At 39.7% G+C, this 288,358-nt stretch overlaps 7 protein-coding genes, 1 long non-coding RNA gene and 7 other non-coding genes across 20 annotated transcripts; 6 read left to right on the top strand and 9 right to left on the bottom strand.

The window, feature by feature from the left end:
• Positions 1 to 30,015: 30,015 nt before the first annotated feature.
• Positions 30,016 to 46,625, bottom strand: ugt8 (UDP glycosyltransferase 8). The gene is made up of 6 exons (XM_086083591.1): positions 46,416 to 46,625; positions 42,588 to 43,420; positions 39,325 to 39,467; positions 35,849 to 35,925; positions 35,221 to 35,440; positions 30,016 to 33,804 (listed from the first exon to the last, which is right to left on the bottom strand). The coding sequence occupies exons 2-6, from the start codon at positions 43,416 to 43,418 to the stop codon at positions 33,429 to 33,431; spliced, it is 1,647 nt and encodes a 548-aa protein (XP_085939717.1). The 5' UTR covers positions 43,419 to 43,420; positions 46,416 to 46,625; the 3' UTR covers positions 30,016 to 33,428.
• An 11,769-nt stretch (positions 46,626 to 58,394) lies between these two features.
• spock3 (SPARC (osteonectin), cwcv and kazal like domains proteoglycan 3) lies at positions 58,395 to 78,726 on the top strand. Its single transcript, XM_086082557.1, has 11 exons — positions 58,395 to 58,562; positions 58,703 to 58,825; positions 67,834 to 67,873; positions 69,710 to 69,818; positions 70,335 to 70,443; positions 71,625 to 71,733; positions 71,959 to 72,063; positions 73,634 to 73,855; positions 74,022 to 74,084; positions 74,160 to 74,297; positions 75,983 to 78,726. Exons 2-11 carry the CDS (start codon positions 58,703 to 58,705, stop codon positions 76,126 to 76,128), a joined length of 1,164 nt encoding a protein of 387 aa, XP_085938683.1. The 5' UTR covers positions 58,395 to 58,562; the 3' UTR covers positions 76,129 to 78,726.
• Positions 78,727 to 83,019: 4,293 nt separating this feature from the next.
• On the bottom strand, positions 83,020 to 93,812 carry slc44a1a (solute carrier family 44 member 1a). Its single transcript, XM_086083715.1, has 16 exons — positions 93,553 to 93,812; positions 93,225 to 93,311; positions 91,676 to 91,818; positions 90,512 to 90,648; positions 90,229 to 90,322; positions 89,982 to 90,151; positions 89,123 to 89,212; positions 88,875 to 89,017; positions 87,065 to 87,251; positions 85,548 to 85,716; positions 85,126 to 85,282; positions 84,954 to 85,037; positions 84,711 to 84,848; positions 83,588 to 83,824; positions 83,433 to 83,507; positions 83,020 to 83,342 (listed from the first exon to the last, which is right to left on the bottom strand). Exons 1-16 carry the CDS (start codon positions 93,574 to 93,576, stop codon positions 83,337 to 83,339), a joined length of 1,941 nt encoding a protein of 646 aa, XP_085939841.1. The 5' UTR covers positions 93,577 to 93,812; the 3' UTR covers positions 83,020 to 83,336.
• Positions 93,813 to 100,809: 6,997 nt separating this feature from the next.
• On the top strand, positions 100,810 to 186,275 carry dlc1 (DLC1 Rho GTPase activating protein). Its single transcript, XM_086082379.1, has 18 exons — positions 100,810 to 101,318; positions 101,930 to 103,719; positions 109,123 to 109,257; positions 109,809 to 109,919; positions 123,547 to 123,577; positions 163,482 to 163,553; positions 164,630 to 164,711; positions 166,700 to 166,763; positions 168,426 to 170,086; positions 171,143 to 171,322; positions 173,137 to 173,296; positions 174,527 to 174,734; positions 176,329 to 176,545; positions 177,440 to 177,554; positions 179,634 to 179,849; positions 181,952 to 182,169; positions 182,246 to 182,419; positions 184,240 to 186,275. Exons 2-18 carry the CDS (start codon positions 101,968 to 101,970, stop codon positions 184,337 to 184,339), a joined length of 5,496 nt encoding a protein of 1,831 aa, XP_085938505.1. The 5' UTR covers positions 100,810 to 101,318; positions 101,930 to 101,967; the 3' UTR covers positions 184,340 to 186,275.
• Positions 186,276 to 187,358: 1,083 nt separating this feature from the next.
• LOC147169834 (uncharacterized) lies at positions 187,359 to 192,176 on the bottom strand. Its single transcript, XR_015095787.1, has 2 exons — positions 192,002 to 192,176; positions 187,359 to 187,645 (listed from the first exon to the last, which is right to left on the bottom strand). It is a non-coding gene; the product is annotated as an uncharacterized LOC147169834 (long non-coding RNA).
• On the top strand, positions 189,245 to 189,316 carry trnad-guc (transfer RNA aspartic acid (anticodon GUC)). The gene has a single exon. It is a non-coding gene; the product is annotated as a tRNA-Asp (tRNA).
• Positions 190,025 to 190,096, top strand: trnad-guc (transfer RNA aspartic acid (anticodon GUC)). The gene has a single exon. It is a non-coding gene; the product is annotated as a tRNA-Asp (tRNA).
• Positions 192,177 to 194,115: 1,939 nt separating the features above from the next.
• trnad-guc (transfer RNA aspartic acid (anticodon GUC)) lies at positions 194,116 to 194,187 on the bottom strand. The gene has a single exon. It is a non-coding gene; the product is annotated as a tRNA-Asp (tRNA).
• Positions 194,188 to 194,303: 116 nt separating this feature from the next.
• trnad-guc (transfer RNA aspartic acid (anticodon GUC)) lies at positions 194,304 to 194,375 on the bottom strand. The gene has a single exon. It is a non-coding gene; the product is annotated as a tRNA-Asp (tRNA).
• A 116-nt stretch (positions 194,376 to 194,491) lies between these two features.
• Positions 194,492 to 194,563, bottom strand: trnad-guc (transfer RNA aspartic acid (anticodon GUC)). The gene has a single exon. It is a non-coding gene; the product is annotated as a tRNA-Asp (tRNA).
• Positions 194,564 to 194,679: 116 nt separating this feature from the next.
• On the bottom strand, positions 194,680 to 194,751 carry trnad-guc (transfer RNA aspartic acid (anticodon GUC)). Its single transcript has one exon. It is a non-coding gene; the product is annotated as a tRNA-Asp (tRNA).
• Positions 194,752 to 195,055: 304 nt separating this feature from the next.
• Positions 195,056 to 195,127, bottom strand: trnad-guc (transfer RNA aspartic acid (anticodon GUC)). Its single transcript has one exon. It is a non-coding gene; the product is annotated as a tRNA-Asp (tRNA).
• A 1,044-nt stretch (positions 195,128 to 196,171) lies between these two features.
• Positions 196,172 to 208,010, top strand: lonrf1 (LON peptidase N-terminal domain and ring finger 1). Its single transcript, XM_086082838.1, has 12 exons — positions 196,172 to 196,897; positions 198,762 to 198,880; positions 199,191 to 199,313; positions 202,541 to 202,738; positions 202,837 to 203,050; positions 203,146 to 203,248; positions 203,610 to 203,724; positions 203,811 to 203,932; positions 204,012 to 204,170; positions 204,348 to 204,510; positions 204,629 to 204,781; positions 206,782 to 208,010. Exons 1-12 carry the CDS (start codon positions 196,285 to 196,287, stop codon positions 206,938 to 206,940), a joined length of 2,241 nt encoding a protein of 746 aa, XP_085938964.1. The 5' UTR covers positions 196,172 to 196,284; the 3' UTR covers positions 206,941 to 208,010.
• A 1,547-nt stretch (positions 208,011 to 209,557) lies between these two features.
• cabp4 (calcium binding protein 4) lies at positions 209,558 to 236,304 on the bottom strand. 2 transcript variants are annotated; one of them, XM_086082308.1, is made up of 9 exons: positions 236,162 to 236,304; positions 231,252 to 231,311; positions 230,980 to 231,081; positions 230,505 to 230,643; positions 223,947 to 223,977; positions 222,851 to 222,994; positions 217,607 to 217,716; positions 214,226 to 214,373; positions 209,558 to 210,019 (listed from the first exon to the last, which is right to left on the bottom strand). In XM_086082308.1, exons 2-9 carry the CDS (start codon positions 231,305 to 231,307, stop codon positions 209,991 to 209,993), a joined length of 759 nt encoding a protein of 252 aa, XP_085938434.1. In that variant the 5' UTR covers positions 231,308 to 231,311; positions 236,162 to 236,304; the 3' UTR covers positions 209,558 to 209,990. The 2 variants fall into 2 exon arrangements, with proteins under 2 accessions (XP_085938434.1, XP_085938435.1); XM_086082309.1 differs by having other exon boundaries at positions 231,252 to 231,308; positions 236,162 to 236,284.
• Positions 215,948 to 286,633, top strand: doc2g (double C2-like domains, gamma). Of its 5 annotated transcripts, none has more exons than XM_086082306.1 (14): positions 215,948 to 216,018; positions 216,582 to 216,726; positions 217,617 to 217,759; positions 229,508 to 229,745; positions 252,260 to 252,647; positions 253,015 to 253,094; positions 254,838 to 254,912; positions 259,647 to 259,756; positions 270,901 to 271,027; positions 271,336 to 271,392; positions 271,842 to 271,966; positions 278,207 to 278,288; positions 279,645 to 279,741; positions 283,879 to 286,633. In XM_086082306.1, the coding sequence occupies exons 5-14, from the start codon at positions 252,278 to 252,280 to the stop codon at positions 284,016 to 284,018; spliced, it is 1,263 nt and encodes a 420-aa protein (XP_085938432.1). In that variant the 5' UTR covers positions 215,948 to 216,018; positions 216,582 to 216,726; positions 217,617 to 217,759; positions 229,508 to 229,745; positions 252,260 to 252,277; the 3' UTR covers positions 284,019 to 286,633. The 5 variants fall into 5 exon arrangements, 4 of the variants coding, with proteins under 4 accessions (XP_085938432.1, XP_085938433.1, XP_085938431.1 ...); XM_086082307.1 differs by lacking the exon at positions 215,948 to 216,018 and adding an exon at positions 216,131 to 216,271 and having other exon boundaries at positions 229,623 to 229,745; XM_086082305.1 differs by lacking the exon at positions 215,948 to 216,018 and adding an exon at positions 216,131 to 216,271.
• Positions 286,634 to 288,358: the final 1,725 nt, after the last annotated feature.

Below are 288,358 nucleotides of genomic sequence, written 5' to 3'. Positions count from 1 at the left end.
CGGGCCAAAGTCTCTGAGGAGATTTTAGTGAAGTGCTTCATGACACTGCGGAGAGTAGATAGTAGTGCTATTTTGACAGCCTCAAACAAAGTCACACACAAAAGGGCCATTTATCCAATGTTTTGAAATTAAACGCGATACACTGTATCATGCCCCCCCACCCCCACCCCACCCCCTCTGCCCAATTGAACAGTTATCAGGTGTTACTTTCAATAATATGCAGCACATTTGTGTTAAAATAACCCAAGGTTCCATTTAGAGACCCCATTTATTGTCTTGGTGAAATTAGCACATTTTGAGCACTACAGTCACTCAGTATAGCTACGTTCACATGCAGTCGTTATTCGGGTTAAGGTCAAAATGACGGCACATGAAACATTCTAGCTCATTTCACATGTTTGACCAGAAAGAATTATTCTCACGTGTACGTGGTCATTGTGCTCAATTGGCACACATACAACGTAATTACACAAATAGATTTCATTTCTGCTTCTAAATTTCTGTGGTCAATAAAATACATTAAATTCACGTCACTCACCACGCTAAATAAAGTATTCGGTTTCCTCCCCGCCCCAAAAATGTGGTTCTTTGTTTACCTCTGCGTGAGTATTTACGGTAGCTAGCGCCAGAAGCATGGACTTATATACACTTATATAGACACTTATATACAGTGTTCCCTCGCTATAACACGGTTCACTTTTCGCAGCCACACTGTTTTGCAGATTTTTTTGGTGCAATTTTGCATGCTTTTTTTTTTCAGTAATGTAGCCTACCTATTTTATAAAACGTATGAAGGTTTGAACTTTGAGAATGTTTAAACAAGAGAGACGTGAGAAAATGTAAATGTTAAATGAGAAAAGTGTATAAACTGTGCGGTGAGGGGTTTTAGAGCCTTAAAACTTTATGATAAATGTAAAACATCAAGCTGACTACTTTGCGGATTTCATTTATTGCTGGTATTTTTTTGGAACCTAACGCCAGCAGAAAACGAGGGAAACACTGTACGCTTAAATACACAACCTGAGACTGTTTTGATCATTTCACTTAGTGGCGTACTCACTTTTGCTGTTAGCAGCTTAGATAGTCTATATGTTGGATTATTGTGAGGGGACAGTCAATTTACACTCAGCTGCACACTGACCACTTTACATTTGTAGTGTTGTCCCATGAAAACATGCATATTAAGAAAAATGTGACGGGTGTACTTAACTTGAGATGCTGTACGTATATTATCGTTGGAACATAAAACTCAAAATAAAATAAAAAACACATTTAAGTTTGCCTAAATGTTTTGCATTAGCAGAGAAGTTTACTCTTCTTGGTAAAGCACTTTATTTGTGAGCTGCTATAAATATGTAAACTCACTTACTGGTAGAGCTAAAAGGCCCGATCAATAAGTGCATTACGGTATGTGTGGCACCAGTTAAAGAACTGGTTAAAGGGAACCGTCATGACAACATAGCTCTCATTGAAAATAAGTAAGGCAAAAATTGTATGATATTTATAGATATGTGTAATAATGCGTAGTCTGCCTCTTTACCAAAATCAGCTGTGCACACATCCAGATCCCCGCGAACCCCGCAATTGACACAAGAACATTGAAAAGCACTTGAAAAGTTCATTACAATGAATACTTTGTATATCAATCCCATTTGTTCTGTTGAACCACTGTTTTTAAACAATCACAAACACATTTTCCCTGACATCAGCTCATCCATATTAATGCCGTGTTCTGCTTGTTAATAGGCATCCCATCAGGCTCTACGAGAGAGGATGCAGTCAATGTTGCACAGGATGTTTTTATGGCATGTTCTTATCCTACAAATAATCAGATGGATATGTTGGCACGTTTGCAGAAGGTAGATGGTCATTAAAAAAAAAAAAAAAATAGTAGATGAGCAAGAGAAGAAGCCTCAACTTGCCTGGAGGTGCGTTCAAATGCAGCGCCAGTGGCCGACATGCTCCCATGACAATTTAATAGGAAACAGTACTGAATAGTTACATTTGAGCAGGGATTTACAATAATTGGACCTAAATAAGCTATGTATATTTAAAGCACACCTTAAAGTTTTGACATCTTGGTTTTTGTTCCCTTTTGTACATGGGTACATTTCATATTATTGATCAATAAGATGAGAGACTCCTGTAAAAAAATAATGAATAAATAAATACAAATAAATAAATAAATAAATAAAAGTTGACGCCGCCAAGGTTTTGTATGTGTAAATGTCTCCCACTCTTTAAAAAGAATTGTTGAACCAATTTAATTTATTACGTTTGGGGAGTGATGACCCAATTGCAGGATTGAAGGAGGAAAGGCCGGCTTGCAGGAGGTCAACAAAAAGGGATTTATTTCCCAAAACACAACCAAAAGGCAAACAAGGAATGTGGAAAAAGTTCTCAATTAACAAAAGACCAAAAAGTAGATGCAAAGTAACAAACAAAACACCCGGGCAAGGACAGGACGACTGACAAACGGAAGCAAAGCGGGCTTCGTTCCTCAAACAAATCTCGTAAACGCTGAGGAACGTTTAACAGCTGTAATGTATATGCCAAGTCTGAAGTGGCGCTGTAGCGCAGTTACAGGGAGTTAACGGAAAGCGGAGAAGAAGAATCAGCGAAGAAGACGAACACCTTTTTTTTTTCTAACGTTATTGCAATCTACAGAACAAACATGGCTTTGCATGTATCGAAAAAACATGAAAAAGACAAACAGTGGTTTCAAGCTGTCCGAAAACCGCGCCATCGTGTGGACGAACGGCCGAAACGGTAAGAAACTTGTGAGGATACATTGAAATTGGCTTTCGTGTGGACGGGGCCATAGACTGTTACACAAACGAATGATCCAACAAAGAATGCAGGGAAGGAGGGAACTAAATAGGAGCAAACTAGCGTGACAATGACAAACACTTGGACATGACACAAGGGGCAGAGGGTGCTGATAGGAAGACACAAGGGGCCGGTATGACGAGCATTATGACAACAAGGAGACATGACAATGAAAAACAAAACAAACAAAACACAGATCATGACAAAAGACAAAGCAACAAAACGAACCAAATCATAACATAATAAAGATTAAAATGAGAATTGTTGACCACCTTAATAAATTTGCTTCAAGTGGTAACACACGATTGAATTAAGTTAATCCACAGTGAATATATTAAGTTTAATGAACTCATAATTAATTAAACTTAATATAGCAGCAAGTTTAATGAACGCATAAATTAATCAAACTTCATATATTAACTTTGAATTAACTTAATTCAATCGCGTGTTACCACTCGAAGCAATTTTATTAAGTTGGTTCAGCAATTCGCTTTTTAGAGTGAAATAGCCAGAATTAAATGATATTTGTGCAGTTAGTCACTTTTTATGATTTCAAATTTTATGCATTCATAGAAAAGGCAATCCTTCTTGACAGAATAAATGGCAGTGGCCCATTCAAATATAAAGTTTTATGCATTACAAAATTTTTCTTCAGCCTCGTTACTAGGCCAATCAGGTCCTTCTTTCTTTGATGTTTCCTGGTCAGTAATTAGTCTGTCTATTTAGTTCCCTTGTTGCTGTTCAGTTCTTGTCGCGTCATTGATTTTCTTTGCTGATACAACAACATTCAGATTTTATGGGAAATGTGGCTGGTGCTTCTTTTTTGTGTGTTTTCCTCTGCTCTGGTTATAGATTGGTTCTCCAGTGCTACATACACTTGTAGCATCAATATTTTATTTGTTTGTTTGTTTGTTCTACCCTTTTGCAAAAAGTTTGAACCAAAAAGGGATTTTTAAACCATACCATTGACAAAGAGAGAAAAAAGGAAGGGTGTCAGTATTCTTAACCTTAAATTCAATAAACATCATAAAACCAATCGGATGTGGCTGAAGATAAACTTTTCAATTTTCGGTATTGGGAGAGAAAAAAAACGTAACAACAATGTAATAACAAATGTGCTGCCAATCAATAAACATTATATATTAGATCAATCAAAAATATAAGTTAAGCAGACTGAGGTTCTGTTCACAAAAAAATACTTAAGTAAATACAGTATTAAATATAAAAATATATATATTTAATGTATGCACCATATAGAAAGTATATATAAAGTATATAATTTAATTTGTTATTTTTTTTTATTGTTTTTTACTTCAAATAAATAATTTGATAAAATTTCATTTTGAAACAACATTTACAAACAAATTCGACTTACAAGCAACCTCTCGGAACCTATTGTGTTTGTAAGTTGAGGGATACCTCTATTAAACATTTGAAATAGAGAGAGAGTGACACAAAGATTTTTTTGTTCTATGGCTGCCACCACGAAATGCTGTCCGCAACCACGGATTTGAAATCACAATTTTCCAGCCAAATTGTAGTCACTGTATGTGTGCACTTGCATTAAAGAAAGAAAAAAAGAAAGAAAGAAAGAAAGACAACAGCTATGTTACTGGATGCTATATTGTGCCACTCCAAAGTCATTATTGGGATAAGGTATTAAAATATTACTTCATGCTCACAAGACAGACAATATCGTTGATGGTAGACAAATGTAAATGTGCATTCAGTACAAGCGCATGCATGCCCTCTCACTTTCACAAGTACACACGCACGTGTGACACACGTCTGAGAGGAGATAGAAATAGATCACGCCCAGGCCTGTCATTGCAGGAGCGAGTCATAATTAGAGCGGCATGGAGACAGGGGTAGGTGGGGAAGACGTTAGCAAGGAAGCACGGGGAAGGAGTCGAGAAAAAAAAATCCAAGGATGAGGAGGGAGAAGGTGATGGAGCGTGTGGGAGGAGAAGTGGAGAGGAATGGAATCAAAACGGGGGGAGACGATAGGTTGCATGACGTGTTCTTGGTTGGCTTTCTAAGCAAGAAATCTAAAAGAGCAGCGAGGACAAGAAGAATTGCGAAAATATTTGAATCCTACACGTTTCATCAATTGTATGAGATCACATTAATGCAAAAATGGGATGATGTTAATTTGAGGTACCATTGTGAATATGATTATTTTTTAATTTGAATTGTCTTTTGAATTGCAGCTATTTTGACATAAAAAACATAAAAGTGTTAATCCTGAAATATACCACCATTTCTGATACTACCATCAGTTTTCCTTACAAAATATAAAATACATACAATAAGTTGAATGTCTTTTGAGCGCTTGCTAAATGCTATCTTGGTTGACAGTTCAAAATTCAATGTACTCACCATTATTCAAACTTTTTGCTCGGTCGGCTTTTGTTGTGAATTGTACAAATGTCAATAATATATATATATATATATTTATTTATTTATTTTTTAAGTTCGATTTTGTCATATGAATGACTATGACAACTGTGTGATTGAAATTTGCATGGCCCACTTGGCTTGCTGACTGCTCAAAAAAAAAAAAAAAAGAGATGCTGAGGCGGGATTGGAGTAAAAGCAGCAGCCCAGTCGTTGAAATCCGCCGGGACTCGAGAAACAAGCCTAAACGGGACTGACTCATTGAGCAATTTTCAGCAGCAAAAAGTTAATATTTAGTCCACAATGAATTTGGTAACTATATGATTTTTCAAGTACAATTAATAATTAAAAACATATTTTTCCACTTGCTGTGGACTGAAGATGACATCACCTGTGCTGAGGAAGTAGGTACGGCTCACCTGTTTTCTGGGTTTGATCAGCAAACTGAGCCATGATTGGTTGTTACCTACTTCCTCAGCACAGGTGATGTCATCTTCAGTCGACAGCAAGTGGATTTTTTTTTTTGAAGGTATTCATGAAATATAATGAAGTTATCAATTCATTCTGGTCTAAATATTAACTTTTTACTGCAGAAAATTGCTCAATGAGTCAAGTAAAGACTGTCCCTCAAGCAAGACATCTGGTCATCTCACATTAAGCAGAAATGAATGACAAAATGTGGAAAGCAGCGGCATAACAACAGGAAATGACGACAGTTCTGCAGATTGAAATAGAAAATTGGAGTCATTAGAAGAGACCGATAACAATAAATAATATCAAAAATTAGCTTTTGACACAAATTAGCTTTTGAATACTTTCAGGAAAATGTCGTTGTGGACAAAAATTTAAAAATAAACCTGCTATAATACACACAGAGATAAACACACAACAGAAAACAGACCCTGAAAAAAAAGACCAAAAAAAAAGCTTTATGTCATTGCTTGGAAAGCAGTAAATTAATTCAATCTTTTTTCATTTCAATCTCAGCACTTGAGGAGCATTATTTAATTAACAAGTTACATTCTATGGCACTTTAAAGAGCAACAGTCATGGGAATTTCCAAACAGACTCTCAAAGTTATTTGAAGACCGAAGCTTGAACTCAGTATTGGGTAAATCAAGTGGCCCTACTTTAATACTTTGAAAGAAAAAAAAACACTGCAGCCAAGTAAGCTTCTTCTTTTTTTTTCTGATTTGTTTGCTTGGGCTCAATGTTCTCATCCAAATGTCTGCAGAGGATGTGCCAAGCTGTCCCTAGGCTGGCTGCCAACGTACCTCTGCAAACTGTCGTCGTTCCAATAGAAATAAAAATAAATAGCCTCTGCGTCTGCGAATATCTATTGCTTCCTGCTAACGTGTCTATCTCCTTTGCGCAACTCTGGCGACCTTTCCACTTAACCTTCTCCTCTTCTGCTGCCTCAGTACCAACGCTGCGCGCGCACACACGCACTCTCGAGGCGCTATAAAGCCACACTTAACGATTAACTTTTGATGACTTGTATTTGATTCCACATTCGAAGACACACACGGCACTGAAAGAAAAGAAAACAAATGGCATTGCTGTGTGTTGTTAAACGCAATCACACTTTAGGGACAGGCAAGGAGATGCCACAACTCGTGAATGATTCAGAATGCAAAGCATTTAAAGTCCAGACACTGAAATAAGCAGGCGACTAGCAATGAGAGAAACAAGGGAAATAGCCAGCGACAAGGGTGGGATGAGCAAACTGGGATGAGCAAACGCACACACACACACACACACACATACACACTCAAGTTGGTTTTACTATCTTTGTGGGGCCATCTCATTGACATAATGCATTTCCTAGCCCCTCCCCCTAACCCCAACCATCAAAAATGGTATTCCTTACCCTAACCTCAACCATAACCCAATGGGGTGGATGCCACAGACTTTTGACTTCCGGGTTTTACACATCACCGCCGTTTTCAGCCACTGCTGGCCGCGTTCCAACACTCGCACCCCAACCGCATGCTCCCGCTCATCGGCGGGAGGGCGTCTCGGCTATCTGAAATGCTTTGGATACTGAAACAAACACTATACACTCGCAGTCTCGCACCCGTCGACGGGAACGGGTAACCGAGGGACACAAAGGCGGAAGCGCAAACCGGAAAAGGAAACAAAGTTGATGGGTGAAAACCCGGAAGTCGAAAGTCCCGCCTCCTCCGTGGCATATAGTTCATTCAAACCAAAACTCTAAAACCAAGTCTTGTCACTCAAAAAGAGGTCTAAACTTGTGGGGGACGAATGGGCCCCACAACTCTGGGAAATTTCAGAATGTTGGCCCTGCTATGTGACAAAAACAAGATCACACACACACAGGTTTGTTTTACTATATTTGTGGGGCCATCTCATTGACATAATGCATTTCCTTGCCCCATCCCCCAACCCCAACCATCAAAAATTATTGCCTACCCCCATTCCTTACCTTAACCTCAACCATAACCCAATTCAAAGCTAAACTCTAAAACCAAGTCTTGACCCTCAAAAAGAGGTCTAAACTTGTGGGGCCCAGCAAAATGGCCCCGCATGGATGGGTGAGCCCCACAACTCTGTGAAATCCCGGAATGTTGGCCCCACTATGTAACAAAAACAAGACCATACACACACAAACAAACATTCTCTCTCTCTTTCTGTCTTTATAACTTGGCCAAAGCAAAGTCCACTTTTCAGCCTGCGGACAGATAATCGATGAGGAGAACAGCAGAAAATATGATAACATGAGCGAGCACAAAGAGAGCGCACATGCTGCTAGTGGACAGCACACACAAATACACGCACGGGTACACAAACACTGAATTTAAAGGTCATCAGCAAGTCTGACTGGCTGCCAATCAATAGAAGAAAGAAGCTAAACAATCTAACGACTATTTGGGAATTTGGAGTATTTTGGTCACGGAAACGCCGAATGTTGTTGTGGTTTGGACTGACCTACAAATGTCATCAACAAACCAAATAACATCAGCGCATTTCATTTTCTTTTTCCACAGCAGACAGACACCAACATTTGTCAAAAAATGAATTAAGTTTGCCATCGGTATGAAATAAGTCTTATCTGAAATCAATGTCATTTATTTTTGCACCAGATATTGCTGACATGTTCAAAACTGCGTTTTGAGGTTTTTTTCTTTCTTACTAGTATTAACTTCTTAACTGCATGTAACAAAAGAACTACATAAGTGTTGACAATGTGTTTTCCACACGTCATAATTTTTTTTAACACTGAGGGTAATTGACTAACAGTAGCTAATGGCTTGGCAACTTGTTGATAGGCTGTTTAATAAAAAAAAATTAAAAAACGCTCACTGAGGTAATTTGAGAAAACCCGGGGAGATAGAGATCAAGCCCTGCTACGTATAGCGAAAAACCTCAAATGAACCCCCCACTCATAAAATGCTTATACTTACTTTTAAACCACATATACAACACTTTTACTGACATTTTAAACTAACCTTATTGAATATTACCTTGAAAAATAAATGGTTTACATAGTATTGAAAAAATGTCCTTGTATGACTCCAATTGTTCATGTAAATCTCTCATCCAAATGAAAATGAAGCTTTTAAATGATCACCATCATTTAGAATCAAGGGCATTAAGCTACATTGTTAGACAGAAGTGTACAAACGTTTTCATTTGAGGGTCGCATACAGAAAAAAGGAAGAATTTACTCAACTCAATGAAATCAATAATGTTGTGTTATATTTTCTAGGTTTTTTTTTATTTTTTTTTATTACAAAACAGCTTTCTGTTTTTCAAGATTTTATCACATTATGATTGTTATTATTTTAGCCATAAATAGTTTGTCTGCGATTGGCTGGCAACCAGTTTAGGGTGTACTTCACCTACTGCCCGAAGCCGGCCGGGATAGGCTCCAGCATCACCGCAACACTTGTGAGGAATAAGCGGTTGTGATAATGGATGCATGGATAGTTTACTTTTATCTTTGCATATCTACAAAAGCTAAAAAAAAAAAACCGATGTATTAGTAATATTGGCACAAGAGGTGTAACAAAAACTATAAATATGTTTTCTTTTCATTTAAAATATGCAAGTTCACCGAATTGAAGCATATGAAATTGTCTTTTTTGAAGAGATTTATCTAAGAAGGAAATTGAACATTTATAGTATTGACACGTTCATTCAAATGTATGTAAAATTAAAAAAAAAAGTCATTGAATCACACCCTCTTAAACTGAATCCTACCAAATTGAATCGTTCCACTTTCAAATCAAACTGTCCTTAAATCGTTTCGCACCACATGTATCGTCTTTTGTGTTGAGTTAACCCCATTCCGCCCCCACTTCTCAATCTGCCCTCCTCCATTTTTTTTAACTAGCCTCAAATGTCATTTTTAGAATATGTGGCGGGCCACTGAAAAATGGATGCTGGGCCACAAATGTCGACCGGGCCATAGTTTGGACACCACTGCTTTAAGATGAGTGGTCATTAGAATTCCCAAAAAATTCAGAGGAGCCTTGCACATTTATATTTATTTATATTTAAAATAATATTTTGAGGTGGCTAAGGATTTTTGGCGCTCACCCAGGGATTGGAGCATTGTGCTTGTGGAAAAAGTCTGCACAGGTACAGTTAAAAACTTGCTTGGGGAATTTGTCTTGTTTTTAATTAATATACATGCATTGAAATTCCCCATTTGCAAGGAAAAAGTTAATGTGCTTCTGCAGAAACGTCCCCGTGCCAGTTTTATTGGGGGCATGTGTCACCAACGTTGGCGGCGCAACGTCGCACTGTTATCAGTGTGTTTACCACATCACAGGCGCACGCGCGCGCGCGCACACGCACGCACACGGAAACGAGGTAGTCTCTAGGGAAAGTCACGTCTTTCTGCTTTATAATCTGTCTCCATTAGGCACAAGTGATAGGTTCTGATTAATGGCCACATTGGCAATAAGCATGCGCACAACACATCCACAAACACACACACACAAAACATAATAACGGCAACTCTTTTTAGCCCATAAAAAATAAACATTGCAGTCATGATGATGCGTAATTGCTGTGATGCTCACAAAAGATCGAACAGTTCTTTTTGACCACTTTTCAATACATACAGAGTATCCTATACATTTTAACGATCTAAGTACTACAAATGAATTTATTAATGGCATGTAGCTTAATTGATTCTGCCTTTTTAATTATTTTAATTGTTATGTTTTACATCTGCTGGAGAATTTTTAATGCATTGTGGATTTCCACAAATGCAACCACAATTAAACATATTGTTTCCATCAAAACTGAGCACTAATATCTTTGTAAAGCCATTTTACAGTTGATACTACTCTTGCATTGGACCTGTTATGACCATGTATGTATTTTCCCTGAAATGATATATCTAAGACATTGAATGACTGTAAATTAATTATAATTGCTGAAATGTCTTCAGGTGTTATGATGAGTCTGAAACCGATGAGTCATTCACAGCTAAAGTATGAGTCACTGTAATGTGGACATTACATTATAGCTGTAAAATAAAAAGCAAGTGGATGTATTTGTAAATGCAAATAACGAGAGCTGAACGAATATTCTGCTATAGTGTAGTGTTATAGTGTATGCTGGATACAACAATTGTATGCTTTTTGCAGTTAGTGTTACTGTTGTAACCATAGTTTTTAGCTGGAAAGTTTCTGTGCTTAATTGAAAAAAAACAAAAACAATTGTTGGACCCTTGGAAAGGCATCAGATAGGGTACATTTCATAACTTCAATGTCATCTAATAATATTCATTTAAGGAGAAGTACAGATAAAACTGAACTCATTTAGGCCTAAGTGTAATAAAGGTGTAAACTATGAAATGTGTTGAAGTGCAAAACAAAAGTTTTTTTTGTTTTTTTTACCATTTATCATTTATATCCAGTACCTGCTTTTAAAACTTGGCATAATGAAGAAAAACATCTCTGCACACAAAATAGTTTGACTGTGAAGAAGCGCTTTTGCAGTCAAAACGTGCTTCCAAAGATTTGCTAACAGTAGTTGGGTTTTCATCCACCCATTTTATTCGAATTTTCAAAAAATGCGAAAATAAAATAGTTGTAACACCCTTAGTTTGACCAATCAGAAATGAGATGCAGTCAATGCCCAATTGCAATTTAAACTCACTGATGAAGATTCATGATTCTGAGTTGCAAACTGTCTCTACTGGAGCCCCCCCCCCCCCACCCCAAAATGTTTGCAGGTAAGAAACCAAAAATGTACATCCCAAATGTTTTTTGCACAGTGTCCACTGTGCTGTAGATACAATTGTTTGACTTACATAAGCTTGTTTAGTAGTTTCTCTCGTTTAATTTGGTGTGTTGCATTAGCGCTAGCTTTGAAGCTAAATGCTAAAAATGGTTAACTTTTTAATGGCTGCCAGGCATGGGGAGGGTTGTAACTGTTTTTAAAAAAAAGTGTTACAACCTTCCCCTTATGGCGAAATTTTGTACAGATTTCCTTTTTTACAGCATGCCTAGGCAAATAAAAAAACTAAACAAACAAACGAAAGCCCCCAGCCTGATGACAAAGAAAATGCTGACTCCTCAGACAATGAAAATGTCTGTAGGCCTATTGTGTGTTTAGAACATTTTGATAACTCACAGCCAAAGGAAGTGTGGATCAAATGTCAGCATTGTACATTTTGGGCCCCAAGAAGCCTGCACCCCAGATTTGAATAACTATATTTACCACTGCCTTTCTATTTAAAAAAAAAATAGGACCCTACTGTGTATTATGCCACAGGCAGCTTGCTTTCTGATTTTGCACTTTAAAAAAACCACTATTAGGTGTTTTGTTATATATATGTGTGTGTGTTTACTACATTGCATTTATTTTCATTGTATTCATTTTTTTACGTTTGATTGATTATTTTATTATTATTATTGTAGTCTAATACGTTTATGGTTCCTCCTTTATTATTCATCAAAGTGCTTCCATGAATTTATTAGCATGGATCTTTTTTCAAGCAGAATAATGTAATTGTTACATCCATCCCCAAGTAGTGTTACAACTCACCCTGGTACTGTGGCAGGTAGTAACGACATACCACTTCGTATTTAACATTACATTACATAATCTGTGATGGTGTAGTAGAAATCCAAGTGCGTGTCATTTATAGCACCACATATCAAAATTTGAGATCTCTAGCACAAAGAGCCAATGAGTTACACGTACTCAAACAAAAAGTGTTACTATCAGCCCCGGTCTCCCCTATACATACAAAAAAAAAGACACACAAGCAGAGGGGAGGACATGCAATCTCCACACAGGAAGGTCTGAGCTAAGATTGGAGCCCAGAATCTTTCGATTGCGACTGTGAAACCATGCTCGAAACATTTGGACTTGCTAGAAACATACAGCAGAGAGTGAATGGAAATTCCCGATGAGAGATTAAAATTAGTATTTATATTTTTTGTTCACGAAAATGACTTGTACTGCTTGGAAGTTGTTGGTGCCCAGCCTTTTTTCATTAGTACACAGTTCTAGCCAACATTATTGGCACCCATGATATGCATCTTATTGGTTCGAATGTCCTGCAAGTGGCTGGCAACCATTCCAGAGTGTACCTTGCCTCTCGCCACAAGTCAGCTGGGATAAACTCCAGCAGACCCGCCATCCTACGGTAGAGGATAAATAAATATTTTTCTTTGATTGGTTGAGCCAATATGGAATATTCTGATATGATGCAAATTTGGCACATTTCACTTTCTTTCGGAATATATAGCATAGCATACTTCGTAAAATAAAGAGTCCCAATAATGGTGGCCAGAACTGTATGAAAAGGTTATTGAGCCTCTTGAAAACACATCAACACCTCAAAAAATTATTTCGTATTCCCCCAATCTCCAACTCTCCAGCTTTACTTTTCACCTTTTTCTATCTCCCTTCAAATTCTTTCAAGTTATATGAAATCTGTCTGCTTTCGCTTTCCAACCTCAACTCAACCACCAGCCGAACCAGATAAGCCCCTCGCAGTCCCCCTTTCATTATATAACCAAAAATAGATTTGAGTCAAGAGCATTTTTTGCACCAGGAGCCCAGCAGACAAGCTTCTCCACTCTCGGCGACACACACAACCCCCAGAACGCGGCCATTTAATTTCCACTCATGTCCAGCTTTGTTCGATCCATAAGCGCTCTCCACGGTTGACATGAATGCACAATCACGTTTGTGGCCGGCGCACACATGCACACGGCAACGCAGATGGACAACCGTGTATTATTTCCCTTGTGAATTTCACTGGCACAGTTGAGTCCGGAACATTGAAGCAGATGCTCTTTAATCCTGTAATGAGAAAACCAGGCAAACGCGCGCGCGCGCACACACGCGCACAATAATCTGGACATAATGCTGCTCTTTTAATCTGGCTCCTTGGCCCTTATTATGATGAGACTATAAGATTTCTCCGCCTACGTTGTAACTAATCATGTATCTGTTTAGCTCGTCACACACACACACATACGCGCAGATACACAAATGTTTTTTTGTGTCGCCGTCTGTTTGGTTCTAACGAGAGGAGGACCGCCAAACTGCCGAGCAGACAGACAGGCAGATGTGTACGTACACGCAGTCTACAACAGTCACACACTCAACAATCTGAATTGGTTTGGCGAAGGAAATGGGGGCATGTACCAGATTTGTGTACGGGACAAATATTTGAGCTTGTGTAAAGCAAGTGCATGTTATTATATGGATTGTGTAGAGCAAGGTTCTAAATTGTTGTCACCCTGGGACTTGTATTTCCCTTTTGTCACAAAGTGGTGGCCCAGTTTTATAAAAGCTAAGAAAAAAAAAAGAGAAAATGTATTGGTTAAAAATAGTCGCTGAAAGCATGTGTAGAACACGTGTATATTAAAAAGTGCAACACCAATAATTTACCTTCTTTTGAGAAAATGAATAATGTAGACAAGTGCAACCATGAAGTTTGAATGGTTATATTATATAAAATAAAAATAAAAAACAATAGTATTTGGCTTTGGTTCCATTCAACTTGCCCAGGAGATGATTTTTAAATGCTGCACTGTAAAAAAAAAAAAATAAATAAATAAAATAAAAATAGGTCATTTAAGAGTCTTTGTTGAAAAAAGCTAATTGCATACATCAATGTACAAAGTTATTTATTGTCCATAATTATAAATATAAATTGTTCCAACATAACAGTATGAGGTCTGGCCACACAGCTGACTGTTCCACCGGCGATTAGGGGCAGATAGCAGACTGATCTGGCGTGTTCTTCTGCCAAGTCACCACCTTTGTTCAGATTAAGGTTCCTCAATAGCTTTCAATTTATCTTCTATATATAACAAATATAACTTTCAGGCACTATATGTGTGGTGCATTAATATGGCTTTGTGGCTACAAGATCCAGTTTCTACTCGTTCAGGTATTCAATTTTTACCTTTTGTTTGAAAAACTCACCTTTGATCATATAAACCTAAATTAACAGTTGAAAAAAATGTATTGATGTGTGAAAACGTATTATGCCCTTAAATTACAATAAGATAATGGCTGAAAGTTTTTTTTCTTTCTACAATGTGCTGGATGTTGTGTTTAGGTCACTCTAGTTTACCTTCCTGCTGCATTGATATTCATGTTCACAAGATGCTGTTTCAAATGAGTTGATCTCACCACCAAAAGCATATGAGTAGCCATGACGTCCGCCAGCCAGAGGCTACACTGTATTTGTTTTGTATATTTCCCCCTAAGACGTCACTGGCAGATCGCAGAACAATCGATCTCCACACAAAAGAGAACTGTGTCATCCCTTACCAAGTATTTGATTTTCCCAATGTAAATCAACAGTAAAGACACACAAAAAAAAAGTACATTACAATCTACCGAAATATATATTAAAACACGTTTACCAAGGTGATTTATCTCCAATCCAAGATTGACTGGCTGCCTGTCACACCGCAACCCAAAATTTTAGGTACAAGTGAAATTCGAATTGAAGTGAAATGAAGAAAAAAATAGTAAGAGTAATTAGTACTGCAATGCAACATCCAACGCATGAATACGTCAGAAAGTACAATAATTCCACTTTCTAAAACCAGTTTATCTGTTTCTTAAATGTAATACTATTTTTCTTCGTTAAAAGCGCATAACAAACAAATGTGTGGTGTCTTTGTTGGGGCTGAAACAGATTCATGGAATTTAAATCATAACACAGAGTTACGAATTTAGGAGCATCGCCTTTGATATTATAGTGAGCGTTAAGCAATTTTACATGAACGAGTATATGGTCACGTCAAGTCACGTGACTCAAAGGCGAGCAAAACAACATGGTTTCACGGAGGAAATATGCTGGTGTCTCCCATTTTAGCAGTGCTATAATAGCGAGACACGGGTTTGACCAAAAATGTGCCAAAAAACGATCACGCGAAGAAGAGTTGAACGACAAATCTCTTCCATCACGTGCAAATTGATCATTCAAAAGGGTAGGAGGGGGGGGGGGGGGAGAATCACATTCATCACATCTGTTGCACAATTTCTAAGCCGCAAATGCTAAAAACGATGAAAGCAAAAAACAGGTTTCGTTTGGGCCAAACGATGGTGACGCCTGAGACGTGGGACTGATGCATGTACGCTAAGTGAACCTGGCAACGAGACGGCTGAGTGGGTGAAGAACGGGAGTAATTACAGATGCGCCCAAACACATCTTTCTCTGGCATCGCCGGGCAAAAACAATCGATAACACTTCTCCTCTCTTGCTTTGTCACCTGCAAGACAACACAACACAAAAATGCACACACTTGCTTGACGGAGCGCACAAAATGCACACAATCAATGCAACACCCTCTCACGGAGGACCGCATGCTTTTGATTTCCACAAGATATGAAGGGTTGATCAATTCAGTAATATCTGTGTTTACAGCAGCATCAGTGTCTCTTCTGTTTGCTCGCTTCCTGCCGCTTGCTTGGTGGTCTTTGCTGTCTTCAGTAATTGAAAGCAATGCTCAGTTGGGTTCAGATTAGGCCACTGATTTGGCCATTCAAGTAGATTTCATGCCAATACTTAAAAAAAAAAAAAAGTCAGTAAGACAACTAAAGTGGATGGTAGCAGAATGCCTTTCTTGGTAAATAGAAAACTCTCACAACTGAAGTCAAGGATACTCGGGTCAAGATAGACGTATCAGTGGAAACAAGACATGAGCAATTTTGGGAGAAATTGTGTGTGAATGCTGAAAGGTGAATAGCGATATTTGAATGTATGTGACATGTTGTGGAATTGGCAGATATATGATGTGAAGATGATTAATTATTAAATGTAACAGAATTATATTACATAAAGTCTATGGTGGGATTTGAACCCCACTCTTCCACACACTGGTCACCGGCTCTAACCACTGAGCTCTAGATGACTTGGAAAACTTTGAAATGTTGTATAATGGGATTGAAGAATGTCCTGTTGAAAATATGGAATGATATTGAAAAAAAACTTTATAATGTCAAATTACATTATAGTTAAAAGTCCTCTATTGAGCACGGACTGAATACAATCTGTTCAAAGCAGGATACAAACCCTGGTTTCCCATGCACTGGCCACCTGCTCTAATGACTGAGCTATATACTATAGTTAACTTGTTGAAATGTTGTGTAACGGGATTGAAGGGTGTCCTGCTATTGAACAAGTGAAAATATGGAATTAGATGGAAAATAACTTAATAATGTGATATTATATTGAATATATAACAGATTAAGACAAATCAGGAAGTGAATCCTGGTCCCCTACACTCTAGTCGTCTGCTCTAAAATAGATTTGTATTTATATAAATATATATATATAAATAATGCCCTGCCCTTCCCAACAAATGTGTCCCTGTGCATCCTAGCAGCCTTCCAGGCAAATTTGCTGTTCCTTGTGACGTGTGTCGGTTGGTTGAGTGGGTGACATATTGCTTCAGGTCCCGTGGGTCTAAAACAATGTCGCGTCTGGTGGTGCCAATAAATCTATGGAAACTATTAGCTGCTGTCTTGGGATTCCACCTCATCATTTAGAGACAGACATACACGCACACACACACACACACACAATACTCCAAATTCTGTAGCATTCCATTGTCCTTGGTGTTTCTGAAAGCCTCATGCTTCCAGTGATTTGAGCTAATCTCTTTATACCCTTAACTTTTTTTCCTTTATCTATTGCATCCATCTAAACCCAGGGATTTGTCCTGCGCTGTGCAATCCAGCCAAAAACCTGAAGCCAGTAGCTTTGAAACCGTGAGTCATCAATTAGAGGTGAAAACGGGAACAAATATGCAAACAAATGCATTCACATCTTCGCAGTTTTTTTTAGTTTGTCAACGATTCTACTCTTTGGGAAAAATAATCACGTCGCAGAAATGTTTTTGCACCTTTTCCTCACGACAGACAGACCACACGCACACACCTTCCGCCACTAACTCCAGTGTCCATCCCGCCATGTTTTCATTTCGCCAATGTGCTTACCTCTTTATCCCCTCTCTGCCTCCCTCTATCCCTTGAGGAGAGAGATGCTATCTATTCTCCTGTCACCACCCTCCCCCATCGCCCCTTCTATCCCTGTCTGTCCTCTTGACCTATGTGAAGGACAAAGCAGCTCAAAGCAGAAACTTGATCCGTCCGTCCATCTAAGTCATTATTTGATCCCCGTTGAACTACTTTGCTCACTCCCAATTATTATGGTTGTTTATTGATTACAGGGATGCATAACGAACGCTATCAATGTTGTGCGTTTTATTGAATGAAATAAGCACTTGATCTTTTTCAACTCCGCCAGAATTTTGTCTCCCAAGGATTGGCTGGTACCAATGTGGCACCTAATTACCAATAGCCTTGATCTCAACTTGTCGCGTGTGTGTGTATAAAACACACCTGTTCTAGGAATTAATTTCTTACCTTCCAGTCTCTATACCACCATAGATAAGACTTAAGAGTTGTGAAAAGATGTCAGAGGTGACATTGTAGACCTGCACAAGGCTGGAATCGGTTATAAAAACCATCAGCTAAATGCATGATGAGAAGGCGAAACAAGGGGTGCCATTATAAAAAAGAAGAAACACAAAATGACCATCAACCGCCCTCGGACTGGACCTCAATGCAAGATCTTGCCTTGTGGAGAGATGATCACGAGAAAGGTAAGAGAACAGTGCGGTATGAACGATTTAATGATTTTTTCGGATGAAATGGCCACAAAATGATTACACCGTAAAAATAACACACACACCGGGGCCCTTATGTCCAGCTATTCAAGTCAGCTTTTTATTTGAACACATTTACCAGTGAGCTGGTAATACAAAGGAGATGGAAAGATAACATATTTGACAAAACAGTTTCACTATGGCAACAACAAATGTGCGACGGTAGCCTTCCTCGCCATTTCTCCCCGTTCGGCTCCCCAGCGAGCAAGGAGAAGCTTCGGTTTGTTGGTGGAGACGGGGCTTTTGCAGAGTAGAGTAGAGTAGAGTAGAGTAAAGTAGAGTAGACACCGGCGGTGGAAACGAGGCTATAGACAAGCACTAAAATAAAATTTAAAGTTTTTGTTTTTTGTCTTGCTCTATGTTGAGGACCAGAATGGAAATAAGCCTTCAGGCTTTATTGTGTTATTTATTGGTGATGCCTGACTGAGTGACGGAAAGTGTTGTTGTGCTGTCGTCAGTGCTATCACCAATTAAACTCAATCAATCAACACGATGTTTTGAATTTTTCTTATTATGTGAGTAGAGCATAATTTTTTGCTGCTATAGTAGATTTGGTTAAAGAATTGTAGTTATGGTAACAAAAATCTTGTTATTAAAGCAAAAACTCAGAGGGTAATGTAAGATAACAGGATTCTATCATTTAGATTCTGGGTAGGTGTAATTATCCAATTAAAATCCAATTATTTAATCTATTTATTTATTTATTAACTAACACACTGTAAAAAATATATATTTAAAAAAAAACATTTAAAAAAACATTAAAAAATATATTTTAAAAAATATTTTAAAAAATATTTAAAAAAATATTTAAAAAAATATTTAAAAAAATATTTAAAAAAATAAAATAAAGTACCTAACCCTAAAAAGTAGAAAGTTAGAGGTATTGAAAAACAATCCTATGCCAATTTGAGAAGAAATCGAGGGAGGTAAGCCCAAGCCACTGAACGCCAAAGTGAGGGTTTACTAGCTGCACGGAAATGAGGGGACAGCAGGCGGCTGTAAATATTAAAAAATGATCTGAAGGCTTGTGAATCTTTAAGAAAACGAGGAGACAATGTGATTGCATGCGGCAGCGTGTAAGAAATGCATCTGTAAACAAAACAAATCAACCATTACCTCCGTTATACACACAAGCTGCAGGACTAATGCGCAATGTGCTGTTCACTCCATGATAGTAGCAGTTGCACTAACTACCCCCATTCCGCGCGGCCAAATCACATTTACTTGTAAGACACTTAAAAGCATGCAGTGCGGCAGGCTGCTACTTCAGTCCAGCAATGTCAGATATAGTGCGGCTGTTTAAAGGATGAAAGAAGCGACATCACCGCTGTCTCATTCATATATGCAAACATCGAGGAAAAGGATTTCTTTTTTTGCAGCAATAAGCGCACCCAAACACAGAACTCGCATCATTTGAGGGAAGGGAAGAGAAAAGAAGACTGCTCCCCTCACCTCTCACTTCAGTAGGTCAACAGCATCTTTATTCCAGCCCCATTAATAATTCACACGGCTTCATCAATATTTCAATCAAAACAAGCCTTATTTCGGTCCTGCCTGTAACACTAAATCTTTAATGGTCAGCGGAAGTCTTAAAAACAACTGTAGAGAGTTGAAGGGTGCGTGCGTGCATCTGCGTCCGTCCATTGGCACATGAACTACTGAAAGCCATTCATGCCGAGCACGCTGGTCTTAATATTTTGTGTGAGCTACAGTCACTAAATCACATCGGCAGTGAAACGCCACTCAAGGCTATGTTGCTGATTAAAGGGAAATTAGTCTCTCCCTTTTTTTAACTGCCTCATCAGTGGAGTGTGTCTTATATCTCCCTCAGTGGGAAGCGCTGTGAATTCATGCTGCAATGTGTGTTTTGTGCATTAAGGAAGTTTGTGGTGTGATTTACCGAAGGTGGGAAAGCTTTGACATTGGTGACATTGCTTTGAGCTATAACCAGTCAAAGCTCAAGTGCTGTCGCAAAAATCTTTGCTGAACTTTTTTGTCTGTGTACGCTAGGTTTATAATAGTTTGGGATTTTTCATTATAGTTACTTTTTATTCAGTTTGAGTTTGAAATTGAGTTAGTTTAATTCGTTTTCAGAGAGAGTTGGTTAGTTTTTATTTGTTTTATCTTTTATTTTAGTTGACTGTTTTCCACCCCGTGTATTTATTGTGTGCAAGATTAAAAGGACATCAATATTTAAAAACTCAACCAAAATCAAAAATGCTATTTTAAAAGACTTTAAAAACAACCATCCACAAATCAAATACAGGTACTGTATAACAGTCTGCAGACCTTACTCCTGAACTTAGAACGAACTATTAGTGGTTCTTTTTGGGAGGGAACTTGAAAACGTTCATGGCTCGTAGTGTCGCTTAGGAAACCGGGAAGGTAAGTCTGTGTTTAAATTCAGTGAACATATAATCTGCTTCCTATTTTAACTGAAAGACACCATTTTCTCGACGCTCACTCTTCTTCTCACTACAGTCTGCCATTTAGTGGTGACCACTGTTATTACAACTTAAGCTGTAGGAAACTTCTTCAGGATTTTTTTTATTTTTATAATCAAAGGGTACTCCGAGTTGGGCCCCAACCTAATCTTCATATTTTTGGAATGTGGGAGGAAGCCAGAGTACCTCGGGAAAAAACAAACCGGAAGAACATGCGAAGTCCACAAAGGAAGGCCAGAGCCTAAATTTGAACCTTAAAACTGTGACATTCACTTCAAATTCTTTGTTGTTCTAGTTGAAACCAAAGACGATTAAAAACAAAAAGTGGATGGAATGAGCAACACATAAACCATTATCGCACCCTCTCTCAGACAGGAGCATAAATGCATTGTCTTTGCTGACCAGACCATCTGAGTGTGTAATCATTGGCAAAATGGCCCAACTGTCACCAGGTAAACAACTTTCATTTGAATGCAGCACCATCGAGCATGACATGAATTTCAGAGCAAAAAAGAGATAGAGCACTTATGCAGGCATCATTGACATGTAAATACTAATGGAAGGAGCTGGCAAATGAAAGGGAAAAACAGAGAGGGGGGGGGGGGGATGGGTGCGTCAAAGTGACAGAAAAGCTTTTGAGGTCTGAAGTGCTGTAATAGTCCTCATTGAAATGAATCTGAGGTTATTCAGATTGACAGAATCTTGAATGAGGCTCAAACTCACGGCGAATAGTCTGCGTGCGTGCCACCCGTGTCACACATGCGCAATTTAGTCGCCCCAAAATGGCGTCGTCAGCGTGTCGCGCTCCGCGCTCCAATGGCGGCCTGTGCTGCGTGTCGGGCCTGTGCCATATGAGTGATGACAGCCAGCAACTGACTTCCGTTGGGATCTAATCAAATGTGGAGGGCCCACGTGGCTGCAGACCGATAGAGAGGCGCGCTAACAGAGCTGCTCAAGGGAGACTCATCCATCAAGCACGTGGCGCTCGCAAAGATGGAGAGCTGGCTGACGGGCTCCTGAGAGTGTGTGTGTGTTTGCTTCAACGCGCGCGCATGCGCGCGCAGATAGGTGCGCAGATATCCGCTGTTTAAGATAACCGCATTTGTTATCTGACAAGAGTGTTTACACAGCGTTTTGAAGGTGGATGATGACTTCATTGAGGCAGCAAGCACTCCTGCATGACTCTCTGCCACTGCCGTGCTGTTTTTATATGTCAATTTCTCCGATAACAGTCTGTGCACATTTGATTCTTCACAAACGACATTTTCATTCTAGTGAACCCAGTTAAGTAGAATTCCTTCGTCAAGCCACTTGTTGCTAAGCAGCATCTCTGGAGCACAATCGTCTGTGCCCCATAGGCCAATGAACACATTGGCATATGCCAATCGCGCCCTCCAGGCTGTTTGGGAAAACAGGATGTCATAAACCAAGAAAATGTCTACTAAAACAGCCTTATATGGATTGAATTGGAATGGATACATTTTGCAATTGAATCACGCTATTAAGCCCTTTTCACACTGCATTTAGCAGGCAGCATAAAACCCACTCATTGTGTAAGTGGTGAGGGGCAGGGACCACGGAATGGAGCATTGCTGGCCGGCACGAAGCGCCAATGTTCTATTCGAGTACGGCAGTGGCATTGTGATGTCGATTGGAGAGGAGCTGGCCGAGTGATATACAAGCCGGGCCAACAGTAGGGCTGCATATACTTCATTATCTGTTTCACCTTAAAGGGCCTTTGTGCAGTTTGTTACTTTTTTACTCGAGACTGCCAGCTCTGGCCCAAAGCGTAACTGCAGCATCTGTGTCAGGCTCGTTCATGGTGCACGTGCGAGTACGTGCATGGTCTTAAAGTGACAGCCGCAGTTGACGAACGAAGACATGACTTCAAATGAGGTAAGACAAACTCTGCCCCTCCCCTCACCAAAGAAACTGTGGAGTGTGAGGGTCCGCACACTCTATTATAACGGGAATATAAAAGCTGATAGGTGCAGTCAGAGTAAAACAGTCAGGGCTCTCCGTACTCATCTGGGCATTGGTGGAGCATGTATGATGAAGAAAAAGCTTTAATATTACCTTTTTAAACTGCACAATGCACCTTTAACAATAGATGCAAATGAGAGAAAATAATATTGAACCTTTATTCTATGCTATTTACTCATTCCTTAAAAACGTCATATACACCTGAACTGTGAACGATGGCCAATAACTATACAGTAAATTCTGTAGAGTAAATTTGACTCTATTTAAAGTGGGACCAAATAGTTTTAGACTAATATTTACACTTGGAAGAGAGTAAAATAAGGAATTGGGAAAAAAATAAAAAATAAAAGTAACTGAAGGGTTGAGGAACGAACACACAACCTAGCAGCTTGGCAGACAGCCGATCTACTCCGAACCACGCAGCTCCTAAAAACGATGTTTTTGGAGATAAGCAAACAGTAGGAGGGGCATAGCTCCGGTGGTAGTGTGGCAGTCTCCCAGACTGAAGGTCGTGAGTTCGTTCCTCAACCCTTGAGTGACTTTTATTAAATTTTTTCAATTCTTTATTTTATTCTTTTCCAAGTGTAAATATTAGCCTACTCTAAAACTGAGTCTATTTGGTCCCACTCTAAATAGAGTCAATATTACTGTGTACAATACAGACCAAAAAAGTGGATAATAAAGCATTTTTGGAAGTTGGAAAATGCCGAGCATGTGCGCACACTTGACTCGTACTCCTCCACCTTCACACAAAGCAATGTATCGCAGGGATAAATTTGAGGTTCCTTGTGCAATACTCCAAAATCTGGACGTACAAAAACTTCCATGACTGAAGAAAATAACATGTTGGTGGCTATGACATTTGTAAACAGACCAAAGAAGTCTACACGACATGCTTCGCAACAACTATGCATGGCAAGAACGCATAAAGTTTAAAAGAAAATTGAAACCTTACCGTTATCAAATACTGTATAAATAAATATCAAGAAAATGTAAAATTGTCTAAGTGTTAACTGTAACCCTACTTTTGGTCCGCTTTGTAGTGTCATTTTGGCGGACTTATTTGCAAGAAATGACGTGTAAACAGTTTGATTCTGGAATGGCTTTATTCTGTTTCAATTATTTCATATCATAAAACATGTTTTAAGTGTCACGTTAGATTGAACGCGGCATGATATGGACAGTGAAAATGCAATCATGCATGCTATTAAAGGTGACCTAGTGTAGCCTGGCTGCTTATTTAAATAGTATGTGCGGCAAGTAAAGGACAAACAATTGTTTCTCAGTGCAAATCATAGCTGGGATATCAGAAATATGAAAACCCAGCCGTGATAAAAAAAAGAAAAGAAAAAGAGACAAATATGCAATAGAGATCAAATGGTACACTGAGCTCAAATGAAGGCAGCAAGTGTGTTTATGTGTGTGTAAACACCACACCTATGAGGTCAGTACCTAATCCCAGCAGAGGTGAGATTTTTATCATTCTATCTTCTGATCCCGCACGTCTTCACTGACCTCTTTGTTATCTCAGACAGCAGTTTGAGATGTGTCAGGGCCGCACCATTCAAATCAGACCTCCTAAACAGCGTGGAGTAAGAAAATATCAAAACCTACATGCTGACTGCTCGCTTTAATAGGTATACCTGCAAAATATAATCCGATTTATTATATTATATTATATTATATTATATATATAATATTATATTTCTACATTTGGATTGATGCGGTCGATCATTATTTGTACGGCGCCTGAGTGCAGCGTTAATACGTTCGCGGCCTTATTTGATTTGCTTGAGAGGCAGAACATTTGATATCTTGAGCATGACTTAATGTTTATTTAGTATTTTCTGAATAGTTTTCAATCACTCACACAATTAAACATCTGGCTTGGAAAGTCTCTCCAATCCGATTCTCAATTTATCACAGATATGGAGAATGAGCCCGCACGCTCCGCTTTGGCTGACGTTTGGAACCAAAGTGGAAATATAGGGAGCGGCGGGTGGAAAACTGTGGGAAGGAATTAAAGAAAGAGTGGAAAATAAAAGAGGTTGAGTTGAAACCGGGGCAAATTAATTCAGAGTGGAGAGGAAGGAGCACAGAGTAAATTAGAGAGAGGCTCAATGATTTTTGTGCCAGGAGAACATTTGGTCAACTCTCTCCTTGTGGGTGACACACACAGGCATCTGTCCATCTCAAAGTCTGTATGTGTGTGTGTGGGGAGGGGGGGGGGGGGGGGGGGCGTGTGTGTGTGACTTTACATGTGGTCATTGGAGTTTAGAGATTACAGTCAGAGGTGAGCCAAACTGACAAGTGTTGACATCCAAACGACATGATTTATTTCTGATTCCAGCCTAATACCCTTTCCTAACACACACGCACACACATACCCAGTTTGCGTGCAGCTGATTGATATAAAAGCTGTCAGTCTCCTCATCTTGCTGTCAGACTTCTTCCGTCTCCATGTTGACACAATGACAGGACTTCATCCTTCCATAAACACTGACACAAACGCACATGTTTGCACCAACACACAGCCAGATGAATGGACCGATGTAAAAAAAAATATGTGCAGGAACTTTCACAACTCTTGTATTATCCCTTTTAGCAGGGATGGGGAACAGGCAGCCCGTGGATCACACTCTGAGTGACCCCTTGACTAATTGTACAATTATTCTACTACAGTGTGGATCGCCGAATGCTTGCAGCTTGGACAGACTCAATTTTTTGTTTTTTGTTTATCAGCGTATTTAATAGAATATTTGGGGTTTTCCCCAAAAATATTCATCATCATCATAATAATAATAATACATTTTAAATTACTGTAAATTAAACAGATTTTCGCTATTCACAGGTTGCCCCGCTACCTATCCCACACGAATTTCACTGTTCCACTATGTAGTTTTCAGTTGTAATTTCACATTTTCACCGCTAGATGGCAGACATAGTTTAGTTGTACTTGCCCTGGGTCAACTAGATCTCCCGGTGCCGTCATTTTGACGGCTTTCGCTCTCGCACTCACGTAATTGCCTAATATGGTTATTACTCGCTGTTTTGAGAAGCTAATAAAGCCCCACTCTTGCTTTTCTGAGGCAGACGGGTGCATTCATTTCGATTATCAGGCTTGTACTGCCAAAAAACGTCATGACTCCACTACATCTAGCAGCTTATTTTTTTACTATAAGCTTTTACTATACCTTGAACTGTGTCGCCACTTCCAGTGGAGCAGATAACTGCACCTTTTCTGGTCTTGTTCGGACTTGCTGTCTGAAACTGCACATCGATCCAGGGACCACTCAATGTGATTCGTCAGACTCTCTGTCAGCTTAGTCTCAGAATGTAGCTTGTAAAGTCTCCTCTGTAGTATAGTTTTTTTTTATTCACCATGGTAATCTCACTTGTATCCAAAGCCAAATGCCTCCGCGCTGAACGATAGTTGCTACGAAAGCCCGGTGGTGCCAACTACGGAAGCCCAGCGCCGCAATCTCGCCGGTCCCAGCGACGTAAAAGATTGAAATTAATAGAGCCATCAAACTGACGGTCACGGAGGTATCGTAGTAATGTCCTCGACATATTTATTTATTTTTAATACAATAAAATAGCAGCGCAGTAATGAAATTCATACAGAGAGAGGAAAAGTCAAAAGGCCAGGAACATCGTTGATCTATGTAAACAGAGTACTGTAACAACAAATCCAATTTTGAGAACCGTCAAAATGACCGCTCTGGTAGAGCTAGTTTTATACTGGCCTATGGTGTATATACCAAGGAGGAGGCGGGACTTCCGACTTTTCACACATCAGCTTTCCGTTTCTTGTTTGCGACAGTTTTGCCTTTGTGCCCCTCGGTTGCACGCTCCCGTAGACGGATGCGAGTGTGTAGTGTGTCTGTCTCAGTTGTCCGAAGCATTTCAGAGAATTGAGACGCCCTGCGCGCGGTTGGGGGGCACAGGGGTGGGGGTGCGAGTGTTGGAACGCGGCCATCAGTGCTGAAGTGTGAAACCCGGATGTCGGAAGTCGGTGGCATCTACCCCTTACCACAACATGAGTAGGCCCTTGGAATGACATGCAGGACAAAAATAGAACCTCAACAATATTAAACATTTGTGTGAGATGATTTTTGTGAAAAAATGCACACAGTTAGTCCTTGCACTTAATGTTGGTTCGCCGTTCAACGGTTTTATGCCATCTTTGAACTGTCATTTTTATGCATAGAGGCTTAGATACACCAATCCGACGTCGAGGGTCAGACAGCATTGGGCCGATGGCACGCGCCGTCTGATCAGTGTATAAATTTGTGTCGTAAAGTCGGATCGAGTTGGAAGACGTGGGGCGTTTTCAGCAAATTCGATATGTTGAATCGGCGTCGGGGCATTTGGTCACTGTGATTGGCTGTAAGCTAGCGAATCAGCGTATGGGGCAAGAAGAGGAACTGACGAACTGATGGAAAGCCTGGACCATTTTTTTCCCACTCATTTTGCGCATCGTCACCTTGCTGTACCGTTCGCATTTGAACGTACAATGTCTGTCTGGACAGAAGATCGGGAAGATGACCAAAGATCTCTTTGGTTCAAGAAAGACCGGCATTGTATGATATTACCATTAAATTTTGTGCGGTTTCTCCTTATCTTGCGCCTTTGCTGCCATAATCTTCGTACAATCACAAGAGCGAGGGTTGACAATGACAGCATTATACGATACTGTGTAAAAAGCCAAAGGGTTTCATTCACGTGGGAGGACGGCGGGGGTGGATGTATATATATATATATATATATATATATATATATATATATATATAAATATATATGTATATATATATATGTATATATGTATGTATATATATATGTATATGTATATATATATATGTATATGTATATATATATGTATATATATGTATATTTATATGTATATATAAATATATGTATATATATATGTATATATATATGTATATGTGTATATATATATATATATGTATATATATATATATATATATATATTATATATTTATGTATATTTTTTAGGCATTTGACTTTCAATTATCACTGATGGTGTTGTGATTCACTCTCTAACTTGTAGTGTTTGTTCACACTCAGCAATGGTGTGAATGACAGTGAATGCTTGTCTTTCCCGGCACTGTCAGTTTGCTGTGACTGCCTGGTGGTAAGTCACTTGGCACAAGCACCATCTCCCCTCAATTCCAAACAGGGTAAGTGAAATTGAAAATGGACGGATGGATACTGAAATAATTAACACTCTGGTCTTGACGACATCTAAATGTCATAATAGCCTTGGGTGGATGGTGCCCTCACACTCTCAATTGTTACCACAACATTAGATTGGACTGCTCCACAGGTGTGCATAATGGCTGAGTATGGCTGACACAGAAAACTCACCCTTGTCACAGAAGCAAGAACCATTCAAAGCACACTTCTGCGTTACAGTATTTTGTACAGTTTCACTTTCATGCTTACTGCCTCAATGGAGAGGAAATGGTTTGGTCAGAACCGACACTTTAATCAGCAACCCACTGCAACAATCTCGTCTGCGATGGGAGAAAGTGCGCCTTTCCAGCCTGTTAACCTCTGGCTTGAATTGATGTGCGCTGCTCCCCTCTGCTGTGCTGTTGGCGGACCACATCTCACCCCCCTGGAGGTAGCGGGTTTAGACCAATTTTACCGGGGGGGGGGATAGGCTGGTCGGCTGGGGCCAGGGGTTTTGTCAGATGCCCACAGAACACGCATACATTCCTTCACTCATATTTATTGATGGTATTCATGAAGTGTATTAATTGTCTTATTCTAATGCCACTCTAGTCGTCACAGTATGTACACTGCATCAAGTCAGCATGTGGTACAGATGACAATAGAACACAAACAATAATAAGGCAGGCATGTTTAGTGGCATGTGGAGGAGGCAGCACAGAGTTGGAAGAGAGAGAGGGGGGGGGGGGGTGTCTAACGTGCCCCACCCCAGGATCAACAATGCCAAATGGTTAGGATTCAGTACTGTTTATTTATTTATTTAGAGATTTCTGTCACATGCAAATTAGACCAGTGCCACTAACATTTGGGGTTTCATAATTGATCCCCAAACCACTTAAGGTCCCTATGGCAGTGCAAGCCAACTTTTGTAGAAAAATCTATAAATTAGCAGAACCATGTACACAAGCTAGCCTTCATCTTTGAGCCTACCTGAATCCTTTAGTTTAGAGTTGAAGTTTAACGTGCCAATGAGTCACATGTGAGTTTGGGCTCCAATGTTTTAATACAGGCAGACATTTAATTGCATAGGTTGGCACAATAGGACAGAGTTACATCAGCGGCCCCTTTTTCCGTGTGGTAAACTTGACGGTGTCACATAACCAGTGTTGCGAGAGTTTTGCATCAGATCTCCACAGATATGGAGCTTTTGTCCAACAGGTCCTTCAGCTGTTGGCGGTAACTGAAAACTCAAGTGGAAAGAGAGAAGCCCTTTTTGGTTATGGAATAACACTGCCATCTACTGGATTGATTAAGTAGTGCTAGACTACGTTCACACAAAAGTATTCAACTATGCATGTTTTTTGTGGGAGGAAACTAGTGCGCCTGGAGAAAACTCACATATAGAAGAACCGTTGAGGACACAAACAGAAAGATTTGAACCCAGATCTTGTGACTGTGAAGCAACGTGCTAACCACTATTGGACCAAAACCGCATATACTGTATGCCACTGGGTTTTCTTGAATCCTCAATATAGGCCCTCCCCACGTCTGGTGTCTCACAGCAAACACAAAAGGTGCCAGATTGCGCCAGCGGTGGCAACAAAGGAAAACAGCTTGAAAGGTGTAAATTAAACATAGCTGCAGACTCTCGCTCGTGTGAGCGAAAAAGGTCTGCAAGCCTCCACAGGCGGTGTGAATAATTAACAGGGCCGGTGAGCGAAGTCGGTACCAGGCTGGGTGTTTCGTTACCCCAGGTTCACTCATCATGGGTGTTCAGCATTAGATGACCCTGTCTGTCCTCATGGCTTGTGTGCAGCTGACTACTTTAGATGATTACACCATTTGATATCTGTGGAAGCCTCTTTCCGTGTGGTAACATTTCCTGACAGAAACTCTGTACATCCCCTATCACACGGAAACCATCAGTTGAATTCCTCTTTTTATCTTGCTTTAGATGAAGTGATCAACAAATGTTGCCATGATTTCTGCAAAGCGTTTTATTCAACATTAGTGTTTTGTTTACATTGATGTATTTACAACACATAATATGAATGTTTTTAAATCAAGGTAAAATAGTCCAAAATATAGGATGAAATGTCGGGAAGATACAAAAAGCTACAGAGAAAACACTGTGGAATTCACATGTTCATTTAAGGGGGGGGGGGACTAAAAACGATGTAACAAATGTTATACTACAGATATGAGAAGTAAAACAGGAGCTAGGTGGTGTATTACAACTTTAATACTGAAATAATAAAGAAATCTAACAATGCACCATCATAAATTTGCTTCTGTCCTTCCAGTCCCCGTTCATAGCTTGAGAAGCACCTGATGGCCCACGAACCTGACAGCTGAATGTATTACTGATGATGAAATGATCATTCAAGTATGTTTTCAGCAGGCCTAGGTCGGTGTCATTGCAGCTCACAGAAGAAAGGATGACAAGAAAGCTTTCACCAACATACAACAGGCTGTTGAACAGTTAAATAATTCACTGATGCACAGTCAATGTATTGCAGAATCTTCTCAAGAGAATTCAATGCAGGGATTTTGTCCACAAAAAATAAATGCATTGTTAGATAATTGCATTTTTATGGTTATTTGGAAAACCTTAACTTAAGCGTGCATCATTCATGTTGATTAGGCAGGCTGCAGGAAGGATTTGACTATGGTAATTTCTCGACAATAACACACGTTTTTTTGAAGAAAAAAAATCGATCGAAAAACAACGGTTGGGTCATGGACTCAAAGCCAGATCTTTCCGCCCACTTCTGTGTATGTAACGTCAAGCAAAGCTCAAGCAAAGATATGAAGAGCAGCGACAGCATTATGTGGCGGCCATGTTGAAAAAAAGGTAGATAAGAAAAATTCCTTACTCAAATGTCTGAACACGGAAATCCCAATCTATAAAATTAGAAATCATAGCGATTTTAGCTACATTCAAGTGTGTGTTATTCTTGAGAAATTACAGTAACTCATCCTTGGGTAGCTTGAAAGGTGCTATAGAAATTATTACTATTATTATTATCACATTACATTTGCTTATAACGATACATTAAGCATGCATAGTTTGTACATAAGTTGCTTAGAATGAATCCTTTTCACTGTGACATTACACCACTTCCAGGGTGTACATTTACTTCTGCATTCACCGACGGAAGAAGACTAATAAGAAATGAATTAAATTACGGTAATAACATCTTACTTTGATCAATCTCAGTAATATTAATAACCAATTTTAATCATATTAAACCATAATAGTCACCTCCTGATTACTGCCACACACTCACCCACAAATGAGCAACCAGACCAGTGATTCAACCTGGTCTAAAATAAGATACCTGATGGATGGATGGATGCATGGATGGATAGATAGATAGAGACAGACAGACAGACAGAGACAGATAGATACAGATAGATACAGACAGACACAGACAACCATTTTACATTAAAGCGACAGTGTGTAGGATTTACTGCCATCAAGTGGTGAACAAATAGAATGCAACGATTTTGAAGCATGCGTACTACGGTGCCTCAGAGACCACACTTTACAAGCCTACCACCAATTACTACCAATTATTACTTGGGGTGAGCGAGCGAGCAGCCTGGCTAGGAAGAGCGAGGAGCAAGAGTGTATAGTAAGAACTAGCTGGACGGGCTAACAAGAGCGGCTAACGGGAGAAGCTATTAAACGCGAACAAAAGCAAAGCAGACGGAGACCAGCGGCTGGAGCACAAATTATGGGACTCAGCGGCGACCACCAGCAGGCCCAAGTTGTGGAAGACAAGCGGCGATCAACCCATTGGGTCCAACAATAGCTGCAAGCACCACCAGAAGCTAACAATGTTTGCAAAGTTCTTCTCCTTTGGGTATCCGTAGCAGAAAGATGGCGGTGAAACATGTCAGCCTCCTGTAAGGTGAGATGCAACCTATGCAATTAGATTAACTAGTTCTACGACTATATATATATATATTAGAGCCGTCAAACGATTACATTTAAAAATGTAATCAGATTAATCACATCTTAGAATTTTGATTAATCACGATGAATTGCTTAATTAAAAAAATGCTTTTTTAATCAACATTTTTCCCCCGCCAAATTTGAAGAGCACTGGTTATGTGTTCATTTTTTTGACATTTAATGTTATGAGGACGTCTTCAACATTTTTTGATCCACTGCACACACTCATCCTCTTTTTTCTAATCAGTTAATTACTTGCATAATTTAAAATGGAAAAAAAATACCCCAATATTTTGACATGAACAAATATTATAAATGTGATACACAAACATTTATTAAATGCTTTACTTTAATGCATGTAATTATGTTTATTGCTAAAACACAACCTGAGCTACCTTAAACGTAGCCATCCGCTGTCACGCTAAAGGATAATATATATATATTAATGTATGTTGATATGATGGAACATATTCCTCCCCATATTTATGAAATTAATAGTTGGTTTTAAAAAGAATGCTTCATTACTTCACCACTAGATATCACCAAATCCTACACACTGTCACTTTAAATAGATAGAGAACTCCACTGATTTAGGAAATAAAACAGCTAAACAGCATGCAGCTAACCAGGCTAGTAATAAACCATTGTTTACACTTTAATTATTCGTTCAAAGTAATATTTAAAATATACATACATAAGTAAACATACACCCTAAAAGTAATCTAGCAGGAACTGACTTGCATCATTTGATCAGTCTATCGAACCTGACATATGGGGGCATTATCAGACTTAAATATAAGACAGATGATGAAAGCACAGGTGGGGACTAATTGAGAAGGTAACCATACATCAGTAAAGCTTGTCATACATAACATTGTGGATATCGAAGCGACTGTAGATCCATCTTCATGCTATCACACCACAAAATACAGTAAGTCCATTAAATAAATTAAAATAAGATAAGATAAAACTAATTTTAAAATAATAAATAGTTGTGCCCTCTAAGCTGAAGCAGCAAGTGAGCTTTGCAGTGGTCAATTAAATATTTAAAATATTTTAAAAGTTCATGTGTGGTTAGTGATGTCACTTCATCAGGGTCATTCCACTCTTGTGTTTCATCCCCAGTGTTCCAATTTGGTGATATGCCGCAGCAGTTGCTGTTAATAGACTTCAGATTCTCCTGAGTGGACACATTTTTACACATAGACACACACACGCACACACGCACACACACACACACACACACACACACACAAGGACTCAATACACATTATGTGTATCCTTTTTGAGCTTCACTTCGAGTGGCATTTGCCTCTTGATGCAGACCTAACAAGGGCCTTTCCTCCAAGCTTTTATAAAAACCTAAAACCGAGGGCTGCACCCTTCAGCAACTGCCTCCTCATCCCTCTTGGCCGTTTGAGAACATTAATTCACCTTCTTCTCATTCTTTAAGGAGCCATTGCCTTTGTGTTTTTCGTCGGACAAGCAGTGGCAGTGTCCATTGACCATGTGTCCCTCCTCCCTCGTCGCGCCGCCTACTTGGCTTTTGTCACCATACTTCGCCCTCAGTAACCGTCCCAAATGTCGCAAGGCAAAGACCAAGAAAACCAAGGTTGCCCCCACGACGAAAATCACATCCAGCAAGAAGTACTGGTAGAAGGATATGTCATACACAGCAGAGCGCAGGTGGACTGTGCCATTGTGACGGAGGGTGTAGTTGATCCAGTAGACGGCTCTTGCCACCGGGTGGTCTGGCTGGTCTTTGTGGATGGTAGAGAGAATGGCTGCCCGCTGTCGGTACCTGCAGAGAATTAAGCTTGTTTTAGGTCACGTAAATTAATGTGATGCCATATCATTATTAGCCACCGTTTAACAAACACAACTATGCGGTTTTCAATGGTAAAATATCAGTGAAATATGCTTGCGAATATTCTCATTCATGCAGGTCATTGTATTCTCCGGGCGTTGAATCAAAGACCTCTGTCGCCACAACAGAATTCTGTCTTTTGGGAACATTTTAAGGGAAAGTCAACCCCCCCAAAAATTCTTGACAACAATATGTTCTATGCAGCCCCACTAGTCTAAATACGGTATTCTGGGTAATATTGCGTTAGTGGAATATGAGTTAAGCAGTTTTTATCCATCTCAAGGGGCGACCATTTTGCCATTTGCTGTCGAATGGAAATGCCATCACAGTTACTCAGATCTCAGGTAACAACAACCAATTACAGCTTAGCTTCAGAAAACAGGTGAGCTGTGATTGGTTGTTGCCTAAGCCCTGAGCAAATGTGATGTCATCTAAAGGCGACAGCAAGTGGCAAAATGGCCGCCCCCTGAGATGGATAAAAATGGCTGGATTTTGATTCATAACTCATTCCACAAATGTAATATTAATCAGAATGTAATTTTTATACTTGTGAGGTCACATATAATTATTGTCAAGAAATGTTTAAAGTTGACTTCCCCTTTAAGATAAAAAAAAAATAGACATGCGTGTTTTGATAGTGAAATTGTTTCACACTAATGCAGAACGTCATAAATATACATGATATTCATAATAATATAAATATACTTGTAGAAATTACATCTTAATGAGCATATGAGAAGATGGAGAAGGATGCAATTCACACAGGAAAACTTTCTGTCAGCGATGCATGCAATTTACTTCCTGATTTTAGAACGACCATGAGAGAGCATCTTAAGTATCGGTTACATGTATCGGCAGCCTTCAATACATAAAAAAAAAAAGGCCAGTATCTGCCTGATAATGATACCTGGTATCACTACTCTGCAATCCAGCCAGCCCAGTTGCGATTAATTCAATGGCCTGATAACACCATGAAATATTTGAATGGCAATTTAAAGCAATTTTACTCTCCTACCTTTCCTTACAAGCTTAGAATATTATAAGCAGGAGAGTCACGACTGTCTGTTTTTTTGTTATGTTTGCTTTGTTAATAGAAAGACAGGATTATGAACAAATAACTTATAAAACATTAAATGCAGACTTACAACATACATTAATATCTGAAAATACAGATTTACCAATTATGGTACACATACAATTATAACACTAAATATGTTTAATAGTTGCTGAAGTTAGTGTGTTGTTGTTTTTTAATAAAATACATGTGCAGGAAAAAAAAAACGACAATGGATTTTTGGACAATGAATGCAAATTGAAATAAAATACTGCACAGTACAAAAGGCATCTCACCTTGCATCATTTATGACGGTGACCAGGGCATTGCAAAGGTCGTCTTCGCTCATGCTTTTCCAGTGCAGCATAATGCCCATACCTTTGGCGGTCACTCGGGTCATTGTGTCGTAGTGGTCTCCAAACAGGGGCACACCCACCACTGGCACGCCGTGGTACATGGCCTCAAAGATACTGTTCAGCCCACCATGACTCAAGAAAGCCCTTATGTTGGGGTGGCCTTAACAGTAAGAGACATTTTAAAAATGTGCAAAAAAAAAGCTGATAAAGTTGAGTACGTTTGACACAAGTGACTCAGCAAGGAAACCTGTGGTGATGTGAGATAACATTTCGGTAATACTAGATGCATGCACCTGGAAGGCACACGGTGTGGGTTTTGTCTTTTTCATTGGTAAAAATATTTGCTTCTCTTTGGCAAATAGGATGTGATTTTATTAGTTTTATGTGCAACGTTTTACAGCTAAAACTAAACAGAACTACTCATAGCAAATACAGTCATTGAATTCTGCACATTCCTCCTTTCTGAGACACTCACATAATACTCTAAGTAGGCAGGTGGAAGTGATGCTTTGTGAAATATGTTCTAAAAGCAGAGTAGAGCTGTCCTGTCATGCTCTAGTGAACTCACCTAATAGATCATTCTGAGGCATCCAATCAACAAGCTTGGTGTTGTTGCCAATGTTACTGGGCGGGACACCGGAAAATCTGTATAAGAAATAAATAAAGTAAAAGAAAAGAAAAGAAAAGGGTAACTATTAGCAAAATAAAACAAATACTTTACGTTCGGTTTGTGAATAAATGCAGTCACTGGCGTGTACTCTTGTGACAAATCTGTTACAAAGGTCACACACGCTGTTATAGATGAATGAATGAAATTCCATTCAGCCTTTTTATTCAAATTGAGGTATTTGTATGTATGGAGCATGTTCATCCTGTTTAGTCATTCGGGTTCATTCTAATCAGATTACAAAACTTCCTGTAAACCAGTACAGTAATACAGAATGCAAATACTGTAAAAACATGGACAGGAAGCTGGTGAGAATTTCCCAATGCAAAAGAGCATACTGAAATCAAATAAAACTTTAAATTGGTCTTTCGTGGATTTAATTTCGCATTCTAACACAAGCAGCAGCCAACCCATACACATTTCCTCAAAATCTTTTATCTCCCTCTCTGCAACAAAACACTAAGTCACTGTGCTGCCTATCAAGGCCTACATTCATGCGGCCCAATTATCAATGACATGATTCATTGGACTTGATCCCACTTCATCTCCTCTGTCCCCCTTTTCTCTTCCAGTTCTTTCAGTTTGGAATATTACATCCGGATCACGGAGCTTCATACCATCAGAATTACAGGCCAACAAACAACATTTTACACAAATGCTCAAATGCAGAAGAATTGAATTATATTGTCATCTGTTACCTGCCTCACTTTCTGGCTTGTCATGTGGGGAAAAAATCCACTCAAATCGAGAATCGAAATTTCCATGGCATGCGCTACTACCAGGGGAATAAAACATGACAAAGTGGTCTTCGGTAGAACCAACCATGCTTTCTATTGTGGTCTTTTTGGAAGCACCATGATAGTGAGCCATTGACTGGAAACAGAACTTTAGTCTTGAGCTTCTTCTTTCCCATTGGTTGTCCCTTAATACTATTTAAACATAAAATGCTTCGATGGAGTAATGTGGGTTTCTTGACCAGGCAAATTCGAAAGATTTATGTTTATAACACATCAACATGGTGGCACTGTGGCCAACTGGTTCGCGCATCCATCTCAAATGCGGGTTCCTGTGTGGAGTTTGCATGTTTGTCCTGTGCCTGTAATTTTCTCTGGGTATTATGGTGAACTGTAGACTCTACATTGTCTGTAGGTTTGAATGGATGTATGTAGGGTACGATTAGCTGGCGACTAGTTCACGGTGTAACCCGCGCCTCTCACCAAAATTCAGATGGGATCGGGCTCCTACACTCCTGCAAACCGAGTGAGGATAATTGGTACAGAGAATGAAAACATAGCAACAAGCTAACTTTTTTTTAATCTATATAAATGCATGTGTAATATTTATAAATTGAATAAGTAACATATTTAGTTTGTTTAACATAAAAGAAGGTTATGTTTGTTTGGTTATATGTATCAAGGTGACAATTTGTTTGACACCCTTGATGTAGGTCATTTCTTGTACAAGTGGTGCAAGTTTGTACAAGTAGACTTGAGACACTGAAAACTCTCACATACACACATGCGCAATTACACTCACACGCATGTTCAAGTATTTAACTAGCAAAATCAATGTTTGACGATGTCACACTATATATCATGCAGCTCCACAAAAAAAGATATATTCCAACATCAACAATCATCAATATAGGACAAAGCATAGAACATATACATGATGACAGATTGAACAGTTAATGTGCAAAAAAAGTGGATTAAAAACACATATTTTGTCTTGCCAGGCATACCACAATTCTCATGCCCCCATGTCATTAATGAGCTAACACTAATGTACATTTCCATTCCATTCTCGTCAAACTGGAAAATGAATGTATAGGTTATTCAACTCAATGCATATGGATAATGATACTTTTACTCAAAATTGGTGCTTAAATTTCAAAACAATGACTAATGACTACAGCACAGTAAACAAAGTAACCCAATTATGGATAAAAAATGGACCGATCCACTTTGTGGATCAATTTGACCCAACAATTCTGGGTTGTTTTATACAAAATGACCTAATGTTTTGACCCAAGTAAAGGATATAACCAGTATTTATGAGTTGTTTTACACTAAAAGACCAATTTATTGACTCAAAGTTGGGTCAAATTGACCAAAGTAGAGGAAGGGTCCATTTTTGACCCATAGTTGGGTTATTTTAGACCCAACTGTTTTTAGAGTGCATGGTTCATAACAGAATTGTTTCTAATATTTGTTTGTTTCTGGTTTGTGTCATTGTCTATGGGTCAATGTGATGGATGGGTAAATGATTACACGGAATTGAATTACAGCTCCACCTTTCTCTGCTCACTGACCAAGCACAAACATTTACCCAAAGTTCATGTTGAACCCTTTGTTACTGATTCATCTGCAGAACTAACACAGATGCCTGACTTATCACGTTCATTTTTGTGATTCATGGCGAAAGCAAAGAACTAAAACTAGTTTTATTCACAGAAACACCAGCTATGCAGAAAATATGTGAGAGTTTGTCCCGCCACGGTCAACATGAGCCATGTATTCATGATGAGTTTCAAGGATTGCGCATAAATATTAATAGATTAATTCACAACTCCCTCATATATATAAATATTGACAGCTTAATGTTTGATTTGTCATTTTTTTATGTTCACCATAATTTATTCAATACCTATGCCACTATTTCACTATTCTTTTATAATGGGATGTATTATAATGTAGTGACTGTTTTATTTACTGAATGACACGTTAAAAGAATTGTAAAATTTAGTGATATTTTAAGCAAATTGCTCAAGTCACAAAGCATGATGCTCCAATGAAATTATCTATGCAAGACACATCTCATGGGTAATTTCTAGTTCCTGATCATAAAACGGCCACAAGAGGGCAGCGGAGATGGGTATCGGCCTCTGTCGCAAGTACCAATAGTTTAAATAAGGTGTGATACCCTATACCCTTAGAAAAAAAATGAGCTTTATTGATCAGAAAATATTGTACTCATCATCCTTTTTCATGATGACAATACTTGTCAGAAGTGTAGCTTATTCACCGCAAGGGAAGCAATGATTAGAGGAGTGGCGCTACATTTGGTTTAGCCGTGCTAACTGGACAGTCACAGCTCGTAGGCAGCTGGAGTAGCGCAAGATAGCAGAACACCGAGCATTCCCATAGCTAACCAGTTGGCCATATGCTGCTGCACAGTTTTCATTCAAAGAAAGAAAGAATAGGAAGACAACAACAAAGTCAGCATGTATAGGACAAAGATTAGACTTAGAAAACACAAGAGGCTTCGGAATCCAGAGGTGTTAAAGAACTAAGCTTAGAAAATATCTGGACAGTTAAGTGCAAAATATTTCACTGTGATTGCTGTGGCAGATGAGTAAGGATAAATAGGTACTTTACCTCCAGATGACTTGCTGGGGTAGCCTGGCGAGTGCTCCTGCCAGTTTATGTGCAATGTCATGGGAAAGGAACTTCACCCCAGCGCCAAAGGACACCACAACAAAGCCGTTCTCTGCTGTATCATTAACCAATATCTCGAAGTCCTGTGGGAATATGTAAAAAGTTGGAAAGGATTACTAAATTGTCCAGTCAAGCCAGTTAAACACACAACGCTTCACTTCATGTTGTGCAATTTTATTTTATTTTTTTTTACTTAACGTGCACTGTTGTAATAGTTTCACTCGACTGATATTGGTCCAAATGGAAAAGCCAAACCATTCCCGCGAAACAAGTTTGCAGTTGCCATTTATTGCTTTATAGAGTGATTGTGTTAACACCAATAAAGATAACAGTGTCGATTCGAGTGAGGATTTATCTTGCACATATGATTTAACGAGGTCTGATGTCATAAAAGTAATTCAAAATGTTGTTAGCATGTTGACTTGCTGATATAGAGGGGCAATAAATCATAAAAATAAATCCCTTAACAAGCGTTTTTCAGGTATAAATTAAAACACAAATAATTAGTTTGTATGCTACTGTTTAAAGGGATGTTTGACTTATTTTGCCATTTTTAGCAATAAAAAGTTAATATTTTGCCTAGAATTATTTTGAAAACATCATTAATTTCATGCACAATACCTTTAAAAACACATATTATCACTTGCTGTCGACTGAAAATGACATCACAGCTGCTCAGAGCTCAAATAATGACCAATTACGGCTCACCTGTTTTCTGGGTTTAGTCATGTGACAAAATGAGCCATGATGGTCGTTACCCGAACTGAACACACGTGATGTCATTTTCAGTTGACAGTAAGTGGCAAAATGTGTTTTTAAAGGTATTAATTGTACATGAGAAATAATGAAGTTATCAAATTAATTATAGACAAAATATTAACATCTTACTGCTGAAAATGGCTAAATGAATCAAGTATCCCTTTAAAGAGCTAGTGTGCCATTCTCATCTTTACCATATCAGGTTAGGCCTACAATTTTTTTTAACCATTGAACTCACAAAAAGTCAATACTATAATAAAATAAAATATACAGAATGCAGTAAGAGACGTTAGACTTGTGTCACTTTTCATAAACTTGCTGACATTTAGCTATGAGCAAAGTGCTAAGACTGCAACTTTTGCTTTAATGTGGTTACAAAGTTGAAGTGATAAAATAACTAATTAAACAAATACATGCCACATTGAATACATCAGGAGGAGACACTTTAGCAAACAACAACAATGCTGCAGCAGCAAAATAGAAACTCACTAATACTGCTGCATCAAAAGCTATAGTGCACGGCAATCGGTTAAAATACTATTTATTGTTTATATTTGTCATTTTCAATCTAGCAATATGTTTACAGGATGGAGCGACACGGCTCACTGGATAAGGAAAGGTCAGAGAGGAGCCATTTTTGAGTGTTCTCCATCCAACAGACGGAGGTAAATGGTCCAGCTGGGGCAGCTACAACCGGCCCTGGCACGGAGCAACTGCAGCGGCACACTGTGCTCTGTGTCCCAGCCGTGCAGCCCGCCTGTGCCTACAAGGAAGCTACAGTGACCCCATAAAAAGTCTCAGTGTCCCCTGGCTTCTGCCAAGAACAATGGCCTCGTTCTCCCTGCGCTTACATTCTAACTCCCTCACACATTAGGGCACAATGCTGCCTGTTGGCTCGAGAAGCATTCCAAAACCTCCCCGCAGAAGATACCAACGAGTCATGACCCGCGCCGTCTTTGTCCAATCGATGGACTAACTCATTCCCCATCACCCAATGCTCTCTGTGAGGAAGTACAGTATCTACTACGTCCATTCAAGCTTGGGATAGACTGATTATCGGCCGTGCCGTGGCAGATCAATTTAAAACTGTTAACTATAGGGAACTATCCATTTTCAATACTTTTATACTTATAAACTTTATAAAAGATAATGCTGACTGGGAATGCTCTGCACAGGGCTCCAGACTGCCCCTAAAATTTTAGTCAACTTAACTGAACCTTTCATCTACTAGCGCCAGCGCTAACTTTGCAGATTTAAAAAAATATATATATAATTACTATTCTTGAATACTTTTTGTTGATGTCATAATTCTGCTCCACGTTTCAACCCATTTATCAGTAATTATTTTGCAAGTTAATTTAAATAAGAATCTAAATCTTAAATCTTCTACTGGTGCCCGCAAAATTTCAGGTTTGGTGTCACTGTGCTCCTAGTAAAAAAGAAAAGAAAAAAGAAAACAAGTTGGTCTGGGAGCCCTGCAGTGGACACTGCACCTTCTGTTTTTGTTTGAAATTAAAACTAAAATAAGTACAAATTTAACATTTCAGATACATGTATACAGTAGAAAACAATAGGGAGCTACGAGTATTTACATGTCTAAGTTTTTATTTAACTGTTTAAAACATGCCAATGACCCAGGGAGGTCCCTGAACTTTGTGTTAGAATTTTAAAACAAATATGTCAATTGACTAAGATTCAAAAACAAAAACAAATAAATACATAAATTAAAAAAACTCCCATCTTTAATTCAAACCTATATAGATTACCTATAGACTGCTGCAGCCAAGTAGAGGAATACCAAATAGGTAAGCAAATGTTATAATGTGTGTGTTTTTTTGTCACATAATTCCATGGTAAAACATCACTGATAATATTAGCTATTTTTATAATTAAAACGACAAATAAGTGGCTAAGTTTATGTCCTGTACAAAATGCGAGCTAGGGCACAGTGACCAGATTTTCCAAACCGGGATGCTACAATTTTGTCTCACCGAATTTAATCACCAGTCAATCTTCGTCAAGAGGATCGTGCGTGCGGAACACGGACATGCGCCAAATCTTTTTTTGGGGGCCAGGGGGTTATTACTTTCGCTAAACCCAAATGCTATCTTGGTTCAGTTCAAATGTTTTGCTTGGTCCCGGCAGCTTTTGGAAACTGGATGTACTGTTTACCTCGCGCCGGTCCTATATTGTAACATTGGAAAATGGAAATATTACACTAGATAAGCTCAGTATTAGGTTAGGAGGAATACATTTCCCATGATTCCTGCTTAACATCGGGACAAAGCAATGAGGTTGGGGAAATCCGCCTGGACGCTGTCCCATTCAAACTGCAACGTCTGGTCATTGTGGTTTAATTCTCAGTGTAAAAAGTATCGTCACAAGTGCCAACCTATCTAATGGAGCACTTGTGATTTGTTCTGTGTGCACTTTGCAGCACTCACCTTTGACAGTGGGTTTGCCGGTCTGGTGAGGATGCCTCCGATGTACACCACGTGCGGTAGGGTGGGCCTGGGGAACTCCAGAGCCAGGTCCGTGCACAGCATCCACATCTGACTGCCTTGCACCAGCTCAGTCATAGCCACTTGCGGCTTTATTCCATATTTCCTCATGATGCGGTCGTATTTGGGCATCACAATAAATTGGACTCCAAAGTTCTCCAAGAGGTAGACAGCTGTGTTGGTGATCCTTTGTAACAGTGACATGCGGTCGGTCAGCAATGAGTTGAAGACGGGTACGTACGAGAGCGGGACCGGGGCTCCCACCTCCGTAGGGTACCACAAACCCGTGCTGACCACGGCATATTTCAAGCCTAGAACATGCGCGAGTACAAACCCGCACATTTCATTGGGGTCCACCAGCAACAGGTCAAACTTGGCCTGCTTGAGGCGGGCCATGACTCCTGTATTGCCTACTATAGCATCACAATTCCGACTGTAGTGTTCAAGACTGTCAAAAAGCTCCAGAAATGTAAGGCGGCCTGAAAAGATGTTGCCAACTTTAGATTGCAGAAAACTCTCAGCTGTGCTGCTGTTGAAAATGCCCGGGTAGCGTTGTAGCTTATAGTGAGGGGAAGGGAGCACTTCACGACCCTCTGAGATGAGGAAATGGATCTCATGGCCATCCTGGTGCAGAGTGGTGGCCAAAGTCTTGAAGACGTACACATGTGATTCAAACAGGGGAGGCGGGACCACAATGATTTTAGCAGCCCTTGACACGCTGGGATGCCACGTAAGGAGGCCAAGGAGGAAGAGTAGAGATGAGGGCAGGAGCATGGCTAAAATGATAAAGATATTCATATTAAACACAGATCATCATTATCATACTTACATTACACATTTAATAATGGAGTGCATGCCTAGTGAAAATCACAGAAAACAAAGGAAACTAAAGTGAAATGACTGCTGTTTAGATACTGTACTTTGTGTTGCCCTTTGTGTAACAACTGCATCATTTTCATTGATGTTACTCATTCAAATATTCACCCTCTGCACAGCCATTACGTGGGTAGCGCCATCGTCATTCTCAACAAAAAAAAAAAAAGGAAACAGCTGCTCTGTTCACAAACACCAACACAAAGAACGATTCTCAAGTATATCACCTCATGACCTACGACATAATATGCATACATTCTTTATCCTGGCAAAATAAGTTTATACACAGGAGGAATCTGTCATCATAGATGACTATAAAGGTTCACAAATGTTTCTTGAACATAAATATGGCATATGGACTCACTGTTTTGCGTAAATGACAGCCAACAACATTTGTAACTGGGATCAAAAATATAGTTTGGGACTTTGATTACAATTTTCAGTTCTATAAATATTGATGAATGTCAAGGCAAACCGATAGAGTGTTTTTCATGCTTCATTTTTCCTGGCATTTTTGAGACACAGGGTAAATCCAATATTGATTTTGAACGGTATTCATTATTCAACAATAGGTAGTTGAGGTCAAAGTCTCTACGCGTGGCCAACATAACTTTCAAGAATCGTTCTATTCTATGGCAGATGTTATTTTTTAACATTAGCCTCACATTACCATACTTTATACGTGCATGTTTAAAGCTTCACAGACGCATGAGTTGTCTTTTGAATTCAGCAACTGTATAAAAAAAAAAAAAAAAGAGAGAAGAGAAGAGAAGAGCTTGGGGGCATACGACACTTGTTCAAGCTCAACCAGTTTTGGTTCCCATTGGAGTATATCCTAGAAAATGGAGCCTGGAGACAGTAGTAAACATGTATTGTCAAAAATATCGCAGCGCTTGTTGTTATGCTAACAATAACGTTCAATTTCAATTACATATTTGTGCTCTCATAACATTCAACAAACATGACCTTGATTGAATCAAAACAATAGCATCTGCAGCCATTATGATGTATTGTATATGCTGAGTGAACTTCATTGAGAGGCCTCAACTTGCAAGAGCAAGAGGACAAGTCATTCCAAAGGCTTGAACGGATGACTATGGCTCATACTCGATAACATGGCAGTTTCGGCATACCACAAGTGTAACTGATAAGAAAACCACAATGTTTGCTATTTGTTGTGTTAAAATATGTGGGTGTTAGCTCTTAAAGACATGACAAGTCAAATAAACTCAAATTATATGCAAGGCTAAAGTAGTTAAAAAAAAAAAATGTTAAGGTGGAGCTTGAAAGGGAAAACGACACTAGCCGTTCTTTTGCTGAGTCACATGCAAACCTGTTTGTAGAATCAACACGCAATAATCTCCAGCATTGTCACATCCTAACCCAATGACAGTTTACGTATAATCAGAAATAACTTCAGCCGTAAGTGCATTGGATGAATTTAGTTTCACTTTCCACATTCATTCATGACCATTAGCTACCATACTGTCTCTCAAGGCATCAGCATACATATGAACTGGTCCGACAAGCTGTCTTGCTCCATTAGTAAATGCCAACCACACCAACAAAACAGAAGTCAGCTGACAATGTCTACTGTGTGAGAGGCAGCACCGTGACATAACCAAAATGGTACACCTGCACCTGCGGAGACCAGGCAAGAACAAGCCTGGAATAATCCATGAGAGAATGCATCAGTATTTGCAGAATGGGAGAGACATTGTTAATCCATAAACAAATATGCATGATTGTTTCATCATCGATGTCGACACATGTATCTGCTTAACCATGGCTAGGAGTCAATGTGGACAGTTAAGTAACAATTCAAATACAATACAGTACTGAGCGGGTTGTATTATACATTACAAGCAGGTTCGTGTAATTCCATGCTTTGTAACATATCAGTAAACATTTTAATTATTGATACTGCATTCAATGCAAGTGGGTTTTAAGCAGTTTGGAAACTTTTTTGCTAAATCTGGCGACCTTCCAAAGGCTCTTGGGGACTTTTGTTTTTGTGAAAAGCAACTAGTGACAAATCTAGCAACATTTTCAGGTGTTCTGGAGATTCTGCACATAAGAGTCTTTAATTAAATTAGATATTATACCATTTAACAAAACAGTACAATATTGTTTTTTATAATGTATGTGATGGCCTATTTCAAAAGCAAAATAATACTAATACTAATAATAATAATAATAAATACAACAACAATTGACCAACACACCAACAGAAAAAAGTTAATTTGTAGTTCTAAACACATTATTTACGTTGTTACGTTTATTCCTCTCTCCTACAGTATCCATTACATTACATACAAATTAAGCAATGACGTCATTTAGTGACTTTTACCGACTGACGGCCAATAGCTTATATGATTACATTAGGAATTTTCTGCTTCAGAATAATGGTCAAATGAAAATGTTGAATGTAGTTAACAACATGTCAACCGGTATAAGTTTATCAGGAATATAATTGAAACTGGAAAAACACGACTATGCAAGCAAATTTGACTTCCCGGAAAATAAAATTAAAAAAAACACACACACTCAAACCATGAGTTTATATACACACAAAATAATATTTTAAAAAAGAAAAAGGAAAAGAAAAAGAAGCACTACTCTAGTGGGATCTCACACTTCATTTGTACCCTTGTACAGGAGTGGCAGTGAACGTTGCATGGTTACACCTGTACCTCAAGAGGGTTTTAACCGACGTGTTGTCCTTATTCAACGACCCAGGACACGATAAATAACGTTTCATTTGTAAAACAACAATGTCGTTTTACTGATGGCACATGAACGTTCGACCGGAAAAAAAGCCGAGGGGAAAAAGTTAAGTTGCTAGGCGAACCTGAGAACACGCGACACCTGCAATTAGCTACGCTGTTAGGGCCCTACCTTGTGACTTAAATGTTGTTCCGGAGTGGAGGAAGACGCCTCTTAGGGTTCTCTTCCCTTGAGGAAAAAGTTCAACTTGGGAGCCCAAAAGTGGTGGAAAAGTGATATCAGGAGTTCAACGCGTGTATGTTGACAAATGGTTGCCCGGGTTTGGACGAACCAACTGCTGCTACTCGGTCTGCTGCCGGAGGAAGGAAGGCGGGACTAGCAGCGACCCAGGGAGGGATGGAAAGACGGGGAGTGGCTGAACATGGCCTGCGGTGCTTGGTGCTTGAGGAAAGAGAACAATAATGAGGTGCGTGAGCCTCTTAGTTTGTGTTACAGGTGCCTCCGTTGGTGTTAGCATTTGGGATTAGCGCCCCGACGGGACTACTTACTGTACACCTGTTTTGAGCGTGATATAGCCCATAAAAATTGTTTTGCACTCTCACTGGCCACAACATTAGGTTCTAGGGCTGGGCGATTATGGAACAAATAATAATCATGATTTGTATTAATACTGCAATCACGAAATCCGATTATTAATGTATTTCAAAATTTAGCAATTATTCGCCAACCAAAATACAATGGCCTACTGAGGACCACGATCAAATAGCCTCATGTTGACCCCCCACACACAAAATGACCTTGTAAATATGAGAAATGTAACCCTCTTGTATTTTCATTGTGCCGCATCCACACCTTTGCTGCATTGCTTATTTGCACAAATTAAAATGGTCAATAATTCCCCCTCCCTAATTATTTAGAAATATTGAATGAACATGTTTAATAGCAACTATGCGGAGTACCAGCACCTATTAATTTTAGCCTCTAGAGTAGGCCTACCGGGACTTTTTAGTACCAAGACTTTACATAAGCCCGCAGACCCGCACTTGTTCTATTTCTCTCATGTACTTTGTGATACTCATACGATACCTTCAGTTCCTCAAAAATAAAACATAAGAGGATTCTTTTTTCTGCCTGTGGCCTATGTGTGCCATCATTTAGACATGCCAATGAAGCTGTAAACGTACTCATAAGTAGTGAATGATGACCCTGTTCTTTTTCTGCCTATTCTTGAAAAAATTATCACTCTGCTTTATCCAGCATCAACCCAACAAGGAAGCCTTGCCTGCGTGTTGGACGTCTATCGGTCACTTTCACCTGGTGGCCAACATGAGTTATTCCTGTGATAAAATGATGCCTTATAAGGAGGATTTGATGGATATCACAGAAAGACCAAATGATGAGTTGAGGTGAGTTTGTAAGCAAATAGTTGTGGAAAAATACTGCACGTTGTTAGTTTACAAAAGTGGCGGGGTTTTACTATACAAGGCCATGGTATTTATTTCTTTATTTTATTTTATTTCTGATTGTATGTTATCGCACCACTGCAGATGACAAACCACAGAAATAAGATTATTCAATCAAATTCCTCTCTATCATCCTAAAATACTGAGTGATATTATTTTAGACTAAAGTTTTCACAGCTCTTGTCTTTAATGTGGAGCTATACTTAATGTTGTGGCCAGTCAGTGTACGTTCTAATGACGGCACTTTGCAGTTTACCTGCAGAGAGATCAGGGCGGAGGCTCAACGCCTCCACAACTGCAAACAGATTCTTATCAGGCAGAAAAGAGTGGAAGACTTTAGGCTCTTTAGGCTTCAGTTTGTTGTTTTGTGCTGACTCTGGGACTTGAGAGTCAAAACACAGTAAGGCTCGTCTGTTTACATAGTACACATACACACAGAGGGGACTGAAAATACCTTCTAATTTGGGGGGGATGGGGCCTTTATTGTGTGTGTACTTAAACACAAGTGGATGTTTCTTCGATAACAGTCATCCGTTTGCCTGTGCACTCACGCCACCCCACAACAGTTTCCTTCCTTCTTCCATACATTTGCAACTCTAAATTTTAAGTAAAGTCAAGGTTGTTTATTCAGACCTTAATCACAAAAGAGTTTCAAAGTACCTCACAAGCCGACAGTTGACAAATACTTGCGCATTCAAAATGGTGGGCCTTCCGGTTTGAGCCCACTGATCCGGAAAGGCTACATGCTCCTGTCAGAACTTTGATTTCAACATAGGGCGGAATAAGTTAGTGTCAAACCAGGCTCTGAAAGCGGATAATTTTGGGGTTTACTTTGCACCACGAAAATACAAAAATCCCATTATAAAAGCCCGACGTACAGAAAAACATGTCGACTGATAGCCTAACGACTTCTCGTTCAAGATACAATACACCAAAACTGTTACCAGTCTTCCGTAGCCTGGTTACCATTATAGTTACACTCCTCTGTGGATCCTGGAGCTTTTGGTGACCAATTCACCAAATGATGATGTTTGCCATCTCCGCTTCACTCTATTTACACCTCCTTCTTAATGCTATTCTCTTTCACCTCCTTCCCTCCCAACTCCTGCCCCCTCGCATATCAGGTGTGTTACCTGAGCTCCACATGAATAGTTAATCAACATGAGACACCCAATCTACACAACGAGGACAGATCTCTCCCGTGAGTTATAGTTTTTTGTCTGTCTATAGGCTAAGTGTGCCTATGTTTGAAGAGAAGGAATCTGCATGCTGAAAAACACACATTCAAAAAGAGAAGAAATTAGATGTAGGTGGGGTGGAGAATGCAAATAGTGTTTTGATTGTGCCTGTGTGTAGGGTGAAACTGACACAGCAATGATTTGCTGGAAGCAGGGAGACATTTGCATAAGCTCAATTTTAAAAAATTGTTGCGTATCGGTATGTTTTTGTGCAATAAAGACACCCTTGGTATTCTTTTTTTCTTTTCTAAATGAATTGAATTTCCAATACTTTGCCTGTGATTAAGCAGAATAGAAGTTGGAAGAAATGAACTACAGTAAAAAAAATCAACTAGAGTCATTAGTTGTGAGAAAAAAATCAGCTTTCATTAATTAATCAATCACCTTTAATCAATCTTGATGTATTGTAGCGTCTGAAGACTGAGCAAGAAGACGTTATTTATCCCACAGCAGGGAAATTTGCTGTCGTTTGCTTCCCAAACAGGGGCACATTGCAGGCGGTACGTAAAAACAGTTCATATTATACGTAAATATTCTCAGTCATTTTATAAGCCAGTCCGTCCGTGTATGTAGTGTTACAAATTGAATTAAGAGACGTGTTTTGTTCCTGATAATTAAAGTTTAAATGCCTGTTTAAAAGGCACTTATTCAAATGAGCTCAATTTCTTTTGTGGTAAATGTTATGAGTAACAACAAAGGCGGGTTTATTACTTATTTTGAGTTAAAACGTTTTTTTGGGGGGATTTTGTAGGCTATTTATTTTCCAGGCAACATTTTGTATTTTTATGTTTAATTTGAAAGAAGACAATGCCTGAGAAATAAATATTAAACATTAAACTGATTTTTGTTTACTAATCAGTTGTGTTACTTTTTATTTGGAGAATCATCGACAAGTATGACTGAGGGGTACCCAGGTATGACAAAAAGGTTTGGTGGTACACGAGACAAAAAAGGTTGGGAGCCACTGTTATAGATGATAAAACAAAGATGGGTGGTGGGAAAAGATGACATGGACCTTCTTATGATCCCAACTCACGGACAAAAGTACAATACCACTTTTCCTACAAAACAGTGCATCACAAAATAAAATCCGGGTCAACTGACATCAATTTGAATAGAAATAGAGCTAAGATCAAAGTAATTAAAGAATAAGTGATACAATGGAACATGGGTCAAATAAAGAACTGTTTGCAAATTTAAAAATGCACAAGAAAAAAATAGCAGTAACAACACTATAAAATATGAATCAAGATAAAAAATACGGATGACTCAAAATGTTCATTTTTTCATTTATTTATATAAATTATTATTAATGACATGAAATAACAAACTATTGTACTATTAATTGGAGGACATCACACACAAGAAAATGTTAAATGTCTGTCACAGATGAACAAAAAAATCCAATTTGAAAAATCTTTATGTACCAGGACATAATCAAGAACTTTGTTTCGCATTCAAAGGCACTTGTGCAAATGTTCTCCTATTCTACACATGAGCTCTTTTAGGTGTCTGCTTATCTTCAGTAAATGAGAGAAGTGCTCATTATTCTGGATAAGAGCCTCTGTGTGTACTTATCTTATCTTGACCATAATTTACAGGGGAGCAGCACGGTGTGTCCTTACTTTAGTGCTACTTGTAGCTGGTAGGTAGTTCATGCTAATTTAACATCAAATCTCAAGTGTGTACACACTATAGAGGCTTCTTGGCCTTCAATTTTTCTTTTTTTTTTACCTTCATGTTAATAAAGTTGAATAACATTTTTGAAGAGTGATGTCATGGATATTATAACATCATTATAATATGATTATGTAAATCAATATATTAATCTATTATTATAATGCACATTTAGTAAATTCTTGAATGAATGGATCCGCAGCTGTCAGCTAAAAGTTGCATTTCGTGCCGAAGAGAAATCGTCATCCAATTACAACTATAAGTCAAAAATGAGAATGTCTACAATTATATTTTCACTCATGCACTGTAAACAAAGTGCTTCTTTTGGGTAGAATGTACAGTACAGTCAAATGTAATGTATAGTCATGGCCACCAGAGGGAGAGCAAACACCTTGGCAAAAAGCTCAGGAGCAGTTCTTGGTATCATTAGACAGATTTTCTGTGGCAGCACAATTTACTACCCCTGTTAAATAGAACAAGTTTGATTCCCAGGTCGGACTAATAGAAACAGCTTTCTGAGTGTACATTAGTGTACATCCCTTAACTTGTGAATGATGACATAAATGAGTTATAACTACAGTTGGTTGCCGCTTAGTGTGCATGACATTCATTATACAGAAACGTTCACTGGATAATTTATTTACAGGAAATAGCCAGTGTTGCAACATAATAAACATAAGTAACAAGTGCACCATTTTGTGGATTTTGGTTCATTGAAATGACAGCGTCACAAGGGAAGTCCTTTCAGCAATAAGAATGGAGGTCAAACCATTCAGCCATCAATTCCCTAGATCACTTCTGTTGCCTTCCCACTCACACTTGTCTCTTGGCTTCCTTTCCTTACCCAAGCTCACTCACTGGCTATGTAATCAGTCGTCTCAGCACTGGCTATTTTCTTTCTGTCTGCCTTATCGCTTCTCTGCAGTTTCCTTCTTTGTCATTACTATGCTATTAGCATTGCATCCTGGGGCTGAAACACTGACCTTATAGCCACAGCTATGCTCAAAACATCTGCCTATGCAAGATAACACATTCACCTTGCTACCTCTCACTAATATAAAATAATGTCCAAGAACAAATACACCTATAGATTTGTTTTTGCACTTAAAGAAGTGTATAAAAAAAAAACAGTGTTCACCACCTTTGGCCAACTGCAAGCTGAATTGACCAACTACAGTCAGAAATATTCCATGAAATACAATCTAAATGTAGAATGAAGTTGACTTTTTATTGTCAGATCTATGCCTACATAATGAAAACATTCCAAAGACACAATATGAGCTAAATTATCCGTAGGTGTGAATGGGAGTGCAAGGAAGAAACCTTCCAGGATGACCAGACTGCACTGGATGCCAAGTGGGCAGCACACATTCAATTCTGTAGAGTCAATTTCACTCTATATTGAGTCTATTTGGTCCCACTCTGAATAGAGTAAAATTTGCACTTGGAAGGGAGTCAAATACAGTGGAACCTCGGAGTTTGAACGTCTCGGAACTCGTACAATTCCGACTTCAACCAAGAAATCGGAGTAAAAAAATAGCCTCTGAGTTTGAACTCATTTTCGGAGTTCGAACACCCAAGCAAAGCAAGCTAAGTCGAACATCCCTTTAAAACGGGTAACCGAGTGAAGCCGAGTGAAGCTGAGCAATGCCGAATGCTCACGTTGCGGTAGTTGAGACGATGCACTGCTCATTTCCAATCAGATCGTGAATACTCCCGGAGGTGCTCCATTGATTTTTCCATGACAATTTTCTTCGCCATGGGCCCAAAAAAAGACAACCGTGCCAGTGGCAGCAAAAAAAAACCATACAGTGCTACAAACCACAGTGGAATTAAGAAGGAGATTATCGCGCAGTTGTAACCACTGTGACTACTTCTGTAAATACTGGCACAAGGACCCCCCTTAGCTGTTCAACAACGTGCCTGATGTTAAACAACGCACGCAAGGACCGCTTAGTTGTCTAACAATATGCCCAATGTAAAATACAGAAATTCAGCACTGAACTAAAGCTAGCATTAACATAGCATTTATCATCCACTGATGCCATCTCACCACAACAGGTAAGGTAAGGTATTGTTACTGTTTAAATACTGTACTGTAAATGTAAAAAAAAAACATACATAGAAATTAAAAATAGGAATTTTCTGTTTTTGGAGCTTGGGAACTGATTAATTGCATTTACATTATTTCCTATGGGAAAAAGTGTTTCGGAGGTTGAACAATTCGGACTTTGAACACTTCGCAGAAACAAATTATGTTCAAACTCCGAGGTACTGCTGTATTCAGAGTAAATTTTGTTCAAAGTGTTTTTAGTGTGTGCGAGAGAATTTGCCTATCACAACATCCTCACCTGCAATTTGACTAGTCAATTTAAAAAAAACTTTTTTAAGTTACACAAGGGTTGAGGAACAAACTCACAACCTTCAACTTGGAAGACTGCCACTCTACCACCTGAGCGATGCCACTCCTAATGTTTGATTATATCCAAGATTTACGAAGATTCCAGCGGACATGAGTGATATACTAATACTGTACACAGCAGGAGCTTCATGGCTCAGGGAGTAGATTGGCTTTCTCCCAACCTGAAGTTGTGGGTTTGTTCCTCAACCCTTGGGCAACTTTTCTTTCTTTCTTTTTTATATCACATGATATCATGCTGAACAATGTAGGTTAAAACAGCATGAGAGGCCATTTAATCAAATGAAGCGCCACTGTGAGAAGTGGTTCCCCTCAGGACCTGTCCCAGTCGGTCTATGCAGGAATAGTCCGCAGCAACGCCTCCAGAGAAGTGGTCCCACTCAAATACTGTTCCTGATGGTGTACAACAAGCCTAACTTTGGATCATGCCATCTGCAGAGGTTCATTGGTGATTTTGCGGTCTCAGGGTTCACCTATTTTCTGAAGCTGTGCTGTGATTGGTTGTCATCTGTGACCTGAACAACAGTTATGTCATCTTCAGTTGACAACATGTGACAAAATGGCCGCCCGCTGAGATGGATAAAAACGGCTGGATTTTGCTGCTTAACTCATATTCTACTAATGCAACATTAACCGTATTACCATATTTAGACTTGTGGGGCTGCATAGAGCATATTATTGTCAGTTTTTTGGGGGGTTGACTTCCACTTTAAAGTGTACCCTCTGGAACAACATTTTGAGGTATTAATGAGGAAACGGAGTATATATTATAATGGTTTGATAAATATCTGGTGTTCCCATTGTGTGTCTATAATTTTGTTTGGAGTGGATGTGACGTCAACACTTTGACAGGCTGTCACTTGCACCCATTAGTTACTATTGAGTGAGACGCCAGATCGCTCGCCTATGGATGTAAGTCTGTCATCCAGACTCAGTTATTTATTAATTATCATTTCTCTAAATGGAAAGAACATAACATGGCCCGGCTTTCAGCGGGAGAATACTTACATTCCTGTCTCGTCTCGTTCGAGTGGTTCACTTTATGTTGTCATGATCGATATCTGATTGAGTCGCTTGAAACATGTAATGTAAATTCAGCAACTCTCACAGTACGAAACTTGAGCTAATTAGTTTAATAAAAAACATTTGATTTTAGCTGAGTTATCTGAATAATAGATTACCAGTTAAAATGAAAATTACCTCTTTTTTTTGCCATGTAGAATTCAGCCAGTGTGATATTGCATGACAGAGCTTCCTTGTATAGTTTTAAATTCTAGTGAGTGTTCCGCCACGGTAAGCTACCCCGAATTCTCTCCTGATGGATTTTCTACTGTTTTTTTTTTTTTTTCATCCCAAGTCCTCTCACTTCACCTCCCTCATTGCTCTCATTTCCTCTTCCCCCACCTTCTCAGTGAGCAGGTGCACCGGGACAGAGCCACTGAGCTGTGAAATCTCCACTCCTTGAGACACATTTCATGCCTCTCCCATCAAAATGCATACACACAAGATGTCGACCTACTTTCCTCCACGATACTTATCTTTTCCTGCTTGTGTGTAAAACCAAGTTTACGGTTAGGCAAGTGTAAAGCTTCTTGGGGGTTATTTGATATTTGATGTTACGATAATTAAGATATCAGGAAACTGATGGTTAAGATTGTTAGTGCTTGGGTTTGTGTCTGTCGCTGACCACATCTACATCTTTAATGTCGGAGAATGAATTATAAATGAGGCCCAACGCTGCCAATACACACACACACACACACACACACACACACCTTAGTGTTTCCATTTAGACAAATGTCACCCACATCTCCCCCTCATGCATGCCACTGGCATCACAAGCCTTCTTTTGTTGATGTGAAAGAGCAGAGCAATACGTTGGCTTCTTGAGTTTCCTGTGAGCACGCTGCAGATTTCCTGTCAGGTTGAACAACAACCCCACCTCAAACTTTCTTTTTTTTTTAAACCCGTGCGTACTTTTGCTGCTAACATTTTTCAGCCTCATGATTCAGTCATGCATGCTTCATAATTCAAATTTGACTCTCATCTCTCATATCTGAACCCTGTCATCATTCCCACATGCCCACACATCCACTCATCTTTTCCCACCAATTCTTGTGAAGATGACTATTTGAAGCTGCAGCTTTGGATGGTCTCTACAGCAACTGTACATGATGATGTTTTGACCTCGCTGACCACCGACATAATGGCAATTCCTTCCTTAGTGCATTACCTTTTCAGTTTCTTCCTGTTTCATAGCTGTGTCTTGATGGACTGGCTTTCTTTCAAATGTGCAAAACTAAATAAATTGAGCACTTCACTGAGTGCTGTGATAAGTACTCTTGAAATGTCACGCGTCCACAAGCGAGCAGGCACCAGATTATTGAAGTGCTTCCTGCTGGTATCGTCATCCCACCGCACAGAAGACAAACTGTATATGTCTCGTAAAAAAAAAATGTGTCTTAGGTAGTTGCTCATTATTTAAAAAATGAGAAACATATATATTCCCACCTCAACAGTGTCAGAAAGGAATGGAGAAACGTTTTTCTGAGGAGTTTGATAAAGTACGAACATTTTATACCACCAATTTTTTAACCAAATTTACCTGTCTCACTCTCAATCATAAACACAGAAACATACAGTAACATTGCTCCACTCACTTCCACACATCACTCTGAGTGGGCCACTAAGATGCTTTTTTTTTTTAATTATTTAAATCGGACAGTATCACCTCGGAGCATCAGTTTACAGTACTGAGACATCCTCTACCAGGATTGTGACGAAAACCCTCATGAGTCACCACTACCAAGCTAGAGTGTTAATAGCTCTGAGCAGAAACGAGGAATAAAATAAAGGACACCAACAGTCTTAAACTCCTGATTATAAAGGCCTGATTATTTGTATAAATATGTGCAAAACAATATCCCAGTCTTATTTGAGGTTGAACTGATATTATACTTGGCAAACTAATGAGTTCCACGGATTGGATTGTACATATTTTCCTTGTTTTTAATTTGGCCCTTTCACTTCAGTGCAGTAAAGTTGTACACCACAAACTGCATTCAGAATAATATACTGCATGCACTGTTGAACTAATACATCTCTGACAGTGACCAAATCGAACGTATTATTATAGCCCACTCAAATATACTTAATTACATTGACATCACCACCACACCACTAATGTTTGTACGCCTGACACATTTTTTGCTCGAACGTCATTTTGGAATAATAACTCAATAAGTAGTAGGGTGTACATAAATATAGAATATGTAATTTTATTTTTGTTTTTTTTGTAGGATAAATTAGGATTCAGTTTTCTTCCAAAACACATTGTGCAAAGACGTACACATTTGTGGAGCTCAAGTTAAAATGATTTTGGGATAAAATGGGGCCCAAAAGAGTGTTACAAAATGGCTGGTAAAGAGGGAAGACACATGTGCTTTTACATGTTTGTTAGCCCCTCTATAACTGAGAATCATTGTTTATCATTCCATCCACAATCAGGGTTTCATGAAATAAAATGCACTAATTTGCCCAACACACTCATAATACAAAGTGGGGTTAAATTGAAATAAAATTAAAAAAGCAATGTTTTGTTGAGCTCCATTAACTAATGCCATTTCATATTCTGCTTATATTTCCCTTTCTAGGGTGTGTAAGTAATAGGGGTGTGAATTGCCTATTACCTGGCGATTCGATTCGTTTCGCGATTCTTAGGTCACGATTCCATTCGATCCCGATTAATCCCGATACAAATCTATAAATTGATTATTGCGATTTTTTTAAACTCACATTTAGAAAATACTAATCAGTAAACTTGTACATGTACACTGTAAGATTTGTATGAAAATGTATTTATCTGATAATTCAGGTTGCAGTCTGTTTCATGTCTGAACAGCACTGAAATTAAATATTAAGGCTTAATGTTCCATTAATATAACATTCTTCCATGCTTAATGTGTAAATCCTAACCCTAAGTACGACATGTTGTTGAATATTCCCATAAAAAAATTATGTTAAAAAATCGATTCGGCCGCATATTGAATCGATTCGAGAATTGCGCGCTGTAATATCGCGATTTATTGCCGAATCGATTTTTTCTAACACCCCTAGTAAGTAATGATTTTGATTGACATTAAGTGTAAGAAATACACATTCTTTAGTAAAGACAGACTCTTTAGACTTTGGATTCAGCACAATCATAAATAAACAGTTAATTATTATTAAGTTATGTTTAAATATACAGTTCAAGTATCAGTATCAAGGGATCTAAGAATACTGCATCTATGTGAAAATGACAGGAAAGTCACAGATAACAATTTTTTTATGTGGGTTGCCCAGAGAGTGACTATGGCTCAACGTGTAGGCATAATTAGGAAGATGCTAGACAAAGTAGCATCCATTTTTCCATTCAAGGTTGTAGTGTTAGTGTTTGATTGACCATTGCCAGTTGAGTGGAGAGTGGTTTTAGCAAATCGAGTAAACACGCCCACAATATTTGAGAGCAAAGAGAAAAGCTATTTGAATTTTTTATTTAAAGTTTTTTTTTTTTAATCATTTAAATTTGGCAGGCTGCTAACAATACTCTACTCTGTGGTGTGTTATATTTAAAAGGGGAAGTCAACCTTAAACATTTCTTGACAATAATATGTTATATGTTACCTCACGAGTCTAAACATGACATTATAATTAATATTACATTTGTGGAATATGACTTATTCAGCAAAATCCAGCTGTTTTTATCCATCTCAGGGGGTGGCCATTTTGCCACATGCTGTAAACTGAAGATGATGACATTAACAGTTGCTCAGGGCTCAAGCAACAACCAATACAGCTCACCTGTTTTTTAAGCTGAGCTGAGATTGGTTGTGACCTGAGACCTGAGCACCTGTGATGTCACTTTAACTTGACAGCAAGTTGCAAAATGGCCGCCTTCTGATATTCATATAAACGGCTGAATTTTGCTGCTTAACTCGTATTCCACTAACACAATATTAACCAGAATACCGTATTTAGACTAGTGGGGCTACATATAACATTTTATTGTCAAGAATTTTTTGGGGTGACTGGCTTCCCTTTAACATTCCCACTTGACTATACACTTTACAGGGACTTTAAGTGGGTGGGCAGGGTGTATATATATATATATATATATATATATATATATATATATATATATATATATATATATATATATATATATATATATAATAAAAATACATTGCCTGTAGTTACTTAAATTCAAGGCCAAAATGCACTATTTCAAAAGAGATCAGGCTAACACGATTCCACAGCAGTCAGCCTATTGCAATCTCCTCAAGAGGAGGAAGGAGATTGTCAGAGCGCGCGCACTGTGTCCTGCGCGTGCACGACACTCTGCGCACAGACAGTCTGCATGTGCAGGGAGAGAGAGAGAGAGAGAGAGAAAGAGAGAGAGAGAGCGAGAGAGGCAGCTAATATTAGTGGTGACAGAGAGCAGCAGAGAGCACATCTAGTTTAGACGAGCGGACGCGACAAGGTAGGCACGGCGAGAACACGACCGAACACCATCACACGACTACAATGCGTCGCCGTGATGTGTTCATTTTGCGGTGCAAGAGGGACCGCGCCGGGCCCGAGCTGACGTTGTTGTGTTTGTTTGTTTGTTTGTGTCCGCAGATGCTGAGCGTCGCCTTGCTGTGCGTGTGCGCCGTCGCCCTCGGACGCGTGTCGGCTCGTTCCGACAGCGGCAATTTTTTGGATGATAAGTGGCTCGCCGGAAGATGGGATAAATTCAGAGATGTAAGTCACGTTTCGCCATCATACTCCCCCCCCCCCCCCACACACACACACCCCATTGTGTGTGCGTTTGTGTGGATAGTGATCATGCGCTGCTTTTTTGCGCCTAACGGGCCTGTCTTTCTGGTGTGTGTGCGCGTGTCAGTCACACGCTTTCCGCGGGATACTCTGTTGTTCATACAATGCAAATGACCCTCACATGTGTGCCCTTGCTTGAAGATGGGCTTTTACACAACACACACATGCACGTAGGCCTTAATTGGGTGCAGGTATGAAGCTTGGATGTTGCACGCTCTTGTTGTTTATGTTACAAAATGGCCAATTTAAAGTGTGCTGCATCTCTTCCTGAAGTCTATTTCAAAGAACATATCTCTATAACCTCTAGTGGTTTCCCTCTTCACCCTCTCCCAAGTAGCAAGTGTGTTTGGTTCATGGTGCTCTTGGTTCAAATAACAGGCTTAAAGTAAGGTGCTGTCAGCCACCATTACCCCGACATGCCTAAGGCCACTTAGTGCTGCTGCTCATTGTCGTGGCGAATGGCATCCAGCCACTCATCATCATGAGCTGAGCTGCAAAGTGGCCTGCAAGGAGATTCTGTGCTGCCTTTATCATCCAAGGCCCTTTTTTTTTTTTTTTTGCATGACATGAAGCCATACAAAATATCCATTTCCATTGCTACATTAAACAGCAGAGTCTCTGTATGTGCAAAGATGCTGGTATACCTACACCATCTAATGGAATCCGATACAAGAGCAGCATTAGCTATTTCTATCATAATTTTGTTTTGTTTTGTTTGACATTGTCAGAGAAGTATTCATTCAACAATAGGTTGTTTGTCATTGTGGTTGTCGTAATAGATTGAAGAAGTATTTGAAGAAAATACTCCAGATTTTCATATATAGTGGAACTTCGATTTAACGGATTTTGGGATTTAACAACCATAAAATAGCGTCTGGTGCACTCAAAATGCCCCTTTTTGCAGTAGTTGTCAGTCTTTTAGTTCCAGAATTGGCCACTGTTATGTACTTGCGCTATTGCGCAATCCTATAAGAAGAAACAGCAAGGTATGTTTGGATAAACTTTAAAACGTTTCAAATAGTTTCCATCTTTTTTTTAATATTTATTTGCAGTAATTTGATGCTCAACTGGGTGTTTTTATGCCACAAAAAAAGTGCTTCAATTTTACAGACAATCAACTTTAACGGACGACCCCTTGACCCTATTGTTAAAGCAAGGTTCGACTGTATATACAATCATATTTAGTTTAACATAATTTAGTTATGGTTGGTAGTTACGTATTTCCTAATCTTTATTAAGCCAAGTACATACCATGTACAAAAGGAAACAAAAATGTCATAAAAGTTGATACACGGTGTAATGATGCACCTCCGGTTATCTTGTGGAAGAACATTTAATTGTTCCTCCCATCACCACACATTGCTAGCATAGATGCGAAATAATGATTTAACAGTAAGTTCATAATTTTTGGACCATTGAAATTAAATTTGAAAATTTGTGCCACGGCACAGCGGTTGGGATTGCATTGATATGTATTTCTTAAATTATTAGTGCAGTACAGTTTGACACCACTGTGAGATACATTACGTTCAATTGGGTAGATTGGGGGCAGCGTGGCTCAGTGGTAGAGTGGTCATCTCCCAACGCAGAGGGTGTGGGTTCGATCCCATGCCACTGTGACCACGTTGAAGTATCCTTGAGCAAGATACTGAACCCCATAGTTGCTCCTGATGCTGCATCATCAGTAGGTGAATGAGTAGTCGAATGTTAAGTGCTTTGATGGCCTTGTAAAGATGGAAAAGCGCTTTATAAATGAAGTATATAAAAGAAGTACCATTCCTAGTCCAAGTCAGTTCATACTCTGGTACTTATGATCACAACATGGGTCGAAAATGTTATTCTTTCTCTAATCTTGATGCGAGATTATGAAGGGTTCAGAGATTATATTAGTGCATACATATTATATTTACATATACTATATATATATAATCTATTTTATTTCTATTTTATTTTTTAAGTTTTCATACCCTTGTTAACATAAAAGTGGAAAAACTATGTTAAACTAATAAATAAATAATATATTTTTTTGTCATTGATACAGTAATTTCATAATCATTTATAAAATTGAGTTAAAATGAAAAATATGTACTGTACTGTGTGATATTGATTTGTGTTGAGGTCATATTTCTGCCACTAGATGGTATAATTGCATTTGTAAGTTGGTGACAGCCCAGTGCATTTTTCTTTTCATATTAGCTATCTAGTCTTTAACATGAAGTAACTTGTGAAATATTGCACATTTTTAAAATGGACCCCAGTGTCCACAAATATAGACATTATTATTACATTTATTGCTGCTAAATTTTGACGTGGACATGTATGCACAGTATGATCCGTCTGCTCACCTATGCTGAGACAGTTTGCAGAACGAAACATGTACGTAACAAGAAGCATATTTTTTACCAACATTTTGCTAGTAACTTGAAAAGTCCATAAAAAGGGTCGTTCGGACTCAAGGTTCCACTGAAAAATATACACAAAGAATACGCCCAATGGCGAAGGTACGTGGAGTCCAGGGGTGGCCATGGCTTTTGTTATTTATTTATTTGTATGTTTAATGTTCAGTGTTTTGAAAATCGACATAGTCTTCTTTCTTTTTTTTCCTCGCTGTTTGGTTTCCTTTTCTACCTATTGTGTACAGGTCAGTAAATTACATTTGCCTTATTGCCGCCAAGTGGCAAAAAGCTCTTTTGTGTAACTAAGCAACTTGAAATTCCAGGTGGGGTACATGACGGATTTAGATATTTTCGTCAAGACTGCAATGGATCAAGTTTGATATGTATCTAATGTTGTGGCCAGTGAGTGTAGAATGTAGGTGCAGTGTGTGTCTCTTGCCTCCAGACATCAACAATAAAAAGTGATTTGGACTTGCTCGTACTTGCTCAAATGTTATATATGCACACTCTGGTGGTTTAACACACCTTTCACACCCATCAGATTTAATGAGGGTCTTTACCTTTCATGCTGCATGTGTGAAGTTGAATAGTTCTCTAAATCTCGGGGAGACAAAGTGAAGCAGTCTATATATATATATATATATATATATATATATATATATATATATATATATATATATATATATATATATATATATATATATCTCAGAATACGGTCTCTGTCATTTTTTCCCATGTTCACACTTAAATCACATCACCGATGTTTTAAGGTACCAAAAAGGAACTGTGATTGTGTGTGGCGTTAGACAAATAATCTAGTTTTTAAAGAGCGCAGGAAGATTGTGGTTGCATTTCAATTTTTCTTGAGCTGCATTTTCGGTAATCACGTGACATCTTGCGACGCTCCAGCAACTTCCTGTTTACATGAACAGCAGGACAGACCCGCAGATGTTCTCTAGTAACTGATTCGCACATAAATCAAGTAATTAGTCACATTTTAAGCTAAGTTTATTATTTATTATACTTATGAATGTGATGGGCCAACTAACACCTGCAGTAGATTCTTAAGCACGTCTTAATCAGATCTATTTGTCTTACTGTATTTGCACGTATTCTATGATAGTATGTGCTTTATTCTGATTTAAATGTTATATTTTAAGCGTGTGCTGTCTGACTTTTATCTTTGCAGTCGTAAGTGCAGGCCTCCTGCTAAGTGCACAAGATAGGATCTTGGCCACTGATTTAATGGAAGTCCTGTTGGGAGAGCGCCTGGGGCTCTCTGAGCCGCATCTCAATTTTTAGACTTTGTAGCATCCAGTTCAGTGATTAACTGTTGTAGAAGGTTGGGGGGGGGGGGGGCAAAATGAGGTGTGATTGAGAGCATGACATACCTTGTCTTATTTTTGGAACACATTATTGCCTCTTTGATAGTAGTTTTTAGGCACATATTTTAATACAATCTCTTCATTTCTGGTCCTATATTTAAATACACAAAGCAAAATCCAAACCAAAGTGTGCAACAATTAAGTATATAATATGATTATATTCATATGAGAAAGTGCCGGTGTTTCGTATGGCAGGTTTGAACATTTTGGATCTTAAACAAAACAAAAAAAAAGGATATTAGTTGGGGTAGTGGTCCTAATGTTAAAAAATCAGAAATGTGCCTTGACAGACGCCGTGTGCTTTTTTGTCCTCTGCTCGGTTATGACTCCTAAATCCAAATCTGTCATTGGTGTAGACACCAAGCCACTACCCAGAACCTGTCAAGATCGTAATGTATCCTCTTTCTTGGCCTACAGTGGCCCAAAATGGTATGCAAGTAGTATGTGAGATTGATATTCAAGGTCCATTAATTAGGGCAGGTTTGAGCAAAGTATGGCCTGGGGAAACACTCTCTTCTCTGTAATCCAACTGAGCATTTGTTTAATTAATTAAGCCGTTTTTGTTGTTGTTGTTGTTTTGTAATTGGCTACTAATTTTTTGCTTTTCTTATTCAGTGATTTCATTGTCCTTTTTTAATTGTAAATCATAAAATAACAAAATAATTGCATTCATTTCACATTCAGTACTGCTTTGACTTTAACTTATTGGCTTTTTTAAATTGTAAATAAAAATCAATGCATTATTTCATTGCTAAAATAAACTTTAACTTTTGTTTCCCAACTTCTTTTTTGTTTTTGTTTTTTACCCTTTTTGCCTCATCTGGGAATGGGCTGGTCCATATGTGCATTTTAAAAGCTTAAATATGGCTCTTGAGCACACCAGTTGGCCCACCCCTGGTCTATAGGGGGTGCAAATATTTGACAATTGCACAGCCCTGGCAACCCGTGCTACTTACTGTATATCACTGCATTGCTTTATTGCTTTTCAGCAAACTGAGAAAGTTCAACAGTAATAAAAACTTCATTTGCATAGTATGCAATGTCCTTTTCCTTTTTAAGAAAGTAAAATCCCTGAAAATGCTCAATTGATTTGTATTTTATGTCAAAGGTCCTGTGTTCATATGTCCTGTGCCGTTAAAGGGCGAATGATGCAAAGAAGGTACAGACCTGGAGGCCTTTTCCACTTGAGAGCACCTCATTGTTGATCTGTGCGTGTGTCCGTGAGTGCGTGCTTGAACCAGACGGGCTGAGTACAGTGAAGACGTGAGCATTTCTCTTGTTGAACATTAAAATGGAGAATAGAGAGGAGGAAGCCATTAGGGCACAATTAGCAGTGGATGGAAAGGGGGGAGGGAGGGCGTCCATTCTGAATACAGTAGATGGAAACAAAGGTGGTAGAAGCGGTTATTAAATGCAACATTTTTTCTCAAGCACTCATTTTTATCACATGTGCAAAATAGATGAGAAGAGCTAATAGGCCTTGAGAGTCACAGTGTTTTGGTTGTGCTAAATGACGAGAGAAGATTGTTGAGTGAGTGAGAGGAAGAGAGAGAGAGAGAGAGGTGGAAAGGAGATGGAGCGATAAAGTGAATGCTTTCTATTTTTAGACACTCAGGAAGCAATTAGATCATCCATAGTTACATTTGGGGTTTTTATGTTTTGGCAAAAGTCAGCAGCCAGCTGATTGCATGTGTACACTGTGGCACATTTGTCCTCTCATCTGCAATGTTGAAACATTGTCTGCACAACAATCATTTTGATAATGATACTGTATGTTGCCTGTTTAATGAACTGTGTATATTTGCGTGAGTTGTGTTCAATCCATTAAGGAATCAGACCAAGAGCACTTTTTGTTGTTGTGTTGTCCTGGCAATACAGTTTTCCCTCATTCACATCTCAAGAAGGAAGGAAGGAAGCTCACACAGCACAAAGAAGAAACATACAGTGCTGTACTTCCTCGCTTGAGTTCATTTCTTCGTAATGTATGATGATGACCTTGTAAAGGGAAAAGATGAAAAGTGCAGTGAAAATGCGAAAATGCATCAGAAATAAAGGACAAGAAAGGGGCAGTAATAAGAGCTGAGGAGGAGGAAAAAAAAGGCAAGAGTTGCCCCCTCTCGACATCACGGAAGGGCGGCACGAGAGGAAGAGGAGGAGGATTTGACATTAAAATGCCCTCCTTTGGAAAAATAACAATCCACAAGCACATATATGTATTCATTTATGCACATACGACTTGCAGTGTATTTTTATGCTAATATGCAATATATTTTTTCAAAATTGTTTAGGTAAGTAGTTTGAATAAAATAAAGCTTTCTTTGTCCATAGTGGGGAAATACATATATTGAATACTAATAGGGATGCAATGTGATGTAAAATGAACATTCTTGGCTGAAACCGAAAACTAAAAAGGAGGAACCTGATACTTGAAGCTGAAACACAGACAGAAACTATATCTTCAAAACCTAAAAAAATTAAATGCCCATGGCTGGATTTTCTGCACTTTGATAAATTTGTCTGTGTGTAGGTTTGTGTGTAAAATTTCAAAGATTGATTTACATGAGGCAGATCTTTTAAAATTATTTTAATTCTAATCACTACGCGAAACAATCTTGGGATAACAAAAATCATTCTAAGTCGAGCCAAAAAACCCGATGTCACAATTTTATTTATTTACAAATTTGCAAAAAAATATCTTTGCAATAGCCTTTTAATTTGACCATTTATGACCCAAACATCTTCTAATTAGCAGATTAACACCTTAGCTGTTCACAGTGGGTACTCCTGCCAATAGTTTTCAGACTGGATTAGGGTTTGAATTTTCCGCCCTCTATCTGCAGATGTGACGTCATGTGCGCATTGTGTACGTGAGAAGGGAGTGTGCAGTTTCATTTTTCGGCCACACGTCGCAGTAGCAATTCGAAATTAAATTTTCTGCATTGGGCAGCTTTAAGAAAATTAATTTTGTCAAACAGTTTTTTGTTCATTATTAAGGGGAAGTGTAATTTTGTTCTTTATTCATTAAATTAAATTAATTAAATGAAAACATTCAGTTATACGCCACAGAAGCAAGGACTTCAGAGAGATTTTTGGAACAAAATTCACTTAATTATACCACATAATTAAGTAATTCCACCTAAATTTTAAATGCTTCTTTCAGTAGAGACTTGCATCAGTTTATCGGGTGGGGGTGGGGGGGTTGCCGTTCAAGTTGTTTCTTTTTAGTCGCAACTGTTAAATGTATTCCTGCTTTATCAGCCAATTTCCTTCCTTTTCTGTTTGATCTGCATGGCCTGGAAGAAAGTCACAGAAAAGCAGTTTGTGCAGTCTCAAACAGTATTATCTAATCACATTCATTTAATGTTCTACTTATTATGGGGATGAGCAGTTCGCCAAACTGAATGTGAATAAAACATTTGTTTTGGGCAAACGATTCAGAAGGTGGCTCCTGCTGATTAATCACATTACATTTAGGTCTAGGGATGTTCGATACCGCCTTTCTTTGAGACCGATACTCAAATCTTCAGTACTCACTGATACCGATACCAAGTGCCGATACCATTAGTACTTATGTTACATAAAAAAAAAAAGAGATTTTTTTAAAAAGCAATTATAACAAATTTCCTTAAAATTGCTTGAAATTAATGGCAATTATATTCTTTCGATTTGCTCATAAAAGTCATTTTGCATAGATCACACAAAATGAATTTCAAAAAACAGATAAATAAAATGAAACAAATAATCCAATGGCCAGGAAGTCCCAATCAAAATATGTGGTTGTAAAACTTCCTTTTAAGGAATACAATAGGGCTGCAACTATCAAGTATTTTTGTATTCGAATACTCAACTGAAAATTGTACTTAGTACTCAAGTAAACAGCTAAAATAAACTTTTGCTTGGATAAAGAGTAATTTAAAGTACACAACAAAGAAAAAATAAAGACATTTTCACTTAATAATGAAAAACAAGTTGGCTCAATGGTTTCCATTTAATTTTTGAATCAACACTACACTTTCATTATACGCCAGGGTAGTGATTATGCATTTATGAATGTGGAGCAGTTGACCAGTAGGCCTAATAAGGGAAATTAAATAGGGTATTTTTAAGGCATTTTATTATTTTGCGTCGTGATGAATCTGCAGACACGAAACACATTAGCTATTGGAGTTTTGCCCTATAGGCCACATCGGGAGCCAGTTGAAACATAATGTGGCAGCCTTCGCATCACGCTAAAATAACATAGGGCCTATACAACATATTCATGTATCGTGTCGGCAGCGGCGGCGGCGGCCCTGCGGGGCGGAGGGGCGGCCTCTCGGCTAAGCCGCAAGCGCTACCGCCGGTCGCCCCACAGCTAAAATAAAAGTAGCCTGTGCGTCTGCTACGCTACAGCCTTAAATAAACGAGTACTCGAGGCAGGAAAAAGCTTTCTGATTTTTCATACTCAAGGTATCTGAGGCAGTCAATAAATGCAAAATAACCATTTCAGCCTTCAGTTCCCGACCGGAAAACGGCTACAAGAGCGGGGACCGATACCAGTATCCATTAACCGTTGCGAGTATCACTACCATGAAATATGTCCGGTATCAGCCCGATACCGACACCGGGTATCGGTACTCGGCCATCCCTATTTGGGTCACACAGTTAGTCACATTGGGAACATGCTGATCTCCACCAAGTGGAACCAAGGTTGTGTTGTTGCTTAGTGCTAATGTTTCAGAATATGAGTACAATTGAAATAAGTGTTCCTGATTTTGACACATGCAAGGTTGTCTTAAAAAGAAGATACAATACTGTTATGTTTTTTCTTGTATGTTGTATATGCTTTTGTTTTTCAATGTTTGCTTTTTTCGCTGTTCAGTTTGATAAGATTCCGCTTGCTACGCTCAAGTGAGAGCATTATCTTTGCAAAACACATGCATGCCCTGAGCGGTGGTGATTGATGCTCACCGACACTTTCATCCATTTCTCTGATAAAGAAACCACTAACAAAATCATTTCCTTTCCTCTCTTTCTATAATGCCTTTCCTAAAGGAAGTGGAGGTTTGTATAGATCACTTCATTGCCATTGAATTTGTCATGTAGTTATGCATGCATTTGAAGTATCTTTTCAACCATTTCCTTGTTGTCTTTATGGTTAACCTTTTTTCAGGAGCCGGGAACATGGACGCCAGCCAAGCCCTTTGATCAAGGTTTGTGTCAATAGAATACACGCAATGATTTTTTCCCCCCACACTTCTGTGTAGTTTCATGTATGTGTGTATTATATCTGCACCAATATGTTCTTTGTAGACAAAAAGGCCTGATAATAAAATTCCAGCTTTTTTTCTAGTACCTGGTCAGCCTGAGTTCCAAGCATGCTGAGCTGAACATAAAAAACATTGTTAGATGGTCATGGATTGAGCAGATTAATCATCACCAAATCATCCCCTTAGTACATTTGAGCTATAAAAAGACTAACATATAAACAGACACAAACATGTTAGCTTAGCGAATACTCCTTAGCCTTGAACCCTGCAATATTACACTCCAGTGACGCAACAGTCTCCACGTTGCTGCTCTGGCCTAATTTTTGTTCCCCTCATAAAAACATCTTCAGGCTTCTTATACAAAAAATAAATAAATAAAATAACATAATTACATTGGGGTTTTTTTCTCTATTTACTGGCGGAAATGGGGTTCCATTCTTTTGAACGCCCCAACTTGAGTTTTTCGATTTAGGATCCGTCACTTTATTTTCTTTCTTTCTTTCTTAATTTCTTTTTGGCGACCGCTCCTGTGAAATGGAGAAAAAGGAGAGCCACAGTTTCTGATGCACTATCCAGGCAAAAAGTTGAGATCACAAAGATATAAAACCAGTTAATTTTATTACATCCTCTTTTATTTTTGTTTGTGGGTTTTTTATACAAAACAGTGCTATTTTTCTTTTTTCAGAACATGTACCAAAAACAATTGAGATAGTTTGTGTCTGCTGGTAGGATTTAAAGCGAAATAGAAAAGGAATGAAAGTCTGTAATTTCTCCTACTCAGTTGTACTGCCGTGCATATCTAATGAAGCGAGCCAACATGCCTGGATAGAAAGACTTAATGGGAATCAAGAGGAGCTGCTGCTCAGTCACATGCACTCCGTTTGTTCTCAAATTGAAATTGACTCTTCATCACAGTAGCCGTTTGTCATTTGACAGGCGACGAGCTATCCCCCTTTTATCCTCGGGGGACTGATCATCTAATAAAAGTAAATGACAATGGAAACATCATTTTTATCCCTCCAGTCACCTTGATTCGCTATTGTACTGGAGCGGGTGATAAATGCGTACTCGCACCCCAGCCCGCTGGGACGTGAACGCATAAAAGTCATGAGTGTAACCTCTAGCACGCCATATCCGCACTGGACATGACAGGGAAACAATAGTATTAGAGAGTGCGTTGGAGGATGGAGGCTGTGTAATCTAGCAAAGCTGCTCAGGGATTACCCTAAGGTTCTTTAGCGGAGGTCGCTCACAAACCGTTCCCGGATCAGAGCAGGGCCTCGGATCCTCTCTGTACATGTCACTGTGCGTGCCAAAGGCAGACCCGCGACCAGTGGCTGACTCGTGCTTACCAATAAAGGTCACACCTTTAAATTAACGTTCACATCTAAAATTAAAAGTTGCCCGTTAGCCCTCGGCTGCTAGCTAAGAATCGCAGCGCAAGCTAAGGCTGATGTGAGGTCAGACGTAGCATCTATAACTAGTTCTGTCTGTTTTTAGCTGTAAGGATACTTACGGTATTACGGCTTTAGGTTTGGCGTGACAGAGACATTAGTGGCTAGAATTAACATACGCAATCAGATGTCTCGCACATATCCATGTAGCTTGAGAGGATAAAAATGAAAGTACATGCTTTGACTAAAGAATTGCTGACGCGTCTCGGAAAGAACAAAACGAACATTTAATCCTAGGAGATTATTCTCTCTGTTTATTGTTTCTAGAAGCCCTTCCTAGAAAGAGGCACAATACACACACTTCTTTTTTTGTGTGTGTGCGCAGGCCTTGATCCCACCAAAGACCCATGTCTGAAGATCAAATGTGGCCGCCACAAGGTGTGTGTGGCCGAGGACTACAAAACAGCCACTTGTGTCAGCCAGAGGAGGGTTAGGTAATCAACACAAACACACACACACTCACGCTCACATGTTAAAACTGTTCTGCTAAATGGCCGTCAGATGTTCCCAAATGACAAAGATGAACGTTCCCATCAGCAGCAAATCAAGTTTTTATTACTTCCCTCGGCTTGATGGCAGCCTGCTGTGTTGTCTCCTCACTTATTTAAGCAGCAGGAAGGCGCTCAGACCAGAGGGCTTTTCCTCTGTTTGCGACTGCTCTACTTACTGGTTGCCGCGTTCCCTCGTGATGGTGGACTGTTGAGTCCAATTACCACACTGATGCTAAGCTCTGCCAAGTTATGTGAATGGGCCTTGGATATGAGTTTGTTGTGTGAGTTTGGTGGCGACACTGCAGACTGGACTGGACAGCCACGCCACGCTGACCTTGTTTCCAATTCTCAGTCACCACAATGCATTACTAACATATCAAATGAGAAAACAATCACACGCAAAGCCTCGATCTGGGCTTGCCAGTGTGGCGTCCTCATTGTCATGTTTCTTTTCTCCAGCTTTAAAGACGCCAGTTTGTACCAGAGTCCCGGCTCAAAGTGTAAACCCTGCCCCGTGGTCCACCCTTCCCCTGTTTGTGGAACCGATGGCCACATCTACTCGACCAAGGTACCATGAGTGCATTCAACAGTATGCGTGGGACAAATATCCAAGTAGGCCCAACCCGGGTGTTACGTGCCGGGTGGCACGATATGATGCTATGGCGCGCGGGTAGCACACAAGAAAGAGGGAAGTGGTAGAAAAAGGGGCACACTGTAACCAAACGGGTGGACATATTGGTGGAACGACACAGGAGTGGGGAATCACACGACGAAACACACTACACTATACCTCAACACAGAAACAAAACAGAACGGAGCTGACGCTCCCGAATGTCGGGCCACTCTCCCGACCTTCCGAACTGCCCGAGTGCAATGTCGAATGAATAATGGGTTGATGAATGGATGGACAAACTATGGCGCAAGTCAACACAAATGAGTAGTGGGTTAAAAATGACCAGACGAACTTATGTCTAAATTATACTGAAACAAAAGAACAGCGGAACAAATACACAACACAAGAGGTATAGGGGCTGGCTACAAAACGAACAAACAAACACACACACACAGCCAGACCGCTCCCGACCTGACCACCAGCCTTTTAAGCTGTGGCCACTAATGACCACAGCTGGTCCCACGCCTGAGGCCAGTACGGCAAGCGCTCCTCCCTTGCCCTGATTGGTGGACAGAGTCTGGGACAAGGTCCACCAATTCAGGCCGCATCCACCACTCACAAGCACAAAAAAAAAAACGGTCACGAAACATTTTGGACCGTAAGACTGGGAGAGGAAAAAAATGACAGGACAAATTACACAGGAATTTAAGACCAAAACAGTAGAACTAAGGTATTGTATAATAGACGAGACTGACATAAATATTTTCAATGATTTGATTGAAGGGCTTGGGCATGCACTGCATTTATAGCTTATATTGACCACTCGCCACTGATATATATATTTTGTGTCAAACATACAGTATATAGACTGCATAGTTATAGAGCACACAGGACTTTAAGACTGTGATACATGGATATCATGATGTAGATGTTATTCCCATTGCAGAATTGCTGTATCATGAGCATGTTGTTATCGTTGGCAAAATACTGCAATAATACTGTATCAGGAGTTCTCTGCGATTCCCACCCCTTGTACACATAAACTAAAGATGTTCTTGAGTAGAAACATGGGAGTCACGTTAGTTTCCTCATAATGCGGCTCACATTTTTCCACTTCCCCGGTTTCATTGTGTTAGTGCAAGTTAGACTACCAGGCATGCATCACTGGCAAGAAGATTGCTGTCAAGTGCCCTGGCATGTGTCCTTGCCCCGCTCAACCTGAAGAGAGCTCCGTAGAGAGGAAAGGTGAGAGACATGCACACACGCACACACACACACACACACACACACACATTTACACACTAAGATGGATACTGTAATGCATGATCAGGATGAACAGGCAGATGATATCCTGCCGCCTTTTTCAAGATCATTGATCACCTGAAGTGATTCCGTCGCCTCTCAGCCACCAAAAGGAAGGAGCGAAGCAATAAAGCAGCGTCATTAATCATTACTATTGTTCTCTCTCAGTGTGCAGCGAGTCGGAACTCAAAGAGGTAGTGGGGCGACTGAGAGACTGGTTTAGAGTGCTACATGACAACGGCAACCACAAGAGAGACAGGATCCAGAAAAACAGTGAGTACGAACATTATATCGCATATATTTATAGTGTGTATATATATATATATATATATTATATTTAAAATATATATATATATATATATAATCTATTAAATTTTTATTAATTTTTTTAAGTTTTCATACCCTTGTTAACATAAAAGTGGAAAAACTATATTAAACTAATAAATAAATAATATATTTTTTTGTCATTGATACAGTAATTTCATAATCATTTATAAAATTGAGTTAAAATGAAAAATATGTACTGTACTGTGTGATATTGATTTGTGTTGAGGTCATATTTCTGCCACTAGATGGCATAATTGCATTTGTAAGATGGTGACAGCCCAGTGCATTTTTCTTTTCATATTAGCTATCTAGTCTTTAACATGAAGTAACTTGTGAAATATTGCACATTTTTAAAATTGACCCCAGTGTCCACAAATATAGACATTATTATTACATTTATTGCTGCTAAATTTTGACGTGGACATGTATGCACAGTATGATCCGTCTGCTCACCTATGCTGAGACAGTTTGCAGAACGAAACATGTACGCAACAAGAAGCATATTTTTTACCAAAATTTTGCTAGTAACTTGAAAAGTCCATAAAAAGGGTCGTTCGGACTCAAGGTTCCACTGAAAAATATACACAAAGAATACGCCCAATGGCGAAGGTACGTGGAGTCCAGGGGTGGCCATGGCTTTTGTTATTTATTTATTTGTATGTTTAATGTCCAGTGTTTTGAACAAATAAATGTGTGTAAAATCAACGTAGTCTTTTTTTTTCCTTTTGCCTTATTGCCGCCAAGTGGCAAAAAGCTATTTTGTAACTAAGCAACTTGTTGACAATTGTAACAGCTCCAATGCATTGAGCTTATAACATATGTTCTGAAATTATTTTTTGCAGCCTACTAGTCGATGCTCGCAGCCCAAAGTCGGCATGCGAACAGTATGGCGGCATAGTTAAGAACCACTTATTTAGACATTTCAGGTATGAACTTATGGCCACCCCTATATGAGTCACGGTTTCACCCTGGCCACCTCAATGAAAAAATTTTGGCTACGCCCCTGAATACGCCAAAATTATTACACCATATTTAAAAAAATGAAAAACAATAGAAAATTCTCGTGTTAGACATACCAAGTTTTTATTACATGTTTTGCAAGTGCTCAATGCGGCCCCCACCGGCAGCACGGCCTCTGACGCAATCCTAGCATGATGTGAGTTTGGGAACTTGGACTGGAAAGACGAACCCTCCCTAGGCTAGCGTAGCGCTAGATAGCTGAAACGACGTTGGCTAGTGTACGGCGAATGATCGAATGATCATGTAGTTTAAAATATGTTATTTTAAAGTAAAAAGAAAAACCTTTCCGTTGTTTGACGCGGCTATGTTAGCATGTTAGCTGATATGTTTTCCAAAAAGTGAATATTAGGCTTCGTAAAGCGCTATATATGTACTCAATTTACCATTGTGATCACATTGAAATGTTCTTCTTTTTTTTTTTACTATGATGTTTTTCTGCAAAAGTACAATGAGTAACCCATCGACTGCAAAATCTCTGATTGTCTGTCCCTACCAGAATTTGAAGTCGGGGCATCACCTGTATGCAAAGATCCTCTCGGGTGGATGTTCTCCCGCCTAGACACAAACTTTGACCTCCAACTGGACCAATCAGAGATCAAGAGCCTCTACCTGGACAGGAACGAGCCGTGCTCCGACGCATTCTTCAAGTCATGCGACACGCACACCGATAAAGTTATTTCCAGCTCCGAGTGGTGCACCTGTTTCCAGAGGTACACAGGTAATAAATATCGCTTTAGCGTTGCCTTAGACAGGAAGTCACTTCTGTCAAACACAAACAGCTTGACAATCACCCCAAAAAAAGACAAAGTTCACAGCAACAGAACCTTTTCAGTAAAGCAGACGCGTGCAGTTTGTCACCTCAGTCCCTCCTGTCGCCTTTTCAGACTCCCCCTGCAAAGCTGAGCTGTCATCCATTGGCAAGAAGCAAGTGGGAAAAAAGTTGCTCGGTAAGCCCAAACGCACGCACGCACACACGCACGCAATGCACGGGCATGCTAAGACTAACGCTGCACGTCTCGCAGGCCAATATCTGCCCTCTTGCGACGAAGACGGTTACTATCGCTCGCACCAGTGCCACAGCAGCAGTGGCCAGTGCTGGTGTGTGGATCGCTATGGCAACGAGCTGGCCGGCTCGCGCACCCACGGCCCGGCTGACTGCGGTAGGTGAAGTCATGCGAAGGAACTGCGAAAGGGAGCCACACATTCAAACCGAGGAGATACAGTATGCAAATTGCTTAGTTAAGACAGCATCAGAAACAAATTGCCTGGGCTTTACTTTTAATGGAGGAATGTGCAAAGAGAACAATACAGTAAAAGTTAGGTTTGATTTTTTTAAATCTGATTCAATAGAATCAGGTCAAATGATTTGGCAGAATAAACTGCTGATGCCTAATTAAAATATACAGTATGTAATGAATACAATATTTTATTTTTTGGTCCCTTAATGCTCACAACACACAGGCAGAATATTTGACTGTTTTACAATTTTCTTTAATTTTTAAACTTAAAAACTTTACAATAATGGGGTTTTTATCCAAAACTTGTTATGCGAATTTAGTGAAAATGCGCACAGCCAACATGTGACTTATGCCCGTTTGCAGTCAGTGTATTATTTTGCGAACATTTGATATTATAATACTTATTTTATTAATTCTAAAAATATTTAAATTCTACCCCAGCACGCCCCAATATAGTTTATCGCCGTTTTTTTTTGTGGCTACAATATATATGAGTGACCAAATGTGTGATGTGGTATCTGGTCCTGTCATCGTTTATTCGCAAAAATGGTTTCTATTGCCAAAATCTGAATTTTCCTTTTATTGATCCGCTGAAAAACTTATTTGCGAAATTTAGGCCATTTTACAACATTTCTAGCATTTTCCTGGAAAGCCACCGAGAGAGACGGTGAGGAAAATCATCAAAAATTCAAAGACTTTTTTGTTAATTATTTTGAGGGTGAGAAAAAGTTTTAATGTCATTATCTTTATCTAATATTTAAACGTGTTAATGTGTTTTTTAAATTGAAAACGATTTTTGAAGTTTTCAAAATAGCTAATATCACCCAATTAAATCAGTTGGGATCTTAATAGTTTCATGACTATTTTGACAACTGCGAGTGATTAATGTTTGGATAACGGCCGTCCTAGCAGCTACCCTGCCAACACACCCATGTGGGGCCCATGTAGGTTGGATATGGGCTGGTGAACGGATCCCATCTGGGCTGCCCAGCTGTGTCCCAGTTCATTTTGGCCAGGGATTTCATGGTGGCCCCATGTGGGCAAGCCCAGATGGTCTCAAGGTGGGCTTCATATGGACCCTAGCTAAAACCCACACGGGCAATCCAGCTTTCTCCCATCTGGGGCCCACTGGGCTGATGATGGTATTCCAGATTGTACTCATCTCAAATGAGCCTGGAGCCTCAAGTCCTTGTTGAGGTGGCAAAATGTTGCTAGGTTTCTTTAATTGGCTCGAAGGGGGAGGAGTTTTCCCAAATTTTTTCGGAATGCTGTGCAGCGTTTTCATCTAGATTTGAATATTTATCTTGTGCTATCAAACTTGTATGAAATGGCCAATTAATGGCCCTACTAATAGATATTAAGTTGAAATGTAGATTTTTATGTGTGTATTTTTTTTTCTTCCAAAAAGAAAATCTTACTTGACTGTAAAGAAATATAGGCCAGGGAGTGAGCTCCATCGCCCATGCTGTTATTGCCGTTATTGTATATAGTCACGCTAGCTATGAACATTGTTTACTATTTGTTTCAAATCAAACTCTTGGAAGATTGATCACGCACAGAAGCACGCTTTCGGAAGCGAATTGTGACGTTTGGTTCTCTGCTTTTAGGCGTGATTTTAGAGTCTTCGGGAGATCTCGGTAGCGGAGACTCAATGATCGCCGAAGACGACGAGGATTCCTTCGTCCTCAGTGATCAGACCGGGATGGACGATGAGGATGACGACGAGGATGACGACGATGAATATCTGTCGTAATTTTATTGTGTTCCTTTTTTTTTAAGAAAAGAAAAAAAGAAACTGTTTGTTTGGTCAAACTGCACGTTTCTAGGCGACTCCCCAGACAGATATTTCATCGTACTAACAGCCTAAGGACTAATCTGTGTATTCTTTGTTTATACCTCTATGTATAACAAAAAAAAAAAACGATGTTCCATTTTTCTTTTAATTTCACTTCCTGACTATAAAATAGTGTTGGCTAATGGCATTTGTTGCCTCGAGTGCCGTTGCCAACAATGACAGCCAATCCAGTGCTTTGGATGTGGTCACATGTGCAAAGAGCTCCCCTTTCATTGGACGCTGGTGTCCTCTACTGTGTCCTGTCCTTGTACGCCACTCTCGAGTGTGTTGATGCCTGAGGCGCGCTATTTAAGAGATTTCCTCCCTCCTCTTCTTCATCCCTCGCTCTTCTGCTCCTTATCTAATCTTACTGTGTATAGGTGGGATGTTGATGATGTAGATAAGAGAATATTGCACTCTTTAGGTTTCTTTTCATCTCCATTCGTAACTGTGACCGTGTGGAAAAACAAGATAAGGGTCCGACACGCTTCTTCGCGGGAAGAGTTAAGACAAAAACATGGCGTTAAGCGTTGGAAACCTATATTGAAAAAAAATAAAAAAAAATCAAATCATCTCAAAAGGCTCAGCTACCGATTAGTGCTTAGAGGGAGGGGAAAAAGCCAGAGGCGTCGAGGGTGAAAATGATGATGTATTTTTCTAATCCATTGTTGGATGATTACAGAGGATTTGTTGTAGCATGTTCAAACGCTGCGTGACGTCGCAGCAGCCAACTTCAAAATAGCGTGTACAGATTGAAGCACGGCTAGCAACAAATCACAAAAAAAAAGATGTTTACTGAGTTTAGGAAGAAAAAAAAACATGCTGTACAGTAGATGTTATGCATTTGTCTTTTTTTTTTGGAGTCTCATTGGATTTGAAAAGAAGAAATGTGTTGCACAGTAAAAAAAAAAAAACACAGAGCCATGCAGGGTGATGGAAAGGTCAAGGTGTGCCTTTTTCGAGCGGGGGCAGGTGATGAACCTGGCTTAAGCTGATCTGATCGGGAAACAGTGAGAGGGACTTGACTGTCTGGATTTTCGCTTATTACAGCTGCTGCTTTCTTTCGTAGGTTTGCTGAAACATAACGAAGCACATGAGCTAGTTAGGGGATAAACACAATACAATATATTAATAATCTGGGATGAGTTGTATTTTAAGATATATATATATATATATATATATATATATATATATATATATATATATATATATATATATAAGGACTGTCAAAGTTAACCTTGGAGATTTTTTTTTTTTAACTAAAGTGTTAAAAACAAACGGTTTTATTTACTTCCTGTGTCCACCGATAACCTCTGCTCATATATGCAGCCAAACTTAAAGTAAAGTCACGAGCGCGAAGAAGGATAAACACGGACTGTAAGCGAGAAGTTTTGAGAATTGTTTGTATGAGAAGAATATTAAGAAAGATGCCCGTAAAGCTACGTTTTGATCATTTTTGGTCAACAGTTGTATTTTACAGGAGATGAATTGTATTCAAGGATCAAAGAAAGCTATTGGAACAGTCTGTGAATCTAAATATATTTTCTATTTGATAATTTTGCATTAAATGCAAGATTTTACTCGAGTAAGTATCTGTTACAAGCTTCGTAGAAAATGGTAGAAGTATAAAAATTAGATTAGAAAAAAAATCATGATTACTTACAGAAAATATTACAGAAATTCTGTGATTAAATTATTTTCAATATTTTCATTCAAAAATCTGCAGTACTATATCATTGCCCCCCACCCCCCAAATCTCCACTATGACTATAAATAGTATCATTTGTCAATAAAATTGTTGTAAGTACACCTCTGCAGGGGAGCTAATACTCTCCGACAAATGAGTGCACCATTGCCACCTACTGTAGTGGATGTGCAATTACACTTTATTCTAGTGTGGACAAAAAAATAATAATTTTAATCCCTAAAAAAAATTTTCAGTCCAAGTGGAAGATTCTCGGGGGGAGGGCTGCAAATATTTGGTCCACCCTGGGTGCTGGCAAACCATACTATGCCACTGTTCTCAATTAATATTGTTGTATTCCATGTAGACATCCACAGTCCCCTGCCACTAAAGAGATTTATAAAAAAAAAAAATACAAAAAGGACCATATTCAGTATGTCACCCCCCCCCCCCCCCCACCTACAAAGATCCAGATTTTCATTTTTAGGGTGTCTTGTGGTCATCTGCACATTGTGGTCATCTGTTTATTTTCAACTAGCTCTGGATATTTCTAAAGTGTGCCATCGAAACTAAAATGTGGCCCTAATAGTTCATGGTTTGACTCTCTTAACATGGAATTCCACTTAACAGTGCATCAAGAAATTCTGATAAATAATTCTACTTGCAAACTTGACTAGCTTAGAGTAGACACGGTAGCTATTCTCAACACTGTCGTCTTAGCGTCGAAAGCTTCTGGCCATACAGATGCTTTTTGGGTTTTTTTTGGTTTCTTTTCCTTTTTCTTTTTTTTTACAGTGTACCTATGATTTGCTGAAATAAAAAGCTATATTGACCATCGTTTGCTCTTGTGTCCTTTGCAAACACATTCCAATCCCCTCATTGTTTCACTTCCCCCTCGACCTTTTCATTTTGAATGGGGGAAAAGGGAACTTAAGTACTGTACACGTCTGTGGTAGAAAGAAAATAAAGGAACGCGTTGTTTTCAGTGAGAAGTGAAAATGCTTGAGTTGCAAAGTTGATGAGAAATATACAACCCACAAAGTGATGACAAGAAGTGGACGACGACTGACGAGCACGCTTATGCATAACTTAAAGCCATTTTTTGGAGGTGGGGGTGACAAAGCGCTTGTTTGTCCGCAATGACGTGCGTGTGCGCAGCGGCATCGCTGCATTATGTAGGAGAACGGCTTCATATTTCATGACTTGGCGTCACACAAACGCTATACAGTGCATGTACACACGCAGAGCAGAAATGAGCTTTAGTGAATTCAATACAGTGGGGAGCAAACTTATAACGCTGCAATGTGAAGGCGGGTACATTGACCCGGAAAGTTTGTTTCCAGACATGATGCGGGTGAAACCGCTGTACCGTAAATATGTGTCTGTGTGTGAGTGTGCTGGTATTCATCACTTGTGGGGACAAAAGTCGAGCAAGCCCTCAAATAGAAATGCAAATGAGCTATAATATAATAACATAATAGGAAGGCATATAGCTATTATGTACAGCTACTGTAAACAGTAAATATAAAAAGTCTACACACCCCTGTATACATGCTATTTTTTGGGAAATTAAAAAAAAAATGAGACCAAGATAAATAATTGTAAATGTTTTTGTTTTTTTACCATTGTGACCTTTAACCTGTACAACACAATTGGAAGAAAGAAAAAAAGTCTTATTGCATAAAATAATTAACAGCCTGTGGTTGCACAGATTTAACCTGCATTTTCAAACTCACGAGGAATGTAAATGTTAGCAAGTTGCATCTTACAAGTGCGGAAATTTGACATTAGCAAAAACTCGACGCATCTGCAAAATTAATGAAGATGAGAAAAATACTGGTCATGAAGTCAGCATGCAGAACGTTTAAGGGAAATTCCTGTCAAGTAATGGATGTTTAATTAGTAGTAGTACACATGACAACAATCTCCCATTTTTATACTGTACGTTTGGGCTTTTGAGAAGATTGCCTTATTCTACACAAACCAAGTTTTATAACCCCATCATAGGATTACTTGCTAGCTAAGCTAATGCTAGCTAAGACATGTTTTTAGCAAGGGCGTATGAGGTTTCTTTATGGATGTGTTATGTGTGTTTTTTTTTATATTCACTTGTTTATTTCAGTATGGGGACAAAAAAATCAGGTCTCCATTGGGGGGAACAAGCACCATTTGGAAGCTAAGCTAAATGTGAGGCTTTTCATTGTTTTATTTGCGCATTGGCAAGCACTACTGAGTAAATGTCAAATGCTCATTTGAACACTCCCTGTACTGTGGAAATACGCACAGATGCAATCTCAGAGGCTCACTTCCACACAGTTGTTGGACAAGGGCCAACAATACAAAAATGATCTGTAGAGACTGGCTGCCCAAGCTGTGATGGGAAGTGCCTCAATTTGCAGGAAGCCTGTTTGATGTTTGGGAAATCAGGTTTCTTGGATAAGAGCAAGGGGCGGTGACGCAAGTTGTGTTTCTACAGGCATTTTTTTTTTAATAGTAAGTTGACTGTTAGGGGGGTATACTGAGTATACACAATATATAGTTTAAAAACAATTCATTAAGTACATCCACTATTTAAAAAAAAAATAACATTAAAAAAATGCATTTTCAAACTTGATAAGCCTTCAGAATTATTGTTTGTTGAATGATGAAAAGATGACCACCAAATATTTGTTTTCTTTCAGAAGTGTGTATGCAACTGGTATATCCCTTTGCATTTGTCATTACCTAAAATTGCCAAAATATATCAGATATCATATTTTTCCCTATACTCAGCCTCACTACTGTATGTTTACAATTATGTTTTCATTGTACGTGTTTGTGTGTAATTGTATTAAAAAAAAAAAAATTAAAACAAAGGCCTGCGCTTTGTTTGAGTCGAGCTGCTGAGAAGGCAGGACGGCTTACTTTAATGGTCACTGTTAGTCAATACACTCTGACACACACACACACAGGAAGCTCATGTTTCTGTGGCTGAATCAGCACGCACATTAGCGAATCGGACAGGACAGCTTTAATGGCTGTAAAGTGTAAACTATTTACCATTTCAAGCCAGCCTTTTTCGACAGGTCAAATTTTTATTTCATCAACACAACACATGATGATGTTATATTAAATACAAGACATTTTGAGCCCTCTATTTCATGAGTTATTATTTCCCCCCCCATTAAAACCTTGATGTATATGATCCAACACATGCATTGCACAGATAATCCATTAGAGGGCAGTATCACCCATCTGATGGCTTTTCAAGATCGTATCAATTAAGAAAGGAGTGACACCTATACTCATTAATATTGGGAAATGTTCTTTCAGATTTTTGGAAATACTAATATGTTTGATATGTCTTTTTCTTCTTATTATTATTATTATTTTTGACAGTTGTAAATGTACAAATTTAAAGCATTGTGACCGGATAAATCAAATATGACACAAATCAAAAGTCATGTGTGGAAGTTGATTTTCAAAAATATATATAAAAAAAATTGTTTGTTAAAAAAGACCAATAAATACCTTATTTACAAAGAATCTGAACTTTATCTCATGCGTTTCACGATTCAGGCTTTGTGGGGTTAAATTTCCATCTCATTTTATTTTTCAAAAACAAGACATTATTTAAAATCGCCAAATTATGATTCAGTTACTGATTTGGTCTGTAAGATGTGGAAATATATGCAAAGCAATTGATTTATTTTGGTTCAAAACAAAGATAACGAGTATGCTTTCATGGAGGACTACAGAAATCAGAGAATATTTCCTATTGAGGAGTTGAAATTCTGAGCATTTGGACAATTTTAAATAAAAACACACACATCTAAAAAGAGCAATAATTTACTTTAGTCACTTTTCTACTTATACTATTTATATGAAATCGTACTAAATTAAAAAAAATATTGTTTTAAGTAGTTACTGTACAAATGTATTTATCGTGCATTAGTTTGCTACAAAAATCCTTCTAAAGGCTCAGTCATGGCAATTTAATAATTTCAAGTGATTTGAAGGTACTCTGTATTTAAAACAAAACTAAACCATAATGCTCCAAATGTGGCGCAGCGCTGACAAACGAGGTGTTTTCCTGTCTTTTCGGGCCTCTCAACAATGAGCTTCCTGGAACGACTGGCGCTCAGCGAGTACTAAAGGGATCACTTAGCTGACACTTACAGCTGGCCATCAAGCGGTGCGCTCCTTTCGGTATTCCTGGCTTTTATGAGAGGAGACAGGCAGCGGCACACAAAGAGAAAGAGAGCTTTCCCATCAATAACCTAATGGCTTAGCGGCTTGATTGCGCACTAGCAGGCAAATGGGCGGTAATGTGTGCGTCAGTGAGATTGCGCGCGTGTCGTCATGGGGACGCACTTTGACGGCAGCTCCTGAAAATGCTGGATTTTCAACTTGATTTAATTCGATTTGTTTTTCTTTTACCAATGGGTGATGATAGACACCATTTTCTACAAACAAATTAAATCATGATGTCATATTGATGGGATTTAATGCATATTTATTGGAGCTCAAGCTCCAATTCACGGTTGCTAGGTTTCACATAAAATGGAGGCAATCAAGAGTGATTGTTCTCCAGTGAAAGCATCAGACAAGAAATTTGCTCTTCCCTCATTCATTTTCATTTCTTACCGACTTTTAAAAGCTCTTTTCATTTCTTGTTTCTCATCCTCTTACAATTGGATGGTGAAGAACAAAACTGTTTGTTGAAATGTCGAAAATATGAAGTAGCCGCAGAATTGTTCATTTGTTTACATAGTTCGTTTTAAACAGTGAAAGTATACTGCATTAAAAAAATGTGGCCAATTCGTTTCTATATATATAAAAAAAAAGTCATGATTGTTTCTTATGTAAAAAAAATTCGGTTTTGTTACTCCAAATTATGAAAAATAAAAACTGATCCACTGTGTAGTGGGGTCTATCACTTTTTAAATTGAGCTACTAGTTTACCAGGTTATTGTAATTTATTACGATGCACCTTAAATATCATTATCCACTTATACTTGACGAATATTCACATACAGTACAGTACAGTTACAGTTTGCCTTACTCATTTAAATTCAATGCATTTCTGCCCCCTGGTGTTTAGGTAAGGTGGTGTACAATTCAGGAAGAAGGTTGGACACTACAGGTCACATGACATCTTTTTTTTTTATTATTTGAAGTACAAAAACAAGTAAACAGTCACAGTTATTACAAAGAACAAAAAATGAAATGAATGAAAAAATACACTGACTGTTTTTAGTTAGCAAACATGTTAAACCATGTTAAAACAGTTGTCGGTGAATTTTAAAACAAAATAAAAGTTATTTGGGATTTAAGAAAGACATTGAGAGATTTAGAACATAGCACCAAACTTTAGTGTCATACAAACAAAACAAAAAATCTCTGTCAGACTTATTAATAAGTTTCTTGGTTATGTCTCTTTCAATCTGTTTAGTGCCCCTTCTCATGTCTGCAAAGAAAATAACATTTTCAATTTCTTCATTATAGTTTACTCATACAACCAAGTAGCAGCCGACACAAATTGTGCTTTTGAACTCACCATGGGCTTCATCTCTCGTCCACTTCCGTCCTCTGGCTTGTAACGGCCACTTTTCTTACTGTTCTCAACATATTCCTGCCAAGACAAAACAAAACTGGAACCCACAAACTAAATCTGTAATGTAGATGAAGCGCAATATATTCAAACGCTGGTACCATTAAAGTCTTGTCCATGAAGTACTCGTGACCGGCGCTGCCGTCGTTGTACTTGCTGTCGACGGCGAAGCAGAGGAAGAGGACGTCCACCACGTTCTCGAACACCGAGAGGAAGCAGTGGGCCACCATGTAGGCGAACACGCACACGATGAGGAGGGGAAGGACCCACACGGTGTACTCGCGCTGGTAGTTCAACGCCAGCACGCCGGCAAACGCCGTGCAGGCCACGATGAGAACCTGTCACGCAGGAGATTAGTCGGGGGCGCAAAATCGAGCATGAAAAAGTGAGTTTGTGCGCCGCTCACATTTTTCGAATTATTTTATAGGTCCACTTATGGGTGTACTCACTTTTGTTGACATAAATGTCTGTGTGTATTTTGGAGAGGTTATTATTATTTGGATTATCAGCCTGCCCGATTATCGGTGCAGATATTTGGCATTGTGACAAATATCGACATCTGCCTGATATCTGATAATCTGAAGGCCGATAAAACTGGTAACTCACTGAGCTTGCGAACGTAGCGAATTTAGTTCTTTTTTTTAGGATTTGTAAGATGTTCACAGATGGTTTTTACATCACAAAGACATTTCGAACATATTCAGACAATTTTTCGCTGTCTGCGAAGATCTTCTGAAACCTTTTACAAATCCTGACAAAAAAAACCCAAAACAAATGAGCTACATTTGATGCATTTGTCGCTCAGTGAGATACAGGGAACTTTTTATTTATGAATTTATTCAAATTTCCCCATTATTTTTATTATATTTTTCTGAGAGGAAAAAAAATCCCCTTTATAAAAATGACACTGAGAACTCCCAACACTTTTTATTTATTTTTATTTTTTTAAATAATAATAAAATTAAGAAATTTGGTTGAAATGTTGGAAAACTTTAATTACAGTAGAAAACTTTTTTTAAAGTTTTTAATTTAGCTTAACATATGCTGATGACCCTGACAATTCTTTGTATGTTTAAAATTAAAAGTTGATTTATTTATTTTTATGTTGACGTTCTCTTTTACCGCAAATGAATATCAGCTTGAAATATCGGTTATCGGTCTCCTTGACTAATAATAATTGGTATCGACCTTGAAAACCCATTTTGGTCTATCGCTAATCAGTACCTTTCCCAAAAAGAGCACAAAGTCGCCCACGGTGTTGATGGTCGCTACTCGCACGGCATTCTCCACCAGGATGACGAAAGCGTCACGAGCCGATGTGCAGAAACTGGTGCTGTTGATGGCTGTGGCTGTATAAGCATTCTAGACAACCACATAGGGTTAAGTCAAGCAAAAAAACATCGGATTTTTTCTTTTTCTTTTAGAAAGGCCATATCATCCAGCCTGTCGTAACTGTATTCCACTTACTTGATTCAAGTATGCCAGACACTTCTCCAAACACCATAAGCAGCACACGCATGCTTTTAGCATGCAGCGAGCGCATGCATTCTCCTGGGAAAGAAAAAAAAACAAAGTCGTCATCCCCAAAAGTGACCTCATGACTTTCAAGTGTGTTGATTATTGAGGCAGGTAGGCTCACTTTTCCTTTGAGTTGACTGTGGATGTACATCAGGATGAGACGAGGAATCTTGACCAGCGTGATAATGAAGGAGCCTTTGGCCAGAGTACCGAGGTGGTAGCGGAAGGTACGAACCGTTGCCGACAGGATGGGAGTGGCAGGCATGCTAGATTTATTCCTGCAGAAGAACAACTCTGAAATTATGGATGGTGGCCAGTAAAAAATGTATTCAAGTGGAAACTTAAGCAATTCAAGATTCTAATATGAATGTAGATTTTCACGATCCATCATTCCAAATGACCTGCAGCCAATGATAGCCAAGCAGGGCATATCATCGCAAATCATTTGAGTCGGGTGTGTGTCTTGACCTGCCTCGAACCCCTGACTCGATCAAACCACTGCCCTACACACTATATGGTAATAAACCCCATCAGTCTCTTTACCTTGTGAAGTAGTATGTGACCACAGCACCGGCGATGGTCATTTGCTGAAAGGCCAGGATGAATTCGCTGATCCAGATGAGACCTACTGCGTGATACCACACCAAGTAATGAGCGGGTCCGTTCATCGGATACTCCACCATATTTGTGGAGTTGTTCTTCACCGGACTTCCTGCGGAGGTAAAAGTGACCCACAAGTTGGATTTCATCTGATTCATCTGCCTTGTTGCCGGAGAAGGTCGGCAAAATATTAGAAAAATATCTTAACATGACGCAGTGCTAGCCACAATAATAATATTGTTGTCATTAATGCCTCTACAACACTAGCAATAAACAATTAGCATAATTTTACAAGATTTTTTATGGACATATTATATGGTCATTTTCTGCCTCTCTTCTTTTTATGGCTAATTTTTTTTTAAATTTTCCTGCATTTTTTGCCACCAAATTTCTGACATTTTTAGTAATTTTATTGCCTTCTTAGGGATTTCTTCTTTTGTTTTTGGACATTTTATAGTTACTTTTTGAATGTTTTCTTTTCTGCCTTTTTTAATGGTAGTAGTAATAATAATAATAATAATAATAATGATAATAATAATAATAGTAATAATAGTTAATTAATTTTCGGACTTTTTGGCAATTCCCAAAAAAATTCTGGTAATTTTCTGGCTTTGTTTTGTTTTTGGACATTTTAAGTTACTTTTTGAACATTTTCTTTTCTGCCTTTGGCAATTACCTGAACATTTTATGGTAAATTTCTGCTTTTCCTCTTCAATTTTTGACATTTTATGATCACTTTTTGGACATTTTTAAGTCTTTTATTTTTTTATTTTTAACTTTTTCAACTTAAAACATTTGGACACTTTTTGGGAATATTAACATTAATTATTATTATTTTTTTTAAATCTAAGTCATTATTTCATTTGAAGAATAGTTCATCTAAAAAATACAAATAAATATATATTACTTCAACCCCATTCATTTCTACAATTTTTTTTTTTTTTTAGATCCACAGGGCGCCACAGGAGAGGGACTAAAGAGACGCATGTGGCTCCCGAGCCGCAGGTTGCAGACCCCTGGTATAGTCTTATGTAGCTTCCCTTATCATTTTCACGCTGTTTTGATTAACCAACAAAAGGTGTTCCACTACCCTAACCACATGAATTGTGTTGTTTAGCGTTGCCTTGCGCATTTCTGTAGCAAAATTTTGCTGGAAATAATAATGAGTGAGAGTAACTGCACCACTGAAAAGACAAGTGGGAGATGAGAAGAGAAGCGGCTCTTTGACTCTGTCCTCCCACACCACGAGACTGGCACAAGATTCCGGATGTGGGAGTTAAGTTGCGCCACGAGATCAGGACAAAATGTCAGAAAACTAACTTCTTGGAAGTTGCAAGCGGCCTCGCGATCAACTTATTTGGCATACAAAACTAATGCGCCATACATATATGAAATAAATCCTTTTTTTACACTCCTCACTATTGAAGTGAGTGTATAACAAAAAGGTTGCTGCAATCAACCTGAAAGTCCGAGGAGGAGCAACACGGCCAGCCAGTAGACCCAGAAGAGCATGAGGCAGAGGAAGGTCCAGAAAGGCTGCAGGACCAGCAAGGGAATGTGGATGAAGACTTTTCCAGCCACGTGGAACAGAGAAATTGTGAGGGCCACTCGCTTCCTCAAAAAGAACATGATCAGCAGGAGAACCACCTGGGGGAGAGAAAGCGGGTTCCACAAGCCTTACACAGAATCTCATGACAACTTTGGACTTAAAAAGCCATTTCTCACATGACTATTAAAAACAAAAAACAACATGATAGGGTGGAGCTGTAATCAGGGGCACCCAGTGTGACTTATTTGCCATTTTTCTGTCACTTCATGGCATAGTTGCATTTGTAAGACAATGGTGACAGCTTAGTGCATTATTCTTTTCATATTAAGAGCTAACTATTTTTTAACATGAAGTAACTTGTGAAATTATGCATTTTTAAAACTGTAAATTAAATACAACTTGACCCCAGTCCCCACAAATATATGCATTAGTATTTAATTTATTACTGCTAAATTGTTTTACAGTGTACTCTTTTGCACAACGTTGTATTCTTTTATTTTGTTAAGTTCAATATGGATGCGCATTGCAAATAAATGACATAACTTTACTACAAAGGAACCTGGAACGATTGAGGTGTTCTTTCCATATTAAGAGCAATCTAATTTTAAACAAGAAGTAACTTGCGAACTTCTGCACATTTAAAAATTGTATAACACAAATTGACGTCAGTTCCCACAAATATATGCAGTATAATTAAATGTATTATGCTAAATGGTGTTACAGTGACTCCTTTTCACGACGTTGAATGCTTTTATGTTCTCGGATGCGCCGTGGCGCTGCTCTACTGCAAGCGAACACATCGACACTTTCACGTGAACCCTTACGAGCTATTTTGTGGAGTTCCTGGGTAAAACGTGCTTCACATCTAAAGATCAAGTGGCTTGGGGTCACCCCAAGTGACAAGAAGGCGTCCATTCGGCTCTTGGCTCTCACAGGGGTGAGAGCCCAATGGACACTTCTTGGAGAGAGAGAGCTAGAGCAACGGTTAGCTCGTTGCTAACGGCTAACAGAGTATGTTCTTTCAAAGCTTGAAACGGGTGGAACTTGCTACGCAGTCCAATTGGCTCCTCCATGCTAACATTCTGCCCCTTCAACATTGTGTGTTTTAGCTCTAGTGCAATTATCTTGGGTAGTTTTGACGTGGACGTTTCTGCTGCGTCGTGACTGGAATTCCCTTAGTTGAGGCTTTCCAAATAAGGGGCGGTCATTAATCGAGCGTTAAAAAAAAAATGGTGCCGTTAAAGCCACTTTAAGTTAACGAGATATTAACGCGATAATTTTGACACGCATAATATATACTTATACTGGTATCAGTCTGAAAAAAATAAAATTACTTAAACCATTCCCTGTACACTTAATAAAGGTTTTATGATGGTGGTAATTTGAATAGACAAATTCTAACCTATTTCCATAATTTCTTAAGGGATAAACTGTTTTTACATTTTTAAATATGCAATATGAATAAAATAGCCCTTATGTATGAAAATGTGTCCAAGAGGCTTAACAATGACATGTTCTACTTATCAGCTCGAGTTAAAAATGTGAAAGCTATAACCCCACCCTCCAAATAAAAGAAGAAAAAATATCTGTGCTAAAATATGAAATTGACATCCACATAAAAACAACCTAACACGGTTCAAGGAGTTCCACTTGTGTTCTCTGACTTCCTGCGTTAGAATACTCACGTGTTTAAAACAACAAGAAAATGTGTTGAGGCATACCGTGAAAACAGTAGCACAAATGGCATACACGAGGAGCGCCTTCACATTATCGGCCGCCACTTCTTTCCCAAACACAGAGGCCGTGTTGTTGTTGAGGGCGTTCCGGTGGTCCACATACAACCACCAGAGGACGCCTGTCGCCCCTGCAAAAAAAAAAAGTTGCACGCCCACTGTGAGTCAACTACAAAAAGTTTTTTCCCCCTTTAATTTATAATACAAGGAACACGAAAACGTGTTTTGTCAGTTACCTAGTGTTCCAATGACAACCAGAACAGTGAGAATCCACACCAGCACTTTTGAGATGTAACGGATGACGACCATCATGATCAAGGAAAGAACTGCATCAAACAAAACAAAAGTTTCTGCACAATTCAAATAATTGAGAACACACAAAGGGGAAGTCAGCCACAAAAAAGATATTTACAATATGTGCCTCCACTAGTCTATAAACACAGCATTCTGATTAATATGGCATTTGATAAATAAATATAATAGGAGTCCAGAGCTCAGGTATCCACCAATCATAGCACAGCTTCAGAAAACAGGTGAGCCGTGATTGGTCATTACTTGAGCTCTGAGCAACTGTGATGTCATTTTCATTCCACAGCATGTGGCAAAATGGACGCCCACTGAGATGTATAAAAATGGGTGGGTTTTGCTGTTTAATTTATAGTCCACAAATTCAATATTATTAGACTAGTCACTGTGAATACCAATTATGGAAAAATATTCTCTCCTTGTGTGATTTTAACAAATTATAGTACTGTGCTAAAATATATCAATGACATCATCGTGCGCCAACTCAACATTTAGCACGAGTGTCACTTTAAATAAATTTGAAGTCGTGCAACTTTATTATGGATTAGCCTGACAGCACATTCCTGTTACCAATCCATAATTACATCGATTTTTTTAAAGAAGATTTTTTTCCCTTGATTTTAGTTTTATTATAGAGTGTTGAAATGTTACTGTAAGGTTAGTCATCATAACAGTTCTGGAGCAAATTAATCCACTTTACTTTCAATAACGGAAACATTTGTTTTGAAGAGCAGATTATGATTTTTTTCATTATAATACCAGATGAAAGTATGAATGTGTGCGCTTCACCTAAAGACAGCACACAAAGTCCCACAATAATGTCCTTGCTGGCCATCACTCCGGCGACGACTCGACGGAAAACGTTGTTGTCACTAATGAATGTGAAAAAGGAGAGGGCCAATTCCGCATAGCAGCCGATGTCCGCTGGTATGCAACGGCGGAACAGCGGCACCGATTTACTGAAACGGAGAAAAAAAACCGGTGCAATTACAAAGTGATGTAAGTAGCTGATTGAGAGCAAAACAAGGTTGATTACCTTGGTGGAACAGGGAGCTTGGGGCATTTGGTAAATCGATCAGAGTGGCCCGGGTATCTTGCTGGACTGATATCATAGGTGCAGAGTGCAGATCCTTTAAATGGAAAGATTAATTCAATGATCAAAAATAATAACAAAAATATTTCTTAACACTGAAGAAATGAGAGAGCGAGAGAGAGAGTTAACGTAGATAGCAGTATCAAAGTGTTACTAAATTAATTATATGAATTGTTAGCTGGAGTAAAATTTTCGTCATTTTTGCCAGGACTTTTTTTCCCCTCACCATTAGTTGTTGCAAACTGCTTTAGATCATAATAGGTCTTCAGTTCAGTAGCAGGACATTTGGAGACGCACAAAGCGACGCTCTTCATCTTCCTGTTGATGATGTCGATGTTGCACGGGTCTAGAAAAAACACATACCTGGCAGAAGACACAGAAATTTTCAATGAGGTGCTGACTCCTCTATTTGTTTGTTTGTAATCAAAACAGGCAGTTGCCATAGATAGCAGGAGCCCATTGGGGCATTAGAATGCAAGTCTGGACTTTTGGTGAGGGAAGAAAATAAAAAACGGTGGCATTTGCCTCCCCGCTGCACAATCGTCTCTTTGTACCAGAAAAGCCTGGATGGAAAATCAAGCATCAATAAAGCACGCGCCATTGTTTGAGTAACATTGGGCGTGTAGTCTGGATGCTGCTGGAACTTTTACCATTCGCAGAAATGAAGAGTAAGATGACAACCTTGAACTAATTTACTGGGAAAATATAAAATCATTAGATATACTCATTAATCTCCTTTGCTCTTTCCTTCAGATACTGTTTGTATGTATGTGAGGAATGTTATGCTAGCAAGAACACACAAGTAAGCAATGATGTCCCGAGGGCTGCTTCACAATTTGAAATGCTGGAATTCATGCTTTTATAAGCACACAGTAGTGTTTTTAAATCTTAATCTAAAATATCACATTGCCTCTCTACGTTCCCTAAAAGTTATCCAACTGTGTCAAAGCTCAGGTTATGTACACGCTGTGTTGTTTTGAAGTCATTTAATACAATGGCTGAATTTTTTTAATTGCTTACACGCACTCAACAGTTAATACTTAAAGCACTTTCTATGGTCAATTTAGAGTCTTCATCTACCCCAATGTGCATGTTATGGTACGACACTGGAGCGAGTACCTCAGTACACACGTGTGGGTGGTGTATTTTTTTTTTTAAACAAATTATTGACCAATCTAAAGCATTGAAAATGGCTTGTTCTTTTCGACGATGCAATGTTAATGGTTGAACAAACGTGCCATTTTTGGGGTCTCCTTGGAAAGTGCGGCAGCAATATGCTTTCTTACATTAAGTAAACAATCAATAAGTGATGTGTTGAAAAAGTGATAGACTGCAGGTTTGACTTGAAAAATATGCTACTGAGATGACTTGTGTAGTGTAAGTCACCCACTTATTTTCGAGCATGTTCCGGCCGCTGAGCTCAACGTCCTGGATCTTGGTGTTGTTGTGACCACAGACGTTGCCGTAGCTGTCGTATCCCGATATAAGTCGCGAGGCAGCTCCTGTGGCGATGGTGAAGCCACATATACAAACCTGAGTGAAACACAACAATGGAACATTAACAAATAGGGATTGTTACCAACGTCCTAATTGTGCCTGTGGATGTGCATGGATTTGATTATCATTTGACACATGACTTTGGGATTAAATATCTTGCTTTGAGGCCATTTTCAAATATCTTCCTTTGCTGTCTTCTCCATATTCACCCAAATTCTTTACCATGGTGATTGATGTCCTATCCCACCTATCCTATTAGCTACTTGTGTGGTGTAGCACTGCCTTCCCAGTCCATACGTACGTACAATGGTACTCGTATGTAATTGTTATTGTAACTTGTCACATTCTGTTGTTAAGCTTTCGTTGTTCTCTTTGTTTCCTGTTGTCGTCTCTGTTGTACCCTCTAAAACAGGGGGTCACCGACATTTTTGAAACTGAAAGCTACTAGCCTACTACTAATGCGAAAGGCTACCAGTTTGATACGCACTTATGGAGGTAAATTGCCTTCTCATCGTTTCTCCCGCTAGCTTTTCTCCATGAATGTTGTGATTTGGTCATGTGCCATAATCCTGACCTTTGACCTCTGCTATCTTCAACCCCCAAATATTGTTATTATCAAATTAACTCCAGTGCAAGTGTGAATTAAAAACTAGCAACAAAAAAATATTTGATACAACGTGGCGAATTAAGCTTTTTTTTCTTTCTTTCTTTTTTTTTAAATAACGCGCTATTTTTAGAAGAGGCCTGTGGGCTACTCAAGTGGTCCGTGGTGTGACTGGGTGCCCGCGGGCACCTGTTTTGTGACACCTGCTCTGTCTAAAACACCCTTCTGTTCAACTACATTTCCAATCAAAGCCACTGCAATACTGCAATACAAATAAACAACAACAGTAAATAGACTGCTTTTTAAATAGCGCTTTTAACTACACCATATGGTGCCAAAAGCACTTTACATTTGAAGCCTCACATTCACCCATTCACAAACCAGTGGTTGCCATGCAAGGTACGTCCACTGAGAGCAAATTGGGGTTCATTGTCAAGTCAAGGACACTTCGACATGGTGACCAGGAGGGAGGGTCGAACCCACAACCTCACGGATGGGAGACAACCACTCAAACCACTGACCCATGCCACCCCGTATATGAAACTCTCCTGTTGTACAGCAAACTGTTCCGGAATCCTAAGTAACAAAGTCGAAAAGGACAGTTTAGAAGGGGGAAAAAGAAAAGAACAATGATTAGAAGAACAACTTTAATTTACCATAAATATGTGGTATAATGTAAACCTATAAGGAAAGCATTTTTTTCCGGTTTCAAGTAGTCTTGAGTTATCTTGTTGTCTTCTGAATGAATTAAATTGAATGTTTTTTCTTTTTTTGGGGGGGGGGGGGGTAACAATAGAAACACTGCAAAGTCCCAACAAACATCCAATGGTACACATACCATTCCAATGCAGAAGAGTATGAAGATGATGAGCCATGGGATGTCCGTACAACTGCGCTCCTTCAGCGGGCTCCAGTCACGTTTCCTCTGCCAAGACATGAACAGACAAACTTCTGCTTAACTATTTTAGTTTTGGGCGAGCGGGGCAGTGTCAAGCCCAATGGTTGCGAGTCGCCGTTGTTGTGGCTGTGCTGCTTGCCAAACAAGCAGCCTTTGTCTGAAAAGTGACGTGAATTGTTACACCCGCACAACATCAGACGTGCGCCACTGTTTAGATGTCGCTATTATCGTTCACATTGTCGATTTCTTTCCTTTTCGGCTAACCTACCTCATTGCTGCTGCAACATCCCATTGTGACGAGAACAAGACAGATGTAGCGAAGCGAAGGAGAAAAAAAAACTTTCTGCGGGCTTTCTTTGACTAAAACTTAGCTGTTATGTTTCCGTAGCTCATTTCTTTCTATGCTTCCACCCGTTAAAAGATGTAAGTGTTACTTTTTCCCACACTTAAGCTACTGTATTAAGCAACGGATGCCATTTTTCGCCAACTTCCCTCAGGTAAACGCGGAAGACAACAAAACTCCTTAATGCTGCCTTCAAAAGCTGTCGGAAATATTGTAGATTGTAACTCCAGACGCTCACATGTTTTAAGTTTTGCCTCCAATATGTAAATTTTACATAACATTTAATCATGTATTGGATCATTTAGTTTGTTTCATTCAGAAATGTTTTATCTGTAGTGCAACAAAAAGCTAAGCTTTTATGAATTTTCTAATTTACGAGTGTTAGAGAACGCATCAGAGACGAGAAGTTTTTAAAACGCGCGTGCAACATTTTGAGCTGTTTGTGTGTGGGTGTGGTTGTGACGAAGAAACAGTGAGATTGAATTGTATTCGCACGGTTTCTCTCATATCGTCAATAATAGTTACGAAAACAAGTTTCAAACGCTATGTTAAACAAGTGAAAATGTTATTTCTGTGGCTGCCAGTAGGCTACACCACTGACTGAAGAAGCCTCAAGTCTGCATGCGAACTAGTGCTGTGGGTAGATTGATTTGCTCAAGTGCTGTTACTTTAGAATAATACGGCTCAACTACTGTATAATTAGAACGTAGTCTTCCAAATAACCGAGTAAGTACTCCTTGGAGAGAGAAAAAAATACTCCAGTAGCATAAAACACCACAGAGTCAAATAACAGCACTTAAGGCAGAAGTCTCTCTGATTAATCACAAGTAATAATGTATAGTTCAATCAATATAACAGAGTAGGCCGACAGTCTGCCCCCCCCCCAAAAAAAAACAAAAACAAACCCAAGTATGTAAATGTAAGAATGTTTTTTTTTAAATCTAAACTACTTTGACAAATACAATTTATCCAGAAAGTTACTTAAGTAAATAAAACACAACAACAAGCAGAAGTTAAAAATTTAAAACACAGGCAGTGTTTGATGGCTTCTAGCTGTTTGTCCCTCAGGCTATAATGGAAAATTCCATGTGAAATAACTTCAGACAGTTTCAGTTTAGACAGCAAAATAGCCTATTCCATGCTGTGGGGCAGCAAAGCTGAAAGCTTTATTTTTTAGACCCCTCCCACCATACACAAATTAAATTCCTTTCTGAAGTAAAACAGATACTGTACACTGTAAACAAGTATAGTGCAAGAAAGCAACGCATTACAAATGCTTGTTTTTGTTTGTTTTGATGTGTGACATGATGGCAAATGTCAGTACTGAAGGAAAAACTGTTTACAAGGACTGGAAATATTTGGACGGCATTCTCAATATAAAGCACATCCTAATAGTCAATAATAGACAAGAAGCCCCCGTCACTAATTTATTTCTGACCCTGAGAAAGAAACAGGTTCTGTTGGTTGAAAAAAAAAGTACTTCTAATTTATAACCTTTTCCCGAAGGCTTTGCTTGCTGTTAAGATATTTTGACTTGTAACCATAATCTTGGGTTTTGTGTGTGTTTAAAACCAATTTAAGATCACATTAACAAGACTGGATAACATTAACAGCAGTTTCTTAAAGTTCAAATCCTAAATACTGAAATGTTACTAACCCAAGTGAATTCTCCTAATTAGAATTTGGCGTCTCCTGCTGTCCCTACACTGTTATTGCAATTTACCTATTTTTCAGACGTGATTAGTGTCAGACGGTCGTTTTCCCCGCATAACGGCGTTTACACATAAACTTGCTGACGAAGAATGATGTCCTCATTCTTAGTGTTTGCCAGCCAGCTTCCCAAATACTCAGTGCAAGTATTTAGAAAGTCAAGGGAAAATGCTGTCTTTGTTTTCCCTTGGTTTTGGCTTATGTATTCAGTTCTCCAGACATCTTAATCGAAATGACATAGACACAACTCCCTTCTCATACCATAACAGTCCTAATTTAAGAATGTCACCCACTTCAAGCGAATGTCTCATCACATGAATGCGCCTGGAATGAGTTCACCATTTCCTAGAAATAAATGGCATTTCATTTTCTTCAGGGAGGCGGTTGAGTAACTGCTTAGTACAGAATTCAAAATTTAAGGGTACAATGTCTTTTCACTAGTCCCCTCAGATACTCAATTTTCCCCTTCAACACTTATTGACAGCTTGAGAACGTGTTTTTAAGGGTCAAATAATTAGAAGAAAAATAGCAGTTGACGAGCTACTGTAAAAACGTTCCCCATGCATTTACAGAATAGGTGTCAAACTTGGGGCCCGGGGGCCAAATCTGTCCTGCCAAATCTTTTTATGTGGCCCGAGAAAGCAGGTTATATGCATCAACTTCACTTTTCTTGCTAAAATTCCCATGTTGCAAATTGTCTTTGTTTTTGTTACTTTTAAAAGAGGAATCCCGACACAGTGGAAGTATGTTAGGAAGACTCCAAATGTCTCAAAACTGTGAATGTGAGCTACGGCAAATAGGACGTTTGTAATAGTGTCGTAGCATTAGCAAAGTCCCTGTTTGCAGAAATTGCAGACACTGAAGCGACTCACCACCCAGCTTTGCCGTTTCCCCCCTCTGCATTTCCACTGAATCCATATCGCCTGAAACAATGATAAGTACACATTAAAAAAAAAAAACACAAAAGAAACGTTTTCTGACTTATTTTTGAATAGGAATGTTCAGAATGTTACTGAAAAAAACCCAACATTTGTTGGTTGTTGTGAACCCTACAGCAGATTATTTCCAAATTAAATTCTGTCGTCTCGTAGTGGGAAAACCATTTCAAAATTCAAACAAACCAGAGATTGATGATCATCCCAAAATGTTGCCTTAGTATTGTTTGAGCGTGTAAATTGCTTCCATGCAGACGCAATTAAAATCTCAAAAACATCTGCATGATGAACATTACGTAGAAGAACGAGAGCAGGTGTTGGGAGGATGCAGTTGGCAACAAAATGAGGACAAACATCACATAATGACGCCACTCATCTCCTGACTCTTTGGGACTCAAAAGTGACAGCACGCAAATGCTTTGGCAGAAATGTTGAAGGACAACACATTTTCCTGGATCTCTCCCGGAAGAGTCCAAGCCAACGCAGCACATGTTAGGCCGAATGCTGGGTGGGTGCGAAGGGGGAAATTGTAAATGCACCACATCACTATTCTGGCCCACTGAGCACAAGGATAGATTGGCTCTTATAAACGACAGGACAAGAGGATACAATTGAGTCCAAAGAAACGACTCACAGAATGCCAGCTTTGTGATTACAGCCAAGATGTAATTGTTTTGAAGCCTTTTGGAAATTTGGATGAAGGATTTTGTTGTGTTGGAACATTACTCGCGTTTTCAGTTTTGCTGTGTGAATCCGTTTTGACCTTTTGGTGAAAGCAAACATCATCTGCGCACACTCCAAGTTGATTCTCTACTGCTGTGTGATTCACGTGTCAGCAAGACAATCTTGTATACTGGAGCTATACAAGACTAAATGTGCATGAAACTTTAGTTTTAGAGAAAACAGACCAGATACGACTTTTTTTCCCACTGTCCCTGTCATCATAAAATAGTTTGCCCTAGATGACACAAAGGCATCTAACCAAACAACACACAGAAACACACACACACGCACTCACACAGACACACACTTAAAAAAAAAAGATTAGATATATTATTTAAGCCCGAAGATTGTTATGGTCAGTACCCTCAATAACTTGCACTTCCTGTTCCCACGGTAAGTTGCACCATAAGCCTTGGTTACAGACCAAGGCCCCCTAGGGTTTCGCCTGTAATGTTTTTTTGTTTTTTTATTTGGCTCATTTGTTGCATACTGCACACACTTTTTAATCTACACTGAGCCACAGCCAGCTAGTGGAGGCTTGTCATTTTTCTTGGTTGTTAATTATTGGCAAATTAAGAAAGAAGTCATAACTTCACCATAAGAATACAAAAATTTAATAAATGTTTTCATCGTAGTAAGGGATTAAAAAAAGATTTTTTTAATTGCTCAGCCAGAAAAAAATTAAAAAGGCTGCTTCTTGTAAAACACTTAAGGGGAGGAGGACTCTCATGTCACCTACTCCGAAATGATTTTCATTGCCAGTGATTTAGAGTGACGTATTTTTCCAATAATAAACTAAAGTAGTTAGGAATGTGAGGCTGTTTCCTTTGGGGCGTCACTGCTCCACTTAAGAAGCCAACGGTTTTGAGCAGTCAGGGATTATGGAGTGAATCACAAATGGATCATTTTTTGTGACCACCGATGCTTTCCAATGTGATGGTTAAAATGACCGGCCCATTAAAAAATCGCATCAAAATAATATTTGTTATGTTTCTCAGTATAACACTTCAGTACTTAAACCACACCACAAATTACAGTCTCGAAAGTAAAAATACAAAAACAAACCAAAACTCCTTTCTAAACAGTATTAGTAAAAGAAAAATAACATTAGAGTCTGTTACGGTAAGCTGATGTCACTAAGTCATGAGTGTCCTCATGCGGCCTTTCGCTCCGGACTCACAATGTACTGCGCCCTTAGCAGGCCTCTGGAAGCTGACATGATAGTTCACTATAAAGTTAAGTAACATTAAGCTACAAAAGAAATGCTTGCGTCCAAAAATGTGTGGTATTTATTTGCAAAGCTAGCCAAGTCACGTCCCCATCCTTCCAAACATCAATTTTCTATAGTGCGTATCCTGTTAATGGTCACTGGGGCTGCATCCCAGCTGACTTATCCAGATGTCCCACTGTACACTACCGGCTCGATTCAAACTCATTTTAGGGGCTCGGGTTATGCATACCAAAATAATAGCACAGGAAACTGTGAAAATCGTGTCCTATTGAGCGAGGACGAGGAGATTTACTTCTCGGCATTTGTGCAGGGAGACTGATGGCTGCCTGCAGTAAATAAAATGGGCCGCTGGAGAAAAGTGGAAACTGTAGATAATAATACTTAACTCATTTGCTCCCCAAAATGTATTAATACGTTCTATTTTAAATATTTCCATGCACCCAAAGACGTATTTATACGTTTTATGTTTTTGTATGCTGGAGCATACAGAAGGCTTTGATGTAGCCTCTGAACTGAATAGAATGCTATAAGCAATGGTAGTTATTACAAAAACGGCCATCAAGTGGCAGCAAAGTATAAGAGATCAACCAGGCCCATGTTGTAAAAATTCTCCCCACCATTGTTTTAGACAGATTTGTGAATAATGATGAAATAGCTAATAGCTTCAAAACGGAAAAAAATAGAAATCTACTTTTTTTCCTGATGAAAGAAGAAACTCTAATCTTTCTTTTGGTAGGTTCCATGTTTTCAAAGCAATAGAACGCAATATTCAGTGGGCCTTGCAAGTCAAAATCCAGTAAAACACCCGGGAGTGAAGGGGGTTGCTTCAGTGAAAATGTCTGGGAGTGAATGTTTTAAGTGTCAATATCTAAGACACGGGTAACTGTAATGTGTGTGTTTATTTTTGTTATATTTAGCCGTTTATACTCAAATGCTATAGATTGAATGATGCGGTAAAGACTAAGCTACTTCACCAATCAGCCACCAGCAACTCACAGAATAGATAAATATCATTGTTACTTCAGTCACTTTGATGAGTAACTAGTTACTTTTACAAGGCAGTAACTGCGTTGCTAACTGAATTCAGAAGTCATTTGTAACTATAACTAATCACTTTTTTTAGGGCCACATGCCCAACACAGCTCACGTTGACTCTCGCATGTTGTTGTTTGAACACTTGTTTGCAAAATGTCACTGATAGATCAGAGTATGACGTGCGTGGCTTGCCATGTGGTCGCCCCTAGGGGGTCTGAATGGCGGAGGGAGGCTTTTCGCTTTTTAAATTATAGAGCTTGAGATAGATGTCTACAGGCGGTAATGAGTGGATAGCCTGAGTCATGGTCCGTGTCGGCCTGTGCACTTCAATCGGCAGCCATATCCACGCTGAAGCCGCTGTGGCCAACCAGATCTGTATTTCGTTACACTGCACTTGGCATAACCGCAGAGTACATCATGTGACATACTACAGAGAATTCTTGTTGAACTTGGATCTTTTCCTTTAAGTATGACCATCTGTGTCCCCTGAGAGTTGAGAGCGACTGTTTCCCAGCAAGACACCCCCGAAAAAAGCTCATCCGCCGCACATCTGGATGACCCACAGGTTGAAAGACCGAGATTGCAGCCATAGTCGGAGGGTGTTTCATTCCAGTTTTCCAGATTGTTCCTGTTGATTTTTGTGTCTTGATGAATATGGTCACAATTTGAGATGAGTGAAATTCAGCAGCAATGCGTTTTAGGGTGACGCAAGATTATAGAGAAGTGATTTCAGCCTCGTGGTCCATAGCTGATTCAGGCCGGGAATGTTGTGCTGCGGTTGCACCTTGCTGCACAGAGACGGAAAGGCGTCGCACAATGATTAGCCGGCTATGTAGGAAGTAAAAATACTATAATCCACGTTGACACGTCTCTGTCACTAAGTACTTCAAAATCTTTTTAATGTTTTTGTCTGCACAGTTTTATCTAAGTCTGTAGTTTTTTTGTTGTCAGAATTTTTAATTCAGATCATCTGAAAACCAGTGAGCTATGTTGCATTGCAGTTTTTTTTTTTTTTAGTGTGCCTGTGTGTTTTTTTTATTATCAAGGATTCTTGTACCGTTACAAGACTGCAAATTTAGGGTAAAAGAATGCCTTAGATAGACTTGCTAAAACAGAGCAATCTTTTTTGGCCCAGTGCTCAGGTCCTTACAGAGCATTCTGTGTATTATTAAACCCATTGGTGGGAGCCTTTTTTTTTGCTATGCTTAGGAAAGCACTATAAGAAGGTTCACCGAGGCGTGGAGATCACAGTTTTGTGAGAAAAGGAGATGTGTGAATAAGTTTCCAAAATAGCGTTGTAAAAGTGGCAAAGCATATGTGAGAGGAGGTGGAGTTAAAAAAAAACACATTCAGTATGTTGTGCAAGTTATAAGCTGGGGGTTGGGGCTGGGAGGATGTGACTCAGACTCCCTGTCAAAATCAGCGGGGAGGAGACCTGATGAGAGAGGGATCGAATGGAGAAGACTAGGGGAGGAGTGGGGGAAAGCAAACCCAGCCCCTCTCACACCACCCAGCTCTCAGCATTCGGCGTCAGCAAAAACACTAATGTGATCAAGATGGAAGATGTCTTTGGACTTTCCACTGCTCCCGGGCTTTCTGTCTGTCTTTGGGGTGTTCTTCAGCTCGCCGGCCGCTGTGCATGGAAGCTACCGACACGAGTCAGAAACCTCAAGTGAAGACAGCCAACAACTTCTCAAACGGATATGGAATCATATTTCCTCAAGATTGTACTGATTTGACTCAGTGGATGAATGAAAAGGCGACTTCCAAATATTTCTGGCGGAAAGCACTCGGAAGGGATCTGAAGCCAATTTGTTGGTTATCGCCAGATGTTTCGTTGACTTTATGGCTTCATAATCGTATCATAAAACAGTGTCATCACTTAGCACAAGAAGAAAAAGGAGAAGCACGCTTGGTTTCTGCAGTGACTCTTGGCTGCTTGGCTGAATGACATTGGAGGAGTTTTTTCACCTTCATGATTCATAAGCGCTGCAGGTTCATGCGCAGGACGCAGATGACAGTTGGTATCCTCCTGCGTGACTTCTAGGAAACAAAAGGTATAATTATGAATGAAAAACAGAAATGAGGTGACTGTTTTTTTCTATAACAGAACAGCTTGACCATGACATTGTTTTGAAACTGCATGGGATTAGTTACACTAAATTATTATCATTATTTTTATAGTGAGAGTCAAAGATCTGCTGATTTATCAGTTTAAAATTTTGGGGTTACACTTCAAAAAATGTTTTTTTTTTTAAAGACGTGACTGCTTTGATCATACAGTCTAACTATAAACCATAAAAGTATGTGCTTCATTTTGTTAATCGAGTTCCAAATTCACTCCAAGAATTCACTGCAAATACTGTGTTTATCAATGTTTCCTGATCACTTGTTCTGTGTGTTATTCTCTGTCCAATATCACAGTCATCCAATGTCGTTTTGAAAATCTCAGTTTACACTACTATAAACAGCAGGCTCAACTCCTATTGGCTAGGGAAATCGTGAAGGCAAAAAAACTGCTAGACTTTCAAGAGTTGAAGTGAATAGGAAACAGTTAAATATCTGTTCAAATGTTACGTTTTAGTCACGTGGTCTGTCAATGCATACCATTGGTAATAGTTCAGTATTGGTCTTTTCACATCTATATCCAATTATTTTTCATCCTCAGTCAAAGGCATCCCTATGGAATAGCACTGGCCACCAATAATGCCAGTTGCTATACGCAAGAGAAGTTGGGAGGATCATGTGACTCATCCGTCAGGATTACAGTATAGCTATGATGATCTGGATCTGATCTGTTGCCATGGTGTTGACAGCGAGGGGCTTTGGAGGGGTTCAGGGGCCTCCAAGCAGGGTCGATGGACAAGGTGCGCCTCCATGCCGGAGGGCTGCCACCAACTGCTCACAGATGAGCTGGCTCGGATTCCAGATGTGACCACCTCTGCAGTACATGATGAGATCCATTCCGAGCGCATGAAGCCGACAGAGGCTGTTAAAGCTTCTCCTGAGAAGAAATTCATTTGCAGCCGTCACAAATGTCTGGATGCGCCGCAGAGGGTCACGGACCACCTGAAAACTGCTGTCCTCTTTGATTGCATTTCACAGAGTGACAAAAGCAGCGCCGTGATTTTCTGTGCAATGGATAACAACGCTCAGGAAACTGTTGACGCTAAAGACGAAATTGGCTCAGAGTACGATGATGATGTCTTTAAAAATTCACATATCTCTTGTGATGAGCAACAATGCATCTCTATTTCTCCAAACAATGGGCCTCCACTGTCGCAGTCTGCTGCTGGGCAGCCTGGCAAACTTCCAAATCATTCGCCAACAAAGGAGGGACATACAGATAGTTACAGCAGACCTCCTGAAATCTCAGAGGTCACACTGAAGTCGAGCTCTGCTGCTCAACACGAACCTCGGAATGACCTCCCAGATGTTGAGGAAGTGATTTCCATCTCTGGCCATGCCGGCACAAAGATAACCTTGGATATCAGTGCGCTCGGTTCACTCAATAAAATGGACAGCCTTCTTGTGATGTCATTGGCTAACAAAGCTGTGGAGCAAGTTGTGACCTCAGCGGGACAAGGAAAATGTGACAAAGGAGCAATTGAAACCTGGACCACAGATTCTTCTGACAAACTGGGTGGATTAAATAACCCAGAAACTCGAAATGAAAAATCAGGACATGAGCATTTTCCCAGAGACATTCAAGAAGAAAAGCAAGATCCTGCTGGAGTACGGGATCAGGCCCCTGGTTGTGAAATGTCCTTCCAGACGCTGTCGGAGCAGCGTGAGTCTGAAACAAGAGCGGTCAAAATGCCTCAGCGGGAGGAAAGTGCAGAAAGCAGCGACAAATCGAAGGACGTCACGTTGGGACCAATCACATCATCTGATATTTCTGTCAAAGTTCAGTGCCGCTTGGTGCCATGCGAGCAACAGGGCTCGAGCAAGTCAGAGGAAGACTGCGCACAGAAAATCATTCCTCAAGAAGCGGAGCGCACGTTGACTATGACGACTGCACGTCAGCCAAACAAAGACGTCGATGAAAGTTCTTTAGCGTTGGAAAGTATCCCAGAGGTGAGCCAGGTCGAAGCAGGTGGCAGCCGTGCACCTGCTCCAAAGAATCTCACCAAAACCATTCACTGCCAGAAGGATGATGCGAGTGAAAAACACCCCCAAAAGCTGCTTCCACTCTCAGCGGAGGTCAACAATGTGCTCTCGCCGGAGGGACTCCATGGCAACGAAGCCTCTGGTCGCCCCAGTGAGTCACCTGGCTTTGAGGTGGCAGATGGGCCGAGTGAGCGTCACACGCAATTGGCCGACTCTGGAACGGAACAGACGGACAACGCCGCGCTGGAGGGTCTCCCCGCTGACACGTCTCCTGTCGATCCAGCTTTTGATGGAATGCGTGTGTCCGGAGTTCAGAAGGAGGAAGGGGTGAAAGTGCGCATTAAGAAGGTAAGGATGAAGATATTGTAAAATATATCGTAGCTGTAGAAGCAACTTGGTGAGACGGTTATTGGTTGTTAGTGGTTTAGTGATTAATGCGCCACACTTATAAAGTTTTTCTTTTTTCTTTATAAGCTGACATAAATAGCCCATGAATCATTTTTGTCCCACATTTGGCCAGCTTCTCGGAAAAATAATGACTTCACTCTCACATGTCTAAGTATCTGCGAGTGTGCGTGTGTGTTTGCGTCTGTTTTGTGGTGGTGATATGCGAAATGTTTGTCTTTCTCAACAACTCATTTCAAAACAAAAGTCCTATAAGTATTTGCAGACTATAAACACATGAGATTTGAATGCTCAACTTCTCGCCAGGGTGAAAGGTTTAAGTTTCTCGCATAATTGTACACTGGGCTATTTACACTCTGTGGTCTGCCTAGCGGGCACAGTAAAGTGCCTAAAAGGATTTAGGCTCGCTGTTACAAAGAAAAAGCCAAAACACGCTTTTGTAATTGAAATATTTAAAAAGTAGTTCAAAGTTGACTTTATTGGAATGGCAGCAATTATTATATTATGATTATTATTTGAACAAACAAATAAGAAATCGATGTATTTATATCTATGTCAAAGTTTTGAATTAACCACACTTTGTGTCGCTTTGAAGCTGTTACGGCAAAGCAAATTTCAGTCACACCTGAACCAGATTGTTCATCTTGATTTTACAGGGAATCTCACGTCCAGATCAAGATCAAAGTGTTTACATATGTACGATTCAGAGGATGTTCTTCCTCTTAACGAGAGTTATGAATGTCGTAGAGTCTAGCGTTGATGATTTTGCCGGTATCAAATGTTAAATTTATTTATGCTGTCATTGTCATTTGTAAAGGTTATATTGTCGGAGTTGGACACTAACTAGATCGCATTTATTCATTTAAGACGGCTGAAAATGAAGAAAGTGCTATAGGATTGTTTGAATACATTTTAATTGTAAAATGCATATATTTTTCTTCATTTTATTATATATATTTTTAAAGAAGTTCTATATGTAAAATTATCCATTTAGCACTCTTTTTTAATATAGGCAAACAAAGTGATCTAAATGAATTATTATTAGAAGATGCACATTATAACATTATATTAAATTTGACCACAAGTGTACCAATCTACAGCTCTGTGTGTAAGACAAAATCATTTCTAACTGAAGGAGTTTGTAGATATGAGCTTGCTAACTTCAGGTTGTTTTTATGGGGGTTGTTCATATAATTTCTTACATTGTGTCACTGTGCTTTTATTATATGTTTTTGGTGAAGTGCTCATTGTAGTCCACACTGGAAATGCTTTAAAGTCATACTGACAACCCCAGTTTTGTTAGTCTTGAGTCACAAACCGTGAATAGGCTATGAGGTTCAGTGAGTGACCCATGTGAACATTAAGAGTAGCCTTCTCGTCATTATGGTTGTCTGTATTCTTAAAAGAATGCGTTCGCTATTGTTTCAGACATTTTAGTGGATCAAAAATTGGTTTCAACATAGAAACTCTGGCTTTCCTCTTACATACCAGCGGGGATGACGTCAGTCCTTCAGCCGCCAGGAAGTCGAGATCACAGTCAGGTCTTGGTAGGGCGTGCTAAATTAGAGCTGCATCAATACCATAGGCTTGCTGCACCTTTAAATTACGAAATATCCTGGCATGCGAACTACTAAAGAAGGCAATTTTCGTGTGTACATGGAATTGTTTTACCATATGGTAATTTTAGCCACAAGGCTTTTTTTATATCAGGGATTCATTTTAAATGAGCATATTGTATATTATTGTTGTCAAAAAAGAAGAAGTATTTAGTCCGATATATACGAATACAAAACACTTTTAAAGACACAATGGATTAAACAGACGAATCGTATGATGGATGATGATGTACAATTCAGCACAAGATGCTCAATTCATGATGACGTCCCACGAGGCTCATGTTGTTGTGGATCGAATTAGTGAAATGAAACCCATCTGGCGTGCATGATGACTTTAGATCAACTTGATATTGGGCTTTGTTACTGTGTTTATTTGTTTTAGCAACAAGGCCTTATCCTGACCTCAGGGCCAATCTGGCTCAACAGTCGTCTATCTGGCAGGAGACAACTTGGCTATAAAATAGCTTTTTTCTCTCTCTATTTCTGTCTGTCTCAATTTGTGTTCTCATTTCACAAGAAAGCTCTCATCTTTGTGCACTGCTGCAGCTCTCACTAACTTTTTCCTTTTTTTTTTTTTAAACAATGCAGTTAGAAAAACAAAGAGAAACAGCAACTACCAGGTGTATGGTATTTAAAAAAGAAGAAGAAGAAGAAAGGGGAGGGAAATGACCAACAGTTGAGTGTGGGAACTGTCTCGCATCAAAAAAAGAAAACAGGAAGTGGAGAGGAATGTAATGGGATGAGAGCAAAGGAGCACCCAGACCACCAGAACTCCCCATAAAACGACACAGACCTTGCTCTTACACGGGTTTTTCACTCCGCTGTTATGTGGTTGCTGTTGTTGCTGTCTCGGGCCAGATGCGTTTGTTCATTCAGTGAGGCCTCGTGAAGATGTCATTGTTTCGCCATGACAGTGTTTCATTGTGATACTCTGCTAAAACCAGAACATGGCAATGCAAAGCCTGGAATGTCAGTGAATGCACAAATGTGAGAAATTTTGCCATGACCCGCAATGTTGTCATGTGCTCCGGGTGAACCCAATGGGAGCAGGTTTTGCTTTGCCACTAAGAAGTTATAATAACGACGACTATGCACTCAAAATACAGGTTGAGTACCATCCACCCTATGATGCCGATCAACCTCAGATTTTGTTAGAATATTATTATTATTATTATTATTATTATTATTATTATTATTATTATTATTATTATTATTATTATTAATATTATTATTATTATGAGGCTACTTCATTTTTAAATATGTGGCCAAAAAAAGTTCAATGCTTTGATTCTGGCTGCACCGAGCTCTATTTGGGAGATCTGGCAAAAGTTACAAGAATATGTAGATGTCTCGCGCGAGGTCACACGTGATAGTGGTTCGACCTCCATGTTCTTAAATTGACGATTCCAAATGCTATGACCTTTGTTTGGAGTATTTGAAGTTTAGTGTTGCTCCGTACAGTATTTCCTCAGTATTCACAAGGGACCGAGCCATTGAGTCCAAGTCCCACCTCAAAAGGTGTAAAATTAGCTTATTCTCAATTTGTGGGTCGGGGCCTAAAAGTGGGTCACAGAGCTATTTTGGGTGGGTCGCGGACAGGTATAAAAAATTTGCAGGGATTCCTCTGGTCACATGATATAGACATATGACATTTTATTGTTACAGATGTTAAAATTAAGAATAGCTACATTTTTATTTGCAATTGTTCATCAGTTTCTCAATAAGGTGTGTGGTTCTTCCTCTTCACGTCTACTGAAGTGGGTCACAACAGTTGAGAACCAAAGCTATACATGTCGCAAGATCGACGGCCAGGTCACTATGTCTTCTAATAGAGAGTAAGCTAGCCTGTGTAAACGAAGCCCCTCCCTTCACTTCAACTAAGTTAATTTGCACAAAGATGGCGCCAAAGCAATACTTTGTCCTATAAGCGCAGAAACAGTGAATAGGTGAAAATTTGTGAGAAGTGAATTGTCAAAATGTGGGGAAGACGGTACTACAGACCGGATTGTATCATTGGCTACTTATTGTATTGCAATAGATTTTAATCACATGTTCACTCCACACACATTAAGTAAACTCCTACCACATTCAAACATATTTATGATTTGTACTTCTTCACCTACATAATTGCAAGTAATTCCTATTAATGAATCACTCTTAGGAGCAGATGGAGACTGGGCTCACATTCAGACGTGGCCACGCACCTTTGCAGCAACACACAATCTAAGTATCTCATTGTCCTATGAGCTCATACCTCATAACGTGTTTTAACGAGTTCTGTTTACAGCGATTGTAACAAAATTAGTTTGGTGTAAATGAGCCAGCCCTGTGATATCATTTGTTTGTTGCCGTCTTCGTGTGAAAGGAGGCTCAAACTGTTAGTCATTGTTACGGACAATCAGAAGGAAATGAAAACATGTCTGACTTGAGTCTAACAAGGGCTTTTATCATATTAAAGATTAGAGAAGGGCGGAGTTGTAAAGTGAGGCTTGCCTTACTAGAGGAACACCACCTGGGGTCACTGTGACGCTTTTAATCACTATTGAATGGAGCACTGAACATGCAGTGCAGGTTTATTGGGTACAACACAGCTGTTGTTGTCGTCTCTTGGCCCACCATTGTTTGCTATTAAGCAAACAATTATTTGGGCTTAAGTAATCACAAGGCAAAACAATCAAAGCAATAAATTGCATTCTATTACCTTTAGCTTCAGCTGTAAATTACAGCTATCATCAAATGAAAACTGCTTTCAATTAGAAAGGTTTATGTTGTTAATAAAAAAAAAATAAAAAAGGGGGGGGGGCTTTTTTGTAAGCATGCTATCCAAACCTGGATTTGTCATGGTATGTAAGTTCTACATCCATCATTCATATAATTGAATCTCAATTGGGGGGAATTTACCGTAACACTGTAGCCTTTCAGATATATTTTTTTATTTGTATGAAGTATGTTTCAGACAATATGTCAAACCTCAATATGACACAAAAAAAATGTAGGAAGTTAAGACATTTTCTGCATTTATTCAAAGCTATTCAAAGTAAAAAAGTTTTTTTTTTCCCCAAATTTCAGTTTCAAATATACTTAGCTTTAATATCAGATTAAAAAAAATTTTTTTAATTGTATTTTATTTTTTTAACACTTTTATAGTATATGGGGTGGCATGGCTCTGTGGTAGACCATATGTGTCAAATTGCAGTCCTCGAGGGCCGCAGTCCTGCAGGTTTAGGAGGTTTTCCTCTTCCAACACAAGCTGATTCCAATCAGCAGGATCGTTATCAGGCTTATGCAGAACTTGCTGATGAGCTGATCATATATCAGCTGTGTTGGAGAACGGAAAAATCCCAAACCTGCAGGACTGCGGCCCTCCAGGACCGCAGTTTCACACCTATGTGGTAGACTCCCAACTCCCAACTCCCAACCGTGAGGTCGTGGATTTGATCCTCAGCCCTTGTGACGTGACATGATGATGTTGAAGGGTCCTTGAGCAAGACATTGAACCCCAAATTGCTTCCATGGCAGCAACTCACCACTCGTGTATGAATTTTTGTGTGAATGTGAGGCTTTGTAAAGTGCTTTGGACACTATATGGTGTAGATAAAGCGCGATATAAAAAGCAGCTCCTTTACAAACACAGAATATAATATGACCATGAAATATATTGTGGATGTCGACATCAACAAATATTCTTGTTTCATCTTGCTTATATCTCTTTGAAATAATGTTCTTTCAGCGAGACCATGCTCGTCTGGATTCGATGGTGCTGCTAATGATGAAGCTGGACCAGTTGGACCAGGAAATTGAAAATGCCTTGAGCTCCAACTCTTCCATCGGCAGCACCCCCACCCTCCCGCGGCGAAGACAATTGGTACAAAGCTGCAGTTTCAGGCTTAAATATTTTTTCTACACACAATAAACAGTTCACAGATACAATTTGCTTTTCGGTCGGAATTAAATGTTCAAACTGCGCATGCTATCAGTGTCTTGAACTTTTTATAATTCAGTGTAGTAAATTTGTTTAGCACAGTTTAGTTTCAATTAATTTTCTGTGCAGTACAATTGCATTTAATCTTTAAGAGCAGTTTATTTTCAAACATTTATTAAATGCAATCTTTAGTTAATTTTGATTTGCAATACATTTTAATTTCATCATTATTACAATAACATTGAAAATATTTTTTAGGAATGTGAATAAAACCGCTGTCTCGGCATTGATGAAGACTTAAGCCCGCTATGCTAATATTGATCATGATAGTGGTATTTGGGAGAGCTAAGTATGTTTTTAGGTGTTCTTGGTGTAAGAATAAAGACACACTGCCCTAATCGTTAATAAGAATAAAAGCAAGAATGAAAATGCAAACAATAATATTTGAGTAAGTGCAAGGAAAATCACAGACATTATGTATTTTACTGATGCAGGACTTTGATTTGGGATCTGTACCAGTAGCATCACACATGCAGTATTCTCGTGGCCCTGCTGCTCCAGCTACAGGCACCCCAACAGCCCTTGGAGCAAAACCTAAGAGTGGGGTAAGTCAGTCTTTCTAATCCTCCTGAAAAAAAAAGGTTTGCATGAAAAAATATAAACCTCATTATGACAAATGTTATGATGATTTTGCTAACAGGATTTCTTATTGAAAGATGTTTTTAATCATTTCATCCATTTTTTATTTGTATTGCCCTCCCTTGGAGTCGTGTTTAGTCGAAACAGATTCCCCGTGTAATGATTTTGACTAAAAAGAGCAAACGGACTCTTTGTGTTCATGCACTTAGTTGGAGTGAAGCTTCCAAATGTCGGATTCTGCCAACAGTGAAAGCTTAGCCAAGCAGACGTTAAAACTCTATAATTAGCCGCTTCCAGAGATCTAGACCCATTCGCCCCAACAAAAGGGGTCAAGGGGTCCCCGCGAGTTGAGACACCAGGAGAGGGGAGTCACGGGGGATGCACTTCATGTGAGACGCCCCTCCTCAAAACCCTTTTGCTTGCTCACTTAATGACATTGTCAACCTTGCTTCATCTGCAAAGCAAAGTGAACCCAAAGCAAATCATTTAGAATGTGTTTGAAAGTATAATGTCGGTTCCGGTTCTTGTGTGCTATATAGCAAATTATGCATTGAAATGCTTCTGTTGGTGGAAACAATTTTTTTATCAATTTCCAGTATTGTCTGTTGTGATTCCGTGCTCAAATAGTACTACTTAAGTTTTCAAAGGGCGTAGGCTAATTTTAGACTAACCATGGTATGCGACATACGAATGACCTATGATGTTCTATGTATGTGGACAACGCTTCCCACAGTTTCTTTTCTTAAAGTAATCCCAAGGTAACCCGCTATAAGCTCGGGTAAACATTGCTTTCACAATAGATTTTTTTTTTTTTTTTTTTAAATACAGTTGAGACCCTATGCAGACCCCTATGGAGTCATTGATGCGAGGCAAAAAAAAAAAAAAAAAAGTGACGCCCACTTCATCTTTTTAGACAATACAAGTCATATCCTTAACATGATATAAAGATAACTGGTGACATACACTGCTACTGTTTTTTATTCTGATAAATCAACATTGTTTTTGTCCCTCTTTGATCAACTTATCCTGACTGGATGCATCACAGCAATAAAACTATGGGCTAAAAATAATGACGTTTATAATCTCTTTGGCAATGTCATGATGCCATTTTCAAAATCATGACATGCGAGAATGTATTCAAATATTTTTTTATAGTAAAACCCCATATACACTATTTAACTTAAAATATTTATAAACTCCAGGTAGCTACTCTATAGGTAGCCTACACACTATCCAAGTCAAGCTATAGGCTCTTGCGGTCCTTTTACAAAACAACCTTTATTTTTGGGAACACTATTGAGACAAACAGCACTTGGTCTTAGTTCATGTTGGCACCTGAGACATTTTTTTCCAAAGTCTTGTGCCAGTTTTGTAGAATCTACTGGGGAAAAATATGTATATGTGTGATGATTTATGGTTTGGTCACTGGAGCCTGGGTGAATTTGCATTAGCATTCCTTCCATCCCGTGCAGGGATAACTCATGTTTGTGCTATTGCTGTCAACCTTACACCCACTGGTCTGTAACACTTGGGTGTGATTGTACCTAGTACATACCTGCACCATTCTGCCTTTTATGTAACTAAAGTGTGGAGTTGGTGGTATGTGGCTGAAGATGTTTTTGATGAGTGACAATTCACACATCAAGCTCGATATCACGTACCGTATTTACCGCTGTGGGTGGAAGTGAAAGAGATTATCAGCTGCTTGCCAGTATGCCTATTGTTAGGTGGTTGTTATTCTTGTTTCCAATTTGTGGCTAATCTGGAACGGATGTTGTGTCACAGCAGGTGCTTTACTCTCAGTGTGCAACTGCTATTTTTGACCTGAGTGTTTTTGTTGGCAAGTTTCTTTTATTTACTTAGTGCAGCAGGTGTCTCTTATTGGTGTTTGGCTCACATTCTTGTCTTGCAGCAGGTGGGTTTAATTTTTTCCCCATAATCTAATGAACTTCGTTTCCACCGTACGCATTTAAATTTTTATATATATATATATATATATATATATATATATATATATATATATATATATATATATATATATATATATATAAATTGTCCTAAAATGCTTCTATCATTGAGAAACTCATTACTGAACACTTCTATGAGTAAGGTCACCATTAAAGTACCATTTACAACTATCACAGACTGAGAGAGCACATAGCATTATGCTATTTATCTACAGTAATCCTTCTAGGTATCGTGGTTCAAAGATGAACTGGAGCCTATCCTGGCTGACTGTAGGTGAGAGGCAGGATGTATTGGTATCAAAACATTTCAGTACTCAGCAATGGTATTATGTATGAGAGCATTTTAGTTCTGTGAATGAGAGTGTTTCAATAGTACCGGTTAGTGTGGGAGGTAATCCAGGTTTATGTGCTAACCATGTTACACCATGCTGCCCATAGATTTGTAAGATCGATCATCTTAAGTCATTTAAAATGTTAAATAAATATAAAATGTATCACTTTCCCCCAATTGATTCTGAAACTAGAGCTGTCAGATGATTAAATTGTTTAATCAGATTTTTGACTTTTGATTTATCATGATTAATCCTGAACTAATTTGCCCCCAAAAACGTATAAATACGTTCTATTTGAAATATTACCTTGCTCCCAAAGAAGTATTTATAAAAAAAAAAGTAAATGTTTTTTTATGCTAGAGATGGCTTTGATGCAGCCAGCTGAATTGAAGAGGGACGCTTGAAAAATAGTAGTTATTACAAAAATGGCCGGCAGGTAGCAGCAGAGTATAAGAGATCAACCAGGGCCATGTTGCAAAAAGCTATTTCCCCCACTGTTTGAAACAGACTTGTGAATAATGATGAAACTAATGTTAATTGCTGCAAAACAGAAACAGATAAAAATATACTTTTTTTCTGATGAAAGAAGAGATTAATCTTTTTTTTGATAGGTTCCATGTTTTTATAGCAATAGAACACAATATTCAATTATATTCACAATACATGATTAATGCGATATTTTTGTGTGATTAATCAACGAGTTAGCACTTTAACTTTGACAGCACTATCTGAAACATTAATTAACTGGTTGTCTTTTTTAAAAGTCACAATAGTATATGGCTTCTACACGTAATCATCACTGTCAAATTCAAGTTACGTGTGGTTTAAGAGCCATTTGTTTTTTTGCATCTATTTTTAGGGGTCAGTGGCTGCAGAGGATATGCCAAGCCACAGAGGCGGGTGGAGGCTGCTGACCCCTGACCACCTTCCTCTGAATGTTACAGACGGAAACAACATATCAGTCACCTTGAGTGCTGAGCTTTCTCACTAGCAAGGCATACGCGGCATTCCTTAAAGAGATGTGCCACTAAACAAGGCACGTACTGGCTGTCAAATTCAGTAAGGGGTGTTTAAACCAACACTCTCAGATATGGTGACAAGTACTATTCTATAGCAAGCCTCATCCTAACATTCCATAGCAGGGGAACTTTTGACCCCTCGCATTGGATCTGTCTATAAAATCCACGACACAGCGAGCAACGCGGCCACAGCGATGAAGGCAATGCAGAGGATTTGGCAGCCTCGGTGGTCTTCTGGAAGCTGCAAAACTGACTGAGTGATAATAAAAAAAAAGATGGGTCTCATTGCTCAAACAGGTTGAAAACTAGTAAAATGATACTAAAAAGTAAAAATAATACAGTACAATATACTGTATTTATGTATTTTAAGTGAAGCCTCAAGAATTGATACAGGCTGGCAGTTTCTAATTTTCAGCGTATCTGTAAATGTGCAGTGCTCATTCGCACGGTGTGTGCTGTAGAGTCGCCACTCGCCAACGAGTAATTTTTCCGCAATGATCCACTTCAGCCACTTTGGCCGAGTCGTGTGTGGCAAGTATAAGACAATGCTGCTTTTGTCATCTATGTTGGTGGCGTTGTCAGAATTTCATGGTGAAATCGGAATCTCGCGAGTTTCCTGTCTGGTCTTTTATGTCTTTTGGCAGGAGGATTTGTTAGAGATATTTTTATTTCAATTTGATGAGTACTTTCCTTCTTGTCACTAGGTTATGTATGTGCATGGCTCTTTATCTGGCTGTAGTTAGTGGACAATAGAAGAGCTATGGTTTGCGTGCTAAGGTCGCAAGCAGATCTCTGCTCTGCCCTTCCTCTGTTCCGGTTTGGTTGCCTCTAAGTCCCCAAACATCCTTTATCCCGACCACACCTCCTCAAGGTCCTGAAAAATGCTTAACTTTGCTGCCTTTCCTTTATCTCTACATGCAAACCATCTCATGCCTGTTGTTAGGTCAACAACGAGTGCGTAGCTCTGAGATGGTAATGTTAGCATTTACTTTGCTTTAAGGAGATATGAATCCAACCACTTTGCCTGGAACTGAATTCCAGTGGTTACTCTGGCCATGACGGCCACTTTGTATGGTGTCATTGTCCCCAAGGTCACTCCTCACTCGGCTTGGCAGAGCTGTAATAAGGAGACAAATACAGACCTGAAAAAAAAAAAAGGCTAGTATGTGATACAGGATATGGAAATTGAACTTCTCAACTCTCAAAAGGAAATCATGTTTTTCCGTTTATTTCAAGATTTGAGCACTTCAGGAACGGGAAGGAGACTGTGTATACATAGTGGATTAAAAGTCACTGGACTCTTTATTAGGTATAATCAAAGATCTTGCCTTAAATGCTCAAGTTGATAAATTGGCCATGAAACCCATGTTGCATGATACAACCACAGTAATAAACATATTTTTAAATTGATACCTCTGTTTCTTGACAGGCAGACTGTTGGATACAGCTCCCATGTTGGCTCTCACTTCAGCAAAGGTGGCAAATCCAAGTCCAGAAAGTAAAAAAATCCTGCCACAGTTTCACTTTAGCCCCAAGTCCTAGCTAGCAAGTTAGCGAGCTCCCCAGGAGCTCATTTACCTGCCACTTGAGTAAAAGCAGCTCTAGCTAAAGCCAAACTGTCGCAGGGTTTTTGCTTACTTTACTAATTTGAAATTGTTCATATCAGTATTTGTTTACTGGCCACTCTGTGTGTGTTTTATGGAATGGTGCTTAAATCACATCCCAAGTATACTATATTGACTTACTGTTTTTACAATAAATCACATGTCAACGACTATGCAAAGACATCACTCTGCTACTTTGTTGCTAGCAACCACAAATTGGTTCGCAGTGAGTCAGTGAATCGAAGTCCACGTTTATTTAATAACTGAGACCGTAAAAATTAAATGGAATAGTTACACAATGATGTACATGTTGACAGTAAATGTTAGGGATGACTTTAAAAGGCAGGTATCTGGAAATCCCTCTGCAGCCTCCAGGTAATGAAGTGCAATAAATCCCAGAAGTGACAAACAAACTGGCACACACCTACACATTCATACACATTGTGGTTTCTGAGAGTTGCGAGGACCTTTGGGGCTTTCTGGCACTCTCTAATGAAATCCGAATCTGTTTCATTGCCCTGTAAAGTGAATAAATTTAACATTACTAGGAATTGCGTTAATGGTGCATTTTTTTCACTTAATGTTGGGGATCATATTTTAATGCTGCATTGGCCGATGTGGAGCGCATCCACAGGCTTTATTTACTGGACACTTTGCACACCTACTTTCAAGCTTCCATTGACATTGTTTCACATTATTCACATTATAGTATCCTTTTCCTGGCTGGCTTCTGGCCCAACTGCCCCTCACATACTGCTAGTTTGTAGCCGACGTTTCACATTTGGTCAACAATGAGGTAATCCACCATGGATTACGACATCCGTGATTGGGTCAGTATTCATGGCACTAATGACACCCCGCAGTTGCCTACTCATGTGGGGAAGCATCAGCCCTATGTATTTACATAGTGACTGAACATGGTGCTTTCCTAGTTTCAAAGGCCTACTTTAAACCCTCAACTGTGCACGCGTCGCCACAAGAGCTTCCACGTAAAAAGGTCTTGACAGTAGGCACAGTGCATAAAGTCACTTCCCTGTGCATCTTTAGGTTGCTTCTCACTCTCATGACTGCGGGTCCGTGTGCACATTTTCCCCTGTTGATAATGCCATCAGCCGCTTTTTACACTCTCGTGACTGCATGGGAAAACGGAAGTCTTTTGTGACATCCCATTTGTGAGCTGTTTTACATAAGGCTTTGAACAATAACATTACTTGATCTTACTAAGTAAAATACTATAGAGGTTTTTTATTTTTATTAATTTTTTACTAAAACATTTTTTTTTAAATTGAGGAGGCAGTTCAAAGAGATTAATTGCAGATGATTTGGGATTATTAACTCATTAGACGGCTATAGACGTAAAAAATTCATGTGAACAATTTCTATTTGTTTAACATTTTTTTCATTTAATTTCATTTTTTCTGAAAATCTAGGAAAAAAATGTATTGTACATTTATAACAGATATAAATATGTGGGATAAATCGTGAGTCAACCATTGAAGTCATGCTATTAATTATGATTAAATAAATTAATCGTCTGACTAATTTTTCATATATATATTTTTAAATTAGGGGCGTCAGGTTTTCATACTCTAGTTAACAAAAGTAGGGGGAAAAAATGTTAAACTGATAGAAATAGTTCAAATGAATTTTTGACGTCTATAGCCGTGAATGGCAGTGAATGAGTTAAGATTAAGATTTTTTGAGATACAAATGTTTTGGGTTACAAGTGTGGTAATGGAATAAATTAAAGTCATATTTCAGGGCACAACTGTGGTTCCTAGATTACATTTAAATTGTGCATGCACACGCACGCACACGCACACGCACACGCACACGCACACGCACACAGACCCCCACACGCACACACATTTTTATGCCATAGATGCTGAAACATGCACTGAGGAATGTATTTAAAAAACTGAGGTACAAATGAGGAATAACTCTTTCAGACTTTTGCTGCAGGGCTTTTTTGGCAACTTTGTATTTAAATTTGAGTTGCTAATTTTTGCCTGCTTACATATTCCCTTGAAGCTGATTTACTTGAATTAAATGTAATTGTCTGGATACATTAAAAAAAAAAAAAAAAAATATATATATATATATATATATATATATATATTTTTTTTTTTTAAGACTAACATTCCTGTTTGTAGAAAGTGTATACCCCGCAGTTAATTATCTACTGACCTAGATATCTTAAATGAATTGCTGGAGTCAATGAATAGTCTGAATTCTTATCTTATAAAAACAACAACAACAACAACAACTTAAGTAAATGCAATAAAGTTTGGACCCAGCTATGTCTAGCCTTCCTCCGAAGTCAGAGAACTGCTCTGGTGCCACTGTCATCTCCCCAAGTAGGCAAATGTAATCCCTCTGCGTTGTTAACCGTCTCTGTTTTCTCCAAATAAAGCCAGTGGCTAATTGACAATCTGGCATTGTTAGTGCAGTTGGGATTATGTGGATTATCTCTATTAACCCAAATCATTCAGTCACAAATTCCACCTGGTGAGTGGGAAAAGGTGATGTGTTTGGTTTCGTAACATCAATGCTGTCATGTGACTAAAGCTTCTGTGCCTTTTAATTTGATAGAATCAATCAATCTTGCATTCTTTCCCATGGTTTAACATTTCAAGTATTGATATAGAGCCAATAACCAAACACCAAAGCACAATGTACAACCCCTCACAAAAACAAACAAAAAGGGCGTGGGAACATATTTAATGGATAAATGTTGAGCCGCTACTAAAGTGTTCAGTGGAAACAAAATAATGCAACTTTGACATGACATCATTCAAATTATAAAGCAGTTAACTAGATATTAATCATTTACCTTGTGCCATCTGCCTCTCAGTGATGGATATGATGAGTTAGAGCGTGTGCCTTTTCAATCCGAGACTAGTCAAAAGTTACTGTCTCACCCGGGGATGAATTCCAAAGGCAGTTCAAAGCATATGCCTCAGGGGCCCAACAATAAATCCCAATTGGACACTGCCTCAACCAGAAGCCTTTTTCTTGCCATTACTCTTGCAAACAACGTTGTGTACGCATGTCATGACTCTGGACCACAGCTTTGTATCCATGAGCCATTATTATGTCTATCTGTAAGAACGTGAGATGCAGTCAGACTCCATTTTCTGCCCCTCCGTCATACAATCCATGTTATTGTACCCTATCGGGCTAATATTTTGGTCAAGGGTACTAATGCAGTACTTTTGCAGGTACCCACAAGCCCTTGAAGAACAACAAAAAAGGGGGCACTTCCTGTATTCTCTTAATTTCCTTAGTGCATGCATATACTGAATGCTATTGGGGAACGAGTGTGGGTGATTGAGAAGCACACCGGAGGCTGGGGGTTCGGTGCATTGCTCAAGGTCACGGTGGTTCTCAGGAAGTCACTCAGCTGCATTCCTCAGTCCATAAAGTGCATTGTTTTTTTTGTATCTATGTTGGCCCCAAACTCCTCCCACTGCTGTTTTTGATAACAATTATCAGTTTGAACCAACATCTGGACCCTCACAGTTGCGATTACAAAAGTTATCGCATCACTTCCTGTTGACGCTCCAACTGTGACATATGGAAGCTATCAAAATGTGTTAATGTAACGTGGAGGGTGAACGTATGAGTGAAGGCGAGCAGGTGGGTGGGGGCAAGAAGTGTAACATGAAATTGTTTCCCACGTCGCCCTGCACATGTGTACGTACGTGGGCCTCGGCACAGCATAGGGAATTAAATTCCTCTAGAAGTGCAGGGAAATAAGAGGACATCATGCCAATAAAAATTTAAAAAAGCAATGAGCTCCAGATAACATCTCAAATAACTCTGTACAAGTGTGCTCATGTGCTCCCACCGACACACACACACACACACACACACACACACACACACACACACACACACACACACACACACACACACACACAATTGCCCTCGGTCGCACGTACACACTTTTACGTTATTTCTAGTACTGGAGCCAACAGCTTACCTGAGCCATCTGCATCAATTTGTCCATTTGTGTTAAGCGGTAAAGAGAAAAAGGTTTGGGTTAGCTTGAGCTTCCCCTAATCCTTGGCCAGCACGACCATGGGTGGTCACACATATACACACACCACAGATGCACAGCAAGCGGGGGGGGGGGGGGGGGGGGGGGGGGGGTTGCGAGCTTAAGTTATGGTGGACTAATTAGGTCTGTTTAGCAAGAGCAGTGTGATGACTAGATTTACATGAGTGATTATCTTTTGGACAGAGACATAGAGATTCAAAGACGATATTATTGAAAAATACAAATTTATATCGGTATCTATCTCTAAAAACAGTTGGGTCAAAAATAACCCAACTATGGGTCAAAAATGGACCGATCTTCTACTTGGGTACTTTGAGTCAAGAAATGGGTCTTAAACGCAGAAAGTTGGGTCAAATTGACCCATAAAGTGGACAAGTCCATTTTTGATCCATTATTGGCTTTCTTTTGACCCAACTGTTTTTAGAAATGTAACACGTGACTCCTTCAGCCAATATTTGATCTGGCCTTCATTGCAATTACACCAAATGAAACCTCAACAACATCTAACGCACATAATACATTGACATGGACCCAGCATTGGTTTATCAGTCCGGCACACATATTTCTCGGTCATTACGTACACACACGCGTGCAAAGCAAACATACCAAACCTCCTGTGCCCCAACACAACCTATTTCCAGTAAATTAGCGGCAGTAAATGAGGCAGCTGACGCCTGTTGCTTTGCAGCTTACAGCTCCCCAGTGGACACCTGACACGGCCCCAAACAAACCCGGCCCCCGGGACCAACCTGCTCTGTGGCACGTCGGTGGGAAATACGGGGTGAAAATCAAGAAAATATGCGCCCACGGTGCTATGAAAACACTGGTACTCACTGGTACCCATTCATCCGCATTCCTGCACGGCTCTGCAGTCTCTCACATTTATTTCGCTGTAATTGCTATTATGAGGGAAACAGAGTTGTGTGGAGGGGAGATTTTTACTGTGCAAGTGACTTCATGGGTCAATGACAGGAACCCGTGGTGTGGTGTTTACACAATAGCAAGGACACACACTGTTGAACTGAAATGTCTTGTTGGACACAGACCTCCCATATGGAGACCGTTATTCATTCCCGTTCCATCTTCAAGCGCCCAAATGTCCAAATGTTGTACAAGGTCATTTAAGTATAATATTGTCATTACTGTCATCACCTTTTTGTTGATATGCTGGAAGAAATTTGATGGTTTTATGTGTGTGTGCAGTGTCCATTTCAACTTAAACTTAAGTTAGCAACATTCCCTGGCTGCCTGTTAAAATGCTACCAAACAGTTAAAGGGGAAGTCAACCCCAATTTTCTTTTTTTTTTTTGGGGGGGGGGGGGGCAATAATATGTTCTATGCAGCCCCACTGGTCTAAATACGGTATTCTGGTTAATATTGTGTTCGTGGCATATGAGTTGAGCAGCAGCATCCGTCACCTGTGTTCTGAAGCTGAGCTGTGATTGGTTGTTACCTGAGAGCTGAGCAACATTGATGTCATCTTCAGTCAAGTGGCAAAATGGCCGCCCCCTGAGATTTTGCTTCATAACTCTTCATTCCATCCATCCATTTTCTTAACCGCTTATTCCTCACGAGGGTCCCGGGTGTGCTGGAGCCTATCCCAGCTGGCTTCGGGCAGTAGGCGGCGTACACCCTGAACTGGTTGCCAGCCAATCGCAGCATATAACATATTATTGTCAAGAAATGTTTAAGGTTGACTTCCACTTTAAGGCCAAAATTCAGGTCAAATTTGAAGACAAAGTGATTCTCCTTCATGCTGAAAGGTTACGTGGCGGGTGGGGATGTTTCTGTCATCTAATCGCTTGATGTTGGACCTCTCACAATAACACAACCATAAAAGTCCCTACAGGTGTTTTGGCACTGTATAACCACTCCCACCACTCACCAGTAGCACCGCAGGAATGACATAGTAAAATACAGTTTAAAATAATGAACAGTTTTTGTCAATCGGCGTATTTTTTGTAACACCACCGTATACGGTTTTAGTCTGCTATTATTATTTTTTTCCCCGGTTTTGCTCTGGTCTCTCATTTCTCTCTATATGTCACCTCACAAGCGTTTTTAACTCCGAGGTAATTTGCAATTAATTTTTATAATACAGCCAACCACAGTATTATTTGCCACTCACCTGTTTCACACAAAAACTGTTTCAACAACATAAAAAGCTGTAAAAACATTTGCTGTTTTTGGAAAAATGTTATAGCCCTGATCTTATATGTGGAAACAGTACCATATTGATTCTATTCCATAACAAATTTGTAATATATAAATTGAGAGTAGTGGTTATGCCTGTGGTCACTCACAATGTTGTGGTTTACTTTTCTGATTCCATTAGAGAGGATTCCTTCTGTGACTGTGTAAATGTGAGCTTGAACGGTCGTCTGCGTCCTATGATTGACTGGCGACCACTCAAGGGTGTCATCCACCTTTCACCCAGAGTCGGGGGGTCAAAATTAGTAATATTTTGTCTGGGCACACACACAAAGGAATGTAGCAAGGACGTTTTTGGGCTAACATTATTTGAGTCTAACAGCGGCTGTAATAGCACTGAACATAAATTTGTCTCAGAAGTTACCTCACTCTTGTTCTGCTTATCCTGGTGATTTAATAACCGTTAAGTCTCTGGCTCTCCCCTCGGGCCTACTTTTGGGTCTTTAGTTGGCAATTAACTGTAAATGTAACTGTCCACAGAGTCATGTATTACTCAAAACACAGACAAACCCGGGGAGATTTACCACAAGTGATGGACCTGCTTTGACTTTTACCTAGTTTAGAACAGAAAATAATTCAACATAAATACAGTATACAAAGGCAACACTTTATCTCGTGCTAATCGGCTCACATCACATGTGCGAAAACAAGCCATGAATGAATGAAAGCAGTCATGGTATTCACTCTCACCAGCGTGTGTCACGCTTGTGTTGCTGTGGTGGTTCAGCATAAAGTAAGAGCTCTCTTGAGAATGGCGAAACAAAAGGCACATGGTCATAGTTGAGCTTTTTATTGTCTTCTTATTTGTTTCTGGTAGTAATCCATGCAGTATTTGTATTCAATGTAAATGATGATGTCTCAAATTATAGGGTTAGATAGGATATGATTCAGAGAGTAGTGTCGGTTGGGTTTGAATGAAGTTTTGCATGCTGTATTGAAAAAATGGCATTTAGTTATGCACTATGTATATATATATATATATATATATATATATATATATATATATATTTGTGCATGAGTGATTCAGGAGGCTTTAACACAAGACTACTTTTCACTGAAAATGGCAAACTACAACATACATTTTGAGAAAAAAAGATTTTTGAAAGTAGGTGTCCAAGTAGTGGCATTTAAAAAATGATTGCATTGTCATTCCAGTATAATAAAGGAGGATGTGTGCTTGCCTGCGTGTTATGTCTGGGCATGTGCGAGAATGTCACATGTCACACCAGTGGAGGTGGAACACAGTGCTTTAATCATAGCGGGTCCTTTTTTGCAGCCTATAGGAGCCAGCATTTTTGCACTTTTGTTCCTTTTTTTTTCGTTTTTCTTAACACTTTTCCACTTCTCTCTTTTTTTTGTAAACAATTGTCCGTTCGACCAGTAATCTATACGTTAGTGATGCTGGGTTCTATTCAAAAAGACACTGGCAGAACAGTTCCAGATCTTCTGTTCATGCTGACGATTGATCAATATGTAAAATAGCTTTTACCCTCTACCAGGTAACATCCACTCTAATGGAGTTAGATTACTTACTAAGTCTTTATTTACATGCCAAATATACACAGACATAAAGAGCTATTCAAAGGAGGATTTTTGTCTGTGAGTAGTAGTTGATGAGCACGTGCAGTGTTTTGTTGTTGTTGACATTACAGGAATTTGAGTCATTTTTGCAAGTCAGCGTTAACAGGAATCATTTAGACATCAACTGTTTCTTGGAACTATCAAAACATCAGACAAAAAAAAACATCTCATTCGAGATCTTATTACAAATAGCAGGAGGACACATCCATTTTGTAGTTTCCTTACAAATGGGGTAAATTGTATTGTAAATGTACCTTGACTTCCTTGCCTTGTCTGAGCTCTTCCATGGGAGTGTGGATTAAAACAGGTCAGGGTGTTGGGGTCAGCCAAGGAACCTGGGGTCAAAAGTCAGAGGCAAGAAAGACCTCTGCATTCCAACCGACTGCTGCCTACCACGCACTCACACACAGACACACGCACACACACACAGACACACGCACACACACACGCACACATGCCTGCACAATTCTTGTCTTTGCCCCAACATTATTTTGATGGCAATTTTATTTTAGTCCAAGCATGAACCATTACATTCCCAGAATGATGATGTTATCAGACAAGCCACTACCTATGTTATGCTTGAGTCAACAACGGATCAGAGCACATCTTAATGATGCAATATTTGTCAAGAAGTCTCTTGGGGTTTATAATCTCCGGTGGCCATGAATTAAGATTGTCCAATCTGGAGGTTTGTCATCGTTTGGCTATGCAGCAAAAAAAAACATATTTCGTTCTTCACAGTGTTGTATGTTACACAATGTTTTTGTTGATAGGATTTGGTTGTTAAGCCTCATTTTTTTTCCTTCTCTTTTTCAGAGTACTGCAATGCCAGAGAGGACAAAAGCAGGTCAGTGATTTTAGTGTGTTGATACAGCGCTTGCATTTGTTTAGCCACATACCGTTGGTGTGGTTTCTCATCTGTTCGAACATGCTTGTGTCGCCTTTATTGTTGACAAAGTGTAATTGTCTGCAATTGTCCTGATCTGCCTCAGTCTGAAGTCATGTGAGGAGCATTTGCAGTACAGTTCCTGATATCATTGTCCGACAATTGGCGTGGCGCAAGAGAGGGAAAAAGGGAGTGAAGGGGAACAGGATCTGGTCCGATGACTCGCTTGATCTTAGACTTGATAAGAACCCAGACTCATCTAGTGGACCATCTAGCCTGTCGCCTTTCCGAGATAAGAGCCAGACTGTTTGTCGAGCCTGATGCCCAAAACATTTGACCTGCATCTGTTTACCCATTCCAGTTAAATCTCACTCAGCTGCTTGTGCGATTATGTCAGCAATGAAAAAGTCAAAGACAATTCTTCCTGTTGGTCCAACAAGCATCCATTCATACATTTTCTACACTGCTTATCGCGTTAACAGTCATGGGGAGCTGAAGTCTATCTCAGTGAAAGGAAAGGAAGAGGCCTGCTAATAAAATCTTTTTAGGATGATTTGTGCAATCATTCAGTGATATTGTCCCGCGCAGTAGTCTTATTTGTGAATAAAATGTAATGACATCCACCACACATGGCCGCGGAGCGCCAAATCTGTCTGCCTGCGCCTCAATCAAATCCACCTAAATCGCGTTACACCACCTGTGTCACCACTTAGACCTGTTTTTCGCAAGTCTAAATCGAATCTTGTTTTTATGCCTAGCACATGGGCGCCTGTCTGCGAAAATAGGGTCAGCAGGGTCAGTCCTTATTATCAGAGTTATCCAAAGCATGGCTCATGCCAATCTTGTAAAAACTTTAATTAACTCATTCACTGCCATTGACGGCTATAGACGTAAAAAATTAATTTGAACTATTTCTATTAGTTTCACATTTTTTCCCACTTTTGTCAACAAGAGTATGAAAACTCTATATTAGAACAGATATAAAATTTGTGGTTAATCCAGAGTTAGCTATTGAAGTCATGTGACTAATAACAATTATAAATTTTACCCGTCTGACGCGCCAAATTAAAAAAAAAATCGTTTCTTTTTTTTTAATTAGGGGCATCAGGCGATTATTATTTTTTAAATTGTTATTAATCACATGACTCCAATAGTTAACTCACGATTAATCACAAATTTTATATCTGTTCTAAATGTACACTAACAAAAGTGGAAATAAAGGTGAAACTAATAGAAATAGTTCAAATGAATTTTTGACGTCTATAGCCGTCAATGGCAAAGAATGAGTTAAACACGGCCCTTATCAGAACATTACAAGGATCCACTCGCAATTTGCTTTATCACCAAAAACACAAAACTGAGATTTAAGATGTTCTTTTCTTCTTACATGCTTAGCATATGATGACTTACATTGGTTTTAGCATGTTCAGTAAACAAAAGGTGAAGAAAATCAAAGCCCACACATCAGTCAAGTTTTTGGTACGTGGTGGGAAAATGTCTTGCGAGCAGTCAGGCACAATGAAGGGTGAAAGGGTGTGTGATTTTACAGGCTTATTCTCCCCTTAAATGTTGGTTGAATTACAAATTATACGACATTTAGGGTATTCAGCTTGAGATGATCCACTTTATCTGTATTTAATGCAGCTACAAATTATCAGCTAAAGGGATTTGTCTCGAATTTGTTCAGCGCTACACCCACAATTATCAACTCTTATGACTTCCTGCAGATGAAAAGCCAGTGTCTTGACATTATGTCAAAACATTGCAATGCTTTACCTCATCCACTTGATGAATCAGCTTTAACTCATTCAATCCCGGCGACGCACATTTCATCTTTTAAGAATCCAGACATTCAATCCCAGGTGTGTATTTATATGTTTGTATTAATTCCACGTGGTAGAGTAAAGGAGGGTCTACAAATTGCCTGGCACTGAAATTAAGAACATTCCTTCTCTTCCTCCACTCTTTCAGCAGTCTGTTGCTAATGCATCAGGCCATCAAACTATGGATGGACGGACAAGCGGCTGGTGGTGGTCAGTGTTCATTAAATATCCCTCCATGCCCTCAGTCCTTTGGTAAACATTGCTGGCGAGGTGGTGCGACTTGGGGACGAGGCTTTCATATTGCCCCCTGCTGTTGCAAAGCCTGCTGGGAGTCCTCGCTCACTATTGCTCTGTCTCGCCTTGTAATTACTGCCACTTGCTGTGAAAGCCTTTCACAGAAAATGTGCAGAAGCTGTTGGTATGTCAGTTCTCATGGTGTCACCACCTTTTTATAGAGAACATTTTTTTTGCTCACAACTGAAGTTTGCGGAAGACATTAACATCAAAAGGGCTGTAATACTCTGTGATTTTACTTCATGTAGATCAGTCTGGCCTCCTGCAAGCAAGTTATGTAAGCCTCAGCGCCGCCTCCGTGTGATGGGGAGTATAGAAGGGGGTGGGGTTTGTGGGAAGTCAGTGGAGTTTTTGGGGTCTTGGTTGAGCACAAAGCCCAGTGTTCATTGTAGTACTTCAAAGAACCCTCTGTATCACCATTAAAGTCGCTGGGAATGACACATGTGTGACAGTGTTACATCACACATTCTGCCCTAAAGGCTTCCATTGCGCTCCCATGAGAGAATTGTTCATTCATAGTTCATTTATTTCTCTGTGACAACTGAATTTTAATGATCAGCGAGAAGTTCCAAGTCGTTTCGAAGTCCTGTACCTGTCATGCTCTGACACTCAATGTCTTCCCAGCAGTTGTGAATGTACCAAAGTGGGCAGTCAGTGACCAAACCATTCTTGTGCGCATGTATCATATGTATCTGTTGAGGAGGTTTTTATGGGGCTCCCGTGATGTTTGTCACAGTTGTAGCTTAGTAGTGAATATGGTCTGTTACACAATCATATAAGGACAGTAATGCTTACTTCCTTCTCAAACTAATGCACTGTAAAGAAAGGCAAGGCAATTTTGTTTCGACACAACAGTTAATGACACTCAGAAGTAACGAAGAGAGAACAAAAGCATCTTACAAAAATGCTAAAAGAACATACATTGACAATATTAAAATACATTATGTAGTTTTCTATAATAATGAAAAGAAAAAAACAAGAATTTAAAATGTTTAGAGGACCTTAATCCTAGGAATAAGAAAAAAGCAAAGTTTTTAACCTGACTTAACTTCTGTTGGCAGCTTATTCCATTTGTGTGGAGCATAACGGCTAAATGCAGCTTCACCATGTTTACTTTGAACTCTGGGTACCACTAACTGACCCAAGTCTGCAGATCACAGAGCCCGACTGGGTTTATAATTAAGTGGCAAATAGTATAACAAAATACAGGCACCTTTTAATCATAGGAAAATATTGTGTTTTTGTGGCAAGATATGTAATTTTAGATGTGTTTTGTGGCAGGACTCAACATTTTCATTGAGAGTGTCACTGACATGGAGTCATTCCAATCAGCTATTAATACTCAATACAATTATGCATCAAAACGGTCCTATATATATATAATTATTATGGGTGTAAAAGTATTTAGTACCAAAACAACATCAATCAAGCCTCAAAATCAGATGTAGCTTTCCAAGTCATACAGATGTTTTACACAAGGTATGATGGCCATAAAAAATGTATTTTCAATCTCTCTCATTTTCTTGTCAGCACCTTTAATATCAAATTATGTCATAACTGAACGTGTGCACGTCTTTAATTGCTTCTGAGCTTGTCAGCACCCATTTGAAAGATTCCTGGGATGCCTTTATATTCATCTTGGTTGTAGCTGAGGTTTACACAACCACCCTGTGCCGTCCTGTTCTAAATATAAACCAGTGGAAATGAATGAACAGAACACAACGATGGGCAAGTAACCAGCTGTTGCGTTTAAGGGAGGAGGAAAAAGGACACGCTTAAGAACCCTCACTTGTCCTGGATGAGTACCGGTACATTATTCTTGAACCATGAAGAACTATTTTGTCTTCAGACTCTCACTTTTTGTTTTGGTTTCCCTCAAGTCATTAGTCTCTAGTCTCACTAGTACCACGGAAGATTCCAGCATTAATCAGGATACAATTACACACTTAAACTTTTGATTACAATCACAATACAGACAAGAAGCATTCATTCAGTTATACTTTGTATCTCACAATTTCCACCAGTTAGTCTTGTTATTGTAACTGCATTAATGTATGTGGTATTTGAAGTAAAGACCCATACACAAAGTCAGTATAATCGATACAAATCTCAATGTTTAAACCTACTTTACTAGGACCAGGATTAGTGTTGGACATTCCAGTTCTGACAAAATGTTTCAAAATGTTGGTGGTTTCTGAAGGTGCGCCGTGATTGGTTGTTACCTGAGTCCTGAGCAACTGTGATGTATTTTTTAGTCGACAGCAAGTGGCAAAAAGCCCCCCCCAAGATGAACAAACAAAGAGAAGTTCAGATGATCCATCCATCCATTTTCTGAACCGCTTATTCTTCACAAGGGTCATGGGGGTGCTGGAGCCTATCCCATCTTTTTTCAGGCAATAGGCGGGGTACACCCTAAACTGGTTGCCAGCCAATCCAGGAATTTTATATAATTTCAATAAAAAAATAATCCCTCCAAAAATAATTGCAAATCTTTGGAATCAGAATTGAATCGAGGAACTGGAATTGTCCAAATTAAAAGATGGCCAACTCTAATCAGGATACAGAGATGTGATATTATATTCTGTGTTTGTCTTGGTAAACATGTTCCTTCACATCAGATGAGCCGCTGATCTTGTGACTGAGCATTATTGCCCCACCAACATCTTTTGGAATCCATAAAATTGGCACTTTTGCACACAAATTTACTCTCATTTTTGACAATCACAATAAAAACAATCACCATTCACACAGACAACCTTTACTTTGGCCCAATTCTGGTCTACTCTACTTTGTCCTTGCCTAAACCCGGCAGCAAATTACCCTTTGAGGACATTAGAGTTTTGAAAGATGAAATGAAACCCCAGTGGCCTGAAGCCAAGTCCGATTTAGCTTGTGACTGATGTTTGTTTTTCTGTTACTGTTCCTGCTTTTTTAGACTGCCTTATCCTACTTTTTTTTTTTTTTGCCACATATCCATAAATAGCACAAAACTCACTCACTGTCTTTGTGTAAGGTCACATTCCTGGCTTTCCTCATCAGTCTCACAGCCCCCCCGCCAAAACACTAGCCCCTCCTTCTCCCTCGCTCGCCTTCGCTTCCTGTGTGGAGAATGTACTGGTACTGTACACATTCCATTTATACAGTATTTCACACTTCAACCATCAGTAAATACATTTGCAGATGCAGGCTTAAACAGGAGTTTAAAAAACAACAACAACAACAACAACAACCCAGGAACCGCTTTGTTCCTCCTCTTGTTTCCCATGCATCGCATCTAAGACCCCTTTGGGGCATCTCTCTGTGCTTCACTGGCACTCTGAGAAGGAAACCAAGCCACATGAGGGGGAATTTACAACAGGAAGCCTGCTTTGCTTCACTGCCAGAGTTTCAACAAAACCATCTTTGAAACCGTTTTTGTACTCTAGAATGTCATTGATCATATGCTTCATCATCAATATTTTTTGTTTTTTTGCGAGATAAGCGAAAGTATAGCAAGCTATGGGTTATAATGACATGACGTGACAGTGGTCAAGGGAAGACGTAAGCTCTCGCTGAATATTTTTGTTTTTAGTCGAGCGTTTATTTGGTTTGAGAGTTTTAATTACCCTTTATAGGCTAGTCAGATGTCACTTTAATCCGAATATGATTTTGTAACTATAGTACTGATGATGATAATAATGGTTTATGTAATTGGTTGTTTTTGTGACTGTGTTACACGGCTGACGACTGACATGACATGTGAAAAACATTATGGTATTTTTTTTCTTATCTGAAGTTAGTGGGTGGTCTGATATGCTGCTGCAAGCTTGGTGTTCGGTGCACAGATAAGCGTCGGGTTATCAGGCAGATATAGCGGGACTATTGGAAAGTAGGGCAGGCAGTTTGGCTGAAGGATTGAGGGTTTGGTTTGATAGCAGACAGTCACATCAAAAGGAGATTGCGAACAATCTCACCACCACATATGCACTACATCAGTATGAAGCGGACACACACTTGGCTGTCGGTGTATTGTTTTTAATGATAGTCACTCTACTGTATGTAGAAGTCTGTGAAGGAACTCCCACTGCCCTTTTTTACTACTCCCGATCCCAATTTTTAAGTCAGTATGTTGGCAGGTAGCCTTCTGTTGTCCTGTAAAGTTTCACACTTCCTGCACTGAAAAGTTATTTTATGTGTATCACAAACCTGGTAACCCACCACTAGTGATGGGAAAATGAAGCTTCATGAAGCACTTGTAATATTTTTTGACGCCTCTAGATGCCACTCTTGGTTGAAAGATGCAGTGGAAATGTAATCAATTTCCTTTGCACTAGCCTTTATATTTAAACCAAGAGCACCATCGAGGGGAGTCAAAAAATATCACAAGTGCTTCATGAAGCTTCGTTTTCCCATCACTACCCACCACCACTATGCTATAAGGTGGTGTACAGTATGTGACTTACTCCCACTTCTGTCCATTGCTAACCAAAACAGCAGTACCGACACATGCAAACATCTCACGGATTATTTTAAGTAACGAGTCTTTACACATGTTGTAAAATGAGGTGCCAGTGCAAAATTAAAGATGATCTCACATTATGGTGGTTAGAGCATCTTTAACTACAAAATCATTCCAGTAGACTGAGACATTTTTGCTGCGTGTTTGTTTACCTGCACCCAGCCCCAATTCTGTTACAATCATATTTTAAGAGGTCATTCCCGAATTGCAAAATCACAGACAAAAGGAGAGTGAAAGCAACAATGTGGGACTCCAACCTTATCAGTCTCATCAAACCACAAGGGGCCATAAAGTCAATTGGCCGTGATGCGCATAATGCTATCAGCAGACTGCAATAAGCCAGTGCCGGGTACATTACCTTCTCGAGCCGGAGCAATCACCGGGAGTGCTGAGCTTTCTTTGCTTGAATGTGTTAGTGCTTAGTGGAGAATGCAATTGAGAAGAATGTGAACTGTGCATACGACTCACAGTTGCACATGCGCAATAAACCTACACATCCAGCCTAATGGCTAACATATTATACAACCAATCAAGCAACCTTTTTGTTGGAAAATGGAGAGAGTGTCATAATTTGAGAGTCACTAAATTCTTCTGGATTTCAAACTGTTGGAATGTTTCCAGCGTGAGAACATGTGAGAGTGCTAACTTTGCTGGTAAACTTCCTGTTGTTACCATACAACAGCAAGATAACATCATTTAATTCTATGATTTTTCCACATTTTTCTAATACTTACTGGATCAAATTAAATAAAGTCATGAGTTTTGAAGGAGATGGTTTGTAGAAACCCGTGTTGTGTATTGTATTGCTCATGTTTTAATGCCCAGTAGGACCTACGAAGCAAATTGAAATTTGAGTATTTTGATAGGCTCGTGTGTTGTTTATTTTATTTTTTTCAATTTCATAATAATATAATAATATCAATTTGGCGCTGACTCAAACGAGTTTTCTTCCGGCTAATGCCCTCTAAGCGCAAGCTGTTCAACATTACATGGCTGCTTGTTTTTATGATAGGCCGCAAATGGAAATGTTAAGGGTTTCTGCATGCTTTTAACACACTCAAGGCATTGTCCATGACTGACTCGCGGAGAAAAGTGATCACTTGCATCACATGCTGTAATCAAAATACAATAGGAACACTCTTCTTTCGTTTTTTGGGAAATCATTGAAACCATTGAAAACATCAGGCTCTATTTATGATTATGTTTGGTTCTGAGCTATTGTTCGACAGCTTAGATTTAGAAATGCACGGGATACGCCATGTAGGGGCACTGCAAAGTTTCATAAAAATGCTTTGACTACCCCTTCACCATTTTTCTGTTCTGAACTGATCTTTAATCATGTTCAGATCTGTTTTGTTATCATGATTATTGTTTAGTTAGAATTGATGCTGCCCATGCCTAAAGGAGATTGCCTTCAATGTAACAAATGCACCCAGAGGTTATGCTGTATGTTTATAGAACCAATCTAGATGCTACCAGTCATGTCGTAATCAACAAAAACAGTCGACTTTCCAAAAATCTGACATCACTTTAAAACTAGCTTTCTCTTTCTTTTCTTTAAGACCTTAATGCTGCGTATGAGTTAACTCCTCTCTCGCCCAAGTGACCCCTAATGGACAATTTGCCGTGCTGTTCAGGTGTATGCCTAAAGCTGCCAATGGTGTGTCGCTGTCCACATCTGGCTATGGTAAATGGATGCAATGACGATGTGCCTTTAAAGCACTCCGATATGCGCTGTGACCACTGAAGCTTGAGTCAGAAAGCACTTACTCACACTCACACTTTAAGTATATTCACACACACACACACGCACACACTGGAGAGAATAGAATATGAGAGTATTGCGGCACTAGCTGGATGTGTCCCAGCAGTTACCGCATTGAAGCTTGCTGCAGCAGATGGGAGTGTACACTTCAGACTGGAAGAGAGCAGAGTGAGAGCCAGGAGGAGGCAGAAATCGATACCAAAAAAAAAAGAAAAAAGGCAAGAGTTCCGGAGTGACCGAGTAGCCGAATTATATTTGAAACAATCATCCAAATGGAAGGAAGGTTCGAAACAATATAGATGCAAGCTTTAGGAAGGTGCACAAACAGACGAGAAGTAGGTGAGGGGATAAACAGGTTGGGGTCAGTTTGGACTTAAATCAGGCTAATCTGTTGGAGGTGTCAGCAAGCATGTCTCGCTCCATCAGGCTGCTCCTTCTGCAGAAGTCCTTCAGTGGACACAACACATCCTCCAGTTCCAGAACCTTAGATATGATCAACAAAAATGTTTGGGAAAGCCGATTGACGGGTAAGTGAGCTGACCAATGTAATGCCACAGTAGTCATAATTAAAGCATGCCATCGTGTGTAAAGTATTTGTGTATTTAATAGATTGTGATGCGTTGGTCATTGACGATGTAGTGGTTCACTTGGCTCACTTTCCCGGAATGAATTCCAATATGTGTGAGTGTGAGTGGTTGTCTATATGTGGTATCTTATTGGCTGGTGATCAATCCAGTGTACTATACAGATGTTTCAATCCATACCTGTTCACGTGGCTGGGTGTTTCATTTATGGCTTTATAGACTGTCAACTAAAAATGCAGCAGACCATGAAATGAAATTTGTAGGTAAGACACACCTCCTCTAAAAGGAATGGTTGGATTGGGAAAGGAAATGACGGTTACATTTTAGTTACAATGCATTTCTATGAAACACATGACTCGTGATGATCTCAGAGAGACACATTACAATTTTGTATCCAACTTTACACACAATGGGGTCGATTAGACATTCCTCTAATGTCGTTTGCTGATACATTTTGAAACCATGCACAGGAGATAATGGACTGCCTCATAGGAGATCAAACATATGTTGCAATCAAAACAAATCGCCGGAAAGATCAATAGATGGCTACTGATGGAATTGTTGGAGACTGATATAGTTTTGTTCACACATACAGTATTCCTCTTTGCTACTGTTAGTTTTGCATTATGTCCTTCTGTGCTTCTGATAACTGCAGCTTTTATCCGTGTCACTGCAAGCACGCGTGTATGGTTCCTCATGCCTTTCCTCTCTAACTAATGAGCCAGTAATGCATGGTAAGGATCCAGCCCATTAGTCTGCTTTCAACTCCCTGCAAAATTGTTTTGACTCACAGTGTTACATTTGATATTCTAATTTGTACCGTAAAGGCATCAGCAATTTTGTTGGGTCAGCAGTTTCTTTCATTCTGGGCTACACATACCAGGTCATCCATCCCATAGGCACGCTTCACATTGAGACATTGATGTCGTTGTTGCCCTAGAATCACAAGAATAAAGAGTTGGTCTCGAATTTGCATTTGTGTGGCAACTCTGACATTCAATCTCTAAAAACTATTATAATCATTCTCAGAATGTTACTATTTTTGTTATTTTCAGCATCATTCTAATACAGGGGTGCCCAATCTTTTTTTGCCTCAAGGTGCCAAACTCCCTCGATTGACCTTCTTTTGGGTCAGGGTACAGTCCGCTCGGGGATCCAACTTGCACGGCGACCATGTCTCTGGTTTGGGAGCACAGAGCGCTACCAGGGAGCCACAATTCCTCCGCTGCCAACGCAGCTCAGCAACCTATTTGAAGGCTTATTTGGATAACTGGCTGATATATAGTATATATATATATATATATATATATATTTGTTTTTTTTTGGTTTAATGTCATGCGATTCACCAATACTACCTTTGAACAATGTATTGAGCACCCCTACTCTAATACTTATTTGTACGTTATCGAACGTCAGGTTGCCAAAAATGTTGTGTCGTATAATGAAATGATAATGTGCATTTAGACTAAGACTAAGACTTTATTTATACTATAGCACGATTCATACACAAGGCAACTCAGGGTGGGGTATCCGTGCTACAGCAAGATACGGGATGACTGTGAGTCCACATAGTTTTTATTTGTACATTTTTAAAGTTGCATGTACAGTACAAACAAAAAAATGTACCAAACAAATTAACTCTGTTCACACGTGTGCCAAAATGGCTAAAAACAATATGTTTGACAATCATTTGGTTGATGATGTTACTTATTAATAAATACCACAAGTGCTCCTGGACAAAACATTCAAGTTTAAGTCAAGTCAAGTCATCTTTGTGAATGACTTTTGTAGGCAATAATAGTCATCCTCTATTATTGATAGGTCAAAATAGCAGTTTCCTTCTTGTGCATCCGAGTTCCGACCACTTCAAAGTTTCTAATAGGTAGGTGTGATTATCTTCAAGAGGTGTGAGTAATGTGATGTTTGGTTACATCGTCTCTGACGCTCCAACTTCCTCGAAATCGCAACAGGTGGAAGAATTTGTCTTTCACTAACCAAACCAGAGGTCAGTGAACCATGGCCTGACCTCTTTATTGAAGTAAACCACAGCAGGTAAAAAAAATTATTTTTTAAAACATCTACAAACTTTGGCGAGGATGTGGCAGCCGGTAAACATATCTCACTGTCGGTAGCCTGAAGCTCAACATTCACACATGCATGGCATTAAAAAAAAAACTAATTCATTGATCATTTCTGACAAAGCTAAGGTGTGCGCCAAGGTGCGTACTATTTCCCATTATGTTCAAGCCAGCACTTCTTTTTGTGTGTGTGTGTTTAGTGGTCATGTTGTGTGGATGCTGTATATGTAAAACCTGAGAACCTTTTTCACTTGATGTATGCATGTTTCCGGGCCATAAAGTGCAGGAACGCATTGTTCTGTCCCGAGAGGGACGTGCTTAATCATCGCATTTGTGACCACTTCGGCTTGACATGCTATAAAGCTCTAAATAAATTTTATTGCTCAAGGCGCTGAGGGAAAGTTGCATTGTATTGCACGACACACTATTGTTATTGTAAATGTCGTTTCTGCAGTAATGATATGCGTGAACAATGAGATTTAGCACAGAAGCTGTATTTAAAAACTGCCTCCATAATAATCATAGGTTTAAATTACACTGTCAGAGAGGTTTTCATTCAAATGTATAGAGAAAAAAAATGATTGACGATATTTGAATATGATCCTAAAGCAGTGCAGTTAAATAAGATTAAATTATTTGACAGTGATTGTTGTTGTTGTTGTTGTTGTTGTTTTGGATCTGATTCGATTGTGTCTACTTGCCGCCAGTGAACTTTGACATCATGTGACAGCTTGGCGAATGAAATACAGAAGATCATATTTAAATTTCATACACCGCAGCATGTGATGCAGTCATGTGTGTGCTCTGTGACGCATTGGCATCGGTTGTACGCTCGCGGAATAGCCTAAGCGCATCCAGAGTCACACATCTCGACATCTAATAGCCTTGTTGACGCTACTCTTGTTGCCCGCATGATCACAGTGCGTATTTCAGCATGTTTACAGCTCAAGGGGGGAACATGTATCAAAGAACACTGAGGTTATTCATTGTCAAAAGTCTTTGTGCATTCTGTCCACTGGATATTTTAACCAGAAAATCACTACTGACGCCTCCTTAAATCACCCCCCACCCCCACCCCCTGTTGTTTTTCAGGCAGATTAGTTGAAGGCTACGAGTCAAGGAGGCAATAAATATTAGATAGTGTATCACTCAGGCTGAATAGGAGTTTGCCTCGTGATTATTAACCGTGATAGTTGAGGGGGAGTTTGCAGTTTTAAAACTGCTAGCAAGATGTGAATGTAGCGTACTTCACAAATGCCAGGCGCATTTCATACACAGTGTGCTTCACATAATTAAAAGTACAACATGTACAAACAAGAATTTAAGTAAAGAAAGTAGCTTACCGGTACTAAAATTACTAAAAGAACGAAAATGCAAGAAGAACATTTCGAAAAACGTGACTTTTAAAGACCTTAGTCATTGGTATGGGGGGAGGGGGAATTATCATTTTTAACCTGGATTTAAAAACATTTACAGTTGTGGCTGACATTTTGTTGGCAGCTTATTCCATTTATGATAACCTCTAAATGCTGCTTCACCATATTTGCTTTGAACTCTGGGCTCCACTAATTGACCCAAGTCTGCAGACGTCTGGGTTTATATTCTATTAGAATTACTGTACTTTAGTGTATTAAGGACCCAAATATTTTATTGATTTGTAGATAGACCAGTAGCAGAACTTTAAAGTGCTGTCTACAGCTTGCAGAAAGTTTCAGCAAAACTGTCCAAGATGGCTCTGTGCAGGATATGTCATTATTTTGATAATTAATCGGTTAAAAAAAAATCAGGGAATCAGATGCAATTGATATTTGTACTTTTATTGTTTAGACAACACTGCTTAATTGAATAATCGACAATGAATCGTCAGTGGCGTATTGCTTTAAGTTCTGAAATCAACTGTTAAGTACTCTAATATTGTGACATGATTATCTTTCTCCCAAGTCTGCATGGACGGTCCCCCCTGTTTGAAATGGTAATTGTAACTTTCAGAGAGGTCAAAGGGTATCTGCTCGCTGACAGATAGTAAGTAAAAAGCAAATGGTGATCTGTCATCATCCCTGCCTGGAGAAAATGTCCTCCAGTCCAGTAGTCCCTGACCTTTTGTGCACCTGATTCAAACACTACACTACAAACACTAGAACAGTGTGGCTTCGTCATAAGAGACGGGCCTGCCAGCAGTCCAGACCTGTCTCTCATTGAAAATGTGCAAAGACTCTGAACTGTAGAGCAACTGAAGTTGTAAGAATTGAAAGATGATGTTATAGTGGTAAACGTACCCGTGTTGTAGCATCAAATTCAGAATGAATGAATATTTGCAAAAAAAACAACATTTAGCAATTTGTATTGCATTCAATTGAATATAAATTAAAAACAATTTGGCAATCATTTCAATCTGTTTTTATTTACGTTTTATATAACTACCCCAAATTAAGTGGTTATTGTGGTTTTTACTGTCTTGACACAGCACTGAACAGTGCACACAACACACCCTAAATTGTGTGTTGTGCCTGCTAACAAGGCCACCAGGCCAGCTGTTGCACAACATAACACATAATCAATCTTGTATATTACGCCTGTAAAGGCTGGTTGATTTCATCTTGGCTTTCAATGTTCTGAGGTGATACTGCCATACATAATACATAAAGTGCAGACATATCCGATTTATATCTACATACGAAGGAGTCCCAGGTCGGATTTGAAAAACAAATGGAATTGTATTGCTCACACGAAAAAAAATTAGATATGTGTCACATATGTGAAAAATAAAATTTAAAAAATGAGAATTGAGCTGCAGTGTGAACATAGCCTAAGGCATTTTTCTATCCACAGTGCTAAATCCATAGAGCGTCCCCACTTGTGGCCATCAGTGTGGCCCAGTGATGTTAACCAACATGCCAAGTAAATGCATCGTCTGTTCAACAACAAGCCCCCGTGTGTTCCGAATGGCTAAACTGAAATAATTAGAGGTCTACTGCCACTGGTTGAGAAATGTCAATGAAAGTCAAATAAGTCAGCTTATCGTGACTCTGTATGGGCCCATGTGTGCTACTTCCCCAATTTCACCCATCTTTGAGTGGATACCAAATTGCACTCTGTGATTGAATAAGCAATACCAAACATACGACAAATTGTGTGAGTGTTTACTACTCAATAGACCCTTTCACACTGTTCACTTTCTACCTTTTTCTTGGGTTGCTGTTCATTGTGAACATCACTGACACAGAGTAGTGTGTGGAAGTCAACCTTCAAATTTGCCATCTTGTGAGGTAGACACAACAGAAACTGTGTGATATGAAATACTGTAGCAGAAAATGTTAAATAGCAATTGTTGCAGTGGGAATGAAGTATTTTATACATCACAACAAACAGTGGCAAAGCATTGCTCTATGCATGAAGTCTCAAAAATGATCAGGGAAAATGTCATGTGAGACATTGACATATCTCATGAGACCAAAGACAGACTTTTGTGTCTTTATATTCAAAAAGAGTGTGCAGCCTCAACAAGACGCTTAGAAGAAAAGAAGAAGAATATACACCATATCATTTCAAGTATGTTAGAGTGTTTTTCATTCTTTTCCACTTGGTGTGGCAATTGAAAACATTAGAAAATTGGATGCTTGAGGCACATCTGTCACTCGTGTTCACATTCCTCATAAACTTTTGTGGTTCACCATTATGGGCTCCATTATCAGGCAACATTTTCAGACTGTTCAGCTGTGTCCGCAATCAGGTAGTATGTAGTGCGACTGTGTCTTTTTTTTTTTGCATGTGCGCACCTCCTTGTGCATGAATGCGTTATTGTGAAGTGGCAACCAGGCTTTTGTACGTACGTCAGCGGGAGGTCCAATGACATGTTCCGGTCTACTCAGGCCTCGCATACTGTTAAATGACACAGATGTCCTGTGTCCATTGTGGGCCTACGGCGACCCAGCAGGACCATTTCACGCCTCAAGGATGTCCAAAGAGGAAGTTAGAAGGGGCGCACCGCTGTGACATCAGCAGAGATCCTTGTGAATAAAAGCGCAGCAGGGGCCCGTGTAGCAAATTAGCCTCAACAAGATATTCTTACCCCGAGAGCTTTACGGGGCTTAACCTGCTCCTGAAAAACAAATGTCAACTCCGTGCATCCTCTGGTTCTGCTTGTGTCAACCTGATTTGTCAAGTCAGCATTTTGTGGAAATAATGTTTGTTTCTAGGCTGCAATTGCCATGGTGGCAAATAAAGTTTCAGGATGCTTTCATATTCAGGCCAAGCCCTTCAGTTTGTGTCTATAAAAAGAAAGAGATTATTATTTCATGAAGGAAGGATAAAAGCCTCCACTGTCTCCCTAGTGTAACGCCAGCATCCATCTCGTCGTGAGTAAAGCGGAAAAAGTAGGCCAGTAGCATTGCTTCCTCTCATCTCTATTTGCCTTAGTAGACCTTTCCTGCAGCTTGCATGTCTCGTGAGCGAATGAGCCACCCTTGAACGATAAACGTGTTTAGTGGCCATTTCTTCACGAGAACCTAAATTAGATCTTCTTTTAAACCAATCCTTAATAGCATGATAGATATTCACAGATACTGTAGATAGACATTTTTGTTCTGTTTTGGACAGATAGTTTATGCTTGCACTCTCTATTTTTGTGTGATTTGGACACATTTTTTCATGATAATGTACGTGAATGGTAGTCACTTAACTTGTCGTTTATATGTGGGACGGTGAGCACTCTTGAGATATTTATGATTGAGCTGGAGTCCTTCAACACGGTTCCTGTTCAGTGATTTAAAGCCCCCTTGTTTCTGCCCCTGTGCATTCACAAGGCCGCTTGTTTCGAAGTCTCTGGAATGTTTTGCTAAACCCAGTGACTCGAGCGAGCTCACGCCAAACTTGTTTACTTTGCTTCCTTTACCGCACCCCCTCTCCTTCAAGTCTTTTCACACTTTCTCTTTTTAGCACGTACAGCTCACTTCTGACTGTCATGAAAAGACCTATCTTGGTTTTATTGATCGCCAATTTCTGATTTGTTCTGTCCTAAAATGAAACCATTGAAGATTTTTGATCCTCTGCGTAGCATGTAGCATAAAGGCTACAAGAGGCATTCTGTACTTTATACTACATTCTGATTCTGTATGTATTGCGTCATACACTCTAAAAAGAGAATTTTTGAACCAAGTGAAGTTTAAAAAGAGAATTGGTGACCAACTGTAAAAAGTCGCTTCAATTGGTAACATTAACATTAATCCAAAGTTAATATATTAAGTTGAATGAATATTAAACTTAATATATTCAATTTGGATTAACATATTATATTAAACTTAATATATTCAATTTGGATTAACATTAACTCATTCACTGCCATTGACGACTATAAACGTAAAAAAAATATTTTAACTATTTCTATTAGTTTAACCTTTTTTTCCACTTTTGTTAACAAGAGTATAAAAACCTATAAAAAAAATGATTGTGCATTTAGAACAGATATAAAAATTTGTGATTAATCGTGAGTTAACTAGTGAAGTCATGTGATTAATTACACATTGAATACATTCTCAACCACTGGAGAAAAATAATATAAGAAATTCCCATATAAAATAATGGAACTAAAGATTATTCCACTGTTCAAAGTATTGCTATTTTGAAATCCTTTGTAAATGCAAATTTGAAAGTTATGTGAACAATTGCTCCTGCTAATCGTAATGTAAAAACAATAAAGCATTCGTTAATTTCAAAACGTATTCTCAAAAAAATTATCATTTGTATTTCCACGGTGCCTTTCAAGGGATCTAAGCCTTTTTGTTGATGTCTTTCTATTAGTCGTAATAGTCCCTCAAGTGATATGTCAAGCACTTTTCAGCCATACCACAAGAATCCCACTTGATGCCTGGCTCTTGACTTCCCATTGTCCTATTTGCTGCCCATGCCTCCTCTCCAGCTGGAAGGCAATGTGATTGTTAGGCATATAGAATTTGAGCAAACTCTCCATTCCCCCAAGCACTCAGACATCCAGATAGAAGCTGGAAAAACAAACCCGCTTAAGTACCCACTGACAATTCACTGCAACGGGGCGCAGATCCTTGCAGCGCTTGATACTCATTGAAGCCTCGATTCGGCAAAGCTTCGAGTCTAAAGTGGTGTGCACAAATATTTGCACACATTGTGGAATTTGCTCCTGCCACGATGCTTGAGAATGTCTGATTTCACACCGCAGAATTTCTTGCCTGTCTCGCCAACACCTTTGCTCCTGTCAGCAGAAATGCTATGGGTGCTGTTGACCGACAATTCTCATAGGTTTTGAATACCTCTCCAGAGCTTACCAATGGCTTGTGGATTTCATACATGCTGCGAGAGGGTCATCCTGAATGTTATGTTTGTATCATCTCTTTTTTTTCTTTTCTTTTTTTTTGACTGTCACAAGATATTTAACACGGTGTAGGCAAAAAAGCAAGAAATAGCTGGAGATTTACTTTGTGCGCATGCATCGTCTAAAAAGACTTCGGATGTACGGAGAGATGATGGCGCGAGGGCTCGTCACTGGCCATTAGAAGTAAAACAGTCACATTCCGTTTGAATCTTTTCCAGATGGGTACTAGCAACATCTTTTAGTGCACTATTAAAGCGGCTTCATCTCTGGTGACTTAACTGCCTCTCGGGGTGCCTGATCTCATGGTATGTTGCTTGTTTACTCTTCAGCGCGCCCTTCATTTCCTGTGTCTGTTGCCGTTTGAGGGTCTCACATGCCTTGATGCCTCTTTCTTTGTTATTAATTTGCTGAGTCATTTCAGGATTTAAAAAAAAATGTTTTAGTTAATCCTCTAACTCTTGTTGGTATTTTTAATTGGGGGTATTGGTGTATCTCTTAGGGATGTACGACTGAGTCATTATTTTTACATTAAATAAATAAAACATGGGGGTGGGGGGAAGAGCCTATATTGAAAAAAAGAAAGTTTTAAGCTCCGAAATATTTATTATTTATGTAGTTCGAGCAAAAATGGTGGGTGCTAAAAATACTTTTTTTTGTCTTTCTTTTTTTAATCTACTGCACGGACTAGATGAGCATCTTTTCATCTCCTTTTCACTACAAATACATGTAAAGACAAATTAGCGTCTCACAATCATTCAGAACTGGAAAAATTGGTTCCATGTACTGTATTTATGCTCTTGAGTTCTTCTATATTGTATGGCAGAATTTCTAGTACATTGGTTCTTAACCTGGGTTCGAACGAACGCCAGGGGCTCGGTGAGTCAGTCTCAGGGGTTCAACAGAGGTCAAGACACATACCCGACTCATATGATTCGTGGTCAGACGCCCCGCTTGGCCATCATTGGCTGCAGGTGGTCACATTGCACTGCTTGGCTTGCTGCAGGGAATTTGGTGCACTCAGTAGTCGACTTGTGGCTGTTGTGATGGTACGTCATGGGATTTCTTTATTATTGTTATCACTCTACAGTATGTTGAGCAAAAAAAGAAAGTGGTCGTACACGTGTGCAATATGAATGCACATGTATGAACAGAACATATGGTGTTCCACAGGGTTCAATTCTGGGGCCTCCTGTTATTGATGTATCTGCTGCCCCTGGGTTCCAGTTTTTTGTTTGTTTGTTTTAAAGTGTTCTATAAACATAGAGTTGATTTCCCTAATGGGAGTAATCTTAAGGAACACTTCCTTAAGATGCAGGGAGATGGAGAATACAAGAACACAACACTTGCAAAGTGTTGCAAGGTGACGAGTGCTTGTTTCGATGAAAAGGCTACTCTCCCTGTTCATTTAGTTCACCAGTAAACCCTATACCTTTGTATTTAATTATATTAAAAAAATGTTTTTCAATAAAGAAGAGTTTGGTGAATATGCATAGGAAACTGATGGGGTTCAGTACCTCCAACAAAGTTAAGAATCTAGTACTTTATGTAAGCATGGAAGATAAGCATTTGCGTGAATCAGTGGTGTACTCGAAACCTTTACCAATACATTTCGGACAACGCATTTCTTCCAATTTTGTGGGAACAGTTTGTGAAAGGTACTTTTCTATTTCAGCATGACTGCACCTCAAGTGCACAAAGCAAGGTCTATGAAGGCACTTCTGAGAAACGAATCATGGATATGTTCAGGCTTGCAAGGCCTTTTCTAAAACCATTTCTAAGAATTTCAAAGGATTTACCAGAGGGAAGTATCCTTCTACTCTATCTATCTATCTATCTATCTATCTATCTATCTATCTATCTATCTATCTATCTATCTATCTATCTATCTATCTATCTATCTATCTATCTATCTATCTATCTATCTATCCAATGTTTATTTAAAGTCAAGACTGACATAGCTACTGTAGCTGCCAACTCATTCCAATGGAGACTTCTATCATGCTTCAGCGTAATCGCTCTGTGGTCAGAGCAGCCACTTAATGTGTCTTTTCCGCCTTGCCTTTAAGATGTGTTGCCACTGACCTTTCACCTCTTGGTCACACGGGGAGTGTAACCCCCATTGTCTCCCGAATGGATGAACACAAGGCCACTGGTTGAGTGTCAACCTCCGTGTCCAGGCCGACCTCCCCTTTTACCTCCTTATTGCTGGTCATAATACAAGCACTGGAGCGCTTAGCATTAGCACGTTGGTGAAGTGACACTTTGACAGCTCAATGTCTTTGTGGATGTGTGCGTGAGGTCAGGGTCAGTTAATACAAAGTGTGGCTAGCCTTTTTCTTGAAGACACTTTTAAGGGTCACTCTCATTCCTCTCCAAACATCATTGGATTTAAAACCAACCATTATAAAAAGCACTTTTGAAAATGTTTTTTTTGCGTTGCCCGAGGTGACGCTAGTTAACCATTATTGATTTTCATCAGATGTTTTCATGTATTTTCTGATTTCTTAAATAACTTACATTTTAAACTTAATGAGTACTGAATTGCTTGGATTTTTCTTCTCGTTGACAGAATTTATGCTGGATTAGTATAGGTGTCATGTGATCATGCATACACTGAAATGTGAGCTAGAAAGGCCACTTCGGTCTGATGGATCATGATTCATGAGCATGACAGTTTGGAGGATCAAGTTCAAAACCTGTGAGTAGTCTAACGCCACAACATCAACAGTAGCATCTCCTTTCAGTCTGTATACTTGCTCTTGGCTGGTCTCATTGCCTTTATGCCATTTGCACTACGCGCATAGTGTCCAGGGGGGTTCTTTATACTATGGTTCTTCAGCTCCAAAATTTAGATAGTGTGTAGACTCTAAATCCTCTGAATTTAGTATAATCTTCCTTTGTTTTTTTGTTCTGTTTCATGTAAATGGCACCAACGTTGTCAGAATGTTGGGTCGTGCCCCGTGCCAAATCACCCATTTATTTTAATGAAACTTCCTGATCTCACAACTAAATCTCAAATTTTAGGTCAATCGGAGCGGAGGTTTGAGAGCTTCGTCCAGCCGAATTTTAATAGTTTCTGCAAAAAGGGGCGTGGCCATACCCAAAGCCTCAGATATTCGTGGATATTCATAACTAGTCATTAAAAGTTGAATATTCAATGCATAATCATTGACATTTGCATATTCAATGACTGTTGTAGTCACTTGATCCACAAGGTCAAATTGTTCCTGAGATACAGCGTTCAAAGGAAGTTGGCCACGCTCCTTTTTGTTAAAAATGTTCAAATTTGGCGGGCCCTAGCACCCAAATCCCTAAAATTCAGATTTTCATAATTTTTGGGGGCGATGATTTGGAATGGAACGATCCAATTCCAATTCACACAAACCTGCAAAATTGATTGAAAATATTGAAATGTTGGTCCAGTAGTTAACAATATCACTTTTTGAGGAAGCGCAACACATTTAAATTTTGAGTACACTTCACTGAAAGTAGGTATTTGTTTAAAAGTAGACACAAGTCATGAAACAGTAAAGTTAGCAACTGACTGACAGACATCCATGACTTGACTGCTAAACTGCATAATAAAGTGCTTTGCACAGTATGCCAAGCTTTAGGTGGTGCAGTGAAAAACTATTGGACTGTTGCCCAGAGTTATCCTCCACCCATTGGTGGTACAAAAGCTTAGTATGTTATCACAGTTCATATCTGAGACGCCACGACGTTGACCTACTTTTACAGCATATTGAAATATTGTGCTAAAACATCAAGCCAGTATTTTTCATGTAGAGTTGTACCTGTTTTATGTTTCCTGTCCACTCTAATTTCTTCATTCATGAGAGAATAGGGGTAACTGGATAAACACAGAAAAGGTCAGCAATGAGAACCAGAGCAAAATCTGCTGGTCATATGGTGGATCAGTCACTGCTGCCAGTCTCCAGCTGGACGGTATTAGTTTTCCTCCATGCACAGAAGTTGAGCGATCTTCCCCACGGGACCGATGAGGAACAGGAGGACGAGGGCTGTTCCTGTTCATCTCTGAAAAAAAATGAACCCCAAAACAGATCAGCACTGTCCATTAGCTGCTCATGTAAATAAACCAATAGCAGAGGGTGAGATGTGGACTGTTGTAATGCGGGTCTACTATCCATAAAGTGTATGGAAGTGAAATTGTTGTGAATTTATTACATGCCTGTTCTTAGTGCCTTTACATGCCGGAATATATAGGAAAGATAATGCATTCAGGTAAGAATTACTTATTAAATTATTGCTTGTAAATCATTTCATTGCGCCATTCATCGTGAGGTTCTTTCCACACCGTACTCAGTGACAGCTGAATACCTGCTTTATTGCTGGTATTTATTAGTATTAGGCATATTTTACAAAATTCCTTAGATTCCTGTCCACAGGATTTGGGTCAACTATTCATAAAGGCCAACATTTAAAATGTCCAAGTCAAGCTGTAATCATCAAGAACCATCTCTGTTAGTCAATGTTTATTGAAATCCACCTGAAAAGTATGACAAGCATGGAAATACTGAATGACTTATGTTTGTCAGTATGTTTAGGAACATAAAAACACAAAAAAAAAAGCTTAGATCTGTTTAATTCCTGCACGTGCAAGGCATCTATCTTATTCCTCTCATTCACGTATCTGTTTTAGTAGGACAAGGCCGACGCCTAAGTAATGAGTTAATATCAGAGCAATGTCTGCCTTCCTGCTGGGATTTGTCAGATGAGCTGAAGGCCAGATAATGGCTTGTGCACCAAGCACATTTAAAGAAAAAGTGCTTTCCCTTGAAATATTAATAGTATGTGTAATTATTTTAACTGCGTTGTCACTTTTGAAAAAGATAATAAACTCAAATCTGAAAATGCGTGTTTAGTTTGTTAAAACGAGATTGTCATAAAAATATGTTGTACATTCCATTCAGGGGATTCATTACGCCCCCGGGGGACACATTGGATTGATAGCTGTCGGCAGCTGCCAAATACAAGTCAGGCTTTGAGATTTTGGGCGTTTAATAGTACCAACAATGTCGACATGGGCCCAAAAAATTGATCTGCTTTTCGCCACCTTGTTTCTTCAGTTATGTCCTTTCTTTTCATAGATTTAAAATCAAGGCAGTTATTTGTTCTATATGAAGCTGTCCATAACATAACATAATTGTGGGCATTAGAGAAAGTGCAAATGGGTGAATCGTGAATAGGCAGGGGTTCTTCTTTGCATATTCCAAGTAGTGTTCATTTCGTCAACGAAAAATTAAACAAAATAAATTTTGTTAACACGCATTTTTCACCGGACTAAAACGAGACTACATTTGACTAAAACCCTCATTAAAAACAATAACTGGGACTAAATAGTATGCGTTTTTGTCTCCTCTTTAGTAGTCAACTAAAATGTACTTCATTTAATAAAAACTGAACTAAAAACTATGGACATTTTAGTTCATGAACAAAATCGAAAATTATTTGATTTTGTGAAATCATGTCTCTGCTAATCTGTCACTGTGACACTGGCATGTGACACACAGTGACACACCCCCTTTAAAATCTGCAGCTAGCAAGTGCAACGTGCACAAACACACGGTGAAAGGTAATTTTATTTTTATTTTTTTTAATTAATAGGAAATTATAGTTAATAACGTAACATTAATCCAACGGCTATAACGTTCCAACAATCATGTTAATCTGACCGCTAACTAATGCTGGCTAATTTACTAGCGCATAGCTAGCTGTTGATATACTGTAATTGTGTGTGTGAGAAAATTTTATGTGAAATAGTTTTAGATCCGAAATGTTCAATATAATCCTGACAAAAAAAAATTAGTTTTTATTGACTGAAATTATGTTTACTTGGACTAAAAAACTAAAATGCTAGATTTATAGTGGACTAAAAATGGACTAAGTAAAAATGTGAAGTGGTTGGCTAACTATGATAAAAACTAACAAGCAGGATTGAAACTGGACTAAAACTGAGACGAGATTTTAAAATGGCGGATAAAATTAACACTAATTCCAAGAGTGAGCCAGTGATCATATAAAAGAGAGTATTTGCGTGACTGTTTTTCTGTTATGTGCGCTGATATCGACTTCCGACAGTTCCAGGATCAGTGTCTGCCTTTTGCACAAAGTCAGTATAAGTGTGATAGAGAATGGTTGGATGGAGCGATAGATTCTAAGTATATGTGTTTAAGTCCTGATCATATTGTTGTAATAGGATTTGCCATGATGCGTACCCATTTTTTCTTAGCTTCCTTTGATCTGCAGTTGCGTTCTTCATCTTATCTTCAGCACGGTGACATGAAGGGATCTGTTGTTCTGCTGAAAGTCAGCAGAAATATCTCCAAAAATTCAAAGCATTGCTGTCAGTGCTGGCGGAGGCACATTTGTCATAGAAGGCTCTGGATCAGTGAGAGTCTCCTGGTTGAATCTGGTTTGTGTTTCTCATGATAGTCTCTGTGTCTGCGTGCTTTGTCACGTGCCTCGCGAGAGGTCGAAGCAGGTCGCAGGTCAGGCCAGGCGAGACTAAAGCGTCGACTTCCTGTGTTACTCGCGACCGGATTCTGCACACAGGAAAATATGGACGTAGGGTATGTTGGAATTTACTATTTGGTTCATTTGTGTAGGAAGCCATCATCAAATTCTATGTTTTTCTCTTTCACAGTAAAAATTGCGCATGGGAAAAATTTACGAAACACACAAAGGTTGGCATATTCATGGCACATGGTTAGTTAGGGTTGAAACAATTTGGCACTGTTTGCCCTTAAGACAAATTAACACAAATACAGCAAAATCCTTTAAGGTTTGTTTGAGGAATTCTTTTTTCGATATGACTCGCAATGGAAGAAATCACTGACTGGTAGGTGTGAGCTCTACTACCACACTAGTCAAAACAACAGTGTCCTTCCAGTGTGCTTATATTTCCATCCACGTATTACACTACATTTTCATCCACACTCTCATCCATGCATGAATTGAACCACCTACATAAAGACGTCTTTTTGCCAACGTTGCCAGCTCCACCCGTATCCTGGGCAGCTCAACATGACATCACTTGACTGAAACGGCAACTTCACCGCACGAGACGAGACGAAGGCGTTAACAACTTTGTGATGACCAGTTCGCTTTTTTTTTTGTGTTCAATATGAGGATGATTCATTTTGAGTCACCAAGGATACAAGGAATACACTTTCTGAGCGTATAAATGCAGATCTTGAGCATATGTTAATAATAGTATAACAGGCGGCAGAGTGGACTCATAGCCAGCTTTTACTCATCTGATTCTGGATGTTCGAATCTTGGCTTCCTGTGTGAAGTTCACATGTTCTCCCTGTGCTTATGTGGGTTTTTCTCCAAGTGCCCATAGTTGTGAATGTCAGTTTTTGTTACTGTTTGTGTTGATTGGCTGGCAGCAGGTCCAGGTTGCTTCTTGTCTGACGTCAGCTAGGATAGGCTCCAGCTCACCCACGACCGAGTGAGGACAAGCAGGACAGAAAATGGATGAATGAATGGAAATTCATGCTCATTTTTTAAATCTTGGTTGATGAATGGGTGTGTTCAGTTTGGAAAACCTGACTCGATGCCGTCCGACTTGTTCCGAACAGAATAGGGATTTTTACCATTTGCATCTAGAGCGTCATTCCCAGAATATTTAGTTGGTTTCCGCAAAACCTCCACCTCTTGAATTGATTTGAAAATGTAGTCAGACACACAAACTCCTTCTGTGTTGCAACTGATCGATCACACTTTGCTGTGGCTTGTTTCATTCACTTCCTGTACCTGAAAAAGCAACACTTTTGTATCTTTTTCGGATGCAGTAAAGAATGGCATACAATTCCTTCTTTTCTTCTGTTTTCACAGCCCGGGGTACAACTGCTAAAATTACTATGATCTATTTATTTATTTATTTTATTTTATTTTTACAAAAGGTCTTTCTATGTTCTCCCAAATGCCTTACAATTACCCTCAGGCTCTGCTCTTCCGCCTCTTTCCATCTTCTGTCCTAAAGCAACAAATTCATAATCTCGTTTCGCTACCCATGACTAATATGCTAAACAGGAGCAATAATCTATTCTGTGTGTGTGTGTGTGTGTGTGTGTGTGTGTGTGTGTGTGTGTGTGTGTGTGTGTGTGTGTGTGTGTGTGTGTGTGTGTGTGTGTGTGTGTGTGTGTGTGTGTGTGTGTGTGTGTGTGTGTGTGTGTGTGTGTGTGTGTGTGTGTGTGTGTTCTATGGTGTTTTGAAGAATTTTGAATACTGCTTAAAACTCATAGCTACTGTTCTAAACAATTAGGAATACATACTTGAAAATTCCAGCGATCCGAACTGGATGGCAAATATTATTATAGCGCGCAATACTTGTGTGAAAAGGACTTGTGTCTTGCTGATTTCCAACAAGCATGTCCTTGCACATGTTTTAGTGCCTTCGTGCGTGTGCGTATGTGTGTGTGGAGGTGTAGGTTAACTTTCACATTGTTGACTTTAGCTTTAACACCTAAGTGTTGGCCAGTCATCCTCTCTCATTGTCCGATTGCCAAGGATAAGCCAGAGCCACATATGGTTGTGCTTTATCAGACAATTTAGGAATTCATTGCTCAAAGATCACAGTCACGCTCAAGGAATGGAATTTGTAAAATGAATGACAAATATTACATTGTTGGAGTGAATAAAAAAAATATTTCATCATTAGCTCTCAATAGTTTTTATAGGGTTTGTTTTGAGCAAGAACCCAAAACATATGAAAACCTGATAACTGAGTTGATATCCTTGTAATTGGACAAAAGTTGTATTTATCTTCCTCTGCATTTAATGAGCTATAAAGAAAGTGGTTCACTTAATAGATAATACTGTAGTACTTCAAATGTAAATCTGCAAAGGTCATACAATTTAATATTCGGCTAAAAATTTTGGGAAAAGTACAGTGTGCGTCGTCTAATGTCGCACATAAAACCTCCAAGTTGCGCCTTCATTACACACGAGGCATCCTCGTCTTCTGGAGTAGATTTCACCACAGCGCGCGAGTAGCATAGCATCAACATAAAGCAGACTCGTATGTGGATGGCGGTCAAGTGCACTAAAAGTTGTTAGCCAATAGAAGAAAACCTGATGAATGACCATAATGAAAATTTTGTAGCTGGGTTGATTGCTAACGCTAGCCACTAGCAGCTAGCTTGTAAGGCGCTAAAGTTGTGAGGTGCTATGAAACGGAACTTCTCATATGCACCATATATCGTTATTGTTAACAAAGCGTTAATTTCGCTGTTTCGATATATTATACTGGTTAGTTAGTTAGTTAGTTAGTTAGTTAGTTAGTTTACACTTCCTGTAAAAAAAAAAAAGTATTTTAAGATGTTAGTTAAAATATATACCTGTGTAGGATTTCTGATGGCAACAGTTTGCTTCAATTGAATTCATTTTACATTATCATACATTTTACATTATTTCCTGTAGGAACATTTGTTTGGAAGTCCCAACAAATTCACCAACGGATCCTGTTTAGCATCAGGACCAAACTAATAGCAATAAGTTTTGAAATGTGTGCTTTAAAATCCATGTTTATGTTTTGTAAACGTGCAGACAAGCACATTGTCAAGACACCAGCACTTTAAAAAGCCCATTATCCTCAATTGTTCAGTAAGCATTCCTGCATAGCCCATTTTTGTTACGATAGCTTTCTTTTTCCTTCTTGTGCGGTATTCTAATATAGCATTTCTGCTTCAGTCGCCCACTAGGTCACTTAATAAAGGGATGATTCGCCAAAATGGTTATCTATAAATTAAATAAAAAGTACAAAAAAACTCATGTCCATTGTTTTTGTATATACGTGTGTGTGTGTGTGTGTATATGTGTGTCAGCCCCCATTGTGATGGTGGTCAGTCCATCAAAGCCCGGAGAGGGTGTCGGCAAGGCATTTGGGCCGCTGTCTGCCTCACACTTCCTTTGTTTGTGTACGTGTGCGTTGTGTGTCTGCGTGTGGGTGTGTGTTGGTCTCTCTTGACTTCCTCGTCGCTGTTGTGTGCTCGGAAGCATCTCTCACTGTCTACTGTAGAGGTACTATTTGTGGCGATTCCTGTTTTAGAAGCACACCGTTTACTCACACTGCAGTTAAAATCGTTATCTGAAACTTTGACAGTGAAAGTTTCAGGATTCATTCGTTTGGATTCCAATTTCCCCAAATGGTATTGTATTTAGCAACACACAAGAAAATGACTGATAACTGGTATAATTACTTGCATGTACGTATACGCCTCAAATGTCCTTCAGGGGTCTCAACCTCAACTAAGTCATAATTCTTTTATCTCTTTAGTAAGTCTTTGTTGACATGGCCTTGGGAGTGTGTGTGCATCGGGGTGTGTGCGTGCGTGTGTGTGTGTGTTTGTTGGACTGACATGTCCATCCTCTAACCCTCACCTGACCTCCTTGTTTAAGGTTAGAAAAAGGAGCCTACACCCTGAAGGTGAACCAGAAGGAAGGCTGAAGCATTGGGAAGGGGGATGGGGGCTAGTTGAGCATTTTTCTTATTCTACTTTTCTGCCTTTTACATGTTACGACTCTCTTCTGCACATTAATCTGCAAGACTGGTAGTTTTGAAAGTCATTATTCATGTTCATTTTCCTCCTCCAGACGATTCTCCTGTGTCAGGGGTCAGAGGTGGCACTGCAGAGGTTACAAGCTACAGCTGCCGCTGCACTCAGCAGCAATGAGATGCAAGTAAATACATCTGTAATCAGTGTTGATTTAACATCTGGGATCTCAACACTCAGTCAGACCTTCTTTTGCTTGACAGTGGCCACTTCAATGACAAGTGAATGGAAATAACCCAAAACGTGCCATTAAAGAATTGAGCCATTCCACTATGCTAGCTAATTTGTTCAAATCTAGAAAGATACTTCCCATTGGGAAGTAATGGGGAAAAAAAAAAAAAAAAAAAAAAAAGGTAAAGCCACACCCTTCACTGATGTGTACATACGTGATTCTTATACCTTAATTGAAAAAGGCACGCAATTATAAAAGTGCATAACACTGGCCAGCTTCAACAAAATAGCAGCATTAGCAATAAACTAGCATTAGCATTGTAAACAAGACATCGTTAGCAACGGCTGTTCATGTTGGTCATAGATATACAGTACATACGATATTGGTAGCATTATTCATAATAGAGTCACTATAGCCCCACATTTCTCATTTGAAGTTTCATTTATCATTTGAAGTTTCATTTATCATTCGAAGTTTCATTTTTGGAATGTACGATCAATGAAAAATCCAAAACAGGTGATAATTTGACATGTCGAGCAGAAATGTTGGCCTCTAAACTGTTAGCAAATGATGGGCTTTTTTTTTTCTCGTTGTTTTTTTTTCTTCTGTTTTTTTTTTTTTTCCAGGGGTGAATATTCCAAAAGTCATCAAAGCTTGTGCCTAATTCTCACACTGACGGCGCAGTCGTCACGCCGCTCGTGCGTTTGCCTTCATACTTGTGCGCAATCCACATCGTGTTGTTTTGAAAACGTGCTGCAGTTTCACTCCAAGTTGCGGGTGTCGCTACGGCTGGCTAGGACGCACGCCAAAGAGTGGAGATTCCTCTGCATTTTATGACCAATTCCAGAAGTTGTTTTTCATTTCCGGAACAAGGAACAAAGCGAGAGAGAGAAGAAGAAAAGAGTGGGCTGATATTTGAGTGTCTTAAAAATGCCTCGAGCTTGAATTATACAAATGCATATTGTAACATTTGAAAAGTGATCGACATTTAATGCTAATTTACAACGGTTACAGTCGGCCGCTGTAACCACGTTAAAACACAACAACACCCTGCGTGCTTAGCTTACAAACAGTTTTTGTTTTTGTTTTTTTGCTTACAAACACAGTTGCCTTCATGGAAACTAAGTAAAGTAAAGCTGATTACAGCGTGTGACTAAATGAACCAATTACGAGTGATGCTATGTCTACCATCTACAAGAATTTGTGACGCGCGCGCAGCTGGCTGCGAGCTGCGGCGCTCTTCTCGGCGTAAACCACGTGATGTGTGACGTGAAGTGTAAACTAGGCTTAAGAGTGAAAAGTAATTGATTGGCACTTCGTCGGTCACACCATCTTTCTCTGACAGATTCATCTTCGTTGTCGATTATTCAAAAAATAAAACTGTAAACTCCCCCCTTTAGGTAACATTTAAACATTTTACACATGAAACACTTTACTTGCATGCAAGTGTAAAAAGGAGTTATTGTTTACTCACCCTAAATTTTGATGACTAAATGATGGATGTGGTGACAGACTGAGATAACTGCTTGCACTCGGGAAGTGAGTCACTTCAGATGAAGACATCAATAACACAACTCGCGTTCCGGTACATTCCGTTCTTCTTCTGTTCTTTACTTTTACTGAATGCCGCTCTCACTAGAGCTGAGACAAAGATGTGTAAGCTTTTTTTCTTTTTTTTTAATGGTTGTCATCATGCATTTCCACTCTCCCATCATGACTATTACTGTGTTGGAATCACAAAAACAGCCTGGGGGCGGCTGGGGCTGGGTTGGGGTGGATGGGGGGCGGGGGTGGTCGTGGGGGGGAGCAGGGGCTGTGGACCAGTGGGGTGCCTGGCGGGCCTGCAGTGCCGCGTCCTGCTGCGTTGGGTTGGGGGCGCGGGCCGTGTTGGGGTGGGGGGCGCTCCTGCTCCTGGGTTTGCTCTCCGGCCGGTGGCCCTGGCGGGGCCCGGGGGTCGTCCTTTGGCGCTGCCGCAGCCTGGGGGTCCCTGAGGTGTTGCGCTTGCTCTGTCCTGGCAGGGGTCGACGGCTCCCCTCTTTGGTGGAGATTTTCATGCATGCCAGATCCACCACACCAGCATCTATCGAAACTCAGACACTGATCTGCTTTCTCCTCAGGTCATTGAATCGGTGGAGGCTGGTGTCTGTGGATCTCGCTCGGCTTCGTCTGTCCTTCCTTCCTTTCCTCAGTCTTTCCTTTGGTCTCTTGAGGTCTCCCTGATTTTTTGGATTTGTTGGAATTTAGATGTTTCTGGGGTTGGTGAAGAACTCTGGTTGGTGGCCCGGTGGGTGGTGTCTGGTCGGTGCTGGATTTCACTTTCCTTTGTTTTCTTTGGTCCTTCGTCGGATCTCCTGACGGCGGTGTTCGGTTTAGGTGAACGGTATGGAATTTTTTTTTAATAGGTTTTTGGTGAACTAACAAATACACACACACTCGCACGCACGCACGCACGCACGCACACACGCACGTACACATACACATACACCCACATACAAAACAAAAAGAGCAATGATAATGACATTACCGAATGAACAATGCTGAGCTCTTTAAAAAAAAATAATAATTAAAAAGAAAAAGGAATCACAAAAACACACCCAAAAAAAGTGAAAGCTGGAGTCAGAAGTCTTGTAATGCATGCATTTTTGTCCACAACAATGATACGCCTTATGAGGCTTTTTCTTTTTCATGAAAACTTTCAGGAACTTCAAATTGTATGGTTTAACTATTGATGGCTAGAATTGAAAGATGATAACGTTGTGCTGCCGGTTCATGCTGTTAATACGAGCTTGACGGCTCCTGCCGCCATCGTTTCTAAGCAGGCTCAGTTGACCCATGGCTAGTTGAGGGTAGATCTAAAGTCGAGTTTTGGAGGCGGCGTCTGGGTGGTCGTGTTTTGTAGCTCTGGGATTTGGCCTTGTTTGGTAATCTCCCGTCATCTCTCATTCCTCTCTTTGCTTATTCTCTGTGTCCTTCTCCTGCATCAGCCTGAGCTCCTAGACACAACTATCTCTCCCCACCTGCATCATTTTTTTTTTTACAATGACATTTCATCTATTATACTTTCTTTTTATTTATTTCATCATTATTCTGGGATTACTTTGACTTTGACGTTGTGCTTTAGTACTTGCAGGACAAAATAACTCTAAAGAATTGCCAACACACTGAAATTGCATGTCCTTGAAAATGGGGAGAAAGAATACTGAGAAACTGGGAAAGGCTGTTTTGAATTAGACCAGTTAAAACCAATCCTTTGCACCGCCTTACAAACACGTGCGTCAAAATCGGAAACATATGAAGAGCCAACGTATTTCCCATCCATATGACTCAATGGTGATAAATCAAGTGAAATGATGTGGCCCTTCACCGCCTGCGTTGTTGGGGGGGACTTAAGGTATTTGTTTATTAGTACTGTATGCCATTTACATCTGCAATTTGTTACGCCTTCTTACACACACGCGCGCTCACAAGCGCACGCCAGTGATACATTCATGAATTATTTGTCATAAAACTGTCAAAACTACAACCCAGTTGGATGTAGCACTTGCCAGATCAGTGTCATAATGCACATGTAGCCTAATGACAAAATTCAAGCATATAACATTTGACCCTGATTTAAATTGGGGGGTTTCCACTTTGGTGGGGTTCTAAGGCCATTCTAGTTATTTTCCATGAAACAAGGATGGTTGTGTTTCATTTAGGTTTGTAAGCTTGTTTGTTTCCCAAATAACTCTGCAGGGCGTTTACCACACTATTAAACCATTTCACTACTGATTTAGAAGACACACATTATGGAGCCTGACCACAAGAAGATCAATAAACACAAACTTTTGAAAACAAGTCTCAATATACACGGAAAATGGTTGTCCGTTAAAAAAAAATAAAAAGTTATAATGGTAAAAAGCACATAAATGTATAATCGGGCAGAACATTAAGCCCAAAATCATGTATGTTATGCACCGTACCATTTTTTAAGGTCATGATTCAGGTCACGTTCATTTCTCGCCTTTGTCTCACCGTCATCCACGACATCACCATATTACATAATAGCCCCTGCATTTGATTAAGATCGTTTTTATGATCTTCTACTATTGAAGTCAAGTCAAGAAAATACTGTGGCAATCTTTTACGGGCCACATAAAATGACTTGGATTGCCGGATTTGACGACTGTGATCTAGAGTCTTTAATAAATCCAGCATACATGTTGTTTTGAGACGTGGGGGGAAGCTGGAGGACACCTGACCCACGCAAGCGAGAAAATACAGTACACCCAGAACATCTCAACTATGAGGCAGATGTGCTAGCTACTTGTGCACTGTGCTGCCCCAACACCCCCCCCCCCCCTTTTTTTTTTACTTGTGTAAACAAACATAGGTGATCCCATTCCCCGTGTGTGCTCGTGTTGTACGTGCGTCAAGCGCTCAGATAGGCTGACCTTCGTGCACAAAGGAGCGCCTCTCCCTCTTAATGATATGCAAACCGGACTTCGCCGCCTCCCGGGGAGAGCTGCTTGACATCCACACTGTGCGGCAGCAAGAGCACTTTCGATTTTACACGACAGCAACTCTTAAAAGTATTTGGAAAACTTCATTTGGAGCCCAAGGTCGGCAGGGATGTGTGCCGTGACGCGGCACGATGACAGACAGTGAGTCCCGTTCACGTTTCGTAAAGCCCGGCTTGCTGTTGAGCTGGTCTTCATCAGGTGGAGAGCAGCAGCCGGGCGGGGTGTGAGTGTGGGTGTGAATGTGGGTGGAGCCACGGCACATTTGGCCATTCCTCAAGCTTGAATCACTCCTCTCCCCATTCACATTCCTGCCGTGGACCGCTCCACGCAAGCCGCGCTAGGCGTCGGGAGAAGTGTAAAATTGAGAACTGTACGTTATTTCGCGGCCACGTCGAATGATAATTATGGATGTACTGTGTCCGGTACGGCTTAGAGGACATTTGCTGCCGAATTTATAGTTGGACTTATGTCTGGATTTATCATGAGGGCTTCATTGTAAGTGAGGACCCAAAAGAAGTTCGTCGCTTGTCGGAACACAGTCGGAGGGTTTTTATGCGGACACGCTGAAAATGATACTTAAACGTAAGTTGTTTTTTTTGTTTTGTTTTAACAATTGCAGAAATGTTCTTGTGTATTCTATATATTTTGTGTGTGCATGTATTGTATACTGCATATATTTGGTGGGTTTTGACCATTAAAAAAATTTGTTTAGTTGTTTTGTATTCTGAAAATATGATTACAATACAAACGAAATGTTGGTCCTACTTATAAACTTTACGCTTAGATCTGTGTTACCTTTCTCTAGAACCTCTCACTTAGAACTATATGTGTTTTACCTGTTGTTAATTTATTGAGTCAAATATAACTAATAGTTTTGTCTGTTTGTACAAATAAAATATAGCCTACTACTTTAGTATGGAATGTCCTTTTATGTGCACCTGGCAAAGAGGAACATGACTGATCACTGAGATGTGTGGTTGAGACATAGCCAAGAGCTACTGTAATTTTCCTAAATCTTTCAGACAATGACTATACATATATAACAACCTCCTTTGACACGTTATTTAATGTCTACTAAAGGCCCACAGATGGCAAGTGCCCTTGCCTTTTGCCCCAAAGCCTTTTTGCTAATAAAGGCAGAGGAGATGAGTCTGTATAAAATCCTCTTTTCGGTTGTGCTGCCTGGCTTAACTTGATTTGTGTGCTTTGACTCTTGAGTTAGTACTGTTTTTTAGGCACATGCTTCCTTATCAGATATCTCGGTCTTTGGACCAGGTACAAAAGGCAACAGGTTTGGTTGGAGCAAACTCCAACACACTTGTAGACATCACGGCATCACAGCGCAATATGGCATTGTTTACAGTACTAACAATGAGTGATCTAGCTGTTGAATGTTTCACAAGCTTCAAATCAGGTTTTGGGTTCGATGTCTATGTGATTTAGTGAAAATCAATGATCGCTTAAAAAAAAGAGGGAAAAAACTGAAGGAAACCCGCTTCAGCTTCTCTGCTTTGTGAAACAGGAAGTGAGCTGAGGCCTTATCTGCAGGATTTCACATCCAGCTGGCGCGCGGCTCACATCCCGTGAGAAGACACACATGTGCATTATTGTTGTCACCTCTTTTCTGAAGGAAGCGCCATTCTGGCCGCTGAAGGTGAATGTATCAAGTGGTGGGTCCTGGCTAGGTGGGCTCCCATCTGGCTGTGGAAAGCTTATCATGAGTTTGAATACGCGTAGTCACCTGATCCCCAGCTTTAGCTGCTCTCTGTGTGCATAAATCTATCATCGGGGGAGCTCTGTGTCCATTGGTGTTAACCAACAATGATCCATGCAGCTGTGCTTGTGTGCATGTGTCTCAAAGTGAAAAGGACCATGCTTGTAGCGTCATCCTTTTTTGCATGTGTGTTTGAGGGGCATCGCTTGAGGCAAGCCAGATGGTGATAGTGCTGCCACTGTCTCACTTAGTGAGCAGCAGCCAGATTTTCTCATGGTGCACCAGCTGCCTCGGCCATGAAATGTCTTGAATCCCAATAGACTATCTTTGTCTATAGGTCTACTTGTTGATAGCTTTTTTTTTTAATCACATCCCCTGCCTAGACCCACTTTACAACTCCTCCAGAAGACTGTCTCAGTCCTACAGTTGATAAGACTGCATTTTGGGGTTACGTCGCATTCGGCGCTGCGAGGTCGATTACGTTATTGCAGATAAGCCTCATGACAGTTAGTCGAGCATTCTTTTCAATCTGTCAACTTCAAAGCCTCAGCCCTGGCGATAACTGTATTCAGGCTCTTGACCTCCAGTCCTCCATGTCTGCAACAGAGCCTTTGAGGTTGGGAGGCAGCATCCTTTGTTTGCTAGCCGCTGAACAAAGTCCCACTGGATCTGAGCATTCCGAATTGACCAAGCAAGACCCCGCGGCCTCCTGCGATGGAGGGAAACTTTGGCCGGCAATTGTGAGAATTTCCTGCCACAGGAAAAGAAGAGAAGAGAAGCGGTGAGCAGAGTTGGAATGAGCCCAGGGAGAAGAAGCGTTGAGAATACAGAAAAGAAAAGCAAAGAGAAAACCGCAGTGGTTACATTTAGAATTGGCCAAGAAGTAGCTGGGGAGCAGCTGTGATTCTGACTCAGTGGTTATTCTAAATAAATGTACTGGGAAAATCCACTGGCGATTGTAATGTAATCCCTATTAGCACCAGCATGGCTGTCATTAGTCATGCACTGATAGTCACTCTCATCACTCCCTGCTTCTTTTACCTGCTATATCCACAGGTTCTAGAGTTCTCTTGATGAACTATATCTATATAAGTTTCTCTTAAACCTTTTGATATGATCATTTAGACCAAATGTGTAACAAGGCCAGATCAATTCTAAATCAACCGGAGTTGGGAATAAGGTAAAAAAAGGATGTAGAAACTGTGTTAGTTGTAATAGCAAAGGGTGACCATTTGCAGTCAGGAAACGGCATGCTGTTGTTGCCTTATGTTCCTGCTTGAGCTCCAAGGCTGAAGTCAACTGGGTCAAACTGACACAAGGCTGACAAAGTACTTGTCAACTGACAAGTGTTTTAGACTCCCTTTATCCTCCACACTTTCCTTCATTCCTCATTCATCCTCAAAACCAGTCATCACTACATAAACAAGCTAAATATGAAGTGGAATTTGTCCTGAACGTGCACCTCAGGAATTCTGTGGTCAGTTTTTACCATAACTTTCCCATGAGACATAGTAATTTCCCTGCCGGTTTTGGCCTTGAGTCTGCAGTTCTGCTATGCGTGCTTTCATGTGTTGTACTTCCATCACCTTGGCACATGTAATCAAATGCAACCTTGTTATCAAGGTGCGGAACGTTTCTATTCCTAACGGTGAAATGGTGCTGTAAAACGTTTTATGGCTTTACAGCCGCCGCAACCGTGAAGACGTTTGGTGCGTACACACAATCCCAGAAGCCATTGTTTGCCTTGGCTGCCTCCCCACCTTTTATTTAGCCAGGAACAAACGAAGGCAGGGCCTTATAGGCTGGCGGTCAGCGGCCACTGGAGCGCCACTCGGCTCTCTTCCTGTGAAAGAAGCAGGAAGGGGAAGTGAGGTCGTTCCCTGGCGAGGGCAAAGGAGTTGGGACGGAAGACGGATTAAATTATAGAAGCAAACAAAATATAAATAATCGTGAGGGGTGTCTTGGGATTGCATTTCTGTGACGGAGGTAAATTCTGTTAGCATTTTTATTATTTAGCGAGGTCTATTGCCAGATTCATCAAGCCCCTGTCTGCTTCCTTTTACAAACCAAACATGGAGAAATATTTATATTGTGTCCGTGTCTGACTCTGAAAATGATTATTGCGTGACTCCACATTGTGGTTGCTGTTGTAGTATTTTGTCATTGAGGCTCTGCAAAGTCAATTTGAGCAGCACTAGACACATGGGGGTGTCATCCGATAGCCTCACTCCTAAGCCACTTATTGGATCTTTTCGGGGGGGATTTGGGGGTTGAAACCTAACCATGTGTTTGCATGTCTGATTTGCATGTTAATAGCTTTGACTGTCTTTACAGTGTTTTGTCTTTAAACATGAGGATGGTCCTTGCAAACACACACAAAAATGTTTGTGCATACACAAAGATACAGAACTCAAGAATTCAAGGACTTTTTAGCTCAGTGGTTCTTAACCTTGTGGGAGGTACTGGACCCACCAATTTCCTATGCGCATTCACCAAACCCTTCTTTATTAAAAAAAAAGAAAAAAGATATATTTTTTAAATAAATAAATAATTTTTAAAAATCAAAACATAGGAATAGAGATTACTGGTGAACAAAATGAACAGTGAGTGTAGTCTTTTTATCGAATCTGGCTCTCTCCACCTTGAATTCAGAAAGTCTTGTGTTTTTTGTATTCCTTTAGTTTTGCTAGCTAGCTGGTTGTGTTGGACTAGAATTGCTCAACTTGGTATTGCAAATCATGCAATTAGGACTCTCACTCCCATCAGTCAACTCCACTCTATATTTATAGAGCACTTTAAAACAAGTACAACCACCACCATTTCAATGATAATTTCATCAACAAAAAAATTTCGGCATAATCTTCGTCACAAAGTATTTTTGTCAGACGAAAATGAAACGAAAACTAAAATAGAAGCCATTCATTCAGACGATGACGATAACTAAAATTGACTGACAACTTCGTCAATGACAATGAAAATGAAAACAACACAGTGACAAAAATTTACACAATCCAATCAGAAGGAATGAAACGCCGGTGGGAGAAAATAACTACTCAACTGTTCAGTGTTCACTGCACTTTAATTAATGTTCAGACATGTTTCTATTCATTGTGCAGTTGTAAGATTAATCTCAAGCAATTATGTACTTTTTTATATAGGTGAAAACCAAGTTATATTATTGTCAGTTCAACATATTTCATTGAAACAATTAATAAAGAAACCGTTGTATTAAATGTGTCTTGCGTGTTAAAGCACAGTTACAAATAGATGTGTTATAATTTTCTGTATACAAGTTGAAATGTATGCTGAAGAAAAATGTCGACTAAACTGTCAAAAAAATTGCTCTTTTTTCGTCGACTAAAATTGCTCTATATTTTTGTTGACTAAAATTGGATTAAAACTAAAATACAATCAGATTACTAAATTATGACTAAAACCTCAATTATTTTAAGTCAAAAGACTATAACTAAAATAAAATTATAGTCTTTCTTGTCAAAATTGACACTTCACTATTTCCGTGGAAACAATGAAAACAGTAGAGGCCCTTGAATTGAACCCTGTGGAACACCATATATTCCATTAAACATGTGAATTCATATTGCACAAATTTGTCCGACCACTTACAATAATACAGAGATCACGACATACCATCACAACAACCACAAGTCGACTACTGAGTGCACCAAATTCCCTGCAGCACATATACGCCAAGCCATGTCGCCAAGTGGGGCGTATCAGCATGAACCATTTGAGTCAGGTGTGTGTTGACCTCCAATGAAACCCTAAGACTGACTCACTAAACCCCTGGGGTTTGATCAAACCAAGGTTAAGAACCACTGTTGTAGATATTTGGATGTGTAACCCCCTTTTTTATTACCTCAAAGTACGGCTTTCAACACAGACACGTGCTCACACATCCATTGACACACGGCGTGACAAATATAACACATTGTCAAATAAAATAGGTGTAAAACATACTAGTTAATAAGTTATTTGGCACGTGGGTGCATGCCGGTGTCAGAGTTGTTGCTTCAAGAGCTGTCAGGCCCTGCTGAGGCAAATTGTAGACCCTTGTGTGATCGTGTCACACCTTGTTGTTAGTGGGTTAGTCTGCCGTCTTGGCTTGTTGTTGGTATGCAAATGAGTATATATGGTATAGACCAGAGGCTTTGTAGCAACAGCAGTAGTCTTATAACCTCAATGACTCAAAATCATATTTTTCCTTCCAGCCTGCAGTTGTTAGTCTGACTATTACGACACTTAACATTTGACCTGTTCACTAATATCAATCATCTTGAATAGTGAAATTGTATTCTGAAGATGTTGTTCTTAAATCGCAAAAAACAAAAAACATCTCATGGCTGGTATGTGAACATATAAATTGATGCTTCAAAGGTTGCCTTTTCACATTTTTTGTTTGCTTGATCTTCCGGCACGCTTTAATTTTTAGTCCATACAATCCCACTTTCATCTGAGGTTTTTACCACCGTCCCTTCCTGCCTTTGTAACGCTTGTTTTGTTGACAAGTGTTTCTCATGGCCGTGCTACATTGGAACTGGCTTTCGCAACACTTAAGACGGCATTGTAAAATCAGCTCCTGTCGGCCCAGAGACAGACCCCTGTCTGTCTTATGTCTCTGAAAAACAATTACTGTGGGGGAGATGTAGTCAATTGAGGAGAGGGTGTCGGCAGCCATTTGGCATATGTCGTCTAAATGGCATTTGCAGGTAATTGAGATGCTTGCTACTGTAGTCCATGGTGGAGATCATTCACTCATTTGTACCATTTAGTTTGAATGTGAGCTACGACAATTGGTACTGCTATTTGTGAAAAGACCCCAAGACATCTTTTATTTTTGTCTTTGATAACTTCACTTGTTATAACATGATAGCAATTACTGGCCCATGGGAACTGGTACAAAATAACCTTTTCACAGTTTGAGAGTTTGAGGCGAAAAAGAAAAGTGCCGGTGTTGCGGCTAAAGAGCTTAAGTGGCACACACTTGGTGTGTTAGGAGGTTAACACCATTTGCACGAAGGATGCTTTTGTGCTCCAGATTTTAAACCATGTGAGAGGAGAGTGACCGAGTGTGTGATAGCCAATGAGGTCAACGGGTTCAAATTTGATAAATTGCAAATGTATGAAAGCGCTACATTTTCTATTTGTGTAGAATTGCGCATCCATCCGTTTCCGTTTAAGCGAGCTGGAGCTTTATCTTAGCTGACTTAGGGTTAAGAAATTTGATTGGTAGTGGTTCACACATCTGGTCCAGGCTCAATTCCTGGTTGAAAGCCTCTAGTGATGAGTCCAATTAATCACTCAATCAATCGACCGGACGTTGTAATGGGCTGTGTGAAACAGTATGCCAACAATTAAACTGAACTTTTGTGATGTCATACCAGTTCCATCTGTCATTTTTATTTGCATCCAGTATGTGTATAGCATGAACCATCATTTCTATTTGCTGTGTCACTCAATGTGACAAACCTTTCTTTTGTGTGTTCTTCTGCAGAGATCGAAGCCAAAGAGGCCTGTACCTGGCTCCGAGCAGCAGGCTTCCCACAGTATGCCCAGCTTTATGAAGGTCAGCATCCCCTTACTGATGTGAGAGTAAAGTTGCAATTGTGAGGATTCCGGAAAACATTTTTGACGACTGAAGGGGAAGAGGTTGTAGCACCAGCTATTAAGTTAAGCTATTCTCTTACCAGCGCAGCCAGCAATGTCTGAGTCCCAAACATTAACTTAACTTGGACTATATATTAAACAATGATAACTCAAATAGCCAATGTTAAAAAATTTCCAGCCATTCACTTCCAACTATAGTATGGTATATCTTAGACCTTCCCTTACGTAACTTTGTTAGCAGCCTTTAGTCCATTCCCACTTAACCATGAAAGGTTTTCTATTGGCGAGGAAGACGCATTGTGTTTGCGGAAGGTGATGAAACTATTTTCTTACAACCGTGTGGAGCGAAACCGAGACAAACTGAAAGCCACCAATCTATCACTTTGCGGACTTCACATCTTAGCCCACTACCCACAATTAGGAATTTGTGCCGATGAGATGACACATTTTTCTTCTCTTGTATCCATAGGACAATCTCTTTTGTCTGTCAAGACTTATTGCCCCAGTAAAGATAAGCAAACTGATAGTCCTGTGTCGGTACAGAAAGCTGAAAGTGCCGGTATTCCCTCAATAGTATTTTCTTATCATCACTCCCCTGAGGGTTTGGATGCAAGATTCTCATTTGGGGTTGGGCCAAGACATTCCAACAAGTGCTTGAATGTTAACCCACCGGTATGTTTCCAATACGCAGCTTGTCAGTGTCACAGTGTTGGACCTGCGTGCACTTACTTGCGCAGTGATTTGCCGTTAATGAGGTTGACTCGAGAGCAGAAAGAATTAGGAGGAAGTCGGAGCTGCAAGCTGCGGCGGAGTACCTATTGTCATTCTTCAATCAATCCCTCAGTGCTCCACATACCCCCTGCCTGCTGCCTCTGAAAGCTGCAGCTGGGTTTGTTTGGTCGGATAAGATGCCACTTCCTCTTGTAGCTTTTCATGCGGGCTGTATGGGGGAGAAGGTGGGACGGAAGACCTCGGTGGGTGTTTGAGTGGCTGCTGTTGAGTTTGATCTGAACGCATTGACCTCTCTCCCTTCAGATGCACAGTTTCCCATTGACATCTCCTCAGTCACCAGGGACCACGACTTCCTAGATCGAGATGCCATTGAGGCTCTCTGCAGGTGAGACACATGCCGATACTAATCCTTTCTCCTTTCTCTGATGTTGCTCCTCCACTGCCTCTTTTTCTGCTCTTATCTTTCAGTACTACCCAAATTAAACCATGAGGGTTGGGCTTCAAAAGGAAGCATGGTTTGGGAAGTTACTGAGGGGATGAAAGAATTGCATGATAAGAACATTGCTTTCATTTACCTTCTCTTTTTTTTTGTGTGAATCTGGGAGCCGTCAAACTCAAAGCCCGGGGGGTCAAATTAGGCACACCACATCACTATGTTTCAAACTATAAAAAAAAAAAAAAAAGTGTGTCTATTTCATTTTATTTTTATTTTAGCAAGACAAGAATTCATTTTTACCTTCACTTTTATATAAATATTCAAGGTTTCTCCCAGAAAACTTGCTAAGCCTCGTGGTCAGGAACCGACTGGGAACCAGTTTTAATTTCGCGAACAAAAACTAAACTAAAGTATTTTCATCAGCGGACGAAAACTAGACTAGACGAAAACTCTAATTAATAAGCAATAACTGGGACTAAATCTGTATACATTTTTGATGAAAATGTAGGTCTACTTCACTTAATAAAAAACTGGACTAAAATCTATGAACATTTTAGTTCATGAACAAAAACGAGATGAAAATTGTAAAATCATGTCTCTGCTAATCTGTCACTGTGACACTGTCATGTGACAAATAGTGACCCTCCCCCTTTCAAATCTGCAGCGAGCTTGTGCAACATGCACAAACACATGGGACAGACAGGAGGTGGAATCACAGTGAAAAGCTAAAAAAAAAAAAAAAGAAGAGTCAATTATAGGTCTAACGTAACATTAATCCAACGGTTGTAATGTTCCAACAATAATGTTAATCCGACCGCTAACTAATTCTGGCTAATTTACTAGCTCGTAGGATGGAGCTATAGTAGCTACTTGTTGATGTACTGTAATTGTGTGTGAAGTTGTTTTTTCATCAAAAACTCAAGAGAAAATTTCATGTGAAATACTTTTAGATCCAAAATGTTCAACATTATCTGAAGACAAAAAAATATACAGGGGTAAAATAATTGACGTTGGCAGTTTTTGTTGACTAAAACTAGACGAATAAAACTATGTTTTCTTGGATTAAAAAAAAGACTAAAATACCAGATTTGTAGTCGACTAAAAATGGACTAAATAAAAACGGGATGAGGTTGACTAATTATGATAAAAACTAACAAGCATTGAAACTACTAAAACTGAGACTAAATATAAAAATGAACACTACTGGAAACAAAATTCAGTCTGGATTCGTCAGGGGGTGGGGGGATGCCGATGACAAACAACATGCGAAATTGATTCAACGCTTTGTTTAAGAACGCTTGTTTTGTGGCCACGAAAGTAACAATGGTCACATATAGTAGTATTGTGTCATTTATTAACTCATTCACTGCCAATGACGGCCATAGACGTCAAAGATCGATTTTAACTGGGCTGGCAGTGAATGAGTTAATTAGCAAAGGGGGAGGAGGTGAAAGAGGTTAATGGCCTTTTAATGAAGCCGGGTTCATCAAATTCCAGTTTTCAGTAATAAAGCACAGCAGGTGTGCCTTCATACATCTGGAAGCTATCATATCGATGTCTCCTCCCTCGGCTGCTGCCACCCCACCTCCTCCTGCCAAACTATTCCTCAGTTTCCATCCCTTCATCTCCGCATTGTTACGTGATCTCCTCTAAAAGCTCTCCAGAGGGACCCCGGCACTCTCGCTCCCCTTCACCAGGTGGCCGGGGGATAAGCTTTCTGTCCCCTCCCCAAGATTTCGTAGCCACTTCAGCAGATTACATTCTCTCCCTTTTGCTGTCTCCTTCTCGTTTGTGTCCCGCTCATGTGGGGATTATCCTTCAGCAGTTCATTAGGCATCTTGAGAGCAGACCAGACTCTTTTTTTTCTTATATTTTATGCTACATCCTATGTGACGAATTTTAAATATAACCTATTGCATATTTGTGTTTCCTTGTAGGAGGCTCAAAACGCTCAACAAGTGTGCTCTAATGAGACTGGAGATATCACCGCAAAGGAAAAGGGTGGGTTGAAAGTGCACATGTAGACGCATGATCACTCAATTCTCTACAACCACATTTGCTTTTCATCATCTCAACAATCAGTCTATGTCTGGCCACTGGAGCAAGCTGTGTTTTCTCTTGTCTTTTTGAATGAGCAGCAACTTGTTTGTGTCTAAATCAAAGAAACTGTAAAGGGGCCCCAAGGAAATAAAGCTAAATATTTTGATATATAAATCAAGATGTGGCAGATGTCCCCTTTAAACAGAAATTCAATGAATATAACAAGGTTCTTTCTGTCTTCTTTGTGTGTTTTGTGTAGCACCTGACATAGATGGCCACTTTGAGACAAAAATTGCTGTCTTTCAAGCAAATCAACCTTAATTCCCTAATAGTCTTAAGTGCTACACAGTAACACCCTTGTCCCGTGTGTGGTGCTATTCATTGGGATGACCCTCGGTGTGTCACCTTTCATTTCGGAGTTGGCCAGTCAAAGAGGTCATTTGGCTTCCAAGTGGGATGACAACCAGCTCCTTATACAGCGTAGGAATGCATTGATCCCCCCCCATGGCTCTCTTAAATTCTTGTCTACGCCTTCTGTGTTGTGTTAATAAACTAAAATCATCTTTAGTTGTCACGTGTACTAACATAGATGAAATTTGACCCATCACAGTGGCGGACACGGAATAACAAGCGCCCAGGGACTCGTTTGGGTTATCGGTGTCTTGCTCTAGGACACCACAGCCGTAAGCCCGGGAGGGGGGCGGGATGAGTTTTTTAGCCGGGGTAATAATCGTTTCATTTTGCACAGTGATGCTCGCAGAATGCTTTGATGGATTGATGATAAGATATCTTCAGAATGTTGACAAATGTTTGAGGGTGTGTTTGGCCTATCAGCTGCAGTCTATAGTTATCTCACATTCCAACCAACATAACATCAGAAACAAGCCACTATGGAATGTGTTAAAACATACCCAAAACAACCCATTAAATCATTAATGCTGATTAGAAGTCTGATTAAAAATGTGTTTTACTCTGAACAAAACTTTTAATCAAAATTAGCTATAGGAATATGGAAGACTTAATCTTTGCATCAGGATCTTAACTGCTCATTTACAAGCATTGTATCTTTTCAAAGGTGTTGTGGTCATAAAAGATTAAAGGTCAACTGGGTTTTACTGTCTTATTTAGTTGAGGTGAGGTCGCCTGTGGAATCTGAGAGAACAGGCTGTAAGTGTAGAATGACAAAAGTCATATCAGTGAGGTTGTCTGACACAGCCAAAATACCGGCAGCTTGGATAACGGCTGTGGGGGAAGTGACCTGAGTCTGTCTGGCTGTATTGGGGGTCTTAATGGAATTTGCCGAAATTCCTCCAGGGCCTCAGATATATTAACCAAGCTGGGGGAGGTTTGCATTTAGGGAAGATGCATGTGTGGTAAATGTGCCTCCTTTATTTTCTGACTTAAAGTCAGGAAGTGTTTAAACATGTTTTCTGGTTGACATGAATGAAATTCCTGAAAGTTATGCAGAAGATGCCAGATTGTGAAGAGTCTTGGGTTTCTTGAGATTCATGAGAATTTCGCCATCTTTAGATGTATACGCGTTCATGTAATGATACAAGCCTTGAATGTATTGATGAGTGTCTGGAAGAATCTCTTTTAACCGTCTTGCTCTGTTTTATCCAGAGTGAAGACTCTGATGAGGATGAGCCCTGTGCCATCAGTGGCCGCTGGACCTTTCAGAGAGACAGTAAGCGCTGGTCACGGATGGAGGAGCTGGAAGTGTTCTCGTCATTGTACACAGATGGCGCACAACCACCTTCAGCAAAGGACCAAGTATCCAAAAAGACCAAATTGGCCCTGTGCGAGGGAAACAGTTCTGAGAGTGTGCTGACCGATCTCAGTGAGCAACCGGAAGTGGGCTCGATCCATAGCAGTGGTAGTGGCGGAAGAGCAGAGGAGAAGAGTTGTGACGCCGCCCTCCATTTACCGAACGAAGCCATTCCCGTTGGAGCCACGCGCGCGAGCTCTGTAGCGAGCATGTGTTCGTCATCAGGCACAGGAGGGTCAGTGTGCGCTAATGAGGACTCTCTGTCCGACGGGCTGCCTCCATCGCCCTTGGAGCTCGCACAGTTTACCTTCGATCTGAAAATGGGAGAACTTGGAGGAAGTCTAGACCGCGGCGGCGACAGTGGTAAAAGCACACGGTCACGAGCCAAGAGTTTCCTCAAGAGGATGGAGAGTCTACGTCTGCGCAGTGGCACCACCTCCAAGAGAAAGAAGAAAGGGAGCATCAGTGGTGGGAAGATCGAGATCAGCGGACCTGTCATCAAAGAGGGTCTTGATGATGACAAGTTGCGGAGACTCAACTGTGTGGACATCCCGAGTCTCGACCTCAACCAGAACCTTAATCACCAACACCATCCAACTCAGACTATGACACTGAACAGGAATCGTTCTGTATCCTACTCGACTCAGACGAGCAATGGTAGCACTGGAAGCACTGGGAGCAGCCAATCAGAAGCCAGCAGTGGCAGTGCGGTGAGCACACCGAGCCCAGTGACCCGCGCTCGTAGCCACAGCACCGCAGCAGGTTCCGGTAAGAGAGGGGGGATGTACTTGGAGGGATTTGATCCCTTCAGCATCCTCCAGCAAGCATCCGATCGGCAACCGACGCCGACGCCCAAATCGGCCCCACCAATCCCGTGCCAAGCAAATAGTGATATTAGTATTGACGAGCAGAACCGAAGAAACAACCACAGAATTCAGGAGAATGGCAGACAAGCTGAGGAAGGAGAAGAAGAAGAAGAAGGCAGGATCTTTTTCTATTTACCAGAAGGTCACAAGCCAGGCACTTTTCCCAAAGCTCTGCAAGACGGGAGCTCACACAATAACAATGGGAATGATAATGGCAACCCGGTGATCCTGAGAGGACGGCAAAGTAGACGCCTGCGTCGAGTCTCTTCCGGCTCAGTGGACAGCCGCCTCAGTTTTTACGACAACGTCCCGAACGTAGAGCGAGACGAGGCTGCAGAGGGGGATGAACGGAAACTAGAGGAAGTGCTCCAGCATGTGAGCGGCCTGCAGCGCTTCGTGAACGCCTGGTCCGACGCTGTGGCGGCCGGTGAGGAGGAAGATGAGGAGGATGAAGAGGAGGAGGAAGGCGACTCGGATTCAGCGTTGGACTCGGCCTCGCCGTGCCCGTCCTCCCCTCTGCAAAACCGTCTAGAAGAGACTGAGAATGGAAGTGACCAAGACAGCACAGGAAACCCTCTGGGGGAGGGCGAGGAAGGGATGAGGGAGAGGAGGGACTCTGGTGTTGGGGCATCGCTAACAAGAACCAGCAGGTCAGTCAACAACCGAGAATGTATCCTACCATTGACAATTTAATATACAGTTTGAAATAAGGTGACCAAACGTCCTTTTTTGTCCAGACATGTCCACTTTTTTACATCCTGTCCCTCCGGGCATCTGTTTTTTTTAAATTATTATTAATCCATGAAAATGTCCAGTTTTCATTGTGGGACTAATGGGTGGGGGAGTGCACAATTTTGTTACCACGACTGGTAGACCACGGATTGCTTCCTTTAGTCGACTGCGAGCGGTGTAGGGGGGAGCATATATATATATATATATATCTGTACATACTTATTTTTTAAACTGGAAGTCAACCCAAAATATAATAATTCCTGACAATATCAAAAGGCGGCCATTTTGCCACTTGCTGTCAAGTGAAATTGACATCATAGTTCCTCAGGTCTCAGGTGACAACCAATCGGAGCTTAGAACATATTAGGCATAGACTACGTTCAAGTAGTTAAAATGCATGGCATGTTTGAGTGAACTTTGACTATCTATTTCGCATCTCTTTTTTGGAAACCTATATATGGTCACGTTTGTACAAACTATTCATAATTCAGTATTAATGATAGTGAAAAATGTAGCATGGTTTTTGATTCTCTACAGACCTCCAATTCTGTAAATCATCTGGCAAACATTAGCTTCCTTATATGCGAATGGAAAAAGAAGTCAGGGTCCAACGGAAAAACAAAGTGTACCCATACTATACAGCAGCAATGGATGAACAGGAGACACGCTTCGACTGCTCTCCTTATGTAATTCTCTGGAATGCCGGTTGGTCTCCATGGGGACCGTTGCTGCTTTTCTAGGAATCCACCGACAGCCTTACATTTGGTGACACGGGTTTTTCGACAATCTCTTGATTGATGTGTACACAAATCCCTGTAATCCTTCAGACTGATCACTTGCTTGCTAATACTGCAAGCAATGTGTGTATATACGTGAGGCCGTAAATGATAGCCTTTGAGTGTATGCAAAAGAATAAGCCATTTTTTTCCTTCTAACATCTGCCCTTCCACTCTTTTTGTCCCTCTGTGCTCCAGGCCGCAGAAACTCCGCTGGTTGAGCTTCCATAACTCCCATCGGCCCAGTTTGGCCTCCGCCCAGCTCCAGATTAGCTGCCAGTCTGTACTGCAGATGAATCTTCTTCAGAAGCTGTCGCTGCTACAGCTCACCGCCCTGCTAGAGAGGCACACCCCAACAAACAAACATGGATTCAGCTGGTGAGTTGACTCAATGACAGCATACAAAGAGAAGCACACAGTTTATTGAAGTGATGTAGGCGCATACGGAATTTGTGGAACTGCTAATGTGGAGTAAACATATTTGACTGGCAAGTACGTTTGGATGTATTTGCGAGCATGTTCGAACGTATTTAAATATGTACGAACGTACTTGCAAATACATTTTTACAGACTCGCAAATACGTTCGAACACACTCATGAATACGTTCAAACGTGTTTGTAGGCTAAATGCTAAAAACATAGATTTTTTTTTTTTTTACCAAAATAAGTAATAAAACATTGGGGTATTTTGTAACTTTTATGATTTATTATGTCTGGACAGCACAATTTAGGTACGGCATTTTTGCGCATGCGCAAGTCATGGTAATGGTATTATGGAAAAATATGCTATGTCTGTAACATTTACCCTACAATTACATTCAAACGTATTTGCGAGTATATTCAAACATAATCACAAATATGTTCAAATGTACTCGCCAGGCAAAAAATGTTTACTGAACATTGACAGTTCCACGCTTCCATAGGCACGCAACGAAAATTGTAGTCCGACTCTCAATCAATGCTATCGTCTCCCATCCCCGTCTCAGTTTCCTCCATCTGCAGGTCATTGTATAGTGTGGTGACGGCTCTCGTCAGAGGTTGGGTTTCACATTCTTTTCCCAGACCTGTAATTGCTGGGAAGGGGCTTACATTGTCTTTTACTCGAAGGGGCAATCATTGCAGTTCACACGCATGGTGTTACCAGAGCTGGAGGCTGGAAAGCCCTGTCCTCAACAATTATCCTCCACCTTTCCATCTCAAGCACCTTTATTCCACTCACAGTTGTCCAATTGCTTTAAGCGTGCCATCCATTTTTTCTAGTCATCTGCATGTAGTTGCAATTTTGTGACTTACACCAAAATTGCACATGCTTGATATATTTATAGGATAAAAAACAAAATGAAGTACAGCAAATGCACAAAAATAATCTATTTTGATTTCAATTAAATACCAGTATAGCTCTTTAAACAACACTATACATTGTTGTCTGAATAAAAAGGGTATACATAAAAGTTGTGAAGAAAATGGAGTCATAATTTATGTGTTTTTCTGTGTCCATTTTTTCTCAGCTTGAGGTCATTTTTGAGGACAGGAATAGAACTTCTGGGCTTTGTTCAAAGACAGAGGCCACTTGTTGGCAGCTGGAACCCTCCACATATTCAGAATTCCAAGTCAGGATCATAATTTGTGAAAATGCGCTTCTCAGAATAAGTCTGAGGCTTCAGAACGTCGGCACTGACAAAGATGAGCTTGTTGAAAATCATGCATGAGAGTTGCTGTCTTCTGACGCCGTTGCTGAAAAAAATGCGCAGTCATAAATCTGTTGGTGCATTCCCATGATGCATTTCAACAGACACATTAACGGGTACAAATAGTGTGAAGCGATGGAATCGTCGTCCTGTCACAGTACGGTACATCCCGCCACGACTCGCCTTGTTTATCCTCCCCGGTCGTAAACCCGGAGACAGGATTCTGCAGCCACTCAACTTGCCACCGCACTTGCACATAAAATACTTTACGCGCTTTTTGGAAGTGTCTTCAGTCGCTGGCGCAGAGGTTTTTTTTCTTTTCTTTTTTTCTTCGGATGGGCAACCGGGATAGAGAATGTGACTTGATCGATTGCAGACTGACACCAGAAGTTACACATTACTCTTGACTAGTCAACATACGAGCAGTCATTTGCCCGTCAAAGTGTCTTAGTAAAATATTGATGATGAGTTGTTTTTTTGATGCGTGTCGATCTGTTGTTGCAGGGCTGTTCCAAAGTTTATGAAGCGAATGAAGGTGCGTGACTACAAAGGCAGGAATGTGTTCGGGGTTCCGCTGCAAGTCATCGTCCAGCGCACTGGTCAGCCTCTCCCTCAAGGCATCCAGCAAGCCATGCGTTACTTGCGAAACCAGTGCTTAGACCAGGTAATGTCACACAGCTGGCAGATTCCTCATTAACTCATTCAATGCCATTGACGGCTATTGACGTCAAAAATTAATTTGAACCTTTTTTATTAGATTAACCTGTTTTCCACTTTTGTTAACAAGAGTATGAAAACTTAGAATTGTTTTATTGTACATTTAGAACTGATATAAAATGTATGATTAATTGTGAGTTAACTATTGAAGTCATGCGGGTAAGTAACATAAAAAATAAAAATCACCTTTAAAAAAGAAAAAAAAGATTATTAAAAATTAGGAGCGTCAGGCGATTCAATTTTTTTAATCGCAATTAATTGCATGACTTCACAAGTTAACTCACAATTAATCACAAATTTTATATCTGTTCTAAATGAACAATAAAAAAAAGTTTTCCTACTCTTGTTAACAAAGGTGGAAAAAAATGTTAAACTAATAAAAATTGTTCAAATAAATTTTTGACGTCTACAACCGTCAATGGCAGTGAATGGGTTCATGTATTCTTCAATTTCTACTTGAAGAAAAGTTACATAACACAAAGACTTTTTGGATCATTTTTTTTTATATGCTACTTTGTGTGTTTCAAAATGACATTCATGCTTTCCATTCTCATGCTGAGGCAAAGAGGCCAAGAGTAATGTTACATCACCACTCGCTGACTGTTTAATTAAAAAAACAATACGATTAGGACGTGTACCTTCAAAAATAGCGGATGAGAGTCCAACAGTGTTTATTAGCAAAACAAAGGCCACTGCCACTTATGTCCATTTTTTGTCATTTTTTTTACATTTTGGGGATGAAACTGAACGCAGACATCCCAAAAACGTAAACATGTAAAAATTGTAAAATATGGACATAAGTGTTTTTCACATAGCAGTGACAAGAAGTAAGGTCATTTGTGCATTTTAAAAGACTACTTTTGAAAAAAGCTTGTACTAAACATGTTGTGCCAATTCTTAAATTTTGCTGATGACTTCCTTCACATAGTTGACACAACTTGATGTGATGTAACCACGTTGGCAGTAAGCTTGAGATTTATGGGATTTGAAAGAATTTGTATAATTCAACAGAGGAACAACACCCCGAGGGCCAATTCCTTATGTAGTTTTCTTTGGTGCCCAGATTATTGTTGATACGCAACATCAAGACTAATATGCGGATTAGGCGTCAAAACCTTGGTTGCACATTCCATACGACTGCATGACATAACTCTTCCTGTATCCAATCTGCGTCCAGGTTGGTCTTTTCCGAAAGTCTGGAGTGAAGTCACGTATCCAGGCTCTGCGTCAGATGAATGAGACCAGCGGGGCCGACGGGGGCGGGGTCACCTACGAGGGCCAGTCGGCCTACGATGTCGCCGACATGCTCAAACAGTACTTCCGAGATTTGCCCGAACCGCTGCTCACCAGCAAGCTGTCCGAGACCTTCCTTCAGATCTATCAGTGTAAGATACACACTTTTGTTTGATTAATTATGATTCTGTTGACTTACTTTACTTTTGTATGACTTTTAATTATTATTTTTTATGTACTTTTTAAGGGGTGTCAGGCGATTAAATTTTTTTATCGCAATTAATCATCAATAGTTAACTCAGAATTAATCGCAAATGTTATATCTGTTCTAAATGTACAATAAAATGTACAATCAAAAGTTTCCAAAAGTGAAAAAACTAATAGAAATATGGCTGCATTTTTAAGTCATAGATACAGTAATTTCAGAACTCATAAAATTGAGTTAAAATTAAAAGATGTTGAGTTGATTGAAGAGTGTGATATTGATCTGTATTAAGGTCATTTTGCTGCCACTAGATGGCAAAATTGCATTTGTAAGACGGTGACCGCTCAGCGCATTATTCTTTTCATATTAAGAGCTATCTAATCTTTAACATGAAGTAACTTGTGAAATTCTGCACATTTTTAAAATTGACCTTAGTGTCCACAAATATATGCATTATTATTAGATTTATTACGGCAAAATAACTCACTCATTTTGACACCCCTTATTTTATATATATATATATATATATATATATATTAGGGGTGTTAGAAAAAATTGCTTCTCCAGAAACACACACAAAAAAAAATCGATTCGGTAATATATCGCGATATTACAGCGCGCAATTCTCGAATCGATTCGATATGCGGCCGAATCGATTTTTAAACATCAATTTTTTTTATGGGAATATTCAACAAAACGTCTTACTTAGGGTTAGGATTCACACATTTAGCACGGAAGAATGTTATATTAATGGAACATTAAGCTTTAATATTTCATTTCAGTGCTGTTCAAACATGAAACAGACTGCAACCTGTTTGTTAAATGCAGTGGCTCACTTATAAGCCTGAATTTTCAGATAAATAAATACATTTTCATACAAATCTTACTGTGCACATGTACAAGTTTACTGATTAGTATTTTCTAAATTTGAGTTAAAAAAAAAAGTCGCAATAATCAATTTATAGATTCGTATCGGGATTAATCGGTATCAAATCAAACCGTGACCTATGAATCGTGATACGAATCGAATCGCCAGGTACTAGGCAATTCACACCCCATATATATATATATATATATAATTGCTCCACCTTGACCTGGGGGATGGGGTCTGATGCCTTGCTCAAGGGCACTTCAACAGTTGTCTGGAAGCCAAAACCCCAAGTCCTTACAGATGAGTTATTGTTGCCCTTTTTTTTGTTTCCTTTTTCTTTTTTTTTACACTTGCGGGGCAAGAACTTCAACATTTAAAAAGCAAACAAACAAGGCGAGTGCAGGAAATACCGCCGGGATGAGGTGCACTTTCGCAGAATTGCTTCAATTGGCTCCTTCCACTCACTTCAAGTCTTGTTACATTACGATCATGTTGGACATGTTTTCCGAAGGTGGAAGAAAACATGGAGCCATACTGTACAGAACACGCACACACGCACTCTTACATAACCACTCATATCCCACTTGAACATGTTCCGTCCTCCCCAAAGTGTTCCCAGAAGCAGATAACGAAAGCTGACAGATGTTCTTGGTGACATCTTCCCATGCAGACATGCCCAAAGAGCTCCGCCTCCAGGCGGCCCGCGCTGCTGTGCTGCTGCTGCCCGACGAGAACCGCGAGGCGCTGCGGACGCTGCTTTGCCTGTTGAGCGACGTGACGGCCAGCGTCGGGGAGAACCAGATGACGCCCACCAACCTGGCTGTCTGCCTGGCGCCGTCTGTATTCCATCTCAACACCCTGAGGCGCAAAGAGAGCTCCTCACCAAGGTGTGTGTGCGTGTGTGTTTGTATGCAATCATCACTTATTTTTGTTTTAATCAGTGGCCGGCGTTGACAGTTAGCGGCAGCTTACATAATAGGTTTGGCCATACCTTGCACAAACAGGAAAAGAGTCATACTAAAAAAACAAAAGAGCAGGATACTGTAGAGTAAATGGAGGGGCAACAAAAGGGGAGTGCAGCTTGAGAGAGAGAGAGATCAGATGGAAATATTAAATAAATATCTTGATCTCATTAATAACTCGTTCACTGCCATTGATGGCTATTGACGTCAAAAATTCATTTGAACTATTTCTATTAGTTAAAAAAAAATCCACTTTTGTTAACACGAATATGAAAACCTAGAAAAAAAATTGTATTGTACGGTTATAGACGTCAAAAATTAATTTGAACTATTTTTATTAGTTTAACATTTTTTTCCCACTTGTGTTAACAAGAGTATGAAAACCTGTATATTTTTTTATACATTTAGAACAGATATAAAATTTATGATTAATCGTGAGTTAGCTATTGAAGTCAAGTGATTAATTACAATTCAAAATGAGCAGCGTTAGGCAATTAAAATCGTAATTAATTGCATGACTTCATCAGTTAACTCACGATTAATCACAAATTGTATATCTGTTCTAAATGTACAATAAAAAAAATTATAGGTTTTCATACTCTTGTTAACAAAAGTGGGGAAAAAAATGTTAAACTAATAGAAATAGTTCACATGAATTTTTGACGTCAAATAACCGTCGATGGCAGTGAATGAGTTAAGAAAAAGTTTGTTCAGCAGGTGTGTGAGACCTTTTTTTCCCCACTCTAGGCCTCTGTCCCAATGATGAATGCTATTTCCAATTCTCACACTTTTCCTCCTCTTGGCTGTCCCTTTCCTCAGGGTGATGAACAGGAAGCAGACTCTGGGAAAGCCGGACCAGAGGGACCTGAACGAGAACCTGGCCGCGACCCATGGCCTGGCGCACATGATCCAGGAGTGCAGAAAACTCTTCCGGGTCAGTGTTAGTCCACCATTTAGCCTCGGTTATAGTGCTTGAGATGTCAAAAAGTATAGCGTTCGATTTAAAAGTAATGGACACAGTCCCCTACAAAGGGTTCATAATTGCCTATAGAGTAGGGCTGGGTTTAAAAAATCGAATAATCAATATAGAATCGGGTTTCCTTTTTGAGCATGATATCCATTCATAAAATTATGAATCGATTATTTGAATATCTTTTTTTCCCCATAAATTAACAAGAAAATAGAATTTTAGAGGCTGATTTTTTTTTGTATCTGAAATTTATTATTCACATGAATTTAAAAGTATTTTCTTACTTTTATGAAAGACTTGGCTTATTGCACTTTATGACAATTCAGAATATTTTCTATTTATATTTACAATTATTGAATTTGACTTATATAAACATTTTCATCTCATCCATGCTGATGTCAATGTTTATGCAACACTTAAGTGATTATAACATGTTATTTCCATTAATGAATAAATCATCAACAAACATTTGGTTGCATAACCATTTGATCCAGTCCATGCTGTCAATGCTGCCATGGTAACGCGAAATAAATATTTCCCACTACCGTGCAGTCCAGCAATAAGCAGAAGTATCTGTGCAAGCGTTGTTGAGTTTCCACAAGGAGAGAGCTGCAGCGGATCAACGGGAAATAATCAGCCTGCTACACAATTACTAATCCAATTTCAATCCCAAACCTTGGCGCAGTCGCCGCCAGCTGACATGCAACAGCACTCACCGAATGGCAGACATGCTGCGGGTCATTAGCGGCGAGCGCTTGATCAGATTGTGAGAGAGCTTCCTTCCATCCCAAAGTCACTAACGCAGTTACCGGGGCCAATAATTGACCTTTAATTGAATTTGTCTTTTCCAGTCAAGGCTCATAAAAGGAATCTTTCATTGACAATAATTTGTTTCCCATTTCTGCAAACCCTTTGTTATGAAATTAACTATTCTTTAAAAAAAAAAAAAGTGTTATTTAAACCCCAAAAAATACTGAAAAAGTAATAAGATAAACCAGAAATGTCCCAAAATCGATTTTTGTTCAAATTAGTTTATACTGTGTTGCCTTTGTCTGCGTGTGCCTTTATTTGGAGTGCTGTTCATGTTGTACCCGATTTGGCCACTGAGGGGCAGTGTGAATAGAAGGAAAAAGTCCCGATCAAGTTATTCCAATAAAAGTTGTTTTTTTGCAGTGTGGAGCCGTTCATTTGAGTGATAAAAGTGCCGTGAGTAGCGCGCCAATTAGCATCAGCGAGTCAGACTGGAGTAGATCATTACAATTCCTTGCACATCTATAGATTGAAGCAAAAATCATTGTCAATCAAATCAGTCTGAATCGAAAATCGATTCTGAATCGAATCGCAGGCCCAAAAATCGGAATTGAACCGAATCGTGAGACGTTCAAAGAATCCCACCCTTCGTACACGCCGTGTTTTCATCCTCCCCCATGCTTGATTCCATTTCCCCTGACATAAAGTAAAGTGCTGTTGTCTTGGGACGCCCGGCATTTGTAATCTACCAGACTTTGAGCAATTTGCTGCTTGTAAAATTGGCCCTAAAAATATTGAGCCCTAATAACAATGGTTTTAAAAAATGTATTACCCTTTGGCAAGATTCGCACGTGTGCTATGTTTGGTTATGTAACCCAAGTCATAACACATCCTCCATTAATTGTACTGACTGCTAGCTCATCTCGTGATGTGTTGCTTTACACTCATCAGTCAGTGAGTGCTCTGGTTTAAGTCACGTTCTCGGGAAGGAAAACAATACGTCGGTGCTGTTTTTCAGTGGAAGCAGAATTTGAAATGCAGAAAAATACATTACATGTAGTAGAAGAGGTTTATTGGAAATATTGTCTTTGATAAGAATATCAAGTCAATATCAATAATACTAAAACGAATAACAACGCACGTATTTTTGAGGGAAAATCTAAAAAAAAAAAGTTTACAAAAAAACCCAATACAAACCAACTATTAGCTAATGAAGAATCAAAAACTTGCTCACTGACCAACTGCACCTCAGTGACGGCCACATGCAACTCAAACTAAACCGTCTTCCTGCAGATCCCCGAAGAGATGAATCGCTGTAGGAACTCTTACGTGGAGCAGGCTCTTCTACCACGACGCTTGGAGGAGCTGTCAGGTAGCGACGCAGACCGAGGAGGGTACCGGTCGTACCTGCGCGACGGCCTCGACGCTCTCCTCAAGGAGGCCAAAGACAAGTTTAAAGGATACGACAGCTTCTCCACCCCCGAGCAAGCTGAGCTGGCCTATCGCAAGGTAATACATCACCTCAAACTCTTAATTCATGTCTTCATAAGTATGCACCTTCCCGGTGGGTAGTTGGTAATGTCTGTAACTTTCCTTTCTTTACTTTGATCCTTCCTCGGGTCTCCTGACAACCTCACGACTCTAGCTGGATTCTGAAGTATTCGGTTTTGGTGAACGGTATGGGATTTTTAATAGGTTTTAGGTGAACTAATGAGTACGCACGCACACATGCACACACCAACATACACATTTTTAAAAAAAAATTAAAAATAAAGAGAGCAATAATGATCGGTTATTCGAATTGACAATACTGAGCTCTTAAGAAAAAAAAAAGAAATAATAATAATAATAATAAATAAGTATTATCCTTCAGTGGCTGGATCCAACCGCCACAAACTTTTAAAAAGGAATCAGCGTTCAGTCAGCGGAGTGTAAACAGGCCGCCAAAGCGTCTTCTCCGCTGTCTCTGTTTCCTGTCCTGCCTTCCCGTCCGTCCTTGTACTCAAAATATCTTGTATATTCAACTTTCCTGTATTGAGCAACGCATCCGTGTGAAACTAGCCTGGCCCTTGGCTTCTCGTTCCCCTCCCCAGCACTGGACCGCGTCCCACTATGACATCAGCTCGTCTCTCACACACACACACGCACGCACGCACACGCAGCAATCTCCCAAAGGCAACATTTCCCATGTTTAGTGTGTGTAAGGTCTCTCCAAGAGAGGTTATCTCAAAGTCACAAGGCTTCAGGATTCAACGTGCCGTCTTTATCATCTGATGGAAGGAGGAAGCAGCTGACTTGGCTGGAGGGCGCTCGGGAACACAAGCGGGTCGTTGTGCCTCAGCGCATCACTCAATAAGTCCATATGAGCCGCGACACCGCGTTCACATAAGACACTAAACAGAAAACAGACTAGAGTTAATTTTGAGGTGAACACATTCATTCGGGAAGCGGCGGCCTCCTCTCAGCTCCTCCAACATCAACAAACGTTGTGGATGAATGGACCAAAAAAATCTCACAGTTGCACTCCAACATCTTGCAGGGAGTCTTCCCAGATGAGTGGGAGTCTTGATTAGATTGATCTGTTTTTCATATTAAGATGTTTAGTTTTATTGAGAGATCACCAAATCATTTCAATGTTTCCATTATTCATTTTCTTATCACAGCATTTTTCACCACAAGCAGATTTAGGACTACATTCCTGAATCATGTACTCCTCAAATAGTGACCTTCTAGTCTTTCTACTAAATAAACTCATAAAGATGACAATCGAAAAAATATAGTCGGGCCAACGTTTTGAGATTTCACAGAGTTGTGGGGCCCACCCGTCCATTTTGCTGGGCTCCACAAGTTTAGACCTCTTTTTGAGGGTCAAGACTTGGTTTTACAGTTTAAGTTTGAATTGGGTTATGGTTGAGGTTTGGGTAAGGAATAAGGGTAGGCAATCGTTTGTTATGGTTGGGGTTAGGGGAAGGGGCTAGGAAATGCATTATGTCAATGAGATGGCCCCACAAAGATAGTAAAACAAATGTGTGTGTGCGTGCGTGCGTGTGTTCTGGGAACCACAATTTGAATATTACATAAGAAAATATCCAAATAATTTAAAATATAGAAACTAGGTAGGTATTGGCCTTCTGACAAGTATTTTGTGTGTTTAACGTATTTCTATATACTGTACATTAGTGATGGAGAAAATGAAGCTTCGTGAAGCATTTGTGCTATATTTTTTTTACTCCTCTAGATGGTGCTAGTGCAATGGAAATTGATTGAATTTCCACTGCCTCTTTAAACCAAGAGTGCCATCTAGAGGAGTCAAAAACATCACAAGTGCTTCTAAATTTGGCCAATTTATTTATTTTTCAAAAATCAGTATTTTTGAATGTCATTTTTAGAATATATTGACCAATCTAAAATGTTTGAAAATGACTTGCGCTCTTTCATGATTGTTTTTTTTTTGTGTGTGTGGTTTTTGGGGTCTCCTAAAAAGTGACAATTTTGCAGGTACAAGTTTTTGGCACCAACACCAGTGATATACTATTGTAACGGACAAAATGATCCCCAAAATGGACTCCAAACAGACTTTGTTAGTAAATGCTTCCTGTGACTTCCTTCAGGTACATGACGGCTTCCCACTGAAGCTGTGGAAGGCGACCGTGGAGGTGCCTGCCGCTCCAGAAGAGGTCCTGACCCGGATTCTGAGGGAGCAGGCACGCTGGGATGAGGACCTTTACGAGAGTCGCGTGGTGGAAAGCTTGGACGAGAGGACCGAGGTGTACCAGTACGTGCGGAACACCATGGCCCCCCATCCCATGAGGGACCACCTGGTGCTCAGGTAAATAGCTCGCAATCTTGACTTCCTTTGGGCCATCATTCTTGTGGTCTAACTTCTTTTTTTTTTTTTACTCTAGAACATGGATGACAGACCTGCCAAAGGGGGCGTGTGCACTGGTGTCTACATCAGTAGATCATGGCGCAGCGCCCGTGGTGGGCGTCCGCGCCAACGTTCTCCTCTCACGCTATTTTATCGAGCCTTGCGGAGCCAACAAGTCCCGACTCACGCACATTTCCAGAATTGACTGCAGGTCAGTGATTTTTATTTTTTTTACTTGGACGTTAAACTAGTCTAAAGCCTTGCTCACACTGGCAGCCATAAATCCTTTTTTTACAAAGTATGAAATGGGGAAATCCAGCAAAATAATTTTTTTACAAGACAATCATGACTGTGTGGATGTAGTGTGCATCTTAAAATATTACTTTTTAAAAATTACCTGCACAGTGACTAAAGGTTTTATGATTGAAATGACATTTTATAAGTCTACCAGCACAACAGGTTGTGTTCGATTTTGGTATTTGGATTTGAAGAAAGCACCAAAACAAACTTCAGAATCAGAGGACGGAAAAATGCTGACGTCACCCAAGGCTTGTAGTCTGATTGGTTCAGATTCCTAACAAAAAAAAGGAAGGCACTGACGGCGCGCCACTGGAAGTTTCACTGCTCCTGTGTTCCAGCATACTTACTGACCACTACGTCGTTACCTTGGCAACGCCTGCAGATTTATAGTGTCTGACGCGGCTAGTCTTCTGTGACCACTTGCAAATAAAAGTTAGAAAATTTGGATGGGATTTGCTGAGCTGAACTGGATGAAGCTCCAGTGTGAGCTAGTGTTAAATTTCATTTACAAAAACGAAAAAATATTTTCACCAACTCATTTCACCGGACTGAAACTAGACTAGATTAGACTAAAACCCTTATTAAAAAACAATAACTAGATAAATCTGTCAATATTTTCATTGACTAATAAAGACGAGACGAAAATGTACTTCCCTTAATAAAAACTGGACTAAAATCTATGGACATTTTAGTTCTTTAACAAAGACGAGGCGAAAATTATAAACGGAAGCGTATTGCATTCACATGAAAAAAAAGTTCTGTTTTTCTGACTAATTTGGGGGGGGCTTTTTTAAAAGTATTTTTTTCTGTTTTATTGAATATTTTTTCTCTATTTTTTGAGTATTTTTTTTCCGTTTAAAAAAAATATTTATATATAATAACAGTTGTTTTTCTGAATAATTTTTTTCTACTGTTTTTTAAAATAATTTTCTCCCCTGTTTTTCTGAGTAATTTTCCTCCTGTTTTTCGGAATTATTTTTTTCAACCCGTTTTTCTGAATATTTTTCTGACAGAGAAAAAATATTCAGTAAAACAGAAACAAATATTCAGAAAAACAGTAAATGAAAAAAAACAAAGCTCCCCCCAAAAATAGTCAGAAAAACAAGATTTGTTTGGGGGGGGGGGGGGTTCAAGTTAATGTGACACAGTGACACATCCCCTTTCAAATCTGCAGCGAGTGCAACATGCACAAACACATGAGACAGGCAGTAGGTGGATTCTGTGAAAGGTAAATATATAAATGCATTATAGTTATAGCATAACATTAATCCAACTAACGTTCCATCAATAATGTTAATCCGACCGCTAATGCTAGCTAACTTACTAGCTCCATAGCATGTATGATATACTGTAATTGTGTGTGAATTTATTTGTCATCAAAACGATGTGAACATTTTATGTAAAGTAGTTTTAGATCTGAAATGTTCAACATTATTTGCTGGGGGGAAAAAATATACAGAGGTAAAATGATTGTCCTGATTAAAACTAGACTAAAACATTTAGCCTACAGTTTTTGTTGACTAAAAGTAGACGAATACAATTATGTTTTCTTGGACTAAAAGACTAGTGTGAAATCTAAAGTGTGATTGAAGCTGAACTAAAACGGACAAAATTTTAAATTGTCTGACAAAATTAACACTAGTGTGAGCAAGGCTTTTGTGAATGACGCATGACTGACGTTTTTTTATTTGATTTGATTTTTTTGACACGCTGTGTTGTCTGCTTCCACAGGGGTCGCTTCCCAGAGTGGTACAACAAACTGCACGGACACTTGTGTGCTGCCGAGGCGGCGCGGATTCGCGACTCCTTCACGTTGCCCGTGGACAAATGAGACTGAAAGGAAAAAGAAAGACCATCCTCCATCTCGTCACAAACACAGGACAAATTTTGTCTCCTGGATTTGAAGGACTTTTCTTTTTTGTAACCATATTGATGTTGCCATTTAAAATGCCCTCTAGTCCTGCCATCTAAGTATTTATGTGGGCCAAAGAACATTGACGAGGCGGGATGTGAGGCTTTATCCAAAGAGTGCAATTGCTTCTGAGAAGCAAAGGTGACTCAGCAACCAGTCGTTAAGACCATCATACTCCAGTGTACATACACTAACTACTCTTTTTTTACGCTTAATATTAATGCTGTCGGTATTGTCTTACATCCGTCCTCTCTTTTTTTCGTCTGTCACAACGCGTGGGAGGAAGCGCATACAATATTTATGATGTCGTGAGGATTGATGAGTGCATGGCTGAAGAAAGACGTGAATGTGCTAGCCCGGGAGGAGATGATACGTGGAATGGAGAGAAAACGAAGCGGTGGCTGGCTCACCAAAAGTAGCAGGAAAGCACCATGATACCTCCCTGAACGTTTCCATTACGAGGGATGATTTGAGTTGAAGACCAATAGACGCAAGCGGACCAAATCCAAGAAAAAGCACCATTTATCTTTCCAAGGCTTGTCCACAGCACAAATTGAATTGTACTTGCCCGCAAACATGTTCCGAGAATTTTGACTGTCACAGTGCATGAGTACGACGGTATATTGGGGCCACGTTAAATATATACATATCTCTTAGAGGGGGGGATATTCCAACAAAAAACTCGTAAATTTGCGAGTTTATAAAGTGGCAAGTGGCAAATTTACGAAACAAAACTCAGAAACGAAAAATACACGTAGCATACTCAGATGTTTGTAACCAATACTTTTCTGTCGGGTTTTCAAATAAGGAGATAGTAATTGCTTTAGCAGAGATGAACCATTTCGTGTTAAGCATTCGCACTTTGAAGCGTTCTGTCCTGCCAGCGACGAAAACGCCTCGCTTTGCGAAGTTCCACAACCTGAGGATCAAGCATTTAGGTTCATTTATTAAAATGTATATTTATCTGGACTTTTATATTTACAGAATTATTATTTACACATTCATACATTTCGGCATTTTCTTTGTACAAGCAGCTAAGTTGATGTGTCGAATCTGCTGCTCTCCGTCATTCACTTGCGCTTACCTAAAGTATGCTAGCTTCTGATTGGTTCGTGTTAGTCAGCTGATATGGGATCAGGAAGTGTTGCCGCTCTAGCTGGCGTGTATGACGAGTAAAGTTTAAATGAAGAATAAATCCGTCTTCATCCTGCCTATTCATTTTATAAAGAATGTTGCATTAACCCCCAACAAATGATCACGTTAGTCTATAGCTACACTACGTGTATTTATTGTAAGTTTATTTCTCGCAAATTTGCCGCTTTATGTCGCAAATTTGCGTGTTTTTGCTCTAAATATTACCCCCCTCTAAAAAATATATATATATATTTATACGTGGCCCTAATACGCCGTTGAAGTGAGAACACACCACGTTCAACTTCGAAAAGAAAACCGCAAAAAAAAAAGAGGTCCTTTTATAAAGGAGGAGATTTTACAGGTTTTACTGTAAAGATGAGGGCAGATTGCATGTTAGTGTGCTTTTACAACAAAAAGGAAGGAAGACAAGCTTCTCACTGTGTAGTTGTTCACTTGTTAACACCGCTTTATGCATACTTCACTTAAGCCATTGTCCATATCGTCCATGTAACCGTGTCTCGTCCTAATAACACCTGACAATGAGCGTTAATTTAAAACAAATATATTTATACCTCAAATATTTGTTTTGTATCATTTTGTTGTATTGTATTGTAAATGTTAAGCTCTGTTACGGAAATGGAAAAAAAATGCTTTATCTTTTTTATTAATATTATTTCTGTACAGTTTAATCAAAGTGCACTATTAAATGTATTAAAAGAAACACTTTGGTCCTATTTTCTGATGTAATATCGGGTGTACCGGGAGGCCACACCGCAAATAATTCCTCATAATCTCTTCAGTAATTTGTTTGCTTGTTGCGATCCAGAAGTGGATTATTGTTATCGCCACATTCAACTATGCCAGCTAAGCCCCGATTGTGCCAGCGAGGAGCTGAGGGGCGACGGGTACGGGTCGATGCCTTTCTGGATGCTGTTCTCAATTGCTTCTTATGTAACATGTTGTACAGTACACGTTCAAATTGCACAAGTCAATGGGGCGCATTGTTGCGCAGCTGCTCCAAAGCCAGCCGCCTGGAAGAGGGCACATGTAATGAGACTTGGTAGAATTAGACTCGCATCACGGCATGATCTGTCCTCATTGGGGTTAGCAACAAATTGTTTGCATTGTTTTTGGGGGAGGGACAAATGTGTGCGTCCTGGGAACATAGTGTACCAAAGTGTCAGGTGCTGCCTGTTGTTCGTCCTTTTTACTAGACTAATAACTTCAGACCATGCATTGAAGCTCATGCCAAGTGTGACAATTGTAACAAGCATCAACTTGACTGTGACAACTATGCATTTGGGTTACGTGCCAATACGCTCGCTCTCGCTCGCGCTTGGCCACGGGGAGCTGGCGAGTAGCCAGAGCCTCCAGAAAATGTCTGCAGTTTTTGGGAGATTTGCTTTCATGTTTCTCATTAGCAACGAGCGCCGCCAGCACGACGGCATCCTGAAACGCGCACGCTCACCTGAGTGGCGCTGGTACGTTGGGAGATGTGCATTTTGTGCCGGGAACCCAAACATGGCAGGGAGATTATGCGAGGCCAGATAAGGCTGACCCTGAGTCAGCATGCATTCCTGCACACTTGTCTGAGATTCAGCCACCGGAGGGTTCCCACATTGATAAATGAGCACAAACATGTGCATGCGATTGTACGTTTCTAGGCGCACATCATTCGAAATTCTGCTCGGACATTTGCACCTTAGTCTAAACCGCATTGTTATTTACTGTACGCCATTTGAGGCTTAACAAGCACTTATAGCCACATTTTAAACTGCAAAGGCTGCAATTGTAGAAAAAAAACTAAAACCTCTGCTTCATTTATTTTCATTAACTCACAATTATTCACACATTTTATATCTGTAAACAAAATATTTTTCAAGTTTATATTAAAAGTAGACCAATATGTTTACTCAATATAAATATGCTTGTATCTTTTAGTTCATTGATAGTAATTTGATAGTAATTCATAAAGTTATTTAAGTGGCTGACTGAGATCGAATCCGGGCTTTGGCCTTCCTGGGTGGCGTTTGCATGTTCTCCCCTTGCCTGCGTGGGTTTACTCCAGGTACTCCGGTTTCCTCCCACTTTCTGAAAAAAACATGCATGGTAGGTTAATTGACCACTCTAAATTGTCCCTAAATCGGATTGTGTGTGAATGGTTGTGTGCCCTGAGATTGGCTGGCAACCAATTCAGGGTGTACCCCGCCTAATGCCCGAAGACAGTTGGGTGGGCTCCAGCACACCCGCGACCCTTGTGAGGATAAGCGGTTCAGATAATGGATGGATGGAAGATATACAGTACTATAAAATTAAAAGGGAGTGTGAAACATTGATTTGTGTTGTAATGTTTATGCCACTAGGTGGCATTAGCATTTCATGTTTGCCGTTGGTGACAGTACAGTTTTCTTTTCAAATTGAGTGCAAAGTAATTCGAACATGAATTCCCGCCCATTTTGTTCATTATAAATGAATCCCCAGTCCTGACATATATATATATATATATATATATATATATATATCATTTTTGTATTATTATTTTTTCCCCAAAATTAGTACAGCCATAATTTACATCCAAAGTATAATTGGCACGATTTGGATTTCACCATAGATGTTAAAAATATGCCAAGTCAGTGTTGACGTTTGATACAATATCAATATATGTGACACAAGACAACAGCATAGATCACAAGTCAGCGTCAATCAGACATCTTCAAAGTGTGAGAAGTTTGGCTTTCAGTTTAATTTAACTTCTATTAGTCTATATTTTCACAGATGGTGTACAGTCAGAGACCACTCTAAGGTCTGCATATTTTCTGCATGTGTTCATGCAGATGATCATACTGTACATAGCATTCCATCACGTTGTGTAAGGAGAGCAGTGTTTGCCCGCTGGCTTCTTTGCCACCGTTAACAGTTGAGTAACTGTGTCTGGGTAGAAGGAATCCCACATGGCGTGCCAACTATCTGACACACGCTGTGGGTCACTTGTTCTGTCCTTGTACTTCTGTTGTGGCAACACTACTAGTGAGGTACAGTATGTCATCATTGGATTTGAACTACAATCAACGCATACAGTCGTGCAGCTTTTTTTTTTACTTGCAACTACGTATGTGGTCGCAATTGTCTCATATCAGCAGTCACATTTATGTGTTTCCCAACTTTTAGCGCTAAGGCACATATTTTGCATTAGAAATATCTAATGACACAAAAATGTTACTAAAATTACACATATGTAGGGTGACTGGCAGACTCGTATTTAGCCCATTTTATCCCAAAAAGTGAACAATTTCATTATCCTTTGTTTGACACGTTATAAAATAAAATACAAGACAGATTGAAGTTCAACTTATTTTTCCGTTATAAAATAAAATACAAATATTTTTCTTTTCTTTTTTTTCTTTTCTTTTTTTAACCAATTTTTCATTTTACATGGGAAAATCCCCTGTCACGTGGAAGACCGGGTTTCGGTCCCCTGACGGGGAGGCCAAATCATTCTTTGAAATCAAAATTTTTTTGATTTTTTTTTACTTGGGATTAGCCTTGAAATAGAGTTCGATTCCCCGACGGGGAGATGAAACTTTTTCTTTCGCTATCAATTCCATCTCACCCCAACTGGTAGAAATTCTTGAAGTATATAATGTACTTGGGAAAAGCCTTGAAACATTTACAAGACTACATCATTGCGATTCCTCGTTAGTATAGTGGACAGTATCTCCGCCTGTCACGCGGAAGACCGGGGTTCGATTCCCCGACGGGGAGATGAAACTTTTTGTTTCACTATGAATTCCATCTCACCCCAACTGGTAGAAATTCTACAAGTATATAATGTGATGACATTGGATAGCAAAACACCAGTTATACACCTATTCTTCTTTCTTGAGGGATTTTGAAGCAGGACACGGAATGATAAGCTATGATAAGAGTTTTTTTTTTTAAAAAGGGAGACGCCTCATTCAAGTTAAATGCCTGCGAAACCACTGTTTCTATTTTGTCCCTCCCGACCGCCAGGTGGCAGTGATCCCCCACACCCCACCCAAAGTAGTTGAGTGAGCAGTTACGGACGGAAAGAGGAGGAGGGAGGGAACTAAGTGAGACAGTCACACTACAAACATGGATGCCCTTTTGCTCTATTGATTATGCACATTGTCCTTTTTAACCAACGCATTGCACAGTTTTTACCAACAAAATTCCACACTCATCTCAAAAGGTATGGGTTTCGGTTAGGGTTATCGATTAGGTTAGTCGTTCCGACTATTCAAAATTCAAATGTTTAGCTCATTCAATTCAAATGAATGGAGACACTCAATCTAATATATTACGGCAGCATAACTGGAACTAAGTAAGAAGAGCTGTGTTCCTCTGATTTTGAAGAGGGAATACAAAGCTCATCAAAGATATCAAAGAAGCGACAAGCAGTGACCCAGTAATGTTTATTTATACAAAAATAAATGTTGATACACCATCAATTCCTCGTTAGTATAGTGGACAGTATCTCCGCCTGTCACGCGGAAGACCGGGGTTCGATTCCCCGACGGGGAGGTAAAATTTTTATTATTTTTTAAATCCCTGTTCATTTGCAGCTATCTTAAATTTCTAAATTGCTGAAACTCCGAATGGACACGTACCGATAAACTCAAAAAAGACCTCAAACCGTTCCATCTTTAAAATGCCCTGCTCAATCCTATTCCCCCCCCCTTTTTTTCCCCTGAAAAATGTAAAAATATACAAGGCCAAAATTAACGTTTTAAAGATTTATCTTTGAGATTTAAAGTTTTATCTTTAAGATGTAAAGATTTTTTTAAAAATTGGGCCAACAAACAATATATATATTTTTTTTTAATCCACCACGTTTTTTGCTGAGCATATTTTTTAAGATCAACAGTGCTCTCTGGTGGCCTTTTGGAAAGTACATATTCACCCAAACCACAAGTTACTAAATACTGTACTGCTAAAAAATATTAATTACGATTCTCACCTATTTAAAAAAAAATAGATTAACGATTTTTTTTAAATAGCAGTAAGAATTCTGTTCGTTCTGTATTACTATTACAAATAAATAGTAATAATAACAAAGTGTCACAAAAAAGTTTTTTTAAAGGTATTTATTTTAGGTCACAGCTTTTTTTTTTGTATCGTATCCAACGGGGTCAAACTCTGAGGTTCGATTCCCTGACGGGGAGATTAGCTTTTCTTTTCACCTTTCACTTCCAGCTAAAATTTTTAATTTGCTAAAACTAGGGCTGGGCGAGCACCAATTATTAGTGATGGGAAAATGAACCACTTGCAATATTTTTTCTTTCTCTAGATGGTGCTCTTGGTTTAAAGATGCAGTGAAAATGTAATCGATTTCCACTAGCCTTTATCTTTAAACCAAGAGTGCCATCTAGAGGAGTAAGAAAATATCGCAAGTGGTTCAAGAAGCTCTGTTCAATTTGATTCATGACTTTCTTCAAATCACGCTTCATCAATATAATAGTTACTATAGTAACATATGATAACAATTACAAACATGACAGAAAATTACATCATGCCATCCAAACATTAAAAATCTTTATTACGCTAATTAATATAAAAGGAGAATAAATAGGCTGCATGAGTGAGACAATCCTCTGGTTCAATAAAGAACCAAGGCTTGCTAAATAAACATGAAAACACGACTATCTTTTTTTCTGGCATAGACTAATTGCTTCAAATGGCGGCTGAAGGCTAAGTGATATGGCCTAAATGTTATATTGTGGTGTAATTCAGAATGAGTTATTTACATGTGAACACTTAATATTTTCTGTTAAAAGATTGATCAGATTGATTCTACTTATTTTCAAATTTAGCATTTTCATGTATCTGCTTTTTACATCTTTGTAATTAAATAGATGTTTTGTTTTGTTTTTAATGGCCCCTTGGCAAAGCTTAATTAATTCAGTAAACAAAAAATTGTGTATTTCAGAAACTTCTGGATTTAATTGTTCAGTTTTGACTTTTCGGGGGTGTTTTTTCTATGCCTATTATTAAGTACCTAGTATTAAAATGATGTACAGCAATAAAAGTATTATATTGCCTTATATGTTGTATTTTAATACATTTACATGACTTTATATGTGTACGATATATTGCTCTACTAAAAGGAGCCTTTCAAATTACTTTGAGTTCAAAACTTAAATAATTACAGGGTTGTAGTTTTCAAATTGTGATCTGTTCCCGTGTTTAGCAAGCTTTCAATTATAACTGGTTATTTTTAAAATTGGATAACAATTAGGAAAGTTATGAAAGTTTGAAATTGGGATTAAAGGATAAAGGTCACACCTAAAATGACACCCGCTATGACTTTGTTGCATTTACCCTACAAAAAGTGTAATATTTGTGAAACAAAAATAATACTTATATCACTGGAATCGTCTGATAAAGCTGGTGCCATGTAAATCAATTAATCTTTGAAATTGTACTCACGTAACAGGTCGTGGTTGTTCTTGTAGGCTTGTACGTCTCACTCGCACTACTTGACAAAATCGGCACAAAACGAAATCCTCCCGTCAAAAGTGACCATTAAATACGCCATCCACAAATTACGAGACGACACGGGAATGTATTGAAAATACTGAAATAACTTGTAAATGGAAAAAAACCCCGCATACTTACCTCCCACAAAGACATCGCTACTAAAATGGCAAAATTAAAGGCGATGGCCCACAATAAAGGGCACAGTGTCACATTAGTTATTGAAGTCGGGAACACACGACCAACAAAATTAACGTTCCACCTTTTGTAATAAATATAGTTATTAATAGTTATTTCCATTTGAGGAAATAAACATTTAACAGATTTTGCGTATAATACCTAAAAAATTATAGGTTTTTTTGCAGTCATTTTGGTACATTTCTCAGATCATTTTTGAAACTGTCAAAATGTCTTCTTCTTTACTGTCAAAACTACTTGCTATTTCTTCACATAACTGTGTCACTTAATACGTATAAAAAAACTATTTCTTATTTTTTTGAAGAAGTTGCAAATTCTTTGGCACCTGTTCAACTCCCCGCAGTTTCTGACATTATCAATTGCTTATATAATGTAGATAAAAATGTAAGATAATGGGCCTCCGTTGAATTGTCTAGTTTCACACCCCACAACATTTTGAGCAAAAAGTCATTATATGGAAAAACAAAAGCAACAACAAAATGTGCATTACTTTTTTTCCTTATGTGAAGCTTGCCATTCGCTGACAAAGATAAATGTGTGAAGCATTAAATCAATCATTAATCAGCCACTTTCCTGAAATAGCCAATCGCAAAAGAAGATTTTCGTTTGGATGCAGAGATGAGAATTCCTGTCTCAAAAGCCAGGAAACACAAGGATGGCGCTCCACTGGGGCTAGGGGGTGCTATAGCCCTGCCACAGGTGTGTGTAGCCCGTTAACAGTTTTTGTCAATCGCTTTGACAACTACAGTTTCAGAACCTTGATATCATTTTCACAACTGGAACAACAAAACACAAAACGGTTACCACTTGTATCACATACTGCCCAATGCGTATTCATATCCTAAAAGAAAACTCCCACTCACAGAATCATTGGTTCACAAATTATTTATCATGAAATACCATAAGTTTCGTTTGTTTGTTTGTTTGTTTGTTTGTTTTTTAGATCACCCATAAACAACATATACAAAGTTTCACAATGTATTTATTTTGTACAACCTTTAAATATTGTAGTACAAAATATGTGATGTGCGTGTTTCATCCTGTGCTACATTTAAGTTAATTAAGCAACGTTTGGATATCAATGCCAGCTTGTGCTCACGTGACATGTAATGTTATATTCAATCAAGCAAACAGCTACCGAAAACAAAATGCTTCGCCTCCCCGTCGGGGAATCGAACTCCGGTCTTCCGCGTGACAGGCGGAGATACTGTCCACTATACTAACGAGGAATTGCAATAGGTGGTCCTGTAAAGTTTTCAAGGCTTTTCCCAAGTACAATGCAAAAATTGAAAGATATTATTTATTTATTTTTTGTAATTGTAATTGTTTTAAGGCTTTTCCCAAGTACATTATATACTAGAATTTCTACCAGTTGAGGTGAGATGGAATTGATAGCGAAAGAAAGAGTTTCATCTCCCCGTCGGGGAATCGAACTCCGGTCTTCCGCGTGACAGGCGGAGATACTGTCCACTATACTAACGAGGAATTGCAATAGGTGGTCCTGTAAAGTTTTCAAGGCTTTTCCCAAGTACAATGCAAAAATTGAAAGATATTATTTATTTATTTTTTGTAATTGTAATTGTCTTGTAAATGTTTTAAGGCTTTTCCCAAGTACATTATATACTAGAATTTCTACCAGTTAAGGTGAGATGGAATTGATAGCGAAAGAAAGAGTTTCATCTCCCCGTCGGGGAATCGAACTCCGGTCTTCCGCGTGACAGGCGGAGATACTGTCCACTATACTAACGAGGAATTGCAGTGGTGTGGTCCTGTAAAGGTTTCAAGGCTTTTCCCAAGTACAGTATATACTTGTAGAATTTCTACCAGTTGAGTTGAGATGGAATTGATAGCGAAAGAAAAAGTTTCATCTCCCCGTCGGGGAATCGAACCCCGGTCTTCCGCGTGACAGGCGGAGATACTGTCCACTATACTAACGAGGAATTGCAGTGGTGTGGTCCTGTAAAGGTTTCAAGGCTTTTCGCTAGTACAGTATATACTTGTAGAATTTCTACCAGTTGAGTTGAGATGGAATTGATAGCGAAAGAAAAAGTTTCATCTCCCCGTCGGGGAATCGAACCCCGGTCTTCCGCGTGACAGGCGGAGATACTGTCCACTATACTAACGAGGAATTGCAATAGTGTTGTCCTGTAAATGTTTCAAGGCTTTTCGCTAGTACAGTATATACTTGTAGAATTTCTACCAGTTGAGTTGAGATGGAATTGATAGCGAAAGAAAAAGTTTCATCTCCCCGTCGGGGAATCGAACCCCGGTCTTCCGCGTGACAGGCGGAGATACTGTCCACTATACTAACGAGGAATTGCAGTGGTGTGGTCCTGTAAAGGTTTCAAGGCTTTTCCCAAGTACAGTATATACTTGTAGAATTTCTACCAGTTGAGTTGAGATGGAATTGATAGCGAAAGAAAAAGTTTCATCTCCCCGTCGGGGAATCGAACCCCGGTCTTCCGCGTGACAGGCGGAGATACTGTCCACTATACTAACGAGGAATTGCAGTGGTGTGGTCCTGTAAAGGTTTCAAGGCTTTTCGCTAGTACAGTATATACTTGTAGAATTTCTACCAGTTGAGTTGAGATGGAATTGATAGCGAAAGAAAAAGTTTCATCTCCCCGTCGGGGAATCAAACTCCGGTCTTCCGCGTGACAGGCGGAGACACTGCCCACTATACTAATGAGGAATTGCAGTGGTGTGGTCCTGTAAATGTTTCAAGGCTTTTCGCTAGTACAGTATATACTTGTAGAATTTCTACCAGTTGAGTTGAGATGGAATTGATAGCGAAAGAAAAAGTTTCATCTCCCCGTCGGGGAATCGAACCCCGGTCTTCCGCGTGACAGGCGGAGATACTGTCCACTATACTAACGAGGAATTGCATTTTGGTAGTCTTGTAAATGTTTCAAGGCCTTTCCCAAGTACATTACATCTAGAATTTCTACCAGTTGGGGTGAGATGGAACTGATGGAATTGTGTTATTTTAGTCTTAATAATTATACAAATTATATATTTGCAACTTTGCATAACAAGCTCTATAGTATATCAACCAATTTATTAATAGTAGTGGCACCCATTTTTGACACCACCAACTCTGACCTGCATCTTGAACCTTTTTTTTTTTAAATTAGCCTTCCAGTCCATGTCCATGTCATTTCTTTATGCTGCAGGCCGATGAAAATGAATAGTAGGCCGCAAATGGCCCCCGTGCTGTGGCTTTGAAATCTTCGATTAGACTAATCTGGGAAAAACAACAACAACAACAACACATTAGTGGACTATTTTATTTGCCATTATTTGCCAATTTAGCATCTTTTGGATGGATGTTAGTCAGTTTAAAGCATTAGCAAAGCTGCCGGAGTATGTCTGATAGCATATGTCCATTTTTTTTTTTATAGCTTTAAAAAATATATATTATTACAAGCATTGTGCAAGTTTAGGGAAACTATATGTGCAGATTATGTATTTATTTTAACAGAAATTACTTTTTACTTTTATGTTGTAGTCTGTTTAAAAAAAAAAAGATTTATTTAAGTAAAATGCTTGGATCAGCACTTATTATTTTAGAATGCTTTTTTCCGCTTTTCTTTTCTTTTAACACAAGTAGGCTAAACAGTAGTAAGTAGGCTAAACGCCGTGCACGCGCCTGTGTGTGCGTGTGTTTTTTAAACTTTGCTCGTTGTACAACACATCACAAGCCTTCTTTGAAAAGCAACAGGATTGCATCCTATAATATAAAGTGCATCACTGACTTGTTCCCTCTCTTAAATCATTAATTCAGTGTGAAGGAACGTCGAGTCCAAACAATAATTCCTCCACGTCCTTTCCGCAGTTATGAAACTTGAGTCAGGCAAGGTTTTATAACCCAACCGCGCCGGCCAATCACGGGTCAGCGTGTGCTCACGTGACGTTATTTTTTATGTAACGAACGAGTGTCAACGGTGAAAGTCGTTGGACTACTCGCTAGAGGAGAGATGAATAGTCATGTTAACAGAAGAACCGTCAATTACTCCTAATCATTTATTTAATTCAACATGTCGCTCCACAAACCAGCTAAGGAAGCGTCGGAGGAGAGGAACGCTTTCTTTATAGGCGCAGAAAAGGACGATGTTCCCAAGCAGGAGGAGGAGGACCATCATGAGCTCATCTTGCTAAAAGCCAACGCTTTAGCCTCGGAAAACTCCCTTAAAGAAGCCATTTACTGGTTCTCGGTGGCCTTGCGCTACGGGCCAATGAGACCCGAACAGCTAAGTACTTTTGTGGACCGTATCGTGCGGAACCTAAAGGAAAAGGCTGCCTGCGGCTCGGACTCGCAATCGAAGTGGGACTCAGAGGAGCAGGATAGCCGCTGGGATAAAGTGTTCGACTGCCCCAGTTGTCATCACTTTTTAGGGGAACCCGTGACGTTGCTGTGTGGACACTCATTCTGTAGAAGGTGTTTGCAAGGAGGGCTGCTCTCCAGGTGCACGGTGTGCCACGAAGCGGCGAGACTCGAAGACAAGCCCAACGTGATTTTGTGCGGACTCTTATCCAAATGGTTCCCCAGCGATGTGAAATGTCGTAAAAGACTAAGCGAACTGGACGAACTGTGTCGGCGTAAACGCTGCCTCGACGCCGTGAAACAAGCGAGCGATATGATCCAAGCAGGTGAGTTGTTGGACGCTATTTCAACCAGTCATGTCGATAGCGGATATGTGGTAATATGTTTCCTGGGTGCAGTGGACGTGAGATTTACAAAGACGGCCGGTTGCCGGGATACGTGAGCGCGTCCGCCATGTTGAATGTGGCACATGTGCCCCACATTCACGTTACACGGGTGATAGCATACGCGAAGGTATCGCTTCAAACCAAAACTCGTTTCTCCGCTTGTTAAACTGCAGTTACCATAGCGACCAGATTTACTACCCGCGACGAGCTGTGGAGCAGACTTTACGAAATGTTCACTCAGCGCATGCGCGTCGGGGTCAGCTTGTGTAAGTCAGGTCGTGACACACATTGCAGGTTTTGTAACTTGCGCTGGGTTGGGCTTACTGGTTATATGTGCTTCAGTGCGACCAATCGCTGCTTTCAGACATTGAAAATGGTTGTATGCATCAGTCGTGACTCATAATTAGACCTCTTAGGTTTGGTAAGAAGATGATATTATGAAAGGGGGGGGGGGGGGGTGGCTACTGTACTCCTGCAGCAGTAGCAGGTATGCATTTTGAGGGAATTCATTTGGAAATAAGTTTACTAATGTTAAGGGCAAAGTACGTCAGCCATTGCCGTTGTTCTTGCCCTGCATAACTGCAGATAGGTGATTCTTCAGTTAGTCAATGGGGTAAATGTTGTTCGACCAGCAGTAAATGACATCATGCAAATAGTCCGGCTTGAGTTGCACACATCATTAATCTTGATCATTCCCTATTAATGTCAAATGCCACTGCCCCCCAGCCAAATGACCACGTGCATGCATTTGTTCCTAAACATCCATGCATCCCAATTTAGCCATATATACATCATATATGTCTCTACCCCTGCTCCAATCCCACAAATAACCAGTTCTTTTTTAGTTCGGTGACTTTAAATCCTGTAGCCTTTTCGTATGGGCCTGACCGATATGCATTTTTTTAGGCCGATGCCAATACTGATTTTTGGCACACAAAAAATACAGATCAATCGGCCAATTATAAAAAAAATAAAATAAATTGAATGCATAAGAGTCAACCCCCCCAGGTTCAGGGTACTTTCACAGCGTTGGAAACTTCGGTTTTCTTTGATTATAACGTTTTAAGGGGAAAATAATCGGCTATTTGGCCCAATAGGCCGATTGTTTTGGCAGATGTTTAAAGGGCAATAATCGACCAACTAGAGATAGGATATGTTTTTTTCAGGACCGATACGGATTATTAGTAGTCAAGGATGCTGATAAACAATATTTGGCGCCGATATTTTTGAATTTTTAATCATATGTTTATTGGTAAACTTTTAGGTTTTGTAAAATATTGGAGTTAAAAAAAAATCTTAGTCAATGGACAGAGTTGAGGGATCTCCCAGGGGCAGTAGCATGTCTTCAAAAGTTAAATAAAAACTTAAGTAAATATAGCTCCATATTGTTTTTTTGTTTTTTTTAACAGTAAATGCAATTTTCCAAAATTTAAAAAATATCTGCAGTATTAAAATGTTATCTTAATTTAAAACAAAAACAGAAGGTCCAGAGAGTTCCCAGGGTCAGCAGCATTTCCGAAAATTTAAAGTATTAGTTCCCTGAAGTTAACACTTTTTAAAATCTATTATCGGCCGTATATTTCTTCAAAATGGCCGATGCCGATATTCGTCAAAATGGTGAATATCGGCGCAGATAATCGATATTCGTCAAAATGGTGAATATCGGCGCAGATAATCGGCTCCACCTCGGTCCATCCCTAACAGTGACAGCTGCTCCATGTTTCTTGTTGAGCTTGAATATCGGAAGGTTACAAATTCAGATAATTTCACCTGTCTTTTTCTTCTTTCTCCATGGTCTTTGAAGAGCCCGAAACAACAGAGGAGGTGCGACTCTCAAGAGCAGAAGCATATAAGTCCCTAAAGGAGTTTGATCTGGCTTTGGAGGACATTGAGTTTTGTCTTGCATCTAGCTGTTCTGCTGAGGTAGGTCACTCTGCTGTTGTTCAGTCAAAGAAAAACATCTTTTAATACTAGGGCTGCAGCAAATGATTATTTTGCAAGTCGACTAGTCATAGATATTGTACCAGCAAGCAGCTGCTCTAATATAGTAAATAGCTTACAACTTGAGCAGGTAAAAATAAGGGTCGGATAATTAAAGCGTGTTGCATAACGCATGGTTTCAAATCAATATTTTGGGGCAATATATAGTCAGATTTTCAAACACAGTCGTTTCTTGCAAGCTTTAAATTCAGCGATAATAATTTGTAACAAGTGTGATGTTATGTCCTTTTAGGCTTTGTTTAGGAAAGCCATGGTGCTTCACGAGATGGGCGAAGTGGAGGAGTCTCTCCAAGTCTTCCTCAACTGCCTTGCTGTGGACAAAGACTTCTCCTGCGCAAAGAGACAAGTAGAAAAGGTGAGCTAACTGAAAAATAATAGTGCGATATTATCAGCATGTCAATCAATATGTGAAGTTGTTTCTGTTGTGTATTTATTGAATTGACTTTTGCCGACGTACAGTAGTCAAGGTGACTAGATTAGGTACGTCTACATCTTATGGAATCACCAGGGGTGTCGCACCAAAACCTGGGCCTCCATATTGAATTGTCATGAAGGTCTTAAGGGTATGATAATAGACACCCGATTTTATTTATTTATTTATCATTAAGAGATAATTAATGCGAATTGGAAGACACATTGATCATTGCCACTTTTAAGTCACCTTCCAGCCTTCCAGCCTCTGGTCCATCCCATATATATATATATATATATATATATATATATATATATATATATATATATATATATATATATATATATATATATATATATATATATATTATATATATATATATATATATATATATTATATATATATATATATATATATATATATATATTATATATTATATATATATATATTATATATATATATATATATATATATATTATATATATAGCTCATGTGGCTCATTCTTCCGCAGACCTCAGTGGAGGGCCTTTCTGCACTTTCTTCGATCGTTGTCTGCCTGCTGCAGCCACCAATGCACTTAAAAAAAAAACTTGTATTATTACAACAACAAAAGTAGAAATGATCGATTTTTCAGCTGCATATTTGAACATGCATTGCAAGAGAAACATGCCATGCAAGTGTATTTTAGGAGAAGCCTGGGTGTCGCCTACAAGGTGACCTAGAGATATCAAGATTCTCGGGCAGCCCAGTCACAAATTTAAAAAACAAAAAACAAAGGTGTGGCATTCACTCCTCCTCTTGATATTGACGCCAGATGTCAGTCCCATTATTGTAGGTCAAAAAGTAAAGCTGTTGTGGTAAAACACCCCCAATAAGAATGCAGAAACAAAATAGCAGTAAACGGGCAACATTATAAAATAGACAGGAAACAGTAGTTATATAGTACTAAATTTACTTAACTTGAGAACTAAACCATGATAAACAAATGACAAGTTTGATTGTCCCACGAACTGTATCACCGTACTTATACTTGTAAAAAAGAAAAAAAGGTCAGGTCTTGTGACTTCATTGGCGTTACTCAACACAACCAGCACTGTCGAAGTTATGCAAGAGGCACACAGTTGTCTCATTGTGTACAATTCAATCTGCATTTTCACTGCACCTTTATCTGCTCACGATGTTGTTTTGATAGGAGGCTGCCACTGTTGCATCATTTTTGTAATACTCTGTGTGTTATGTAAATTCCATTATGCTGCGCCGTTAATATCAAAGTGTATGTGTGCAATGATAATGAAAACATTTTTCTTATTTTTGTATTTGTTACAAACAATTTTGCCACCTTTTTAGATTAATATATTTTCTAACTATTTATTATGATCATTTAAAATAACAATGAAGCACTTTGATGGCATAGCGAGTGCTGTAGAAACATGTTTTCATCTTACAAGCTGGAACGTGAAAGAAAAGTGACTTCGAGCTCGTAATAACTCATTCTTCATAAGACGCGAGTATTGATTGAACTCACCTCAACTCATCAACTTTTTTAATAGAGCACATTAAAGCCAACCACAGCTACATGCAAAGTGCTGTATATACAATGGGGCAAAAAAGTATGTAGTCAGTCAAGTTCTCCCACTTAAGATTACAGTTCTGTAATTTTTGTCATATGTACACTTCAACTGCGAGAGACAGTTTATGAGGTGGGGGAAATCCTAGAATTTTTTTAAAGGATTTTTAAAGAATGTATTTGTTAATTATGCTGGAAAGTAAGTATTTGGCGACCTCTAAACAAGCATGGGCGGGTTTGGTGCTCCATTCAAAATCTCATCCCGTGGTGGCTGATCATGCAAACAGTGAGCAAAAATCCCAGAAGTTCACAGAGAATGAGTTCCGGAAACAAAATGAGCAGTTGATTATTTGCTGTAACTCATTTAGGACAGATTACACAATATATTTGAAAAAGTCAGATGGTATTGGGCCAAGACAGCTAGGTAATGGTTTCATCTGCAGAAGCAAATCCGTTATTGTTTTTTGATCCACTGTGTCAAATTCTGACATGTACTGTAATTGATTTTAAGTGTTGCATCATTTTGCGATTTTGTTAGTTTGTGATCTGATGGATTGTACCTTTTCACAAAAATAGTAAGCAAATTCATTGCATTTATCTATTGAAAGGAGTTCTGGTGTTGCTTAATTTGGGGGATTAGCGAGTTTATCAACCACAGCAAATAGCTGAAGTTTTTACTAATGATTTCAGAAAAGTGTTAATGTCAAGTCTTAACTAATACTTTGTTAAAGTTACAGACATTGTTTTTACAGGTCAAAGTGAACTTAACCAGAGAGACCATCCTCTGTGATGTGGATGAGGCCCTCTGGCCAGATAGAAACAGAAAACGTGATGTGATGTAATTCCTCCTCTGGGGGTGTTTGAGGCAAACTTTTTTTTTTCCTGTTCTTTTTAGTTTTTTGTTTTTACATGCATTTTCATTAGAAATGCCTGTGAACTGAAACACTGTCAATAAAGCAATGAATTGTTGCATGCGTGATATTTCATGCTTAACGAAGTGGGCCAACACCCATTTTCTAAAAGGAAAAAATCGATAATTCTCATGAGACATTGCCATTCACATTGTGCGTTGCATTTTTACAGTTGGGTTCTCAATTTTGCACTTCAGTGTGGTGTGAATGCTTGACAGTGCGCAGCAAATGCTGAGCTTTGTGTATCAATTGACTGGTATGTGTTGTGTCATTCAAGAATGTGGCTGTGTGCCAAATGAGAACACGAGTTGCATTTTGTGAACAGGTAAGATTTGATGGCAAAGAGTCATCTTGAAAAGGCTCTAGCATTGTGTGCATGTGAGGTTTCCAGGTTTGTGTGTACAATTTAAAGGAATGCATTAGTGTTTTGAGAAACGTGTGTTACGAACTGTGAAAAACTATAACAGCCATTTGTGTTGTGTTTTTATTAGGTAGTTTTTTTCCCCATGCGACATACAAGCTTTGAATTAGACAGAGATGATATTTCAGTTCACGCTATTTCTAGTCAATATCTTGCCAGGTGATAGTCGGAAGCTTCCCTTATCGAGATGCAACTCAAGAAAAATATTCAGGATTTCTGCAGCTTTCCAGGCCTACATCATTGACAGGCTATTTGTTGCTGTTTTTAACAGATTCTGTGTGACCTGCTCTCTTCGGCTAACGACAACGTCAAGGTGGGCCTGAGGGAAACGGCGCAGAACACGTCGCCCCACTTACGAAGTAAAACCCTTGTGGCTGACCCTCAAGTCAGGTCTCATATTCCGGTCCAGAGACAAAGCCAACACCAGGTCCGCGCTGTGTCAGAACACCAGCGAACAGACAAGCAGGAGGTCAGATAAGTCGTCCATACGAAGCGTTTGATCCATATTGCACTGCTTTCATTCATATCACATGTATTCATTTGAATTGTTACCTTTGTGTGCCACAGAAACGCTGGGAGAGCCTTAAGCGTCCCGGTCTGAGTAGAGCCCATTCCCTGCGATGTCACAGCCCCGACGACGGCGAGCAGGGTCTGAAGAGGGTCTGCTCCGCCCCTCAGCTTGGGGACCAGAAGGCGGCGAGTCTGCTGAAGAGGAAGCTGTCTGTTTCTGACATCGAGCCTTGCATTGTGGCCAGTGGAAGTAGCGAGTATAAAAAACAAGGTATTGTGCAGCGTTTTTCTTGCCAACTGTTTTCACTACCAAGTACACGAATCATAGAGCTTGAGTAACGTGATGTTCGCTGTTTGCTTTGCAAGGTGTGCAAAACTCCAAAAAAACAGCAGCCAAAGCTAAAACCTACAAACGTGTTCCGGAGGATCTCCTTGACGCCAATGACTTTGAGTGCTCTCTCTGCATGAGGTGAGCTTATGTTTACACTCTTCACAATCAATATGAAAATGACATTATAATTATAGCATTAGTCCCTGGGATTGACCATGTGACAAAACGTTTTAAGGGGAATGAAGAACTGAAGGAAAACAACTCATGGAGAAATTAAATGAAAATGATCTGTACATAAAATATACAGTCAATATAATAATATATAAATGATCACAAAATATTATTTGAAATAGGCGCTCCCATCCCTAATAGGAATCATTTCTGGCATAAACAATGTTGTTTATACAATCACACATTTTGTACTGATAAAGTAAAGCTCTAACTTTAAATGAACCTTTGAAGAGGTGTGTGACTTGGCCTCCGCTTTTGTCCAAACCAGGTTATTTTACGAGCCTGTGACGACGCCATGCGGCCACACTTTTTGCAAAAGCTGTCTGGAACGCTGTTTGGACCACTCGCCATGTTGTCCCCTGTGCAAAGAGGACCTAAAAGAGGTAAGGGAACCCACAGGGCGACTACTTTTTTCTCTATGAAGGTGTGTATTTAATTGTGTGAATAATCATAAACCTCTCTTCGGCAGTATCTAGCATGTAGAAAATACATTGTGACAAGCGTGCTGGATGTGCTGATCAAACAGTATTTTGGTCAGGAGTATGAGGAGAGGTCCACAACTCACTTGGAGGAGACCAGAGAGCTTTCTGAGTAAGTTGGCTATATCTTTGCTAATGTTCATTTCAGAGGAAGGTCGTAATAATCGTCTGTCCTTCTGTCCCGGTTGCAGCTTGACAAAGAACGTGCCTATCTTTGTGTGTACCATGGCGTACCCCACGGTGCCTTGCCCGCTGCATGTATTCGAGCCACGTTATCGCCTCATGATCCGCCGCTGCATGGACACGGGCACGCGGCAGTTCGGCATGTGTATTAACGACCCCGAGAAAGGGTAAGCGTGCAGATACAAAATCATGTTTGTGTTGTGTGCACATCGCAGTTTATGGAGTCCTTAAAACTGGACGAACTGGCACACAATTAATCTTATTCATTCTGGTCTGAAGTTGCATAAGAGGTTATGATGCCAAGCATCTTTAAACAATTAAAACTGTGGCATCCACCCTGGCAGGTTTGTCGACTATGGATGCATGCTCATCATCCGGAGTGTCCACTTCCTGCCTGATGGTAGATCCGTGGTGGACACCGTTGGAGGGAAGCGCTTCAGAGTCCTGGCGCGAGGGATGAAGGACGGTTATAGTATTGCTGACATTAAGCATTTGGAAGACACTCGGGTAAGAAGTGAGCTCTGAAATGTGGCGTTGCCCTACTTTAATTATGTAATCTACTTTTTCACTTGGTACTAGAGAGAATCTAACAGTCACTGGTGTGTTCATCATAATTGGGTTTTAGGCGGAGGCCAGAGAAGAGCTCGAGAACCTCCAAGAGCTCCACGATGCTGTATACAATCAGGCCCGTGACTGGTTTCAGAACCTCAAGATCCGCTTTCACAACCAGATCCTTCAGCACTTTGGACCAATGCCTGAAAGGGAAGCTGATATCCAGGTACACCTCATGGCCTCTTGGTTCATTGGCAGGTTATGACCAATCAATGCCTTGCATTCAATGCACGGTGGACCCTCACACAAATGCAGTGCGTCAACTCTCAATTTGCTCTTTTATTGATCTCTCACGGGGAATATGTTTCAGACACATGGACAATATACTTTAAACACGTCTAAACGTATTAGTATTACTTCCTAAAATGTTCCCTATAGCGCCGTTTCCTCACTCTTGCAAGTTGCGCAAAGCGATTCAGGATGGCTGCAGCGTGTAGACCAATAGTTTTCTAAATATGAGGCAAATCCTGCTTGCGTCATTGTACGCGGTATGTCAGAAAAGTTCCAGGATTGGCAAAAATATCTCTCAACCCCAAACTACAGATTCTCCACACCTCAAATTTAGAACTGAAGAAGACTTTAGGATTAAAGGTGAAATGTCTTCAACATCCAAGAAGAGCACAGTTGATAAGATTCGACTGCTGATTACCTTGACTTGGATGATTGAGAATCCATACAGACATATCCTCTAGATACATTTATTTCGACATGCATACTTTTATCGAACTGTGTCATCAAATGCCTCATGATGGCTCTCCTCTCCACGACTCGAATAAATCTGATGTTTGGGATTTACTGCTAATGTTATCTTTAAATGTCTCGTCCAGGAAAATCCATGTCAAATAGTCCGCTTCTCTGACAGCATGTTAGTCCTTTTATAGCGATGGTTCTGGCATGAATGACGTCTCCCAAAATGGAGCCACCGCTTACAGCCAAACAGCCCAGACAAGGATACAAAATACTAGCGCAATGTCATCAGCAGATCTAGTACATTTCTACGATCTCTTTTTTTTTTTTATAAAAAATTTATGTCTCCTTTTAATCTAATGTTTTCATTCATGCACTGCAGTGTCCAGAAAAGCAAGTTCCCTCACAGAGCAATACATGATGTAATCACAAGTGAGGCAAATATTATTAGGAAATTGGTGGTTGATTAAAATGCTGCTAAATATACAGTAGATGAGATGTGCATATTCATAGTATCGTTTGTACTCCTTTTGGTTTTTGAGATCCTTTAAAAGGCTCATAATCTGCATTTTACTTTGAAACAGCTGTGGGCATTCTCCAAACTTGGTTAGATTTTTTTTAAAAAATTTTTTTAAACAAAACAAATGGCACTGGTGTGAATCTTGTCCAGTAGAGGGTGCTATTTATTTGTCATAATTTAACTTGAGGCCGTCACATGACAATGCCACAGTGGGCAACTGTCCATATCGCCAATATGAAAAACCGCCACTGGTCCTTTGCACTGAATTATTTTGTCTGACTGGAATCAAGAGGAACTGTCTCATGGAATTTCAGCGCTTGGTCAACCCCAGACTGAACGACTGACATAACGTGACAAACTATGACTACTCCGTCTCCCAGACTTTTCACTCTTGAGCTTTATATCTGCAAATAACAACTAGGTCATAGACAAACCACCTCTGCGTCTTAGAAAACTGGCATTCAGACGTGTGTTTGACACAGTCAAATGTTAAGTGTGCTTCCGTTTGGGAAAGCCTACATTAGCTTGGATTTAGCAGCCTTAGAGGTGCATAATGGCACAATGAGCTTGTTGTGTGTGTGCGCTCGCCTCCTTACGCCAAAGAGGATTACAACTCGGCTCCCGCCACGACCTGAGGGGCGGAGCCTTTTGACAGTATTGGCTCAAGAGCTTTATGGATGCTTCAGATCTAATCCTACAGCTACTGTTGTGTCCCAAGTGCCTTGGAGAGAATCCCCTTGTCGGTTTTGTAGACGGTTGACGCTTTTGTTACTGCAGTGAAGTACAGCTATGATTGTGTTCAGGATTGCTACCGCTGGCCTAGTGGATGCTTGTAGCACATATTCTTCTTTAAAAACAACAACAACAAAAAAACGCCAAAAACCCTGTTATTGATTTGTTGATTAATTGACAGAGTATGTCAGTGATTAAACTATCATTTCCTGTCTCCTGCATTCTAGGCGACTCCCAATGGTCCCGCGTGCTGCTGGTGGCTGCTGGCTGTGCTGCCCATCGACCCGCGCTACCAGCTGTCTGTCCTCTCCATGACCAGCCTGAAAGAGCGCCTGGTGAAGATCCAGCACATCCTCACCTATCTGCAGAGCATCCCCAATAGTTAAGAGCTTCCACTCCTCGCCTCCACTACCATGCTTTAAAACTGCACCACCCAATCCTTCCACCCTTCAGCGATTTAAACCTGCTCTGCTGAAAACATTCAGAACATGCAGAGATGTGGCCAAACCGCCTCAGGGATTCTTCCGGTGACGCACATTGTTTTGTTACGTGCAACATGAATCACGAGAGATGAAGTGGCTCTCGCCTTTCTAGAATATGCAGAGAAACTTCCTGTGGTACGGCGGCGTTGTCAAGGTGGATTGAGGACATTGCTTTGGGTCACATCCCACCTGTTGAAAGTAAGGGGGGCAGAATGCTGCAGAAAAAAACTACAAGAGGAAAAAGGTCTACATAATACCCAAGTGCAAAAAACTCCACGTTGATGGTCCACTGTTTAAGAACAATAATCAGATTGCCCACATTGGCGTTTTGTTTTCTTTCTCCACGCTGTCATGTGTACTAATTTTCTATCATGTCCCAGACTTCCTGTTGACATCACGTTTCCATGTGGTCATGCTCAGAAAGACTCATGACCACAAATTGTGTGCTTGTCAAAAATCTTCCTTCCGCAGTAGACTATTAACGACAAAAATCATCCAAAGGTTGTCACTAAAAATATGAGCTACTTTTTAATACCACAATATTCAGCCACTGAATAAAGTGGAATACATACGAATATTTATACATTGACCTTAATTTTGTGTGTAGGGCATATTGCAATATAAAGTAATCGAATCAGTGTATATGCATCTGTAAGGCATACCTTTAATGTTAATATTCAGTACAAGCTGCTCTCTCTTTCTGCTTGGGGGGGGCTGTTGCCTTACACCATTTGACATTGTGGTTTAAAGTTAAACTATACTTGGTTTACCATTCTTACCCATCTTAATATGAAGTATCATGTTATGAGTGTATTTTTCCAGCAGTCTAAAGCATAACTTGGTTCACTATGTTGGAAAGATACAAATTCATGACTGTGTGACTGTGGTAAAACGTTTTTTTTATTGTTTTTTTCTTTTCAGTGTTTTAAGTTAATGGTTTTGAATTAAAAATGGAAGCATTTTTCTTTGTCAAATTACGCCTCTGTGTTTTCTCTTAACTTTGCTTTGAGAATGAAGTGTAGTTTTACTTTAGTTTTTCTCCTTAGGTTTGTCATATTTTTTTTAACTGAAAAAACAATTTCAAAACTGCAAGCTCATTTGTCCAGTTCATTAGCAAAAACACATAGCTATCCCAAAACTGGTCACACATGCTTCAAGTTCCTTTCCCTTATTTGTCAAAATAAAATTTCTATGTCAAGTAGTCAGTGCCCCCACAAGGCACCATCCCTTTGACATTGTGTGAGCACTGCAAGTAAAAATGATTAGATGTCTTGTGACAACAGCAGAGGTGCCGCTAACAAAATACAATTGGGCTATATATAAAACTGAGGTGGAAAAAGGATTTTACAAGAGCAGTTTTCCTCACCTTCCCCCTCTTGGCCATCCATACGCTGCTCTCTGTTTGGCCGAAGGTTTTCATCCACGTCGCATCAAGTGTTTTCCCTTGCAATGCGGCAAGGGAAAAAAACGCGTGAATGTCTCAACCATCCTCTACACTGATCCCCTATGATGTACTCGCATGCAGCATCCATTGCTTGAAGTAGGGTCAACTGGTCTTGAGCCCGATGTTCATACACTCTCCACCTCCAAGCGGGAAAAAACTCAACTGGATTGAGGAAAGGAGAGTATGGTGGCAGTAGCTTCATGAGCATCCGTGGATGGGTTTTAAACCAGGCCTTGATGAGATGGCCATAATGGAAATCCACATTTTACTGAAATCTTGCTGACATGACTGAAAAACAACTAATAAGAGTTTAATCAGCAAAATCTATTAATTTGGGAAATGTATTAAATGTAAGCACATTGTGCTAACTGTAGGCTAAATGTACATTTGCACATATCCACTGAGGCTATAGAGCAGGGGTGCTGAAGTTCGGTCCTTGAGAGCCCCTAACCAGCCTGTTCTCCATGTTTCTCACCACTAACACACCTGATTCATGATCAGGGTCGTTATCAGGCTTCTGCTAAGCTTGCTGATTAGCTAATCATTAGATTCAGCTGTGCTGCAGGAGGGAAACATGAAAAACAGGCTGGACAGGGGCTCTCGAGGACCGAACTTGAGCACCCCTGCTATAGAGACATGTACTAAGACATTGGCAATTTGATTAGAGCAACGAAGAATGCCATCCAGTTGACACCAATTGTAAATTGGTATTTTGAGAATGTAATTTCAAGAAATGTGCCAAACCTATGGAGAAAAACTTAAAATAAATAAATAAAATAAACCCTACAGGGTGTTCTTAAATTAGTAAATCGGAACCCAGTGAACTCTTTGGCCACTAGAGGGCCTCCGAAAGCTTGATAATATTTGAAACGCATTTAAAACATTTAAAGAAATGAAAGCGGTGACCCAACATCCACATCCTTTGCAAGTAGAAGTAGTCATGCAAAGGTGATGATCTGCAGTGGTGCAAATAAGTGTGCCCGAAATCAAATTCTGCTTTGGACTGCACGACATAAATGCTTGGTCAGGCACTGTCGGAACCAATCGCAGTTGTAAAGACAATTGCTGTACAGAAAATATTTTTCAACTTAACTTTATAGAACGCTTTAAAAACAACCATCTGTGCATACAAAGTGCTGTTCATGCAGTAATAATCAGACATAGAAAAACAAAAGATAGTTGAAACTTAATTAAATTAATAACAAAAAAGACAGTATACACCATAAAACAATAAAGTACTGAAATGCCGTATGCCCACTAATTGCGTGTACGCTTCAGTATGTACCCTTTGCAGCCACAAGGGTACGACAATGCAGCATCAATGTTTTACTAATGCTTCATCATAACTCATATTTGCACTAATTGCCTCTTTATTATGAAAAAAAAATACCTGACTATTTATTTGTCGGGTGACATAAATAACAGACTATAGATAGTGTCACAGGACAAAATGAAGGAGATCAGAGGAGCACAGAGTGTTTGTGGCGCCGTCCTCAACCTCCATCAGAGGTCACCGAGCAGAGAGCATCATCACGAACTCTGCGGAAGGAGACAGCAGGTGATAATGATTGCAAAAGGATGCTGCTGTACATCATTATCAGTCCATATTGAGTTCACTCATACACTCAAAACTTTCACAGTGTGATGTGATGACATTACCAGCAGGGTAATGAACCCCACAAGCGGCGATCTGGTTGAAAGAACAAAAATACATGGATGCAAGGGCATTTTAGTTGAATATCGCCACCTTCTTAAAATAATGGACCCCGCATTTATTAAGAGTTTTATTTCGGGGCTGTAATTCAATGATCTGTTAGGCCAATTATATTTATTATTAATATGTTTGAATTGTTTACCAGCTTTCACCCTGTGTTTTTGATTTTCAGAGGTGCCTCCGAAAAATGGGCTTGTGCCCCCCCACCGCTAGTGGTTGTATCAGAGATTCAACTACCTGCTATCCAGTCCAAAGTGAATCTCGCTCAGTTCAACTCATCCAACGTAATCGCACCTATTGTTTTACAGGAAGGGTTTCTCATTGTCACCATGCACATATAGCTATTGACTGAATGGGCACTAAAGCTTAATGCCGGATTAACCTACTATCTTTATCTTTTATGGCACTCTTTTATGGCTCTCTGGAAACAATTTGCTATAAGAGAACAGAACATTGCCACTAATTAAAGAGATACGGTTTAAGATTTTTTTCCCCATCAATATATAAAACAAAATAATAAAATCAAAGTAAGAAAATATGTACAAATACCAGCAAAACTGAGTTTGCAGGTATGTAATAGTATAGCAGCATAGCAATCATTTATATAAGGTCTAAACAATATGCATATATTGTATTATGCATAATACGAATATATTCTAATCTTTGCATATTTTTCAACTGATTGGCTGCATAATGTAAGAAGCCTGATTATTATGAGCTACTAAACTAGAAACTGAGCCAACGGGAGAGGTGCGGGGTGCAAAAGTAAAAGAAAAAAAATTAATAAAACAGTGTGACTCAGCCACTCTGTATCACAGTATGTGCCGTGAGCGCATTTCCACTTATAAATCAGTTCAATGTTCTTTGTACAAGACATCGGATGGCTTTTTAAAATGATGATGTGAATTTGATGACACCTATTGGGGTGAGGGTTCGGGGGCACAAATCTATAATCCCACCTAGGGCTCAAGGCCTATTGGAAGGTCTATATGTGGGACATTCATTCCTTGTTGCGCCTTGTTAGACATTCTGCCCGTGTGACACCTGGGGGCTAATTGATGATGATGATAAAGAGCACTTGCTTATTGATCCCTTTTGACAATGAGACGCCTTTTCATATGGTCCTGTTAATTGCAATAGATTGGATTGCTGAGACAAGACAAAACAGATCACGCTTCTTGGCTCGCTGTGTGTTAAAGCCTGCATTCCCTGCAATCACAAGCATGTGTGTGTGTGTGTGTGTGTGTGTGTGTGTGTGTGTGTGTGTGTGTGTGTGTGTGTGTGTGTGTGTGTGTGTGTGTGTGTGTGTGTGTGTGTGCGTGCGCGCGCTTGTGTATTTTCTCAGCAGGTAATGCAATTTCTGCTAAGTCCTTGAGCTGTCCAGCACGGCGTGTTCTCAATGTGTCGCGTGTGACATATGTGCAGGCATGTGTATTGATTGAGGGGAAACGCACAATTAGATTGCAAAGAACCTTACAGGCAAGCCTCCTTCATGTTACCATCGTGCCTTTTCGTCCTCCCCGTGCTTATTTGCTTCTTATGCTTTCTAATAGCTTTGTTTTTATGGCGCTTCCTGCGTACTGGATTTTAAGGTGTTCTTTTATGGATCTATCCATCCATGCGTTTTCATCCATACCAATAAAGAGAAACAGAGACATCGATAGTCTTGACAGGACACGAGTAAAAACTATGACCTATTTGTATTATATCTTGTGTTGAATTGTTGGTTCAATAAAAGATAATAATAAAAATAATGAAAACACTCACACATAGCCAGACAATTAGTTAGGCCTTTAACACCCTTAGGAAGAACGAGTAGACAGAATTGACAAATTCCTCATCGCGTGAGAGATCTCTCACATTTTAAATATCAGTTAAAAATCCGTATGTGTGCACTCTTAAAACAGAACAAGTAATCCAATTATGAATCAAAAATGTAACGATCCACTTTGTGGGTTGTTTTATACAAAATGACCCAATCTTTTGAGCCAAGTAAAGGATCTGACCAATATTTATGAGCTGTTTTACACTAAAAGACCCATTTCTTGACTCAAAATTGGATCAAATTGACCCAAGTAGAGAATTTTTGACCCATAGTTGAGTTATTTTTCACCCAACTGTTTTTAGAGTGTGTAAAATTGATGTTCTTTTAATTACATGAAATTCTTTTCAACAAGTTTTCGTTTGATAGCAAGCACCACTTCAACAAGTGCTTCTCTAAAGTACTACCATCATGAATAACATTAAAATGTAGGAACACAGTATAGTAGCTAGGAAGTCTTCATCAAAAATAAGAAAGATGTTTTATTCTTAAACATTTTTAATATCGTTGTAAGTCACTGTAAGATGAAAATAATAAAAAGTGTACCTAAAGAAATGTTTGGAAAACAAGCATTTCTAAATGATTAAATACAAATGTATTGTACTTAAAAGTTAAATACAACTGAACTTAAGTGCTGTACTGTGTTTTTTTTTTCCCAGTACAAACATCCTGCATGTGTAGCTACAAGCTGCATTCTAATACATTTGTGGTTGTATGCCATGTTTTAAATCTTGTAATTAATTCACTGATTCTTTTGCATACCATTAGAAGGAGCCCCTGTATCACCAATGGTAGTCGTTCTACACTTTGAGAATCACTATGTTTATGTATGTGCGTATAAGTGCGAATCATGTGCGTATATATACATAGAGTGGCATATTCGCCATAGAGACAGAAAAGGACGTGAAAATGCTGTGGAGAAATTAATGTATTCAAATTAGGCTTGTTTAGCGAGTGGCAACATAAGATAGTCGCCACACATACAAGTATAGTTTATGTACTCAGACAACCAAGATTCCTACGTGGTTTGTGAAGTAGTGTTAATTTAGTCAACAAAAACTAAACAATTTTTTTTTTGTTCTGCTAGTCATGTGACCCTAACACCCCCCCCCCCCACACCCCACCCACAGCCGCCCACCTCCCCCATGTACACATCATGTACAAACATGGGCCAGACAGGAGGTGGATTCACGGTGAAAGGTAAAAAAAAAAGAGTAAATTATGGTTATATCGTAACATTAATCCAACGGCTATAACGTTCCAACAATAATGTTAAGACTACTGCTAACTAATGCTGGCTAACATACTAGCTCATAGCATGGAGCCATAGTAGTCACTTGTTGATACACTGTAATTGTGTGTCAAGTTGTGACAAAAAGATGAGAGAAAATTTTATGTGAAATTCTTTTAGATCCAAAATATTCAACATAATCTGCTGACAAAAAAAATTAATAAAAAATAAACAGGGGTCAAATGATTGTCCTGGTTAAAAATAGACTAAAACGTTGACAGTTTTTGTTGACTAAAACTAAATGAATAAAATGACGTTTTCCTGGACTAAAATGATAGATTTATATATATAATTGACTAAATAAAAACGAGATGAGCACTATGATGAAAACTAACAAGCGTGATTGACACTGGACTAAAACTGAGACAAAATTTTAAAATGGTGCAAAACACACACCAATGTTCCGTTCAAACGAGGTACCCCGATTGCGTTTATATGACTAAATATTCGGGTTAAAAAAAAAGGCGAAACCCAGGGGTCTTATTCCGTTTTTTGAAAACCCGAATAAGAGCATATTCGGCAGATCCTTTTTTTTTTTTTTTTTTTTTTTTAAACTACATCTGTTGCAGCCCTGTATCAAATGGCACAGGTTGCTGACCACTGGGATAAGTGGTAGATAATGGCTTTTGGAGTAGTTCTACCCATGTACTCTAGCCACCCTGGATCAAAATAATTTCTGTTTTAAAAAAAACAAAAACAACTTTACATCCTTATTAGGGTCACAGGTGAGCCGAGCCTATCCCAGCTAACTTAAGGCGAGGTCCCAACGAACTTAAATCATTGCTGCTTGCTCATTGAATTTCCCGGTAACAAATGTTTAAGCCTCAGTGGCTCACGCGCACTCTACTTGCTCTACATCTCGTTTTGTCCTCGAGGTTGTGCTTTCTTCTTGCCAAGCCCCCCCCCCCAGCTTCTCACCATCAAAGTCAATGTTGCCATCTTTGTTTAGGTCAATGTCACCGAGGATCTCCTCCAACTCGCCCTTCTTCAGCTTCTCGCCAAGGAGGGTCTTCATGCCATCCTTCAGCTCCTCAAGCGTGATCTTACCATCCCCATTTGAGTCAAACTGCAAATGAAAGTCAAACCAAAGACGTAGAGGATTAGTCAGAGAGAGGATGAGAGAACAAAAGTAAACTTTCTACTGGGATAAACAGAGCACAAACAACAGCGAGGGTTTTAGAGGTTATTAAAAGCCACATTAAAAAGCCAATTAGGGTTCTTCAGATGAGGGGGGAAACGATTGGATGTTGTGGGGAACTCTGTGAGGTCTCTAGAAAGCTGCAAACAGCTTAAATCTGCAGATGGGGCGATGCTGACTCATGACGTGTTAGTCCTGAAGTGAGAACATCTTTGGAAGTGAGGAAGGTGGCTGGAAATTAGTTCTCATTTGAACACACGCTGCCTGGAGTCACTCGATCATGTGTCTCTCCTTTGACTGATTATTTATGCTGCTGCTGAGCCGACAATGACGCAAGAAACACTCCACACGAAGACATATGACCAATGCTGTGTTGAAAAAAAAAAAGTGTTAATAAACAGGACTGAGAGCAACATACTGAAGCTGAAGCTATATATTTGGTGTTGGCACAATTAGGCTGCAATCACATGGAAATGTGTGAAGTCTGAAGGTAAGGCATCAATTAGAAGGGAAGCATTTGATTGAGAAATGATTTTCTGGAATAATAATTGAATTACATATAAAAAATAGTGAATTAACTATTAAAATAAATATTTACTATATAAATACTACAATAATAAATATTAAAGTCCTTGTAAAATTAAAGTACGTTTAAAAATGGTTAATTTGTACGGAAGCGTATTGCATTCACTTGAAGAAAAAAAAGTCCTGTTTTTCTGACAATTTTTTTGGGAGAGCTTTCTTTTTTTGAATATATATATATATTTTAATCCTCTGTTTTTCTGAATATTTTTTTCTGTTTATTTTTATTAATTTCCCCCTGTTTCATAAAATAATTATTTTTCAGTTTTTCTGAATATTTTTTCTCTCCAGTTTTTCTGAATATTTTTTTAAAGGGGTTTTCCCTCAGAGATTAGAGAACACACCACAATACAGTATACACATTAATTCCTTTATTGGGAGCCAGTAAGTAAACATGGCCATCTTATTGCATATGGAGGTATGCGGGAAAGTGTCCGTGCTATTAGCGAGTCTGCAACAAGTCACTTGGAGTTCAGAGGGAAAAAAAAAAACTCAGAAAAACAGAACACCAGCTCTGTATTTGTATATTTTTATTTTTAGTTTTTTTGAATGATTTTTGTTTCTGTTTTTTCAAATAATTCCCCCCCGCTTTTCTGAATATTTTTTTTCAGCCTGTTTTTTTAGAATATTTTTTGACAGAAAAATATATTCAGTAAAACAGAAAAAAAATATTCAGGAAAACAGAAAAAAACAAAAAACAAAAACAAAGCTCCCCCCAAAAACTAGTCAGAAAAACAGATTGTTTTTTTTTTTCAAGTGAATGCAATACGCTTCCGTAAATTTGACAATATTAACTTCATTTATTTATTTATTTGCCAATAATATAAAAGGAGGTTATAAAATTGTGAAAATCGAACCATTCTAACCATGGGAGCGTGTTTTGTTAAATGGGAATCAACTGTCATTCCAATACCACACATCTTTCTTATGCCTACAAATCTTTGAACCACGAAAAGAAAGGAAGTCAAGTCCCCCTGGATGAACAAAACACGTATGTATTTTGCTGCTCAATTCACATATCACAAACGCAATATTAATCAGATTCCGTGTTTAGACTACCGGGGCACACAGAACATATAATTGTAAAGGAAAAATTGACTTCCTGGTCCTATGACATTCCGTGCCAAGACCAGCGAGCGATGCTAGCCATCAGCTAGCTCGCTAGCTATCCGGACCGGGGCTACTTTCGTCACCTCCTCGCTTGCTGTTTTGTCGGTTTATGGGTTCACACAAAGACATTTCAGGTAAAGTCAACCACTTTAGAAACATGTTGGCTCACGTCAATCAGCCTGTGATCACATTACATGACAGACATTTCAGCACATACAGTTTTTGCTAGTTGTACTGTATAGCAATAATACTTAGCATTACAACATATTACACAAGCCTGAATAACAAAATACATAACAGTAGTGAATTCAAACGACAACTACATAGTCACAAATAAATTGTGACTGATCCTGGATGCTGCCAGTCATTCCACATACTTTACAGTTGGCGAAAACCATTGGCACTCACATTCATAATCATAACTATGTACACTTCTTTTGGCAGGAAAGCCTGAGGAGCCCACACAAGCATAAGAGAACCGGAAAACTCCACACCGATATTTGAACTTTGGGACCTCTCAGCTGTCAAGTTGATATGCTACTAACCACTAATCCATTGCACTTGCCCTGCTTCCGTACATGTTATCATGGTAAGTTTGATTACAGCTCCACATTCACTTTTGTGGTACTGTAAGGCACTGTTTGCATGGGGGTATTGTCAGTGTATTAAGAGCACATTTAAATACAGTACAGACAAGCTCTTATTTGTAGCATTAAGGGACAAACCAGTCAAACAAAAATCATAAACCAGTTAGTGGATGTAATAAAGACCCTCCTAAAATGTGATCCTATTTGATGCATGAGACTATATTCCCAAAAAGGCTCTAGCGATATAAATCAAGAGCACAGTGAGCGCACCGTAGCATATCAAGCATTCTTTAATATTTATTAGCACTGAACACAGCTTATGTCAGTGTCATCTAGTCCAATCGGCAGTAATCATTAATACCCCCCCCCCCCCCCCCCCACACACACACACACGGGCGAGAGGCTTGCTTACAAATTCTGGAAAATAGCCTATTTTGTCTTGATTGGTCACCGTCATGTCATGATTTTTGCTTGGAAGAGAAGGTAGGACTTCAAAATCTTGTTTCTTGGACTTGCACAGCTGTGCATTTGGTACCTGGGCCTTTCCCGACTTAATCCACCTTTTAAAACCAACACTATTATGATGCAATTATAGAATTATAAAAAAATCGATACTATACAAAATCAAACTGTTCCACTTACTCAGGTAGAAGATCAGAATCAATATTATTCTAACAATGTGACAAGCACATAAAAAAAAAAAAAAAACAATAAAAAATGAAACACCCAATCCCAAATCTGGCAGCATCCTCCATGTTGGATTTGTTGATACAGCTGCTTATTTCCTTTAGAGGAAGCCTTTTTGTCCACCCTACTCACACAAGTAAAATCCACACACTTGCGATGGTATTGGGATCGTTATAAGCTGTCTGTGGTCCTTACCTGTTTAAAGGCACAGCGGAGCTCCTTGAGCCCAACCATGTGAGCGGTCTCAGCCAGCATCCTCGGGCCCATCAACTGGCAGAAGTCATCAAAGTCCACGTGGCCACCCCCTTGCAGAAGGACAGAGCAAACTAACTACGCTAGCATGCGCAGGTGGGCAACATTAACGTTGTTTATGCTGAACAAAACAAAGTGATGACATTTTTACTGCACATTAATCTGTTTTAATGTGATGGTTTTTGGCCACCTGAGGGCAGTAGAACAAACTGATGGCCCAGCAACAAGTCAAACTTTCCTAATGTGGCTATAAGCAAACAAATGCTTATGTAAACATCAGGCAGGTGCTTGTGGTTCCATCCACATGATTATTTACTCTCCGTTTGGATTTATCAGAGAAAATACTGTAACTACTTTTCAACTGCTGAGTACTACAATGTGCTTTTAATCTTACAATATAGACAGGCAAAGCATACTTCCAGCAAAATAGAACTGAAAATGATCAATTACAGGATCTCACAAAAGTGAGAAACGATCAAATTTTTGTAAATATTTATGAGTGTATACTTTAATGAGTGCGACTTCCCAGCATTACCTTCCTCACATTCGCCATCCTGCCTTCGTTTTGGTGCAAAAACACATGCATGCCCAGTTTCTAATGTACATCAAAAAGTAAATACTTTATGTACACTTGAGCAATATCTTCAAAGGTTAATTGATGCTGATAAACCATCACATTTTCATACCTCTGATACTGGTCGCCACTCAATCAATTACAGGGCAGTGAGGGCACATACAGAGACAGACAACCTTTCACACTCACATTCACACCATCACTGAGTGTGAACTGCTCTCAGGCGAGTATATTGTTACACTAGGGCAGATCAAATATGCAGCCTGGCACTTTTTTTCTTCCGAAGAAGATTCGTAGTATTGTGGGAATTGGAGAAGAAGAATATCAGATTGGTGTCAGAAAAGATTTACAGTATTTTAAAATATTAGTATATTATAGTATTTTAAACTTCTCTGACACGCCTTTAGGCACTCCTGGAGAGATTTTTCTGTGATTCACCGTTGCTTGGTTGCCATGGTAATCTTGAGGTCTTTAAAACGGGTCCCCTTAATGACACCATCAAGTTTGGAATAATAGAAAAATTCGCAGGGAGCCAGAGGTTGCTCCGGCATGGCTATGTTATTCTCAGCCAGGAGCTGCCGCATGCTGCTCGATTATGAAGAAAATATTAATCACGTAATAATTGAAATCACGATTAGGACGATCATTAATTTTTTTGGGTACAAAACAAGAAAATGTCTAAACGTAAAAAATATCAAGAAAAATTAAATTCTTTGAAACACTAGAATTATGCAAATTCCTTTTGGATTAGGGGTGTGAATTGCCTAGTACCTGGCGATTCGATTTGTATCACGATTCATAGGTCATGATTCGATTCGATACCGATTAATCCCGATACAAATCTATAAATTTATGATTGCGATTTTTTTAAAAACTAAAATTTTGAAAATACAAATCAGTAAACTTGTACATGTACGCTGTAAGATTTGTATGAAAATGTATTTATTTATCTGAAAATTCAGGCTTATAAGTGAGCCACTGCATTTAACAAACAGGTTGCAGTCTGTTTCATGTTTGAACAGCACTGAAATAAAATATGAAGGCTTAATGTTCCATTAATATAACATTCTTCCATGCTTAATGTGTGAATCCTATCCCTAAGTAAGACGTTTTGTTGAATATTTCCATAAAAAATGTATGTTTAAAAATCGATTCGGCTGCATATTGAATCGATTCGAGAATTGCGTGCTGTAATATCGCGATATATTGCCGAATCGATTTTTTCTAACACCCTTATTTTGGATGAAACAAAATGTATTAAATTAGTTGTTTAAAAAAATAAATTAAATAAAAGGTGAAAATGTATAAATTTAAATAACTCAAAATTAGCTGATTTTGTAATTGTGGAGTGTAATATTTGAAATTGTAATTGAATTTTGAATAATTGCACAACCCCAGTGAAATGTCCACGAGATTTGGCCCACATAGAAGGGGAAAACTTTGTTTGTGCAGTAGTTTGGGTTTGAAATATATATTTTGTGACACCAGCTCTGGACCTTTTCTGACATACTTCGTACATTGGAAATAAGCAGAATCACATTCTAAGCAGTTGAGACTTCATTGGTGTTCTCTCATCCAGTATTTCAGTCTCATAATAGTTGTACTGTTTAGTAGTTTTGTGGATGCCTGAACAAAAGTACTTCTTCTGCTCAGCGATTATTTGCACTGTTACTCAGTTTTTGGTAGGCTGCTACTTCCTACAGAGGACTTGTGTTATTTGACAAAACCAGACCCAAGTGAAGATGTAGACTTTTTTCACTAGTTTTGCAGGCTAAACACTAGTTTGCCAGTGACTGGTTAACTGCCATATGCTTGTCATGTGATTGAATGTTGTTGTTTTTTTCTTCTTATGGTGACAGTCAATCACAGAACTGATTGTTTGACACTGGTTTCACTCGATAAGCTTTGTGGCCATTTAATGATTCAAATGTTGTGTTGCTCCCCACTATAGTTGACTTGCAGCAGCAAATCTAAATGGTAATTAAAAAAAAAAACAGCAGCTGAAAAACTCTGAAATGTGAGACCGCTAATTATGTGATTTTCAGCCAGCAAATGATTTTCTTAGTTTCCCTAAAGGTGAGGTGGGGTATATTTTTCTTTGGCTCGACACTTGTGGAGCAGCAGTCTGGAAAAAGAGTCCTGACACCGCACAAGAATTCCTTTGCTTTAAGTGGGTCAAACTATAATCACGTCTTAAGAGAAAATATTTTTCTCATTGAGAGTGCTTGACTGGTTATGGAAAAAATATATCATGATTTCATAGCATAGGGATTTATCAAAGAACTAAGCCTGTTCTCCCTCCCATGCTTGTGTCCCATGTATTGTTCATTTACATGAACTGTCCCGACAGAATAAAGGGGGGGGGGGGGCATTGATGTTACCTGCTCTCGTCGTAAGATCCATTCAAGCGTTAAAATGATTGAAAACATGCCAAGTAGAGAGTAGTTACAGAGATATAGAAAAACATCTGGACACTGGTCCTCGGAGATTACAGCTAAGATTCTCTGCCGTGATTACTGGCCTGTTTTGTCTGTGAGCAGTATTGTTCAGGGGAATAAATGTTTTGATGCATGCTATTTTTTAGGGGTGGGCCCAAAAAAATCGATTCTCATAAGAATCGCCATTCTCATTTAATACGATTCAGAATCGATTTTAAATGTCCCAAAATCTTTTTAATTTAAATTATTTTATACTGTCTTCCCTTTGTTTGTGTGTGCCTTTATTGGGAGCGCTGTTCATGTTGTACCCGATTTGGCCACTTAAAGGCAATGTGGTTCCACGCGGTCAGATGCACTGCTAAGTTGTAGCCACATTAGAGAGTAGAAGGAAAAAGTCACGATCAAGTTATTCCAATAAAAGTTGTTTTTTTGCAGCGTGGAGCCATCCTTTGAGTGGCGCACTAGTTAGCATTAGCGAGTCAGACTGGAATAGATCATTACGATTCCTTAAACATCTATAAATTGAAACAAAAATCATTGTCAATCAAATCATTTCGAATCAAAAATCGATTCTGAATCAAATCGCACACCCAAAAATCCGAACCGCATCGAATCGTGAGACATTCAAAGATTCCCACCCCTACTATTTTTCAATCCTGTGTAACGTTTTACACGATGCATTACAAATAGAGTGAAACGACGAGTCATACTGATCATGTTTAAAGGATTACGTCACCTAGTTAAGGTGACAACTAAATAAAATGAAGACAAAATTGCCTGAACTGGGTCACTTCTTAGCTATTAATAGTGATGGGAAAATGAAGCTTCATGAAGTACTTTTAATATTTTTTGACGCCTCTAGATGCCACTCTTGGTTGAAAGATGCAGTGGAAATGTAATCAATTTCCTTTGCACTAGCCTTTATATTTAAACCAAGAGCACCATCTAGGGGAGTCCAAAAATATCACAAGTGCTTCATGAAGCTTCGTTTTCCCATCACTAGCTATTAGTATTTGATTTTATTGTTATCTATTGATTCATTAAGCACACAGGTATGATATAAGGTCCAATACAATAGCTCTGCTCTCAAAATCGGCCTTTACCCATATACATTTGCTTAGTTTTAATTGACACCATCAGTCTTAGAGTTGTACATGCTTATCATAATTTTTATGCCGTCCAGGGAAACCATGGAATATTTTGAATAAACAGTCATTCATTTCCCATCTCACAGTAGACATATTTATATATTTTATTTTTCTATGTTTGTGACAACTATATTTGTGATTTTTAACATGGACCAATAACATCTCTTTATTCAATTCTGATGACATTTTAAGATTTCGGACAAGTTGACGATATTATCCCGATCCTTTTATTAAACACATTTCATGACACAATATGCAGTAGGCTATCATAAACAATTGAGGAATGCCATATGCGATACACTCTGGTCATCTATGGCATGTATAAATATTGTATTGAAACTCGCAAGATTATATATATCCATCCATCTATTTTTTTGTACAACTTATAAGTGTAGCTATTTTTTGTGTATTCAGTGCATGATTAATGAGAATTTTGCATTTTGAATCAACCATAGAACATATCAATGCTATATTCAGAAACTAACCCCATACATACAGTATATATTTTGAAGGAATCTCCTCTTTTGGAATATCAAGGGCACGCGCGCTAATTTGTCTGTTTTATACTGCCTCTCTTTGACACCATGTTTATTTATGTCACATTCTCAGAATTCAGAAAGTAGAAGCTGAACAATTCAACGCAAGGCCGTATTCTGTTTGAGGGAAAAGAAGCAAAGGCAGCCGCAACTGTGGCCACTGAGAGGGAATATCTCAACATACACTTCAACATGCAGTCACAATCATATAGCACCGCACATGCAGGGTGAGGGCCATTAATCAGTCTGCAAAAAAAGCCTCCAATGTCCCTGGCTTCAAAGACAAACATCAATTCCGCACAGTGGTATAAAAAAAAAGAAAAAGAAAAGAGCGCAACGCACACGTCAACAGTCTCGACACATTACACGTTCCACACACTTGCTCACCTTAGATGGACCAATCAGTCATTGAATGACATCTTGAATGAAAGAAGTGCACGCACACACACACACACACACACCCCTACAAAGCCGAACAAATTAATACGCACATCTCATCTTGATCTGCTGGATGATCTCGATCAGTTCCATCTCTGTAGGCATGTAGCCCATAGTCCTCATGCAGTCAGCAATGTCTTTGTAATGTATGAAGCCATCCGCATCATAGTCAAACTCCTTGAAGGCTTCTCGTAACTCTAGCACGCACACACACACGCACGCGCACACACACACACACACACACACACACACACACACACACACACACACACACACACACACACACACACACACACACGCATGATCTTTAAAATGGTGTCATAAAAAAAAATAACGAAAAAAATGTAAATGCAAGGCATGTCAATTCAACGAACCTGGAAATAACATAACCCAGATTTAGGCTATGTACTGTACATACATATATACAGTTAGTACCTTTCCAGAATTGGACGCAGTTTGCCACAACACCAGTAAATGTGCCATCAACAGGCAAGAGCCTGGTCAGGTGTTTCGGGCTTACGCCGGTTTCTTGTCATAAATCAACATACTGTACTTGCAGCATAGCAAAAAGCCAGCTAATGGAGCAGCCATGTTGGAAAGGGCGACTTTTCCATTAAAAGCATTGCATGTATAACACAGCATTTGCTCTGGCCCTTTGGGACCCTGTGTTGGGCTAGCCATTTCACCCAATTTGTATTTTTGGTCGTATCCTGATAACAGTATCTGTCTTACTATTTACTGTTCCACTCTATAAAAATGACTGCTGTGAAAAAAGGACATTAAAACAATGAAGCTGCGCTGGGTTGAGACATTAATGCATAAGCAGTTCAGTCAACACGTCTCCGGGCAGATAAACTTCCCTCCCTCCTTGTAAAAGTCTTGTATCTAATGAGAACAGTTTGAGAGCTCTTTGCACTTGGCTCCAAGCTTAAGGGCAAAATATTGAAATGAGATTGAGATCAGGCTGCGCCTTTGGAACACAATAAAAAGACTGATTCACCATACTGTTCTGACAGATGTGGTCTTAAGATTGACTGCTGTGCAGAAGCGGAATTACATATCTTTACAGAAGTAAATCTCAGCATGATCGTCAAAATTCAGTGATGCAATTGACACGTGGCGGCCCCCGTCACACAAACGGCATCTTACCATCTAACTCCAGGGGCATTAGCTCTCGCTCCTATGCAGCACAAGGAGGATAGACACATTTAGTTACAAGACAGAATTGGACTACAAGATATTTAAAAAAATAAAATAAATCAAGGTGACTTTAAGAGGTCAAATTCTCTTGAGAAACACCCCAGTGATAATCAGTTTGTGAGAATAACATGCATATCATGTCAGCACAGCCGCACGCTGACAACAGGCTTTAATGGGATTTCACCCTGCAACGTTGTTTTTTTTTTCCCGCATTTGCAAAATGACGCAAGACCATACGCGCACATACACCAGTCTACAGCTGCATCCTCCAGAGGGACCCGACATACGCTTAGTCTTCGTGCGTACAAACACACACCCACACACAAACAAATGCAATGGTGAGTCGTACAGATTTTTGCTCTGTCGCAGCGACACACAGACACAGAGAGAAATGGCTGCATATGCTTGCCAGCGCAGGAACACAAAACGCATCATTTGCATATGGTCTTGTATGTGAGACGTTCTGTATTCTCTGCTGTATTCTTTTGACATTTGCTCAGGCTGACTCTCCCTCTCTTTCTCCTTCTGTCTCACCCAAGCCACCCACCACCACACTTTTCATGCAAAGCTGGAAGTCGGGAAGACAAGGTCCACATTAACATGAATTTGGCGCAATTAAGGTGGAGCAAAAGGTTGAGTTTCACTTATTAAAGAGTTGGTTCGGCATGTTTAAAAGAGAAGGAATGCATCCTGAGGCAACTCAGCATCTAAAAAAACAAACTTGTTTTTAAAGAGTGACAAGTGCCTTGTTTGTTGCTCATGAGTGTTAATTGCAACCCATTTGCCTCAGTCCTCAAAACAATTGTCTCATTTGCATATTTTCAAACATGCACTGGATTCAATTTGCATACGGTTTGTAATGTTTACTTCAGACGATTTGAAAGATGAACCAAACATTAAATGAATAATCTTATTAAAAGGAACCCCGACTGTCATGACAACTTTGCTCTATATTATTTATTTGGTTGTTACTAACATAACTTTTTCAAAAATCATTTCCAGTTTAATACATTTTGTAGAAACTTTTTTGAACGTACGCCACCATTGTTATTTACGTCGCAACGCATTCAGCGCATAGTGACATAGAACGGTGGCTGGCTCTCTGCTGAGCAATGTGAAACGCCTGTAAAGGAAGCAAGGTAAGTCTCGTAGCGTTCCTAAAGAAACAACATGCGATTGAGACAGTCACTCTCCCCCACGCAGTGCTCTCGTCATTCACCAGACTCATTTAAGAGTTTTGATCGTCCATTTAGGAACGCTACCGAGACTTACCTTGCTTTCTTTATAGGCGTTTCCCATTGCTCGGCAACACTGAATATGTTGCGGCGTAAATAACAATGGCGGCGTACGTCCAACAAAAATTTCTACGAAATGTATTAAACTGGAAATGATTTTTGAAAATGTATCTCATAGTTATGTTAGCAACAACTAAATAAATAATATAGAGCAAACTTGTCATGACAGTCGGGGTTCCTTTTAAGATAAGTGCATCTTAAGTGTATATATTAGGGGTGCACCGATCACAATTTTCTGTCTGATCACCGATCTCCGATCTTTTAAAAAGTCTGCCAATCCCGATTTTTGCCGATTTTGTTTTTTTTCTTCATAACAAGCAGCGTACGCCTTCAGAGTTCCAATCTTATTTAATTGGAAGACATTGAACAATATCTGTGAAATAATACGTGTTGTTTTAAGTGCAAAGTAAGTAGTTCTCTTAAAATAAAAATGAAAAACTTATTAGTCATCTCAGCAGAAGAGGACAGTGGCTGACTTTTTCAGACCCTTGAGGAGGGAGATGAGGTTGGTGGAAAAGATCGGTTTATATTTAAGGGATTGGCTGACCCCCGATTCCCCAAAACTAAGGAAATCGGGCGGTCGATCGGTGCAACCCTAGTGTGTATATATATTGACCTTTTGCACGTCACAGCCCTCATGGGAACGCCCCCTCGGGGACACTGTACGGCAAAAGAGCCACTTGCCTGTATTGTAACCATTGAATCTCGTACAGCGTTAAGTCCTTTCTCTAATCGATTATCTTATAAAATGGTCATATCTTGCTGTGCGATCGGTTGTACAGACAGACAAAGGGGTAAACCAAATGTTGCTTTTGATCACATTTCTACTAATGAAGACTGAACGACGTCGATTGATAGCAGCAATCAAAAGAAAGGACGTTAGCCCACAAAGTATTCACGGATTTGCAGTGATAATTTTTTGCGAGGTTAGTATATAAATGTTGTAATTAGTAGATACATGTTCATACATGTTACTAGTAAATATACACTCTAACAAAGATTGTAACAGAGGTGTCGAATTGCGTGTTTCAAATCACATTAACGAGCCAGATATTCAGCGTCCATTCCAACTGCACGAACACACAGCTTAGTTTTAAAATGCACCTTCTTTAAAACTATTAAGTGCATTTGACTATTTAATAATGGGGAGTTTGGAGTTTTTCACTCTGGAGCCATATATATGTATGTGTGTGTGTGTGTGTGTGTGCTTGTTCAATTCGTACAGGGCTGCCAATACACAATTTGTCTCCGAAAGCATCATCACATCAACATAGGCAAGCGAGGAACATGAAAGCTCGCTCGTCCGTGTATAAGACGTATGAAGATGCTGCTTGGCACAAAGCCCCGGGATATCTATAAGCTCAAAGAAACTTGACTGGCGCACCAGTTTAGGAAGCATATAAAAGCTCTGATCATTTCTTCTTTCATGCAGCTGTGCAACATTTTGACACTACATGGAACCGAAGGCCGTATAATCAAGTCAGAAGTAACAAATACTACCCAACGTTCATGACATTTGCAATTAGAATTTTATTGCTATTGTTAAACTGCCGCTTTCAGTTCCTTCTTGATAATTGCAAAGTTTTTACAGTCACCATTTTGTCAATATGGAGGAACATCAGTAACCAATTTAATGCTAAATCATTGCATTTAATAATCCCACTCGAAAATCATTGAGTAGAGTACAAATCTCCTGCAACGCCTACTGCATGCGCCTGAATATTTTGGGTACACATCTTTATCTGAAACTACACCAAGCTGTAATTTGTTCTGTTCTTTTTGGGGAGGAAACCAGAGAAACCACAGGAAGGCTGGAGCCCAGATTTGAACCCACAACCTCTAAACTATGGCAGCTGTGCTAAACAGTCAGCCACTGTACCACTATGACAAAAAAATTTTTTTATGAAAAAACATCACATTGGCTGAGATATTGAAATATCTTTCCCCAATACATGCTTAAAACATTTTTCACAGAAGGTCATTTTGTTAAAGTCCTGCGCCGCCTCAGGCAAAGTAGCAGCCCCTATGGTGTCTTGGGGAGCTGGACCACATGGCAGCCATGCAAACAATTATTCTCTGCGTAATTCTGCCAGCTGAGTTGAGAAACACCATTCAAAGCCAACACAGACTTGTGCCAGCAGTGCTTCCACGATACGTACAACTTTGCCTCAAATGCTAAAACCACTCATGATTTATATAAACATCCTCATTTTTAATATTGTTTTCAACACTGCAACATAAAAGAGCGGGAGTTACCTGGGGTACATTGGGTATGTTTATCTTATCAAACATCCTTTGGTCCACAAGGGTATATTTAGACGGTAAAGTCAACACAATAATTGGATTTTGCTTTTATCCAGAAAAGATTTAATGGTCATGCGGACTCTTAACGCACCCATCGCATTGAGCCCATTAACAGTTAATTTCATTCTGTCAGCCTTCAGTTGGCTCCTTGAGCACCCCACGGCGTCTCAAACATGGATATATATATATATATGATATTGATCTTGATAATCATTGAAATGTGATTTTTCAAATGACTACGCAGCCTGCAACGCATGTTCTGTACATTGCTCCACCCCCAAATGTAATATCTGTCCTCCGTATCTTCTATTGTACAAGTGTCAGGCATGCAATGCATCAACTCTTTCATTATCTATTTGTCTTGTCCAGCCTCCTCTAATGAGGGCTGACAGTAAACTTAGCTAAGGGGCTAATTAATACCGAGGCAGGGATTAGGATCACTGCAGGATGAATGGTCTGCTAGCTTCAGCCTCTTTGCCACAAACAAGTACATTGTGCACGGGGACCCAATGCAGACCCTTCTACGTTTCTAGCGTTGACAGGATAGGAAGCACATCATTTGAAGGTCATCATGGAGCGGTTTTCACCTCCAGTAAATGGGCTTTAAAGCAACCAAACTGCCCTGTTAGTCATTTAGAAGCCTAGTTAAAAACATCATTAAAATGTTCATGCAGATGATTCCCTTGGTGAAGATGGTTGTCTTTTTTTTATATGAGTAAATCCCTCCCCTGTGATGACAAAGAATGAAAACACTTTTAGTTTTGTAATGAGGTCTCATTAGAGGCTCATAATATTCCTGGAAGAAAGCGAACAGGAAACTCAGCAAGGCTGAATCAAATCCATAATAGTTTTCAAGAGTTTAGTGTTTATCTGATTAAATGTTACCTTATTGCCATGATACCATTGATTATCATTGATAAAATACAACGGAAACTCGAGGTTTGAAAGCCCCTGTGAAATCAACCCACCTTTTCTGGGAAATTTGAATGGCCCAAAACTTAACATCTGCTGTAATAGGCTACATGATGTCGCATGCAACGTCAGCTTTTATTTATTTATTTGTTTGTTTATTTATTTATTTATCTTAATGTCATGTGGCCAAACAAGGGCACCCGTGATGACAAAGAAGTGTGAAGTGTGATGATGACCGTAGAACTAAAACTAGAAATGGAACTTAATGCTTCATTTATTTTATCTTTATGATGCAGGGGCCTCCTTGTATGACTGTAGAAGTCGTTTCGAGCGGAAATCTCCTTTGTTACAATTTGGTCAATTTCATATTTTTTCCCACAAATACTACGCTGTCTTGGTCAGTCCACATGTGTGGGTGGTATTTTTATTTTATTAATCTATTTTCAAGTTATTGACCAATTTAAAGTGTAGAAAATGGTTTGCTGTGTTTGATAAAGCAATGTTTATGGTTGAACAAACATTTCGTTTTGGGAGTTTCATGAAAAGTGATTGATCATTTTGGGGGTATGAGGATTCCGCCAGATGCCACCAATAAGTATATTCCATGTACAACTAATACAAGTTTTATCCTAAAACTTAATTCAATTTCCAATATTTCCTATGTGAAAAAACCCTTTCTAAATATGGAAAATTTTGAGTTGCTTCTTTTTAATATATATTTTTTAAGTGTTTGACTTCAGAAGTGCTTACCGGTATGTTGAGATGTTTGAAACAATAATTGAATGTGTTAAGTTCTGTTAGCTGGCCTTAAATGTAATAAACAGTGCAAGTGTAAATTTAAAATGTGTCTAAAATATTGTTTTCCTGTAACTACAAATGTAATGCTTTTTATTATTAGAAGGGTTAAGTATTGCAACTCAGCTTTTCATTCATTTTCTCTTTGGCAATGCAAAGTGTTATAAACATTCTGAAGTCTTTTTGTTCCCCTTCAATTCACAGAAACTTGAAAACTCCACCCCCTTTAAAGTCTAAGAGGATGACTTTGCTTGCTGATTAAGATGGACAAAAATTTGAGCATAAAGCCAATGCCAAAGTCATTATGTTTCTGTTCCAGCCATTATGATGGAGCAAATTAAGTTTCATGAAGGATGCCACTGAGCTGGTGTAGCTCTCTAAAAGCTCCCACAGCAATAGCGACGTTGCCAAAACATGAATCCAGCATGGCCAGCCAGTCCAGGTTAGTCGATTTATTTCTTGAGGGTTTACCTCACAGTCTTCATTATTCTGCTCTTTGTTTGAATTAATAGAATCTGGTATGATATTGATGTTTCACGGTCATTTGACCTGCTCTATATAGGCAATTACTGACTTGCAAAGCAGGCATTCGTTTGAGTATTGTCACGGTTCGTTGCAGATATCGCCCAGTGGTTAAATTCTCAATCAATAGTCACTGTTTCTGCACCACAAATGCATCTAATCTGTAAAACAAAGCAATTGTAATGCCAATTCAATTTTGTGTCTTTAGGCACATTTATTCCTCTCTGCATACTGTAGTCCACTCGTCCTTGAAGCCTCTTAAAGGGCTCTTTTTTGCATTGCCAGCACAAAGCACGATCTAACTGTGTGCATGGGGGGACTTTTCTTTCTTTAGATATTTTTGTAGACGCGAGCAGTTGGAAACGTCGCTTTGCGCCGCTGTGGGCATGAACACAGCTGACTAGATTCCCGGCCAATGGAGCAGGCTCCTCTCATTCCCTTATCGTCTTTAACATTGTGGGAGCAGAAACAGACTCACTGAAGTCAATGCAGAAGATCGTAGCACGCAAATAACTTTTATAAGGAACTGTAAGCAGACCTGCGGGTGGATGATGATGTAAAGTTGCCCCCCCCTCCTCACACACACAGGTTAATGTTCCAATATTGTTTCAGCAAAGCTTTTAAGAAAGTGAAGAACTTTTAAATAGTCATACAAGTATTAACGTGTTGTTGAACTGACCTGTCCAAAGAGTTTATTGAGATAGGCGACATAGGCGGCAGCCACCGCTGAACTGTTGCTGAGGCTCCGTTTACTGCGTCGGCGACTCTCCTCCTCACCGCCACCGCTGCCCTTTTTCTGAGTCGCGGGAGACTTTGAGCTGTCAATTGTGCATTTTGCAACAAACTATCAGCATCACACCCAGGCTCTAACCTCTCATGGCAATTTACTTACACACATTTCCGGGGACAAAAATTATCATAGAGCTATCGCTGCATCAAACCCACTTTGAAATTACAGTTTAGGGAAATGATTAGAAAAACATGAGCAGTCCAATCAACTGACATGGCTCATTACATCAGCCACTGGAGAAACAGGTGAAGTGTCCTTTAATTGAGATCTTTGAGGGCTTGTTTTTCAGCTGATGCACCAATCAGTGACTCTAATTCTCTCTTCTCTTAATCAGTGTTGATGAAAAACAGAGATTGATAATAACCAGAATTTCTTGGAGAGGCTGAGCTGAAGAGCCTTGTTTTTAAATCTGCCAGTGGTTGGGGATCTGCCGACTCCTGGACCCCTCCCGCCTCGAGGAGACATGCTTGGAGGTGGGGTGGGGGGAAACAAAACATGGTTAAGCCTTTTAAGCTAACATTTAGAATAGTCTGACTATTTATATTCATACATTTAAAAGTCAGCTTTTTGGCAAATGTACGGGTTTGGTATCAAATCAATACTAATTTTCTACCCATATTGTTAGGATTTACAAACCTGGCTGCAGAGGATGGTCGACTTTCAGCTCCTCCTTTTACACTTTTTAAAGACATCCTGCTGAAAGAAACGACGATTTTAAAAAGGGGAATTCCATCTATTCATCCATCCATTTTCTTCTGCTTATCCTGTTCAGTGCCCCTCTTGGCTGACTGAGGTAAAGGCAGAAAACGTCTTCATCAATCATACATAAAACTTAAGATTCAACTGTTGTAACACTGAGGGTTCTACATTTGAGTCCAGCGTAAGTCTCAAGTTTAAAAAATGTAAAAAGACAAAAATAATAATTGATTTTTACAATGGTTCAGATAGTTTTATACACGCTGTTGTTATATTTATGAATAAAATACGATGACGCTCACCATAAATCTGCAAAGCTCAGAATCGGCCTGCACCTCAATCAAATTCACCAAAATCGCATTACACAACTTACACCAACATGTCGACATAGTTCCAGCAAGCGTCAAGTTGAGTTTTCCATCAGCCACCGAATTATCAGGTGTGTCAAAGGAAATGCCCTGGGTACACTAGAAGGCCCAGCATAGTGCAGAGCTGTCTGCCAAATTCTCAAACACACTAAATGAGGCGTGCACTAGCACAAAAATAAAAACACACCAGTTTACTGTCTATAAATATAGAGCCCTGACAGATTGTGATAACAAAGCAAACAAACATTTTTACACTAGTATGACAGTTAAGAATGATAGTATTAACAGTTCATCATAGGATGGCAAAAGTTTGAACTTAGAGGTGGTTAATTTGATTTCCATTAGTTCAATGTAATGGATTACTTCTTCTGAGGTTTCCACTGTAAAATGTTTTACATTGTTTTGCCCTTGAACTTTAAAAAAAAAAAATTAAATAAAAAAAAAAACACCTCAGAAATGTTTATTTCACATGATACCAACACTAATGAGGGAAAGACAAGAGTTTCTTTAATTGTCCCACAAGGGGGGAAAAATAAAATAAAATAAAACATTTTATGCATATAAACACAAACCTTGATCCGCATGAATGCATGCATCAAGGGAGGGATATTGGCCTGAATTGACTGCAATGACAATGTGGCTCCCCTCAAAGTGGACATGAGTAGTGCTCAATAGTAAACTGGCATCTTCCCATCAACCAGTCCCAATGTCCTTCTATTTGTGTACGTGTCGAGTTATTATACTGAAGCTTAGTCCTTATAGCACTAATGCAGCAAGAGAGTGTTATTTCCTTTCGTTTTTGATGCAACTACTGAGCAAAGCTAAAACGATCAGAAAAAATCATTTTATTCGTCTCCGTCGTGTGATCGCTTTCATTTTTGTTCATAGAGCAGAACAAGGCTTGAGTTATACTAAAACTTCAAACTAAGTGGCAGGAGAGCAGCAAGAGTGAGACACAGATGATATTCAAACACCTTGAGATGACAGGGTATACAATTACATATTGTGCAATGCAATAAAAATCATGTATGGCAATGAAAAAGAACGGGGGCAAGACAGAGCCAAGAGAGTTGGGATGCAGCTTACAGATGGGCTGTGTGAAAAAGTGGTGTGCAAATTGCAAGACAGGGAAGCGAGAGAGGGAGAAAGATTGACGAAGGGGGGGAAAAAACTTGCAGAAGCGGAAAGCAGAGGCTTATGGATGACTGTTAGTGAGACAGATTAATGTTCTGTCATGGACCTCTGCGATTCTGACTATCACGGCCTGATGATGAAGGGCCGCATTTTGCGTTGATGCGCTATCAACATAAACGCCTCAATCCACCAGCGCACATGCCACACAAGCGGCGCAAAGACAGATACCCATGATCTGCTTGAGCGGCCACCACTCGGCCCTCCGCCTACGCGGGAGCCCTAATAGGAAGAGACATGAAGATCAGCCAGTCTTCTGAATTACACCCGACCGCTTCATGTGCCGTCGCCAAACGAACCGTATTGCCAACTCCCACTGGGGTTACAACGTGCCATGACTGAGTAGTGATTGCCTGTCTGTCACGCTTCCATACAATCAGCGTGCATGCGTTACATGCTGATTGCAACACGCTGCAAGCATGTTAAATTGAAAGGGGGAAGGGGATGTTCCTGTCCTTGTGATTTAAGTCAGGACATTCTCTCTTTAAGTGTTACTCATGACCTTCTACATTCATAGGCCACAACAATCGGTACACTTGCACAAGCTAAACTGATGGATATAGATTTAAATAATAGATTTCATATAGATTTAAATAGAGAATTATTAGGAACAGGTTAAAAAAGTGCAGTTATACACTGCAGACCATCCATCTTTCTATACTGTTTATCATCACTGGGGTGGGTGGGTCAATTCAAGGGTAACATGTTTGCAAATAAATTTACAGCAATTAAGAACATTTTGGCCAGCACTCTTAATTAAATTATGAAATGTTATGGCTGGTGAATGTATACAGTGCATTAGAAACATTATGCATTCATTCATTGACGTGTAACATTGGTTTTTGAGAGTTCAGTTGCATTTTTGCATGCACACATTTGGATGACATATGGGCAAAGCAAAATATTTTGAGTTCTTGTTGTGGTGGTCTCTTGTTGTTTGCCAAAAGAATTGCTCTCATCTTCACTGAGTGCAAATCCCATCACAGTAAACAAACACACTGACTGAACAAACATAACACAAATCATTGAGTAACAATGTGTGCCTGATGCTCTCCTCACTAAATGGTCACTTGCTGTCAATCACGGAGCAGACGCACACAATTTTAGATCTGAATCACGCTAATTGAAATAATGAAATTGGGAGTGGCCTTGGGAAGAAGAAAAAACAGACTGTAAGAGGCTTCTTGAAGGGCTTCACTGGAGCGTTAAGGGTTCGAATCTAAATGGAGAGTCTAAATATATTTCTTAAGAGCCACTGGAGTGAAGGATTCTGGGATTCATAACTGATGTCAGACAAACAAGAACATCACTTTGTATGTACTGCACACACACACATTTGACAAAAGAAAACAACTAGACATGCGGTAGGCTATGTTTCTTAACCATCATCACTGAATGAGTACAAAAGTGTCCCATGACAACCAAATGTTTTATGAAAATCATTTATAGAAAAATACTGAATACCTGTACCTCCCCAAGGCTCTTTTGCATCACAGTTAGCAAGACAAAATTAGCATTTTGCGCCGCGTCAAAACACATTTGATAGCAAAACTGAGAAATGCGAATGCGGAAGACCACCCTACCAGCTCTTATGCTCGTCTAGGAGAAACACCTGTCAAATGTCGGGAGCCTGCGAGCTCATCTTCATCTTCATTCGTTTCTGCAGCCGGCCTCACAGACAGATGTCCTCTTGCGGCTCTCAGCCATTTTCAAAATATGCGGTGAAATCGGTGGAGCTACGATGAATGGCTGAATCCGAAGCTCAGCAGCTACATGCTACAAACACTCGAAGCGCACACGGGCAGCTAGGAACGAACATGCACAACGCCGTTATGGCAGATTGACTGACGGGTTCGAGAACTAATCGTTAAGATGATCCACCTCGAAGACGCAGCGACAAAAGATCCTTGAACACACACAGCTTGGTGCTACTTTTGCTGCACCAGCTAGCTAGCAAGGAGCTTTAGTCGAACTGACGTTATTGTTAATCTAACCCAAGATTGACACGGCTAGCACGTTTAAAACCAGTATTAAGTGTTTAAGCGATCGAGTCCACTTTTCGCATACATCTGGCAGAAACCACATTGGACCTCTCCCAGATGACTGAGCTTCTCACCATATTTCTAACAGCGAGCCACTGTAGTGGAAACTTATTTTGGCGTCTTGTATCTGTGATCTTGTTCTTTCAGTGCTGACCCACAGCTCGTGACCATAGATGTCGGCATGTAGATCTTCTGGTAACTTCTGAGCTTCACTGTGCAAATGCACCAATCTGTCTGTTGATCATCCGCTTCTTACTAATCTTACTTTGGTGCAGATGTTATCGTCAACCTGAAGGGGGCACTCTTCACTTTTCACCCTTATTTTTCTGTCTGACCTTAAACCAGTTATGTGATAATTACATTAACAATGTTGTAACCCTACGACATTTGACGATAATACACAGATGCAGATACCCAGATTAGAACGTGACATCAACCCCTGATAGTTTAATTTTTCCTAAATTAATCTAATTGTTTGTTCTTAGAAGACCTTCTCATCCAGAGAGAAAGCCTAAATCTGTTTATTCGGAACGTTTATTGACCAAAAGGGGTTCAGTTGAGGTTAGACTTGACATCTTTGTGTTCTTTTTTTTGGGATTATCACTGTAATCACGAGCTGTCTAGTCTGAAAGAGAATCTGTCCCTGTGGACACTTCCAGCCAGCATCTCATCCAGAAGCAGCCGATAGTAATGCAATTGGTTCTGGTACTCCATCTTATCTTCACCTATTTGGATACCTCTCTATGGTTTGATGCTAGCAGCCCCACTTTACCCACCGCCACTGATTTTGTCAAGGCTCTAAAATGAGTCTGTTTCCATCAGTATTGACAACGATAAGGGGGTAGGGATAATTCAACCTTTTCCTCACATCCATCATTCACGTTGTAATTCAAAATCTAATCAGAACATTTTTCTCGGTGCTCTTGTAAAGACCGGTTTTAAAATGGCACGGTGGAGCTGGAGTTGAATTAAAGGTGGCTGAGTGAGAGCAACAGGGCAGAAACACCAAAACAAACCAAAGCCCTTTAGAAGCCTGGCCATGTTGGCTTGAGGTAGCAACATTTTTTTTTAATTAAGCAGAGAGTCTCGTGTGTCAGTGTCATTAGCGTGTTAAAGAAAAACCTGCGCTGACACAGACTCACAAATGAACCACAGCCAATTCCTGCTGCGTCTAATTATTGAGCATCCCAAAGCAAAACAAGATGGCACTTAACTATAATTCATTAGCACAGCAACTTTGCAGTCTTACCTTCTTAAACGGGCACAAAAAGAGTGTATTTATTTCCTCCTTGTTTGACCGGGATGATAAACAAGGTGTGTATGCAAAGCCTTACCTAACCTGTGGATTATATCACAACGGTGATTATCCGGCTAAAAATGTCTGGATTAAAGATGTAGCTGGCCTGTTGTACATAAAGGGCAAATAGATTATGAGGGGGTGTGGAGACATTGTGTGTCTTGAGAGCTATTTAGATTCAATTTCAATCGTGTTTGAATGTCATATGAGGCACAATGTGAAATAGTTTTACCATTTCAAAAGCAGGTCCCAATAATCTTCCTTATAGGGTACATTTCTGTAGCCTGTATCAAAACACACAATTGAAATTGACCTGGTGGCAACAAGCACGCAGAGGTAATGTATTGGTGGCCATAAGGGCGGGAAAAGGGTGAGTTAAGCCACTGAAAGGAAATAATGAGGATAAAAATCCAAGGTTCAGAAGGTTAATGAACTAACAGCTTCAAAATGCAGATGCCATCAAAGCCTGAAGTCCATGTAATGATGCTTGATGTTAAAAAATGTGATCTAATGACGCCATCTACATACAAGCATTATTTATTTCCCCTGGGCAATTACCTATTTCATTCTCCACACTTTATTGACTGCTGATTTGTCAAGCAAACACTCTTGACTCACTGTGAAGAATGTACATTAAAACAAATAACATTGTCCGAATTGTCAGGCCTCAATGATATTGATTGTACATCATCAACGCAGAATTTAGAACCAAAGATAATTATGGTACCTGTAAGTACCTGTCACATTAGTGATATGTACGGTTGAGTGTTCTTTCATCACTTTGCGGTCAGTGTGTGCACTTGCCACTGCACTCATCTTTGTTGTAATGATGAAAATGTTAAGATAGTCCAGCAGGTACAGTTGTATCTGTAAGTACAGTTAACCAGTTAACTTTAATGTCATTTTTAAGCTTGATCTTTAATGTATTTTTGTGTTTTCCTCAATTTACCTTCCTTCCTCCTCATCCTTAGTTTTTGTGCTTTGCCCAGTGAGGCGAGTCTTGCAGTGGGGAACTTGAAAGGAGGCCACTACTCAATGCACTGCAATCAAAACCCCGCAATGCCCAAATCTGCTTAGTGCATACAACCGAAGGTCTTATTTAGCACTTTTTTTCCCCCCTAAAAAGGGTGGAAAGGTTTCAATCTTCTCCATAAAATGTAGCACAAAAATGCTGTCGCATTTCATGCACCAGTCAGCTCCCATTGGAGTGTCAACTTTTGAATTATTGACTTGGAGGGAAAAATCAGCTTTGATATTTGGATTAGATTGGCTGGAGGCAGTTTGGAGCTGCATGGAAATTCACAGGAAGGACATTTATAATATTTTTTCACAGCTAATAATTTTTTTCCCCATTGTTGTGCCACTGAGTAGTTGATGGGTTCTATTATCTGAAGCACACAAACAGTAGGCCTGATTTATGAAGACACTTTTCCGCTGTTCACACTTCCGCATGTAAGTGGCGCCTGCAATTGACAATGCACCTAAATTTTCAGAACCTCCTCAGCATGTGGCCTGCCTTCAAGAGTCCTGAGAGGAAGCCTAAGGTGTAGAATGTGCGGCTAATGGTAGCAGATGGGACAAAGACATTGATGATATAACATCTTCCACTTCACGACCATCCAAGCTCATTGTTGCAATAATGGGAAATATCAGTTAAGATTGGCTTTATCTTTATCTTTACTCATTCATTGAAAGATATTTAGAAAATTCCAAATAGGACAATTACATTTACGTGACCACTGAATTAGTGTTGTCGTTCATGTACGTTTTGTTAGAAAAAGAACGGATCTTTTCAGTGAACGTGAGTGAACGGATCACTTGAAGTGATTTGTTCTTTTCTCAGTTCATTTGAGCTCAGCCACGCTCATGTCGTCAATCTTCGCGAATGACCAATCAGCAACCAGCGTCAGACACGGGCAAACGTACTCCCATGCTATTTGCGTTAGCCAACGCGAGTCAGTGAGTGAACGTGTTGCCATTTCCGGTTCACGAACATATGAGTGAACGAGTCAGTGAGTGAATGTATTGCCAATTCCGGTTCAGGAATGATTCAGTGAGTGAACGTACTTTTGTTTTTGATAGAAACACACTCGTGACAACAAAAATAGCAACATAACATTAACAGCGTGTTTTATTTTTGTTGGCATTTCAAAAAATAATAATTAAGGTTTGGTAACACACATTGCAAATGCCAAATTTATTAGAAATAAGACCATACTAGTTGTTGGTAATGACTTTATATTGGTTGTGACAGTTCCACAGAAAAACAGCTGTCTAGGAACATATTTCAATAACAAATGCAGATGAAGACTTTCTGTAGACTTAAAGAACAATTCCTGGGCCTTGACATGGATGTAATTTTCCACAATACACAAGCAGCACGACAGGAAAACTTACACTGCGATGTTGTTGCAGTGAAACACCAAACAGGCAAACAGAAAGCAGAAAGGGCCACGGCAGAACTTGTAGTCCAGGACAGATGGCTGAGCTGATTACGAGGCAAGGTGGTAAGAGGAAGGCAGAGTCAAAAATGGTAGCTCAATCCGTGGAAGCATGTTAGAGAGTCTTGCAAGAGAGCAGAAGAACAAAGCGTGAATGAGCACTAGAAGCCAAAATAATGGCTGATAGCTGATTTGAAGCACCTGTGCGCCCAGGTGAGCAGAGTGGCTAATGAGGAGGGTGTGGCTGACTGTCAGAGTGGCGCAGTGGAGAGCGCAATGGAAAGATAGAAAGTGCATGTGTAAAACAATGGAGCCGAATCGTGGGGAAAAAAATCTATTTACATATATTCTTCCTAATGATGCACATTTAGCAGACACTATTTAGTCAGTAGATCAGCTTCACCATACGTTTTTGCTTGAGGAATCACATTTAGTTTTGTCTAACCTTTAGTCTTTTAAGCCCATTGTGTGTTGTTTGCATGGAAGTAAAGGCAAGACAAAGCATCATAAAAGAGTTTTTTTTTGAAGGGTCTTGGAGTTAATGATGTGTTCACTTATTGGTGACTGATAATGTCATATCAGGAACTAATTGCCTGCACTGTTACCTCATTAAGCACAGCATGACTTGGTGCCACGGGGCGCTGACTGCACACTTCCCTGCAATCACTGCTGACTCAATGCCTCCTTACATCCCCCTCTCTGAAGCTCATTTTACACTTTTTTAAATTTATTATTATTTGATTGTGAGGCGTATTTCAGTTCATGTTATGAAAAGAGTGGCATTTAACGGCTGGTTCATAGATTTGATTTCTTGCTGTTCAGATTGTTCTGACATCTTCCTACAATCTGACAGTCTAGCCTCACTCCTGTCGATTTCTCAGGCATTGTTAATTCATGTCTCTGCTTCTTTATCTCCTTTTTTTCTCACTCATATCTCTCCATCTCATTCTCAGGAATTTTTCATTTTTGTTCATGTACATCTCCGTTTGATCTGAGTTTCACACTCTGTGGTCACCTTTTACTCTCCTGAACTGGAGCACTTGGCTCATCCCTGCCCTTCTCTCTCTATCTTTCCTGCCTCTCCACTGACTTGCCTCTGAGCCACACTGGGAATATGCTGATGGGGCAAACCGAGTTAAAGATAGATTATTTATCGTTGCTGGGTGAGGAACGGAAAAGGAAATTGAAAAAGGGTCAGGAAAAAAGTGTGGGCAATTAATTACAGGCACCTACAACTGAATCATTGTGCAGGTGTTGTTTTTGACCCCTTAAGAGAGTTGCCTGTATTTAAATGTTTTATGATGTATCAGCACTTTGTTTAAACTGGATTCGAAACTCTAACACAGTGGTGTCAAACATATGGGCCGCGGGCCGGATCAGGCCCGCAAAGGGGTTTAATCCGGCCCGCGAGACGATAGAAATAAAAACAATAAATTGTAATGTTGGACCAATTAATCAGCCGGCCACAATCAAAACATATAAATTCGGAATTTCACAAGGAGTCCTCAGATGAGTAATGCTACTTGTACATGGAATCGTCCTGGATGTCATTATTTTACACACAACTTAAAGTTACGGTTTGTTTAAAAAAAGTATTATTTTGTTGTTGTGTTAAATCCGACATAAATTCAATTACAGGTAACACAAATACATATGACAAGGTAGATTTAACACGTCCGAAACTCATACAGGCAAGACAAGTGTTGCCGTGTTCCATTTGCATTCTTGTTATTTTTTGGAACAATATGATTACAGTTGAGCTCCGTAATTTAGGGCTGGCCCACAAATAGCGAAAATCTGCGTATAATTGACGGCAATTGTTTTTAAGTTATATACCATTATTATACCGATCCGGCCCACTTAGAAATATATTGTTCTCCATGAGCTAATATGAGTTTGACACCCCTGCTCTAACAGTTTAATCATTTTGGGTATTAGTACATTTATCAAGACTTCAATTGGTGTCCTTAAACAGGTGCTGATGACGAGCGAGGCTAACAATCAACATCACGGTTGTATCACGGTTAAGGAGCAAACATTTGCGACACGGTTCTGTTAAGGGACAGCAACGTGAAATATGTACTTTTTGGAGCTTTTAGCCATGTTAAAATGCTAATTAATCACCAAAAACATCACCGAAGTGGTGTTTTTCCTCCATTCGCCCCTCTATGAGAAATTCTAGGTCATTCTGCTCTCCAAGCACCAGCCCCTCCCAACCTGAGAAAACGAGCTGTTGGAACTTTTTGACGTCATTAAGTGTGGCCCCACCCCTGCACTGCCTCTGTGGATTAAACGCACGGCCACTTTTTCTGAGACCTCCATGGCATAGTGACAAAAGTAGCCTTTAACAGTAAACATTCTGTACAAATGAATTCAAACCAATCAATTATCCTTCACATTTGCAATGCCAAACTGCAATGACAATTGGCCATCTTAAAATTCCAGAAAGGGTTCTGGCTGACACTCAAGTAAATATGTAAATATGTATGTAAACATAATATATATGTATGTATGTATACATACATACATATATATATATATATATATATATATATATATATATATATATATATATATATATATATATTGCGCTATTTAACCTAAATGAATGAATGGTGTAGTGGTTAGCGCGCTTGCCCAGTAGAAGCCGGTCTCAGGTTTGCGACCAGCTCATGGTCATCTTTTTTTTCTTTTCTTCCCTCTTCTCCCCTCCTCCTCCACTACGATTTCTTGCGGCAAGGAGCCGTTTTGTTTCAAATGTTTATTGAAGGATTGAACATCCATCCGATTTCCACATGTTAAGACAACACGGTTGTACCACAACGGCTGGCCGGTCTTGCGTGGCCACACAGCGCTCCTTGGCAGCAGCCGGCTCGGACAAGAGGGGAGCGGAAACCATACGGAGAGATGCGGGTTTTTTACTGAACCGGGCGTTTTACTTCCGCACTAATAAAATAGCCAGCAAAACACCTAATATTTCATAAAAAATTACATCGCCATGGTGTCAAAGGTTTAATCATTATATGCCTATAGTTAACTGTGGAAAGTCTTACAATTCTCTGATATAATCCCTTTAACTGCAACACAGAAATGGCAACAAGACTGTCTGGTTTCAAGAAGACCCCAAAAATAACAAGAGGAAGAAGAATAAAATAACACAAAGTATACAACCTTAGAGAACATCACTGTCAGTCAGTCATTTTACTTGACAGGGATCGTTTATTTCTTTCGCATTGTTGCCGAGCCTGTCACAAAGCATGAGAAAAAGGAACGCTTGTTCAATGACATTGTTTGAATTTGGATGAAGAAGAGTGAAAAAAAATCATTTTGCACGTTGCCCCTGCTTGTCAGAGTTAAGGACGAATCACAGGTGGGGTTAATGGGATCTGTCTGTATCAGGGCAGCCTTGGAGCGCGACAATGAGAGACGAAGAAAGACTGATAAAATGAGGGAAAGGGGAGAGAGTGGAAGGTGAGGTGCTCGGGAGTAGATGAGAGCAATGACGGGAGGACAAGTTGAGTCAGTGTGAGTGCGGGGATGTTTCCTTTTTTTGTGTGCTAGTCCAGAGGGCATGCTGGGCTAAATTTGGGGGATGTGACACATGGTGAAAAGAGTAATGCACCTTGACAGACTGGCGCTCCTCTGCCAACTTGGCCAATGATGCTCTCTAAAGCTGAGTGATGTGTAGCGCAAGCAGCACCTGTGACACCAACTGCCACCCTGCGGGAGCCTCTACAACTAGCCACCTGTTAAAAATAAATGCACTCGCTAGCGTCGCACTGCTGTTTTATCCATTAGTTTATTAAATTCACTTCATCCTCTGTTATTAATATGGATGCAATGCATGTGCTGCCTTTAAAGGTTTTTCAAGCAGGCACAGTTGCTGGAATAAAATAAGAACTTGCCTCTTTTTTTTGCCCCCTTTTTGTTCAATGAAAGCTAGGTTGTTTCATATCAGGAATACAGTAAGGGCTCAGTATTGTACCGTCAGGTTCAGTCAACTTAGAACATTTAATAAACAATAGACAAGTAAGGAAGACAAGAGATTGAAATGATTTTTACTCGCGAGGAGAACCGGACAGAGATGTGCTCAGTTTCAATCTCCTATCCGCTCTGAAGCACATTCTGCCCAGCCCTCTTTTTATTGGGTATTCACAATTTACATAGCGGTTGCTGCTCTAAGAGGGAGGGGAAACACACAGCAGCAACCTTCAAGGATATGAGTCTTTATACAGATAACAATACAGACGTGTTTTTCTTCAGTGCTGAAGGTTTCAACAGTTCAACAGCTCATTCGCAAAGTGTTTCAGCCGCTATCTTATAATAAGGCACAGTTCCTGTTTTCCAGCTGCAGGAGCATAGGTCATACTATAAGAGTAAATATGGGATAACATATGTACATTTATTCTAACATGTACCATATAAGGTCTTTACCATACCTTTCCCAAACATGACCAGAAGAAACGGTTCATATTGACAATGACAAGCCAATGTACCCTTCACACGTGGGTTTTGAAACTTGTTGGGTCCAACAGTGGAGATATATATATATATATATATATATATATATATATATATATATATATATATTTTTTTTTTTATTAAAAACACTTTATAATCATGACTGCAAAAAATAAATAAACAAGTACCATGTGTGCCCATAAATCCCATAGGAGTTAATGTAATGTTTCAACCTAAATATTCATGACCTGATTAATAGACAGGAATTCAAAACTAAATATAATGAACTATGCATTTATTAGGGATGTATATCTCTCCACAAAAGACGATTCAATACGGTTTTTGAGACATGGAATGCAAAACGATTCATGGACGGTTCGATTTGAGAGTGGAACGATTCGATTTGGTTGAACTCAAATATGGTATGGCTCAGTTTGAATGAACTTGTCATACTACAAATGTGCCATTTCTTTATATCTCTTCATTAAAAGACAATTCAATACCTATCTTGAGATCTTTTAAGCCACGTGTACGTAGAACAATTCGGTTCGACTTCCATACACTTGCATCTTTAAAATAAAAAATAAAAAATGTCCGGTTCAAACCGTTTTTTGTCACACCCCTAATATTTATCCGTTGTCTTTGGCAGATGTGCACTGCTTCCACAACATGGCTGCAAACAGAGAGGAGCTAGTTTACAAAAGCACATTCAATGCAAACATAGCAATTTGGCCCCTATATTGATTGACTATTCGGACCCTTCTATCGACTCTTTTTTCAAAAAGCCGCTAGCAACTGTAATTGCTGCTCAGAAACAAACAAATGAGCAGCACCATTTTCACTTTGCTTTCCATATGACAAGAAAGAAGAATGCTCAAAGGCAATAATGGAGTCACTCACTCGTGTTAAAGAACAAGGTAATAGTGCTCATTCATTAGTTGCAAAAGCCGTGAGTTATTGACATGCTGGAAGCCTCTGACCTGAGTTATGTGCCTCCAACTATTTGGCAGAGGTTGCCTTGACCTACAAGTATAATTCTTGATGACAAAGACTGTAAACTAGAAATACTATGGTTGGAAAGAGGGATTGGTTTAATACAAGATATTTGTTGCATTTCATATGCCCGCCATAAGACTGAGGTCTTGCAACGGAGTATATGCCACAAAATAATACAATCACTGTATATAGTACATTTAAATGCCTCACGCTGCACAAGATATTACCAAGCCATGTTCCTTCTCATGCAATATTTCTGCCCGGTCTGGCTGTTCCAAAGTCGACACTTTGTCTAGAGGGGGGAGCAAAATATGTGTCACACATCGCTGTGTTACAGATTCATCTGTTAAAGAATTGGTCTGCCTTCCTGGAATGTCTCTGGGGAAATCCTGCAAACTCAACATGACGTCAGTTTCACCACTGTTAAAATAAATAATGGCAACGGCTTACATTGTTGATCGTGTAGATTGTGCACATATATTGTGAAGATTGAATCCAGACAAACCATATTATTCAGTATATTATTGCTTCTGTTCTTAATGTTTTCATAAAGAATGGTGCCTCCTCAACTGGAGTTGAAAACCTGCCTTAAAAACTACAGTGAGCACTTTTTCCGCTATACAAAATCACTAAGTATAGTCTCAATGTCAGAAGAGTTTTCTTCATACTGGCGATATCCAAAACTAAGTAAGCTTCTAGCTGTTTGCTCCTCTGCAAAATGTCATCTTCTTTCTCGCAGGCTCCATTCCATCATTCTCACTCCACTCACAAGTTAATTGACCTCTTGTGCTTTTGCTGGGACTTTCAACCCTGCAAGCAGTGTTTGCTTGAGGCCTCTAAAAACAGACCTACAGAATAAAACTTTTGAGTGCGCATGAAAAATGTGCACTCATTTCCAAGGCAGCGCAACTTATTTACCTCTGACAAAAACATGAAGTTGTGGTTACTCTATTTACAGACGATTTCACGGCCCAGCATGCCATCAAACAGGAACAGCAATTACATTACTGGTCTCGGTCGGGAGCACAAATGGCACTCACTGTAGAGTGCATATAATAAACTTAAGTACAATCTTCACAGTTTCAATCTAATAGGTACACAAATCAACATGTGCCAGAGAGAATTGGAACCGCTCTTGGAGAAAATACTTTCAATTTGTAAAAGATGCAGAGGAATGCGTTTCTGGCATGAGTGTTCGTACATGAGCATGATTTTGATCTTTATCATAAAATGTATACAAATTCCCATCCAGTGCAAACCCAAATACTCAAAATTCCGGTTGCTCGAGAGCGACAGACTGCAAACGGAGGTTACTTAATCTCTGAGTTAATGGCTTGCAAAGAGGCAGAGGAGGCTGCGGTCGGAGTCTTAATGGAAAACCTTCACTGCATTGTGCCTCGGTAATGGGAGGAGTTTATCTTGCCATGCAGAGGGGACGCCATGAATGCTACTCCACAAATTGATTGTATCCTCTCCTTCCCTCGATTTCATTTCAGAATCCAGATGTTTACAGTATTATTTAGATGGTACTATTGAAACTTTAATTTTGCAAACCATTCTCACTTTGGTCCTTTTTTTTTTTGTTTCTCCGTTATTAAGGTGGATATAGTGTTATTTCCTAATAAAGTGGACTCATTGCATCATTTTTATGCAGTCAAATGCCCCCTACAGTTTGTCCTCAAACACTTCTGACTACCTGTTTCATTCCTGGATCATCTTAAATATAATGCCACGGTGGGAAATATGCAGAAGAGATCAATATCTCGGAGTGACTGTCCAGCCTTGATTCTTTGGGCATGATTGATTGATTTCTTTCTCAGGACGGGCCTGACCACGCTGATTCAGACAAGTCCACGTCAATCGAGTGGTCTGGTGTTCTGTCCCACACGTATAATTATTAAAAACACTGAGTCATATGAAGGATGTCATCAGGAGTTTAATGTCTTTGAGAAAGGTGATCTCAGGAGAGATGAAAGGAAACAAAATGTGAACAAAATAAGCAAACTGAAATTATTTTTTGCATAATCCTTGAACTGTTTATTTTATTTATTTTTTACAGTTAAAGAGAATGACGCTCATTAGAAAGTACATCCGGATCTAATTTAATGTTTGTATTTTCCTACTAAATTGATTGAGAATATTGGTAGAGCAGTCAAAATTAATTGAGTAATCGATTATCAAATTCATCGTCAACTATTTTGATAGTCGAGTAATCGTTTGGAGCCATTTTTAATTTAAAATCCTCTGATTTCAGCATATCAAGAGTAGCCTAATGGTTCACTGATGTCTGTAGTCCTTCATTAAAGAAGACTGATATTCTTCTGTGTTTAATCAAAATTTGACTTTTGCAAACATCTGTCTTTACTTTGGAAAACAATGACCAAACCGGCAACATCGTACAACTTTCTTTTTTTTGTATCACTGTACAAATATGAAGTACGGAATAAACACCAAACACTGGTTAATAAACAGTAATGAGGGGTTAAAATGCTTTTGTAATGCACTTTAATGCAAAATTAAAATGAATCAGATTAGTTGATTAATCGATTGAATATGAATAATCGATAGATTAATCAACTCTAAAAATATTCGATAGTGACAGCACTATTTTGAAGTGTGCATTTAGTGTGAAATAGAGAATTTCCACCAATGCGAAGAAGAGTTTTCAATGGTCAGCAGGTCACTTGCGAGCACTTTGCCAGTGCAGTGAGCAGAGGAAGTGCTCACCTTTTCGTTTTTAGTGCGGCAGCAGAGGGTAAAGACCCTGAGAGGATTGTGTTATCTAGATATTCTTTTCAAACCGCTGGGAAATCAAAGAAGTCCTGCAAGGTCAACATCACAAATGATTCACCGTTCTTTTCAGGCAAATGAAGATCATCCACTGGTCAATGGTGCACTTTTGAATCTTTAAATTCAATGAAAGCTTGTTTGTATGATATCTTTAGTTTCAACGTTTTGACTGGACATTTTTGAACATTATGGTCAGCAGCCGAACTAAATCAAACCTATCATGCATGTTAGCAAATGTATTTGTACATCATTAAAATGTTACTCTTCTATACCGAGAGCTGTGCTACAGAATATTATTTTATTTATGTAATCCCAGAGCGTAAATTGAAAAAAAAAAAAAAAGGTCATGCTTTCTGGAGAGATGTGATAGAGACGGGACTGCGCAACTGCGTCGAGCCCTCGAAGTTGGGGGGGTTGTGTGCTTTGAACGCCTACAACCAGTCTGAATTAGCATATTTTTACAGAGGCTTTCAACACTTTCTGATATGCTGTACACTTTAAAAGTCTTGACATTTCTCTCTATAAATCTTAATTTCATAGCGCTTTAATCCTGCCCTATCAATTCTCGTCCATTGTTACTGTTGAGTGGTTGGATCTCAGGGACATAGGCTGAATTTTTTTAGTGGGGTAGCCAGAGTGACGCAACATCTCACGTGCGCACACATATGCGCACGCTCATTCACGTACTCGTAATCACCTCTGGAGCCGGGAAGTCATTGTTTGTCATCCTATCCACAGTCAGGGTTTCATACACAAAAAAAAACAGTGCCCAACACACTCATAATACAAGCAGGATCTAGTCTATGGAAAAAATGATGTGTTGCTGACCTTAATTTACTGAATAATGCCATTTTCTTTTCTGCTGTTGCTTTTCATCTCATATTGTAGTTTACTTCTATTTTATGCGCTGATTCATAAGCTAACAGCCAGTCAGAGTGATCAATTGTCACTGACGGCGACGCCATTTTTCATACTAGGATTGATGGCCCAGTCATTCAAATCATATCTAAAAATCACAATGACGTTCCTCCACACTCTAAAAATGGATTGGTTAAAAAAAAAATACCAATCTAGTAGGTTAAGCTCATATTGGCTTGATTAACCAATAGATTGGTCAGACATCGACCATTCCGGGTGGTTAGAGGCATAACCGTTTTGATGGTTAGCCAAAAGTAAGTCTAGATAGATCACTTGGAAATATATTTATTGTATCAATTTATTGTATTAAAAAAAAAACATTATTATGACGACAACATAGTTTAAAAATGGAAATGTGTGTCTAGATAGATCACTAGGCGTGACCAGCTCAGTGGCCTAGTAGTAGAGTGGGTTGTAGTGTTGTAGTGTGAGTGGAACCCACAACCGCCCCGTGGCTGGGAGGTTGTGGGCTCAATCCCTGGCCAGGCTATACCAAAGACTATGAAAATGGGACCCATTTGCCTCCCTGCTTGACACTCATCATTATGGGTTGGAATTGGGGGGTTAGATCACCAAATGATTCCCAAGCGCAGCCCCTGCTGCTGCTCACCGTTGCCTCATGAGATGGGTCAAATGCAAAGGAACCCCCCCCCCCCATCCTTGGGTGACTTTTATTTACTTTTTCCCCCCAATTCTTTATTTTACTCTCTTCCAAGTGTATATATTACTCTAAAACTGAGTCTCTTTGGTCCCATTCTAAATAGAGTCGAATTTACTCTACAGAATTTACTGCCATGACCAGCTCTACCCCTTTAATTTGGTTCACTTTATTACTACGGCTGATGCTTCCAGTTACTCTGACACGCATGCACAAATACACGTAGACACAGTTTATTGTGTTCAAGTCAGTCAACGTGTTGAATTTAATTTCCGTTCCTTCAGCGCGCTGAATTCTCCTTCCATTCCTGCCTTTTTGGATGCGTTGTGGGCGTGTCCCTTCAAAGCCAATGTATTTGTCTCACTATGCATTTGTGCTGTTGCTGTCACGTGTGCACACAAAACACACTCTCTCTCTCTCTCTGTCTCTCTCTCTCCCTCTTTCCCCGTCACCTGCTGCAAAAGTGAGTGAGTGTACATTGTCTGACATGCACAGTCTGCACTCGTCTGATGAGGATTTTAAGTGGATACGTCACAAATAGGGGCAAGGGAAAGAGGGAGGGACGGAGCCGAAGAGGAGAGCAAGCCATGTACAGAGAGCCAGAGAGAGAGGGGGATATATTGACTCAAAGCTGGTCTTCATGCTCCTTAGTGTGTTTGAGAGAGAGAGGCAGGCGTGAGAGCAGTTAAGATGGAGTGCTGGCACAGATGAAGACTGCCCTGGGTATGTATTTGGTCCGTGCATGTGTCCCTGCGTATGTCTGAGGCTCCGAGCGAATGAGTTTGTGAGCGCCACGCTTCCAAGTGCTCATTGATGTCATTGTAATAAGCCAGCAGTGATGTGGGACCGCCGTTACATAAACGCAGTGTGAAGGCACTGAGTGAGTGGAGGTAATGAAATTGGATCATGGGGTCTTCATTTTGGTGGAGGATTTAAACTTGCGCATGTGTGTTCGAATTGGTTCTGGTGAGGAGTCTGCTGTTTAAAAGGTGACTTTACAACTAAGTTGTGGATTTTGTGTAAAACTGTGGTTATATATATCAGACTTTGGATTGAACAATAATGATTGTTTGCTTACAATGAAAACATAACATATTTTTATTTAATTTGAGCAAGTAGCTTACCTCGGTTGCACATGATCAAAATGTGTTACACTAACATACATCATTTGATTATTTTCAAGTAAAATAGGGGAAAGTGTTGTCAGTTAACCATATTTAAACCCGAAAATTAAGTGCTTTCTTCCCAGGGTATTGGCCAATGTCTATTTTATTTTTATTTTTTTACTGATTTAGGCAGATAATGGTAACACAATTATAATGATAGTCATAGTAAAATGCCTCCCAATTAATCTAATCTAGTTTGACAAATCTAGTCGATAAATACTTATTCGTTTGCAAGCAAACTCAGTTTTCCCTTTCTGTAGATGTTTTTTTTTTTTTAACAGAAGAAATTATTGTATCCACTGAAATGCTACGATACATTTCTCCTACAGTACTTTCATAGTCAACAGCATGGACTGTCACAGAGATTTTCTGGATGTAGAACCCCGGTGCCATGTTCACATTTTATGTGCTAGTAACAGTGCTTGAGGTGTCAACATGGACACAAAATTGTGTCTCTTTCACTCTTGATGAATTTACGACATTTCTTGAGTCATTGATGCTATACACAACATTTACTTTACTAACGTCCTGATTAGGTAAAGCAACTTGCTTGTTGAATTCACATTCCGGTCATTTACGAGTATGCAGTAGATGCTGATCTATTTATGACAGAAATTAGTGTTGTAAAGCATAGCAAATATGCTCAATTTTGAGAAACAACCTTAAAGATTGAAAATGACAGAAGCAATACAATTTAAAGGCTCAGGAAAGTGCTCTCATTCCCAAAAAATGGGACTTCCACTTTTGGCAATTTGGGGCGATGAATATATCTCTTCTTCTACACGGCAGATGTAGTTTAGGAACATTTCTTTGCTGCTTTTCCACCGCGATGACGATGGACACTCTGTTATGCCGTTTTACATGTCTGCATAGTGAAGTGAACATGAGCTGCTTACGCAGATAGCATGCCTCTGTAAACAGTCAGAAAGCAGGCATGTCGGCTGTGGACAAGCCTCTTGGAAGAAATGCCAGTAAATGCCTCATTATCTAATATTACAGGTATTTCATTGAGGATCTATTACACGATTGCTTAGATCATTATCGATCCTTATTAAGACTCTGTGACCCTCACTTGCTTTTATTGACTTATCACACCATTTAATGTCTTATTTTCGTGCCCAACGAACGTCTAGCGCTAAGTGCATTCTAACTGTGCTCATTTTTTGTAGACGGGCGCAGTTGGAAATTTGCACTGTTGTGGGATTGAACACAGTCAACTTGATTCCCAGCCAATCAAAGCTGCTCTTCTCATTCCCCTTCAAATTCAGCACATGAGAGGCATGCAGTCTGCATGACGGAAGCGTAATGGACTCACTGGAGTCCATGCAGGAGATTGGTGCACACAAAGTATACTCAACAAAAATCTAAATGCAACACTTTTGTTTTTGTTCCCATTTTTTACGAGATGAACTCAAAGATCTAAAACGTCTTCCACATACACAATATCACCATTTCTCTTAAATCTTGTCCACACACCAGTCTAAATCTGTGATAGCGAGCACTTCTCCTTTGCCGAGATAATCCATCCCACTTTACAGGTGCACTAATCATGGCGTCTAATCAGCATCTTGATATGGCACACCTGTCAGGTAGGATGGATTACCTCGGCAAAGGAGAAGTGTTAACTATCACAGATTTAGACTGTTTTGTGAACAATATTAGAGAGAATTTGGGATATTGTGTATGTGGAAGACGTTTCAGATCTTTGAGTTCATCTCATAAAAAAATGGGAGCATAAACAGAAGTGTTTCATTTATATTTTTCTTGAGTATATATTTATAAGTGCGTATACGTACATTTATAAGTATGTTTGTCAGGAACTGTAAGAAGATGATCCACTTGTGGATGATGTAAAGGGAGCACTTGAGCCCGCTTTCCACTCTTGATAGTCACAGCAGTTAACTGGTTCGTGTTATTATCATGGGAATATTTGTTAATCATCCACATCATGTTTATAAGATGGAGTTAATCACCTAACTAGGGGCAGTACAGAAACTTGTACAATAATTGCAAGATTTTATTAGGGATGCAGCATGAAAAAAAATAAAAAGATTTCATCGCTGTGAGGTAACTAACAAATGATGGCCTTTGGTAAATGGAGTCTAGAATTTGTTAGCAGTTATTATGCTTCATTTAGAGGTAAACATGTTAATGACTCAGTTAGACTCTGAGCTGTATTATGTAAATATTGCTGAGGGGAGGTGCCGACAAGCTAGAGGAGTGCAGCCAGAAGAGAGAAATGTTGGAGAGTGAAGTGACGTCACATGTTCAGACTTTACCGTGATACATTGGAATATTCAGTCAAAACGCAGACTTGGTGCGCTGACTCGTGCGTGTGAGTCACACTTGAAGTGGCAAACGTTGTGGCGATTTCTATTTTGGAATTTGAGAGCTCCGAATTGCATCGACAGATGAAAACCGAAACATGTTTCTCTTTTTTCCCTTGTGGGTGTGGAAGATGTGATGTGAATTTCAACGGTGTGGATCCTGTCCTACAAAATCGGTCACTGTGAAAAGTTAGGAGCTCAGGAGGTAGACGGCACTCGTGTTTTTTTTTGTCTCCTTGAGGGTCGCGCCTGTAGTTGCTGTTTTCTCACTCTTCTTTTCCTCTTTATTCCAGTCCCGTTCAGCAGCCCACATGAGCGTCTCCAAACCACCGCCACCCCCTTCCGCCTCCCACCTCGCCATCCCTCCTTCCTCCACCTCAACGCCCTCCTCATCAGTCTCCTCCCCCTCGGCCCCGCCCCCTCCCTCGCCCGTCAAGATTTCTATGCAGGAGCACTTTGCCATCAACGTGTGCCCGGGCCCCATCCTCCCCATCCCACAGATCTCAGACTTCTTCCCGCGTTTCCACGACTATCCCTGCACGCCGCCACCTCCTCGTGAGAAAAAGATCCTGAAGGAGGAAACTTTCAACGGCGAGATGGGAGGAGGTTTCAAGGATGGCGAGAGGCGGGGGGACAATAGTGGGGACAGAGAGGAAGTCGCTGACTCCGATGATGACGACAGTGAGTTTCTCAAGAGTTTGTGTCGGTGTTTGTTAATTTATATGGAAATTAAAAAGCATTGCTGCAGAAAAAGAACACTGCCAGCTCTAAAACTTGAAAATGGAGCGTCATCTTTTTCTACTCAAGACCAGTTTTTCCTCCGGAGAAAACAGCATGCACAGCGTAATTTGGAAAAAAATTGTTTTCCCTCCATCTCACTATACGTCCCTGCAGTGCTAAGCTGCAATAGTATAGGATTTTCTTTCTGCTTTTTTCCCAAACAGCAAGCTACAAGATGGGTCAATTCTTATTTAGCAGTTTCGTGCTTTTGAGTGTGTCTGTGTGGCTGAGTCCCGCCAGTAATTGGTGCCATCTTTGTTGTTTCCAGCCTATTTGGGGACGTTGGAGTTCACGCTGCTCTTTGATCAGGAGAATAACTGTCTTCATTGCACCATTCACAAAGCAAAGGTAACCACAACTTCTACAGTATGTCTTGTAAACCTTACAAAGTACAAAAAACGTCATGCTCCGTACAGGGTTCAAATCAAATCTAAGAGAATGCTTTTTAATGTCGTTTTATAATGCAACTTAAAACTAAATGAATCCCCACGTCGTACTGCATATACACATATGCACACACATAAACATACAGTACATATATGCATACTTACACGCTGCTCAAAAAATGTAAAGGAACAAAGTGTTCCCTTAATTGTTTTGATTTTTTTTGAGCAGTGCATATATACATAGCGTGTACACTGCCCAAAACAATTAAGGGAACACTTTGTTTCATTATTTATTTGAGCAGTATATATTTGGGCTGTCAGTCGATAACAATTTTTTATTTTGATAAATTGCATGATTTACATTAATCTCGATTAAATTGCTTGCCCGTTATATTTGTTCTAAATGTACAATAAAATATATTTGTGTTAACTCTATAAAGCCTGAACCATGAAATACATAAGAGAAAATTCTGATTCTTTACAAATAGTGTATTTATTGATCCTTTTAAACAAACAAACAAAACAAATTCTTGGAAAATCAACTTCCACATTTGACCTTTGATTTGTGTCACAGTTGATACATCCGGTCGCAATGCTTTAAACTCGTACGTTTATAACTGTCAAAAATATTATAATAAACAGATATATCAATCTTAATAGTATTTCCCAAAATCAGAAAGAACATTTCCCACTATTAATTAGTATGGGCGTCTCTCCTTTCTCAATTGGGGCGATCTTGCAAAGTTGCTGGAAAAGCCATCAGCTGGGTGATACTGCCCTCTAACGGATTATCCATGCAATGCATGTGTCAGATCATATACATCAGGGTTTTAATGGAAAAAAAATACTATACTCATGAAATAGAGGGTTCAAAAGGTCTTGTATTTAATATGATACGTTTGGCGTAATAACATAAAAATGGACAAATGTGGTTGTATCTTTTAGTTCATTGATACATTAATTTTATAGTAAGTCATTCATAAAGTTAACATTAACGGTTACGGTTAAACGAAGTGTGAAGCATTGAGTCATAGATGTGTGTTGAGGTAATTGTCTGCCACTAGGTGACATTAGGGTTTTATGTTGGACGTTGGTGACAGGAACACCACATTTTTCTTTTCAAATTCAGATAAATTGGAACATAAAGCAACTCATGAACTCCAGGCCATTTTGTTCCTTGTAAATTACAAATCGTCACCGGTCCCCAAAAATTGTTTTCTCATATTTATTATTGCTAAACTGTGTGACTCTTTTACACAACACATTTAAAGTAAGGCATGAACAACAATTAGATTGAAATTTTTAATGCCTCCCGACATCATATTCAATGCTTCTTAATGCCATTTAAGGCCTTGATTTTAGCAAAAATCTATTTAATGACTTAACATGCTTTTTAATGACCCACAGAAACCCTGTCCATAGCTATGTAGACACATTTGGAACAAGGACACCCACCTCGCATACTGTAAACTGTCACATGAGTTTAATTATGTAAATCCCTTTGAATAAGTCCCTAGAGGACAACACAATTGAGTCGAGGGGAGTCAGAAACAGCGGCACGGAATAGAAACACCCAGCAGCGCCATTGTGATGTTTGCTGTCTTTTTCTGACCCTGTTGTTCGTGTGTTGTAACGTTTGAGGGCATGATGATGTCACATCAACACTACAGTATAGTACAGTGTCTTTGTATGTGTGTATTCACAGGGACTGAAAGCCATGGACTCCAATGGGCTGGCTGATCCGTATGTCAAGCTTCATCTTCTTCCTGGGGCTAGCAAGGTCACTGCTCCAACCTCACCTCAGTGGCTAACATACGCTAAAATCCCGTAAATAGCCATTTTTTGCAACAACAAAAACATTTGAGGGGGTGGGATATTATATTAAAAGGCCAACATTTAAAAGCAGTTACAAACATAGTTAAAAAGATTTAAAAGTAAAGAAATTAAAAAATAGCTTACTAAAATTACTGAAAGAGCACACAGTGCAAGCGTGGTTAAAATAAAATGACAGACTTACAATTAGGCTACAGTTGGTTTGTCTGGAAAAAAATGATCGACTGACGATGACGGACGGGTGGCCAAGGCGCTGACGAATGACACAACACAAACGTGGCACAATGACTTTTACAAATATGTTTGTTCTGTCTTTACTGTGAAACGGTGAAAACGCTTTTGCCAAATTATCGCATGGCAGCAGCTAATTTAGCGCGTCGTCTCGAGCCGCCGAGCAGGGAACTTCGCGGTGGGCTCGTTCTTATTTCGCCTTTTTCAAGACGCCGCTTTATCGAGCACAAACATGTTCTGCTCGGCTGCACTGCTCTTGTTTTGTGTCCAGCTCAAGCTGGTGGGAAGATAAGGCATGCCGCAACTTGCAGCCCCATGCTTTTTGGCAACCTGTTGTTGGACATTTTAGCTCAAGGTGGATATGAAGTGAGGCTATGATAAGAGAGAGGGCATGCTGAGCCATGATAGGTCGAATGAGGCAACTCTGGTGAGATCCAGAGTGTCGACCATCACAGGGTCTGGGGGCATCTTTGTCCTCCAGGCCTCTTCTGTGTATGCTCCCGCATTGTTCTTAGTCTTGCCGCTCGCTTACCAACATTATCGCTATCTATGTCAAACCATATCGCTGTGACCTTATTTGACCTTGAAATACCAACTCAGAAAGGCGAGAAGGGAGAGGGAGGAAAGGGGGGAGAGTAAGAGAAGGGATGTGAGTAGGGGTGGGGGGGGACATAAAGGGAGGGCAGCAGCAGGTGGTTGTCATGGAAACAGGGAGGATTGCTACACGGCTCACGTCAACGGGCGGGTGTTGATGGGAGTAGAGCGGTGGGTGGGCGGGACGTGGAGAATGCGTCAATGAGGAGGTAAGTACCCATGGCCCGTCATTAGTTAAATATCCACCAGACGGGGGCCACGTCATTTGACAAGTGGGAGTGCACACATGCTGAAGTGAGTATGACGGACGCTCTCGCCTACTCATGCCTGCGTTCAGTCCATGCATGTGAAGTAGAGTTTAGTGGCAACGGAGGCGCACGTGTTCCACCTCAAAGTTTATTTCGCTCTCATCATTCAGCATATGTTCTTAAAGCTAACGCAACATCCTCTCAAGCATGACCCACCTTAGCTGTGGTTACATAAGGATTTACACGAAGACCATGTAAAGTACATTCAGAGATTTGATTCCAAATGCATAATTTGAAGAACATTTTTGAAAACAAGACTCAGAACTACAGTATGTAGTACTTACTGCAACTCGAACCTGGGCAGTGTGGTCGGAAGACGAGTATCTATCCGATTGAGCTAACAGGCCTGTAAATATTTTTGTTGACTATGTGTTTTGTAACGTCTGACTATGAATTTTGTAACATCAACCATCCTACAACCTCACAGCCTCTTACTAACCCCAAGCATTTGTGTCCCATTTAAAGACATAACGTATACTAACCTCAACCATTAGTCCCAGTGATGACGAAGTGACTTACATATCAACTCTACAAAACACTAAAATAATCACAGGCCTGTTATCTCAGATGTCCGTCTTCCGACCAGATGACCTGGATTCGAGTCCCATTAACTCCACTTATGGTTCACTTCACTATTTTTTCACTATTTACATGGCCGACAGAGGTCGATAATCTACAATACGTAACACTTGGTCGTATTTTGGTGCATGGTAAAATGACCCATATGGTCGTCCTCTGTTAGAGGACTTGTTGACCGTTGTGATGCAGACTGAGAGGAACCAGGTTGAACCTGAGGTAGGTCAGTGTCTTCTGGCTCAGAATTGGATTCTGCCTTTGCTGGCTCAAACAGGTAGGGATGTGTAGACAAAAGAATGTTGCTAAATGAAGTAGCATCCTTTTTTCAGGTTGTACTAGTTGTTTTTGATTGACAGTTGACAGTCCAGTGGGACATGTTTTTAAAGAATTCAGCGGACACGCCTGCAGTGTTTGAGAGCGGAGACAATGAATTGTTTTTTCACAGTTTATATGTATATATATATATACGTATATATTTAAATTATTGTTAAATTTGGCAGGTTTGTTTAAGAGATTCTTATCTGTTGCAGGAAATTTCCACCAGGCAGTACCGTTCAGCTCACCGTAGTACATTATGATAACGTGATTCTCGCGAAACCTTGTTTTTCTTCTCCAACCCGCTCTTTCACATCTAGAAATCCTATTGACAATATGTCAAAACCCAGCCAACCCCTCTTCATCCACATCTCTAGGAAAGAGTAATCGAAGGAGAAAAGTGCAATGAATAGACGATAGATGCATGCAGACAGATGGAGGGAACTGAAGACAAATGTAAACGGGCAGATGGAGGATCAAGATAAAACATTTAGAAACAAAGTTTTAAGACTGCTGATGATAAAGGCACAGACACAAGGGAGGGGGAACTCATTGTGGAAACAATAAACCACAGGCAGTAAAAAAGCGCGACTTTTGTGACCTTAATTTATAAAAAATATTACTTTTCTTTTTCACATTTCAACAAAAAAAAGTTGATGATTGGATAGCAATGAGGAAATAATGGTTTCTAGTCCGTGGATGTGGGGATAAAACGAGACAAACAAGTGGAAAGGAGGGAGCTTTGGGTCCTGAGTCTCTCCCAACAGACTGACTAAGAGGACGATGGCGTGAAAGATGGGGTGTTTATCTTCAGAACCGCGGACACGAGCAGGAGAAAGTGATGGAAGAGCATTCTTACTTTTTGTAGCAGCTGCAGAGAGTGGTTATAGGGCAAGCAATTTTGGGACATGCGTTATTACCCGGCACCACACCTCTGATGAAATATGAGACATCATTGTACTGACTGAAATTTATTGATACTTACTTTTTAGAAACGGATTTATTAAGTGTTGTTCCAACAACACAGGGCAGCAGCTTGGGCTTTAGCCTTTATAGGTTAACATGTCACAGTTTTTCTTTCAGAGAATATTAATAGGGCAGTAGCTAGTGTTATCACGATACCACGATTCTGAATTATCTTCATTACAGTACCTGCCTAGAGTACCTCAGTGCTGATACTGAAACAATACCAACAGCAAAAAAATGAAAATCATCAGTAAAGGCATTGGCATTATAGATGACAAACCATGGAAACTCACATCTTTGCATTTTTAATCATTCAAAATCAGGGCAGTGGAGCATATCAAAATTAATTATCCGTCCATCCATTGTCTTCCGCTTATCTGGAGTCAGATGGACAGGGAGCAGCTTTAGCAGGGAAGTCCTGACTTCTCTCTCCCCAGCCACTTTGTCCAGCTCTTTTTGCCACGCTTGTCCATTACTATTCTTGGACCTATGTTGACCTAACAATATAGAAAATAATTAATGTAAAGGCAAAAAACATTGACTAAGACAAACATTGCACTAATCAAAGTAGCGACCGACCGTGATTCTGAGCAGAGAGTCTGAGAGCGATCTGTCGTACAGTATTGTTATTGTGTGGGGCCTGTATAAAATACACTATACAGACAACAACAGTACAGCAGTGCTAGTCCAGCTGTATTTTACAGGAAAAAAACAATAAACTGCTTAAAGCAAGCACACTTAGCCTCTTTTTTTATTTTTTTAAATAAATTGGTTGCTATTTGCTGAACTGAGCAGGAGTACCAGTACTACAAATACTATTTATTTATGTATTTATTTATTTATTTATTTATTTATTTATTTGTTTATTTATTTATCTATTTTTATTGGTGCGGTATCATGGTATTTTACCAGTAGTGGTATACAGCCCGAGCAAGAATTCTATTTTGAATTAAATTCACCATGAAATTTAACTAAATTCAAACTAGCTGAGGTGACTCTCAAAGTGATTCAAACACTTTAAAGATCATAATACTTCATGTATAATCAACATTTCCATACACACACGTTAACTGTAACTGATTAGGGTCAAATGCAAACTGGGAAGGTGAAGAAAATCCTTTTGAATGAATCATCCTCATTGTGATAATCCAAGTCAAGGTTTTTACAAATACTTTGGTTTTGCATGATTGATGAGTTGGAAAATAGCAGAGGAGAAGAACTAGTCCCTGAAAACATATTTTTCTGTGTTATTGACATAAACTCCACCGTCAAATCCTCAGCAGGATGAAAACATCCCGAAGGCAACCGTAGGAAATGAGGCAGCAAGCGAGGAGATGGGGCAGCCATTAGGAGCCTGCATGCAATTCACTTTCCAGAAAGCTTTAAATTTTCATTCTGATTGTGTTGCACACTTTAAACGTCTGCTGCATTTGAAACTGGTGTGGCTGCGCTGCCTCATTACATTGCGAAGGAGACAGATGGACAGGTGAGGAGAGGGAAGCCTCGTTGGCCTCTCACGCTCGCTCAACAGATGTCCGAGATCTCCTCAGGGGCCGAGATAAATAATTCCCTCGCGGTCATTTTTTTTTCGCAGTCCCTTGTCCTTTTTCTCTGATCTGATGAATTTTCTACCAAGCTCTTTACACGTTGCTCCCTTCCCCTTCATTGCTCAAATGTATTTCCCTCTCCAGGCAAACAAACTTCGCACAAAGACTCTGAAGAACACGCTAAACCCAGTGTGGAACGAGACGCTGGTGTATCATGGAATCACAGCGGCTGACATGACCACCAAAACACTCAGGTAGGCTCTCAGCTTGAAATGTCATACACTGGGCGGTGTGAGCATTTCCATACAGAGGGATGAGATTCCCTGCAAACTGCCAGCAGCACGGTGCGCCTTTCTATGGGCTTTTCTTGGTAATTCATTATCGCAGCCAACTGCCCCACTTGCTGCTACTCCTCAGGTGTCATCTGTGCTGGGATTGTCTCCATATGGAGTGGCTGAGGTCAAACGTTGCCAACTTGACCCAAAAACTCAAAATACATTTTTGTTGTCCTGTAAGCTGAATGAGAGACTTTGTGTCCGGGAATGTACATGCTGCGTGCAATGAGTGTCTCAGTGGATTCGTAATAGTGTTGGGTGACTTTGTTTATCCTGAGGAAATACAAGCACGCACGCGCACGCGCACACGCTCAGTGCATTCATCTCCCCTAAACACACAAACGCAACCAGTCAGGTGTGTCCATGTGTGTGTGTCCTCCTATGTGTATGTCAAGGGCAACTGGTGGAAAGATTGCACATGTATGGCTCCTCCTCTGCATCTAGACAAAATACACACACCCAAACAAAAACAAAGCTCATCTCCCACAAACACAATTTATTCGGCTTCCTCAAATGCATCACCGCACACACCAACACATCCCTCAAACTGGAGAAAACCCATCTGACCTCTATCCAAGGACACAGACACAAACAGCATGGTGGTGCTGGCTAGCCAAAGAGAGGAGGAGGAGGGAGGAGCATGTCCGCTGTCATGCGAGGGGTAAAGAGAGAGAGGGGTGGTTCCAGAAATGAACAAAGTGAGCAGGGCAAGGCGGGGTGCAGTGTGACTGATGCTAAGTGGCAGATACGGGCTTGTGGAAGAAGAAACTTAGGATGCTAAGACGGAGGAGGATGACAGGGTCAATGGAGAGAATCAGACGAGAGTAGAAGGATGGATGTAACTGAGGAGTTAGTGAATGGGGAGCCGACGAACAAAGGAATGGGGACAGAGACAAACAGACCGTAAATAAGATAATGGAAAGCTCACATCGATGATGAAGGAGAGCTGAGCGACAGAACTGAAAGAGATGAAAGACCAAGAGGGATGTCTAATCAAAAGCGTTCTGGGTGTGTTTGTATGCCAGCACCACATCTCAGCCAATAAATAGAGTTTGTTCTCATTATTTCACACCAAGCAAAGCAGCGTTAGGGAACGGCGAAACAGAGGGGCATCCCCAGAGAGATGTTGACTCACTGGCTTGTACCCGGCTACATTCTACTTGGCTGCTCTCTGCTGAGCGTGCAACATGGGGACGCTGTGCTGTTTGATCCGCACGCTACATGAGCCCAACACTCTCCTGGGACCGTGCCGGTGCTGGTGCTGGAGACCCTCCACTTATTAACTAGTCGAACTGCAGAGACCAAATCCTATTCATCCCCGGATTTCTTCAGTTACACACGTAGTGTCACTGTTTGAAGTCCACTTTATGACTATTTTGACCAGATTTGACAGTTTCTCTGCTTTTAGGGTTAAAGGGGAAGTCAACCCAAAAGTTTTCTTAAGAATATTGTGCCGCATGCTGCCCCACTAGTCTTAACAAAGAATTCTGATTAATAATGTGTTTGTGGAATATGAGTTAAGCAGAAAAATCCACCTGTTTTTATCCATCTCAGGGAGTGGCCATTTTGTCACTTACTGTCGACTGAAAATGACATCATAGTGTTTACCTCATTCAAACCCAAAAATGCGTACATACGTTTTTTAATACTTTGTCCTTCACTCCCCAAAACGTATTTATAATTTATTTTTAATGCAAGAGCATACAGAAGGCTTTGATGCTGTTTCTGACATGAAAATGTGGCTTAAAGCAATGGTAGTTATTACAAAAAACGGCCAGCATGTGGCAGCAGAGTATAAGAGATCAGCCAGGGCCATGTTGCAACAAGCTCTTTTTGCCAGTGTTTCCACAAGGAATGTGAATAATAATGAAACTTAGCCATATTCTAATGCGGATCGCTGCAAAACAGATACAGATGATGAAATGAGAGACTGTAATCTTTCTTTTGGTAGGTTCCATGTTTTTATAGCAATAGAACAGAATATTCTGTTGTCCTTGCAATATCAATCAAAATCCAGTAAAACAGTTGGGAGCGAAGGGGTTTGCTTCAGTGAAAATGGCTGGGAGTGAATAAGTTAAGGGCTGAGGTAACGACCAACACCTGTTTTCTGGATTTGGTCATGTGATGTTCACAAGCTGAGTCAGGTTCTATCACCACAAGTTTTATTTATTTTTTCATGATCAAACTCAGGAAACAAGTGAGCTTCACCTTTAAATTTGTTTTTAAGTACCTCTATTGGCCAGGTACCAGATCTGTCCATCTGCTCAAGATCACACTACAATTCACTTTATTTTACAGACTGTAACCGCCATCAAGGCAAGATGTGGTCGCTGTTATTTTGTTTTACACATCGTTTTGAGCCAATGAGTGACGACGAATGATTTTTTTTTGGTGTGCATTCAAGTCAAAATTGGGTGTCTAAATTAGCCATCAAAGGGCCAACTTAACACAAGTAAATCAAATTTTTAAAAAATCTACAGTGTTGACTTCTTTTTCCCCTTCCTAGGGACATTCTATGAAAAATGGCCTTTTTAATGCCTTGTATACAAATAGTTGGGTCTCTGGAGTGCCTGCCCACCCAAGTGTGAAATTAACCAAATAAATCTTTAATTATCCGGTGAGTTCTGAAAATAAGTCTGTAAGCGAGACATTCTGCACTTCTGCCCAGGTGTTACAAAACAGTGGCGATAATTAACACAATACCCACACCACACTGTGCATGTCAGCCTGACGTGAGCAACCAAGCTGGTCCAAGTTCCAGAGCAGAAAAAATGGCAATCATAAATCCATCCAGCCATTCATATCCTACACAGGTTATGCTCATTCGAAGCACGGGTAAGCTGGAGCTTCTCCCTGCTGAGTTTGGGCAAAAGGCAGAATAATTTGCATGCTGTTTGAATGGGAGAGGAAAGAGAACATGCAAACTCCACACAGGAAGCCCAGAGCAGAGATTTGAACATGAAACAACTGTGAGGCAGATGTACTCATCACTAGGTATAGCCCCGGATCTTTGATTATTGAGGTATGAATATTGTAATGAATATTATTTTGGTCATGTACGATTTAAATGATTTAGTGTTCACATTACGAGGTTATGTACAGAAAGTCCTGCAGCTGCGATGGAAGCACAGTAGATTTCATTAACTGACAACAACCAGCAGAGGATGCAATTAATTCAGGGCCAATTGCTGCCTAAACAGGTTTGCGCTGCAATGGGGAAGAAAAAAAAGTAAACAGGAAGACAGTTGAATTTGATGCCAAACTATCTTGACAGTTGATGGCAATATTCCACAGATTGGCAGAATGGGAATTGAGTGAGGATTCTGTCTTAACTTAATGGGTTATAATAATTAGGATGGTTGCTCATATTTGCCAAAAAAATGATTCACTGAAATCTTTAGTTTTGTTGGCATGTGTGAAATAGGATTGTAGCTTAGAGCGTCAAGTTTTTTCCTTTTTGTGTTAACAGGACATTTCTATTCTAGCTCTATTTTTGTGACCGGCACAAATCCATGCAGAGGTATGTCAGACCTGGTATTGGTAAGCCGGTGTACTTATAAAGGGCCGTTGTGGGTGTGAACACAGCCGACTGTATTCACCAACGGTTACCCCACTTCCTCTCATACCTTTGTCGAGCACTCACGTCTTGCATGGAGACATCTATGTGTGGGGAAAGGACGAAGCGATCCATACGTGACAGGAGTATTGTCACTGCTCTTGGCCGGTGTGGCAACAGACAATGCAAGCATGTACCCTCATTAAATACAGAACGAGGTGGTGATTACCATTGGTTGCTTAAGTACTGTATTGTGGTCAGTGGAATGATTTTAAAATTTATAATAATGATATGTATAATAATGCATTAAATTAATTGATGTCTCCAATGATTCGGAGGATTTGATGCCTGCTGTTGTCAACTTGTGGTATTTATGGATGAAATACGATAACATCTCCAGGCATGTCCGCGAGGCTCAGAATCTGTATTGGGTCTATCTTCAAGGACACACTATCACTACGCCAGAACACCCACCATGGCGCAAAAAGGTCTTCCAAATTGTCAAACAGGTGCAGTGAGCTTTGTGCCTGCATGAAAAGAAAAAAAAATCCGGATATCCCAGCAATTCCGCATGCACCGAGGCCTTAGTGTGAAATTGTTACGAGAATTGTAGGAATATAATTTTCTGTAGGAATAACAATGTAATCCTTCATATAGAATAGATTTAAGATTCAGTAAAGAATGTTATGAGGGCTGTTATGATGAATATTTCATTGACCAATGCAGAAAAAACTCTACCAGTAAAATGTGTAAGATTTTTTTTCTTTTCTTTTTTTTATTATAATTTATTCATATACTGTACTGTGTGCTATGGCAAAATGCATTCAACTATCAATTAAATAGAGGATGAGTTTCCACATATATCTAATTTAAATAGCCCAGTACAGTACAATTGATATAAAATTAAAAGTTGGCAGAGATGTCCTGCCAGTTTTTTTTTATGGATGAACCAGCAGAATAATCTAATTAATGTCCTCAGTGAAGACTTCACGGTTAACCTCCTACGAGTTTTAATCCTTTAATTGATGCAGAAGAGCTGCCCGAGGTGCTCCGATCTTTGATTGAAAAGTCAGGCAAAGTGACAGAGATGGAAAAGATCTCCCACCAATTAGCAGTTTAGTCATTGACATGTTTGTATTTTATTAATTTCTCAAAAAAGTCAGCTCAATTTAAATAATCTTTTTTTTTTCTTACCAGTGAATGTACTGTCCTGCTTTGGCTTCTAAATATGAAGCATAGCGACTTTTTTTGAAAAGGTATTTTTGTGGAGACATTATTCAACATCCGATCCAAATACTATTCAATCTATTAGTCACTGCAGTCTGCCTCAGCAATGAGGCATCATGGAAATGATTTAGACAGCTGTGACAGTGATAATGTGTATTTGAAATAGTTCCCCTCGCAGCAAGAAAATGGCTGTGAACCGCACATTCTTGAATACTGCAGGTGAATTATGGGGCTCCTTTTCATTGCTAAAACGGCCAATCGGGCTGCCAGTTAACTCTTTGACTGCCATAAACGTTATAAAACGTTTAGCATAAACCTAGGGAAGGGCGCCGAGGACGTTAAAAGACGTCCCCTATGTTTTTTTTTGTTTTTTTTTCAAAAACGGGTGCAGGAAAGCCTTGGGCAGCTGTGCTGAAAGTATCAGGCAGATATGATTAGTCAAAGACTCGTTTTGGCCCCTAGAGGGCAGCGATGACTCTCTTTGCACAAGGTTGGATGGGCCGCCCACCGTGGGCGTCAGTAGAAGACGTGAGGCGGAGCTAGAGTGTTGAGGAGACAATGGCTGATCCAAGCCACAATGGCTTGACCAAGCAACCGGTTACAAGCAGCTCAGCTTGAGCATTTTTTTCAAAGACGGAAAGCATCAATCAATACTAAAAAGCGCATTGATGTCAACGATGATGATGACTCCGAGCTCTACGCCAAAGTTGGAAGCTTTGGCCTGTTACTATCACGTAGTAAGCCTCACCGGCTAAGCGCGGCTAGCGCTGCTAAGGCCGGAAAACGCGCACAATAGCCGGCCGGGTACTTCTGCACAAGCGGACATTCGATCGGGCGATGGAGAGTTGGCATCGACCAATGCAGATTGATGATGATGATGATGATGACTGCGAGTTTGACGCCAAAGTTGGAAGCCTGGACGTGTTTACGATCACGTAGTAAGCCTCACCGGCTAAGCGCGGCTAGCGCTGCTAAGGCCGGAAAACGCGCACAATAGCCGGCCGGGTACTTCTGCACAAGCGGACATTCGATCGGGCGATGGAGAGTTGGCATCGACCAATGCAGATTGATGATGATGATGATGATGATGACTGCGAGTTTGACGCCAAAGTTGGAAGCCTGGACGTGTTTACGATCACGTAGTAAGCCTCACCGGCTAGCGCTGCTAACGCCGGAAAACGCGGAGCTGCACAAGCGGACATTCGATCGGACAATGAAGAGTACCCCGAGTCCAATGCATATTCATCGGAGGAGCGGGTACAGTCTGATCACGGAGAAGACACTGTTTCTGGACTACGATGCCACCATGAATGGAGTGGATAAAATGGATCAGAACATCTCCTACCACCCGGTATAGCAACTGAAGGACACGGGGAAGCGAGACGTAACGAAACCGTAGCATGATCCTGATATTAGACTTGATGACACACTGCAGTATATACTTGCTATTCCCCGGAAAAAAACGGCCTGCAAGAAAGTGGCGCACGCGAAGAGGCAATCTGTTGTGCAAATGCTGTTGCGTCTCTTTGCACGCAGGAGAGTGTTACAAAAAGAAAAACTGTCGTTGAAACATGCACATATTTGTAAATAGCACCACAGTTGCACACATTTGTAAATAGTTTGCCAAATTGTTGTCAAATTGTTACACTGTTGAATGTAAATAAACGTATTTTGCTATCAAAAAACACTTTTTCATTCTTGGTGGTAGTGTTTTATAGAAGTAAAGCACTATTTAGGTGTTTGTGGCATCATTCATGGACAAAAAGAAGTGTCAAATTCACTAGAATGCATGAAATAATATCGTTTCACTAAAAGCTTGATTTCTCCGTATTTTGGTCCAACACAGGCGAAATTGGGTCAAACTAACCATTTTCTATTGTTGATTACTAAAGAACGGAATAAGGTAGAAACAAACTCTTTTTTTCTGATGAAAGATGAAAGTCCAATCTTTCATTTGGTAGTACGTGTGTTTCCATAGTCCAAACAGAACATTTTCTGTGGACCTTGAAAATCAGTCAAAATGCTTAAATCGGCTGGCACTGACGGCATCCCTTTTCTGAAAACGTCTGGCAGTCAAAGAGTTAACAGAGGAGAGATGTGAAGGTGCTTTGATGAACACATCATGCATGCAATGTGTGTGAGTGTTTGAGCGTGTGTGAGTGTTTATGTGTGCGTGCGTGTTTGGTCTTTCTCTTGCTGGCTTTCCTCAGTTTCTTCTATCTTTCCATCTCCCTGTCAGACTTTCTAATAGAGTAGACCCACACTGTCCTCAGCCATGTGGCGATAAAGACAAATGTAATACGTGATTAGGTATTGGATGCAGTCCGAGGTTGAATTTGGCTGCCGGCTGCCTCAGGTGAGACATACAGTTGATGCGGATAAGGTCTTGAGGGAACATGTTTTGATCAGAAATAAGATTTTCAAGAAAGACCTTTATTTTAGGATGTGGCTGGGTTTTTTTATATATAAAAAAGTGCCATTTGTTGGCAGGTTTTCGTAGCTTTGGATTCCTCCGCTCTTTGAGGGTGTCTCTATGGGACTCAAAATCATTTCTGATTGGCTCATTCCAAGTCTTCAAAGCTAAACGAAAAGGCAGAAGGAACTCCCCTCCAATTTAAAAGGAAACTGTCAGCCTTCATATATTTTTAATTTATGGGGAAATCCTGAACTAAAACTACAATTGCTTTCTTATGTTGTACTTTTCGCAGAAGCAAAGATGTAGTAGGATTCTGCTTATGTTTTCATGTCGTACTAATTCGTTATTGTTTGTACATTTTCCAATAGCAGAAAAGGTAGAAGTATGTTTCCAAGCTTTACCTTTGCCATATTTGTGGATGCCATTTTTTGATGAGCCTTGACCAGATAGTCATGTATCTCCATGTCTTTAAGTTTTGGATGTTGGTTTTACAGTCGAGTGCCTTCCCTCTTCCTTCTTAGGCCCATTTTTTGACACTTTGATCATATATTTATGATTCTCAACCCCTGCTCCTCAAACACACCCCACCAGTAAACAAAACAGATACGATTTGGAAAGAATAGACTGATCTTGTATTTCAGAACTGCTATAAATTGCAAACTGGGACATGCTTGCTTAAGACTGCCATTGTGAATGACGACTGTTCTGTCGATAGAGAGGAATGCACTTCGGTCAGCAACAATGTCCCCACAAAGCGCAAAAAAATCAAAAACCCTGGATGAACTGTGAGACGCACTCCACGCAGCATGCATTCTCTGTTGAATTTGCATCTGATGATACCGAAAGCCCAGTACGACCTATCTAGATCCAGCAAATAATCAAAAGAGACAGTACAGGCTGAAGCTGCAGGGTTACATTCTTGGCCTCCATCACATGACAAACCTCCGATACAGGAGCAACACCATCCTAACCAGCACAAACAACACACTGTCAGACAAACTTGAACGACTTCTACGTCTGCTTTGACTCACTCAACACTGACTGAAACAGAGAGATTGTACAGAGGCAGAACAAAATCCCCCTCTCAATGTATCATCAGCTGCGGTGTGCAAAGTTCTGTGGACGACTAACCCCTGAAAAGCCGCAGGTCCTGATAACATCTCCAGTCAAGTTTTGAAGTTCTGCTCTTTCAAGTTGGCAGAGTTGTTTACACACATTTCAAAACCTACTTGTGCCCCCCCTGTTTCATATCTACCGCAATCGTGCCCCTCCCTAAGAAATAAACAGTACATTTGGATAAACGGTTGGCGTAACTGAACCCAGACTTGACTGTCATTGTTATTGCTGTAAAAGCATTTGTCTGTGGTTGTTTTTAAAGGCTATCTCTACATTTGTTGAGCTTTTAAAGGAAACGTGGGTGAGAGGGTGCAAGGATTTTCATGGAAGCCCAGAAATGGTGTGACATTTCATCACAACCACTATCTCATCATCAGCCCAGACAACACATACAATATGTCATGGAGCTAATGAATATAAATCACCAGACAGCCATGATCATGAGTCAGAATTATTCTGCGGCTTATGGAGTTACGCTGCCAAACATCCAAGGGGACAAGAAGAGGTGTGTGTGCGTGTGTGTTCGTGCGTGCGTGTCTTTTCGAACAAGTACAAGAGAGAGAATATCCAAAAGAAAAGAGTTGTCTCCATCAGCATGAAAAGAGAAGTGCTTGGTGAATGAAATCCTCGATGAACTGGCTAGACGGAGTTAATAGCTCATAACAAATGACACTGGCTAAGTAGTGTACAGCATGGACATTAGCCTGATATTAGCCTCAGTTTGCTACGGTACGCTGTTTTTTTTTCTTGAAATCATTGGAAAATGTTGTAAAGGGTACCAAAATATAATACAAGATGAATGAAAGTGAAAATCCGAGCGCAATCAAATGTCAGTCATTCCACTGGTTGGCCTACAGAGGATTCAATGCAACAGGTTTTAACAATATTTGTCTATAAAACTCTAACTCTAAGATAAGAACATATACTGTAAGAGTGCTGTATTCTCTCTTTGTTTACAGTTTTGAACTCATTAGAGAATTACATTGATATAGTCCAACATTATTTACAGTACGTACCAGGCATCGACTTTGTCATTAGAACGGATGGTGATTCCATATTCCCCAATGTACTTTGATTAGCTTATTTCTACTTATTGATGTGTACCTCTCGTACTAAACCTGTGAAACCTGATGTAATTCACTATTTAAATTTAAATTTTTGGATCTTAGGAAAGCGTTCGATACGGGAAATCATTCAGTTCTTCTCGCTAAGCTTTCACATTTTAACTTTTCCATCTCTGAAGTGAAATGGTTCGAATCCTACTTAAACAATCACTCTGTGTGTTTCAATTAACAACTATAAATCTGAGCTTCTCAAACTATCAACAGGTGTTCCTCAGGGATCAGTTATAGGCCCCTTATTATTTTGTCTTTATATGAATGATTTGCTTTCGTTCTGCCCCCAGATGTCGAATGCATCATGTATGCAGATGATACAGTTGTATTTGCTTACGATCGTTTCCAAAGACATTGTTGCAGCCAAACTCACTAAAGCAATGGATAATGTTACTACATGGCTGCAAGAGTGCTGTCTACAGCTGAATGTCTCCAAAACTGTCAGCATGTTTTTTTTAGTAAAACCAATTTTAAAAAATCCCACGATCCTGATAAATGGGTTCCAGGTAAAAAAAACAACTACAGACTGTTAATCAATATAAATATTTTGGACTATTGATTGACTCTAACCTTTCCTTTAAAGCTCATGTTGACAAATTATGTAAAAAATCAAGTAAAATCTTGCAAATTTTTGTTCAATCATGAATGTAACGTCTGCTGAGGCGGCAAAAATCTTTTTACACTCTATGATTTTTAGCCACCTTAATTGTTTTTTAACGAGTTGGTCTCAGGCCTCAACTAGCACAATGAGACCAGTCGAAATATTGTATAAGCAAGCCATCAAGGTTTTGGACAAAAAAAAAAAAGTCACTACCACCACTGTAATATATTAGTCAAATATGGTTTTCCTTCGCAAGTTTGCAGACTTGTGCTTGATTTATAAGGTTACTCACAATTTAGCCCTGGCTCCATTATCCAAGTTTATTATTCAGAGAAATAACAGTTAGCGTGTGAGGAGAGGACCTGCGAGAGGAGACTTTGTTATCCCTTTTGCGTAAGAGCACCTTCAGTCAGTCCGCCTGGTCTGTGGGAGGGGCCAGGGACTGGAACTCACGACCAGATCAGATTAGACAGTTAACAACATAAAAGGCTTTTACTAAACATTTGAAAAAGTGGCTTATTGATTCATATACTCGTCAGCACTAAAATACACTGAATCTGTTGTGTTATGTGTATTTGTAATGTACTGTGTTGTTTTTATTCTTAACAGCAAAGTTGCGTTGTCTTATTAGTGTGTCAGGACCCGTTTAGTCGTTAGTTAATTGTGTATCTACTCTGTACTTCTATTATTGTATTTTATTGCTTTTTTAACATCATGCCCAGGGCACTACAGATGGAAAATAGCTTTCTGGCTAATTCTGGCTTTTTTAACTCATGAGTTTATATGTGTTTTTTATTAAATTGCACTGTCCCCTTTTGAATAAATCAAATTCAAATTTGCAATAGAGGAGCTTTCTTCTAAAAAAAAAAAAAAAAAAATTCAGATCCATTTACTTAACCAGAGGGTTGTCTTCAGTTTACATCGCTATTAAAGTATCGTGCAAATTGTATGTAACATCTTGACTCATCATTACCAAATATTCTACTTTGTCTTTGCACTAACACGTCTTGTCTTCTGTTTGTGTCATTGTAGACTGTGTGTATGCGACATGGACAGACTTGGACGAAATGAATTCATCGGTGAGGTGAGAGTTGCACTGAAGAAACTCAAAGAGGGCGACAACAAACGTTACAATATGGGCTTGGAGAGAATTGCACAGGTACATGCACTCAGCAGACAAAATACCACATATATTGTATATGTGTTGTGACACTGACACATATACCAAATTCCAAATTTCTATGGACCATGTACAGTTTACTGATAGATATCATTTTTTATCTTTATTTCCATTGCACTGTGTACAAGCTTATCCATTCATCTTTCATTATCCATGGTCACTATTATTTGAACTGAGTCAAAAGATCCAACAGATATTTCACTGATTTATTAGATTTCAGATGCCTTGTACTGTATGTTTTGCAATCTCTCTTGGATCACTCCATGTTCATGTTTCTTTGGTTCTAGAACAAAGAATCGAACAATCAAGCGGTGGAGCAGGGAGCGCTCGTGGCAGAAGAGGAGGTATCAGCTTGATCTTTTTATCAATTTCTAACTATAATTTTCTTTCACATACTTTATCTACAATATTCTCTTATCTTTCACTCTGCAATATCCCATAGGAAAAATGCATGGCAGGTAAACAATGGGCTCCTTATAGGACATACTGAATTGTTGCTATTTGTCAGTCTGGTGTGGTTGTCCTGCGGTTGTTATCGAAACCCTTCATGTGATTTTAGAGACAGATGTTAATAGCTTTAGGCCTCAAGGGGGAATAGAGCAGTGTCGTGTTTCTAAGCCGAGACAAAGCTTTTAACTACAGTGTACATTTTCACACAGCACGTGCCTTATACTTAAATAGGAAATTCTAACCTGTACTGGGTGAATTGTGTAATAATAGTACTTTCCCTCCCAGTGTCCCCCCCCGCTGTGTGTGTTCATTTTTGTAAAAGGTGTGTGTTCTCTGTGGGCAGCGGGGACGCATCCTGGTGTCACTGTGCTATAACACAGAGAAGGGCTGCCTGCTGGTTGGGATCATACGCTGCGCCCATCTGGCCGCCATGGACTCCAATGGCTACTCTGACCCCTTTGTCAAAATGTGAGTCGCATCAGCAGCTTTATTATGAATGGTTTCTCTCTTTATTTGCATATGTAAACATACTGAATTTGGAGTAAATGCTTCTGTTACCGCATATGCACAACAACATTATAATGGGTCGCCGCCAATCAGTTCTCTTCACGCCATATCAAGAGCAAGAGAGCAAAAATGCTATATTTGAAAATAATCTACACTAAAGAAAAATAATACTTTGGCGAAACTTTACCAAAAAAAAGCTACTTTAATTACAGCTAAGTTATTTACGATTCAGTGAAAACTTTCTTTAGTCAAAAATGTACTTTAACACAAAGAAAAATGATAATTCATTATAATCATCATAGCCCATTACAATTTTTCATTTCTAATTTCTTCCTTTCTCCTAAATTTTGATTCCACTTCTTGTCCTATTTTTCCTTTTCCTTTTCTTCCTCAAGTGTCATCTTTATCTGGTCAGCGCACATTTGGCAGCAATCTGTATTCAGTCAAGCCGGGCTGCCAAAATACAGTAACCCTTAGTATGATGCTTTGCAGTCCTATACTACTGCAATGTGCCCTCATAATAATAAACTGACAAATGAATGGATACCTCAGTGACGGTGTCAATCAAAAGGGAACATTATCACCCCCACCATATGCGCAGCCTTATTGTTTTGGATGCCATTGGTTTGTTTCTTAGTTCATTTGTTTGCTAGCAGCATTATGGAAAAGCACGTAATGAAATCTGTGGTAATATAGCCAATGGAAAAATCAATTTGATTAATATGGGGAGGATAATAATAAAATGATGGACACTGAATTTTCAAATAGTAGAATTTCTGTCAAATCATTCTCTGTGAATCATGGAGTATCTTACTGAATAACAAAATGACTGATTAAGAAAACACAAATATGGTGCCCCATGGTGTTTTTTCTTCTTTTTTGTATTGGATGTCACTGGATTGTGTATGTCAGGTGTTACAAACGTGTGGCCCGGGGGCCCTTTGGGGACCGCAGGATGATATTGCGGCCCCCTACTTGACATCAAAGTTTAATGTTAGTGCAGCCCTCATGTTTTTTGCCGTCATGGCCCTATGCATTTTGTTTTGTTTTTTGAGCACAGGAGCACCCCGGCATTTCTTGAATGCACAAAGAAAGTTGCTGTGCTCAGAAATCAGACATCTTTTTTTTTTCTTTTTTTGGGGGGGGGGGATACTTGATGCGGCCCAGACTATCCAGCAGTTCCCACGTCCTGTATGTTGAGTTTGAGACCTCAGGTGTATATGTTTCAACCTAATGAGGAGTCTGGTGAGTTTCAATTTGTCAGCACTTTTTGTTTACTTCAGATTTTGCTCTGCCCTCATTCTTGAGGTGCCTTTTTTTCTCCCTTCACCAAATGTATTGTGTGTGTTTTTTTATACAACACTTTGACTCTGACTGGATACAACATCCTGTTTTGTCCACTTTGATAGAATAGAATAGTTATTTTCTGCGGAATCTCACACCACATAGACAAAGGTTAAGCTTTTGCAGGGTTTGTCATTCGGGTGGCCAAAGCGAGACAGAGGATGTGGATAAAATATCACACTGTGTACACAGCAGCGAGGACAAACTTCTGTTTTCTCTCACTGAAGTTGAAGTGTTGACCATTAGTGGAGCACACAGAAGGCTGTAAATATCTCGAATGGAGCATGAGTCACTGAAGAAGCACACAATGAAGGGTTTTCGTGAAGCATTACTTGATCAAAGGCAGTGAATGAAGGAGAGCTGGAGAGTGTTTCTGGTCTGCGAAATGCTGAATGACGCCATTGGCAAAAAGCTGCACAAGTGGGAAAGATGTGCTACAGACCACGAACTTCCTCGGATATGCACATCTTTTTATTTCGCCCTGAGGCATTGATTTGTTACAGTACTTCACATTTTTACTTCAGCCTTTTACTTCACCTTTTTGCGCTGTGAACACAGAAATGTGCATCTCGTTCTTTTTTTTGTTTCTATTACACGCTTTCATATAGCCGTTTATTCACTCTTGTACCATCCAAAAAAAAACTTCTTTACCTTACTTGCGCTTTTAAATCATTATTTTGTGATTTAACAAATCCTTGTGTAAATGGTGCGTGTGTTGGTGCGTGTGTGTTTCGTGACTGCGCCGTGACTGAGTCTCCTTTCGGGGACACATTTCAGACTAAACACCAGGGACCAAGGCCATGTCCCAACTGCTAGAAACATCTGCCAATCTCACGCCTCTCAGTGTGTGTACGTGCGTGTGTTTTTGTACTTGTAGGGTTTACAATGAAGTAAGTTTACTTGAAAGTAGCCGCGATCAGATTAGCTGCTGCTGCAGTTTATGACGCAGACTTGTAATCTAGAGCATTTAATGGTCTGTAATATAATATTCTTATTATGATACAAAGTATTATAAAACAGATTCGTTTTGTTAGTGTATATCACTTACATTTATGAACTTGGCTATTTTTTATTTTTTATTTTAAATTGCAGTTTACGACTGTATGGTGACTCTGGGAGGGATAATAAACAAATAGTTTTTACTGTTACTTTAAGACTTAAGCTTTACATTATTGTGAGTGTGACGGTACTGTTTGTGTATGCGTGTGTTTGTTTCCACTAAATTAATCTTAATCTCTAAACTATGATAAAAGCATGGGAAGTATATTCGTACTCATTTATATGATAACAGTGCAAATTATTACGGAACAAATATAAACACAACGCTTTTCTTTTTGTTCACATTTATCATGAACAGAACTCTAAGACGTAAAACAGAGATGGGCAACTAAAATGATGGAGTGGCCACATATCTACATTCTTATTAACCAGATGTATGACAAAAATGCCATTTTAAATATGGACAAAGTACGTCCATATGTCTTTTTATTGAATCGATGTACATCATAGTATTATTTAATGTATCCATTATATTATCTGAACCACTCCCACTGAGCAAGCCGACGTTGTCACGATCCTGCTCTCAGTGCGGTTTGTTTTTTTCCCCCTCTCCTCCATGCATTTCCTAATCACCAATTAGTGGACTTGAAAAGGACTCCGGGAGCAGCAGTCCACTGTTGGATTATTCCTTGCTCACTGCTACTAGCAACAAGAATTCTCTGCACCAATTTTTGATTCATAGCCACGCTCATAGTCATAGTCTTAGTTTTGAGATTGTTCCTGTTTTTGTTTTCACGTGTAAGTAGATCCACAGCGATTTTTGGTTATTTATTATTGCACATTTAACTTGTTCCATTTGGTAATTTTTCCCTTGCATATTTTTCTAAGCGTTTTCTGTTACTCTTTGTCCCTTGCCTTTTGCAAGTTTTTTTTTTTTTTGGTTTGTGCCTTTTTTCCTCCAGCCTTTGTGCTCGTTTTTTATTGTTACTTATCCTGGTTGTGTTTGCCAGCGCTTTCTGTTCAGGTTTACTTCGAGTTTTTCTGTAAATAAATGTCTAAATTGTATTTTCCTGTCTGGGCCTGCATTTTTGAGATCCTCCTTTTCTGTCAACCAAGGTCGACCTGTCAGACGTAGAAACAACGTCATTTCTACGTAATGGGCATACGTAGAAAATACGTCACATTTGGGTGCAGATTGCAATACCAGATTACGTAATTTAATTTCAACATTGATTAGTGACATATATAAAACGTCTGTGCAAAGTTGAAATCGGGTTCAAAACAGGTCATGTCGACGTCCTTTTGGCGCTTTATATTCATCATTTAAAATGACTAAATTAACGGTGTGAAATCATGCATGTAAATGCTTAATAAGGAAATAAAGGAAAGGAAATTTTAGCCGCATGGCTATGTATAAAGTACAAACATGGTGAGTATGGGACGTCATATCAACGTCCATATTAAGGCCATGGTTAGACATCTTATGTCAACCTATTTTGGCGGTCATATGGACGTATAAATACGGTCCACGACCGGCCGACGCTATACGGACATGATATGGAGGTCCATTGGACTTTGGAGGTTTATTGGGATGGGCCAACAATCTATACTTCTAGGGGTGTGTGGGGGGGGGGGGGGGGCATCAAACACAGCATGCATTTCATGTTAGAATCATACTTATCAGATTTTTTGATCTCTAGCTGATTCTCAGTCAGGGAGGTCTTGATTTCTTTTTTTGTCAGCCTTATATTTAGCGCATCTTTTATGAAGAACAATTTTGTGACTTTTGCATTCTCTGTCAGAGTTTCATAAGCAATAGTCGTCTTCGTTTCTCACAATTTCCCACACTTTCAACACACTCATAGCTTATTTTTCATTTGTTTGCCGATGACGTGTCACTTCCCTTCCTTACGTGGCTGTTTTTGCCTCCCCATAAAGATTTGTATTAGAAAACATTGCAAGGTACTAGACAAGTATGAATAACAGCTGTGAGTCACAGTTAAGCTTTTCTTTCAGTGGACTGTATTCAGTGTAAAAATGAGCGGAAATGTATTGTTAGTTCCAGGAGATCCCTGTATTGGACCGCTGAACATCTCTTTAAAAAGCGAGGGAATAATCCTTCCTATCTCTACGGACCAGCCTCCTGTGTTCTGAAATATTTTGCACATTGAATTCAAGCATATTTAGATTGCGGCTGCGTAGAATGATTTTGGATGAGGCATCGCTATTGTCAATATTGCATTCATTTGTTTTGGAAAACTGGAAATTGTAATTCCCCCATCTGCACTGCATTGGAGCCTATGCAAAAGGAGATTTGGCACAGGTCAACGTAACATTCCTCCTCCCGGGGCTTCTGCCTCACCAGCTCAATTGCTGCCGGTCTTTGGCTGCCTTCCTCAAATGACTTCTTTCTTGTAAACATAGTTTGTCATTTGAAAGGACACTATAGTTGTATTGAGGGAACTTATGGCATGCTGTGCTTCCTTTCAATTGCTTGGCTGCCTCTCGCTCATCAAACAGAAGGATTGAGAAGGAAATTGTTTCTGATACCTGCTTTCCTTTTCATTGCTGACACAAGCATATAGTGAATCACATTTTTGCACCACCTTCGCTCTGATTCCGGTGCTGCAGCGACAGCAGCAAGTCTGTGCCATGCATCAGCTGTCAGTCACTGGTGGGAGGGTAGGGAGGTACCCCACCACCTGAAAAGCTTGACTCAGAATTTACGCAGATGACTCCCACCGCCCTCTGGCAATCCCGTCTGGTGCATCTTTACTGGAGCGTATATACTGCTCCAACCTTGGCATGATAAGGATCTCGCTGTGGTCTGCTGTCGCTTGTGTTTCTTTGTCCAAAGGACTTTTAGGTCACAATTATCTTCAAAAGAGTAATTGTAAACTTTCTGTCTCAATTTGGTTCCATTCAGCAAGGTTTATTGTCAAATATGGGCAAGAGATAAAAAGTGGATGGATTAATAGCTTCCATTCCAGAAATGTGTGGCTTCAATATATTTCCGGAGCTCAAACGGACCATTTAGTTCCACAAAAATTGTTTGATTGTGCCATGAAAGTTCACCTGATTGAAGTTTGAGATGTAAAGATGAAGGTCAGTCATCTTGTTGCTTTCTTCACACTAGAAATATGAGGAGAAAGTACATGCCTGGCCTTTTCCAAAATTGACAGACGTTACCTACCAACACCAGCTAATTAAAGGCCAAAATCACCCTCTGTGGACGGGTGATTAAAAAAAAAAGTGCCCTATAACAAAAATGGTCATCTTTTCAATTCCCCTTCATCTGTATAGGGATGGCATTTCCTCATATAGTGGCTGGAAGTTTATATTCAGTTTTCAGACTGTGAAAACTTGTTTTTCTAAAGCCCTTTCAGAATTCTCCACTACATACAGCAGCGCTTTCATCATTTGATGTATTGCTGCTCAGGCTTGGTGCTGTGCTGTGGTGAAGATATTTACTACGACACATGGTGGTGTTAGTCAAGGTCGTTACAAGCTACCATCAGTTTTTTTTTCCCCCTCTCAGGAAGATAACAGGCATCTGTGAGAGGTTTATTTATTAAAGTATGCAAAGATGATTCATGTGAAGATTAATTGTGGTACAGCAGCTATTGGTGGCGGAGGCCAGTATGCAGTAGCAAATGCAGTATGTTCATCCATGGTTGAGGTGCCCTTAATCAAGCCATCTTCGTAGCCCACTGGGTCACAAACCATGTGTGATTATTATGTTCACTAATAGGTGAAGTTATAAATCATTTCATTTGACTTCTGCATGCAGTGCCAGAAAGGAGTGCTACTTATAGTAATGTATTAAAAGTTTGACAATCATTCTTCTTGTCCTCTAAGCACCTTGCAGCCAGACATGGGGAAGAAGTCCAAGTACAAGACGTCAGTGAAGAAAAAGACTCTCAACCCTGAATTCAATGAGGTACACATCCGTGCATGTATTGGAGCAGCGAGGCCAATCGACTAATTTATGCTGTAAACATTCAATTCAGCCTGTGATCCATTGGCATCACCAACCTTTAGCCTTTTTCCTTTCTTGTATTATTCCACATTTCCACTGCAGCCTCTTTCCGTTGTTGTTTGTTTTGAGTTTACTTGAGTCTTTAGAAGGTTGAGCTCCGTAATTTAGGGCTGGCCCACAAATAGCGAAAATCTGCGTATAATTGACGGCAATTGTTTTTAAGTTATATACCATTATTATACCGATCCGGCCCACTTAGAAATATATTGTTCTCCATGAGCTAATATGAGTTTGACACCCCTGCTCTAACAGTTTAATCATTTTGGGTATTAGTACATTTATCAAGACTTCAATTGGTGTCCTTAAACAGGTGCTGATGACGAGCGAGGCTAACAATCAACATCACGGTTGTATCACGGTTAAGGAGCAAACATTTGCGACACGGTTCTGTTAAGGGACAGCAACATGAAAAATCTACTTTTTGGAGCTTTTAGCCATGTTAAAATGCTAATTCCTCTCCAAAAACATGACCAAAGTTGTGTTTTCATCCTTTCGCCCCTGTATGAGAAATTCTAGGTTATTCTGCTCTCCAAGCATCAGCCCCTCCCAACCTGAGAAAACGAGCTGTTGGCACGGTTTGACGTCATTGCGTGCGGCCCCAACCCCGCACCGTCTCTACGGACTAAACGCACGCCCCCTTGCTGTGAGACCTCCCTCCATGGGATAATGACAAAAGTAGCCTTTATCAATAAACATTCTGTCCAAATGAATTCAAAGCAATCAATTATTCTTCACATTTGCAATGGCAAAGTGCAATGAAATGACAATTGGCTGTCTTAAAATCCATTGGCTGACACTGGTGTACACTACAAGTAAAACATTTGCGCTGATTAATTTAAATGAATGGATGGTGTAGTGGATAGTGCGCTCGCCCCATTAGCGAACCGCTGTGGTGCTTTTTTTTTTTTCCTCCTCCTTTGCTCTGACCTCTCTGCTCCCCTCCTCTTCCACGATTACTTGCGGCAAGGGCCCGTTTTGTTTCAAATGTTTATTCAAGAATTGATGGCTTTGCGTGAACAAACGCAGAGATCTAGCAGCCCGTGAAATTTAGAGTCCATTTTAAAAATCGGTATGTTTTGTGGGCGTTGCGCGAAGCAGCCGGCTTGGACGATATCATGAGAGGAGCGCGGCAGCCACAGGGGAAGAGGCGGGGTTTTACTGAGCGTTTGACTTCCGTGTAAGAAAAATAGCCACTTGATCTGTTATGTGTGATCAAACTGATGTACAGAAATGTGTTTGTGTCTTTATTGCGTGCAGGAGTTTTCCTATGAGGTGACTCTGGACTTGCTGGCTAAGAAAACCCTTGAGATCTCAGTGTGGGACTACGACTTGGGAATGAGCAACGACTTCATAGGTAAACTGGCAAACTACAAGATATTGCCAAAAATATTCACGTGTCTTGACTCGCATATGAATTGAGGTGACATCCCATTCCAGGCTCCTTTCTAATTCATCCCAAAGGTATTCTATAAGGTTATGGTATGGATAATCCAGTCAAGTTCAACTCACCTCAAGTCTATTTATAAAGCCCTTTAAAACAACCATTGCTGCAAACAAATTGCAGTACATGGAGTAAAAATCAATCATACAATAAGTCTCTTAAAACGATAAATTAACAACACAGATACAGCAAGACACCGTACAACACTAAAACAATGCATAGCCTCACGCTGAGTCAATAACCAAACAATAAAAATGTGTTAACTCCGATGGATTAAGAATGGGATGTCACTTAAATTGAAATGTATATGCGAGTCAGGGCAGGTGAGCGAATTATTTTGGCAATGTAGTTTATGTTGAAGATAAGGAGACAAGAGATAGGAGGAGGTAGCAATTAGAAAGATAGCTGCGCAAGAGTGAATGAAAAAGACGCAAATTTGAACAAATATCAAAACCAGGCCGAGCGTGGGTGGTGGGAGAGAGCAAGGGAAAGGTAAAGGATACATTAAAAAAAAAAAAAAAAGAAGACACATAAAAAGTGCTGGGAGCTGAGAGTTAATTATGATGCACGAGGAGTCTGATTGAGCTAGCAAAAGAGGGATTGAACATATAAAGGAAATAAGAGGCTTAAGAAATTGTGCTTTTTGGGGGGGTGGGGGGGGGGGGGGTCGGCTCTGCAGTGTACATGCATTCATGCTTACAGAATCACTCCCACTAAACAGCTTTCGAATGGCCTGGTGTGACCATCCCATAGAGAAAGCACATGGGGGATTCATGACTGATTGGAAGGCAGGAGGGTGGAACAAAGAAAAAAGATTCCCCCCCTAGTGAACTCCAGGTGTTCAGATCAGAGCTTTTTGCCGTGTCGGGTGTGGGCGACGCTTTGGTTTGGTGGGAGGGACTCGCTGTTGAGATAACCCAGTGAGTTATTATCCCCGCTGGGACAAAAGCCCGTCAGTCCAACAGCCCTATAGATAACAAACGTCATCATTGCACGTTTAGCGATAGAAGCCTGCCATTTAGGTTAATTGGTGGCGGGAGAAAGATAAGTCTGGGAAGCAAACTGGAATGTGTTGATAAAGAAGCCTAGCGGGCAGTTGACTGACAGCAGTTAACTCATTCACTGCCATTGACGGCTATAGACGTCAAAATTTTATTTTAACAATTTCTATGAGTTTACTTAACCTAGAATTTTTTTATTGTACATTTAGAACAGATATAAAATTTGTGAAGTCATGCGATTAATTTTTTATTTTTTTTATGTAATTTCCTGACGCCCCTAATTTTTAATATTTTCTTTTCTTTTATTAAATCGCATATGGCGATTACATTTTTCAATTGTAATTAATCACATGACTTCAATAATTAACTCACGATTAATCACAAATTGTATATCTGTTCTAAATGTACAATAAAAAATAATATTTAGGTTTTCATACTCTTATTAACAAAAGTGGAAAAAGTATCAAATTAATAGAAATATCAAATGACGTCTATAGCCGTCAATGGCAGTGAATGAGTTAATACCAGTGATGCCAGTAACGCTTTACTCAAATTGCTACAAGAACTTTACAAAGTCACAATTAATTCCTGCATAATATATGATGGCAAGAAGAATACAGGGATCTCATTGGCACATAAGTGCCCCTTGAGTGCAGCATTGAGTCACATTTGAAAATACTTGAATAAGAACGCATTTTTTAATCACAGTTGTCCCTCACGTGTGTATGTGGAACAAAATTAATCATTACAAAATAATAAGATACAGGAGGAGACCCCAATTCTAGATAAAGACACATGGCAAACATCTGTACACTATAGAATGCATAAGAAAGAGGACTTAAAGTGTTCACAGCTTCACAATTGACATTCTCGCCTGTGGAGTGACGTCTCATATGTCACGTCATGAAAACTAACAATGCAGGAAGGAGAGATTCGGGTTTACAAGCTGGAACTCGAGTCACTACTTTGAGTCTGTGAGGCAGCTAAAGAAAATATTATGGTACGGTACGTTTAGAAATTATGGCGAAAAGTAACTGAAAGCAGGATGCAAGACCTCAGAATGATTTAGTTTTGGCTTTTTGTGTCTTTATTGAAAAAAAAATTGGACCAGCCTCTACTAGGAGTCTTTGAAGATGAGAGGAGAATAAGCAAATATATACGTAGAGAGATTCCTGATTCACCATACGGAATTAGAGTATTGTTTTTTTAACCTTTTGATATTGACTTGATTTTTACATTTGTGTAACAAATAATTAAGATGTTTTGTTACAAATCATTTTGGCGTTATGCCTTCATCATTAACATTAATTACATAAAGTTTCTTACTAGTTAAATATGGCTGGACAGTTAGGATTGTTAAATGTGTGAAATATTATGTATTGTTATCTCCTTTCATCAGCCTTTTTGTACTGTTTTGCTCGCATTCACGTGAAGATCTGAGCCTACCTCAGAAGTAAAACAACACAGAAGTAAACAATTGCCTGAACAGGGACTTGAACCCTTGGACCCTCAGATTAAAAGTCTGATGCTCTACCAACTGAGGCTCTTTGGGAGTCTTAGCTAATGCAGCAACTCAACATTATAGGAAAACCTGCAAATGTACTTTTCTTGAGCGATCCTATACTGTATGTGTCATGTCAGGCGAAGGTGCTTGAGATGCTTGAAGCTCCTGCAGAAAACCATCATCATCATCACCTTCATCATCATCCTCATCATCATCATGAACCTCATCAAGAATGGTGAGCTGTAAAGATGACAGTTTCACATCCTAAAATAGTTACAGCTTCAATAATATGTGAATAATTAACTAGTCAAGTAAGGCGAGGCTGTTTCAAGTAAGCTCACCTGCCACATTTGCGTCTTTGAAAAAGTTACAAGCACCTAATCTGAAGTTCAGTGATTCGCTTTAGATGTGACCTGAGAATAAAATATGGACTCGATCTTGCCGTTGCAGCGAGTACAGCTTCTCTTCTTCTGGGAACACTTTCGACAAGATGTTGGACGTGAGCTCATCCATTAAAAGAGCAGTTGTGAGGTTAGAAGCTGCTGGCTTAGAATCTCTGATCTTGTTCATCCCAAACATATTTGAGGGTGTTGAGGTTAAGCCCCCCAAATTCTTCCATGTCATACTCATCCAAGCATGTCCTCAGGGATTTTGTGCACAGGGAACAGGAAGAGACTTTCCATATAGAATTGGCCAAAATGACTCGGTCAAATGAAAAATCAAGATTCACGGGGGAACGAAGGGAATCATTCATCCATGTTTGACTTCATACGTCCATAGAATCAGGATTCAAACCCGGAAACGCAGAACTGTGAGGCAGACGTGCTAACCACTAGCACATGGTGCTGCCTGTAATCCAATCAATGATTGATTAACGACTCAATTAAGAGAGAGATGATTACCCAGCTGTTTTGCAGACTCGGCGCCCTTGAAGTTGCTGCTGCCCGAGTCGAGGGAGTAAACATTTGGAGCACAGGAGGGTTCGTGCACCTGCTCTTCCCCTACCTGAGTGTCAAACTGAACTTTGCCATCGCGCGTCACAGTGACGGCCGGGTTGTCCCGAGCGGCCCTCGGGCTCAGGGAACATCTGTCGACCTCTGTTCGGAGTCGCTGGGAGTGTTTTGGAGTTCTGTAGAACCTGCCTTAACAGGAAAGAGACATCGAAAGGGGGTAGAGGAAACGAAAAGCATTTCCACTGCTCCCAGTCGCACATCAACAAAAGCGCGCTTGCTCGCGGTTGTCATTTTGTACAGCAGCAACCTCGTCATAATACTATTTTATGACATTTCATGCTCCTTTAACTGTGCAATGGCAGCCAGGGGAAAGGCTGTATCATAACCCCCGGCGCAGTCGCAAATGACTGTGCCTCTCTTGCAGTCTGTTGCTCCATCACCCTGGCTCATTTCCCGCATATTTGTCACCTCCCACCCATCATGCTCAAATAGCTTTGCCTATTCTCCTAATTCCCGAGCCAAACATCTTTTCAATCCAGCCCGGCTCGGCCGTCATCCAAATTCACGTCCTTGCTTGGGCCTGTGCTTCCAGGTGGCGTGGAGCTGGGCATCAACGCAAGCGGACAGAGACTCAGACACTGGTTCGAGTGTCTCAAAAACAAAGGGAAAAAAGTGGAGCACTGGCATACGCTCACGCAGCAAGGAGCCCCGAGCAGCGACAAAACGGACTAAAACACACAGTAAACACACATTGCACATCCCCCTGAAAGATTACAAAAGAAAAGAATACAATTGCAATAATAATAATCATGTAATAGTGACGAAGATGAAATCCATCATTTAATGCCAACAGCAGTGATTATTTGTAAATGATCTTCATTCTGACATCAGTGATGTTAAAAAGGGGCGGTGTTTATTTTTTTAAGGTAAACCAAATTGCCCTCATAAGTGTTAACAAAGGGATGATACACACAATGTTGTCATTTAGACCTTGTGGAAGTCGCTCTTGTGTCCTTGTTCAAGTGTACAACTAATGAAGAGGTGATTAGAATTCACTCCATGAACGAGGCCAGCAACAGCGTGATGTGACTCTTTGGGCCTGATTTACTAAGATCACAAATCGGAGGAGCTCAATTCTAATGGTGCGTGCGCGTTTGTGTACTCACTCTAAACGATATTGACATACTTTTGGCAACGGGTAGAAAAGTGGTGTATTGAGCAGCAATAGAGGGTTTTGAGCTTTAGGTAGTGCAGGTAGTTTTCGCCATTGGATTATTTCGTAGAGCCCCACAAGCGCAAAGTGAAGTTTGAAGTGATGGTATTGGAAGTGCCAGTGGAAGAAAAACAAACAAGATATTACTGGGTTACAGAAATAACAATAAATCAATCATTAGGCTTTACATCAGGATCAGGATTTTTGGGGACAATCAGCAAGTTAAAAAATAAAAAGATAACCGATCAGTGATCCAACCATAAGATCGAGCAATATGTCGATTTAGATAACTTGTTTACAAGTCAAAAAATAAAAAGATAACCGATCAGTGATCCAACCATAAGATCGAGCAATATGTCGATTTAGATAACTTGTTTATTTACTGTATATTTTAAAAAATCGGGAATTTTGAGAGTGATCGGCGAGTTTGAAAAAATTTGTACTCAACTATTGATTTGATCAGAAGATGGATAAACATCTATTAAATACATCTATTTAAACAATGTGTGTTTTTATTCTACAGTCGACCCCTGCCATAGTGAAAATCCCCGCATAATTGGCGAATTTGACGCCCAGATGTGTTGGGAAAAATAATAAACATCAAAAATTATTTACACAATGCTGATAAACTACAATATCAATATGTAATATTTTCATGTCTCATTCTCTGAAATTAATGGGGAAAAAAGCATGAACATCGCTAGCCATTCTGGGGGGGGGTCTTCAGTTTGTTTTTGCTATAATGTCTTATTTCACGCATCCGATCAATAATGTCACTGATCGATCACAAAAATTATGACATTACAAAATATTGTCAGATCCCGATCCAGTCGATCAGATTGATGTAAAGTCTAGTTTTGATAATCAAAGCCATGTTTTGTTTGAGTGAACTCATCCTGAGTGTGTGGCAATTGGCTAAACAAGTGTATGCAGATCCTATTTAAAACTTGAGCCAGCAATCCTGAAATCTGCCCTGAGAGAGAGCAAGAGAAACGTCTCGGGTCATATGGCATGACTCCTTCTTGTGATTGACTCCTCTCATTTTGGTTTCAAAATTGCATTGCTGAAAAGACGAGACGATGAGATCATTTCATTTTAAAAGATGTTTACACGAGTGGAAAATGACTCCTGCCTGTGCTACGCTGATGCAGCTTTGCGTTCTTGTTAGCACCTGCCTGTCACAGGTGCTATTCAAAGACCCCAAATTAGCCATCTCAGTTCATCTCAGGTTACATTGTGCTTGTGAAAGTCATCTCTTGCATATACACCTCCCAGAGCGTGCAAAATGAACTGTCTGGCAATTGTGTGCCCTTTTCACACACGCAAATCTTAAATAAATCAGGCCCACTGTGTGAATACACCATCGCTATGCCGGCTTGTATAGTAACGCGGCATCGTTACTTCGTGATAAAAAGCACAAAAGGATCCATTCGGTGGATTTTTTTTCCTTTAACATGTCCGTGTTTTGAACGATTTGTCTTTCATTGTCTTTGTGGCTGTAATCTATGTGTGTGCACGTGTGTGTCTGACGCAGGCAGTGAGAATTTCAGTGCCTCGATTTTCTGTCTTTGCAGCATCTCTTTTCACATCGTGCCCCGTTCCGATTATCACAAATGAACTTCAAGAAGCACAGTCTGTGTGTATGTGAGTGTTAGTGTGTATGAGACAAAAGAATAAGGGGGAACATAGGGACAAGACAGCGGCACACAGGAGAGGAACCCTCTGCTGCCCCCAGTGGTTGCAGTGTGTATTCATTCCTGGATGGAAGGCTGACTGACAAACTGTCAATCATGTGTCATCTCATCGGCTCACGGTTGTAGAGCAATTTTTTTAGGACACCTGCACAATCTAATGAGATCCAATACAAAAAAAGTGCATTGAAAAAAATGCTCGCTTTTGAGTCATACTTTAATGACTTGACTTGTTTATTAGCGACTGCATCACACATAAGCTGAGCAGCATTTTCATTCAGCCCTTGTATTGGTTCTCTTTTGATTGTGCGCCAAATGAAGTGTCCTGTGAGTGTTTACGCCTTTGTGCACACTCAAAGATTGATGGTTGAGAGGTGAGCTTCTCATTGTTACTTCAAGTGTACAATATCAATCAATAAATGATGCAACTTTTATTTCCTGCAGGCCAATATCATGCGGTAATTTATCCATTCGCAAATGGGCGCCATCACTTGATTTATGGGAAGAACATTGCTTACAATTCCTCTAATACATCTTAATACAATGTGTCCTTGGACACTCACAATAAGGACTTAATGACCATTTCTGTGATCACTTCTTCTTTTTATAGTACTTCTGAATATCAGGTTTATTTTCATACACGAATTTTGTCTGTAAAAAAAAAAAAAAACACGAAAAGTGTAACCAAAAGCATCGTACTGAATCTCTGCTTGTTGACGTGTGTGTGCATTTGAGGCGGCCTTCGAGGATGTCATTTATCACCACAGCTCTAACCAGGCTGTGGTCTTTGAAAGCACGCTCGTATAGTAAGTCAGAGGCTTGCGGGAGTTTTCGATCCAATGGATCCATTGGGTCCTTCATCAGCCTTGTGAATGTCTCATTGTTGGCCACAGAAGAAGAAAAAAAATGTTCTGAATGAGGGGAAAAAGGACAAAAAATGTTTTGAACATGACTATGAAAACAGACCTTGGATGGCTTTGACAAAAAGCTCACGCCAACATCCTCATTTTCTTTCTCTATGCATCAAAAAAGTCCCCAGTGTGACAGCAGTGAATAATCAAACCAAAACGAAACGATTGTGATCCATTTTTGTCAACGTCTCCACCCCTCTTGCATGCTTTGCTTACATTTGATCGACAATGTAGCTGCATGCTTAGCAATAATCATCAGCTTGTACAATGGAGCGTGCTGATGAGTTGACGCTTCATGTCATCCATCCTGCCACCAGCGAGCGAGCTTTTTTTTTTGTGCAGGATGTCATTCAAAATGGTTGTATATTATTTTTGCGTTTTTGACACTTACCTTTTTAAAGGCTCCGAGTGGTAGTAAATGCAAAGAAAGGGTGGGGTGGGGTGAGAAGTCTTGTTTATTCATTTTCACATACACAGCGTGACTGCCATCATGTGGTCATGTTGTGTCACTACTTCTCTAAATAAACTCAAGTCGTTTCAATGCTTGGTTTTTTTTTACTTCACCTGTGGTTTCATTATGAGAGAAAATGTAATAACTATGCTGGAACCTCATTATTTACTCAAGGGTTTCAACAGATTCTACCTTTAGGGATGTCTATTACCACTTTTTTTTTCACAGACCGATGCCCCCCCCCCCCCCAAAAAAAACTGTCAGATAATTTTAAAGAAAGACCTATATATTCCAATGTAACATTTTTCCTAAAATTAAAATTGCATTAAATTCCAATTATTCTCATTTCTAGTTCTTGATTATTAAACAAAACAATGCATCTAGTTGGAATGGATTTTTAAACCAACATCAGACATGATGTGATAAGAAATAGCTGCCTCAAATCTAAGTAGGGTATTCTACATGTGAAGTTTCACACATTCTAGTACGAAACAAAACGATAATATTTCAAAGATAGATTGAATCTGCTCCTAAATCGGCCAGAATCAGTCATTTGTATTAAGTTGATTATGCAACACTTAGCTGAGCCAATTACTCAAGAATCTCTTTTAATTGGACTCATCACTGTTTCATCAGAGTATTAAATGTGAAATAAAGTGTGCCTTTTAAATATTATATATTTGATATTTGTTAGGTTTTCCTTCTACACTAACCATAATTTCTCAAGAATAAAAAAAAAAAATCGAAAATTGAGGGTGGTATTACAAAGTTTTAAAACAAAGTGTCATCACATTGTTTAGAGGGGG

The sequence above is a fragment of the Leptonotus elevatus genome, chromosome 8 (assembly GCF_054856555.1).
Source record: "Leptonotus elevatus isolate MCC_2025b chromosome 8, RoL_Lele_1.0, whole genome shotgun sequence".
NCBI classification, from domain to species: Eukaryota; Metazoa; Chordata; class Actinopteri; order Syngnathiformes; family Syngnathidae; genus Leptonotus; species Leptonotus elevatus.
The sequence above is the reverse complement of the archived record's forward strand: the minus strand, read 5'-3'. Positions and strand labels throughout refer to the sequence as shown.

Excerpts from the sequence above, each read along its gene's own strand:
- ugt8 (XM_086083591.1), bottom strand. The coding sequence starts at position 43,418 with ATGCTCCTGCCCTCATCTCTACTCTTCCTCCTTGGCCTCCTTACGTGG. Across the intron at positions 35,926-39,324 it reads CCCCAGCAAGTCATCTGGAG|ATTTTCCGGTGTCCCGCCCA; the intron begins GTAAAGTACCTA and ends TTTCTTATACAG. Across the intron at positions 33,805-35,220 it reads ACCGTCATAAATGATGCAAG|GTACCGACAGCGGGCAGCCA; the intron begins GTGAGATGCCTT and ends AATTCTCTGCAG.
- slc44a1a (XM_086083715.1), bottom strand. The coding sequence starts at position 93,576 with ATGGGATGTTGCAGCAGCAATGAG. Across the intron at positions 89,018-89,122 it reads GGTTGTCATTGGAACACTAG|GGGCGACAGGCGTCCTCTGG; the intron begins GTAACTGACAAA and ends TTTTTTTTGCAG. Across the intron at positions 84,849-84,953 it reads GTCTGGCATACTTGAATCAA|AATGCTTATACAGCCACAGC; the intron begins GTAAGTGGAATA and ends GTGGTTGTCTAG.
- dlc1 (XM_086082379.1), top strand. The coding sequence starts at position 101,968 with ATGCCAGTTGCTATACGCAAGAGAAGTTGGGAGGATCATGTGACTCAT. Across the intron at positions 123,578-163,481 it reads GCCAGAGAGGACAAAAGCAG|AGATCGAAGCCAAAGAGGCC; the intron begins GTCAGTGATTTT and ends GTTCTTCTGCAG. Across the intron at positions 182,420-184,239 it reads ATTTCCAGAATTGACTGCAG|GGGTCGCTTCCCAGAGTGGT; the intron begins GTCAGTGATTTT and ends CTGCTTCCACAG.
- cabp4 (XM_086082308.1), bottom strand. The coding sequence starts at position 231,307 with ATGTCTTTAAAAAGTGTAAAAGGAGGAGCTGAAAGTCGACCATCCTCT. Across the intron at positions 231,082-231,251 it reads CGACCATCCTCTGCAGCCAG|CATGTCTCCTCGAGGCGGGA; the intron begins GTTTGTAAATCC and ends CCCACCTCCAAG. Across the intron at positions 230,644-230,979 it reads AGCCTCTCCAAGAAATTCTG|CTCAAAGTCTCCCGCGACTC; the intron begins GTTATTATCAAT and ends CACAATTGACAG.
- doc2g (XM_086082306.1), top strand. The coding sequence starts at position 252,278 with ATGAGCGTCTCCAAACCACCGCCACCCCCTTCCGCCTCCCACCTCGCC. Across the intron at positions 253,095-254,837 it reads GCACCATTCACAAAGCAAAG|GGACTGAAAGCCATGGACTC; the intron begins GTAACCACAACT and ends GTGTATTCACAG. Across the intron at positions 278,289-279,644 it reads TCAACCCTGAATTCAATGAG|GAGTTTTCCTATGAGGTGAC; the intron begins GTACACATCCGT and ends TATTGCGTGCAG.
- lonrf1 (XM_086082838.1), top strand. The coding sequence starts at position 196,285 with ATGTCGCTCCACAAACCAGCTAAGGAAGCGTCGGAGGAGAGGAACGCT. Across the intron at positions 199,314-202,540 it reads CAAAGAGACAAGTAGAAAAG|ATTCTGTGTGACCTGCTCTC; the intron begins GTGAGCTAACTG and ends TGTTTTTAACAG. Across the intron at positions 203,051-203,145 it reads TAGCGAGTATAAAAAACAAG|GTGTGCAAAACTCCAAAAAA; the intron begins GTATTGTGCAGC and ends TTGCTTTGCAAG.
- spock3 (XM_086082557.1), top strand. The coding sequence starts at position 58,703 with ATGCTGAGCGTCGCCTTGCTGTGCGTGTGCGCCGTCGCCCTCGGACGC. Across the intron at positions 69,819-70,334 it reads GTCAGCCAGAGGAGGGTTAG|CTTTAAAGACGCCAGTTTGT; the intron begins GTAATCAACACA and ends TCTTTTCTCCAG. Across the intron at positions 73,856-74,021 it reads CTGTTTCCAGAGGTACACAG|ACTCCCCCTGCAAAGCTGAG; the intron begins GTAATAAATATC and ends TCGCCTTTTCAG.